Below are 288,358 nucleotides of genomic sequence, written 5' to 3'. Positions count from 1 at the left end.
TTATATCCGGGCCAGCGCTAGGCCACAGCCCCACTCCTCTACCCACTTCCCCGCTCGGTCCGGCCCGCTCAGTGTGACGATGCCACTAACCTAGGGTAGGGTCATAGGCCCACCAAGACGCCCTACCCAAGGTCACTACCCTAGAGTCAAGAACGTCCAAAGTGCGACAAAGAATACCTACTGAAGTAACCTTGGAGTGCAATCCACTCGACCAATTATCTCACTCGGATACCCCAATTCCATTCGACCAAGAAGAAGTCACTTGACTATAAAAGAAACCACTCATAGTACAGAAGATCTAAAGCCACTCAGAACGGCAACGGTCAGGTGTTCACTCCGCAGTCTTTAAGATCATTTATATCTCTTTATAGTTGGTGTTATCAGTAACACCCTGTCTTAATGTACATTGAACCCTGTGTAACAACCGATGGCTGGGGTGCTGGCGCACTCTATATAAGCCACCCCTCCTCTAACACAAGGATTCACACCCCCTGTAACTTTCACGCATAATCCAGTCGACCAGGCCTCCGGGCACCGGGACGTAGGGCCGTTACTTCCTCCGAGAAGTGTCTGAACTCGTAAACCTTATGTGCACAACCTCACCGTAGCTAGGACCTTGCCTCCTCCTACATACCCCCTATTCTATTGTCAGACTTCCACGACAGTTGGCGCCCACCTTGGGGCAGGTGTCTTAGCGACTTTCGGCGAGGTTGCATTTTTTCGATCTTCATCAACATGGTTTCCGGCGGTGGATTGGCTTTGGGCCACGAGATCCGACTCGGCGCGCTCGTCTTCATCGCCGACGACTCCGCTTAGTTACAAGAGGCCCCTCTCGATGTCGAGGCCCTTCCCATCCGCGGGGCGGCACACTTCCATGAGAGTGCCTGCGGCGTCCTCCTGCGGCAGCCGTCGACCCAGTATCGGTCGGCTCCCGCGTCATCCACCCTTCCAGCTGTACGCTGTCGCAAGAGATCTGGTCGATCGTGGCTTCAGCGCTATGTGAAACATGCAGTGGCCCGCCAGTCGGCCACCCCGCAAGTCGTGACAATCGATCCTGGCGAATCTCTCTACGGGCTATTCGACCTGTCGACTAGTGCCATTGAGACTCTGTCCGAATGCGGGAGCAGCGACCCGGCGGCAGAGGTTCTGATGGTCGACACGCCGCGCAGCCCACCAAGTTTCCGTCGTAGTGGCGGCGGTGATGGTAGTGGCGGTCCGTCGCACGGCCATGATGAGTATCACCCCGAAGCCCTCACTTCGGAGCAGAAGGAGGAGCTGCATCGTCACAACATGGAGGCTCTCCACACCCCCATCATCGGAGAAACCTCCAAGGCTCGGGCCTTGGAGACTGCGCACCTGGCCACCTTGGCTGAGCGCACACGTTTGGAGAATCTCCAACATTCACTCAACGAACGCGCTCGTCGGTAGATCCCCGAATCCAGTCGAGGGAATTGACAGTTGTTTCCGCCTGAACCTCAGGTATATCGCACAACAGTCCAAAATCTTGCAACCGCAACCCGCATAGCAGAGTCGATTCAGCCATCCCGTTCAGAGGCTGGTAGAGGTTTGATGCAAATCTGAGCATTGCTTTGGGCGGCGGGGGAACAAAACTCAACCATTTATCAGTCGCGCAACAGGATCCACAACCGATCAGTAATGGCGGACACCGCCCAGTCGGCTCATAGCCTAGGATCGCCTCTACGGCATGAGGGTCATGGTAACCGCCAGGAGCAGTACCTGGGTCGGAACTATGAGCAGTATGATCATCGAGTCGGACCTGATGACCGTCGTCGAGTTCCTACGCCCCCTCTGAGGGGCGGGTCATATGTGCCCTGGCAATACGATGACATGCGCCTGTATGGTGATGAGCGAAGAGTTCCGGTCGACCCCAGGGAACCCGGATTTGATGCGAGATCTCTTCTCGTACAAAATCTAGTCGACCAAAATCGGGCACATAGAGAAGGACAAGATGTACATTGCCCGAGTGGAAGCCGAGTGCATGTTTCTGGTCCCGAGTGTTTTGACAGAGCTATCCGAGCTGTAGAGATCCCGCCCAACTTCAGATTGGCGATGAGCGTGAGCAAGTTCACCGGTGAGTCAAAGCCCGATGCTTGGCTAGAAGATTACCGAGTGGCAGTGCAGATTGGTGGTGGCAATGATGATGTGGCCATGAAACACCTCCCCCTGATGCTGTAGGGTTTAGCCAGAGCTTGGTTGAATTAGTTGGCTCCTGGTAGTATCTTCAGTTGGGAAGAGTTGGCTCGAGTGTTTGTCAGGACATTTGAAGGCACTTGCAAACGACCCGCGGGGCTGACCGAATTGCAGCACTGTGTCCAGAAACCGAATGAAACTTTGAGAGATTACATCTAGAGATGGACCACTCTGCATCATACCGTGGAGAATGTATCAGAACATCAGGCAGTCTGCGCCTTCAAGGAGGGCGTTCGGTACCGGGAGCTCAACCTAAAATTCGGTCGGACAGGAGACATGTCCCTGTCTCGAATGATGGAAAAAGCCACTCGGTATGCTAATGGTGGGGAAGAAGACCGACTCCGTAGTGGCAAGAAAAAATCAGTCGCCCAGGACACCGGAGGAGGAAATTCCAGTCGGAAGCAGAAGCACAAAGCCGAACCCGCAGGTCCTGGTGAGACCGCAGTTGTGAACCAAGGGAAATTTAAAGGAAAGCCTAAAGGGCCATGGATCCCCAAGAAAGTGAAAGATCAAGCGAGAGATGATGTGCTTGATTTGCCATATCACATACACACCAAGAAAGATGAAGAGGGAAACCTAATTTACCCCAAGCATACCACTCGACAATGTCGACTCCTAATTCAGAGCTTTCGAGAGGGCCAGCCCAGTGAAAATGATAAGGAGTCCGATAAGGATGAGGACAAAGAGGAGGATGATGGTTACCCCAATGTCAATGCCACCCCCGAGAGGATGATGATGCTGACATTGAGAGCAAAAGTCGACTGAAAGTTATCAACAGAGAAGTAAATATGGTTGCTCCGGCAACAACGGCGTATCTGAAGTGGTCAAAAACTCCCATTACATTCGACCAGTCCGATCACCCAGCGCATGTTGCTACTCCCGGGAGGCAAGCGTTGGTGGTTGACCCAGCCGTTGGGGGCACTCGACTGACCAAGGTTCTGATGGATGGTGGCAGTGGCTTGAACATTCTGTATGCTGAGACCCTCCGAGGGATGGGCATTCCGATGTCCAAGCTTAGTGAAAGCAACATGAGATTCCACGGGGTCATTCCAGGAAAGAAAGCCAATTCGCTCAGCCAGATCACTCTTGATGTGGTTTTCGGTGATTCAAAGAATTACCGTAAGGAAAAGTTGACTTTTGAGGTGGTGGAATTCCACAACGCTTATCATGCTATTCTGGGCAGAACTGGATATGCTCGTTTCATGGCTTGACCATGCTACGTGTATCTCAAGTTGAAAATGCCTGGCCCCAGACACGTGATCATGGTCACAGGAAATCGGTAAAGAGCTGAAGAGTGCCTCTAGAAGGGCTCGAAGATCGTCGGTGAGCAAATGTCAGCTGTGGAAATGGAAGACTACCAAAAAAATGCAGATCCGAGTGATTTGTTGCGAGCTAAGAAGCTTGCTTCAGAGTCCGCATTTCAGTCGGCCGGTGAGACAAAATCTGTCCATATTCACCCGACCGACCCTAATGCTGCTCCGACCCACATCTCAACAACACTCGACCGCAAATAGGAAGAAGCGCTCATCCAGTTCCTCCGTGAGAACTGGGTCATCTTTCCATGGAAACCATCTGACATGCCAGGTGTGCCCAGGGGACTGGCTGAGATCCGTTTGCGTGTCGGCCCAAAAGTGAAACTTGTCAAAGAGCATCTCCGTCGGTCCGCCATGGAGAAGAGGAAAGCAATTGGTGAAGAAGTGGCTTGGCTTCTGGCAGCTGAGTTCATCCCCGAGATATACCATTCTGAGTGGCTCGTCAATGTTGTTATGGTCCCTAAGAAAGATGATTCACCTTGTATGTGCATCGATTTCAAACACATCAATTGGGCCTACCCGAAAGATCATTTTCCTCTCCCCCACATCGACCAGATTGTCAACTCGACTGCGGGGTGTGAGCACTTGTCCTTTTTGGACGCATATTCCGGGTACCATCAGATCCCACTATATGGGCCCGACGAAATAAAAACAGCCTTCATCACCCCATTCAGGTGTTTTTGCTATGTTACCATGCCTTTTGGTCTCAAGAATGCCGGTGCCACTTTCATGCGCATGATTCAGAAGTGCTTGCTCACTCAAATCAGTGGGAATGTGGAAGCATACATGGATGACATCTTGGTCAAGTCACGTAAAGGTTCCGACCTACTAACTGACCTCGCTGAAACCTTTGCCAACTTGAGAAGATATGATATCAAGCTCAACCCATCAAAATGCACATTCGGAGTTCCAGGTGGAAAGTTACTCGGTTTCCTTGTTTACGAACGTGGGATCGACGCAAACCCAGAGAAGGTTGGGGCAATCCTCCGAATGAAATGCGTATGCGTGTGCATGACGTTTAGAAGCCTACTGGTTGTTTGGCCGCATTGAGTCGATTCATCTATTGTCACGGTGAAAAGGCATTGCCTCTTTACCGACTTATGAAAAAGTCTGACAAATTCGAGTGGACTCCTGAAGCCGAAGCAGCGTTTAAAGAGCTCAAAGCCCTGCTTTCCACCCAGTCGGTGCTTGCTGCCCCAATCAGTAAAGAGCCTTTACTACTGTACATTCCAGCCATTGGACAAGTTGTCAGCACAGTGCTCACGATCGAGCGGGAAGAAGAAGGCAAAGCCTACAAAGTTCAAGGCCCAATGTACTATGTTTCTGAAGTCTTGACTCTATCCAAGCAGAGATATCCGCATTATCATAAGCTTGTTTATGGAATTTACTTGACCACGAAGAAAGTTGCACACTATTTCTCAGACCACTCGGTTTCAGTCGTCAGCGATGCTCGATTGTCAGAAATTCTGAACAATTGGGACGCAACTGGTCGAGTGGCAAAGTGGGTGATTGAACTCCTTCCGTTGGATATCGAGTTTGAAGCAAAGAAAGCAATCAAGTCCCAAGCAATAGCATATTTCCTTGCCGAATGGATTGAACAGCAGCAACTGACTCAAATTCACTCGGAACATTGGACTATGTTCTTTGATGGATCCAAGATGCTGAATGGCTCTAGCGCTGGTGTAGTTCTGGTATCCCCCAAGAAGTGATAAGCTCAGCTATGTCCTCCAGATTCACTTTGATTCTTCAAACAATGAAGCAGACTATGAGGCACTTTTGTATGGGTTGCGTATGGCTATCTCACTCGGCGTCCGTCGCCTAATGGTCTACGGCGACTCAGACTTGGTGGTTAATCAAGTGATGAAGGAATGGGATATCAGGAGCCCAGCTATGACTGGTTATTGCAACACAGTTAGAAAGCTGGAGAAGAAGTTTGAAGGGTTGGAGCTCCACCACATACCTCAGATCAAGAATCAAGCTGCTGATAATCCGGCGAACATAGGTTCCACTCGGAAACCTATCCCCAGCAATGTGTTCTTGGAGCACCTCCATACCCCGTATGTTCAAGAAGATCCCTTTACGGAAGAGCCCCCATAGCCGATAAGTTCAACCAATCCGACTGAAATTGAAGTCCCATCTATGGTCGACCTGATCATGCAAGTTTTGGTAATCACCCCTGACTGGACGGTACCATATATTGTGTATCTGCTCAAAAAGGAACTCCCAGAGGATGAAGATGATGCCCGTCAGATCATCCATCGATCCAAAGCCTTCACAGTGATAGGTGAACAACTTTATAGAGAAAGGGTTACTGGAGTTGCTCAGCGTTACGTCTCCCTAGAAGAAGGTCGACTGATCCTAAATGAGATCCACCCAGGGACCCGTGGCCACCATGCGTCCTCTCGGACCCTCGTGGCAAAAGCATACTGAGCAGGATTCTACTGGCCACGTGGAAATGAGATGGCGAAAGATATAGTCGACAAGTGCGAAAGCTGCCAGTTCTACTCAAACACGTCTCACAAGCCTGCGTCTGCTTTGAAGACTATTCCACTCATCTGGTCGTTTGCAAGCTAGGGGTTAGACATGGTTGGACCTTTCAAGACTGGCAGAAATGGTTTCACTCATCTTCTTGTGGCAGTCGACAAATTCACCAAATGGATTGAAGCTAAGCCCATCAAGAATCTTGATTCAAGCACTGCCATCAGTTTCATCAGAGAGCTGATATTCAGATATGGAGTCCCTCACAGTATTATCACATATAATGGCCCCAACTTTGATTCTGATGAGTTCAGAGCGTTTTGTGCTTCCCAAGGCAATCGGGTTGATTACTCATCTGTTGCGCACCCACGGTCGACTAGGCAGACAGAGAGGGTGAATGGTTTGATCCTTCAAGGGCTGAAACCCCAATTGATGCGCGATCTCAAGCATGCTGCTGGAGCCTGGGTGACTGAATTGCCATCAGTCCTATGGGGATTGAGAACAACTCCAAATCGGTCGACTGACCGAACTCCCTTCTTCATGGTGTATGGTGCTGAGGCTGTGCTTTCGAGTGACTTGCTGCACAACGCCCCCCGAGTGGAACTTTTCTCAGAAGCCAAAGCGGAACATGCACGTCAAGATGCGGTTGATCTCCTAGAAGAAGAACGATAGATGGCTCTGATCCGGTCGACCATCTATCAATAATACATGCGTCGATTCCATGCCTGTAATGTCAGAGGTCAAGCATTCCAGGAAGGAGACCTTGTGCTCCGAGTGCACCAGAAACGACCTGATAGAGGCGAGGGTCCCGATCTTTTGATGAGATGATAACTATCGATTTGGTGGAGTCGACTTTGATGACCCAACTACAAACGTGCAAGACGTTGCACCTTAGCAATCACTAAACCAACTCCAAGAGGTTATTGACCACGCCGGAGCACGATCAACCTGACCACGAAGGTCTATTCCTGCAAGCAATCAAAGAACAAGCAAGAATATGATAGAGCAATCTGAATATTGCGAATATAGATGAAGTATTGATAATGGTGGGGATCCGGAAGCGGTCTTGGTCTGGTCGTTGGACACAAACGAAGTGCACGAAGTTGCGTTGGCTAACTTTTAACTAAACAAATCCCAAGGAAAAAGCTACTAGATGGATCTACTTATATAGGAGCAAGGGGTGGCGGCCAAGGAGGTGGGAGGACATCCCAAGGCAGCCTAAAACTAAACCTAGGTCGTACAAGGCTCATGGGCCCAGGTGGAGGTGATGCAACACCTTTGGACTTGTTGTTTGACTCGGATTCTGCTGCATCGTCACCTTTGGACTTGTTGTTTGACTCGGATTCTGCTGCATCGTCAGATTGTTTCATCGATATCTCAATTCTCCGGACGAATTTGAAGGTGAATCCAATTGGGTTGGAAAGAGCACGAAATCTAGTTTCCAACAAAAAAAGAATCACCCAATTCAGAGTCCGTATGAAAAAGTTGTTGACATTTTGAGTCAGGTATGTCTGTGCAGTCCGAATCTCAATCCAGAACGTGAGAGACTTGGACTCTATCTTTTCTTGGACCAAAAGTGACGTGAGAGGACTTTTTGAACATAACCTAAACTTCTCCTTTTCCCTTATCTTCATATGTGGATTGTACAAATGTCCCATACACCTACAATTAGACAAAACACAAAAGTGTGTGAAGTATTTTTGTTCTGGATAAGATAAATGGATTATTGAATAGTTTGCACTATAAATCACCTGACAAATATGCATGTATGCAATATTTTTGGCCGTATCCAAGGTAGTCATGTCATCATCACGACCTCACAAACTCACTCCGGCCTGGGAAGGCCCCTTCATTGTCACCAAGGTGCTCCACAACGGGGCGTATCACCTCTACAACGTAGGCATGAAAAAAGACGAGCCATGCTCGTGGAATGCAAAGCTCCTCCACCGTTTTTATACCTAAAGACTCGGATCGGCGAGTTGTAATAAGAATCTTTCAGTTTGCTTAACAAAGACAAGATTTTTACAGTATCTTAATGATTGTTACCCATCAAGCATATGTGTTCAAATCCCCCAATGGGTGGCTTAGCCGCGAATCCGATTCGCCTAACTTAAAAAACTACTCCGAGTGGAGAGCGATCCACCCACTCGGGGGCTTAGCTGCGACGGCGTACTCGCCTAAGTTAGAAAACTACTCCAAGTGGAGAGTGATGCTCCCACTCAGGGGCTTAGCTGCGACCCCGTACTTGCCTAAGTTAAAAACTACTCCGAGTGGAGAGCGATCCTCCCACTCGGGGGCTTAGCTGCGACCCCGTACTCGCCTAAGTTATAAAACTACTCCGAGTGGAGAGCGATCCTCCCACTCGAGGGCTTAGCTGCGACCTCGTACTCGCCTAAGTTACAAAACTACTCCGAGTGGAGAGCGATCCTCCCACTCAGGGGCTTAGCTACGACCCCGTACTCGCCTAAGTTACAAAACTACTCCGAGTGGAGAGCGATCCTCCCACTCGGGGGCTTAGCTGCGACCCCGTACTCGCCTAAGTTATAAAACTACTCCGAGTGGAGAGCGATCCTCCCACTCGAGGGCTTAGCTGCGACCTCGTACTCGCCTAAGTTACAAAACTACTCCGAGTGGAGAGCGATCCTCCCACTCAGGGGCTTAGCTACGACCCCGTACTCGCCTAAGTTACAAAACTACTCCGAGTGGAGAGCGATCCTCCCACTCGGGGGCTTAGCTGCGACCCCGTACTCGCCTAAGTTACAAAACTACTCCGAGTGGAGAGCGATCCTCCCACTCGGGGGCTTAGCTGTGACCCCGTACTCACCTAAGTTACAAAACTACTCCGAGTGGAGAGTGAACCTCCCATTCGGGGGCTTAGCTGCGAACCCGTGCTCGCCTAAGTTACAAAACTACTCTGAGTGGAGAGCGATCCTCCCACTCGGGGCTTAGCTGCGACCCCGTGCTCGCCTAAGTTAGAAAACTACTCTGAGTGGAGAGCGATCCTTCCACTCGGGGCTTACCTGCGACCCCGTACTCGCCTAAGTTACAAAACTACTCCGACTGGAGAGCGATCCTCCCACTCGGGGGCTTAGCTGCGACCCCGTACTCGCCTAAGTTACAAAACTACTCCGTGGAGAGCGATCCTCCCACTCGGGGGCTTAGCTGCGACCCTGTACTTGCCTAAGTTACAAAACTACTCCAAGTGGAGAGCGATCCTCCCACTCGAGGGCTTAGCAGCGACCCCGTACTCGCCTAAGTTACAAAACTACTCCGAGTGGAGAGCGATCCTACCACTCGGGGGCTTAGCTGCGACCCTGTACTCGCCTAAGTTACAAAACTACTCCGAGTGGAGAGCAATCCTCCCACTCGGGGGCTTAGCTGCGACCTCGTACTCGCCTAAGTTACATAACTACTCCGAGTGGAGAGCAATCCTCCCACTCGGGGGCTTAACTGCGACCCCGTACTCGCCTAAGTTAAAAAACTACTCCGAGTGGAGAGCAACCCTCCCACTCGGCAGCTTAGCTGCGATACCGTACTCGCCTAAGTTAAAAAACTACGTTGAGTGGAGTGCTCTCAGAGTTGCACCACAAGTACAACATTCCGGTTGCACTCGGAGCTGCGCCACAAGTACAACGTCCGGTTGCACTCGGAGCTGCGCCACAAGTACAACTTTTGGTTGCACTCGGAGCTGCGCCACCAGTACAATGTCCGGTTGCACTCGGCGCTGCGCCACAAGTACAACGTTCCGTTGCACTTGGAGTTGTGTCACAACTACAACGTTTGGTTACACTCAAAACTGTGCCACAAGTACAACGTAAACCCCGAGTGAAGAGTGACCTATTCGCTCGGAGTTTCAGCTCTTATTCTCGATTCACTGGAAGTCAGAAAACTCAAAGGTGATGAACCATATTCAAAGAAAAACCAGATTCGGATAAATCCAGCAAAGTTCTGAACTGCGAAACATAAGTACTCAGGCGTCAGGCCCGAAAAAGTTGAACGGTTACAAAATCACTCGGCATTCTGAGGAAAATAAAAGTGAGGCACCAAGTTTGTTTACTCTGTGGGAGGAGGGCTAGCTGGCTCAACGAACTCGTCCAGGTCGATTCCATCGGCGATACGAGTAGCAGCCTCAATGAAGGTCTCCATAAAGGACTAGAATTGAAGCTTCTTGGTATTGGCGACCTTGATAGCCGCCAACTTCTCTTCTCTAGCTTCTTTGCAATGAACGTGGACCAGAGATAGAGCCACGTCAGCGCCGCACTGAGCAGAGGACTTCTTCCATGCCTGCACTCGACCAAGGACTTCATTGAGTCGAGTGATCAGAGACTCGAGGTCATTTTGGAACGTCACTTTTGGCCAGAGTTCTGTGTCGATCCATGACATCGCCACCTTCAGTCGTGCAAGATACTCCACCACGCTGGCAAGACGAGATTCCAGCCACAACACGTTCATCGCAGCTTCATCTTTGTTGGGGGAATTAATGGGGTCCAGACTCGTCTCAATCCGCCTAGTCTCTTCCTCAAAATTTTGATAGAATTCTGCACACATAGGTCGGCGGTCACATGATGATTCGGTAGTTGCAAATCAGTCGGATAAGGGAAAGTACCTTCAAGCATAAGCAACATCTTCTTCACGAGTCCTCCCAGATAAGCCTCCAGGTCGTTTCTCTTCTGAGTGAGATCTCCTACCTCGTCAGTCAGGGCCACCTTGTCCTTCTTTAACTACACGACTTCTTTGTTGGCTTCATTAATGGTAGTCTTCAGCTTGGCATTTTCCTCTTCCAACTTGCTGACTGGAGCCAGCTTCTTGTCAACAAGTTCAGCTTTCTCTCATGCCATCTTCTGCGCCGCTGCAAGGTCGAGGTCCTTCTGCTCCAAAGTCTGCTTCATTTTGTCTAAAGAAATAAAATTCTTCAGACGATCTTGGAGTTGCTTGTTTTCACTGCGCACATCTATTCGAGTAGAGTCACTCGGTTCAAAAAATGAAAGGAAAAGATGACAAGGCAAACAGTCGACAAGTTATTACGTCCCATGGCAGCTGCTTCATCCTTAGCCTTCTGCAAGTTCTCCTTGGCCAACTCCAGGTCGAGATTGAGCTGGATCTATTTTCTTTAGAATTCAGTAAACTAAGGCCCGAGTTCACAAGATTTCTGCAATCAAGGAATAAGACACGACAACCGACAGGAACAAAGATCAATTGCTTCCGAGCTAAAAGATACAAGTTCAGGTCATTACGGCAAAAAGAGTTCTAAGACTACTGCCGAATCAAACATTCAACAGTAGTATCGGGGACTACACCCAGTGGGTGCACCTGGCGTGCCCCCACTGGTTCGACTTTTCCACTCGACATGGTCCGTCCAGTCGAGGAAAAAAATGGAGACAACAATTATTCTCAGACCACCGCCAACTGCCCGCAGTCGACCGCGGTCTCGGGGACTACACCCAGTGGGTGCACTTGGCGTGCCCCCACTGGTGCGGATACCACTCGGCCCGACCTGTTTGGACCGAGTGGCAGAACTCTAAAGAGACATTATTCTCAGACCACCACCGACTGCTCACTGTCGACCGTGGTCTCGGAGACTACACCCAGTGGGTGCACTCTGCGTGCGCCCACTGATTCAAGAGTACACTCGGCGCGACCTAGTCGACTCAAGTGGAAGAACTATACAACATAAGTTAAAGCACCCAGTGGGTGAACATATGCAAGGTGCAGACTCATGATAGATGCACATTAAAGGCTTGAAAACATTCATCCACAGACATTTTACGAATAATAAAAGAGTAGTTTTCAAGTACCATATTCTAACAGAGCAAAAATCAAGCTGAAAGATCAGTCGGAAATCAACTCACATGGACATTGGTTTGAATAGCAGAGCTGGCATCATAGGCAGCCTTGCTAGCTTCGTAGACCACCTTCATTTGCTCCATCATAAGGCCTACTTGGCATATAGCCTCCTTAGCAGCGCCCACTGGGTCCTCTGGGACATGATGGGTAATGAAGAGTGGAGTCGGTGGAACAGTCAAAGCAGCCAAGCGATCTAAGGTGTGGAGTTGCATGGACGGAGCAAGGACTTGGGCGGTCGACGCCGAAGGACGGTCAGTCGACATAGGATCGACAAAAGAAACAAAAGCCCGAATTGGATCTCCAGATTGCTGGATCACTGATTCTGGCACTGATGTCGACTGAGGTACCTTGCTGGCAGGCGCCCTCTTGCTTGAAGTCCTGCCCTTTCTTCCCGTGGTCTTCTGAGGCACATCTTCATCATCGTCCGGAAGATTAATGGAATTTGGTAGTGCTGCAAAAGACTCGACCGCAAGAGTTCAGTCAACCGACAGTACAATTGACAAAATGAGGGTAAGATAGTGGAGTTGTACCTGCTTTGGAAGTGGCCGCGTCCTCAGTCTCCTCATCATCTTGGTCCTTGTAAATGTCCATGGAGGTCCCAAAAGTAGCAACACTGAATGTTTCAGAACACACTCGGTTAAGAGAAAGAATGAGTTGACAAAACACAGAAGTTTCCGAATGACGCAAAAGCAAAGAGAGAAAGCACAATACTTGCGCAGAAGCAATGTGAACATCCACCTTGATCTTGGGCAAGGCCTTCCGAGGCTTTGAGGGGGTGGTCTTGAGCTGCTTGGTGGCCTTTTCAGTCGTCTTTGGAGACGAAGTCCGAGTGCATTTTTGCACTTGTGAGCTTGGAGGTGCAGCCTTGCAACACCCGCTCGCAGGGTCTGGAGACTGCTTGGATCGACGCTCTGAGCGAGGTGGTGAGTCAACTTCCTCACTGCCCCCCGAGTCGTCACTGTCATCTTCATAGTCATCAGGGGATTGCCAGTCGCTGCTCTCATCAGTGCTCTCTGTTCCCTCTTGGACTTGCTCCCCATTCGGCATTGAGTACATCTCAGTATAAATCTGCAAGGCAAGAAGTTAAACAGGCATCAATCAGATTCAAGGACAGTGGCAAATCAGAATAAAAATACACTCAGAAACAAAGGTCAGACCTTGTTTCGGTGTCAAAACCGGCGGATCTTGGGTAGGGGTCCCGAACTGTGCGTCTAGGCGGATGGTAATAGGAGGCAGGGGACACGATGTTTACCCAGGTTCGGGCCCTCTTGATGGAGGTAAAACCCTACGTCCTGCTTGATTGTTCCTGATAATATGAGTAGTACAAGAGTTGATCTACCACGAGATCAGAGAGGCTAAACCCTAGAAACTAGCCTATGGTATGATTGTATGTTGTCCTACGGACTAAAACCCTCCGGTTTATATTGACACCGGAGGGGGCTAGGGTTACACAGAGTCGGTTACAAGGAAGGATATCTACATATCCGTATTGCCAAGCTTGCCTTCCACGCCAAGGAGAGTCCCATCCGGACATGGGACGAAGTCTTCAATCTTGTATCTTCATAGTCCAACAGTCCGGCCAAAGGATATAAACCGACTGTCCGGATACCCCCTAATCCAGGACTCCTTCAGTAGCCCCTGAACCAGGCTTCAATGATGATGAGTCCGGTGCGCAGATCGTCTTCGGCATTGCAAGGCGGGTTCCTCCTCCAAATACCTCATAGAAGATTTTGAACACGAGGATCGTGTCCGGCTCTGCAAAACAAGTTCCACATACCACCGTAGAGAGAACAATATTTTCACAAATCTAATCTGCCGACGCATTCCGCAGTCTGACATCACACCACAGCCAGGTCACCATTCGAATCGTTTTTCACAACCAACCTTAGCGTGTTTCGCGAGGCGGTTTCCTTGGCACGTCTTGTCGAAGCAGAGATCATGTCCCCTTATTACGGGATTCCCATCAATACAGATGTGGGTAACCCAACCGCGCCATCAATTACGACACTTGGGGGATAAGCGAGTTTTACCAGGCTGGTGGGGGTGCATAGTTTCGTCTGCCCTTATAAAGGGATAAGGTTTCGCCTTTTTCTACCCACACCTTCGTCCTCCTTGCTCATCCATTCTCGCGCACTCGAGCTCCAGCGCCCAAGTCCACATCCTTCTCCTCAACTCTCCCCAAACATGTCCGGAGCGGGAGGCAGGTGGATGGTCTCCTCCGTCACGGATGGACACATCAAAAAACTACGTGGGGCCGGATACTTAGCCGCGGATATCGCGCACCGGCTGCCAGCCGCAGGGCAGATCGTCCCTACCCCGGAACCTTACGAAAGGGTGGTTTTCCTCCCCCACTTCGTCCGCGGACTGGGGTTTCCCCTCCATCCATTCGTCCGCGGCCTTATGTTCTATTATGGGCTGGACTTTCATGATTTGGCCCCGAATTTCATCCTCAACATCTCGGCGTTCATTGTCATGTGCGAGGCTTTCCTCCGCATCCGGCCCCACTTCGGCCTGTGGCTGAAGACCTTCAATGTCAAGCTGAAGGTAGTAGGCGGCCAACAAGCGGAATGTGGTGGAGCCATGGTGGGAAAAATGCCCAACGTCACATGGCTTGAGGGCTCCTTCGTGGAGACCATAAAGGGGTGGCAATTGGGGTGGTTCTACATCACCGAGCCGCGCGACACCAACTGGGTGGCGGCCCCCGAGTTTCGATCCGGAATCCCCATTCGGCTTACTTCCTGGAAGGAGAAGGGCCTGTCCTGGGGCTCATCGGTGGAGCTGGACGGACTCCAGAAATGTATCCGGAACATGATAAGCAAGAAACTCAGGCTTGTCAACATACTCCAGGTCATTCTCTTCCGCCGGATCCTCCCGTCTCAACAACGGGCTTTCAACTTATGTGAGTTCGACCCGGCCCGGCACCAGACTCTACGTGAGCTCTTCGATATGACGCATCAGGACGTCTGGAAGGTGTTGTTCAAGGGCGCCGAGGTCCCCCCTCCCCTTAACGATGACCACGGGCTAAGCGTGACGCGCCCGGCGAATCCGGTAAGTTCTGTACATCTTGTTGGGTATTTATTTTCCATAGTTCAACCATGGGCGGGATCCGAGCTCCCATGCCTTTGACAGGACTGGGTGCAGACATCGGAGCAGATTGACTGCCCGGCCCCTCTGCCCGAAGACCCTGCAGACGCTCTCCTGATGGAGATGCGGACTCCGGATCCTTATGAGGTGCCGGAGAAGAAGATCAAGAAGAAGGCCACGGGAACCCGAAAGAGTTCCCGGCGCCAAGTGGTATCGGACTCATCGTCCGATAACTCCGAGATGCACTCCTCCCGTGAAAACGAGGGGGAGGAAGACGAAGATTCTCCCCCTCCATCCGGGGGAGATAAGAAAAGGAGGGCCGTCCCAACCGGGGAGGCCGAAGGGTCCAAGAAGGGAAGGACTCTCCTTCAGGACTATTCCACCACCACCGCCGACAACGAAGACGAGTGGTTACTCAGGGCCAAGCACCTAACAAAGTCGTAAGTATTCGGATACCAGAGTAACTCATAGCATACTTTTATTGCACTACTTCTCCTAACGTCGAATATGATCATGCAGTCCGTCCTGAGCCCGTATCGACGTACCCTCGTCGGATGGTTCCTTGGACTCATCGGATATGAATAGTGAGTCACTTCAACCAACACCTCTCCTCGCCCTATGGACAATGTCGAGGTACTGTCTCAAGGGGCTCTGAGCCTGGGGGAGATAGTCCTGTAGGCGCGTCAAGGCGACCTTCCGGACTCCAGGCGCAATGGGAGCAGGACTCCCAAGGGCTCCAAGTTCGGCCCTCAGCCGAACGCCGCGCCGGAACCTCCAGTTGTTCCGGACTCCGGCAGGCGCCCCCCTTCCAAGAGGGGCAAGCCGCCCATGCCGGTGCCCTCTGTCCATCCAGAGGCACCGGACAACCTACTAGGAGCGCTTCATGGCGCTTCCATCGACGAAGAGCACCGCACTATTATGAGTGCGGTGATCAAGAAGGTTCAGTCCGCCAAGAGTGGACTAACTGAAGCCTGTGCCAGCCTTCTAACAGGCTTTGAGGTAAGTATTTAAAATATAGGAAAATATTACCGCATAGACAGTAGCCCCTGATGCTCTGTTTGGTGTTCACAAAGAAAAGCCGAATAGAGGATCAAATAATATCTGCAGGAGTCTAATATAAGTATGTCTATATGCGTATGCAGGCTTCGCTGCTGACCTCTGCCGCACTGACTGCGGAGGTGGCCGCACTGAACCAGAACCTCGAGCGGTCCGAGAAAGAGCTCGGCCTTGCCAAGAGGCAGCTCCAGGAGAACAAAGGTAAGTAATACCTTGTCTGTATGTATATAAAAAAAGATGCGGTTGCAAAAATGATAGGATCATCATGGATGTTCCAGGGGCCACGACCGAAGTGGCGACCCTGAAGCAAGCGCTGTCTGAGGCCGAAAACAAAGCGGCCAAGGAGCGCACCGAGCGGGAGAAATAAGAGGCACGGGTGGGCGAGGTGCAGCAAGAGCTCCAGGCTCTCGTGAAGAAGTACGAGACTTTGGAGCTTGACTCGAAGACGCGAGAGTCCGAGCTTGCCACGGCCCTCGAGAGCACAAAGCATGCCAAGGCTGAAGCCCAAAAGGCCCTCCAGGAAATTGAGGCAATGAGGAAGATAGCGGCGGGTAAGGCATTCATTATGCAAAGCAAGCATGTGAAAGTAAATTACTTGTTACTTACCCGAGTCCGGAGCTCTCCAGGAGCGTTCGCAGATTCGCCCCGCAGTGTGTCGGATGCCGCAAAGTACTACCAGGCCGAGGAGGGAAGCTCGACGGAGAAGTTGTTCTGGTCTCAGTATACTAGGACCGAACACCCGATGCCTGTGAGCGACCAGCTGAAGCAACTGGTCGAGCTGCACAAGGCGGCCGAACAGGCCATGAGGGGCCTTATAGTCCGGATGTGGCCTGGCGACTCCCTTCCCAACAGCTACTTCGGCCTGGTGAGGCGGCTTGTGGATGCCTGCCCACGACTGGAAGTCATAAAGCGGTCCGTTTGCATCGAAGGTGCACGCCGGGCTTTTGCCCATGCGAAGGTGCACTGGGCCAAGATGGACGCCGAGAAGCTGGTGAAGGAGGGGCCGCCGCAGGGCAAGGAGCATCGCCACCCTGAAATGTATTATGAGGGTGTCCTGAAGGGTGCCCGTCTTGTGGCGGATGAGTGTGCGAAGGATGTAATTTTTGAATGAACTTGGTCGTGTGATCCTGTATTATGAAAACTTGTTCATATGCGCTATGCAACGCTTGTTTGAATTTAAAATATTACCTTTTGTGTGGCTGTTTATCAAATCTGAGAGATGGCCAGTCGTCGGCTTCTGCCCCCATGCCACGAGTGCTGGGGTGTTCGGGATAAATCTGAGCACTCTTTTTCCCATTGTTGGGTCCTTCGAGGGAGGTGCTCAGCGCAACGAACAAGGCAATCAGACTATAATGCTTTATCACTCTCACTTAGCCATAGAAGTCTACAATTTTAAATTTTGGCGAAACCCCTAGTATTCGGAAGGCCGAATTCGGGGCGCTGTACACGCCTAAGCCGGACAAAGCCGACTCTTTGCCCTAAGCGGCATAAGTCTTTAGGGACTCGAGACCTCTCGAACAGCGACCAGCTCCCGCCTTATCATGATAGTCAGTTTTAGCTTTATCTACTGAGGTCCTAGCCCAGATGAACCGGGGCACAATCGCAGTAGTTCTCCCAGTGCTACCTTAGCCGATATAGCGGAACGTAAGGTACCAAAACATGGGAGCCGGGCAAACCCAACTATTGACCCAAGACATGATTCAGAGCTGATGCATATAATGCTATAAGTTCGGGGTGCCGCACTGTCGAAAGTGTTCGGACTTCTCACGCCGTATTATGGGGTACGCTTAAGCCCCTGGCATATTAGCCGTACCAGAGTGTACGGGTGCTGAATGTCATGAATGAACATATATATATATATAAGAATAGAGAATGCGATGATAGTCTAGTGCTATGCATTGTTTATTCAAAAAGGTGCGTCGAAGAAGAATGATACATGTAGCGTGATAGCAAAAAGTAGGACTATTTGACATGTCCCTTCCAAGGGCAAGCTGAGGAATGGTATTTAAAGCAGGTATTTCACTCGTTATCAGAGACCACCTGGGAGTTCCATGGTGCGACGTAGCTTTCTGCCTCCTTGGTTGTTGTATCGTGTGTCTGGCAATCGTACTGCCGGACGGGGTTTCCAGAGAGTAAAGTCCTAAAAGAGAGAAAAAATAACAAAGCGGGAAGCCCCTAGTGCGGTTGAGCCGCGTTTTGGGGCGTGCCGTAGTTGTGCCCCCCACCTATGCCCATGGTATTTTCAATGCGTAATTATGTACACGTGGCACGAATTTCGTCGTTTGGATGGGACTGGGGTGGGGGCCGCATTGCTATGCGAGCTCGGAACGTGCCAGGCGGTCTTGTTGCAGATTAATCTGGGCGCGCTTGACGGTGTCCAGATGTTGAATCACCGAAATGGTGGATTGCCTGAAGAGGCTGCTTTGTGCTTCTGCTGCGAGGGCCGTAGTGTGCTCCTCCGTGCGGAGAGAGCGCTCTGTGTTTCCATTGACTGTGATGACCCCCCGAGGTCCTGGCATCTTGAGCTTGAGGTATACATAATGTGGTACCGCATTGAATCTCGCAAATGCGGTTCGCCCGAGCAGTGTGTGATAGCCACTGCAGAACGGGACTATATCAAAGATTAACTCCTCGCTTCGGAAGTTATCCGGGGATCCGAAGACCACTTCCAGTGTGACTAAGCCTGTGCAATGGGCCTCTACACCTGGTATGACGCCTTTGAAGGTCGTTTTTGTGGGTTTGATCCTTGAGGGGTCTATACCCATTTTGCACACTGTGTCCTGATAAAGCAGGTTCAGGCTGCTGCCGCCGTCCATAAGGACTCGAGTGAGGTGAAATACGTCAATGATTGGGTCTAGGACCAGTGCGGCGAATCCGCCATGACGGATACTAGTGGGGTGGTCCCTGCGATCGAAGGTGATCGGACAGGAGGACCATGGGTTGAACTTTGGGGCGACTAGCTCCAATGCATATACGTCCCTTAGCGCACGCTTCCGCTCCCTCTTGGGGATGTGGGTTGCGTATATCATGTTCACCGTCCGCACTTGTGGGGGGAACCTCTTCTGTCCTCCGGAGTTCGGCGGCCGGGGCTCCTCCTCGTCATTGCTATGTAACCCCTTATCTTTGTTTTCGGCATTTAACTTGTCGGCCTGCTTGACACCCAACACTCCCTGTTGGTGTGGTTGGTTGGCTTGTCGGGGGTGCCGTGTATTTGACACGAGCGATCGAGTATATGGTCCAAACTGGACGGGCCCAGAGTGCTTCTTTTGAATGGCTTTTTCCGCTGACCGGGTTTAGAGCCTCTGAATCCGGCATTGACTGCCGTATCCTCGGCATTGTCGCTGTTGATGCGGCGCTTGTGTTTGCTGCAACGTGACCTGCCATTGCTATCCTTGGTATCCGAAGTACCATGGTTCTTTGATATGTTATTGCTGCGAGCCAGCCAGCTGTCCTCTCCCGCGCAAAAGCGGGTCATGAGTGTCGTGAGGGCTGCCATAGATTTCGGCTTTTCCTGGCCAAGGTGTCGGGCGAGCCACTCGTCGTGGATGTTGTGCTTAAAAGCTGCTAGGGCCTCTACATCCGGACAATCGACGATTTGATTTTTCTTTGTCAAGAACCGTGTCCAGAATTGCCTGGCCGATTCCTCTGGCTGCTGAATTATGTGGCTCAAGTCATCGGCATTTGGTGGTCGCACATAAGTCCCCTGGAAGTTGTCGAGGAATGCGGCTTCCAGATCTTCCCAATAGCCAATGGATTCTGCTAGCAGGCTGTTGAGCCAATGCCGAGCTGGTCCTTTGAGTTTGAGTGGGAGGTCTTTGATGGCGTGTAGATCGTCACCACGGGCCATGTGGATGTGCAGGAGGAAGTCCTCGATCCATACCGCAGGATCTGTTGTGCTGTCGTATGATTCGATATTTACGGGTTTGAAACCCTCTGGGATTTGGTGATCCATTACTTCGTCTGTGAAGCATAGGGGGTGTGCGGCGCCTCTGCACTGGGCTATATTGCGATACAGCTCAAATGAGTCTTGTCTGCTGTGTTCGGCCCGGCCGGATTTACTTTTATTGTATCCGGCGTGACAGTTATCGTCTCGCGTAGTGGCGTGCCCTCGTGATCCGTAGATCGATCTTGCGTGTTTTTCTTTGTCCTCCAACACGTCTGCGGGTCTAGCGTGTTTCCCCGTGCCTTGACATTTTTATTTGAGTGGCGTCGGGGTGCGGGCTGAGCTTTTGGCTGAAATGCCTCTCTGTCGCGGCCACGAGGTGGCCGATCATCCGCGTCATACATTAGAGATGTAGGTTTTAATGCTTCCTCCTCCAGTCGGGGTAGCAACCTGCGTTTTGGGTAACTTTTGGGGGGGCATTCGAGTTCATATTCCTCGGTCGCAAGGACTTCAGTCCATCTGTCAGCTAGCAAATCTTGATCAGCTCGAAGCTGTTGTTGCTTTTTCTTAAGGCTATTTGCCGTGGCTATAAGCCGGCGCTTGAAGCACTCTTGCTCGACGGAATCCTCACGTACGACAAATTCGTCATCGTCGAGGCTTGACTCGTCTTCGGAGGGAGGCATGTAATTATCATCCTCCGCCTCTCCATCTGCCGCTCTCTCGGGAGGGCTGGCTTCTCCATCCTCCTGCTTTAAATCTTGCTGGAGGGGATTGTCATCATCTTCGACACTGTTGTAACGCCCTCGATGCGGCTATATCTCCCACGTGTTGAAGCATGACTTAGAGGCATAACCGCATTGAAAGCAATGTCACAGGTGAGGTAATCTTCACAACAACCCATGTAATACATAAGGGAAAGAGATACATAGTTGGCTTACACTCGCCACGTCACACAAATAGCATAAATATCATTGCATTCATCCAGTTACACTCAAGGTCCGACTACGGAACCAAAATGAAGAGCAACCACAAATGCAACAATGTCCCCGATCGCCCCAACTGGGCACCACTACTGATCATCTGGGAAAGAAACGTAGTATCGTCCCGAGTCCTCATCAAACTCCCACTTGAGCTCAGTCGAATCACCTAGAGCGGTATCATCGGTCCCTGCATCTGGTTTTGGAAGTAATCTGTGAGTCACGGGGACTCAGCAATCTCACACCCTCGCGATCAAGAGTATTTAAGCTTATAGGAGGGGTAAAAGTATGATGTGGAGCTGCAGCGAGCGACTAGCATATATGGTGGCTAACATACGCAAATGAGAGCGAGAAGAGAAGGCAAAGGCACGGTTGAGAAACTATGATCAAGGAGTGATCCTAGAACAACCTACATTCAAGCATAACCCGAGACCGCGTTCTCTTCCCGGACTCCGCCGAAAAGAGACCATCACGGCCACACACTCTGTTGATTCATTTTAAATAAGTTAAGTTTAAGGTTATCTACAACCGGACATTAACAAATTCTCATCTGCACATAACCGCGGGCACGGCTTTCGAAAGATCAAATCCCTGCAGGGGAGTCCCAACTTAGCCCATCACAAGCTCTCACGGCCAACAAAGGATGTTCCTTCTCCCAAGACAATCCGATCAGACTCGGCATCCCGGTTACAAGACACCTCGACAATGGTAAAACAAGTCCAGCAAAGCCACCCGAATGTGCCGACAAATCCCGATAGGAGCTGCACATATCTCGTTCTCAGGGCACACTCAAATGAGACTAGCTACGAGTAAAACCAACCCTCAAGTTTCCCCGAGGTGGCCCTGCAGGCAGCTCAGTTTGGACCAACACTCAGGGGAGCACTGGCCTGGGGGGGGGGGTTAAATAAAGATGACCCTCGGGCTCCAGAAACCCAAGGAAAAAGAGGCTAGGTGGCAAATGGTAAAACCAATGTTGGGCATTGCTGGAGGAGTTTTATTCAAGGCGAACTGTCAAGGGGTTCCCATTATAACCCAACCGTGTAAGGGACGCAAAATCAAGGAACATAACACCGGTATGACGGAAACTAGGGCAGCAAGAGTGGAACAAAACACCAGGCATAAGGCCGAGCCTTCCACCCTTTACCAAGTATATAAATGCATTAAAATAGACAAGATATAATAATGATATCCCAACAATAAACATGTTCCAAGAAGGAACAAACTCCAACCTTCACCTGCAACTAGCAACGCTATAAGAGGGGCTGAGCAAAGCGGTAACATAGCCAAACAAAGGTTTGCTAGGACAAGGTGGGTTAGAGGTTTGACATGGAAATATGGGAGGCATGATAAGAAAGTGGTAGGTATCATAGCATAGGCATAGCAAAAGAGCGAGCATCTAGCAAGCAAAGATAGAAGTGATTTCAAGGGTATGGTCATCTTTCCTGCAAAGTTCTCTGAGTTGACGTTAGCTTGATCCTCGTAAGCGTACTCAACGGGCTCCTCGATCACGTACTCGTCTCCTGGCTCTACCCAAGCAAGAACAACAAGCAAAGGGAGACACAATCAACCACGTGCAATGCACAAGCAACATGATGCAAAACAATGCATGACATGCGGGATGCGGTATGCGATGCATATGCATGATTTGGAAAGGAAAGATTGAACCTGGCCTCAACTTGGAAAACTAAGAGTGCCACTGGAAATAGGAGTTTATTTCGGTCGAAATCGATATAAAGATCATTGGAATCGGATGCACGGTTTGGAAATGACAAGCGAAACAAATATGGCACCGGTCTGTGATTAACAGCACGAGACCATCCAAATGCATCAAGAACAACATGCTACAGCACTCTAACATAGCAACAAAATACATGGCAGGGATCCACTCAAGATGCTTGACAAAAGATGAACATTGAGCTATGGCTAATTCACTCAATAGCAAGCTCAAACAAGCATGGAAAAAGTGCAAAATATTTTAGGTTACAGACTTAGTGAAAATAACATCAAGTCAGGAATTTAACATCAGGAAGCAATGTTAAGAGCAAGATAACTACATGTTGCAGGAACATATCATGGCAAAGCAAGGCATGTCATGAAGCTACTCAATGCATACAACAAAAGTCCCTTACTGACCATAAGCCAAAAGGGATCAGAAAATACAATGGCAACCATGCGAACATAGCAATTATCGTTAGCAGATTCAGACTTGGTAGAAAACTGGAACATGGCAAAACAAATATCAAGTAAGCATGTTTGCGAGCTTGATACACTCACTACAAGGCATTGCATGATAAACTAAGCATACCCCCAGCAAGTATACATGGCATGGAAGCTAAACATGGCAAGAACAACAACACAACATTAATGGATCAACTACAACAAGCTCGGCAAAATTGCTAAGCATGTTAACAATCTGCCAGGAACATTTTATAACAAAAGTAGAGCTCGATTGACTCAAGCTAGGGTGCTCCATAAATTCAAACAAAGACATGGATGGATAGAGCACCACAATACCTACACAAGAACCTTACTGATCATGCTCAAAAGAGGCACGGATCACTTGGTAGCAACATGAACACATGGCATAAAAATTACAGCAGGAAAAGGACTAAGAAGATTTCTAAGTCGCTGAAATCAGTAACAATAAGTAAGCTACTTTGCATGCTTGTGCTAGTCACCACAGAGATCACAAAAATACGTGGCATACACCCCTGTAAAGATGGCATGGCATACTTCAAAACTCATGTAGAGCTCAAGATCATAGCATGTACACATTAATCATGGCAAAAATGTCAAAAGAGCAATTACTGATATGAATCTGAAACCAACATTGCATAGCCCTCTTCCAACAGCATTTAGGGCATCAAGATGAGCTCAAATGAATATGATGCAATGAGATGAAATGAAGTACTCGTCGAGACGAACATTTCGATATGCTACACGCACGAATCGGAGCTACGGTGATGTAGTTATGACATGTCAAAATATGCAAAAGTTACTGAGAATTAGGGTTAGGGGCAAAAAAGTCAACCAAGATCCAAAACTCCAGATGCAGATCGGCACTGTAGCGGCGGCGGAACCCGAGGTCTCCGGCGAGACGGCGATCTCGTTTCGGCGAGGGGAGGACGAGGGGGCGCCGGAGAGAGCCGGATCCGACCGGATCCGTGCCGGGATGGCGCGGCGGCGAGGTAGGGGACTCCGGGCACGGCGCAGCGGCTGCGGGGTCGAGGGACGGCGAGGTCGGGGCGAGGCGGCGGAGTCCGGCGATGGTGGCGGCGGCCGGAGTGGCAGGGTCGCGGCGGAGGCGGCGGAGCGTGGCGCCGACGCGGGAGGAGAAGCGGCCCGGGAGCGGGCGTCGGTCGGCGGCGGCTTGGGCCGGGGAGGGCCCCGTGCGGGCTGTGTCGGGCCGCGGCGGGAGGCGACCAACGATTGCCACGTGGCGGCAGGCGGTTGGCCGCGGTCGTCTCGTCCGGCGCGGGTGGACGTTGTCCGGCGCGCTGCGGGGGAAATTTTAGGGTTAGGGGGAGAGGAGACCCGGGATTTTCGTGGAGGGACCTATATATAGAGGTAGAGGGAGCTAGGAGGCTCCAAATTGAGCACGGTTTGCGACCACACGATTGTGATCGAACAGACTAGGTGATGGAAGGGGTTTAGGTTGGTTTTGGGCCACTTTGGAGGGGTGTTGGGCTGCAACACACACGAGGCCTTTTCGGTCCCTCGGTTAACCATTGGAGTATCAAACGAAGTCCAAATGGCATGAAACAGGACAGGCGGTCTACCGGTAGTAAACTAAGGCCGCATGACAAGTCTCGGTCCAATCCGAAAATGTTTAACACCCGCACACGAAAAGAGGTAGAAAGGGACACCAGAGGACATAGGAGCGCCGTAATGCAAAACAGACAACGGGGAAAATGCTCAGATGCATGAGACGAACACGTATGCAAATGCAATGTACATGATGACATGATATGAGATGCATGACAAAGACAAAAACACACGAAGACAAAAAAACCGACAATGAGGAAGAAACATAACTTAGTGCCGGAAAAGGCAAGAGTTGGAATACAAATATGGCATGTTACATACGGGGTGTTACAACACTCCACCACTACGAAAGGATCTTCTCCCGAGATCTAGGACTAGAAAAACTCTAGTTACTCAGAACGGAGGTGATCCTCGCGTTCCCAGGTGGCTTCATGGTCGGAATGATGTGACCACTTAACTTTCAGGAATTTGATAGACTTGTTGCGAGTCTTGCGCTCAGTTTCTTCAAGAATAGCAACAGGGTGCTCATGATAAGATAGGTCTTCTTGGAGGTCAATCTCTTCAAAGTTGATGGTGCGATCAGGAGTCTTGAAACACTTGCGGAGTTGAGACACGTCAAACACGTCGTGCACGTTTGCAAAGTTGGAGGGAAGCTCAAGTTGATAGGAGAAATCGCCTCTTTTGCCAATGATCTTGAAAGGACGCACGTATCTAGGGGCAATCTTCCCTTTGATACCGAAGCGACGAGTACCTTTCATTGGAGAGACGCGGAGGTAGACCTGGTCTCCGATCTCGACAACCAAGTCACGGTGCTTGCTATCATAGTAACTCTTCTGGCGCGATTGCGCGGCTTTGAGATTTTCACGAATGACTTTGCACATTTCTTCTGCCTCTATGATCAAGTCATTTCCAATAAGTTGACGTTCACCCGTCTCTGACCAGTTAAGAGGAGTATGACACTTCCTGCCATAGAGAATTTCGAATGGGGCCTTGCCCGAACTCGCTTGGAAGTTGTTGTTGTAGGAGAACTCGGCATATGGAAGACAATCTTCCCACTTCATACCGAAAGAAATGACGCAAGCCCTGAGCATATCTTTAAGAATCTGATTTACTGGCTCGACTTGGCCACTGGTTTGAGGATGAAAGGTTGTGCTGAAGCAAATGTTGGTGCCCATAGCCTTCTGAAAAGAATCCCAAAACTTGGAGGTAAAGATGCTGCCATGATCTGAAGATATCAACTGCGGAATGCCGTGCAGAGAGACAATCCTGGAGGTATATAGCTCTGCCAACTGAGCTGCCGTGATAGATTCTTTGATAGGAAGAAAATGAGCCACTTTGGTGAGCTTGTCGATGACAACGAAGATTGCATCATTGCCACGCTTGGAATTTGGAAATCCAGTCACGAAGTCCATCTCAATGTGGTCAAACTTCCATTCTGGAATGGCAAGAGGTTGGAGGAGACCAGCTGGTCGTTGGTGTTCTGCTTTCACTCTTCCGCAGACATCACATTCGTTCATGAACTGAGCAATCTTGTGCTTCATTCGAGTCCACCAATACGACTGCTTGAGGTCCTGGTACATCTTTGTATTTCCAGGGTGAATAGAGAGGAGTGAATTGTGAATCTCGTTCATAATGACTTTACGAAGGTCACCCTTAGGAACAACAATGCGATCCTCGAAGAGTAGAGTATCCTTGTCCTCGAGACGATAGCACTTGTCCTTGGGTTGACTCTTGGCAATCCCAATCTTCACCTTCTTCACCATAGCATCAAGAAGTTGAGCCTCGCGAATCTGATCTTCCAAAGTAGGAGAGACTTGGAGGTTGGCAAGAAATCCTTGAGGAACAACTTGAAGATTAAGTTTGCGGAAAGCTTCACAAAGCTCTGGTTGGTAAGGCTTGAGAATCAAACTATTGCAGTAAGCCTTCCTGCTCAATGCGTCAGCAATTACATTGGCCTTGCCTGGAGTATATTCGATACTCGGATTATACTCTTGAATCATTTCGACCCAACGAGTCTGCCTGAGGTTGAGGTTTGGCTAAGTGAAGATGTACTTGAGACTCTTGTGATCAGTGAAGATGTCCACTTTTCTTCCCAACAAGAAATGTCTCCAAGTTAAAAGAGCATGGACAACTGCCGCCAACTCGAGGTCATGAGTGGGGTAGTTCTTTTCATTGGGCTTCAACTGGCAAGAGGTATAGGCCACAACTTTCTTCTCTTGCATCAACACTGCACCAAGACCTTGAAGGGAAGCATCACAGAAGACCTCGAACGGTTTGGATTCATCAGGAGGAGTCAGAAATGGAGCAGTGACTAACTTCTCTTTCAGGGTGTTGAAAGCGATGTCACATTCAGGAGACCAGACATACTTCACATGCTTCTGGAGAAGGTTGGAAAGAGGCTTCGTGATCTTTGAGAAGTTCTCAACGAACCTTCGACAATAACTTGCGAGCCCAAGGAAGCTGCAAAGTTGCTTCACGTTCTGAGGTGGTTCCCAATTCACAATTGCAGACACCTTCTCACGATTAATAGCTATGCCCTTGGCGGAGATGATATGCCCAAGGTAGGGAACCTCATCGAGCCAAAACTCGCACTTTGAAAACTTCGCATAGAACTGATGTTCTCTGAGTTTATCCAGCACCAATCTCAAATGCTTGGCATGATCCTCCTTGTTCTTGGAAAAGACCAAAATGTCATCGAGGTAGACCAAGACGAAGTCATTTGTGTAGGCGTTGAAGATGAAGTTCATCATGCGGGAGAATGTTGGAGGAGCGTTGACGAGGCCGAAAGACATGACAGTGTATTCATATGAACCATAGCTTGTTCTGAACGCTGTCTTAGGGATATCTTCTTCACGAATGCGAATCTGATGATAGCCCATACGGAGATCAAGCTTGGAGAATACTTGAGCACCTTTGAGTTGTTCAAAAAGCTCATTGATGTTGGGAAGTGGGTACTTGTTCTTTATGGTCTTCTTGTTCAATGGACGGTAGTCGACACAAAGTGGGTCCGTTCCATCCTTCTTCTTGACGAAAAGAACACCACATCCCCATGGAGAAGAACTTGGTCGGATCAGACCCATACGCTCTTGAATATCGAGTTGCTTCTTCAGCTCCTTCAACTCTTCCGGTCCAAGCTTGTAAGGACGTTTGCAAACAGGTTCCGTGCCAGGCTCAAGATCGATGACGAATTCAACTGGCCGGTGCGGAGGCATTCCTGGAAGCTCTTCTGGAAAGACGTCTTGATATTCACAAATGACTGGAATCTGAGAAATGGCATCCAGCTCACCCTTCTCATTGAGAGAAAACAGTCAAATGGTATTATCATGAGCAGCAAAGACGATTACATCCTCAGACGAATGTGTCAATTGAATCTATCTGGCAGCACAATCAAGCACTACAGGAATCAGCTACTTTGCCGTCCGCCACGGCGGACGGCAAAGGCATGAACGGTGGACGGCAAAGGTCTTTGCCGTCAGCCGCGGACGGCAAAAGGCTCCGGCAAAGTAGGCTTCGGTAAACAGCTACTTTGCCGTCTGCTACTGATGGCAAAGTCTTTCCCGTCCGCCGTAGACGGCAAAGAGAGAGCGGCAGACGGCAAAGAAGGCGGACGGCAATAATTGCGCTGTCAGTCCGTTAAGTGGCTAACGGAGGCCTTTGCCGTCCGCCGCTGACGGCAAAATTTCTAGTGTCTTTGCCGTCCGCCGTATGATGTCATCTACACGTCACTACATGGCAGGTTCTTTGCCGTCTACCACTGATGGAAAAGTGTAGGTTCTTTGCCGTCTGCCACTGATGGCAAAGTCTTTGCCGTCTGCCACTGTAGTCAACCTGACCAAATGGGTCAGCTCCTAGGAAGCACAGCTGGATGCCACGTGTCTTCTTTGCCGTCGGTGGCAGACGGCAAAGAGCCCGTTGCCGTCGGTGGCAGACGGCAAAGAGCCTGCATATTGGCTCTTTTATCTGTTTTTTTATTAAATCCAACAATTTTCATCACAAATATAGATGACATATATAGATATATTTCAAAAGGCCATTATAGAGCAAACATATAAGATATCCAACACATAACTTCATCATCCAACCATATATATTACATGCATAGTTCCATCATACATAACAAGTTCAACGATACAAAAGAAACAGAGAAAGGGATAAGGAGCACTCCATCTATGCAAGCTTTCGTCAAGTGAATGATCTCTGCAAAATGAAAAATAAGAAAGTTAGAACAAGAAGAGTAGAACAAGAAGAAGACTAGAACAAGAAGAGTAGAACAAGAAGAAGACTAGAACAAGAAGAGTAGAACAAGAAGAAGACTAGAACAAGAAGAGTATGTCATTTATGAGCTAACTTACATGAAATGGATCATATATGAGCTAACTAAGTTGAAATGGGTCGTTTATGAGCTAGCTAAGGTGAAATGGATCATTTATGAGCTAACTTAGTTGAAATGGGTCGTTTATGAGCTAACTAAGGTCAAATGGATCATTTTTCAGGTAACTAAGGTGAAATGGATCTTTTTTAGCTAACTTAGATGAAATGGATCATTTATGAGCTAACTTAGTTGAAATGGATCGTTTTTGAGCTAACTTAGGTGAAATGGATCATTTATGAGCTAATTTAGTTGAAATGGATCTTTTTGAGCTAACTTAGGTGAAATGGATCATTTATGAGCTAATTTAGTTGAAATGGATCTTTTTGAGCTAACTTAGGTGAAATGGATCATTTAAGAGCTAATTTAGGTGAAATGGATCATTTTTAGGTAACCTAGGTGAAATGGATCGTTTATGAGCTAAATTAGTTGAAATGGATCGTTTATGAGATAACCTAGGTAAGATTGGTCATTTTGGAGTTAACCTAGGTGAAATGGGTCATTTTAAAGCTAACGTAGGTAAAATGGATCATTTAGGAGCTAATCTAGGTAAAATGGGTCATTTTTGAGCTAACTTGGATGAACTGGATCATTTATAAGCTAACCTAGGTAAAATGGGTCATTTTAAAGCTAATTTAGGTAAAATGGATCGTCTATAAGCTAACTAAGCTAATTATGCAATTTTTGACATAAGTAAGCTAAGTACAGATCATTTTAGAGCTAACTTAGGTAAAATGGATGGTTTTGGAGGTCAGTAAGCTTATTAAGTCATTTTGGAGGTGAAGAAACTAAGTCTAGGTCATTATGGTAAGCATTGGAGGAAATAAAGCTAAGTCTAGGTCTTTATGCATGTGTTAAGCAAAACACTAGATAAACTTACCAAGATGTAGGAGGTGTAGGAGCGGGGTGGCTCGTGTCGGTAGCTAGAGAAGGATCGTGCGATGCTTGTCTGGAGTTACGCTGCACCAAAGATCATTTCCAATGTCTTGTTAGCATGATGACACTCAAATGTTAAGACTAGCAAGTAATGTCCATTCAATAAAACTCACCGTGGTCCCAGGAGCAATCACTGGCATCAGCGGAGCGGTCTGACCTGTCTTCTCGCACACAGACTGCACATTTGGTTTTGACGACTCAGTCATACTAGTTAGTAATGAGACAAACACTACATGAATGTTTTGGCTAATCTGCAGAAGAAACTTACCACAAGGAGCTCGTACATGGCCCTTGCCTGCATGTCATTCCGTGCCCTCTCCTCCTCCATCATCTTTGTCGTCCTCTCCTCCAACTCCCGCTGCCTCTCCGCCGCCTCCGCCAGAAGTTTCTCCGTTCTATCTCTCTCACTCTATATAGCAGCCTGCAACACCACTCACATGACCATTTGTAATCATTGATGGAAGCACACACAATGTAATGGAGAAAGATAACTGAGTACGTATCACTAACCTTGATGGCGAGTTGCACTGGCCGTTCACGAGGCCTTATCTCAGGAGCGGAGCTCGACTGGCGCGCCTTGATCTCCGGGAGAGTGCTAGGACAACGGATAAGTCCATCTCCAATGGCTATGGAGCCATGGGACCTCCCGCCACCAGATATCATCAACAGCTCTGGATCAATGGGACCCTGGCTCGGGTTAAAGTCCTCCCCTTTCCTTGCCTTCCCCTCATCTCTATATCTCACGAGCTTGTTGTGGGAGGAGATGTTGGTGAAGTTGTTTGCATCATCGAGGTCAGACTGAGAGAAAGCCTTGACTTTCTTGAAAGAGGCAGTGTGGGCCATGGCATACAGGTCGTACACCTCTGGCACCTTATCCGCCTTATTGTAGCGTGCCTGAAAGAGAGAAACAATGAAAATTAGTAATTAAAGGGCTCAAGCTAGCATGATGAATGAATTGCATGAATCATGAAGCAAACCACATACCCAGTTGCGCCCGAACTGATATAAGTTGGAGCTGCCTTGATGGTGTGGCACACCTTCCATTTGGGCACGTTTGTCCTTGGCCTCGTTGTGGAGGGCTAGCCATCATTGTGAGCACCACTCATCGACCAACACCTCCCAACAATCCATCCGATCCGCACACCATCTCGGAGGCGCCTAAGTTAGCAAATAGAAACTTGAGCGCTACGGCTAAGAATTACTAAATGAAGGAACTTAAGTAGAGAAGGCCTTAAGAATTACCTTCATGTACTGCTCCTTACTCAGGAACTTATCGCGGCACGCCGACTTGGTCTTCTTGATACCACGCAAGGCGTAGTAGTCTCGAACAGCCTGCACCCGAGCCTCGTGCCGTAAGTTCTGGAGTAGGCGCTTGCAGACGTTCTCGATAACATGTGCCGCGTCCTCCTCGTATCCCTCCTCACACCTGTAGAATGTCTGCAATCAAATGAGACAATATTGATTAGTACAATTAATAACTAGCTAGTTGAAGATTTTTAAATGTGTAAAGGAGAAATTACCCAGAACTTTCTGATCACCATGTCTGCCCTCGTGTTGCACACGACACCGTCGATAATCTCATCCGGCGGGGCCGGGGCAGCCACGTAGTGCTCCCAGCTCAATCCAAGCTCTAGAAGCCGACCCTCACCAGGCAACGTGACAAACCCCGGGAAGTTTTGCCGGCAAAGAACTCCAAGGACGGAGTTGGGCCGGCGGACACTATGATGGTGGTCCCAACCCCTGCAGCATGACAAGGCCAACGCATTAGTTGTTTGAAAAAACGTGAATGCACAAGGTACAAAAATATTAAATGCACTTACGTACCTCTCCCCATCAGGGAAAATCAACCACCTCTGCTCACGGGTCACCGGCACGGACGGGAGCCGTGTAGCACCACGCTGGTAGACGGTGCCCCCCTCCTCCTCAAGATCAGTCGGCTCCCCGCCATCATCAGCATGGCCACTCGGCTCCTCGGGCTGATCCGGCCAGGTACCCCATCCGGACGTGAGCTCCTCCGGGGTCACGTGGGCCGAACTCTCATGGGCCGAAGGCCAGTCGACCCGAGGCTCGTGGGCCCAAGACCCGTGGACCGGAGGCTCGTGGACCGGAGTCCGTGTAGCCTCCTCCTCAGACGAGTCCACCCTAGCAGTCACGTTCTGGGGTGAAACGGCTGGGGGTGGCGGCGAGGAAGGCGCCGTAGCAGTAACCCTACCTCCTCTCCCACGACCATGTGCCCCACCTCCTCTCTTCCTACCTCGTCCCCTGCTGGGCACCGCGGTCGACGAAGAAGGGCCCGGCGGTGTGGCCATACTGTCCAGCAACGCTCGGCGGAGAGGTGCGTCTGGAATGGAAGACCTCAGACCACGCTCCCGACCAGCACCCACCATCTTTCAACACCTGCCATGACAAACAGTAAACGAAATTAGTACAACATAAAAAAAGACCGACATGAATAATAATATGTGTATCACTTAAGTGTATCATCATCAAGTACAACATAAAAAAATGTAATACCTGACACTACTAATAATCTCGATCAGTATCATCAATAAATGCATAATCATCATCATCACTATAATCAATGACGGGCTCATAGGGTTCATTGGCATCAACATGTGCAAGGCCACCTTGACGTAATCGGTCAAGCATTGACAGGTCATCCGCAGCAGTAACCTCTTCTTGTTCCGGCTCTTCTTGTTCCTCCTCTGGGGTGATGTCGAATTCATTGTCGCTGTCTACTTCAATGTTTTGGGGTGAAGTACAGCGGTTCTTGAAATGCTTTTTGGAAAGACGTGTCTCTTGGAAGAATTCTCCTTCATATGTGTCTGGGTTAATGTGAGGTTCATAATCCTCTTCCTTTGGGGGAGAAAGTCTAGCACGTGGCGGCACTTCATAAACGACATCCCAACCTTTCATATTTGGATTAGTTTGGCAGGCCCACGGTAGATAGAATACTTGGGTCGCCTGTTGAGCCATAATATAGACATCAGGAACATCTAAATGAGTGCTTTGGTTGATTTCAACTAGCCCTACATGTTCATGAGTCCTTCTAGTCTCCTTCGGCTGAAACCAATAACATTTGAAGACTACGACATTCGGTGGATTTTCACCATAGAACAGAAGTTCATAAATTGCTTCAACTCTCCCATAATACTCGGTACCTCCTTCGCCGATAGCAGATACACAACAATTTGTTGACTTTCGGTCGGCCATAGATAGCTCTTTGCCATAGGTACAAAAGCGATACCCGTTGATGTCGTACTTGTCAAATGAACGGACCTTATAGTCAAAACCATTAGCGACTTGTCTCAATTCGGCGTCCATAGACTCTGAGTTAGCCTACAAGTTTAATATGAAAGGATTGTTGCATTATGCACAAATTAGCGAATGATATGAAATTGTCTAATAGAAATTACCGTTTGTTTGAACCAAGAGATGAAACCGGGATAGCCACCTCCTTGCTTTGCGAGAAGCTCATACTCTTCGACGGAATCCTTTTGGATCTCCGCTCCATACGAGAATATGGTGACGTATCGACTGTATGACATATCCAGGAATAAGAGTAGTTCAAAGGAAATAGAAGTTGCGAAACAATGTACCGAGAACTTACTCGATGTACGGCCGCACTTCTATCAGGTTGTTGAAGATATACAACGAAATGGTCCGCCATTTTTCGTTATCCAAAGATACTGTATGTGAAACACTAGCTGGTGCGAGATTACCTTTGAATAGGCTGAGGTTGGATCCACCCTTTTTAGGCTCGTCAGCATTGTACCGAGGCTTCGGATTATGCAAATGACGATTTTTGGCTTCGTAGTGCGCTGTTACGAAGTTTGCCGCCTCCTCTGTGATGAATGCCTCAGCCATCGATGCTTCAATTCTACGTTTATTTTTACATTTTTCTCGAAGCGTCTTCTGCATCCTCTCAGTTGGGTAGCACCAACGATTTTGCACGGGCCCCCCCAATCTTGCCTCGGTCGGGAGATGCAAAATCAAATGCTGCATTGGATTAAAGAAGCCCGGTGGAAAGATCTTCTCTAACTTGCAGATCAACTCCGGCGCCAACTCTTCCATTTCTTCTAGCACGCCAGGCGATAGTTCTTTCGCACAAAGAACACGGAAGAAATAGCTGAGTTCTGCCAGTACTAGCCATTCATCCTCAGGGATGAAGCCACACAACATCACCAGCATTACCCGCTCAATCCATATGTGCCAATCATGACTCTTGAGACCAAATTCTTCAGTTTATCAAGATTCGCTCCCCTCTTTAGATTCGCTGCATACCCATCGGGGAACATCAACTGCTGTTGCACCCACAAGAGAATTTCCCTCATAGCTGGCCTTCCAAGATTGAACCATGCCTTTGGCTTCGTCCAGTTCTGCTTTCCTTTCGGTTCTTTCATGTTTTGTAACGGCCTATCACATAGCGCCTCCAGATCGACTCTAGCCTTAGTATTATCCTTTGACTTCCCATCTATGCCGAACAATGTACCAAAAAGTGCCTCAGCGATATTCTTCTCAATGTGCATCACGTCGATGTTGTGTGGGCAAAGGAGGTCTTTGAAGTAAGGCAGATCCCATAAGCATGTTTTGTGAGTCCACGCATGCTTAGTATTATACCCCTTGAAGTACCCTGGACGTTGTGGATCTGGCTTGAGAGCGTTTAACTGATCCAGGGTCTGTTGGCCTGTCAATGCAGGTGGTGCAGAGTTTTTGACAACTCTACCCCTGATGAAGTTCTTCTTGTCTTTCCTGAACTTATGGCGAGGATCCAGGAACTGTCTATGCATGTCGAAGCAAGAAAACTTGCGACCGGCCTGAAGCCAACGAAACTCAAGAGCTCCCTTGCATGTGGGGCACGGGAACCTTCCATGCACACACCAACCAACGAATAGCGCATACGCCGGCAAGTCATGCGTCGAGTACATGTACCAGACACGCATTATGAAGTTCCGTTTGCTAAAGGAGTCGTATGTCTTGAACCCATTATCCCAGGCTTCTTGCAATTCGTCCTTAAGCGGCTGCATGTACACATTCATATTTTTGCCCGGATAGTTGGGTCCTGGAATTATCAACGTCAGGAAAATGTTCTTTCTTTGCATAATCTGTCCGGGGGGGAGATTGAGTGGAAAGACAAATACGGGCCAACAACTGTATTGGGCTGCCGTCATACCAAACACACTGAACCCATCCGTGCTGATGCCGACTCGAGGATGCCTCGGATTTGCCGCTTTGTCAGCATGTAATTCATCAAACTTTTTCCACGCAACACCATCCGATGTGTGTACCATCATCAGATTCCCATCTGCATCTAGTTCGGTTCTTTTGCCTGTTTTGTGCCATGTCATCTGTCTGGCCGTCTCTTCGACCATGAAAAGACGTTGAAGTCTTGGTACGATTGGCATATACCGAAGAACACTAACGGGGATTTTGGTCTGTGTCTTCTCACCCATACCGTTGTCTACCACAATATACCTGGAAGACTTGCAAATGGGACAATAGTTCAAGTCCGCATAGTCAAGCCTAAATAAGGCACATCCTTTTTCACAGGCATGTATCTTCTCATAGGGCATCTTCAGTGCACGGAGGATTTTGTCCGACTGGTACAGGTTTGCAGGCATTACATGGCCTTTGGGTAGAAAGCGTCCAAATACTGTCATAATTGCGTCATAGCATTCTCTGCCCAAGTTGAACTGAGCCTTCAGAGCCATTACTTGTGAGATGGCATCCAACTGACAAAGCTCAGTGTGCTCGTGGAGCGGACATTTCGAAGACTCCAACATTTCATTGAAGGCCTTTGCAGATTCCTCCATCTCCTCGTCTGAATCCCGAGCATCATCGTAGCCTTGCACCATGTTTTCCATCCCGGTACCATGCTCGTCGGTGCGACGACGATCCACCTCAGCTCGGTCACGTTGGGCAGACTCACCATGAAATGTCCACACCGTATAATCAGGCGTAAAACCACTCTTCTGCAGGTGTTTGCCCATTTCAGCCTCTGTCTTCTTTTCCCAATTGCCGCACCGGAAACAGGGGCACCAGGTTTTCTTTTGGCCATTTGCAAATGCGGCTTGCACAAACCCCTTAGTTTTTGTGAACCATTCAGCGCTCCATTTGTTCTGACCAGTGTGACCGGTATACATCCAAGCACGGTCACTCATCTTGACTTTCAGAGCTACTGGACACACAACAATTATATATGTAATTCACCATGTATATATTCATCAGTTGATCTACTTTGTCAATTTTATTACGTCCATGCAACCTACACTCTAATAGGTAATGATAGGTCCTAATCCCACCCGTGTATGTGTAGATTGGGTTTATTTTCCCATGCTATGCTCCGGATCCGACGCAAAATTTCGGCAGCACCTCCCCGCTGTTCTCCTGATACACGTCTCTGCAATAAACAGAGAGGATGTGTACCCGGAGAACAACAGGGGAGGCACTGACGAAATATATGTGTCGGATCCGGAGCAAAGCATATGGAAAAACGAACCCAGTCTACACATACTCGGGCTGTCCATGGATAGCGTTGGACAATTCGAAAGAATCAAGGTTATAAATATGCAAATGCATGCATATCTATAACTATGACGCTTTCGAACGGGAGACACATATTGGTTACGCATACTCATGATTCAAGACACATATATAGCTAGCTATCAAGTTTCATCGGAATAGATCAAATAATTAATGGGGGAGGAGGACTTGTCATTTGTGCTCACCCACGAACGAAGGGGCAGAGCTCGTCAAACGCACGGCGAGGTCGTCGAACACCAAACCTCGCAGCGATGAAACAACTGCACATTTAAAACTACACGATCAACACAATTATATATGATGTTTTTCATAACAAAATCGAAAAATATATGACCTAACTAATAATTCACAAATATATGACCCCGTCGGCCTCTGGAAGGCCAAAGAACACCTTTTCGGGAGGTGTCGGTGGTCGGGTTGTCCTGTCGGTGTCGGGGTGCCGTGTCGGGGTCGGGGTGCTGTTTCGGGGTCGGGGGGTCGGGGTGTCGTGTCGATGTCGGGGTAGTGCCGTGTCGGTGTCGGGGTGTTGTTTCAGGGTCGGGGTGTTGTTTCGGGGTCGGGGTGTGGTGTCGGGTCAGGCTCGGGGGGTCGGGGTGTCGGGGTCGGGGTCGGGGTGTCGGGTCAGGCTTGGGGGGTCGGGGTGTCGGGGCGGGGTCGGGGTGTCGGGGTCGGGGTGTCGGGGTCGGGGTCTCGGGGTCGGGGTCGGGGTCGGGGTCTCAGGGTCGGGGTGTCGTGTCGGGGTGCCGGGTCGGGGTCTGGGTACCGTGTCGGGTCGGGGTCGGGGTCGGGGTCGGGGTCGGGGTCGGGGTCGGGGTCGGGGTGTCGGGGTCGGGGTCGGGGTCGGGGTCTCGGGGTCGGGGTGTCGTGTCGGGGTGCCGGGTCGGGGTCTGGGTACCGTGTCGGGTCGGGGTCGGGGTGTCGGGGTCGGGGTCGGGGTGTCGGGTCAGGCTTGGGGGGTCGGGGTGTCGGGGTCGGGGTCGGCGTGTCGGGGTCGGGGTCGGGGTCGGGGTCGGGGTCGGAGTCGGGGTGTCGGGGTCGGGGTCTCGGGGTCGGGGTGTCGTGTCAGGGTGCCGGGTCGGGGTCAGGGTACCGTGTCGGGTCGAGTTTTTTTTCCTTTTCTTCTTCTTCCTCTTTTTCCTTTTCTTCCTTTTTTTCCTTCTTCTTCTTCTTCTTCTTCTTCTTCTTCTTCTTCTTCTTCTTCTTCTTCTTCTTCTTCTTCTTCTTCTTCTTCTTCCTCCTCCTCCTCCTTTCCCTTTTCCTCTTCTTCTTCTCCTCCTCTCCTCTTTTTTCTTCTTCTTCTTCTTCCTCCTTTCCTTTTTCCTCTTCTTCTTCTCCTCCTCTCCTCTTTTTTCTTCTTCTTCTTCCTCTTCTTCTTTTTTCTTCTCCTCCTCTTCTTCTTCTTCTTCTTCTTCTTCTTCTTCTTCTTCCTCTCCTGATCTCTTCTTTTTCTCTTTTTCTTCTTTCCTAAAACTAAACTAAACCTAAACCTAAAACTAAAAAAACAGAAAAAGAAAAAAACTAAATCTAAACCTAAAACTAAACTAAAACTAAACCTATAAACCTAAAAACTAATCCTAAAACTAAAACTAAATCTAAATTAAACATAAACCTAAAACTAAAAAAATAGAAAAAAATAAAAAAAGGAAGAAGCTCACCTGCAGGGTGGAGGAGGTGGGCGGTGCGGCCTGGGGCGGGGGAGGAGCGGGGCGGGGCGGCCTGGGGCGGCGGAGGAGGGGGGCGGGGCGGCCTGGGGTGGCGGCGCCGGGCCCGGCCGGGTCGGCGGGGCGCGGAGGTGCCGGCGCCCAGACGGCAGGGCGGCGGGGGCGGCGGGGGCGACGGGGCGGGGGGGCGCCGGGGCGGCGGCGGGGGGCGCTGGGGCGGCGGCGGGGCGTGGTGCGATGGGGTGGCGAGAGGTGGGAGAGAAAGAGAGAGAGGGGGGGTGTGGGGCGCGGCCCCGTTAACGTTACGTGGGGCCTCCCTCTTTGCCGTCCGCCTTCTTGCTCTTTGCCGTCCGCTAGCGGACGGCAAAGAGGGGGCCCCGTTAGGTTTTTTTTTTGCAGTTCGTCAGTGGGGCCCCTCCCTCTTTGCCGTCCGCTAGCCGACGGCAAAGAACTGGCTGATGGCAAACTTGGTCTTTGCCATCAGCCAGTTCTTTGCGTCCGCTTTTTGGAAGCTGATGGCAAAGGGCTTTTTTGCCGTCCGCTAGCGGACGGCAAAGAACTGGCAGATGGCAAACTAGCTGATTCCAGTAGTGAAGCTGAGCCTTGTGCTTAGAAAGCCAGTCCATTCCAAGAATAAGATCGATATCCGAGTTACCAAGGACCATTGGAGAAGCCAGAAACTTGAAATCACCCATCATGATAGAAATATCTGGGACCATCATGCTAGAACTCAAACGCTTCACCGGAGAAACAACTTGCAATGCTTTAGGTAATGCCTTAGTGCCAAAGTTGTGCTCCGATGCAAATGGGAATGACATGAAAGAATGCGATGCACCAGAGTCAAAAAGAACTTTTGCTGGAATATCGTTAACAGGAAGGTTACCCATGATGACATCTGACGAGTCCTCTGCCTGAGTTGCGTTCATCATGTTGACCTTGGCGTGCTTGGGATTATGCTTGACCACTGCGGTGCTAGCAGATCTCATAGGAGGAGGAGGAGGAAGACGCCTCTGATTGAAGCATTTGTTGGCATAGTGACCCTTCTGCTGACACTTGTTGCACGTGACCTCGGAGAGCGGACGGTGATACGGAGCACTTGATCTTGGAGCATGAGATGAAGTCTTGTTCTGAAAGCCTGGGTTGGGTGGGTGGGAATATCAGTTGCCACCTTTGCTCTTCTGCTAATAAGGCTAACGTAACGGAGGAGGAGGAGGCAACTAATACTTTTGCTGCTTAGTCACCACTTGAGTTGAGGAAGAAGGAGTTGCATCTCTGACTCGCTTCTTGGAAGCATCACACTTGAGTTGAGCAGTCTCTTGTTTCAGTGCCATGTTGTAAAACTCATCGTACTTCTAAGGCTCAAAAAGCATGAGAGCAAGTTGAAGATCTTCTCTAAGGCCACCTCTGAACTGATAAATCATGCTCTTCTCGTCGGGGACGTCCTGCTTGGCGAAACGAGCGAGCTTCTAGAACATGATGTTATAATGGTAAACAGACAAGCTGCCTTGCTTCAGGTTGCGGAATTCCTCACGCTTGCTCTCAACAGCACTCTGAGGAATGTGGTGAGCTTTGAAGTCTTGACGGAATTCATCCCAGGTAATCACACGGCCTCCTCTGGAATCTTTGTATTGTTGAAACCATTCTGCAGCTTGGTCTTTTAGTTGAAACGAAGTGAACTTGACAAAGTCCTCAGGCCTAACATTGAGGCACTCGAAATGCTTGCAGATATCCACGAGCAAATCATCAGCGTCTGTTGCCTCGACACAGTTGCTGAAGGTCTTTGGCTGGTTAGCGAGGAACTGGTTGACTGTAGCAAACTGATTCTGATTGTTGCCATGGCCTTGGTTGCGCTCTTGCAAAATTTGCATGATCAGCTGCATGTTGGCATTGGTAGCGGCCATCACAGCTTGTCATGCCTCCGGAGGTGGAGGTGGTGGTGGCGGAGCAGGATTCGAATGCGTAGGAGGAGCTATCCTGAAGAGGGTGACATCCGTTAGCATCATGAAAGACAAATCTTCAAGCTGAATCAAATGGATCGAAATTGCAACATATAGTCTTAACATCCGAACAAAATGAACGAATGCATTCCAATTGAAATGGTCACACTTCCATAAATTGAGAAGCCACTTAGAAAGAGGTAGAATAATAAAACAACAAGGTACGGACAAGAACAAATACTTGGTGAGGATTACCCAATCACAAACCAAATATTCGCGGAAGAAATACTAGTTCTACAAGAATTCCCACCTATGAAACTCCCGAACCTTACCGGTTATGCAATCAGATGTTGGGGATACAGGGGAAGCATAATATCTCACCCAAAGCTAGCAATTCCTACATCCAGCTGTATCCATCCTTCAACACATAACCAAGAAACCTTCGGAAATCATTTACCTCAACCTTCGAAAAGCATCCGTTATACGAGTTATGGCGATACTCCCGAACTCCCACCCCAGTACTGGGTGGCATCGAAGTAGACATGGCATGGAAGCTAAACATGGCAAGAACAACAAGATAGCATGAATGGATCAACTACAACAAGCTCGGCAAAATTTCTAAACATGTTAACAATCTACCAGGAAGATTTTATAGCAAAAGTAGAGCTCGATTGACTCAAGCTAGGGTGCTCCATAAATGCAAACAAAGACATGGATGGATAGAGCACCACAATATCTACAAAACAACCTTACTGATCATGCTCAAAAGAGGCACGGATCACATGGTAGCAACATGAACACATGGCATAAAAATTACAGCAGGAAAAGGACTTGGAAGATTTCTAAGTCCTTGAAATCAGTAACAATAAGTAAGCTACTTTGCATGCTTGTGCTAGTCACCACAGAGATCACAAAAATACATGGCATACACCCCTGTAAATATGGCATGGCATACTTCAAAACTCATGTAGAGCTCAAGATCATAGCATGTACACATTAATCATGGCAAAAATGACAAAAGAGCAATTGCTGATATGAATCTAAAACTAACATTGCATAGCCCTCTTCCAACGGCATTTAGGGCATCAAGATGAGCTCAAATGAATATGATGCAATGAGATGAAATGAAGTACTCGTCGGGACGAACATTTTGATATGCTACACGCATGAATCGGAGCAACGGTGATGCAGTTATGACATGTCAAAATATGCAAAAGTTACTGAGAATTAGGGTTAGAGGCGAAAATGTCAACCGAGATCCAAAACTCCAGATCCAGATCGGCACTGTAGCAGCGGGGGAACCCGAGGTCTTCGGCAAGGCGGCGAGCTCGTTCCGACGAGGGGAGGGCGAGCGAGCGCCGGAGAGGGCCGGATCCGACCGGATCCGGGCCGGGACAGCGCGGTAGCGAGGTAGGGGACTCCAGGCACGGCGCGGCGGCCGCGGGGTCGAGGGACGGCGAGGTCGGGGCGAGGCGGCGGAGTCCGGCGATGGTGGCGGCGGCCGGAGCGGCAGAGTCGCGGGGGAGGCGGCGGAGCGCGGCGCCGGCGCAGGATGAGAAGCGGTGCAGGCGCGGGCGTCGGTCGGCGGCGGCTTGGGCCGGGGAGGGCCCCGTGCAGGCTGCGGCGGGCCGCGGTGGGAGGCGACCGGCGATTGCCATGTGGTGGCAGGCGGTGGGCCGTGGTCGTCTCGTCCGGCGCAGGCGGACTTTGTCCGACGCGTTGCGGGGGAAATTTTAGGGTTAGGGGGAGAGGAGACCCGGGATTTTCGTGGAGGGACCTATATATAGAGGTAGAGGGAGCTAGGAGGCTCCAAATTGAGCACGGTTTGCAGCCACACGATCGTGATCGAACGGCCTAGGTGATGGAAGGGGTTTAGGTGGGGTTTGGGCCACTTTGGAGGGGTGTTGGGCTGCAACACACACGAGGCATTTTCGGTCCCTCGGTTAACCATTGGAGTATGAAACGAAGTTCAAATGGCACAAAACTTGACAGGCGGTCTACCGGTAGTAAAGCAAGGATGCATGACAAGTCTCGGTCCAATCTGAAAACATTTAACACCCGCACACGAAAAGAGGTAAAAAGGATACCGGAGGACATAGGAGCGCCGGAATGCAAAACAGACAACGGGGAAAATGCTCGGATGCATGAGACGAACACGTATGCAAATGCAATGTACATGATGACATGATATGAGATGAATGACAAAGACAAAAACACACGAAGACAAAAAAACCAACAACGAGGAAAAACATAACTTAGTGCCGGAAAAGGCAAGAGTTGGAATACAAATATGGCATGTTACATACGGGGTGTTACAACTATCCGGAGTGCTATTATCTCCTGTGCCGGTATCACTGCTTTTGCCTTGGCGAGACTTAGAGCGGCGCCGCTGACGTCAGTGCTTGGGTTGCTTCTTGGAGGGATCATCCTCCGTCGTCCCGTCGCCATTGCCATCTTTGGGTGTGTCCACCATATATATATATATATATATATATATATATATATATATCATATGATGAGGTGGCTGTCCAGTGCCCTGTGGGCAGTGGTTCTTGTTCGTCTCCTGCATCGTCGTCCATACTATCGATGTCTTCAGAGTCGAAGTCGAGCATGTCGGTCAAATTGTCAATAGTGTCTACTAATTGGGTGGTGGGTGGGCGGTGAATTTCTTCGTCATCCGCATCCCAATCCTGCCGGACATAGTTCGGCCAGGACTCTCCTGACAAGGAGAGAGACCTTAATGAGTTCAGTATGTCGCTGAAGGGCGAGTGCTGAAAGATATCCGCGGAGGTGAACTCCATGATCGGTACCCAGCCGGATTCGATAGGCACGGGCGCAGGCGGTTCGGAGTTCATGGCCGGGGAAGAATCCGGCAATTTGGCGTCACGGCTCTCGTGAAGGGTAAGGTCGATACTTGGCCCGATTGCCGCTGAGAATGCGGCCTCCGTGGCGGGGTCTATCCCCCCGTCCATGGATGGCGCAATTGGTTCCGAATTGAGGGTCGGAGCGGTTGCTGGTGCGGTCTCCTGAACACTGTCCGATGGTAGACGTAAATCAGGCTCATCGTGACCGTGCGGCGCGCTCGGTAGGGGCTCGAATCCGTCGAAGATCAAGTCTCCGTGGATGTCGGCCGTGTAGTTTAAGCTTCCAAACCTGGCCTGGTGGCCAGGGGCGTAACACTCGATCTGCTCCAGATGGCCAAGCGAGTTGGCCCGCAGTGCGAAGCCGCCGAATACAAAGATCTGTCCGGGGAGAAAAGTCTCACCCTGGACTGCATCGCTATCGATGATCGAAGGAGCCATCAAGCCTAACGATGACGACACAGAGGAACTCTTAATGAAAGCACCAATGTCGGTGTCAAAACCGGCGGATCTCGGGTAGGGGGTCCCGAACTGTGCGTCTAGCCGGATGGTAACAGGAGGCAGGGGACACGATGTTTACCCAGGTTCAGGCCCTCTTGATGGAGGTAAAACCCTACATCCTGCTTGATTGTTCTTGATAATATGAGTAGTACAAGAGTTGATCTACCACGAGATCAGGGAGGCTAAACCCTAGAAGATAGCCTATGGTATGATTGTATGTTGTCCTACGGACTAAAACTCTCTGGTTTATATAGCCACCGGAGGGGGCTAGGGTTACGTAGAGTCGTTTACAAGGAAGGAGATCTACATATCTGTATTGCCAAGCTTGCCTTCCACGCCAAGGAGAGTCCCATCCAGACACGGGATGAAGTCTTCAATCTTGTATCTTCATAGTCCAACAGTCCGGCCAAAGGATATAATCCAGCTGTCCGGATACCCCTAATCCAGGACTCCCTCACCTTGTCTGGCTCATTCTCGGCGTCGAATGGTGCAACCCTCCTGGACCCCTTGGGTTGTCTTTGTTTCGAGTGATGCTCCACGGCCACTACTCCACCGTCTCCTCGGTGACTTCCTCTGGGTTGACCCGAGCGGTGTTGTTGGGGCTCGAGTACATCCACATCGGATGATTGCGAGCTTGAAGAGGCTGGATGCGTCGACTGAGAAACACTTCCAACAAATCCATGCCAGTCACGCCATCACAGATCAGTTGGACTACTCGGTCGACTAGCATGGACACCTCTCCCTTCTCTGATGGAGTCACAATCAACAAAGAGGGTTGGCGGGCTCTATCCATGGTGAAGGGGGGAAGACCGGTCGACTGACCAGGAGTCAGAACGTCTTGGCAGTAGAACCAGGTCGACTGCCACCCCCTAACTGAATCGGGAAGGGTCATAGCTGGAAAATTACTCCTACCCCTCGTCTGAATCCCTAAACCCCCACACATTTGGATCACATGCGTCTTTTTGTCATTCAGATTTGCCTTCTTCACAGATTGAGAGCAGCAAGTAAAGATGTGCTTGAACAAACCCCAATGCGGTCGATAGCCCAAGAAGTTTTCACACAGAGAGATGTATGCAGCGAGATATGTGATTGTGTTCGGGGAGAAGTGATGAAGTTGAGCACCAAAAAAGTTCAAGAAACCCCGGGAAAAAGGATGTGGAGGCAGACTAAAACCGCGGTCGACATGAGTGGCAAGGAGGACGCACTCACCCTCCTGCGGCCGAGGCTCGTTCTCGTTCCCCGACAACCTCCAAGACCGATGGGCGTTTAAGCCTCTACTGGCCAGGTCCTCCAAGTCCTCCTTCTAGATCACGGATCGAATCCAGTCCTCCTGGATCCACTAGGCGGCAAACCGGACCTCGACGATGACCCCTGACTCGTCTTCTTGCCCTTCACCGCCGTTGTCTTCTTCGAGCGCTCCAGGGCTGCCGTCTTGTCCTTGCCCATGGCGATGGAGTGCTTGTGGGAGAACGGAGACGATGAAGATGACGGAGAGCGTGGTGGAGAAGTAGAGGAAGATGTGGACGATTGAGACGCACATTGCGTTGCATCGACTCGGGCGCTATTTATGAGTCCACTTCCGAGTGGCCGACGACTGGGCCCGAGCGATCTAATCATATCCCGCAGCAGGCGCTCGCCTGATATGTGGCGGAAAAGCCGGTGTGAAGATCAAGGCGCCCTCATCTATCCACTCCGATTACTGTGGCACGCTCCGTCCTGCGTGCTTCCCTGAAATTTCGAATCCCGTAAAATCTGGGGGCGGCAGAGCAACCAATCGCTCCGATGATTTCGTACCAAAACTCACTCGAAGATTATTAGCATAACTCACTCGACGACCTATGAATTGATCAAGGCGACTGAATCGGAGCTGAAGCCCCAGCATGATTCCCCGATTCCGGTGAAACACCTCCGAGGCGTGGAATCGAATTAGAACCAACTTCAACTCTCTTTTCACTTGGACCTCAATCCATTCGAGGGCTAATGACGATGCCACTAACCGAGGGTAGGGTCATAGGCCCGCCAAGACGCCCTACCCAAGGTCACCAACCTAGAGTCAAGAATGTCCAAAGTGCAACAAAGAATACTGACTGAAGTAACCTTACAGTGCAATCTACTCGACCAATTATCTCACTCAGATACCCCAATTCCATTCGACCAAGAAGAAGTCACTCGACTATACAAGAAACCACTCGGAGTACAGAAGATCTAAAGCCACTCAGGACGGCAACGGTCAGGCATTCACTCTGCAGTCTTTAAGATCATTTATATCTCTTTATAGCTGGCATTATCAGTAACGCCCTGTCTTAATGTATATTGAACCCTGTGTAACGGGTGATGGTTGGGGTCATGGAGCACTCTATATAAGCCACCCCCTCCTCTGACACAAGGGTTCACACCCGCTGTAACTTTCACGCATAATCCGGTCGACCAGGCCTCCGGGCACCGAGGCGTAGGGCTGTTACTTCCTCCGAGAAGGGCCTGAACTCATAAACCTTGCATGCACAACCTCACCGTAGCTAGGACCTTGCCTCCTCCTACGTACCCCCTATTCTATTGTTAGACTTACTCCCACGATAGTTGGCGCCCACCTTGGGGCAGGTGTCTTAGTGACTTCCGGCAAGGTTGCATTTTTTCTGATCTTCATCAACATGGTTTCCGGTGGTGGATTGGCTTTGGGTCGCGAGATCCAACTCGGCACACTCGTCTTCATCGCCGACAATTCCGCTTGGTTACAAGAGGCCCCCTTCGACACCGAGGCCCTTCCAATCCGCGGGGTGGTGCACTTCCGTGCAAGTGCCTACGGCGTCCTCCTGCGGCAGCCGTCGACCCAGTATCGGTCGAATCCCGCATCGTCCAACCTTCCAGTTGTACGCCGTCTCAAGAGATCTGGCCAATCGCGGCTTCAGCACTGGGTGAAACATGTGGTGGCCCGCCAATCGGCCACCCCACAAGTCGCGGCAATCGAGCCCGGCGAATCTCTCTACGGGCTCTTCGACTGGTTCCGCTGAGACTCTGTCCGAATGCGGGAGCAGCGACTCGGCGCTGGAGGTTCTGATGGTCGACACGCCATGCAGCCCGCCAGGTTTCCGTCGTAGTGGCGGTGGCGATGGTGGTGGCGGTCTGTCTCGCGGCCGTGATGAGTATCACCCCGAGGCCCTCACTTTGGAGCAGAAGGAAGAGCTACATCGTCGCAACATGGAGGCTCCCCACACCCCCATCATTGGAGAAACCTCTGAGGCTCGGGCCATGGAGACTGCGCGCCTGGCCACCTTGGCTGAGCGCGCACGTTTGGAGAATCTCCAACATTCACTCAACGAACGCGCTCGTCGGCAGATCCCCGAATCCAGTCGACGAAATCAACAGTTGTTTCCGCCTGAACCTCAGGTATATCGCACACCAGTCCAAATTCTTGCAGTGGCAACCCGCATAGCAGAGTCGATTCAGCCATCCCGTTCAGAGGTTGGTAGAGGTTTGCTGCAAATCCAAGCGTTGCTTCAGGCGGGGGGGGGGGGGGGAACAAAACTTAGCCGTTTCTCAGTTGCGCAACAGGATCCACAGCCGATCCGTAATGGCGGACACCGTCCAGTTGGCTCACAGCCCAGGATCGCCTCTGCGGCGTGAGGGTCATGGGCACCTCCAGGAGCAGTACCTTGGTTGGAACTATGAGCAGTATGATCATCGACTCGGCCGTGATGACCGCCGTCGAGTGCCTACGCCCCCTCCGATGGGCGGGTCATATGTGCCCCCACAATACGATGACAGGTGCCCGTATGGTGATGAACGAAGAGTTCTGGTCGACCCAGGGAACCTGTTGGGGATATTACTACTGGACATAAACCGGCCAGGAGTAGCCGGATTAACTCCAAGAAGATCAGAAGGCCATGAAGACGTAAGGATGGCGGCGCTTTACGAAGGCCCAAGGCCCGAAGGCGAGTTAAGACCTATAGATGGAAACTGACTTTATCACATACCTTGCATTGTAAGATAGGAAGGATAGAGACCGAGCCGGACACGTTTATGATCCGGCCTTGGGATTCTGTAAACCGGCGGGCGTCAACCTATGTATATAAAGGGACGAGCCGGCAGCGGTTTAGGGACAACAGACACAACTCGAGGGCCAGGCAAAGCGGATTCGCTCCCTGGTCATCAAAACCCTAGCAATACCAACACAACTAGACGTAGGCTTTTCCCTTCATCGAAGGGGCCGAACTAGTATAAAAACCCTCATGTCCCTTGTCCAGTTTAACCCCTTTAAGCTAACCTGTAGCAATGGCTCCATGACTAAGTCCTTTCACGAGGACATCTGCCGTGACAAACCCACGACAGATGGCGCCCACCGTGGGGCGATCGCATGATGGTTTCGATTTCTTGAAGGGCAGCTTCAAAGGACTCAAGGGATACGCTTTGGGCCAGATGACGAAGAATCGTCGCGGCAAGCTCTACAATGACGATGCAGGATGGGGTCCCGAGGCCGGTTCAATCGAATACGGGTACCGGGTCCCCTTTGGTGGGATTCACGTCTTCATCGGCAAGATCAGCGAATCGGGCCTTGAGCCAGACACCTGCACCGACATCATTGAGACGGCTCAGCGTGCAAGCCCTACCCCGGTTCAGCCCGTGCCAAGGCATGTTTTCGTAGGTGTCATCCATGGAGAGGAATATGAGGATGGACCAGCATCTGATGGAGAAACCCTTATCCGTTCCGATGACGAATCTTCAACCGGAGAGACCGAGTCGCTGTATCAGCTGCAGGACGGCCGGATTAGTGGGAGTTCCGATGGCAACAGTATTCCGGACCCCTCAATCTGCCAAACCGGGTCACGGTCTTCATGGCCGGTACAGAACCAGCGCAACACTCTTCTACCACCGCGACGATGTTCTCCGGTTCAGCAACAACAACGCCAGCAGGAGCAAGGGGCTCTGCGCCGTCTCCCGCTCAGGTTTTGTCTGATTTGTTCGACACTTTGGCAACATTGATGGCCGCGGAGGTGGACGCGGCATCCCAAGATCAGCACAATGCAGAGATTGCAAAGGTGAAGGATCAGATAAGTCAGGCTAAAGCGGACCTGGTAGCAGAGAACGCCAGGATGGCTACAGAAAGGGCCGAGTTGGAAGCTCAGGCCTACCGGCTTAGGTTGGACCAAAATGCCTCAGATGAGGTCATGAGAAGGAGATACCGGTCTCACCTCCCGCCGGGTTATGAGCCCAGAAATCTCTTCAACACGCCAGGAGCCGGAGCCAGTAACCACCCAGTGGTAAACCAGACGGAGCTGCTGGGAATAGGAGCGCCGGTTCAGCCGCGCATGATGAACCCGCCTCGTCAGAACAACGTAGTGCCACAGTATATTCCGACGCCCCCGGGGCATTAATCCAACCTGTTGGATAACATTGTGGCAGCCTCTTCACAATTGGCAGCCCTCCCAACTGACGGCGAGTCACCAGTGGCGATTGAGACACGATGGGCTAGAGAGCTCCTTTAAACAGCTTTAAACCAGCAGCAGGCATATTCGCATAGTCGCGAGCAGATTCATTCCACCCCCCGCCCAAGTCGGAGCTATAGCAGGCACGTTGAGGATGAGCCAGCCGTGTCAAGCAGTGCATGTCACCGTAACTCGCCGCGAGGGCATAACCCGGCAGGTGGCGGTGCTAATGCGCATGATGTGGTGGATAATGGTCATGCGCAACGAGAAGCTGAGTTAGCAGCTCTGCATGCAGCTCATCAACCTACTCCGGTTCGCCCTACCGCTTCAGTGGAGCCAGGCATGGTCTTCAGTTCTTTAGGGGTGCCGTGTCTTACCCCCGTTTTACGTAATGTACGGCTACCCAAGGATTTTAAAGGCCCTCGTAAGGTGCCCAATTACACTGCCAATTTGCAACCAGAATCGTGGGTTGAAAGTTATGAGATGGCAATGGAGATGTTGGATGTGGATGAAGCGGTGTGTACTAAGTACTTCACCATGATGTTGGAGGGGACAACTCGTACTTGGTTAAAGAGCTTACCAGCTAACTCTGTCGGATCATGGGCCGAGTTAAAACACCGGTTTATCTAGAATTTTAAAGATACTTGTAAGCATGTAGGATCGAAAGTATGTCTAGAGGGGGGGTGATTAGACTACTTGACCAAATAAAAACTTAACCTTTTCCCAATTTTAGTTCTTGGCAGATTTTAGCTATTGTAGGACAAGTCAAGCAATCATCACAAAATTCAAGCAAGCATGCAAAGAGTATATTGGCAGCGGAAAGTAAAGCATGCAACTTGCAAGAATGTAAAGGGAATGGTTTGGAGAATTCAAACGCAATTGGAGACACGGATGTTTTTCCCGTGGTTCGGATAGGTGGTGCTATCCTACATCCACGTTGATGGAGACTTCAACCCACGAAGGGTAACGGTTGCGCGAGTCCACGGAGGGCTCCACCCACGAAGGGTAACGGTTGCGCGAGTCCACGGAGGGCTCCACCCACGAAGGGTCCACGAAGAAGCAACCACCCACAAAGGGTCCACAAAGTAGCAACCTTGTCTATCCCACCATGGCCATCGCCCACGAAGGACTTGCCTCACTAGCGGTAGATCTTCACGAAGTAGGCGATCTCCTTGCCCTTACAAACTTCTTGGTTCAACTCCACAATCTTGTCGGAGGCTCCCAAGTGACACCTAGCCAATCTAGGAGACACCACTCTCCAAGAAGTAACAAATGGTGGGTTGATGATGAACTCCTTGCTCTTGTACTTCAAATGATAGTCTCCCCAACACTCAACTCTCTCTCATAGGATTTGGATTTTGTGGAAAGAAGATTTGAGTGGAAAGGAACTTGGGGAAGGCTAGAGATCAAGATTCATATGGTAGGAATGGAATATCTTGGTCTCAACACATGAGTAGGTGGTTCTCTCTCAGAACATATGAGTTGGAATTGTGTATGTGTTCTGATGGCTCTCTCCTCGAATGAAGAGGAGGTGGAGGGGTATATATAGCCTCCACACAAAATCCAACCGTTACACACAATTTTCCAATCTCGGTGGGACCGAATCAACAAACTCGGTCGGACCGAAAAGGTAAACCTAGTGACTGTTAGAGATTTTCGGTGGGACTGACATGCAACTCGGTAGGACCGATATGGTTAGGGTTTGGGCATAACGTAATCTCGGTGAGACCGATTACACAAACTCGGTGAGACCGAGTTTGGTAATAAGCTAACCAGATAGTTGGTCAGGTAAACTCGGTGGGACCGATTTGCTCTTTCGGTGAGACCGAAAAGTTACAAAAAGGAAACAAAGAGTTTACACTGCAATCTCGGTGGGACCGATTCGCTCTTTCGGTGAGACCGAAAAGTTACGAAAGGGAAACAGAGAGTTTGCAATCCCATCTTGGTGAGACCGAGATCCCTATCGGTAGAACCGAATTGCTAGGGTTTGGCAGTGGCTTATGACAAGTGAAACTCGGTGGCGCCGGATAGAAAGAATCGGTAGGACCGAGTTTGGCTTAGGGTTTAGGTCATATGTGGATATGGGAAAGTAGTTGAGGGTTTTGGAGCATATCACTAAGCACATGAAGCAAGAGGCTCATTAAGCAACACCTCATCCCTCCTTGATAGTATTGGCTTTTCCTAAAGACTCAATGTGATCTTGGATCACTAAAATATAAAATTAAGAGTCTTGAGCATTTGAGCTTGAGCCAATCCTTTGTCCTTAGCATTTTGAGGGTTCCACTTTCACATCCATGCCATGCCAATCATTGAGCTTTCCTGAAATAGTCATCTTGGAATAGCATTAGCTCAATGAGCTATATGTTGTTATGAATTACCAAAACCACCTAGGGATAGTTGCACTTTCAATCTCCCCCTTTTTGGTAATTGATGACAACATATAGATCAAAGCTTCGACAAATGATAATAAGCATGAAATATATCGTCGCTTTGAGAAGTATGTGACAAGTAAGAGCTCCCCCTAAATTTGTGCATATTTAAAATTTGCTTTGGACTGCAAATGCACAAAGAGTTAGAGTCATGGGTTACTCTTCCATGTCACATACATCTTGGTGGAGCGCTTAAAATGATAAGAATGAAATACATGCACTCATCACCAAGAATAGTGAATGATCACATAAGATAGATAAGATGATAATATTAAGCAAACATTAAGTGTAGCTTATGATCAAACACATGATCATCAATGTCTCACGAGCAATGACATAGTATCTCACACAAAAGCAAACAAAGTTCGAAAAACCACCAAATAAAACAAGAGAGAATAAAAGCAACACTCTCTCTCGAAGCCTATGATCTATACATTTTCTCCCCCTTTGGCAACAAGTTACCAAAAAGTTCCTAGGAAATGCATAGTGCTAAGTCGACACTCAGGCTTGATCTTCAGGTGGTGGTGGAGTCCGGAGCACTCCAAGGACGAAGCCTTCTGTAGATGTGGTCGGAGTCGAGGCTGAAGTGGACGCTGGAGTTGGTGGAACTGAGGCTGTAGCTGGTGCAGACGTGGTGGCTCTGGGGTCAGCAACTGGCACTGCAGACGACCTCGGACCTCGTGGCACTCTAGCAAAGGCATCAGTTGTAGTCTTGCCTCTCCTCTCCTGCATGTCATCCTGGAGCTACTCCACTGCAGTCTGAATCTCTGTCACTTTGACATCCAAGTCATAGAACTTTTGTTCCATGATCCTCTCTAAGCTTGCCTGGTTCTGAGTTAGGGTGGCTAGTCCTTGCTCAATCCGCAGGGTGGATGCAATCAAGTAACCAAGCTGCTCTTGTTTGTTTTTCAGGAAATATTCAGATGCCTCCTCTTGAGTAGGCATCTTGGCAGCTTTCTCCTTCCTCGCCTTCTCCTTCTTGGCTTGTGCTTGGGCAGATGATGGCTCATTCTCAGTCATGACCACTTGATTATCTTCAAAGTCTGGACGGATGGGCAGGTGTTCCTTGTCCAATAAGTATATGCCTGTGCCCATCTTAGAGTTGATGAGCTCCTGAATCTGTGGGGCATATCCACAGCTCCTCTTCTGATCTGCTGCAGTCCTCTTGATAGTTTCTACTATGAGGCTCATGACCTTGAATTTCTGAGGCACATCAAATACATGAAGGAAATTGATTGCATGGCCTCTGATCATCTTGTGATCACCTGACTTGGGCAACAGAGTGTGCCTAAGGATCCAGTTAATGGTTGGCAGCCCTGACAGAAGAAAATGCACAGACCCAAACTTGAAAGTATCAAGTGCCTCGTTTGGAATTTCCTTGTACATATTGGACATAGAGTTGTGGTCCATCTTCTTCTTGGCATAGATATCCAAGTCATCCTCATGCTCCTCTGGGGCATTGATGAGCTGTGCCCACTCAGCAACAGTAGATTGGTACCTCGTACCTTCAGACATCCATGTGATCTTTCCATCTGGGTAGAAATGTGCTGTGGAGTAGAATTGCATAATGAGTTCCTCGTTCCACTTTGTGAGCTTCTGCCCAACAAAGTCCTCTACTCCACATGCCTTGAAGCTGTCCTGCACTCCAGGGTAGTACTCTTCGTTGTCCTTGATGTATTGCCAATCAACCCATCTCATATCACAGACAATTGGCTTCTTGTCTAGCAGCACTGTCTCATAAAAGTCTTGCTGCTCCTTGGTGTGAAACCTGTAGTCAACTGCAGTCCTTCTCCTTGAAGCATACGGGTCTGCTTCTCTCCACTTCCTCAGCCCTGAGTCTCTTCTGAGCTTCATGTCCTCAGCCACAGGATGAGCATCATTGTGGTCTGGGATCTTGGGCTTGAGCTTTCTCAGAACATGCTCTTCATCATCTTCTTCAGCAGCTTCAGGCACTGGGGCCTTGTTCTTTTCAGTTGCAGGTATGCTCCTCGTATTTCTCTTTGGAGCTGTCTTGACCTTTGATGCAGCCTTGGGTGCTTCCTTGGGCTTAGATGCAGTAGCCCCTGATTTGATAGCATCACCCATAAGCTTAGGTGCCTTAGGTGCTGGTGCAGCAACCTCTTCTTCTTTCTCTTCTTCCATGATGGAAGCCTTTCCAAGCACTCTGGCTACGGTCTTCTTGACCCTTTCCTTCCTTTTCTTTCCTTCAGCAGCAACTGGCTCTATGGTTGCAGGCTTTTCAGGAATCTGAGTTGAAGCTATGGCCTTTGGCATAGGCTGCCTACCTGCTAGCCTTTTGATTTTTAAGCCTGGCTTTGTGCCTTGAGCTGAGCCATATTCCTTCTTGAGCACAACTCTCTTTGATGTGGCTTCCTCTTCCTCTGCCACATAATCTTCATCCTCAGAATCTGAAGTTCTCTTCTTCCTCTGTCTTGTGGCAGCTTTAGGCAGATTGCTAGGGGTGCTCCTGCTGCCATCATCTGAGGAACTTGAGGGACTAGTGCCCTCACTGATCTGCACTGGTTGTTCTGACATGTTCTGGCTATCACTTTGGTCTGACATGATGAACAAGCTGACTGCTGACCCTATGAATAGGTTATAGATGAGATAGAGTGGATAAGCATCACAAAATGTAGAGATTTTTGCAAAAGAATAATTCAAAAACTTAGTTTTAGTTTCCCACTGAAAGCATCTCGGATCTACCGATTTCTAAACTCGGTGATACCGAAGCAGTTTTGGCACCTAAACTAGTGAACTCGGTCAGACCGAGTCACGGTTCGGTGGCACCGAGACTGCTAGGGTTTCACAGAGTTCCAAAATCGGTCACACCGATAAGTAATTCTCGGTCAGACCGAGTCTCACTTGTGCAATGGCATAAGCCAAATCGGTGGGACCGAGTTTTTCAACTCGGTGGGTCCGAGATGGTTTCGGCGGAAACCTAACCCTAAAATTTTCGAATTAAACCTAATCTACGAGTTCATTGACTGGATAGAAGTTTAACAAACGTGGCAAGAATCATGATGATCACAATGTGCTAAGAGTCGGATTGGGGAATAGCACAAAGATCGAGTCCATACCCTAGTTCGGCGGAGACTCGCTACGGCGGCAACGGCGGGGTTGAATTTCCATTGACGGCGATGGAGACCAGCGACTGGAGGCGGCTGGCGGCGAGGAGACGATCCGGAGACCAAGTTGGCAGAGCAGGCTATCGCGCGGGCGAAGGGGTTCGGAGAAATTTCCAAATTTTTGCCCGTGACTATATATAGCCTGACCCTGTCGGTGTGACCGAGTGGAACAACTCGGTGGCACCGAGATGCAAAACTGTATACAGTTGTTGCAACTCGGTGTGACCGAATGGTTCAAATCGGTTGCATCGAGATCGAAAACCTAGATCAACTTAATGATCTCGGTAGGAACGAAAGTGGGGTATCGGTCAGACCGAGAATCATAAAGAGGTTTTGGAAGTTTAAGTCTATGACGAATCGGGGACTCCGAGCGCTCCTCACACAGAGTGGTTCGAATCTGACTTGATCAAATTTTGTGATGTAGCATGAATAGAGTTTGAGACGGGAAAAGCATAGATAGCTAGAGGAGGTTCTTAGGCATTCTTGTCCATCCAGTTGGCAAAAGGAAATAAAACCAAACAATCAAAACAACAAGTGGATGTCCTCGAATGAGTAAAATATGCAACCAGCATGCTCACACAATAAGATGGCAAATGAAATATGTGACAAGGCATGCACAACCAATTCTAGCATCTATCAAGCAATTTGTGATGACAAGGTCATCTATATATGAGTATATTGACTTAGGAGTCAAGTGAGAACACTTGATCATAGGTCATACTCATCGTTTAAGCTCAAGTGGGGTTACCACTTTTACATAAAGCATTGTTGTGTTCACATCTTTAGAGTTGCTTTAGCTCAAGTCTTAGAGTAAAGCTCCCCCTAGATGTGATATCCCCGCTTAGAGGGATGAACTAACCTCGGGTTTTGTCGATGATGACTTCATGTAGATGTTGAAGATGTGGATGCTCAATGTTGATGTAGATCACTCGGAGCTATCCATTTGAGTGAATTGCACTTTCAATACCTACATGGGTTAGTCCCACAAGGAACAAACAAGGATATCCATAGACATAGAGTGATGCACACACAAGATGATGTCCATGAAAACTTTTAGGTTACCTTGTCCCTTGTCTTACCAACAAGAGGGTTTGTGACTCCTTGAACTAGTGCAAGATGTGGAAGTTGATTGCACTTGTTCTTGCCAAAATGATAAGAGTGAAGTATGTTGGCGGAGTCACCCTCAAGAACTCTCTAGTTCTTCTTCTTTTGGATCCACACCATCTTGATGGGAATCCTTGGAGTTGTAGTCATACTTGATGAAGTGGAACTTGAAGTAGTCTTGGGAATCCACTTGACTAAGGTCTTAGGAGCTTCTTCAAATGCATCAATTTCCTCTTGAAGCTTGTCCTTGCCTTTTTGCTTGTAGTCTTGTGGTGGAAGATCATCTTGAGCTTGTGTCCCCTTGAAAAAGTATCATACTTCTCTTGTTGTGGAACAAACTTTGTCTTGGGGTATTGATCTTCTTCCCACTCAACTCCATTGGCATTGAACTTTCGTTCAAAACCAACACCTTGATTCTTCCGGTGCATTCCTTGCTTGCGCACAATTTCCTCGAATTGCTTACTCCCGGCAAGGCTTTTGTACACTCCTTTCTCTATAATTCCCTTCAATGAGCTATTTTCTTGCTCAAGTGTAACTTGGCTAAGAGAATCATTAGTGGAATCAAGAGAACTACTAGAAGCAACAATATTGGATTTAGCATGATCATTGTTACTGCTAGAGGAAGAATCTTTCTTGTTCTTGTTACTAGACTTGACTTGAGGCATGTAAGTGGATAAGAGTAAACGCTTGGCAATGTAAGAAGAACTTTTCTTGCGGAGATCATCATTGATTGCTTTTAAGAACTCATGCTCTTGCTCAAGATTGAGCTTTTCAAAGCTTAATTTCTCATGAGCTCTTAAAAGTTCTCGATGATCTTCGAAGATAGTTTCATGAGCTAACTTAAGAGTGTTTAGTTCTTTAGTTAGAGCCTCAATCTTCTCCTTATCATTGTCATTCGTTTTATCTTGATTAGCATGATTAATTGACATTTCATCATAGTATTCATCACTAGAGTTGTCAACAAGCAAATCATCACCTAACAAGTCATCTTCATCACAATTGAAATCAACATACTCGGGGTGTGTTACCTTAGGACCTTTGGCCATGAAGCATCTTCCAATTCCTTCATTTGGTGAGTCAAATATGTCGTAGGAGTTGGTTGACACAAGTGCTAGACCGGCAACACCTTCATCTTGAGTATCTTCGTAGTCGGAGTGATAAGTTCTCTTGGAGTGGCTGTCGGAGTCGGAGCCGGATACCCATTCACCAACATGAGCTTGATGTCTTCGTTTTGTGTAGCTCCTTGATGATTTTTCCTTCCTTTCCGAATCCTTGCTTCTCCGTGAGTATCTTCGTTCATAACGATCATCTCTACTCCTTCTCTCTCTTGGTGGTGATTCTTTGCTTCTTCTTTTTGGAGAATCTTCTCTTCTCTTGTAGGGAGCCGTACACTCATTGGAATAGTGTCCGGGTCTTCCACAACTGTAGCAGTTTCGCTCTCGACTAGAAGATCTTTTGTCATTGTAGGACCTTGACTTGAAGCTTCTATCTTTGCTTCTACTCTTGTAGAACTTGTTGAAGTTCTTCACCATTAAGCTCAATTCTTCATGGAAGTTTTGTTTCTCACTTGATGATGTAGGGGCTTCACATGAGGCTTTGTAGGCACCACTTGATTTGTTGTGAAGTTCCTCTTTATCCTTAAGTGACATCTCATGAGCAACAATTCTTCCAATCACCTCCGTTGGCTTGAGATCTTTGTAATTGGGCATCATTTGGATCAATGTGCACACGGTATCATATTTTCCATCCAAGGCTCTTAGAATCTTCTTGATGATGAATCTATCGGTCATCTCTTCACTTCCTAAGCTGGCAATCTCATTTGTGATGAGAGCAAGCCTAGAGTACATTTCAGCGACACCTTCACCATCCTTCATTTTGAACTTGTCAAGTTGACTTTGAAGCACATCCAACTTGGATTCCTTGACGGAGTCGGTACCTTCGTGCATATCAATCAAAGTGTCCCAAATTTCCTTTGCATTCTCAAGACAACTGATTTTGTTGAATTCTTCGGGGCACAATCCGTTGAAGAGAATATCACAAGCTTGAGCATTGTATTGCAACATCTTCAACTCATCCGCGGTAGCTTCATGGTTTGGTTCTTTCCCATCAAAGAAGTCACCTTGCAAACCAACACACACAATAGCCCAAACGGCGGGGTTATGTCCAAGAATATGCATTTTCATTTTATGCTTCCAACTAGCAAAATTAGTACCACCAAAGTAAGGACCTCTACGGTGATAATTTCCCTCGCTAGACGCCATACTCTCCTAGGTTGTGAAACCAAGGCTATGACCACCAAAAGCTATGGAGATCAAAGCAAATGGAGACCAAAGCTCTGATACCACTTGTAGGATCGAAAGTATGTCTAGAGGGAGGGTGATTAGACTACTTGACCAAATAAAAACTTAACCTATTCCCAATTTTAGTTCTTGGCAGATTTTAGCTATTGTAGTACAAGTCAAGCAATCATCACACAATTCAAGCAAGCATGCAAAGAGTATATTGGCAGCGGAAAGTAAAACATGCAACTTGCAAGAATGTAAAGGGAAGGGTTTGGAGAATTCAAACGCAATTGGAGACACGGATGTTTTTCCCGTGGTTCGGATAGGTGGTGCTATCCTACATCCATGTTGATGGAGACTTCAACCCACGAAGGGTAACGGTTGCGCGAGTCCACGGAGGGCCCCACCCACGAAGGGTAACGGTTTTGCGAGTCCACGGAGGGCTCCACCCACGAAGGGTCCACGAAGAAGCAACCACCCACAAATGGTCCACGAAGTAGCAACCTTGTCTATCCCACCATGGCCATCACCCACGAAGGACTTGCCTCACTAGCGGTAGATCTTCACGAAGTAGGCGATCTCCTTGCCCTTACAAACTCCTTGGTTCAACTCCACAATCTTGTCGGAGGCTCCCAAGTGACACCTAGCCAATCTAGGAGACACCACTCTCCAAGAAGTAACAAATGGTGTGTTAATGATGAACTCCTTGCTCTTGTGCTTCAAATGATAGTCTCCCCAACACTCAACTCTCTCTCATAGGATTTGGATTTTGTGGAAAGAAGATTTGAGTGGAAAGCAACTTGGGGAAGGCTAGAGATCAAGATTCATATGGTAGGAATGGAATATCTTGGTCTCAACACATGAGTAGGTGGTTCTCTCTCAGAACATATGAGTTGGAATTGTGTATGTGTTTTGATGGCTCTCTCCTTGAATGAAGAGGAGGTGGAGAGGTATATACAGCCTCCACACAAAATCCAACCGTTACACACAGTTTTCCAATCTCGGTGGGACTGAATCAACAAACTCGGTCGGACCGAAAAGGTAAACCTAGTGACCGTTAGAGATTTTCGGTGGGACTGACATGCAACTCGGTAGGACCGTTATGGTTAGGGTTTGGGCATAACGTAATCTAGGTGAGACCCATTACACAAAATCGGTGAGACCGAGTTTGGTAATAAGCTAACCAGAGAGTTGGTCAGGTAAACTCGGTGGGACCGATTTGCTCTTTCAGTGAGACCGAAAAGTTACAAAAAGGAAACAAAGAGTTTACACTGCAATGTCGGTGGGACCGATTCGCTCTTTCGGTGAGACCGAAAAGTTACAGAAGGGAAACAGAGAGTTTGCAATCCCATCTCGGTGAGACCAAGATCCCTATCGGTAGAACCGAATTGCTAGGGTTTGGCAGTGGCTTATGACAAGTGAAACTCGGTGGCGCCGGATAGAAAGAATCGGTAGGACCGAGTTTGGCTTAGGGTTTAGGTCATATGTGGATATGGGAAAGTAGTTGAGGGTTTTGGAGCATATCACTAAGCACATGAAGCAAGAGGCTCATTAAGCAACACCTCATCCCTCCTTGATAGTATTGGCGTTTCCTAAAGACTCAATGTGATCTTGGATCACTAAAATATAAAATGAAGAGTCTTGAGCATTTGAGCTTGACCCAATCCTTTGTCCTTAGCATTTTGAGGGTTCCACTTTCACATCCATGCCATGCCAATCATTGAGCTTTCCTGAAATAGTCATCTTGGAATAGCATTAGCTCAATGAGCTATATGTTGTTATGAATTACCAAAACCACCTAGGATAGTTGCACTTTCAAAGCAGCCTATGTCGATTGTGGACTTGGCCGCTTGTGTTCAAGAGGATGGGGAGTCTACAACCCATTGGGTGAAGCGGGTCTCAGCTATTCTGCATTCATCGGATCGCATCAACGCGGATACAGCAGTGTTAATGTTGGAGGGCAATTGCCGGTTTCTACCGTTAAATTGAAGTTAGGAAGGCTCAAACGTCACTGCAATGACATGCCAACGCTTATGGCCGCTTTGGTTAAATATGTCGATTCAGATAGTGCCAAAGACCCTGACTCGAAGGAGGACAAACTGGGGAAAGGGAAGAAGAACGGCAACACCAAGGGACAACAACATAACCCGGCAGGTCATGGGAACAATGGTAAGCGCAAAGCAGACAATAGTTTGGACTTTGTGGCTAACACCAATGCTCAGGATAACGGTCAACGTCGTAAGGGCAAACAGCCCCAGAGGGGCGGAGGGTCAGGCCCCAATCTGGAGGGCCTGTTAAATCAACCTTGTCCAAAGCATGGATCAAAGGAGAGGCCAGCTTCACATCTTTGGAAGGATTGTTACATCATGCGAGAGTTCAAGAACTCCAATATGTTTCAATACGACAATGGCCCGCCCGGCGGTTCAGGAGGTGGTTTTCATGGGCCGGGTTATGAAGGCAGCAGCTCTGGTTCGGGGTTTCAAGGAAATCAAACTGGACATAGCAATCAAGGGAACCAGGGCAATCAGGGAGGTTATAACCATCAGGGGAATCAGCAACAGTAGCAGACGGGTTATCAGAGCAATCCGAAGAAGTTGAATAGTGGGTAGTATCATGTCTTCACCACTAGCTTGTGCAAGCGTGATCAGAAGCTTCACAAGAGGGCTGTGAACTCTGTTGAACCGGCAGTGCCTCAATATTTACGCTAGTCTGAGCAACCAATTTTATTGAGTCGAGAGGATCACCCACCCCGGGTTGATAATCCGGGTCATCTGGCCTTAGTGGTGGCACCTCAAGTTGGGGGGGTATAAGTTCACCAAAGTGCTCATGGATGGTGGAAGTAGTATCAACATCCTGTACTATAATACCTTCCGCCGTATGGGATTGTCAGATAAGAATCTTAAACCGTCTAACATCATTTTTCATGGTGTGGTGCCTGGTAAGTCTGCATATGCACTGGGAAAAATAGCCCTAGAGGTGGCTTTTGGAGATGATCATGATTCAAGGTCAGAAACATTGACTTTTGAGGTGGTGAAAATCAAGAGTCCGTATCACGCCCTGTTTGGACGACCGGCGTATGCCAAGTTCATGGCGACGCCGTGTTATGTTTATCTGCAGCTTAAGATGCCAGGTCATAAGGGGACCATCATAGTACATGGGAGCATGAAGATTGCTTTGGAATGTGAGGAAGGTGATGCGGCTTATGCTGAGTCGGTTTGTGCCACAGAAGAGCTAAAGTTTTATAAAGACAAGGTTGATCCGGCAGACATGACTTCTTTGAAAAAGCCAACTACGGAGCATGATCCGACATTGAAGTTTAAATCGGCCACATACACTAAGATGGTTGATTTTGTTCCTGGCGATTCATCCAAGCAGTTCAGCATCAGCGCTAACCTGGATCCCAAATAGGAAAGCGCTCTCATCGAGTTCATCCATGAGAACCGGGACATCTTTGCATGGAAGCCTTCTGACATGCCAGGTGTACCGAGGGAACTCACTGAGCACACACTTAATATAGATCCTAAGTTTAAATCGGTCAGGCAGTTTCTCCGCCACTTCAACGAAGAAAGGTGTAAGGCTATTGGTGAGGAGGTAGCTTGGCTGTTGGCCGCAGGGTTTATCGTGGAGGTTTTTCACCCTGAGTGGTTAGCTAATTCGGTGTTGGTTCTTAAGAAAAACGGCACTTGGCGTATGTGTGTGGACTACATAGATTTGAACAAAGCTTGTCCAGCAGATCCCTTTGCCCTCCCTCGCATTGATCAAATTATTGATGCTACGGCGGGTTGTGACCCTTTGTGTTTTCTGGATACTTACTCTGGTTATCATCAGATCAAAATGGCAGTTAAGGACTAGGAGAAGACAACTTTTATAACTCCCTTTGGAGCCTTCTGCTATGTCTCCATGCCCTTTGGGCTCAAGAGTGCCCAGGCGACTTATCAGCATTGTGTTCAGAATTGTCTTCATAAACAGATTGCGCGCAATGTTCATGCATATGTGGATGATATTGTGGTGAAGTCCAGGAAGGAGGAAACATTGATAGATGACTTGAGGGAGACTTTTGACAACCTCCGGGTTAATAAGATGATGCTTAATCTGGACAAATGTGTCTTTGGTGTTCCAGCAGGCAAGCTCCTGGGTTTTCTGGTGTCAAACAGGGGCATTAAGGCTAATCCGGAAAAAATTTCAGCAGTCACGTCCCTGGCTAAACCGGCGTGTATCAATGACGTTCAACGTTTAGCCGGCCGGATTGCGGCTTTGAGCCGGTTTATTAGTCGTCTCGGGGAGAAAGCTATCCCTTTATATCAGATGCTAAAGAAAACGAATGACTTTGTCTAGAGTGATGTGGCTGATAAAGCGTTTGAGGATTTGAAGAGGCGGTTAGCTGAACCGCACGTCCTTGCGGCTCCAGTCGTTAAAGAGCCTTTATTTCTGTATGTGGCCGCTAATTCCCGGGCTGTTAGTGTGGCTATTGTTGTGGAGCGCAAGGAGGCTGGAAAGGAGTCTCTGGTTCAACGACCGGTTTATTATATCAGTGAGGTGCTTATCGAATCAAAGCAGAGGTATCCGCATTGGCAGAAGCTGGTGTATGGGGTGTTTATGGCAAGCCGGAAGCTCAAGCATTATTTTCAGGGTCATCCTATCACAGTGGTTAGTTCAGCCCCTTTGGGAGATATCATCCAAAACAGAGAAGCGACTGGCCGGATTGCCAAGTGGGCTATTGAACTTGGACCTCACGGGCTCAGGTATACACCTCGCACAACGGTCAAATCTCAAGCACTCGTGAACTTCATCAATGATTGGACAGAGTTGTAGGCACCAGAGGAAAAGCCAGACAATACTTATTGGACTATTCACTTTGATGGGTCCAGGCAATTGGAGGACTCGGAGGCTGGAGTCATATTAACTTCCCCACGAGGTGACAAGTTTTGTTATGTTCTTCGCTTAATGTTCCCTTGCACTAACAATGCAGCTGAGTACGAGGCCTTACTCCACGGTCTTCGGATGGCTAAGGAGATGAACTTAAGCCGGGTTAAGTGCTTCGGTGACTCGGACCTGGTGGCTCAACAGGTATCTGGCACTTGGGATTCTAAAGACCCACTCATGGCAGCATATCGACTAGAGGTGGACATAGTGGCTGGTCATTTCAAGGGCTATCAAGTTGACCATATAGACCGGCAAAAGAATGAAGCGGCGGACGCTCTAAGTCATCTAGGCTCTCAGCGTAAACCGGTGCCACCTAATGTCTTCATCGACGTACTGCATTATCCGTCGGTCAAGATACCCACAGAGGATGAGTTGGCTATTCCTGACCCGGAGGCCCAATTGGTGGCAGCATTGCATGTTATACCGGATTGGACAGTCCCGTACTTGGCTTACATGAACCGGGGCGAGTTACAGGAGGATGAAACCTTGGCCCGGCAGATAATCCGGCGATCCAAGTCAATGACCATAATCAATGGGAGTTACATCGTTACAGTGTCACAGGAGCAATTCAGCGTTGTGTGTCTCCTCAAGAGGGTTGTGAGATTTTGCGAGAAATCCATGAAGGAGATTGTGGTCACCACGCCGGTTCAAAATCTTTGGTGGCCAAGGCTTTTCGTCACGGCTTCTATTGGTTGACGGCTCATGCTGATGCTGAGGATTTAGTCAAAAGGTGTGACAGTTGTCAAAAATTTGCACGCCGCGCTCATGTTCCGGCTCAGGACTTGAGAATGATTCCAATTACTTGGCCGTTTGCAACTTGGGGGCTCGATATGGTTGGACCCTTTAATGGATCCAAGGACAAAAAGACCCACCTGTTAGTGGAAGTTGACAAGTTTACCAAGTGGGTAGAAGCAGAGCCAGTCAGTAAGTGTGATGCAGCCACGACAGTTCAATTCATCAAAAAGGTGATATTCTGGTTTGGTTTTCCACACAGTATTATAACTGATAATGGTACTAATCTGTCACAGGGTGAGATGGAATAATTTTTCAACGTGAGCACATCCGGCTTGATGTAGCGTCAGTGGCTCACCCCCAGTCTAATGGTCAAGCAGAGAGGGCAAATCAAGAAATTTTGAGAGGTATCAAACCCCGGCTTATGGTTCCTTTAAAACGGACACCGGGTTGTTGGGTGGAGGAGTTACCTTCTGTGTTGTGGAGTATCAACACCACACCTAACATATCTACGGGTTACACGCCTTTCTTCATGGTTTACGGAGCAGAGGCGGTTCTCCCTAGTGACATCCATCATGACTCACCCCGTGTAACAGCTTATGTTGAAGCTGAGAATGAGAAAGCACGACAGGACTCGCTGGACCTGTTAGATGAGGAGCGTGATTTAGCGGCAGCGCGTTCGGCGATTTATCAACAAGATCTCCGATGTTATCACAGCCGCCGGGTTAAGACCAGAACTTTTCAAGAAGGCGATCTGGTGCTCCGGCTCATCCAGGATCAGACTAATATGCACAAGTTAGCCCCACCTTGGGAAGGACCTTTTGTGGTCAGCAAAAATCTGCACAACGGGTCATACTACCTCATTGATGTTCGAGAGCACAAAGACTCACGCAAGTCGGAGGAGGAGACTCAGCGGACGTGGAATATAGCTCTTCTTCGGCCTTACTATACTTGAGCCACAGGCTCTTCTTATGTACATACTTATGACAATGTATATATTATATAATAAACCGGAGCCTCATTTAAAGCGGGGTCTCTGTTCTTTTTACATCATGTGTGGTTCCATGGGGGCTTCTACTTACAAAGCAGAGTTCTATTAACCCGGGTCATAAGGCCACACAGATAAAAAGGGAATCACTAGGGGCTTGGTCGTATTTGAACCATAGCTACACCTCTTGATCGGTTTAACACCAAAAAGGGAAATCACTAGGGGGCTTGGTTGTGCTTACACCATTGCTACACCTTTTGATAGGCTTAAAAGCCAAAAGGAAATTATGTGGAACCAAAGAGAGGCTCTTGCATAAAGCACAAATCAAACATAGGTCACCACTAAGCATTGCTCAAATATTACTTGGGGGCTCCTTGCTTCTCAAAGAACAACGAGCTTGCACCCTTGTAGTAGGCTATCAAGCCAGGCTTGGAAGCCAGGTGTATTCACCTAAACCCCCTGGTTATCCTGCCTCTTTAAGTAAGCCACTCCGTCCAGGTAAACCTGGTATGACCCATCGAACGTTTGACAAGTCAATCTCATAGACCCTGAACTTGTCAAAGTTAAAACGGTGATTAGTTAAAGATTGAGGTCCATCTTAAAAGGCTTTGCTAAATGGTTTAACTCAGCGGCCTGGCAGCCCATGAAAAGCCTCGATTTAGGGCCTGGCGGCCCATAAAAAGCCTTGCATATTTCTTTTGTATTTGTTGTTTTTATAATCTTTTAATAAGGGATTTATGAATATTTTCTGATAAACCGATGTTTAGTACAACCCAATGTGACTTTCAACGCTTAGTTGTCAGTACATGATCAGTTTTTAAATCGGTAGTATGTTGCTCCGGTCTGGTTTTGACTAGATGTCACCAGCATTATACGAACAAATCAGCGGCTATTATAGCCTGGCTTGGTTTTTATATGAACCGGCAAGAGGGCAAGGAGTCATCAACACTCCGGATTGGTGTTTTTCACCCTTACTATACAAACAGTTGGTCAGCCAACGAGGTATGTGACAGGCATCATCTATTTTTACAAATCTTGGTTGTCCATCCAAGTTATGTATATATTTTTTGGGCATCATGACCCATCCAGTGGTAAACCACTAGGACACTTTCAAGTTCTTACATGCAGGAACACAAATCATAATGGATTATGCATAAATAGATCTCAAAGGCAGAACAAGTTTTCAGGTATCAAGCAAAACAAACATGCTTGATGGCATGGCAGATAAAGGTGTTCATGCTATCCTATTACAAGGCACTTTAACCAGCCCAAATTGAATAATTGTTTTCAAAGAGTGGAAGACTGCAACTGGTAAACAGACCACCTGTTTAGGATTCCTCATCGGGATGGCTTGACGATTGAGGGTCATCTTGCGTGGTCACATTCTCTTCATCCCTCCCCAGATGCTGGAAATCAACTGTTAACCAATCGATTCCGGTTAAGGCTTGAAAAATGGCCTCTTCATGGATAAGATTGGAGGGGTCAATGTCAGGAGCGTAAGTATGCTTACAGATTGGTGGCACAAGATCTTCAACATTATGGATCAACGTGGGCTATCTTTTTCCCTCAGCATCATAAACCGGTTGAAAATGAGATAGATCTGTGTCCTCCGCCAGTTTTCTTGCTATTGGTCGCATCTCCTTTGTCAGCCTTCGGAGATCGTCATTATTCAATTCTGAGCCGTCTTCTTTCACACCAGGATACCCTTTGATGATATCTGTTGGTTCAAGATCCAGAATCCACGCCTTGGCCCGGATTAGCGCGGTCAGCGCTCCTGATCTTGCGGCTGATCTCTTCAGTTCGTTGATCCGGGCAGGTAGCATGGCCAGCTTTTCAATAGTTACTTTTATCAGCGATGGCGGAGGCTTGTTATAAGCTGTAGTGCAAATGGCTCGCTGGGATCCAGAGAACAGCTGTTCCATCAAGGTGTAGGCCGCTTTAAGTTTCATCCGCATGTTAGAGCCCAGATGAGCAATGTGGGTCCCTGTCATGGTTCAGCATCAGTAAACCAGTCATTGATAAGATCTTATGAATTAGACAAACTACACGAGAAGGTACTTACCAAACACAGCAGAAGTCATGGTGTTAATCTTCCGCTTTAAGCCGGTCAGTTCTTCAACCACCGGCTTCAGGGCTTCCTCTGCGTCCTCGGCCTTCTTTGTTAAACCGGCCTTTTCCGTCTCCCAGTCTGCATGCTCTTTGTCAAAGGTTTCTTTCAGCTTCTCCATAGCTGCTAAGGCATTGGTCAGCTCTTCTTTGGCTTTGGAAGCCTCTGCTTGTTGAAATTTAACATTCTCTTGAAGGTCCGCGGTTTGAGCATCCTTCTTATTCAGCTCAGCCTACAAAGGTGAGATATATCATAAAGACATGTTATGAAGTACCAAGCGTATAACAAGTTATGCACTTTGTACTTGGGGGCTAATGCCTATTTACTCTATCATCAATATATTTTTTCACAAGTATCAAGTACAATGCAAGCATTATCCTTAACACTTGGGGGCTAATGTACATCTGTTTAAAGTTGACGCATTGATTCAAGACCCAGTTTACCTTGCAAAGCTAAACCGGCCCTTGGGGGCTACACCGATGAAAACTACAGGAATACAATGATAAAGTACCAGTCTATTTCCAAAGATCAATTGACATATGGAGGATCGGCATGCAAGGATTAAGATATTACAAAGTCCCGGTTTATGATTGCCATCATAAACCAGCCCTTGGGGGCTACTTGGGATGATACTTGTACTTTGGATTTAAGAAAGGAAAAGTGATGAAAATACCTCATAGCGTTCCTTCATCAGGTTCACCAAACCGGCTTCATAATCACGGTTTGAGTGCAGACGGTTTAGAAAACCGGAGTGGAGTTCTTGAGCGCTGAGATGGGCGTAACTTGACAAGTCGGTGCTCCATTTGCCTTTTTCCATGGCAGCACGCTCTTCCTTGGCACTATGTTTCTCCAATATATCAGGATGGCCAGGAGAACTGTGGCTCATACCGGTAATGATAGCATCGCCTTCTTTGTCTCCAGTAGTCATTTCTGGAGTTGATGGGGTGTCAGTAGCTTTCACCGGACTAGAAGGTTTATCGTCAGCCCGGATGGGATTTGCCGGTTCATCATCAGGTAGAACAATGTCAACTTCTGGTTGTTCATTAGTATTGTGATCTTGAGGGGGTGGTTCATCAAAGGTAGCTTCAGGATTTGGATTTGGACCCTCCTGTCCAGCCGTTTTCTCCGGTTCAAGAACTATCTGGTCTTCGGGCGGATTGGTCACCCGAGCCTTTTTCCTGGGTCTGGCTTTGGCTCTAAAACAGAAAAAGATGTGAAAATTGAGCATAGTATATAAAGTATGTAAACATCAAAATAAGGGATTGAAGTACTTACCCAGCTACAGTTTTGAGAGGAGGAAGTTGGGACGCTGTTGACTCGCCGGAGGATGACGGAGGTGTCACCTGATAATTTGAATCAGGCGGATTAAGAGGTTGTCGGAAATAGCCTGCCTTGGGATAATAATTGTCAGAAGTGGGTGAGACCTCAGATCGGCGCTTTCGAACCGGGGTGTTAGGTAAACCGGCCGAAGTGACCTTTTGGCCGCTGTGCCGGGTTGTGCGGCGAGCCTCGTGCTGCTGCGTCTTCAAAATAAATGTTGGATCCAAGTGAGCAAGAGGATGAGAAAAGCTTACTTTCCGGACTGCTTGACGGATTTTTTGTGTTGACATAGAATCTGAACCAGAGGAAAGGATAATTACCTCTACATCGTCAGCTTGGCTGCCCTCCACGTCCTCCTGATAAGTATCATTGTCAATGAGATGCATGAGAAGGGAACCAAGTGAATCAAGTTCTACCTCAACTTCCGGTTCATCCGGGTCGTTGTCCAGTTCCATACTGATGCGTTCAGGTGCTTCCGCTTTGTGGTTTTCTTGACGGCTTTGGTTTTAGGGCGGGCAGTTTTTGCCGTTTTCTCTTGAGGTTTCTTCTTCCAAAATGGATCATCACCTTGTTTAAAAATAAAAAGAAGGGTATCCAAAGATTGTACAATCTAAAGATATCAAGGGTAAAGCGGAGGAACAATACTCACAGCAGGCGGTTTTTTCTGCGTGTAAAATGGTTCTAGTCCGGTTTGGCGATAGACAGCTTCCCATTCGTTCAATATCTTCTTGACGACCTTAGTGACCTCTTCATCGGTTAGCTGGATGTTGGTATGACGTTGGGAGTCCTCTACTTCACCAGTATACTCGCACATTAAGCCGGAGCGACGACTTAACGGCAAGATGCTCCAAGATATCCAACAACGGACAAAGTCTACACATGTTAAACCGTTGGCCAAGAAGGCTCTTAGCTTGGCAAGTTGAGGTGCGTACGGGGCCCGTTCCTGGGCACTTAGGCATTGTGGAAGTTGATGAGTATTGGCAAGCCGGTGGGCCCGGTAACCCGGTAGAGGATTTTCGTCTTCAGGGGACGTGTCTTTACAGTAGAACCAAGTTTGATTCCACTCTTTGGGGTGATTGTGCAGCTTGGTGTGAGGAAATTCAACCTCTTTTCTTTTTTGAATGGAGACGCCACCGAGTTCAGTATTGGGTCCGTCTACAAATTCAGTGCGCCGGTTCAGATGGAAGAAATCCCAGAACAGCTCCACAGTTGGCTCTTCTTGGAGGTACGCTTCACAGAAAACTTGAAAGTTGCATATATTGGATACCGAGTTGGGTCCAATATCTTGAGGGTGGAGTTGAAAGCTGGCAAGCACATCCCAAAAAAACTTTGACCCAGGCGGTTTGAAACCACAGCCTATGTGGTCAACAAACACCACTACCTCACCCTGCTTAGCGGTGGGAGGATTTTCCAGCCCAGGAACTCGCCACCGGATCTCATTCTTCTTTGGTAAGGTTCCAATCTTGACCATTCCATTTAGTTGCTCTTCGGTAACCCGGGAGGGAGCCCAGTTGCAGGAATAAAACTGCTTGGGCATTGCAAATGAAAAGCTGGAAGGAAATGCCAGTGTACAGTTCATTCATAGTGACACATAAGGTACAATATGACAGAGGAATCCGAGTATGTGAAATTGGTAAACCGGAGGCTGATACAATTATGAATAACAAAGTAATAAGCAGAAGCAGAGGTATATACATACTATTAAACCGGAGTGTGACAACCGAGATAAAAGGGATTGCCTGTTTACAAGGGGACTAATGGTATATAATAGATTACTTTTTACAAGGGTAAACCGCCTATGTGATGCGGAGGCAAGAATGACTAAGTAAGGTAAAACAGGTTTCACAAGACTGCGTTGAAATTTTGGATCTACCGTAAGCCAGGAAAAGGGAAAATATTGAGACTCAAAAACTTGGTCCCAAAGCATTTCATGAAAGGTCTAGATCAAGTTACGACGTATTTAAAGATTGGATCAGATGGTTGAGATAAGGAGTTTCATGGCTACTATGAGGAATATATCAAGATCAAGTTCTACTGACTATGGGTTGACGAAGAACACGAAGAGAGAAACAAGAACCCGCGTGAACCCTAACGGATCTACAGGGAAAAGAGGGGAAGCATACCGCAGCGGTTGAGGTAGCGGTGATGCGCCGTGCTTTTCTGATGCAACCAGGTCGATGCAGCAGCCAACAGAGAGGCAGAGGCGGAGTTCGACGACGGCGGCGGCGTTCGGGTGCAGGGGCGTCATGAGGAGGAAGAAGAAGCGAAAGAGACGAAGGGGGAAAAGAGAATGACCCTTGGTCCTACTTATAGGGCGAACCGATAAGCGACAAGTGCGTGAATCGAGGAGCCTAAAATGGATAGTTAATAAGGATGTCGCCTCGATGGTTGGATATTCATTAATGAAGGGTATCTTCGACTTCAACGAATAGATGACATCATGGCGGTTTACTATGGATCCAAAGGATGACATCACAGCGGTTTACCAGATCCATTGGAAGGTGCCAGGGCAAGAATTTTTCTAAGTGTTGAAGATTGATATGAACAAGTTCAAACCAATCTGGGGCCTAATGTTGGGGATATTACTACTGGACGTAAACCAGCGAGGAGTAGCCGGATTAACTCCAAGAAGATCAGAAGCCCATGAAGACGTAAGGATGGTGGCGCTTTACGAAGGCCCAAGGCCCAAAGGCGAGTTAAGACCTGTAGATGTAAACCGACTATCATATACCTTGCATTGTAAGATAGGAAAGATAGAGACCGAGCCGGACACGTTTATGATCCGGCCTCGGGACTCTGTAAACCGGCGGGCATCAACCTATGTATATAAAGGGATGACCCGGCAGCGGTTTAGGGACAACACACACAACTCGAGAGCCAGGCAAAGAGGATTCGCTCCCTGGTCATCGAAACCCTAGCAATACCAACACAACTAGATGTAGGCTTTTACCTTCATCGAAGGGGCCGAACTAGTATAAAAACCCTCGTGTCCCTTGTCCAGTTTAACCCCTTTAAGCTAACCCGTCGATGGCTCCACGAGTAAGTCCTTTCACGAGGACATCTGCCGTGACAAACCCACGACAGAACCCGGATTTGATGCGAGATCTCTTCTCATAAAAAATCTAGTCGACCGAAATCGGGCACACAGAGAAGGACAAGATGTACACCACCCGAGTGGAAGCCGAGTGCATGTTTCTAGTCCCGAGTGTTTCAGCAGAGCTATCCGAGCCGTAGAGATCCCGCCCAACTTCAGATTGGCGACGGGCGTGAGCAAGTTCACCGATGAGTCGAAGCCTGATACTTGGCTAGAATATTACCGAGTGGCAGTGCAGATTGGTGATGGCAATGATGATGTGGCCATGAAACACCTCCCCCTGATGTTGGAGGGTTCGGCCAGACCTTGGTTGAATTAGTTGGCTCCTGGTAGTATCTTCAGAGATTTTACCCCAAGGTACTTACATGGCTTTTCTGTAAAAATTGAACTTTGAAATCCACTTCACACAATTGCTCATAACTTGACATAAATCATTCTTATGAGCAGGCTGACGACATCGTCTACTGAAGCCCCACTAGCAACACGGCGGGAGAGCTCCAACATGTACGTGGGTGTGGGAATGCAGATCAATGGAGCCGGCCTACACAATGCCATGGTCAACGTGCCGACGCAGGGTTCATCGTCCGTCTTCATCAGGTAAGCAAAGTGATCCACCTTTCCTCTTTCTCATCAGATCCGTTCTATTGTGATATTGCATTTAAGTCAATCAATTTTTGATTCTTTCAGTGTTAAATAAAATGGATTCTTACCTGAATAAATTGTGTGAATAGATATGTAGAGGATGAACTCAACAAGCGGATCCTTCAAGGTTAATTAGCTTTGCACATTTTATTAAATAGATGAGATGGCATAGCACCTTCAATATCATGCTTGCACTCACATGTTGTTCCAACAACACCTTTAATGATGCCTAGAATTGCCATGCCTTTAGGTTTCGCTATAAGTTCCTATGCTACTCCTTTTCAGGTGACTTTTCATGCGATTTCTACTTCTAAAAGTTAGAAAATACCTTCAGATCAAAGCAGCGGATTTGTATATTTTTGGGTATTGGTGCTACTCCATCTCCATCCGGCTCACGATCTTTGGTCACTAATTCTGAGGTACGATGTTATTTTACTTTTATGTTAAATCCCATTTAGCTTGGCACTTCCATTTATTGGTTCGGGCCGAGCAAACACCCGAGCAGTATCACTGACTCGAATCATAAATTTTTAAAATAGTGATGAGATAAATCATGTGTACCGCTATTTAGCAGCTAGCAAAATGTCGCTGGTATTTTTGGTCTGTATGTAGGTAGCTTCCTGATGTGTGTGGCTGTGTGTTCATTCACGACCTGAACTTATTTTTGTTTTCTGTTGGCTTCATTTTAGTAAAGATGGGGTGGGGGGAAAACTACACCCTGTATATGTAAGTTGACTGAAAATAATAATATGTTTCAGTAGCTATATTTCTCTGGTTCCTAACATGGTTGTAGGCTAGATGTTCCTGTTGCTTTGTCTTGCTATAGAACCTGCCCCTATTCATCTGTTACACATTTTGAGTATCTATTAAGGAAGAAAGTAATGGACATTCATAGGTGATAGTCTCCCCATCAACATTTGATGGCAGGAGCAGCTGCTTTACAGAAGATGGATGTGAAACCAAAATCATATTCTACCAACATTTATTTAGTGTATATTATCATTTAGCAATACATTGGCTATGCCTCCCCGTGATCAATGGAGATCTTCTGTAGATGTACTGCAATTTTGTCATGCATTAAACTTCTCAATGGTTGACCATGGAAAATCCGTGTAGTTCCCATTTTTTACATATGTTTCTAGTTTCAAGGAGAATTCTTACTCCTTTTGGAATTGCCATCTTTAAACATTGTAGATTCCAATCTCTTATGTATTTAGATCAAAGACTATTTTTCGAATGCTTATCATGTACAGTACTAAACTCCCCGCCCTCCTTCTTCTGTCACATGTGTTGTTCCCTTGCCATTAGCGAGCTCCAGAAAACACAACTGCAAGGTACATAATAGTTGCCTCTTAATTTTCTAGCTATTGGTGCTACTCCATCTCCATCCGGCTTACGGTCTTTGGTCACTGATTCTTAGGTACGATGTTGTTTTACTTTTATGTTAAATCCCATTTAGCTTGGCACCTCCATGTATTGGTTCGGGCCGAGCAAAGACCCTGTCAAGCAGTATCACTGACTGGAAGCATAAATTTTCAAAACAGTGATGAGATAAATCCTGTGTATCGGTACTTAGCAGTTAGCAAAATGTGGCTAGTATTTTTGGTTTGTATGTATGTAACTTCTTGATGTGCGTGGCTGTGTGTTCATTCACGACCTGAACTTATTTCTGTTTTCTATTGGCTTCATTTTAGTAAAGATGGGGTGAGGCAAAAAACTACACCCTATATATGTAAGTTGACTGAAAATAATAATATGTTTCAGTAGCTATATTTCTCCGGTTCCTAACATGGTTGTAGGCTAGATCTTCCTGTTGGTTTGTCTTGCTGTAGAACCTGCCCCTATTCATCTGTTACACATTTTTTGTAGCTATTAAGGAAGAAAGTAATGGACATTCACAGGTGGTAGTCCCCCCATCAGCATTTGATGGCAGGAGCTGCTGCTTTACACAAGACGGATGTGAAACCAAAATCATATTCTACCTACATTTATTTAGTGCATATTATCATTTAGCAATACGTTGGATGTGCCTCCCCGTGATCAATGGAGATCTTCTGTAGATGTACTGCAATTTTTTCATGCGTTAAACTTCTCAATGGTTAACCATGGAAAATTTGTGTAGTTCTCATTTTCTACATATGTTTCTGGTTTCAAGGAGAATTCTTACTCCTTTTGGAATTACCATCTTTACACATTGTAGATTCCAATCTTTTGCGTATTTACACCAGACTATTTTTTGAATGCTTATCATGTACAACACTAAACTCTTTGCCCCCTTCTGTCACATGTGTTGTTCCCTTGTCATCAGTGAGCTCCAAAAAACACAACTGCAAGGTACAGAATAGTTGCCACTTAGTTAGCATTTTAGTTAACAGTGTAGACATGTTAGTAACACTATAATGTTGGATAACAAATGAATTCGACTACATTCGAATGGACTTATCTTGCTTCCAAGAAGAGTAAAATCATCTTTAATAGTTTCCCGGATTTTGCTTATATTCATATTTCTTAACATGTTTGGAATGCCGTTTCCTCCAAAATGCAGCATTTACCTTCCATTCGTCTTTTGTTGTTGCAGGAGGCGCATGGAGGAGGATTAATGGGACACTTTGGGGTGAAGAAGATGGAGGATATACTTTCTACATATTTCTTTTGGCCAAATATGAGACGGGATGTTGAGCGCTTTGTTACTTGCTGCACTACATGTCATGACTCAATCCTCATGGTTTATATATGCTTTTGCCTGTACCGAGTGTTCATTGCGAGGATATATCTATGGACTTTGTTTTAGGTTTACCTCTAACAAAGAAGGGGAGGGATACAATATTTTTTGTCGTGGATAGGTTCTAAAAAATGGCACACTTTATACCATGTCATAAAAGTGATGATGCTGTTAATGTTGCTGATTTGTTCTTTCGTGAAATTATATGCTTGCATGGTGTGCCAAATACTATTGTTTCAGATCATGATACTAAATTTCTTAGCCACTTTTGGAGATGTTTATGGGCTAAGTTGGGGACTAAACTGCTTTTTAGTACTACATGTCACCCCAAACTGATGGACAAACTAAAGTAGTCAATAGAACATTGTCTACTATGCTTAGGGCTCTTTTGAAGAATGACAAGAAAATGTGGGAAGAATGCTTGCCTCATATTGATTTTTCTTATAATTGTTCATTGCATTCTAATACTAAGATATGCCCTTTTGAAATTGTGTATGGTTGCCTTCCTCGTGCACCTATTGATTTGTTGCCTCTTCCATCTTCGGAGAAGGTTATTTTTGATGCTAAATAACGTGCTGAATTGATCTTAAAAATGCATGAGCTAACTAAGGAGAACATTGAGCGTATGAATGCTAAATATAAACTTGCTGGAGATAAGGATAGAAAACATGTTGTCTTTGCACCTGGAGATCTTGTTTGGTTACATTTGCGTAACGATAGATTTCCTAATTTGCGCAAATCAAAGCTAATGTCACATGTTGATGGTCCATTTAAGGTGTTAGAGAAAATAAATGATAATGCATATAAACTTGAGCTGCCTACAGATTTTGGGGTTAGTCCCACTTTTAACATTGCAAATTTGAAGCCTTATTTGCGTGAGGAAGATGAGCTTCTGTCGAGGACGACTTCATTTTAATAAGGGGAGGATGATGAGGCCATCAATAACATTGTTACAAGCCCCTACCTCTACTACTACATATACTGGACCAACTACTAGAGCTCGCACACGCCAATTAAATTATCAGGTACTTTCATTTCTTAGTAATGATTCTAATGTTCATGAGAATATGATGTTGCCTAAATTGGATACATTTGTTTTGCTTACAAATGAAGGACCTGACATGGATAAGAGGGATGAACACTGGAGCAAGACCAAGCATGGAGATGATGGCATGCGCAAGGGGAACAAGAACGGAGTTACAAGTGATGATTTCAGGACTTTGAAGCCACCATAAGGAGTGCATGAAGCCTTGGAGGAAATATACAAGATGCCACTTCATAAATTTTGTCCAGAGGCTATCTAGGTGTTGCGTCACCTTATTATTGGGTCAGGCCCATGTAACTTCGAAATACTTAAGTATAGGCTATTTTTAGAGTCCGTATGTGTGGGGAAACAAGAGTTAGGGTTGGTTTCGGACCCCTCCTCCAAGGCCAATGAAATTCCCCCCTCTTCCTCCATATATACAGCTCTTACGGCATCGTTTAGACTTTGGGTTTTGTTTAGATTAAAAGTTTTCCATAGCTGCAACTTCGCGTACTTCGTTTGTGTTCAACGACCAGACCAAGACGTCACAGAACCCCACTTTCATTAATAACGCTTTCCTCTCATATTCGCAATATCCAGATTGCAATTTCAATTTCTTGCTTGTTCTTTGTTTTCTTGCAAGGATAGACCTTCGTGGTCAGGTTGATCATGCTCTGGCGTGGTCAATAACCCTCGGAGTTGGTTTAGCGATTGCTAAGGAGAGACGTCCTCGGATGATCGTAGTCGGATCATCAAAGTCTACTCCACCGAAAACGATAGCCACCATCTCATCGAAAGACGAGACACCTTTGCCTCTATCAAAACACGTGCAAAGTATTTATGGTTAAAAACCACCTACATACTATGTTAAGCATATGGTGTTCGAATTTCTCAGTAGTTTTTTTATGCTGTGTTAGGTATTGTGCTGGCTTATTATTATCTTATTCAACTGAACCAGTTTTATATATTCTGTTGCAAAGAAGTAAAAGTTTCTAGTTTTAGTGTTCTCATTTTGATTACTTGTGAAGTTAGCTTAGGGCATGTACAATGATTGATAAGTCAGTTTTATTTTAAGGCTTGCATGTAAGTTATAGATGGCAAATAAAGTATGTCTACAATGGGTTATCGCTTAGCCTGATCTTCGATAACTAGCTATTCCTAAAAACACGATGAGACATATTATGCTAAGAGATAATCTCCTTAAATAAGAGATTACAAACCCTTTCTTATGATTTCTCTCTCCTCTACTTCAGCATTTATCCTACGTGGCACTCCTAAGATAACACCATTGCACATGCCCTTAGAGCATAATCTCGTTCGCCACACATGACGTCTAGTTTTTTGCGACTACTTCTCACATCAACTTGTCTCTACTTAATACTAGCTGAATACTTGTGTGTTTCCATAGATAAATAAAAAAATGAATTAAACATTTTTTCTGATTTAAAGATATATATTGTACAAGACAAAGGTGTGGTCTTTGTTAAAGTTATGTTGATTATTATGTACAAGATAGGTTACACTTGTACTTTGAGTCGTACTATGTGTAGACAGAATATGTAATCGTACCCTACTAGGACACTTGTATCCCATGCCTATATGTAACATAAGCTAACATAATAGTACCTAGACGTAGGGGGGCTGACATCTTGTGTTCATAGCTGAAATACGGTATTGTCGTGATATGGACTGGGAGGAGCATCCGTAGTCATGCCCCGAGGATTAGCCAATGTTTGGTGAGCCATGTTAACAAATCTTGATGTCATGCTTCGTGTCATCGCTTAATCCATTGTAGATTGATGTTCGTCTTGAATTATTTTGACAAGTGAGGTATTATGAGTGGGATTCTTCAAGGGCTGTGAAAGTTGTTCAAAGGATGCTGAATCGGGTTGCTGATCTTGTTTGTCATAAGAGGCACTCTTGTATCAGCGGATGCATGCAGAGTTGTCGGCGAGATCGGATAACTATGCCTCTCATGGAAGCCAACTTGTGCCTTCACGAGAAGAAAATTTGTGCCTCTCACGGAAGAAAAAAAAGTGTTTTCCTCTTTACGAGATGTCCTCTTGCGAAAGAAAACATGTGCCTCCATGAGAAGCAAATATGTGCCTCCTGCCGAAGCAAACTTGTGACTCCATGAGAAGCAAATATGCGCCACTTGAGGAAGAAAAAAACAAATTATAAAAAAGAGGAAGAAAAGAGACACAATTTCCGCACAATTTTTTGGGTCCAAAACCTAGGGAAACCGGAAAAAAACCAAAAAGCCAAAAAACCATCTAAAAACCGAAATCATTTACAAAAAAATAGAATACCGAGGGAGCGCCCAGCACGTAACACATGGCAGCGACTGAGACCGCTCCAAGTGATAAGCTCTCAACCCACCAAAATTAACCCTTGAGGGGTTCCCGCATAGGTACCCCTCAATTAATTCCTCCCACCTATATGTCGCGTGTACCGATTCCTAATAGAAATCACCTACATGGGATTTCTAGCGGGCTAGCCCGGTAACGAGGTTCCTTTGTTGCGCGCTGTAGGTTCCTCTAGGTACTTTTTTCTTTCTTTTTTCTTTTTTCTTCTATTTTTGGTTTTCCCACCGGTTTAATGGTTTTCCTTTATTTCTTCATTATGCTTTGGTGTTTTTGTTTTCTCATTGGTTTTTCTTCGTTGTAGGTTGTGTAGGTTCAGTTTTCTTTTTCTTTTGTTTTTTCTTTAGTTTCATTTGCTTTTTCAGCTGTTTTCTTTGGTTTTCCTTTTCTTTTCCTTTGTTTTCTCATTGGTTATTTTGGTTTTCCTTTTTTATTGTTATACTTTGCTTTTGTTTGTTTGTTGTTTTTCTATTGTTTTCTTCCCTTTTTTTGCTTTTGGTTTTGTTTCTTTATCGATTTTATTGACGTTTCCACACTTGTCTTTTTATATTACACAATGCATGTTTTTACAGCACACGTGAAACATTTTATGATTCATTTTAGAACTTTTTCAAATGCATGATGTACATTTTTTTCATGTACATGTTTTGAATATACAGTAACATTTTTTCCAAATACAAGTTGTACATTTTTAATGGAAATAAACATTTTTAACCTACAAGAACATTTTTTACATTGTATAAACATTTAACGAACATTTTTTGAATCGCATAATATTGCATGAAAATTTCATGTACATTTTGTTTAATGGTACGAAATATTTTTTTATTACAACATGATTTTTTTTACATCGTATATTTTTTGCAATGTCAGAAAAAACATTTTAGAAACATGTGAAACAATTTTTTAGTGGTGTGTATAGTTTTTTGAATGGATGAAACATTCTTTTCTGAATTGTGCAGACACTTTTTATGTATTCTATACACATTTTTTAATATGACACGTATGTTTTTTAAACATGTGGCATTTTTTAGTGTAACAAACATTTTATGTACGAATGATTAATATTTTTCTCTACCACTACAAGTATCAGGATATTTGCCGTTAGTTCTGCTCTTTGACGTCAGCTTTGTCTACCACTACGCGTTTAACATATTTCAATGCATGATTCATATTTTTAATTTTTTTATGTAAATTGCTTTTTGTATTATATATATTTTACCTATTAAGAAACATCATGATGTCATCATAGGGCGGCAAGGCAGATTTGCTTTTGCCTAAAAAAAGTGATATTTGTTTGCAAAAATAATGGATCGAGTCCTTGTGTGTGACGCGGCGAGGCAGATCAAATCGGCAAAGCAAAACGTCCATCTTGTTGTAATAGCAAACATTGGAATTTGTGCAAGGAAGCAACATCAGGTGAAGACCAAGAGGAACCTTTTGGTTGGATTTTCAACTTGTACACGGTTGTCTACTTAGGGCAATTTCAATGCAGACAGATGGTTATGTCCCTTCTGGTGGAACCGACTTATTAGAATTTAAGGCCTAGACTTAGGCATTGGTGCTCGCATTTTGTAGATTTCTTTTCACTTTTCGGCGATGTTCGTTCAGCGAGAGAAAAAGTTCTCGTTGGTCATGAGGGCCATGTGGTGACTTTGCCAATCTCAAGATGTTGTGTCGGCTCAGCATTTCGAAGGTACTCATAAGAGTAGGACGTGCCTGGGTTCATAAGGGTGAGTGTATATAAGCATCTGCGTTTGTTTGTGTTGAAAAAGAATGCTACCAAATGTCTGTAGAGACGCTTGGATGTGTCTGCAGACAGAATAGATGCGGTTGCTATCCAACAAGAGTCATCAAATGTCCAGCCAAATCCGAACGGATATTTAACAAAGGGAAATGATAACTAGCTGAGATTCACAGTAAAGTTTCCAACATGAATGTGCTAGCTACCGTTGGATGAGAGTACGAATCTCAAAGCAGCGGCCTGTTTCCACGTCAAGTGAAAATACTATTCGCTGGGAATGACATATGAGTGAATGAAGCGACCACATACCTTCCCCATACCCCATTCCTCACTGTGAGCTCCACCACCCCATCATGGTGATGATTACCATGATTTCGTGGTCAAGGCGACGAGGAGGCCAGCGGCTTGAAGGAGGCGGGCATCGGCGACATCGATGAGCGGGCCGCGCTCAGGTGGCATCAACGAGCAGGTCATGTTCAAGCTAGCGGCAGGCGAAGGTCTCCACGGTGATCCTAGACCAGTTGGTCCAGCCGATGCGATGTCGGACCTCGCGAATGACGCCTGATGTTGGGCATTGTGCTACTTCCGATGCAACACCTCGAAGGCCGCTGTCATTATAGAGGAGGAACCGCCACCGCCGCAACCGAGATAATAGGCAAGGCGGCCGCGTGCATTGGTTATCACAGGGGAGGGCATCTCCTCCTTTTTGATGGCAACCGAGCACCACTGTCTCCTGGACTATCGACATGGCAGGGACGGGGGTGCCACCTCCTTACCATGGTGGAGATGGCCACAAGACGGTGATGACGGCTCCGCCTTGAGGCACAGTAAGGATTGCAGCTTCTCCTTGATGTGGTGTCTGATTTGGACACCACAGTTGGGCAGGAGCAACGGTGAGGTCGGCACTCAACCATGATCGAAGCTCGGCCGCTCGAGTAATAGCTTGAGATGTCACGTGTACTTCTTGTTCGCCTTTTGGTCCTCGGTGAGGAGGGGCGGCCGCTCCCACTCCTCGTCATCCGAGGAGAGCACCTTTGTCTTGACTGTGAGAGCGTCCAGCGTCGACGGGCTTGGAGACCGTGTGCTGCAGTGCCATAGCCCGAAGCTCTCACCAGATCCAGAGGGACGCGCAGAGAACCAGCTGCTGCCATCAGACTTGACCATCATGACGACTAGTTGTGGAGTTGTGCAGAGTAGAGGTGGTGTGGGTAGGGCGTTGCACCCATCGTATAGCTGAAATGGTCGGGGTAGGCAGAGCGAAGCCGCTTCAATGCGGGCGCAACGACCATATTAGGCTTCTTGGTCGGTTGCATTGGCGTGAATGTCAGTGCAGCTAGCCCTTCGGTCACATCATTATGACCAATATCAATGCAAGTAGGCAGTTGTCCAATCACGTTAGCTCTGAGTGGCATGAATGCGGGTGGAGGTTTCTGGAGGGTTCAGGAGCAGACGTGTCGATGGAGGGTTTTTGTCAGATGTGCACGTGGCAGGCTTCTGTACGCTTGCAAACCTCCCCTACGTTTGGTTCTGGTTTGTGAGATTTTAGACGTCCAAATGTGTCCAAATTTTTTTGGTGACCACTATTAGATGGTAAAAAATGCCTAGATGGTCCGGTCCATACATAGAGGAGTGATTTGGTGAACCACATTCGAGTTTCCTGTAGCTCAGATATTTTTTCACAGGTTAGTTATACAGTTTGAAGTGAAAAGTTTGAAGAGACTGGAAGCTTTGCATTTGATATATAAGGTTGCAAATTTGTTGGCACAATAGGGATGCTGAAAAGCATTGTGAAAAGCAAGCCGACTAAGATTAGAATATATATGATGATGAGAATTTTTGTAAGATGGTTTGGAAGCCTGGAGCATGTCGTGAAGGATCGTGCATACACATGGCGTAAAGCAATGCACAAGAATGTGTTGAGTAGACACAACACGGGGTGGAGCATTGTTGTAGTTAAATAAGTCTGGATGGGTGAGATATATAAGGCGGACGACCTGGACAGTCTAGCAGATCGATGTGATGTCAGTCTAAATAGAGATGATGGTGATATCTATGATGACAACGTAGGAGCGTGACACTAATGGTGGCCCAGTTCTGGGCATGGAAACACACGACGGAGGCCCAAGGGTGTGTGTGTAATACATCTCCAACATATCTATGATTTTTGATCGTTCCATGCTATTATAGTATCAATATTCAATGTTTTATATGCAATTATGTGCAATTTTATATCTTTTTTGGGACTAACCTATTAAACCAGTGCCCAGTGCCAATTGCTGTTTTTTGCTTGTTTTTGGCTTTTCAGGAAATCAGTACCAAACGCAGTCCAAACACTATGAATCTTTTTGACGATTTTTTCTAGACGAAGAGATACGCGAGAAGGTTCTGGAGAAGACCAGACGAGCTAAGAGGGAGCGACAAGCTCACCAGGCGCGCCCTGGGGGGGAGCTGGTCTTGTGGGCCCCTCGTGGCACATCCTGACCTAATTCCACCTATATAAATTCTAAAATATTCCCAGTACATCCAAGAGCCACATGAAATGCTTTTTCCTCTGTCGCAAGTTTCTGTTCTTCCGTGATCCCATCTGGAGGCCTTTTCTGGCACCCTGTCGGAGGGGGAATCGATCACGGAGGGCTTCTACATCATCCTTGTTGCCCTTCCGATGATGCATGAGTAGTTTACCGCAGACATATGGGTCATGATGCGGAGCATCCTACGACCATCCCCATGGACCAACCTACGTCTCCCCAAGTGCCTAGTGGACAGATGACACAAGCACGTGCAAGAGCTCTCGAGACCGAGGTGACATCTCTCCATAGTGATATTCCGTATGACCCACCTGAGACATGGCTACTACCTAAAGCCAGAATGCTATGTGTGATTAGGTATGAAGAAGACCACCTCTGAGATGCTCGGTATGAGACCCTCAAGTACACGGACGAAGAAGCACGACAAAAAGAATCGGACAAAGCTCCCAGGACCCGGACATCCAACCCCCGGCCCGCACATCTGGCCCCTAAAGACAACAACAATAGCAGCCCAGCAGCACAGAAGCTACAGTGCCCGGACATTCGGCCTGGCCCCGTACATTCGGCCCGACGGCCCCGGACATTCGGCGCTAGCCCAGAAATCCGTGCCCTCTGTCTAGAAAGCAGCCAAACGTCGTTGAAGCCAGCCCGGACATCCGCCCCCTGTCTGCGCAGAGTAAACGGGCCACCGGCCCATGTACCCATCCATTCGCCCCAACTTGTACTAAGACTATAAATAGACCTCCCCTCCGCATCTAGGGATAGCAATGTCATGACCCCGATTCTAAGTCACACCGATCTAGACTATAACACCTCATATCACTTTGCGGCCTCATGCACGGTATCCCCACGGGTGTCGCCTTACCATGGCCCGGGACCGTTTGCACCTTTTGGCTCACGTATATGATAGTGTCGCTAGCATCCATATGACAAACAACCCGGGCCGACAAGACTAGTAGTGAACCCAAAGTGGCACTAACTTACAGGGACATGCATACATGAATCAACATCGAGCATGTCAGTCAACAGCGTATGAATCCGGGTTGTAGCAACTGGGCTAACAGGACTCCGAGAACCCGGGTTGTAGCAGGCTAACAGGACTCCGGATGTCTCCGCGTGACATTTCCCTGAAGGGACAGACACAGGAACAAAGTGAATCACATGTCGACCAGTCTAAGTGTTCCGGAGCAGTAGTATTGGGCTATCAGGACTTCGGTAAACTAGGCTGTAGCGGACTACCAAGGCTCAGTGGAAGCACCACACAACATTTCCCCGTAAGAGAGGCTACCAAGGATAAACAACTAGATTGTCGGATCCCACACATACCAAGCATTTCAAACATACACACAATATGCTCGATATGTGTAAATACAACATGGCATCACAACAAAACTCTACAACTCAAAGTACTTTATTTAGAAGGCTCCACAGAGCCATACATAATATGTTCATACAGGTAGGGGTCACACGACCCGACACTCAAGTCATGCAAACATACAAGCACATGCGGAAGCAAACTTGTATGAGTACAGACAACTAGAAAGCAAGAAGGCTTGACGAAGCCTGTCTATCTAGAAGGCCCTTCACGGCTCAGGATCACCACCTGGGTGGCAAGTCACTCGTCAACGTCGAGATCTCATAGAACCCATCGGAGGGGGCGGTGTTCTCTTCTGCAATAGTAATTAAGCAAGCATGAGTACAAAGGTACTCGGCAAGTCTTTCAACAGATCCTACTATACATGCAAAATTCTCAAGAAGGATAATGGGGTTATTGCAGCAAGCCAGCTTTGACTCTTGGCTAAGCTATCCTACAAGACAGCAACTTGTAAATGTTTTGCGGACACGAGTCCACTACTCACCACAACAATACACTACCGTGGATCCTCCTCTGTCATCCTACGGAAGGGCCATCCACGGCACTCACACTTGTCTTAAGGCTTTTAGGAGTATCCATTTACTTGTCTATGAACTGTATAGGCAACCAAGTAGTCCTTTACCGCGGACGCGGCTATTCGAATAGATGATGTTAACCCTGTAGGGGTGTACTTCTTCACACACGCTCTCACCACTTACCGCCGTTTACATGACATGTACTCGGCAACCTTCAAGCGGAAGCCCAACGAGGGTGTCGGCCACGGCCTACCTAAACACTCAAGCCTCTAGTCCAGGCTTATCGCCTATCCAGGTTCCATCCGCAGGGAGTCCGGCCGAGGTTTCCACATACATCCCCGAACGATGTGTACACGGTTCCCAAGACACCAAATAGGCGACTCGGTACACCATGCCATGGTGTATCTACCGCATCATAGCCCACCCCTAGGGTCAGTGCTACGCACGGCCTCCAACACATATCCTATAAACACCAGAAACTAGTTGCAACTCCTGGAAAGAGGACTAGGGTGGTTAAGAAGCCGAGAGGGTCCATTGGTTTCGGGCCCAATGCATGGTAGTGGTTGGTTCTTAAATCACACATACAGATCTCGGTGCTTAAGGACGGTTCCAATGAAACAACCCACCATGTACTCCTGCATGGCCTCTCATCGATACCTTTACCAAATCGTGTTCAACACATTACTCACATCACTGACATAATCATTTCATTCTAGCCCATCACCCAGATGAACTAGTGTAGCGACCAGACCTCAAACAGTCTGATCTCTGTGCTCCGGTGTCATCCCTGGATCAGTAATGCTGACACCACACAGTACTCGGAGGATTTATAGCAGAGTAGCAATCACACACTTATTACATCGAATGTCTCAGAAGAGAACTTATTACAATAAATATGGCTTAAGGCCATCTAATAACGATAACAGCGGAAGGCTTGGAAGATAAGTGAGACCATCAACTCCAACGGCATCACTGAGTATAGAACCACGACCTAAAAACTCCTTAATCGTCGTCTGAAAAGTCTGCAACATTAATGTTGCAGCCCGAAACGGGTCAGCACATGGAATATGCTGGCAAGGTAACACATAGAGAGTAATGGTATGAAACAGCTATACTATATGCATATTTGGCTGGTGGAAAGCTCTATGGTTACAGTTTTGCGTAAAGCCAATTTTTCCCTACTTCAAAGGAATAAATTTATTTAACTATCATGGTGGTTGTTAAACATTGAGAATGGTTGACAGCATTCTCAATCCCAATTAAGCATCATCATTAAACATAACCCAACAAAATTAATTTAGAGTAACATGTTGAGATTCACATGATAATCCAAGTACTAGATACTCAAGATGTCCATAACCGGGGACACGGCTAATCATGATTAGTTTATTACACTCTGCAGAGGTTTGCGCACTTTTCCCCACAAGACTCGATCGCCTCCGTTTGTTTTCTCGCACTACAGGGTGTTTGAGAAGACAGATGACCGAGACATAGTCTTTCAAAAGCGCTAGCACCTTATGATCGGGTAGACCGTACCACCTACATCCCCTTCATCTGCTAGTCTACCACTGTAAGAGTTCGCACAACTTAGTCAACTATGCTAGAGCCCATAATAGCTTGTGGCTGCACACGGAAGTTTCTAGTATGAATAGTCTCATGATCACTTTGAGCCTGGGTGGCGGTCCAAAAGAAAACATGCAAGTCCTGGAATACCCAGGTGCCTCAATCCACCCAGATGTGTGTTTAAGTTTCCACCTTAGATAAACCATTAATTAACAATCTCACATCTGTCATGGATATCACTCACCCAATCCACGTCTACTAGCATAGCATGGCATAATAAGCAAACGTAGAAGTAACTCCCAAAGGTTTGATAATAAACAGGTAATAGGTACTACCTCATTACTTCCCATCCCACAATTTAATTAGATCCTAATCATGCAATGTGTGAGGATTGATCTAATGCAATAAAACTGGGTAGTAGAAAAGGTATGATCAAAGTGTTACTTGCCTTGCTGATGATCCGCGAAACCTAACGATTCGAAGTAACAAGCAGCGCACTCCGGGTATTCTATCGCAAACAAACAAACAAGCATACAATAAGTACTCATCTAAAGCATAGGTAAAACTCAAATAAGAGATCTAACTAGAAGGTTCAACTTAAGAACTCCGGTTGGCAAAAAGAATCAAATCGAACGAAGCAACAAAAATCAAACGGCGAAAGAAAACAACTTCGTTCTAGTAATTTGGATCTAGGGAAAATTTTACAATAACAAAAAGTTGTTTAAGTTGGTTAAACGGATAGAGGGTTTCGAGACGAATTCCTAGGCACTTGAATCGCCTGATTCCGATAAACGAGCGAAAAGTTAAACTAAAACGAAAATCGGATCAGGAATCGCGATCAGAAAAATCACGGATTTAATCCGAGAAAAAGAAAAACGACAAATGCCAATTTTTTTCCTCTCTTTTTTTCAGCATGGAAAACGAGGCGCGACGAACCTCGGGCGGCAGGATCGTCGGCGGCGGTGGCGGCGGCTTCGGCGGCGCGCGCGGATTGAGGCGGGGCTGATGGGCTGGGGCGGCTCGGGGCAGCGCTATTTAAAGGCTGCCCCTGGGCGGTGTCCCGCTCGGGTACAGCCCGAAGTCGGTTCGTTTTTTTTAATTATTCCTCTCGGAAGAAAAATAAAAAGAACTATAAACGGACTCCAAAAATTCCGAAATAAATTTTCACGGGCTTCTAAAATCAAGCCGCACAAGGTGAACATTTATTTGGGCCCTAAATGCAATTTTGAAAAATGCACTTTTTTCCTAAATTCAAATAAAACACCGAAAAACTCCAAAATAAAATCTTATTTGATTTTATTATTAAATCCTCAATATTTCTTTATTTTGGGAAAGTCATTTTATTCTCTCTCTCATATTTTTGTAGTAGAAATAATTGATGATAAAATAAATAAAATCAAATGATCCTATTCTGAAAATTTGAGAGAACTCAAATATGAAAATAACGAAATCCCCAACTCTCTCCGTGGGTCATTGAGTTGCGTAGAATTTCTAGGATCAACCAAAATGCAAAGTAAAATATGATATGCATGATGCTCTAATGTATGACATTCCAAATTAAAAATTTGGGATGTTACAAACCTACCCCCCCCTTAAGATGAATCTCGCCCTCGAGATTCGGGTTGGCTAGAAAATAGGTGACGGTGGTCTTTGAGCAAATCTTCCTCTCGCCCCCAGGTGGCTTCATCCTCTGAGTGGTGGCTCCACTAAACTTTGCAAAACTTGATAACCTTGCTGTGAGTAACTCGGTTGGCAAACTCGAGAATCTAGGCTGGTTTCTCCTCGTAGGTCAAATCGTTATCCAACTGAATAGTTTCCAAAGGCACCGTATCTCTCAACGGTATGTCAGTCATCTCCGCATGACATTTCTTTAACTGAGAAACGTGGAACACATCATGTACTCCTGACAATCCTTCGGGCAATTCCAACTTGTAGGCCACTTCTCCCATACGCTCCAAAACTCGATATGGTCCTACAAATCGTGGCGCTAACTTCCCTTTAACTCCAAAACTCTTTGTTCCCCGAAGTGGAGATACTCAAAGATAAGCTCTGTCTCCGACTTCGTAAACTGTTTCCTTGCGTTTAGAATCTGCATAACTCTTCTGTCTGGACTGGGCTACCTTGAGCCTATCGCGAATCAACTTCACCTTATGTTTAGACTCTTTAATCAAGTCAGGACCAAACAACTGGCGGTCTCCAACTTCGTCCCATGACAACGGTGTCCTGCACCTCCTTCCGTACAAGGCTTCGAAAGGGGCCATCTTTAAACTGGTTTTGGTAACTGTTGTTGTGAGAGAACTCTGCATATGGAAAATTATCGTCCCAACTAGATCCGTAATCTAGCGCACAAGCTCTCAGCATATCCTCCAAAATCTGATTGACTCTCTCGGTCTGTCCATCTGTCTGTGGATGAAAAGCTGTACTGAATTCTAGCCTGGTACCCAAAGTTTCGTGCAACTGCTTCCAGAACTTTGAGGTAAACTGGGCTCCTCTATCTGATACGATACTCCTTGGAACTCCATGCAGACATACGATCCTGGTCATGTATATCTTTGCCAACTTAGCACTGGTGTAAGTGGTCCTTACTGGGATGAAATGAGCTACTTTCGTCAATCGATCGACTACAACCCAAATTGAGTCATAGCCTGAACGAGTCCTGGGCAATCCCGTGATAAAATCCATGCCTAGCTTATCCCACTTCCATTCGGGTATCGGCAATGGTTGTAACAATCCTGCTGGCTTCTGATGCTCTGCCTTTACTCTCTGGCATACATCACAAACTGCTAGATACTCCGCAATATCCTTCTTCATTCCGGTCCACCAGAAAATATCCTTCAAATCCAAATACATCTTGGTGTTTCCTGGGTGAATCGAATATGGTGAGTCGTGTGCCTCTTGCAGTATCAACTTCTTGATCTCCGGGTCATTGGGCACGTAAACACGGTCTTCAAACCATAGGGTGTCATGTTCATCCTCAGGAAATCCTTTAGCTTTTCCTATGCTCAGTTTCTCCTTTATAGTGGCAATCTCTTTGTCAGCTTTCTAAGCTTCTCTGATTCTATCCATCAAAGTTGACTGAATCTCCAATGCTGCTACATAGCCTCTCGGAACTATTTCCAAACATAGTTCACGAAAATTTTCTGCTAACTCCATGGGTATTTCTCCCGTCATTAATGTTGACATGGCTCTTGAGGCTTAATGCGTCAGCTACTACATTAGCCTTTCCGGGGTGATAATGCAATTTCATATCATAATCCTTGATAAGCTCCAACCATCTCCTTTTTCTGAGATTCAACTCCTTCTGGGTGAAAATGTACTTCAAACTCTTATGATCCGTGTACACCTCACAATGATTACCAATGAGAAAATGTCTCCATGTTTTCAACGCATGCACTACGGCTGCTAACTCCAAATCATGCTTGGCATAATTCAACTCATGAGGCTTCAGTTGTCTTGAGGCATATGAAACAACTCTCCCTTCCTGCATAAGCACTGCTCCAAGTCCTCGGCGTGAAGCGTTGCAGTACACCTCATAATCTTTAGTCTGGTCTGGCAAAATCAACACTGGTGAGGTAACCAAACGTTTCTTCAACTCCTGGAAACTAGCCTCACACTCCTCTGTCCATATGAAATTGGTATCCTTCTTCAACAACTCAGTCACAGGCTTCGCAATCTTTGAGAAATTCTCAATAAATCTCCGGTAGTATCCTGCGAGTCCAAGAAAACTCCGGATCTCTCCAACTGTTGTTGGGGCTTCCCACATGGTCACGGTTTCAACTTTAGCGGGATCTACTACTATACCTTCTCCAGATATAACATGTCCGAGGAACCCTACTTCCTTCAACCAAAACTCACATTTGCTGAACTTGGCATATAATTGATGTTCTCTGAGTTTTCCAAGTACCAAACGCAAATGCTCCTTGTGTTCCTCTTCATTCTTCGAATTAAACCAGGATATCATCAATGAACACTACGACGAACTTATCCAAGAACTCCATAAACATTTTGTTCATCATGTTCATAAAATAGGCAGGTGCGTTAGTCAGACCAAATGACATAACGGTATACTCATACAGCCCATATCTGGTAGTAAAAGCTGTCTTCGGAATATCCTGTTCTCGAATCTTCAACTGGTGGTATCCTGATCGCAGATCGATCTTGGAAAATACCTTAGCTCCTTGCAATCGATCAAACAGATCATTGATCATTGGTAGTGGGTACTTTTTCTTGGATCGTTACTTCATTCAATCCTCGATAATCAACAACCATCCTTAACGATCCATCCTTCTTCTCCACTAGAAGTACTGGCGATCCCCAAGGTGAAGAACTTGGGCGAATATATCCCTTATCCAGTAACTCCTTAATCTGCTTCTTAATTTCCACCAAATCCTTTGCTGGCATCCTATATGGTCTCTTTGATATTGGCCCTGTGCCTGGCAATAGCTCAATCAAAAACTCAATATCTCTATCTAGTGGCATGCCTGGCAACCCTTCTGGGAATACATTAGGGAAATCCCTTACCACTGGTACTTCCTCCTGCACAACTCCTGTTAGGCAATTTACCTGGGCCCTCTTTGGCACATGCCAGGATACATACTTGATCCTTCTCCCTTCTGGGGTAGTAAGCAAAATTGACTTACTAGCACATTCAATATTTCCTTCATACTTTGATAACCAATCCATGCCTAATATCACATCCAATCCTTGAGATTCCAATACTATTAGGTCTGAGGGAAAAACATAGTTACCAATCCTTAATGGTAACTGATCACACCATAGACTAGCCACATATTCTGCTCCGGGCGAGGTTACTAACATGGGTGACCTAAGGGCTTGGATTGGTAGGTTATACTTATCCACAAATCCCCTTGAGATGTATGAATGCGATGCACCAGTATCAAAAAGAACTAGTGCAGTAAATGACTTAACCAAAAACTTACCTATTACTGCATCGGTCTGAGCTTCAACCTCCTCCACGCTAACGTGGTTCACCTGTCCCCTGTTGAAAGGGTTCGGCTTCGTCCCAGAACTTCCATTGCCATTTTGGCCTTCAGGACATTCATTGGCATAATGTCCGGTCTTCGAACACTTATAGCAAGTGACTTGGCTCAAGTCCTTCTTGGCTGGGCTTGAGGGGTTGGTGCGGTTCTGGCCGTTGCTTCCTCCATTGCCATTACCATTCTTGGTGCCATTGTGATTGTGCGAGCTACCTCCTCCATGGGTATGCTGAAAATGTCCTCCTGGTCTAGGGGTAAAACGTGGCTTCTGCTGAGCTCCTGAATTGTACTTTCCTTGTCCATACTTCCTCTTGCGATTCTCAATTTGTTGCTGCTTCCCTTCAATCATAAGAGCACGATCTACCAACTCCTGGTAGTTGTTGAAGGTGGCTACTATCAACTGCATGCTCAACTCATCATTCAGTCCTTCCAGAAATTTCTCTTGCTTAGCTGCATCTGTAGCAACGTCATCTGGGGCATAACGTGCTAACTTACTAAATTCCTCCACATACTGGCCAACTGTCCGTCCTCCTTGGCGCAAGTTATGAAACTCACGCTTCTTCATGGCCATAGCTCCTGCTGAAACATGGGCAGTACGGAAAGCCTGCTGAAACTGGTCCCATGTGACAGTGTCTACTGGGAAAGTGGCTGTGAAATTCTCCCAACATGATGTTGCGGGTCCTTCTAACTGATGTGCGGCAAACTTCACCTTCTCCGCATCTGTGCATCCTGCTGTGGTCAACTCCCTAGCTGTCTTGCGGAGCCAATCATCTGCTACTATCGGCTCGGTGCTACTGGAAAACACCGGCGGATTCAGCCTAAGAAAACATGCTAATTGGTCAACAGGTGGTGGTGGTGGTGGTGGGTTGTTGTTGTTGTTCCCCTGGTTCTGATTCTGGACTAGCAACTGCATCAATGTGTTCTGCTGCTGGATCAACTGGGTGAGCTCCGGTGGGAAGGCAAATCCGGGGTCATGTCTCGGAGGCATCTGAGGGTTTAGAAAAGATGAGATATAAGAATAGAGGGGGTCTAAAGAGAAAACACTACCCATATGCACATGAGGCAAAAGCAAACAATTCACTTTATTCAATCAAACAAGGGCATACAATCGATCTAACTATTGCAAAAGTGCTCGGGCTACTATATTTACATGGTGGACTACTACTACTGAGGAGGTCATCTACTAGAAATATTCTTCGGTCGTTGACTCCATGATATCTGCTCCAGCTTCCTCAACATAGTCATCATCGCTATTGTCTGGTTCCGAGTCGGTGTCGTCGATGATGATGTAGTCTTCTGGGTTAATTTCCTTGGGTTCTTCGTCTTTAGCTACTGGTGTCGGGCCTCCCATAAATATTCCAATCTTCTTGATCAGGTCGTCATTTTTCTCCACCAATACTTCAATTTCTTCTTCATAATCTTCACGTGTAGCCTTGATTTCTTCCTCCAGTTCCTTGATTCTAGTCTTAGCCTTCTTCAGATCTATCATGTCGGCACACATCTGGTTCTCCTGGCGTCGAATGTGCTGGTTTAATTCCTGGATAAAAGCTGCGATTGATCTATCCTTCCTGGTGCTGATCATCTCCCAGTGTTCATCTCGGCACCCACAAATCTGGTAGATAGTATCCTTGAGATCCTTGCGGTAGACTTCTCCAATGCGTCCCATGGCGATGTGAGCTGCCATGCTCTTTCCTAGACTCCAAGTTGGTGCATCAAAAGAAAACACTATGGGCTCAGTGACTGGCATGAACGTCCTTCCTGGAACTTGAACTTGAATCATCCAGCGCTCTTCTTCAGGTAAAGTGGCGTTGTAGGTTCCCGTGAAGCTTGGTACTCCTATGTTCAGGTATCTAGTGACTTCCTTCAAGTGTTGTCCAAAGGGTGTATCTTCATCCGGTTGTGTGAACTTGTTCCTTGCATCCGCCATCCTAAAGAGTAGAAAAGATGAGGAGTCAGAAGAGAAGAGAGTGAATAGTGATCTAGGTCTTTTAGCTTAGTGGCCGTGTCCTACAGTCACGTGTGCTCTGATACCATCTCTGTAGCGACCAGACCTTAAATAGTCTGATCTCTGTGCTCCAGTGTCATCCCTGGATCAGTAATGCTGACACCACACAGTACTCGGGGGATTTATAGCAGAGTAGCAATCACACACTTATTACATCGAGTGTCTCAGAAGAGAACTTATTACAATAAATATGGCTTAAGGCCATCTAATAACGATAACAGTGGAAGGCTTGGAAGATAAGTGAGACCATCAACTCCAACGGCATCACTGAGTATAGAACCACGACCTAAAAACTCCTTAATCGTCGTCTGAAAAGTCTGCAACATTAATGTTGCAGCCCGAAACGGGTCAGCACATGGAATATGCTGGCAAGGTAACACATAGAGAGTAATGGTATGAAACAGCTATACTATATGCATATTTGGCTGGTGGAAAGCTCTATGGTTACAGTTTTGCGTAAAGCCAATTTTTCCCTACTTCAAAGGAATAAATTTATTTAACTATCATGGTGGTTGTTAAACATTGAGAATGGTTGACAGCATTCTCAATCCCAATTAAGCATCATCATTAAACATAACCCAACAAAATTAATTTAGAGTAACATGTTGAGATTCACATGATAATCCAAGTACTAGATACTCAAGATGTCCATAACCGGGGACATGGCTAATCATGATTAGTTGTTTACACTCTGCAGAGGTTTGCGCACTTTTCCCCACAAGACTCGATCGCCTCCGTTTGTTTTCTCGCACTACAGGGTGTTTGAGAAGACGAATGACCGAGACATAGTCTTTCAGAAGCGCTAGCACCTTACGATCGGGTAGACCGTACCACCTACATCCCCTACATCTGCTAGTCTACCACTGTAAGAGTTCGCAAAACTTAGTCAACTATGCTAGAGCCCATAATAGCTTGTGGCTGCACACGAAAGTTTCTAGTATGAATAGTCTCATGATCCCTTTGAGCCTGGGTGGCGGTCCAAAAGAAAACAGGCAAGTCCTGGAATACCCAGGTGCCTCAATCCACCCAGATGTGTGTTTAAGTTGCCACCTTAGATAAACCATTAATTAACAATCTCACATCTGTCATGGATTTCACTCACCCAATCCACGTCTACTAGCATAGCTTGGCATAATAAGCAAACGTAGAAGTAACTCCCAAAGTTTTGATAATAAACAGGTAATAGGTACTACCTCATCTACTTCCCATCCCACAATTTAATTAGATCCTAATCATGCAATGTGTGAGGATTGATCTAATGCAATAAAACTGGGTAGTAGAAAAGGTATGATCAAAGTGTTACTTGCCTTGCTGATGATCCGCAAAACCTAACGATTCGAAGTAACAGGCGGCGCACTCCAGGTATTCTATCACAGACAAACAAACAAGCATACAATAAGTACTCATCTAATGCACAGGTAAAACTCAAATAAGAGATCTAACCTGAAGGTTCAACTTAAGAACTCCGGTTGCCAAAAAGAATCAAATCGAACGAAGCAACGAAAGACAAACGGCAAAAGAAAACAACTTCGTTCTAGTAATCTGGATCTAGGGAAAATTTTACAGTATCAAAATCTTGTTTAAGTTGGTTAAACGGGTAGAGGGTTTCGAGACGAATCCCTAGGCGCTTGAATCGCCTGATTCCTATAAACAAGCGAAAAGTTAAACTAAAACGAAAATCGGATCAGGAATCGTGATCAGAAAAATCGTAGATTTAATCCAAGAAAAAAAAAACGACGAATGCCAATTTTTTTTCAGCACAGAAATCGAGGCGCGACGAACCTCGGGCGGCGGGATCGTCGGCGGCGGCGACTCCGGCGGCGCGCATGGATCGAGGCGGGGCTGTTGGGCTGGGGCGGCTCGGGGCGGCGCTATTTAAAGGCTGCCCCCGGGCGGTGTCCCGCTCGGGTACGGCCCGAAGTCGGTTCGTTTTTTTAATTATTCCGCTCGGAAGAAAAATAAAAAGAAATACTAAACGGACTCCAAAAATTCTGAAATAAATTTTCACGGGCTTCTAAAATCAAGCCACACAAGGTGAACATTTATTTGGGCCCTAAATGCAATTTTGAAAAACGCACTTTTTTTCCTAAATTCAAATAAAACACCGAAAAACTCCAAAATAAAATCTTATTTGATTTTATTATTAAATCCTCAATATTTCTTTATTTTGGGAAAGTCATTTTATTCCCTCTCTCATATTTTTGTAGTAGAAATAATTGATGATAAAATAAATAAAATCAAATGATCCTATTCTCAAAATTTGAGAGAACTCAAATATGAAAATAAAGAAATCCCCAACTCTCCCCGTGGGTCATTGAGTTGCGTAGAATTTCTAGGATCAACCAAAATGCAAAGTAAAATATGATATGCATGATGCTCTAATGTATAACATTCCAAATTAAAAATTTGGGATGTTACAACTAGACCTGACACGACTCTAAGCATAGCAAGGTAGGAAACACAGACATGGCTCAATCAACTCCTACACATGCTAGTGGGTTTCATCTAGTTACTGTGGCAATGACAGGTCATGCAGAGGAATGGGTTCAACTACCACAGCACATAGCAGTTTGAAACGTTGTTGTCTTAAATGCAGTAGATGAGAGCAGGAGCAAGAACATGGAGTTGTATCGATATGATCAATGGGGTTGCTTGCCTGATGGAGTGGTAGTAGGATATTGCCCTTCAGTCGGATATTCGTGGGTATCCTCGGAGGTAGAACCTACCACGAAAAACACATCGGAACACAATCATCACATGGCAATATGCAACAATATGATGCATGCTATGACATGGCAATAGGGGTGTGTTTTGGCTAATGCATTCTAAAACAGGTTGGTTTGAGTCCATTTGAATCAAAGATTCAAATGAAAGCCCATGATATGAAGTCTTATTAATGCATTAGCTTGTTTCAATTAAACAACAAGGGTAAAGTGTTCCGACATGCATGAAACCATTACAGATGGAAAGATTGGATATTTCTGATCAATTTTCATATATAAATCTTTGCATTTGGAGTTACAGATTAATTTCTATGAATTTTTGAAGTTTATAACATTTTCTGGAATTTCCTGTATAAGAATAAATCCAGTAAATGATTTACTACGTCAGCATTACGTCAGGGTGACGTCAGCAGTCAACGGGGACGGTCCGGGTCAAACCTAACCAATCGGTCCCACGTGTCAGTGTCATTAGACTAAATTTTAGTTAGTCCTAATCCTAGGTTAATTAGCAAGGCGGTCCCACATGGTCAAATGGGTCAAACCCACCTGCGACATGATGCCGGAGAGGCCAGACGCGGCAGAGCAGTGCGAGATTCCTCCTCCGGCGACCAAATGGACGGCGGAGGGCATCTACATGTAGCTGGGAGTGAGCCGCGTCGGGTGGTGCTAGTGGTTGGGCTCGGGGTCGCCGGAAATGATGTCGGCGACGAGTTTGGCGACGGCCGGAGCTCGGACGAGGTCGAACTCATCGCTAGGAGGCACGGCGAGGTCCGTGGAGTGGTGCTACGGGCACCTGGGGATGCGGTGAGTGCGGTGGCGTGCTCGGTTTCGAGCCAACGTGGCTGTGGCCATGACGGCGACGTGCAGAGGTGGCGACGGGTGCGGGCGAGCTCAGTGCAGTCGCTGTGGTGCACGACAGAGCGAACGAAGAGGATGGGGAGAGGCAGGAGCTCACGGGAAACACGATTAGCTAGGCAGCATGGTCGCGGACGAGGTGGTGCAGCGGTGTCGGCGAAGGGGATCTTTGGCGACGGGCGGTGAAAACGAGGTCCGTGCGGTGGCTTCGGGGCGAACGAGCGCTCGGGGCTCGGTCTGCTCAACGGAGAGGATGGTGGCGGAGCTTCTGGACACGGCGAGATGGCGAGGAGGCGACGGTGGCTGCGGTTTTCACGTCAGCGCGAGCGCGGCAGCGTCGGCCATGGTGGGTGAGAGCGAGAGAGAGGAGGAGGGGGAGAGTGGGCGTGTCCAGGCGGTCGAGGAGGCGACGTGGAGTACGACTAGAGCGTCCAGAGGCAAAGTGGCATGCAGCTGGCGTGGTGGCGAGCTCTCGCGGCCGGCGCCACCTCCTGCTTGCCTGCCTGGCGGGGAAGAAGCAGCTGGCTGGCACGGGCCAGCACAGTGCTTGGCCGCCAGGTGGGCCTGCCAGGTAGGTTGCGGCCAGGTAAGTCCCTTTCTTTTATTTTCTGTTTTGTTTTGTTTCTGCAAGTTTGTGGCATTTCTAAAAATACCTAGGCATTTTTAAAAATCACCAAACTGCTCATGGCCACTGTTTGGAATAAATCCAACATGGAACATTTCAGTTTAGGATTATTTGAGCGTTTAAAATATTTACTAGCATTTAAATGCCCAAATTCAAATAGGTAATTATTTAATCTAGTGACCTTAGGATGACCTAGAAAATTGTGCATCATTTTTGTCAGAGGTTTAGGACCAAGGCAAAGATGATGAACAGTTTAGAAGGGCATTTCAGGTTCATTGAAAATATTTTTACTAAACCCTAGTTGGTTTCAGGGGGTGCTGGGGGTTCTGTCATCCCCATTTCCAAGTTTATGATAAAGTTAAACATGATGCAAGCACTCTAATGCATGAACTATCTAGGGTGTGACAACTCACCCCCACTCAAAAGAAGCTCGTCCCGAGATTTAGGGTCCGTCGGGAAGAAGGTGGGGTATTCAAGTCAAAGACGATCCTCCCTTTCCTAAGTGGCTTCTTTCTCGGAATGGTGTGACCATTGAACCTTGAGAAACTTGATGTTATGGCGTCGAGTGGTACGCTCGGCTTGATCAAGGATACGAACGGGATATTCCCGGTATGTGAGATTATCTTGGAGATCAAGCATTTCGTGGTCCACTCCACGGATAAAATCCGAGAAGCAACACCTGAGTTGAGAAATTTGGAAGACAGCATGAACTCTGGAAAGATGCGGAGGTAGTTCCAATTGGTAGGCAACTTCCCCTCGTTTGGCAAGAATGCGAAAGGGACCAATGTAACGAGGAGCCAATTTGCCTTTGATACCGAATCGATGGGTTCTCTTGAGAGGAGTAACCCGAAGGTAAGCTTCTCGTCGACTTCAAAAGTCATGGCCTTATGTTTACGATCATATTGGCTCTTTTGACGGGATTGGGCTGTTTTCAACTTTTCACGAACAATGCGAACTTGCTCTTCTGCTTACTGGATCATGTTCGGGCCAAAGAATTGTCTTTCCCCAGTTTCTGACTAGTTAAGAGGCGTTCGACACCTTCGTCCATAGAGAACTTCAAAAGGAGCTTTGCCCAAGCTAGATTGATAGCTATTGTTATAAGCAAATTCAGCAAATGGAAGGCATTTCTCCCAATCCATTCCGAATGAGATAATAGAAGCTCGGAGCATATCTTCCAGAATTTGATTGAGGCGCTCTAATTGACCACTTGATTGAGGGTGGAAGGCGGTGCTAAAGGAGAGACGAGTCCCCATAGCATTTTGGAAACTTTCCCAAAATCAAGAGGTGAAGAGACTTCCACGGTCTGAGTTAATATCCAATGGAACACCACGAAAAGACACTATTCGGGAGATGTACAAGTCAGCTAGCTGGCTAGCGGTTATACTCTCACGAACAGGTAGGAAATGGGCTACTTTGGAAAGACGACCGATGACAACGAAAATAGCATTATTCCCTTTCTTGGTCCTGGGAAACCCGGTGATGAAGTCCATACCGATTTCATCCCATTTCCATTCAGGAATAGCTAAAGGTTGAAGGGTGCCAGCAGGCCGTTGATGCTCTACTTTAACACGACGACAGATATCGCAATTTGCAATATATTGAGCGATTTCTCTCTTCATCCTAGTCCACCAAAACCTCTGGCGTAGGTCTTGATACATTTTAGTACTACCGGGATGAATGGTGAGAGGGGATTCATAAGATTGAAGGGTGATACATTCAGGAATAGCTAAAGGTTGAAGGGTGCCAGCAGGCCGTTGATGCTCTACTTTAACACGATGACAGACATCGCAATTTGCAATATATTGAGCGATTTCTCTCTTCATCCTAGTCCACCAAAACCTCTGGCATAGGTCTTGATACATTTTAGTACTACCGGGATGAATGGTGAGAGGGGATTCATAAGATTCCTTAAGGATCAGCCGCCTCAGGCTTCGTGCCTTGGGAACCACTAAGCGGTTTCCAAAGAACACGACACCTTGATCATCAATGGAGAAACAATTCGTGACTCCTTTCTTGATGTTTCTCTTGATACAGGAAATTTCCGGGTCAACCTTCTATGCTTTGATGATCTGACCCGTAAGGGTAGGTTTCGCCACCAAGGTAGATAGGAATCCTTGAGGAACAATGTGAAGGTTAAGCTTCCGAAATTCCTCATGGAGAAATGGTTGACCTTGTTGTAAGATCAGGTTGTTATAATAGGATTTACGACTTAGTGCATCAGCCATAACATTGGCTTTTCCCCGGGGTGTAAGTTATTCCTAAGTCGTAATCTGAAATCAACTCGACCCAACGTCTTTGTCTGAGATTCAAATCCGGTTGGGTGAAGATATACTTCAGACTTAGGATGACCTAGGCAGTTTCTAAAATCACGAAACTGCTCATGGCCACTGTTTGGAATAAATCCAACATGGAACATTTCAGTTTAGGATTATTTGAGCATTTAAATATTTACTAGCATTTAAATGCCCAAATTCAAATAACTAATGATTTAATCTAGTGACCTTAGGATGACCTAGAAAATTGTGCATCATTCTTGTCAAAGGTTTAGGACCAAGGCAAAGATGATGAACATTTTAGAAGGGCATTTCAGGTTCATTGGAAATATTTTTAGTACACCCTAGTTGGTTTCAGGGGGTGCTGGGGGTTCTGTCATCCCCATTTCCAAGTTTCTGATAAAGTTAAACATGATGCAAGCACTCTAATGCATGAACTAGCTAGGGTGTGACGAGCAATGTGATAGCTCATCAGAGCTTTGCTAATGCACTTACCACTACTAGGAAAACGGCTATAGCTAATATGGACATTAATGGCGTACATGTATCTGGTGCGCCACTGCTATATACAGGTACGCCATTATTGACATATTACTAATGGCGCACCTGGTGTGTGGTGCGCCATTAATAGTTTTAAAAAAATGTTAGCAGTGGCGCACCAGGGGATAGTGCGCCATTACTAGTTGACATAGTAATGACGCACCTGTACAAAGTGCGCCATTACTATGTGTATGACTGGGTCAAACCTTGCTCAAACTTAGTAATGACGCACTTTGCATAGGTGCACCATTACTATGTCAAACTTAGTAATGGCGCACCTACACAAAGTGCGCCATTACTAACTTTGACCAAATGTACCCCCCCCCCCCCCGTGTGGACCGCCTTTTCAGTTAAAAAAAATAAAAAATGATGGAAATGTCAAAAAAATAAAAAAAATAAGTTTCCCACGTGATATGTGGTCTAGTTGTTGGGAAAATTTACAAATATGAATTTCGACTTTATTTGCAAAATCTCTCTGGAATTTAGTAAAATGGGCATAACTTTTGCATACGAACTTGGATTAAAAAGTTTTTTATATGAAAAATCATCTACTCGAGAAGTTACATCCGAATTCAACGAGGGCAACCCCATTGAAGATTTTCAGAATCCCCAAAAACCTAACAGAACGAAAGATACGAGGCTTTTAAGATCTAGAGGGGGGAAATGGAAAAAGTTTCAAACTTAGTAATGGCGCACCATTTGCTAGGTGCGCCACTAGTAATAGAAAAAAAATTGGTATCGAATTTTTTTTGGATTTTTTTTCAAAATATGATACGTAATATGACCGGGAAGTTTGAAATATTTTTTCAAAACTTCATCACACTCATGAACATGAACAAAGTCCTAGACATCAACAAGGTTTAATAGGATTGATATGATAGATATAGCAACAAGTGCCTGTTAAGTGAGGTGGTGCTAGGGTTGGATAGAACTACGAAGTTAAGCATGCTCGGGCTGGAGTAGTGTGAGGATGGGTGACCTTCCGGGAAGTTTTACCACTTAGTGCGATTTGACTTGAGATTAAGCATATTGACCTGAGATTAAGCCATAGTGACCCGAGATTAAGAAAAAAATGAATAAAAATTGAAAAAAAATTCTAAAAAACAATTTGAAAAAAATTGTTAGTAATGGCGCACTTCTATGTGGTGTGCCATTACTAAGTCAGATAGTAATGGCGCACTTCTAGGCATAGTACTGGCGCACTATAGGTGCGCCATTACTATCTGTGATAGTAATGGCGCACCAAATGTGCGCCACTACTATTTGTTACTAGTGGCGTGGTAATAGTGGCGCACCTATAGTGCACCATCAATGGCAAAAATGGGTGCGCCACTAACAGGCCTTTTTCTAGTAGTGTACCCCCCACTCCTTTGGAGGCCGAGAACTCCTAAAGGAGAAGATCCCCCAAGTGGATTCGAGACCCCTATTAAGGGAAGACCCCCCTAGTGGATTCAAGACCTCTTTCCTCATGGATTGGGATGAATTAGCGACCGTGTATCCTCCCTTGTTGGTTTTGGATCTTGTGTTTCCCCTTTGTGTATGTGGATTTACCACATGTGTGATTGGTTCTCGTTGATTTGAGTGTTTTCCCTCTCTTGTGTTCATCGTGTTCTTCGGCAATTCCCCTGCAAATCGTGAAATATCACCCTAGGGTTCCATCCTACATCATCTTGGTATCACGAGCCATGGTTGATCATGAATTTGGAGTCCCTACCCCCACTTTCTAGCCTAATTTTTCTTTGTCTTGTCCCAATTTCGAAAATCCTCACAAAATAGCCCTACCAATTTTTTTGTGATTTGTTGGTGTCATGATGTTTTGTTGGATTTGATCCATGGATTTGTTGTGTTACTAGTGGACCTAGCTTCCCTACACTTTTCCCCAATTTCCATCCACGGAATTACATGAATTTTGCCCTGATTTTTCTTTTTCCCACCTAGTTCATCAAGTTCGTCGACGGATCAGAGGACCCGGATATCCGGCCCATACCCACGGACATCTGGCCCGACGCCCGGACATCCGGCGCCTGGCATATGCCATCGCCACCTCCATTTTTTCATAATATTCGCCAATTTTGACTAGGTTTCCACTAATACTTCCACATACCACCACAATTTTCCACAACCACCAACACTTATCCGCTACCACCTCTAATTTTCACACGTTTGTTTTGAGAATTTGAGTTGCGGTTTCTGTTTCCTAACATGTTTCAGCTACTTAGGGACGGTTCAATGCTGGCATCACCTCCGCTCATCTTCAGCACGAATTCATCATCGATAACAACCAATTTACCTTAATGACACCATCAACATCAAGCAAGGGCGGTAACCTTGACGACACCTTCGTATACTCTCCCTTGCCATTGCATTGTTAACCCTGTGCCCATTTTTGCATCACTTTCCTATCAAGACTAGCCATTTAAGTATTGTCGGGCAAGGTTACTTGTGCACTTTAGTGATATTCGATCCGCACCTTCCATTGCATGCATATATCATTGTATCATCTCTTGTGTTATCAGTTGTTCCCGCATATACATCATTGCTACCTTGGCTCGAAAATTTCGCATAAATGGCCAATGGAAACTATCAAAACAAAAGAAAAGCTTTTAAGCAAAGAGACAACAAAGAGATTGTAAGCAATAGCCATAACATCGCCACACATTGCATATCAAATTGTCATATTCGATCATCTTGGATCATCGTCAGAGAGTCACCGAGAGCCATACATACATAGCACACCTGGTATAGAAAGTCGTTACGGTTCGTCTCTTATAGGTTGTGCACAAGTGTTGTATCCGCCTATTGAGCAATCATGCTAGCGTCTCCCTAGAGTTGTGCAACAAGAGCATTTTCCGTAGATTCCACATTTTGAGCTCATTCCTTGGTTGCAAGGCCCCATTTATCTATTCGTGTGTATGTTTTCGTGTGGCCCATATTGCTTTGGTCTACTTGTTACACTTGCGAATTTGTGAATCTCTTCCAACATTATTGAATCTCTCTAACAGTTGCATAAATTTTGTGCCACCACTCTCACCAAGCTACTCCAAAGGCTTTCGGTGTAGGGTGGAACTCTAAAGGCCGATCTTTCACGATTTGGAGCGAAATTCCCGAAGAACACAATGAACACAAGATAGGAATGTAGTGACCCGACCCGGTAAGGGTCTAAGTCTCTGTTCTTCGTTACATTGTCGGTGCACACAAACCGAGGCATTTGTTTCCCCCTGACTTGTGCACAAACCAGCCTAGCCGCCGGGGTAGCCAGGTCTTGCCAGGCATCCCGAGCTCCAAAGCAAGACAATACTTAACACATCAACCAAACCAGGGAAGTCTCCCTTGCCAGCTAGGCAAGGTCGGCAGGGTCAAAACTACAGCTGGGACCGAGACCAAGCCGCGCCGGCAAGGTCTCCGGGGCCGTCAAAGCCAAGGCAAGGCCTCGAGACGAAGGCCCAGCAAGCTCTGTACCGGCAAGTGCTACCTCTTGAGCATGCATTGGTTTTCCCTTGAAGAGGAAAGGGTGATGCAGCAAAGTAGCGTAAGTATTTCCCTCAATTTTAGAGAACCAAGGTATCAATCCAGTAGGAGATTACACGCCAGTCCCTCGTACCTGCACAAACAAAAAAGAACCTCGCAACCAACGCGATAAAGGGGTTGTCAATCCCTTCACGGCAACTTACGAAAGTGAGATCTGATAGAGATAATAAGATAAATATTTTTGGTATTTTTGTATACATTGGAAAGTAAAGATTGCAAAATAAACAATGATAGAAATAGCTTGTTGACGAGAGAATAATATAATAGAGAATAGACCCGGGGGCCATAGGTTTCACTAGTGGCTTCTCTCAATATAGCAAATTCTACGGTGGGTGAACAAATTAATATCAAGCAATTGATAGAAAAGCGAATAATTATGAGAATATCTAGGCATGACAATGTATATAGGCACCACATCTGCGACAAGTAGACCGAAATGATTCTGCATCTACTACTATTACTCCACACATCAAGCGCTATCCAGCATGCATCTAGAGTATTAAGTTCATAAGAACAGAGTAACGCATTAGGCAAGATGACATGATGTAGAAGGATAAACTCAAGCAATATGATATAAACCCCATCTTTTTATCCTCGATGGCAACAATACAATACATGCCTTGCTGCCCCTACTGTCACTGGGAAAGGACACAACAAGATTGAACCCAAAGCTAAGCACTTCTCCCATTTCAAGAAAGATCAATCTAGTAGGCCAAACCAAACTGATAATTCGAAGAGACTTGCAAAGATATTAAATCATGCATAAAAGATTTCAGAGAACAATCGAATATTGTTCATAGATAATCTTGATAATAAACCCACAATTCATCGGATCTCGACAAACACACCGCAAAAGGAATTACATCGAATAGATCTCCAAGAGAATTGAGGAGAACTTTGTATTGAGATCCAAAGAGAGAGAAGAAGCCATCTAGCTAATAACTATGGACCCGAAGGTCTTTGGTAAACTACTCACACATCATCGGAGAGGCTATGGTGTTAATGTAGAAGCCCTCCGTAATTGATTCCCCCTCCGGCGGAGCGCCTGAAAAGGCCCCAAGATGGGATCTCACGTGTACAGAAGGTTGCGGTGGTGGAAATAGGGTTTCGTGGCGCTCCTGGATGTTTTCAGGGTATATGGGTATATATAGGAGGAATAAGCATGTCGGTGGAGCTGCGAGGGCCCCACGAGGGTGGGGGCGCGCCTGCCCCCCTAGGCGCGCCCTCCTGCCTCGTGGCCTCCTTGCTTCTTTCTTGACGTCCACTCCAAGTCTCCTGGATCATGTTTGTTCCAAAAATAACTCTCCCGAAGGTTTCATTCCGTTTGGATTCCTTTTGGTATTCCTTTTCTGTGAAACACCGAAATAGGCAACAAAAACAGCAATTTGCACTGGGCCTTTGGTTAGTAGGTTAGTCCCAAAAATAATATAAAATGGTATATTAAAGCCCATTAAACATCGAAAACAGATAATATAATAGCATGGAACAATAAAAAATTATAGATACGTTGGAGACGTATCAAGCATCCCCAAGCTTAATTCCTGCTTGTCCTCGAGTAGGTAAATGATAAAAACAGAATTTTTGATGTGGAATGCTACCTAGCATAATTCTCAATGTAATTTTCTTTATTGTGGCATGAATGTTCAGATCCGAAAGATTCAAGACAAAAGTTTAATATTGACATAAAAATAATAATACTTCAAGCATACTAAAAAATAATTATGTCTTCTCAAAATAACATGGCCAAAGAAAGTTATCCCTACAAAAGCATATAGTATGGCTATGCTCTATCTTCATCACACAAAGTATTTAATCATGCACTACCCCGATGACAAGCCAAGCAATTGTTTCATACTTTTGATGTTCTCAAACGTTTTCAATCTTCACACAATACATGAGCGTGAGCCATGGACATAGCACTATAGGTGGAATAGAATGGTGGTTGTGGAGAAGACAAAAAGGAGAAGATAGGCTCACATCAACTAGGCGCATCAACGGGCTATGGAGATGCCCATCAATAGATATCAATGAGAGTGAGTGGGGATTGCCATGCAACAGATGCACTTGAGCTATAAGTGTATGAACGCTCAAAAAAAGAAACGAAGTGGGTGTGCATCCAACTCGCTTGCTCACGAATACCTAGGGCATTTTGAGGAAGCCCGTCATTGGAATATACAAGCCAAGTTCTATAATGTAAAATTCCCACTAGTATATGAAAGTGACAACATAGAAGACTCTCTATCATGAAGATCATGGTCCTACATTGAAGCACAAGTGTGGTAAAAGGATAGTAACATTGTCCCTTCTCTCTCTTTATCTCATTATTTTTTTAGTTGGGCCTTTTTCTCTTTTTTTATGGCCTCTTTTTTTATTTATTTTTCTTTTCGTCCGGAGTCTCATCCCGACTTGTGGGGGAATCATAGTCTCCATCATCTTTCCTCACATGGGACAATGCTCTAATAATGATGATCATCACACTTTTATTTACTTACAACTCAAAAATTACAACTCAATACTTAGAACAAGATATGACTCTATGTGAATGCCTCCGGTGGTGTACCGGGATATGCAATGAATCAAGAGTGACGTGTATGAAAGAATTATAGAGGTGGCTTTGCCACAAATACGATGTCAACTACATGATCATGCAAAGCAATATGACAATGACGAAGCGTGTCATAACAAACGGAACGGTGGAAAGTTGCATGGCAATATATCTCGGAATGGCTATGGAAATGCCATAATAGGTAGGTATGGTGGCTGTTTTGAGGAAGGTATATGGTGGGTGTATGGTACCGGTGAAAGTTGCGCGGTACTAGAGAGGCTAGCAATGGTGGAAGGGTGAGAGTGCGTATAATCCATGGACTCAACATTAGTCATAAAGAACTCACATACTTATTGCACAAATCTATTAGTTATCGAAACAAAGTACTACACGCATGCTCCTAGGGGGATAGATTGGTAGGAAAAGACCATCGCTCGTCCCCGATGACCACTCATAAGGAAGACAATTAATAAATAAATCATGCTCCGACATGGACGAGTTCACCACACATGCATGCTACAGGAATCACAAACTTTAGAACAAGTATTTCTCAAATTCACAACTACTCAACTAGCATGACTCTAATATCACCATCTTCATATCTCAAAACAATCATCAAGTATCAAACTTCTCATAGTATTCAATGCACTTTTTATGATAGTTTTTATTATACTCATCTTGGATGCCTATCATATTAGGACTAATTTTATAGCCAAAGCAAATTAGCATGCTGTTCTATAAGACTCTCAAAATGATATAAGTGAATCATGATAGATCAATAATTTCTATAAAATAAAACCACCACCATTCTCTAAAAAGATATAAGCGAAGGACTAGAGCAGAATTATATAGCTCAAAAGATATGAGTGAAGCACATAGAGTATTCTAATAAATTCTGATTCATGTGTGTCTCTCCCAAAAGGTGCGTACAGCAAGGATGATTGTGGTAAACTAAAAAGCAAAGGCCCAAATCATACAAGACGCTCCAAGCAAAACACATATCATGTGGTGAATAAAAATATAGCCTCAAGTAAAGTTACCGATAGACGAAGACGAAAGAGGGGATGCTTTCCAGGGCATCCCCAAGCTTAGGCTTTTTGTTGTCCTTGAATTTTACCTTGGGGTGCGTTGGGCATCCCCAAGCTTAGGCTCTTGCCACTCCTTATTCCAAAATCCATCAAATCTTTACCCAAAACTTGAAAACTTCACAACACAAAACTCAACAGAAAATTTCATGAGCTCCGTTAGTATAAGAAAACAAACCACCACTTCAAGGTACTTTAATGAACTCATTATTTATTTATATTGGTGTTAAACCTACTGTATTCCAACTTCTCTATGGTTCATACCCCCGATACTAGCCATAGATTCATCAAAATAGGCAAACAACACACGAAAAACAGAATCTATCAAATACAGAACAGTCTGTAGTAATTTGTAGGTTTCGAATACTTATGTAACCCCAAAAATTCTGAAATAAATTGGTGGACGTGACGAATTTGTATATTAATCATCTGCAAAAACAATCAACCTAATCGCACTCTCCATCAAAAAATGGCAGCAAATCTCGTGATTGCTAAAGTTTCTGTTTTTTACAGGAAGATCGCAAAGACTTCCCCCAAGTCTTCCCAAAGGTTCTACTTGGCACAAACACTAATTAAAAACATAAAACCATATCTAAACAGAATCTATATGAATTATTTATTACTAAACAGGAACAAAAAACAAGAAAGAAAAATAAAATTGGGTTGCCTCCCAACAAGCGCTATCGTTTAACGTCCCTAGCTAGGCATTGATAATTTCAATGATGCTCACACGAAAGACAAGAATTGAAGCATAAAGAGAGCATCATAAAACATGTGACAAACACATCTAAGTCTCACATACTTCCTATGCATAGGCATCTTATAGGCAAACAAATTATCAAGGCAAGCAAAAACAAGCATATGCAAGGAAGCGGAAAGAAACAATAGCAATCTCAACATAACGAGAGGTAATTTAGTAACATAAAAATTTCTACAACCATAGTTTCCTCTATCATAATAATTACATGTAGGATCATAAGAAAATTCAACAAAATAGCTATAACATAAAATATTTTCAAAATGATCCACATGCATGCAAAGTTGACACTCTTCCAAAATAGTGGGATTAACATTAACTAAAGTCATGACCTCTCCAAACCCACTTTTATCAAAAACTTCATAAGATTGAACATTCTCCAAATATGTGGGATCTAAAGTTAACACTCTTACAAACCCACTTTCAATATTATTGCAAACATTTTTATCAATCTCATATTCATCATGGGGCTTAAATAAATTTTCAAGATCAAAAGAAGAATCACCCCAATCATGATCATTGCAACAAATAGTAGTCATAGCAAAACTAGCATCCCCAAGCTTGAGGTTTTTCATATCATTGACACAATTGACATTAAGAGAAATTATAATAACATCATCGCAATCATGCTTTTCATCGAAGGAACTATCAAGTATGGGTGCAATAACAACGATCTCATGTTTAACATAAGGAACTATAGCAAATTCATCTTCATAAATATTGGCATCATGGCCACAAGAATAGCAAGCATCATGTTCATCAAGGGATATTTCAATCAAATCACCGGAATCATAATTATCTATAGATTCATGCATATCATTATTTTCTTCCGAATCAGTGGTCATTCTTCCAATAAATTCTTTGACATAGACATTATGATCATAGTTTTCATAGCAATATTTAAGTATGTCAACATTTTCAGATTCGTAGAGAGTAATATCATACGTTTCAATCAAAGAAGCAACTTCATAAGCACCCTTAAAAGCAACAAATTCTTCAATTTGTTCGATATCGTAGTAACTATAGACACCCTTTGCATAAGAAGATAAGATTTCATTATTATTAAACTCACATAGGTAGTGGAGATGTTTTTTAGGGTTCTTAGAGAAACAAGTAAAATCATAAATTTCACAAAGATTCCAAGCATAACACAGCAATATGTTTATTTGATCCCACAAGAGTCTCCCTTTTTCAGACAAACGGTGACGCACAAAATGGGCATGCTCATCTAAAGATTACCCATCAAGTAGGCTAGTTGGGGTTTCAGCACGAGCACATAAGGATCGAAGATGATCCAAGTAGAACACTTTAAGTGGATCCATATCAATAGATTTTTAGCAAGCAAAGATGCAAGCAAATAGAAGACACATGGAAACACAAATAAAGATACATACGGGAAGAAGTGGACGAAAAAAGGGCGAATAAAACGGCAAAGGTGAAGTGAGGGAGAGGAAAACGAGAGGCAAATGGCAAATAATGTAATGCGAGGGATAAGAGTTTGTGATGGGTACTTGGTATGTCTTGACTTGTGCGTAGATCTCCCCGGCAACGAAACCAGAAATCCTTCTTGCTACCTCTTGAGCATGCGTTGGTTTTCCCTTGAAGAGGAAATGGTGATGCAACAAAGTAGCGTAAGTATTTCCCTCAGTTTTTGAGAACCAAGGTATCAATCCAGTAGGAGATTACACGCAAGTCCATCGTACCTGCACAAACAAACAAGAACCTCGCAACCAACGCGATAAAGGGTTGTCAATCCCTTCATGGTCACTTACGAAAGTGAGATCTGATAGAGATAATAAGATAAATATTTTTGGTATTTTTGTATAGATTGGAAAGTAAAGATTGCAAAATAAACAATGATAGAAATAGCTTGTTGACAGGAGAATAATATAATAGAGAATAGAGCCGGGGGCCATAGGTTTCACTAGTGGTTTCTCTCAAGATAGCAAATTCTACGGTGGGTGAACAAATTACTGTCGAGCAATTGATAGAAAAGCGAATAATTACAAGAATATCTAGGCATGATCATGTATATATGCATCACGTCCGCGACAAGTAGATCGAAACGATTCTGCATCTACTACTATTACTCCACAAATCGACCGTTGTCTAGCATGCATCTAGAATATTAAGTTCATATGAACAGAGTAACACATTAGGCAAGATGACATGATGTAGAGGGATAAACTCAAGCAATATGATATAACCCCCATCTTTTTATCCTCGATGGCAACAATAAAATACGTGCCTTGCTGCCCCTGTTGTCACTGGGAAAGGACACCGCAAGATTGAACCCAAATCTAAGCACTTCTCCCATTGCAAGAAAGATCAATCTAGTAGGCCAAACCAAACTGATAATTCGAAGAGACTTGCAAAGATATTAAATCATGGATAAAAGATTTCAGAGAAGAATCAAATGTTGTTCATAGATAATCTTGATCATAAACCCACAATTCATCGGATCTCGACAAACACACCACAAAAGAATTACATCGAATAGATCTCCAAGAGAATCGAGGAAAACTTTGTATTGAGATCCAAAGAGAGAGAAGAAGCCATCTAGCTAATAACTATGGACCCGAAGGTCTTTGGTAAACTACTCACACATCATCGGAGAGGCAATGGTGTTGATGTAGAAGCCCTCCGTGATCGATTCCCCCTCCGGCGGAGCGCCGGAAAAGGCCCCAAGATGGGATCTCATGGGTACAGAAGGTTGCGGCGGTGGAAATAGGGTTTCATGGTGCTCCTGGATGTTTTCAGGGTATATGGGCATATATAGGAGGAAGAAGTACGTCGGTGGAGCTGCGAGGGGCCCACGAGGGTGGGGGCGCGCCCTCCTGCTTCGTGGCCTCCTTGCTTCTTTCTTGACGTCCACTCCAAGTCTCCTGGATCACGTTTGTTCCAAAAATAAATCTCCCGAAGGTTTCATTCCGTTTGGATTCCGTTTGATATTCCTTTTCCGCGAAACACTGAAATAGGCAAAAAACAACAATTTGCACTGGGCCTTTGGTTAGTAGGTTAGTCCCAAAAATAATGTAAAAAGGTATATTAAAGCACATTAAACATCCAAAAGAGATAATATAATAGCATGGAATAATCAAAAATTGTGGATACGTTGGAGACGTATCAGCAAGCCACCGCCAGTTGCCACCGCTCCTCCTCACCGAGTCGCCAGTCACTAATCGGTGCAGTGTCGAGCCCTCAGGCAGCTAGGTGGATCCTATTGGGCATGTGGCATCATGTTGGGGGAAGATTACCTTTATTGACACCCATCCTAGAGGGGTGTCAAGTGAATAAGAGGTGGTTAAACAAGCGATGGAAGGACCCTGCCGGGGCTTCCACTCCACATGACACCTAGCAACGCATTTAATATGTTTTGTCCTAACCAGCAGAGTTAGGTATGATAGCTCTGTTTTAGTCTAATCACCCCTGTAATGACCTTTCTGCCATTGTGGTGAATGTTGGTGTCAAAACCGGCCGATCTCGGGTAGGAGGCCCCGAATTGTGCGTCTGAGGATCGAGGGTAACAGGAGACAAGACGGCCCTCTTAATGGAGGTAAAACCCTACGTCCTGCTTGATTGTATTTGATGAGTATAGGGGTTACAAGAGTTGATCTACCTCGAGATCGTAATGGCTAAACCCTAGATGTCTAGCCTATATGAATTCTTATAGCCTCTATGGACTAAACCCTCCGGTTTATATAGACACCGGAGGGACCTAGGGTTGTACAGAGTCAGTTTACAGAGAAAGGAAACTAAACATCTGGATGTTAAGCTTGCCATCCACGCAAAGGAGAGTCCCATCCGGACACGGGGGAAGGCCTTCTACCTAGTATCTTCTCGGCCCATTAGTCCGGCTCACAACACACGGGCCAGACTCTCAGGACCCCTTAGTCCATGACTCCCTCAGTAGCCCCTGAACCAGTCTTCAATGACGATGTGTTCGGCTCGCAAATTGTCTTCGGCATTGCAAGGCAGGTTCCTTCTCCGCATACTTCAAAGCAGTTTTTGATCAAGAGAACTGTATCCGGCTCTGTATAACAGTTGCAACCCTCAACCACTAGGGTACAATAAAAAATAAGGTATGTTTACTGACGGCTTTTTCGTCACGTCGGGCCTTTTTATTATTTCGAACCGTTTTTTGGCCTCCCGCTTCGTGTTTCGAGGTGCAGCCTCCATTGACACATCTTGTCAAAGCAGAGATCGTGTCCCCTTATTGCGGGACTTTCATCAATACGGGTTTGGGTAATCCAACCATGCCATTCGCACGACCCCTTGGGAACAGGCGAGTTTTAAGGCTTGTGGGGAGCGCTTGATATTCACTGCCTATATAAACGGATAAAGATCCATCTTTTTAGCCCACACCTTCTTCCTTCCTCAGCCTTCCTGTCCTCGAGCTCCAGCGCCCAAGCTTCAATCTTTCCCACCGCCCAACCTTTCCAGCCATGTCCGGATCCGGCTCACAGGACAAGTGGATGGCCTCCTCCGTCACAGAGAAGGACATTAAAGAACTACAGGAGGCGAAGTACTTGACCATGGAAATCACACACAGGCTCCCGGCCAAAGAGCAAGTCATCCCCACTCTAGAGCCCAGTGAGAGGGTTTTGTTCATCCCTCACTTTCTCCGCGGCCTAGGGTTGTCACGGACAAAAGGTTGAAGCTCATGTTCTATTACAGGATAGATTTCCATGATCTAGCCCCAAACTCCTTCCTCCACATCTCGACGTTTATCGTCGTGTGCGAGGTGCTCCTCCGCATTCCACCCCATTTCGGCCTATGGCTCAAAGTTTTCAACGTGAAGCCGAAGGTGGTTGATGGGTAGCACGCCGACTGCGGCGATGCCATGGTGAGCAAACTCCCCAACACCACTTGGCCCAAAGGAGCCTTCATGGAGACCGTGAAGGTGTGGCAGCAGGAGTGGTTCTACATCACTGAACCCCGTGGTACCAATGGGCGGCCGCTCCTGAATTTAGATCTGGGCCCCCTATGCGGCTCACGTCTTGGACCAACAAGGGTCTAGACTGGGGGTCGACCGACAAAGTGATGACGCTGCAAAAGCGCATCAAGAGTATGATAAATAAGCACACCAGTCTCACTGATGTGATTTAGGTCATGCTCTTCCGATGGATCCTCCCATGCCAACGCCGGCCTCTCCGCATGTGGGAGTTTAATCTAGATGCCCCCCAAACCCTGCAGCGCTTCTTCGGTACAACGCATGAAGAGATCCGGAAACTGCTTTTTAAGGCCCAGAACTCGTGGCCGGAGAAGACCGAAGATATCGGTCTCGACAGCGTGAATCTGGCTACTGAGGTAAGCTTCTTACTTTCGAACATAATTTCGGCCCATAAGTCAAAGGGTATACTGAGATGCCCATTCCCTTTTCAGGGATGGACAGTGTTGGTGTCAAAACCGGCGGATCTCGGGTAGGGGGTCCCGAACTATGCGTCTAAGGTGGATGGTAACAGGAGGCAGGGGACACAATGTTTTACCCAGGTTCGGGCCCTCTTGATGGAGGTAAAACCCTACGTCCTGCTTGATTAATATTGATGATATGGGTAGTACAAGAGTAGATCTACCACAAGATCGGAGAGGCTAAACCCTAGAAGCTAGCCTATGGTATGATTGTATGTATATGATCTATCGACTAGCCTGGCCTCGGTTTATATAATGCACCAGAGGCCTAGGATAACAAGAGTCCTAGCCGAATACGCCGGTGGGGAGAAGTCCTTGTCTTGATCGCCAAGTCTTGTGGAATATTACTTGTATGCGGCAGTTGTCCGAACTGGCCCATGAGTATACGGCCATGGGGGTCCTCGGCCCAATCTAATAGATCTGGAGATGACGTGGTGAGTACCCCATAGTCCAGGACACCGTCAGTAGCCCCCTGAACCGGTCTTCAAGTTAGGGATGCTCCTCGATTCTTCCGAACTGTTCTTAATCTTCGGTTGACGGTCTTGAAAACTGGTTCAACAAATCTTCTCATCTTCGATCTTGAGGATCGCCGAAATGCATTCGGCGAGTTTACACGTCGGGTATCCGAGGAGCCCCTTTAAGTTTCTGGCCTTTATCAATGCCTTGTTATTTTTATGCCACACCTCGGGTTTGAAATTGTTCCTGGGCGGCAGCGTCCTCTTGTGTCCGAGCTCCAATGCCGGACTGCATTCGAGGTATCTTTTGCAGCCGAGCACCAATGCCGGACCGCTTCCTAGCTCTAATGCCGGAATGTATCCGAGCTCCAACGCCGGACTATGTATCCGAGCTCCAACACCAGACTATATCCGAGCTCCAACGCCGGACAGTGTCCCAGCTCCAACGCCGGACTATATCCGAGGTGTCATATCACTTTGGTTCAAAAAAGTTGAAGGAGTTTAGCCGGGCTTTATGCCGGAAATGCCCTCTATGGACTCAGCCACTAGCACCCGAGCTTTATGCCGGACTGCTTCCGAGGTGGTGCACCACCCCGAATGTGGGCCGATTTTTTGTCAATATTTTTTATTATTGCAATTTATTCTCTGCCGAGATATATGGCCAGTAGCCCTCAAGGTGTGTATCGGTCTAAAACCCGAGATGCACCTGAAGGATGACGTAAGACCGCTGATCCGAGTATCCGCTGAGACTCAGGTTGATTTGCAAAATCGGCCTAAGGATCAAGTCCTAGCTCGGCAGAATACTTCGGGACACAAAAAGCGGCGTGCTTAGTCCTCAAGACTCAGGTTGGGTGCGGCCGACCAATCTGAGGATCAAAATCTCCTCGGCAACTGTATTGCACTTAAAATTTTCTGCATTGAACAGGCAATGCAGTAGCCCCCGAGACACTGGTCAGGTGGCAACACCGGATTAGGGGATCGATGTGCCCCTTTAATATTTGTAAATAATAAGGCTGAAGCCTAGTAGCCCCCGAGCCTTAATGCGGGCACGGGTGGCCGAATTAAGGATCGATATTCATAGTAAAATCACAAATTATGTGTAATGACTCTATGTATCCAAGTGCTTTACGTCATTAATGCTTGGATCCGCATTGTACAAAACTTTGTTGACCGACCATCGGCTTCCACCTCCTCGGCTAGTAGCCGAGGAGTGTTTGTCCTACTTTATAAAGCCTTTATGAGGGCAAAGATTTACGACAAACAAGGCAATCTGGCCATACGGTTTTATGAACAAAGGTACACAGAGAGATATGTTATATTACTATTTAACATAAGAAAATGTCTTCCAAAGAAAATAGTCCCGCTATCGGTTCCTTTCTTTGGGTTGTCATGCTAAGCATGATCATGCAGCCTCAACTCTAATGTAAGAGCATAATATCGAGGATTTAGTTTGGGAGGCCAGTTAATATCCCCCGGTAGTGTTCGGCGACAGTCGAGGTCAAGCCGTAAACACTTCGGCCAATGTTATGAACGGCCCATCATTTAACATAGTCATCGGATCGCTGACCAGTTTACGCTTATTTGTGAAAGTCAGTTTTTGGCTTTCTCCACTGAGGTGCTTAAGCATTTGAGCTGGAAGCACAATCGCAGTGGTTCTCCCTTTGCACGCCTAGCCGAACAAAACGGAACGTAGGAAGCAAGTGCAGGAGCCGGGCAACCCAACTATTGACCGAAGACACAATTCGAAACCAATGCATATATAGCACTATATGAGAATGTTTTTGCTGAATCCCTAAAGGTGTCCGGCGTTGCACTGCGAGACTAATGCTGGAAAAGCACAAACAGTTTAAAAGTGCCAAAAAGCTTGGAAAACCAAGAAACGTCAGTAAAAACATGACGTCTGAACAATATCAAGTGTTTGGTGCCAATCCGAAAGTTGGTCTTAGAAAAAAGAAGTGCTTCTGTCGTGCTTTAACATGATATATCCTATCTCAAGACTTCGAGCGGGTCAGCCTACAGCTTCAACCTCCTATCCCGAGGGCGGAGTACTTCTCATCAGGCCAGTTTAGCAAACTAAACTCTAGCGGCTTTGAGAGAGAAATTAGGCTCCCTGGCTAGTGACCGCACACTCGTGTCAAAAAAAGGAGTGATAAATAATAATAATAAAACTTTGCAACGACTAAGAAGAAGAACACTTATTAGAAAGCGGCTCAAATAAACTTAAGAGCCCCCAAGTGACTTGGGTAGAAGAATGATTGCATGTACCGAAGTACTTATATCATATCTATGTTCAACCGAACTTTAAACGCGTCTTAACCGACCGTCAGCTTCTCCCTCTTCGGTCAAGGACCAAAAAGTGTTATGTACTCCATCGGTCGAGAATATCGACGGTGTTTCCGATAACCAGGCAATCAGGCCATAAGGCTGTAACAGACAAAGCGCGCTCAGGGAACTTATGCTATATTACCGTGAAGTGTAAGAAGCATCTTCGAAGAAAATAGTACCCCCACCGATACCTTTCTTCGGTGCTCATTGTTATTATGAGACTTGTGCAATAGATTTTTTGTACTCATGAGTTCCGTTGTGTGCCGACCATCATTGAAAACTATAAGAGCGCTAGCTTTTGGCTTCACCCAGTCTGAGGTCTGGCTCGGGCGACCCGATCGTGACAATCGCAGAGGTGCTCCCTTTACTCCCTAGCCGAATAATCGGGAGTAGGGGTAAACACAGGAGCGAGGTAACCCAGCTTGCAAATCGCTTAAGTCAATATGGTGCATATTGTGGCGTAATACACGAACAAGGAACGAAGCCATACAAGTATAATCATATGCAAGTGGAAAAGCTTCATGAAGGAAGCCCCCAAATGAAGGTATTTGAATTTATGCGTCACAAACAAAGTTTGGACAAGGAAATTTTTTACAGCAACTTTTTTCCAAAAAAGTATAATGCTTGGTCGAACCGAACGCAAGTTAGAAATTAAAGCTTTGAGCATGAAAGCGACTTAGCTGGTTAATGTGTTCGGTATTGATGACGCGGTTCGAGCTTGATGCGGGGCAAGGTTCCATCCCCCAAGCTGGTCCCGAGGTGGCGGAGCGGAGAGCTCGACACGCCGAAGTGGTGACATAGCACGGTCAATGCAGACCGGCAGAGTGACGCCGAAGTCCCCGGATCATTTTCCTATGCACAAAAAATAGTGCAAACCGGAGATAATAGTAATAATGATAATTAAAAAAATGTTGCATAATAAATAATTTATGCAAAGTGAGGAATAGAAGAAATATGGCCTGGCGCCGAAGTCAATGTCGATGCAGGGCGTCGGCGTGATGTAGTAAAGGCGTGGCAAAGCCTGAATTCACAGGTCAGTCCGAGCTCCGGATGCGGCGTTCGCCGGACTATGTATGGAAACTGATCGAACCACCACGCGACCGTCATTAGTGCGGTCACCATTTGATAGACCTATGTACATATCATGGACAAATCAGAGTAATAATTCCTTGGGAAAAATGAACCCAAACAAGCAAAAAATATTGGGATTAATAGCACCTGGTTTATTTGTTGTAGCAATCCGAAGGAAGGTGATTCCCAAAATTGGGACTCCCTCCGCACACCCATTGCCTGATGGGCGATAAAATGATGGCATGGCAATGCTGGTAAAGGTTGACTCGCCGAGGCAAAGCCCTCGGCCCGGCTAACGTGACGGAGCTGGTCGGCTAGTGACGCCGAAGAGTCTGGAGTAGGTTGATGAAGAGATGGCGAAGCCCCCGGTCCAGCCGAGATGTCGAAGCCTCGACGTCAGCCGATGAGTCGAAGTAGGCCGGCATGATGGACACCAGCTTGAAGAAGCAATAGTGCGGCCCTGTCGATACAGGTCGTGACGTGGTCGATGCCGGCTTGATGAAGCGACCGTGCGGCGATGCCGGTATGCCCGCTCCGTGTAATCCATGGGGCGGCGATGTTGATGATGATTTATCCTTCGCGATGTCGGACTCTTGTTCGGCTTGCCGAGATGATGATCCGAAGAAGTTGAGCTCGGCTAAAGTGACGACGTGTCTAGCGTAGGTCGGCAGCCGTGGAGTAATATTGCCGGACTGGTTTGACACCAGCATGATGTTGAAGATCATATTCAAAAGATCTTAAAGTTAGTGGGATGTGTTTGGGAACAAAACACAATACGCCATACAAAACTTCCTTCAAAAGGGATGTCCGAAATCCCGTTCATAAAAAAGATGAACTCGGGTCGGATTCGTTTTCGCGCAGAAAACAGATCTGAAAAGTGATGCACTAATCGGAAGGTTCCCGGAGTTTGGACGGTCGGATCGAGCTGAAATTTTGAGAGGTGGTAGATATAGGAATTCTGCAGCCGATCAACGGTTGGATCTTCCAAAGGACATCCGAGCTAGAAGCTGGACACCACGCCCTAAACTCATCCAAATTCCCATCCAAATTTGACAGGGCTCCGGTATATCGTGGATTGCCAGAGATTCCTCCATCGGAACTCGACGAAATTTTCCAGGGTTGTTATAGACTCAATTCCGCACAATCCCACCAAAGTGATCATCAAAGAGATACTCGAGGAGGTGGTGACGGTAGATACGAGTTCGCTGTCCAAAAAAAAACAGGACGGTCGCTTGAGGGTAATGTTGACGTTGAGCCCCCGAGCTCCATAGATGATTCCTCCGTGATCTTGATAGAGATCAGAATTGATGTTTGATGAAGGCCCTCGTCCGAACATGGTGATCCAAACACGGGGCGCAATTCTTGGTCGAACCAAGGTGACCAGTCGAACTGGTGACGGAGACGCCGAAGTCGCAGTTGATCTGCCGGCGAGCCATCGATCCTTTTGTCGATCACACAGCGGAACTCTCAATGAAAGCATCAATGTCGGTGTCAAAACCGGCGGATCTCGGGTAGGGGGTCCCGAACTGTGCGTCTAAGGTGGATGGTAACAAGAGGCAGGGGACACAATGTTTTACCCAGGTTCGGGCCCTCTTGATGGAGGTAAAACCCTACGTCCTGCTGGATTAATATTGATGATATGAGTAGTACAAGAGTAGATCTACCACGAGATCGGAGAGGCTAAACCCTAGAAGCTAGCCTATGGTATGATTGTATGTATATGATCTATCGACTTGTCTGGCCTCGGTTTATATAATGCACCAGAGGCCTAGGATAACAAGAGTCCTAGCCGAATACGCCGGTGGGGAGGAGTCCTTGTCTTGATCGCCAAGTCTTGTGGAATATTCCTTGTATGCGGCAACTGTCCGAACTGGCCCATGAGTATACGACCATGGGGGTCCTCGGCCCAATCTAATAGATCGGGAGATGACGTGGTGAGTACCCCCTAGTCCAGGACACCGTCAGACAGCGAAGGCGGAGCAGATCAGGTGTCTGGCGCCGCTACCCGAAAACCCAGCCACTCCTCTGTTAATGAGGATGCTAGTCCCGGCACCTTATCAGGCGTCCGAGAATAAGGCCAAGAAGAAGGGCAAGGAGAAGGGAAAGGCGGCCAAAGGTGGCCTCCGCCATAAAAGCACTTCAGACGCTTTGTCCGGAGATACCGAAGCTCTCTCCTCCCACGAGGGAGATGAGGACGAAGAGGAGGAGGAAGAAGAGAGCAATTCTCCCCTTAAGGGGAGGAAGAAGAAAAGGGCTGCCTCCATAGACCCAAAGGCGGAGGCGTCCAAGAGGGGGAAAATATCCCTCTCGGATGGCTCGGATTCAGATGCCGAAGCCATCCCCAAGTGCCACCCCATGTCGAAGCCCCTCGTCGCATGATATGTGTCCAACATATCTATGATTTTTATTGTTCCATGCTATTATATTATCCATTTTGGATGTTTTAAATGCTATTTTATATAATTTTGGGGACTAACCTATTAACCTAGAGCCCAGTGCCAGTTTATGTTTTTCCTTGTTTTTGAGTTTTACAGAAAAGGAATACCAAACAGAGTCCAATTGACGTGCCAATTTTTGATGTTTTTTTATGGACCAAAAGAAGCCCCTGAAGTAAAAGAGTTGGGCCATAAGAGTCCCGAGACGTCCACGAGGGTGGAGGGCGCGCCCTACCACCTTGAGCGCGTCCTCCTATCTCGTGGACGACTCAGAGACCCCCCCCCCTGATGTGAGACCTACGCCAAAAATTCCTATAAATACAGAAACCTCCAGAAAATAACCTAGATTGGGAGTTCCGCCGCCGCAAGCGTCTGTAGCCACCAAAAACCAATCGGGACCCTGTTCCGGCACCCTGCCGGAGGGGGGGAATCCATCATCGGTGGCCATCTTCATCATCCAAACGCTCTCCATGACGAGGAGGGAGTAGTTCACCCTCGGGGCTGAGGGTATGTATCTCTCTCTATCTATCTCTATCTATCTCTCTCTCTCGTGTTCTTGATATGGCACGATCTTGATGTATCGCGAGCTTTGCTATTATAGTTGGATCTTATGATGTTTCTCCCCCTCTATCTCTTGTAATGGATTGAGTTTTCCCTCTGAAGTTATCTTATCGGACTGAGTCTTTAAGGATTTGAGAACACTTGATGTATGTCTTGCGTGGGATATCTGTGGTGACAATGGGTATTCTATTGATTCACTTGATGTATGTTTTGGTGATCAACTTGCAGGTTCCGTGGCCTTGGGAATCTATGCATAGGGGTTGGCACACGTTTCTTCTTGACTCTCCAGTAGAAACTTTGGGGCACTCTTTGAAGTTCTTTGTGTTGTTTGAATAGATGAATCTGAGATTATGTGATGCATATCGTATAATCATACCCGCAGATACTTGAGGTGACATTGGAGTATCTAGGTGACATTAGGGTTTTGGTTGATTTGTGTCTTAAGGTGTCATTCTAGTACGAACTCTAGGATAGATCGAATGGAAAGAATAGCTTCGTGTTACTTGACTACGGATTCTTGAATAGATCGATCAGAAAGGATAACTTTGAGGTGGTTTCGTACCCTACAATAATCTCTTCGTTTGTTCTCCGCTATTAGTGACTTTGGAGTGACTCTTTGTTGCATGTTGAGGGATAGTTATATGATCCAATTATGTTATTATTGTTGAGAGAACTTGCACTAGTGAAAGTATGAACCCTAGGCGTTGTTTCAATGCATTGCAATACCGTTTTCGCTCACTTTTATCATTAGTTACCTAGCTGTTTTTATATTTTCAGATTACAAAAACCTATATCTACCATCCATATTGCACTTGTATCACCATCTCTTCGCCGAACTAGTGCACCTATACAATTTGCCATTGTATTGGGTGTCTTGGGGACACAAGAGACTCTTTGTTATTTGGTTGTAGTGTTGTTTGAGAGAGACCATCTTCATCCTACGCCTCCCACAGATTGATAAACCTTAGGTCATCCACTTGAGGGAAATTTGCTACTGTCCTACAAACCTCTGCACTTGGAGACCCAACAACATCTACAAGAAGAAGGTTCTGTAGTAGACATCACCGCATCGTAACTATCCAAGGATACTGTACGTATATCTGGTTTTGATGATTGTAATTCTAACACATTTGTATTGTCTGCCTTAGTCTGGCCCGCGATCTCCCCCAATTATCATCATCTTCGGGGAACTCGCTGGAGCCGGGGATGGTGCAGAGCGAGACGCCTCCGCGAGCCTCCCCGCTAACCTCCGCGAGCCGAACAGAGGATCAAATGATTATCGCAGAAGATAATGTACATATCTATTGAATGAAGAATCTTCCCTGTTGGCGGCGACTGCCCAGGCCGCTGAAGTTTCCGAACTCAAGCGGAAGCTGAAGCTGGTCGACGATGACCTCGACCGCATTAACAAGCGGTTCGACGAGGCACAAGGTATGTTTTGTACGACTGAAATTATATGCAAATGTGGAGTCTAAGGTCATACACTTTCTCATGTAAATGATTGCAGGCAGTGCGACCAAGGTCGAGACCCTCAAGGGCGCCCTGTCGCAAGCCAAAGAGCAGGAGAGGATGAGTAGAGCGGCTGCTGATAAAGCGGCTGCAGACTTAAAGGACGAGTAGGCCACCCGCCGCCAGTATGAGGAGAGGATGACCGAAGTCGAGCAAGAGCTCATGGACGCTGCTCATAAGTGTGAGGCCTTGGAGGAGAAGAATAAGTCCTAAGCAGTCGAACTCTCCAAGGCTCTCCAAGAGGCCAGGGAGGCGCGGACTAAGTCCCGGGCGACTCCCGAGGAGATCAAGCAGGCTGAACAGATAGCGGCTGGTAAGCTCTTTCTTTTGTAGAGAAAATTCGGCAGTCAAAAATATGCCATTCTCACTCGATTATAGAGTTCTTCAGACGCGTTTGCGGATCTTCTGAAGAGCGCCACTGACGTTGTGTAGTTTTTTCTGGGCCCAGAAGGGGAACACAACGGAGAAACTCTTCTGGTTGCAGTACCTGGCGCCGGAGCATCCAGCGCTGTTGAACGACCAGATAATGCAGCTGGCGGAGCTGCACAGGATGTCTGGCCTGGCCATGAAGGACATCGTAGTCTGGCTGTGGCTAGCCGAACCCATTCCTAGCAGTTATTTCGGCCTGGTCAAGCGGCTCGCTGATGCCCTGCCCAGAATTGAAGCTGTGAAGGGCTCTTCATGCATTGAGGGCGCTCAGATGGCCTTTGCCCGTGTCAAGATGCACTGGGCGAAGATGAAGGTCACCGTCGTGGCAGTTGAGGGCCCACCTCAAGGCAAAAACTATCGTAAGCCGGAGCGATATTTCAAAGATGTCCTAGAGGGTGCCCGTTTAATAGAGGGTCAATGCTCGAAGGATATTATGTTTGAATGAATGTATTCGGGCTGCCCGGACTTTGTGTTATGAAACGAGGCTTGTATAATATATTTGTGCCTTTATCTGAAATTATTTTCCTCATGTGCGGCCGTTTTTATATCTGAAAGTTTGCCAGTTGTCGCCTTCAACCCCCACGTAGATACTATGGGGGTGTTCGGAATAGCACATGAGCACACTTGACCCAACGTCTTGGTCCGTAAAGGAGGCGTCAGTGCAGCGAACCAGGCAATCAGACTATGTGGCTTTATCACTCTCACTTAGCCATAGGAGTTTGACAATGGGACTATAAGCTAGCCCATGGTGTTTGTTCGGCTATCTGAACTTGGATGCCTTAGGCGCGTGACCGGGTGGAGTCCAGTCCTTCATATAATACGGAAAAAATCGCAAAAGATTTAGTAAGTCGTCGAATTGTTGACCAGCTCTCGCTATTCCATGACAGTCAGTTTTCGGCTTTCTCTACTAAGGTGTTTGACCAGACAAACCAGAAACACAATCACAGTAGTTCTCCCTTTACTACCTTAGCCGAACAAGCGGAACATAAGGTGGTAACCACAGGAGCCGGGCAACCCAACTATTGACCAAAGACATGATTCGGAGCCAATGCATATAATGAAGTATTCGGGATGCCGAAGTGTACTATAAAAGTGTTCGGAGTTTTTGTTTTTGAAAAAATATATGTGGCCTAATAGAGCCCCTGGCAATTTATGCCGAGGTGTATATGTCAATATGTCGTGAAGACGGAATACAGATTTTGAAATTAGCCATTACCGAATAGGGTTGGATGAAAACTGTTTCCACTATAGTCTGATTGATACGTCAAAATGTGCTCTTACACAGAATGCCGTAATCATCAAGGCTATTTTACATGCCAAGAATTTGAGAATAAGAGAAAGCTGTATACAGGTCCTAAAAAGGTGGTCTTGAAGATCCTTTCGACACCCCACCACACGTCTGCGACGCTTTTCACCTTGGTGTAGGATCCTTTGAGAGGATCAACGATCGTGTATGTAAAAGGGGCCTGGGAAAGGGCCCTTTGTACCACCGAAAAGTGATTTGGGTTTTAAAGAACCTGAAAAATAAAAGAAGAGAAAAGATAAAAAAAAGGAAGAATATTAAGGTCCGAATAGGATCGAGCCGTATTGTGGACTTTGTCCTTAGTGTGCCTCCATCCTTGCCCATGGTATTTTTAGCGTGTAGTTATGTACGCGCGGTACGTATGTCGCGGTTAGGTGGGGGTTTTGACGGAGGCCGAATTGCTAATCTAGTTATGGATGAAGCGAACTGTCGTTCTGCAGGGTAGACCGGACTCGTTTGACAGTGTCCGGGGGCTTGATGGCCGATGAGGTATTCGGCTTAATAAGGCCACCATGTACCTCAACTGCGAGGGCCACTGTTATGACACTGCATGGTCCGGGCATCTTAAGCTTTAGATAAGCATAGTGCGGGACTGCATTGAAATGGGTGAAAGCGATTCGTCCGAGCAGTGTATGATAGCCATTGCGGAAGGGGACGATGTCGAAGATCAAATCTTGGCTTCGGAATTATCCAGTGAGTCGAAGACTACTTCCAGCGTTATTGACCCTGTGCAGCAGGCCTCTATGTCGGGTATTACTCCGTTAAAGGTGGTTTTAATATCTTGATCCTTGACAGATCAATTCCCATTTTACGGACAGTGTCCTGATAAAGCAGGTTAAGATTGCTGCCGCCATCCACGAGGACTCGCGTGAGATGGAATCCGTCGATGATTGGATCGAGGACCAATGTTGCTGAACCTCCATGATGGATACTGGTCGGATGGTCTCTGCGATCAAAAGCGATCGGACAGGCCGACCATGGGTTGAATTTTGGGGCGACTAGCTCCATGGCATAGATGTCCCTTAGTGCATGCTTGCACTCCCGCTTAGGGATATGAGTGATGTAGATCATATTAACTATCTTTACCTCGGGGGGGAATTTCTTTTTTTCCCCTGTGTTCGTTAGGCGAGGCTCATCGTCATCCTCGCTAGGCGACCCTTTCCCCTTGTGGTCGGAGTTTAGCTTACCAGCCTGTTTAAAGACCCAACAGTTTCTGTTGGTATGATTGGCAGGCTTGTCAGGGGTGCCATGGATCTGGCAAGGCCGATTGAGTATTCTATCCAAACTAGATGGACCATCTTTGTTTCCTTTGAATGGCTTCTTCCGCTGACCAGGTTTAGAGCCACTGAATCTGGCGTTGACCGTCGTGTCTTCGGTATCTTAATTGTTGCTTCAACGCTTGTGTTTGTTGCGTCGTGGCCTACAGTTGCCATCTCTGGCTTCGGAGGTGCCAGGGTCGCTCGTGTTGTTGCTTCCACTTGCTATCCAGTTGTCTTCTCCCGCTCAAAAGCGGGTCATGAGTGCGGTAAGAGCTACCATGGACTTCGGTTTTTCTTGGCCGAGGTGTCGGGCGAGCCTTTCGTCACAGACACTGTGTTTAAAGGTCGCGAGGGCTTCGGCATCCAGACAATCAACAATTTGGTTCTTTTAAATTAAGAACCTAGTCCAGAGTTTTTGGGCCGACTCTTCGGGTTGCTGGACTATATGACTAAGGTCATCGGCATCCGGAGGCCGGACATAGGTACCTTGGAAGTTGTCTCTTAAGGCATCTTCCAAATCTTCCCAGCTACCAATAGAGTTCTCTAGGAGGCTGTTTAACCAGTGTCGTGCTGGTCCTTTCGGTTTTAAGGGGAGGTATTTGATGGCGTGGAGATCGTCACCGCATGCCATGTGGATGTGGAGAAGGAAATCTTCAATCCATACCGCGGGATCTGTCCTGCCGTCGTATGATTCGATGTTTACGGGTTTAAACCCTTCTGGGAGCAGGTGCTACATTACCTCATCGATAAAGCATAAGGGGTGTGCGGCGCTTCTGTATCTGGCAACGTCACGGCGGAGTTCGGATGACATCCTTTTGCGGTTTTCGGCCCTGGTGAGGTTATGCCTATCGCGCCAGGCTTGACGGCTGTCTTCTCACATTGGGGCACACCCCCTAGATCCATAGATTGATCTGGCTTGGCCTGTTCTATTGTCTAGGTCCTGTCATAGGTCGTAGGTGTATCCTGGAGCCGCTGTCTCTCTGCCCCTACGACAAGGTGGTGCGGGTTGGTGTTCGGCGTAAGTGGCCGCTTTATCCCGCCCACGTGGTGGCTGGTCTGGTTCATCAACGCAATCATGTTTCGACGGTATTGGCTCGAGGGCCTCATCGTCAAATTATGGTAGTAGCCGACACTTCAGATAACTCTTTGTTGGGTGTTGGAGGCCGTATTCTTCGGCAGCTAGGAACCTGGGTCCATCTGTCGTTGAGTGTATCCTGTTCATCTTGGAGCCGTTGCTGCTGCTTTTTCAGGCTTCTCGCAGTGGCGATTAGTTGGCGCTTAAGGCACTCCTGTTCGAGGAGTTCATCTAGCACGATAAAATCTTCGTTGCCGAGGCTGACATAATCCTCGGAGACCGGTAGATAGTTGCTATCCTCCGAATCCTCGTTCCCGACCGGATCGTCGGGGTTAACTTGCCCGTCCTCCACATCATCCTGTTTGGATGTGGGCTCGACGGGGGCTTCGGGGCCTTCGGCTTTCTCTGAAGTGTTATTGTCTCCGGTGCTGGCATTACTGTCTTTTTCACGATGCGATTTTGAGCGGCGTCCCTGGCATCGACGCTTCGGTGGTGCCTCAGCAGGTTTTTCCTCAATCGGATCCTTCCTGCCTTCGCCGTCAATGATACGTCTCCAACGTATCTATAATTTTTGATTGTTCCATGATATTATATTATCTATTTTGGATGTTTAATGGGATTTAATATGCTCTTTTATACTATCTTGGGGACATACCAATTAACCGGAGGCCCCGTGCTAGTTTTTGTTTTTTGCCTTTTTCAGTGTTTCACAGAAAAGGAATACCAAACGGAATCCAAACGGAATGAAACCGTCGTGATGATCTTTCTTGGACCAAAAGCAAACCAGGAGACTTGGAGTGGAAGTCTGGAACTTTGTGAGGCGGCCACGAGATAGGAGGGCGCGCCCAGGGGGGAAGGCGCACCCCACCCTCGTGGGCCCCACGGAGCTCCACCGACGTACATCTTTTGCCTATATATACTCTTATACCCTAAGAACATCAGGGGGAGCCACAAAACCACTTCTCCACTGCCGCAACCTTCTGTACCCGTGAGATCCCATTTGGGGACCTTTTCCTGTGATCTACCGGAGGGGGAACCGATCATGGAGGGCTTCTACATCAACACCATAGCCTCTCCGATGAAGCGTGAGTAGTTTACCACAGACCTTCGGGTCCATAGTTATTAGCTAGATGGCTTCTTCTCTCTCTTTGATCTTCAATACAAAGTTCTCCATGATGTTCTTGGAGTTCTATTCGATGTAATACTCTTTTGCAGTGTGTTTGCCAAGATCCGATGAATTGTGGGTTTATGAACTTGATTATCTATGAATATTATTTGGTTCTTCTCTGAATTCTTATATGCATGATTTGATATCTTTGCAAGTCTCTTCAAATTATCGGTTTAGTTTGGCCTACTAGATTGCTCTTTCTTGCAATGGAAGAAGTGCTTAGCTTTGGGTTCAATCTTGCGGTGTCCTTTCCCAGTGACAGTAGGAGCAGCAAGGCACATATTGTATTGTTGCCATCGAGGATAAAAGATGGGGTTTATATCATATTGCTTGAGTTTATCCCTCTACATCATGTCATCTTGCTTAATGTGTTACTCTGTTCTTATGAACTTAATACTCTAGATGCATGCTGGATAGCGGTCGATGTGTGGAGTAATAGTAGTAGTTGCAGAATCGTTTCGATCTAATTGACACGGACGTGATGCCTATGTTCATGATCATTGCCTTAGATATCTTCATAACTATGCACTTTTCTATCAATTGCTCGACAGTAATTTGTTCACCCACCGTAATACATGCTATCATGAGAGAAGCCACTAGTGAAACCTGTGGCCCCGGGGTCTCTTTCTTATTATATCGCATCTCTTTTATTATCGCATCTCATTTAATATTTTGCAATCTTTACTCTCCAATCTATACAACAAAATACCAGAAATATTTATCTTATTATCTCTATCAGATCTCACTTTCGCAAGTGACCGTGAAGGGATTGACAACCCCTTTATCGCGTTGGTTGCGAGGTTCTTGATTGTTTGTGGAGGTACTAGGTGACTTGTGCATTGTCTCCTACTGGATTGATACCTTGGTTCTCAAAAACTGAGGGAAATACTTACGCTACTTTGCTGCATCACCCTTTCCTCTTCAAGGGAAAACTAACGCATGCTCAAGAGGTAGCAAGAAGGATTTCTGGCGCTGTTGCCAGGGAGATCTACGCCAAGTCAAGACATACGAAGTACCCATCGTAAACTCTTCTCCCTCGCATTACATTATTTTCCATTTGCCTCTCGTTTTCCTCTCCCCCACTTCACCTTTGCCATTTTATTCGCCCTCTTCCATTCGTCTCTTTTCGCTTACTTCTGGTGTGCCTGTCTGCTTTGATGGCTCTGCTAAAAGGCATTGATCCTCACCTTAGAAGGTTAGAAGAAATTGAGAACAACATTATAAGCTTTATGTCTTTGCAATTTGAGCATAATAATTTCTTCAAAAACGAGCTTAAAGAACAAAAACGTTTTATGGAGTACATGAATAAAGAGCTCGATGATATGTCTAAAGAATATTATGGTTTGAAATCTCATTTTGCTCATCTTGAAAAAAAGTTGGGCCAAATTTCGGATAAGCAAGCCACCTTAGTTAATAAGATGGCCGCTAAACTAGAAGATCTACATGATAATAATGATGAAGATCTAAAAGTGATTGATGTGTCTCCTATTGAATCTTTGTTTTCCAATATGAATCTTGATAAAGATGGGACCGGAGATGAGTCAACTTTAGCTAAAAGGCGTCCCAATGATTCGGAGTTTTTAGATCTTGATGCAAAATTAATAAAAGTGGGATTGAAGAGGTCAAAACTTTACATAGCAATGAACCCACTATTTTGGATTTCAAGGAATTTAATTATGAGAATTGCTCTTTGATAGATTGTATTTCCTTGTTGCAATCCTGTTAAATTCTCCTCATGCTTATGATCAAAATAAAGCTTTTACTAAACATATCGTTGATGCTTTAATGCAATCCTATGAAGAAAAGCTTGAACTAGAAGTTTCTATCCATAGAAACTGTATGATGAGTGGGAACCTACTATTAAAATTAAGATTAAAGATTATGAATGCTATGCTTCGTGTGATTTGGGTGCTAGTTTTCCCACGATTCCAAAAACTTTGTGTGATGTGCTAGGTTTCGTGAATATGATGATTGTTCATTAAATTTGCATCTTGCGGATTCCATCATTAAGAAACATATCGGAAGAATTAATTATGTTATTATTGTTGCAAATAGGAATTATGTGCCCGTAGATTTCATTGTTCTTGATATAGATTGCAATCCTACATGTCCTATTATTCTTGGTAGTCCTTTCCTTATAACGATTGGTGCAATTATTGACATGAAAGAAGGAAATATTAGATTCCGATTTCCTTTAAGGAAAATCATGGAACACTTTCCTAGGAATACAATGAAATTACCTTATGAATCTATTATGAGAGCCACTTATGGATTGCATATCAAAGATGACAATACCTAGATCTATCCTTGCTTTTATGCCTTGCTAGGGGCGTTAAACGATAGCGCTTGTTGTGAGGCAACCCCAATTTTATTTTTGTTCTTTACTTTTTGTTCCTGTTTAGTAATAAATAATTTATCTATCTCTGTTATGATTGTGTTTTTATGTTTTAATTAGTGTTTGCGCCAAGTAAAGCCTTCAGGATCTTCTTGGGTGATTGTTGTTTGATCTTGCTGATAAAAACAGAAAGTATGCACTCATGAAAATAATTTTAGTTTTTTACCAGAGAGCGATAAAATACCAATTCCAACTGCAGTAGATCAATATATAAATTTCCTGGTCGTACTATTTTTTCATAATTTTTGGTGTTACAGAAGTATTCGATACTTACAGATTTCTACACACTGTTCTGCTTTTGACAGATTCTATTTTTCGCTTGTTGTTTGCTTATTTTGATGCATCTATGGCTAGTATCGGGGGGTATGAACCATAGAGAAGTTGGAATACAGTAGGTTTAACACTAATATAAATAAAGAATGAGTTAATTACAGTACCTTAAAGTGGTGGTTTATTTTCTTATACTAACGGAGCTCACGAGATTTTCTGTTGAGTTTTGTGTTGTGAAGTTTTCAAGTTTTTGGTAAAGATTTGATGGATTTTCAAACAAGGAGTGGAAAGAGCCTAAGATTGGGGATGCCCAAGGCACCCCAAGGAAAAATTCAAGGATAACCAGAAGCCTAAGCTTGGGGATGCCCCGGAAGGCATCCCCTCTTTCGTCTTCGTCTATCGGTAACTTTACTTGAGGCTATATTTTTATTAACCACATGATATGTGTTTTGCTTGGAGCGTCTTGTATGATTTGGGCCTTTGCTTTTTAGTTTACCACAATCATCCTTGCTGTACGCACCTTTTGGGAGAGACACACATGAATCAGAATTTATTAGAATGCTCTATGTGCTTCACTTATATCTTTTGAGCTATACAATTCTGCTCTAGTCCTTCGCTTATATCTTTTTAGAGAATGGTGGTGGTTTTATTTTATAGAAATTATTGATCTCTCATGCTTCACTTATATTATTTTGAGAGTCTTTTAGAACAGCATGGTAATTTGCTTTGGTTATAAAACTAGTCCTAATATGATGGGCATCCAAGTTGGGTATAATAAAAACTTGCATATAAGATGCATTGAATAGTAGGAGAAGTTTGATACTTGATGATTGTTTTGAGACATGAGGATGGTGATATTAGAGTCATGCTAGTGGGGTAATTGTGAATTTAAGAAATACTTGTGTCAAGGTTTGCAAATCCCATAGCATGCACATATGGTAACCGTTGTGTAACAAATTTGAAGCATGAGGTATTTTTTGATTGTCTTCCTTATGAATGGCGGTCGGGGACGAGCGATGGTCTTTTCCTATCAATCTATCCCCCTAGGAGCATGTGCGTAGTGCTTGGTTTTTGATGACTTGTAGATTTTTGCAATAAGTATGCGAGTTCTTTATGACTAATATTGAGTCCATGGATTATACGCACTCTCACCCTTCCACCATTGCTAGCCTCTCTAGTACGGCGCAACTTTCGCCGGTACCATAAACCCACCATTTACCTTCCTCAAAACAACCACCATACCTACCTATTATGGCATTTCCATAGCCATTCCGAGATATATTGCCATGCAACTTTCCACCATTCCATTTATTATGACACGATCCATCATTGTCATATTGCCTTGGATGATCATGTAGTTGACATTGTATTCTTGGCAAAGCCATCGTTCATAATTTTTCAAACATGTCACTCTTGATTCATTACACATCCCGGTACACCGCTAGAGGCACGCATATAGAGTCATATTTTTGTTCTAAGTATCGAGTTGTAATCTTTGAGTTGTAAATAAATAGAAGTGTGATGATCATCATTATTAGAGCATTGTCCCATGCGAGGGAATAAATAAAAAGAGAGAAAGGCGAAAAAAAGTAGAAGGCCCATAAAAAGAGAAAATAAAAAAAGAAAAAAATGAGAAAAAAATGAGAGAAAAAGAGAGAAGGGACAATGCTACTATCCTTTTTCCACACTTGTGCTTCAATGTAGCACCATGATCTTCACGATAGAGAGTCTCTTATTTTGTCACTTTCATATACTAGTGGGAAATTTTCATTATAGAACTTGGCTTGTATATTCCAATGATGGCTTCCTCAAATCCCTAGGTCTTCGTGAGCAGGCAAGTTGGATGCACACCCACTTAGTTTCTTTTGTTGAACTTTCATACATTTATAGCTCTAGTGCATTCGTTGCATGGCAATCCCTACTCACTCACATTGACATCTATTGATGGGCATCTCCATAGCCCATTGATATGCCTAGGTGATGTGAGACCATCTTCCTCCTTTTTGTCCTCTCCACAACGACCACTCTATTCCACCTATAGTGCTATGTCCATGGCTCGCGCTCATGTATTGCGTGAAAGTTGAAAAGGTTTGGGATTACTAAAGTATGAAACAATTGCTTGGCTTGTCATCGGGGTTATGCATGATTTGAGTATTTTGTGTGACGAAGATGGAGCATGACCAAACTATATGATTTTGTAGGGATGAGCTTTCTTTGGCCATGTTATTTTGAGAGGACATAATTACTTTGTTAGTAAGCTTGAAGTATTATTATTTTTATGTCAATAAACTTTTCTCTTGAATCTTTTGGCTCTAAACATTCATGCCACAATAAAGAAAATTACATTGATAAATATGTTAGGTAACATTCCACATCAAAAATTCTGTTTTTATCATTTACATACTCGAGGACGACCAGGAATTAAGCTTGGGGATGCTTGATACGTCTCCAACGTATCTATAATTTTTTATTATTCCATGCTATTATATTATCTATTTTGGATGTTTAATGGGCTTTAATATGCTCTTCTATATTATTTTTGGGACTAACCTATTAACCGGAGGCCAAGTGCCAGTTTCTGTTTTTTTGCCTATTTCAGTGTTTCACAGAAAAGGAATACCAAATGGAATCCAAAAGGAATGAAACCTTCGCGATGATCTTTCTTGGGCCGAAAGCAAACCAAGAAACTTGGAGTGGAAGTCTGGAACTCCGTGAGGCAGCCACGAGATAGGAGGGCATCCCCCACCCTTGTGAGCCCCACGGATCTCCACCGACGTACTTCTTTCGCCTATATATACTCTTATACCATAAAAACATCAGGGGGAGCCACGAAACCACTTTTCCACCGCCGCAACCTTCTGTACCCGTGAGATCCCATCTGGGGACCTTTTCTGGTGATCTGTCGGAGGGGGAATCGATCACGGAGGGCTTCTACATCAACACCATAGCCTCTCTGATGAAGCGTGAGTAGTTTACCACAGACCTTCGGGTCCATAGTTATTAGCTAGAAGGCTTCTTCTCTCTCTTTGATCTTCAATACAAAGTTCTCCTCGATGTTCTTGGAGATCTATTCGATGTAATACTCTTTTGCGGTGTGTTTGCCGAGATTCGATGAATTGTGGGTTTATGAACTTGATTATCTATGAATATTATGGTTCTAGATAATAACTAGGATATATGGTTTAAGAGACTTGCAAAGATATCAAAGACTCTGTTCGGTTTTGGAAAAAAGCCGAACAGAGGATCAAATGATTATCGCAGAAGGTAACATACATATCTATTGAATGAAGAATCTTCCCTGTTGGCGGCGACTGCCCAGGACGCTGAAGTTTCTGAACTCAAGCGGAAGCTGAAGCTGGTCGACGATGACCTCGACCGCATTAACAAGCGGTTCAATGAGGCACAAGGTATGTTTTGTACGACTGAAATTATATGCGAATGCGGAGTCTAAGGTCATACACTTTCTCATGTAAATGATTGCAGGCAATGCGACCGAGGTCGAGACCCTCAAGGGCGCCCTGTCTCTTAAACTATGTACCATAAACCGAACAGAGTCTTTTTCCATTCCGAGATATATTCCGAGATCTCCAAGAACCATTCTGAGATATATTATGGTTCTTCTCTGAATTCTTATATGCATGATTTGATATCTTTGCAAGTCTCTTCGAATTATCGGTTTAGTTTGGCCTACTAGATTGATGGTTCTTGCAATGGGAGAAGTGCTTAGCTTTGGGTTCAATCTTGCGGTGTCATTTCCCAGTGACAGTAGGGGCAGTAAGGCATGTATTGTATTGTTGCCATCGGGGATAAAAAGATGGGGTTTATATCATATTGCTTGAGTTTATCCCTCTACATCATGTCATCTTGCTTAATGCGTTACTCTGTTCTCACGGTCAACGAAGGATATTCCTTCTCCCAAGACAATCCGATCAGGCTCGGCATCCAGGTTACAAGACATCCTCGGCAATGCTAAAACAAGTCCAGCAACACCGCCTGAATGTGCTGACAAATCCCGATAGGAGCTGCACATATCTCGTTCTTAGGGCACACTCAGATGAGCAGTCCGTACAACTAAAACCAGCCCACGAGTTTCCCCGAGGTGGCGCTGCAAGGGGCTCTAGTTTGGACCAACACTCAGAGGAGCACTGGCCCGAGGGGGTAAAATAATGATGACCCTCGGGAGCGCGGCTCACAAGGGAAAAGAAAAGGCTAGGTGGCAAATGGTAAAACCAAGGTTGGGCATTGCTGGAAGAGTTTTATTCAAGGCGAACTATCAAGGGGTTCCCATTATAACCCAACCGCGTAAGGAACGCAAAATCCGGGAACATAACACCGATATGACGGAAACTAGGGCGGCAAGAGTGGAACAAAACACCAGGCATAAGGCCAAACCTTCCATCCTTTACCAAGTATATAGATGCATTAATTAAATAAGAGATATTGTGATATCCCAAAAAAAAATCCATGTTCCAACATGGAACAAACTCCAATCTTCACCTGCAACTAACAACGCTATAAGAGGGGCTGAGCAAAGCGATAACATAGCCAAACAACGGTTTGCTAGGACAAGGTGGGTTAGAGGCTTGGTTTAACAATATGGGAGGCATGATAAGCAAGTGGTAGGTATCGCAGCATAGGTATAGAAAAAGAGCGAGCAACTAGCAAGCAAAGATAGAAGTGATTTCGAGGGTATGGTCATCTTGCCTGAAATCCCGCAAGGAAGAAGAACGAGTCCATGAAGAAGACAAACGGACGTAGTCGAATGGGTCCTCACAATCACGACGTTACCGGAACCAACCCGAAGAAGCAACACCGGAAAGAAGCACACAACATAGTAAACAACCAACACATGAACATGGTATGATATGCGGGAAACGGTATGTGATGCATATGCAAGATTTGACAAGGAATTATTGAACCTGGCCTCAACATGGAAATCCAAGAGTGCCACTGGAAAGAGGAGGTGATTTCGGTTGAAATCGATATAAAGATCACTGGAAACGGATGCACGGTTTGGAAATGGCAAACAAAACAAATATGGCACCAGTCTGCGATAAACAGCAAGTGACCAACTAAATGCAACAAGATAAATATGCTACAGCACTCAAACATGGCAAAAAAATACATGGCAGGGATCCACTCAAGATGCTTAACAAAAGATGAACACTGAGCTACGGCTAATTCACTCATTAACAGGTTCGAAAAAGCATGGCAAAAGAGCAAATGATAACATGTTTCAGACTTTGTGAAATTAACACAAGTCTGGAATTTATCATCAGGAAGCACACTTTAGAGCATGCAAACTACATGCTACAGGAACTTAACATGGCAAAGAAAGGCATGGCATGAAGCTACTCAAAGCAGTTAACAAAAGTCCCTTAGCGACCTTGAGCCAAAAGGGATCATAAAATACAATTGCAAGCATGTGAACATGGCAAAAAACATAAACAGATCCCAGACTTAGTGAAAAACTGGAGCATGCAAAACAGATTAACGAGTAGGCATATTTACGAGCTCGATGCACTCACTAAAGAGCATGGCATGGCAATCTAAGCATACACCCATCAAGAAGACATGGCATAGGAGCTAGACATGGCAAGAACAACATCATAGCATGCACGGATCAATAGCAACTTCCTCAGCAAAATCGCTAAACAAGTCAACAATCTGTCAGGATCATAATTTAGCAAAAGTAGAGCTTGATTGACTCAAGCTAGGGTGCTCCATAAATGCAAACAAAGACATGGGTGGATAGAGCACCACAATGTTAAGGGCATCTCTAGCCGCGCCCCCAACTGGCCCCCCCAGGCCACTTTTTCGGCGCCAGCGCCGAAAAAACAGCCCAGTCGCACCCCAGGACGCCGAAAATCGCCGGTTCGGACCTTTTTTCCGCCCGGCGGTCACAGGCCGAACCCGGCGCGCTGGGAGCAGTTGGGGGCTCCGGCGCTAGCGAAGAGCACGCCTGGCCCACACCGAGAGGGGAAAAGTCAAGGTTTTCTTCCCCCGACTCGCCTTGCACCCCCCCGCGCCCTCGGCCACCTCTAGCTATATCCCGGCGACGGCCGCCGCCCTACTCCGCTAGATAGCCATTCCCCGCTGGAAAATAGCAGCGCTTCGCCGCGGCAGGCCCTCCCACAGCAGCTGGGCGTTTTCGGCCGCCGTTTTCGGCCGCGGAGGCACGGTTTAGCGGCGGGTACACGCCCACCGAGCGCAAGGTGTTCGGCGTTTTTCCTGACTTGGCGATGGACTCGGATGATGAGGAAGAGCTCGCCGCGCTGCTGGAGGAGGAAGCCGCGGCCGACGTCCAGGAAGAAGAGCATCTCATGGAGCTCGCCGCCCTCGCCCAGCTGCTGGCGAGAAATGAAAAGCCGCGACGAGGTGGCTCGACGCCGGGGCGAGTGAAAGCAAAGAACCGGCATCATCTCGAAGGCTACTGCATGCTCTACTCCGACTACTTCGCCGATGCTCCACTTCATGGCGAGAAAACAGTTCGGCGCCGTTATCGGATGAGCCGAAAGCTCTTCCTCAGGATTGTGAATTCCATCCGGGAGTTCGACAACTACTTCAAGTGCAAGATGGATTGCACTGGCGCTCTTGGATTCACCTCCATCCAGAAGTGCATGACAGCGATGAGGATGCTTGCATATGGAGCTCCAAGTGATTCACTCGACGACTATGGGCGCATGGCCGAGTCCACCAGCATAGAGTGTTTCTAAAAGTTATGTCGGGCAGTGGTGGCAGTGTTTGGGCCACAATACTTGAGAACACCCAATGCGGAAGACACTGCTCGGATCCTAGCCCAGAATGCAGCAAGAGGATTTCCTGGGATGCTTGGAAGCATCGACTGCATGCATTGGAAATGGAAGAATTGCCCATTTGGTTGGCAGGGGATGTACAAAGGCGCCAAAGGCGGTTGCAGTGTGGTGCTTGAGGCGGTAGCCACACAGGACCTCTGGATTTGGCACTCCTTATTTGGTATGCCAGGAACTCACAATGACATCAACGTGCTGCAGTGCTCTCCTGTTTTTGCCAAGCTCGTTGAGGGCCATTCTCCTCCGGTGAACTTCGAGATCAATGGGCACCAATACAACAAGGGGTACTACCTAGCAGATGGAATCTATCCGAGATGGTCGACATTTGTGAAGACGATCTCAAACCCTGCGGCAGGAGGCAAGAACGCCTGGTTTGCGAAAGTTTAGGAGGCTTGTAGGAAGGATGTCGAGCGGGCATTTGGTGTGCTCCAATCTCGATTCGCTGTTGTTCGGTACCCCGCTCAAACCTGGTCCAAAGATTAAATGTGGGAGATTATGACTTGCTGTGTCATCTTGCACAACATGATCATCGAGAGCGAGCAAGAAGACCCAGTGTTTGACACTGAACCATACTACAGGCAGGGGCCTCTAGCCGAAGTTGATCACAATCTACCGGCAACTTGGACTGCCTATCTCAGTATGCGTCAGGAGATCCGAGACCCACAGGTGCATCATCAACTGCAGAAAGATCTGATTGAGCACCTATGGAGGCTCAAGGGGGACGCCGTGTGATGAAATACAAGTTTTTATTTGTTGAACTATATAATTTGTATTGAACTATTTGTTGTTGTACTATTTTGTTGAAGTATTTGATTTTTCTGTGATGAAATATGTGATAAGAAATAATTGTGTTGATAATTGAACGCCGAGACACGGCGAAACCGCGCCAAATATGGGCCTATTCTCGCCCACATGGGCCCTTTATTCGCCGAAATTGGGCTGCAAAGTGGGCCAATTTCGGCGCCTGGGGCGACGACTGGGCGCAAAACCGCCCCCAGTGCCGATTGTATCACCGGCTCGCCCCTAGGGGGCGATTTTTATGCGTCCTGGGGGGGGGCAACGGCTGGAGATGCCCTAACAAAACATCCTTACTGATCATCCTCAAAATAGGCACGGATCACTAGGAAACAACATGAACATATGGCATAACGACAAAAACAGGACAAGGACTTAGTGAAATTCTAAGTCCCTGAAATCAGCATTACCGATTACGCTACTTTGCAAGCTTGTGCTAGTCACCACAAATATCCAAAAAATACATGGCAAGCACCACTGTAAAGATGGCATGGCATATAACAAAACACATGTAGAGCTCAGGGTCATAGCATGCACACATTAATCATGGCAAAAATGACAAAATGCCATTTGTTGAAACAGATCTGACAAATTCACCACATAGCCCTCTTCCAATAGCATTTCGGGCATCAAGAAGAACTCAAATGAAAATGATGCAATGAGATGAAACGATGTACTCGTTGTGACGAACATTTTGATATGCTACCCGCTCAAATCGGGTCTACGATGAGAGGGTTACGACATGATGAAGATGGCAAAATAATCAACAGGATCTGGGACTTAGTGGAAAAATTACCCTCCGGAAAAGTCAACCCGGGACGGGACGAATCGGGATGAGGAGATCCGGGGAACAGAGAGCCGCGTTTGGATGGCCGGCTTGGTGGATCTGATCCATCTCATTTCGGATCCGGCGCGGGGCGAACTCCGGTGAACCTCCGGCGAGGCGCGGAAGCCGAGGCGAGGCGCGAACGGCGAGGCGAGGTGGTGCAGCGAGGCAGCTGCGCGGCGCCGCGTTCCGGCGAGGCAGGCAGGGAGGCGCACCGGCGGGGAGGCGCGGGCTCTTGGGGGAGGCCGGCGAGGCACATGGCGGCGGAGACACTTGCTCCCGCGGCGGCGGCGGAGCTTGAAGGCGCTTGTCGGAGGCGAAGAACGAGGTGGCGGCGGAGATGACTTCCGGCGGCCGGCGGCCGGCGCGCGGCGCACCGGGCGGCGGCGGCGCGGGAGCGCAGGCGGCGGGGACGACCCTGCGCGGGGCGGCGACCGGATGGGCCGGGAGGGCCCGCGATGGGCTCCGTCGGGCCGTGCGGTGGGAGGACGCCAGCTGGACAGGTGGCGCTGTTCGGTTGGTGGAGGGCGGCGGTCGGCTGACGTGGCGGCTCGCCATTGGCTGGAGTGAGGTGGCTGCGGGGCGGTGGACATGTCCGGTGCGGGAGGAAGAAACGTCCGGCGGCGCGAGGAGGACGAAGGTTAGGGTTTCATCTGCGCGAAAAATCCGGGAGGCACACATATTTATAGGTAGAGGGAGCTAGGGGAGTCCAAATGAGGTCCGATTTGCGGCCACGCGATCGTGATCGAATGACCGAGATGATGGAGGAGGTTTAGGTGGGTTTTGGGCCACTTTGGAAGGGTGTTGGGCTGCAACACACACGAGGCCTTTTCGGTCCCTCGGTTAACCGTTGGAGTATCAAACGAAGTCCAAATGGCACGAAACTTGACAGGCGGTCTACCGGTGGTAAACCAAGGCCGCATGACAAGTCTCGGTCCAATCCGAAAACGTTTAACACCCACACACGAAAAGAGGTAGAAAGGGACACCAGGTGACATAGGAGCGCCAGATTGCAAAACGGACGACGGGGAAAATGCTCGGATGCATGAGACGAACATGTATGCAAATGAAATGCACGTGATGACATGGTATGAGATGCATGACACGCAATCAAAGACAAGGCAACAACATCGAATAACTGGAAGACACCTGGCGCAACGGTCTCGGGGCATTACATAACTACCGATGGGGCCCCACCTGGTGAGCACAAGACACCAAGGCATGCCTGGGCCCCCCGGCGCACCCTGGTGGGTTGTGCCCAACACGGCTCACCTCCGGTGCCCATCTTCTGGTATATTGGTCATTTTGACCTAGAAAAAATGAGGAGAGGACTTTCGGGATGGAGCGCCGCCGTCTCGAAGCGGAACTTGGGCAGGAGCACTTTTGCCCTCCGACGGAGCGATTTCGCCGGGGGAACTTCCCTCCTGTAAGGGTAATCGAAGCCAGCCTCATCACCAACAACCCTCTCATCTTTGGGAGGCCAATATCCATCAACATCTTCAATAGCACCATCTCCTCTAAAATCCTAGTTCATCTCTTGTGTTCAATCTTTGTACCGGAACCTCAGATTCGTACATGTGAGTGACTAGTAGTGTTGGTTACATCTTGTAGTTGATTACTATATGGTTTATTTGGTGGAAAATTATATGTTTAGATCCATTATGTTATTTAATACCCCTCTGATCTTGAGCATGATTGTCATTTGTGAGTAGTTACTTTTGTTGTTGAGGTCACGGGAGAAGTCATGTTGCAAGTAATCATGTGAACTTGATATGTGTTCGATATTTTTATGATATGTATGTTGTGAGTCCCTTAGTGGTGTCATGTGAACATCGACTACATGGCACTTCACCATATTTGGGCCTATGGGAATGCATTGTGGAGTAGTTATTAGATAATGGGTTGCTAGAGTGACAGAAGCTTAAACCATACTTTATGCACTACCTTGTAAGGGACCGATTTGGATCCAAATGTTTAATGCTATGGTTAGATTTTATCTTAATACTTTTCTCGTAGTTGTGGATGCTTTCGAGGTGGTTAATGATAACCCACAAGTACAGGGGATCTATCACAGTCCTTTTGATAAGTAAGAGTGTCGAACCCAACGAGGAGCAGAAGGAAATGACGAGTGGTTTTCAGCAAGGTTGATAGAAGCAAAGGTGTCCCGTCTTTCGATGAGATGATAACTATCGATTTGATGGAGACGACTATGATGATCCGTCTACAAACGTACACGACATTGCGCCTTAGCAATCGCTAAACCAACTCCGAGAGGTCATTGACCATGCCGGAGCACGATCAACCTGACCATGAAGGTCTATTCCTGCAAGCAATCAAAGAACAAGCAAGAATATGATTAAGCAATCTGAATATTGCGAGTATGGATGGAGTATTGAGAAAAGTGGGGTTTCATAAGCGGTCATGGTCTGGTCGTTGGACAAAAACGAAGTACACGAAGTTGCAGCAATGGCTAACTTTTAACTAAATAAAAACCAAGTCTAAATGATTCCTTAATGGCTATATTTATAGGGGAAAAGAGAGGGGATTTGGTCCACCCTTGGCAAGGTGGCACTAAAGAACCTCCCTGTTTGTTTCCCCTACAATATGGACTCTAAAAATAGCCTATGAAGTAGTATTTCGAAATTAAATGGGCCTGGCCCAAAAATAAGGTGGCGCAGCACCAATAATATGTTACAGATGAAATTTATAAAAGGCCATCTTGTATATTTCTTCCATCTTCTTGTATGCATCATGGTGGCTTCAAAGTGCGGAAATCTCCACTACAAACTCCGTTCTTGTTCTCTTCACACGCGCCTCTGTCTTCATGCTTGATAATGCTCCAATGTTCATCCTTCTTGTCCATGCTAGGCCCTTCAGCTGTAAGCAAAAAAAGTATCGAAGTTAGGCAGCATCATATTCTCATGAACTTCAGAAACATTACCAAGAAACGAAAGTACCTGATAATATAACTGGCATGCGTGATATATACTAATTGATCCAATAGGTATAGTAGTAGGGGCTGTGGGTGTAACTATGGCCTCCATGTCCTCATCATCCTCCCCTTCTTGAAAACAAATTCGTCCTCGGCGTTGCTTAATCTGAAATGTGGCTAACAAAAGAGACAAGGTGTGCATGTTGTTTATGTATATGTCATCCATTTTTACTGATCTCAGCTGTGGCACATGTGACACAGTTATACAATAACACCCTTCAAAAGTCATGAAATATAAAGCCAATATATTATCACAATGTAACGCCCTAAATCCGATGCTCCAGATGCCCTCCTTTATTTTAGTTATTATCGTGTGATCATTATGTTTGTGCATTATCATAATTGTTTTGCATATTTCTTTTTCCTATGTTGTTGCCATGTTCATGATGAGTGCCTTGCTGTCTTGCTTCTTGCTTCATGTTCATCTTTTATTATATTACATTGTGCCTCCTTGCCTTTTTATATGCTTCATGATGTGATGTTGCCTTTGTCATTTATGTTGCATTTGCATCATGATCATCGTTGTGGTCTGGATATCTATCGTGTGTATATTTGTGGTGGGCTTGTTATATTTATGAACTCCTTCTCATCTTCTTTGCTGTTCCATCTTTCCCTTCCATCTAAACCATCATCAAGTGCAACACCGCATGATTAGCTTCTTCTTTTCAATTCTCACACATTTATTGTAAGTGGCATTTTCCTGTCCCAGTCAAATGCTCACTTATTTTCGGTAAATCTTGCTCCATGCCTTATACCTCTCTGTCAAATTTCATTCATTTAGGAGTTGTTTTGGTTGGGTTCAAAAATGGCTCAAGTTTGAATTAAATTCAAACTTGAATTATTTTTATACCTTTAAAAATGGCCAAAACAATTTATTCAAATACTGCATAAATCCAGGACTACATATATATCTTTATCCCTGTGAGTTTCCTTCCCAAAAACCCCTGGCCTTTTCAATCTTGAAGATGTCTAATTATTTTAGACAGAATAAAAGAAAGGAAGGAAGGCCTCAATTCCATCCGCAGCCCACCTGGGCCTTTCTTTCCCCGGCCCAGCCGAGCCGAACGGCCACCTGCTCCCTCCCTCATGGCGTCTCCTTCCTCCAGAGTACAGCAGCAGCAGCGCCGTGAGCAGGAGGCTCACTAACGTCGAGGCTAGAGCCTGCCTGCGCCCCTATAAAGCCCCGCAACGACCCCTAGGGCTTCCTCCTCCCTCCTCCTTCCCTTCTTGCGCCGCCATCTCTCTTCCTCCCCTCTGTTTTCCCTTCTTCTTCAAGATCAGAGAGCACCACCGAGAGCAGAGGAATAAACCGTCGATGCCCGTCGTCATTCTCGCGGCCGGAGGGCCTCAAGCTCGTCTTCGACATGTCGTCCTGCACCCCGTCACCCTCCTCGACTGATCCTCGCAGTTAGTTGGGCGGGAGCCTCCCCAACGCGCCTCCCTGCCGTCGCCATCGCCATGGCCGGTCGAGCCAAGCCGAGCTCGAGCTCGGTGTCGTCCATGTCGTGGTGGCCTTCTTCTTCCTCTGGAGCGACCTCCACGTGCCGGATCGCCAAGTCCAGTGCCCCGTCGCGGTCTTCTTCCCCTGCTTCCTCTACGTCACGGATCGAACACCATCTCGCCTTCACGCCATCGGCCACGTCGTCTCCCTCCTCTGCTTCCTCTGCTTCCACTTCCTTCACGGTCAGAATTTCGACAAGGTTCAGAGCTCCCTCCCGTCGTCTCCGGCGTGTATCCGTCAACCTCGTCGTGTCATATGGTGAGCTGGGTAACGCCCCTTCCTCTCCGTTCCTTCCTCTCGATGTTTGATCACCCGCATGGCTCGCCTGATCATCGCCATGCCGTGCGCCCGAGACGAGCTGCTGCTCGACCTCGAGTTCCCTCGCACCCGAGACGCTCGCTCACTGCGCACCTGCTCCACACACGCACACACCCCCGCACGCGAGTGCACGCGTAAGGGCCTCGCCTTGCCCCGATTGCATCTGTCGACTGCATCCTGTACGCCATGGTTGAGGTACTCGAGCTCCTCACACCCATGCACCCTTCCTGCATAGCACACACATCATGCGCACATCCCACCGCGGCCACCGCAAGCCTTTTCCGCAGCCCCGCCGGCGCATGGTAGCCGCAGCAGTCGCCGCTGCTTGTTCCTGTCACCGACGAAAATCAATTGTCCGCCATGTATAAGAAAGCCCCGGCCTTCGCCACAGAACAATAGGTTCATCTGAAGCCGATCCCCCTTTCTATCATAATCACCATACTAGCATAGTGGCTAGTGCCCTTGGTTCTCAATCAAGAGGTTGCAGGTTCAAGTCCCAGGCGCCCCAATTTTGCCATGTTTTTCTTTTCTTTTGCACACGGCACACTTGGGCCCGATTCCACTTCTGGCCACAGCACTCGAATGCTGCGGGCCCATGCTTGTTTTTTTCCTGCCTGTGGATTTAGTTATTTTCCACTGCATGCATAATTACAGGAATGCCATCATTTTTCTTTTGAATTGCTAATAACTAAATATGCATGCATCCAAATTATACAAACTATATATGTAAAATGCTTAGAATTTTGTCTAGTTTCATAATTACAGGAATGCCATCATTTTTCTTTTCTTTTGCACACGCACACTTGGGCCCGATTCCAGTTCTGCCCGCAGCACTCGAATGCTTCGGGCCCATGCTTGTTTTTTTCCTGCCTGTGGATTTAGTTATTTTCCACTGCATGCATAATTACAGGAATGCCATCATTTTGAATTGCTAATAACTAAATATGCATGCATCCAAATTATACAAACTATATATGTAAAATGCTTAGAATTTTGTCTAGTTTCATAATAGGCAACTTTCACCCATGTTTAAAATGCTTAAAATGTTGTTTGACTAAATTTCCTTCTATGCCATGTTAAAAATGATTTAATTCATAACTAAATAACCGTAACTCGGATTTTAATAAACTTTATATGTAAATGGGGTGGAAAAATGCCTAGTTTAACATGGTGGCCTTACTTTGCATGTTTAACAACTCTAAAATTGTGTTTAGGGCAGATCAGTACCAAACCTAAAATATGCATATGAGGATTTTTCCGGACTTGTTGTTTGTTGTTCCGGCCTTATTTAAACTTGCCTAGTTAGGTAGTTTTCATTTGCTTCACCCTCTTGCCATGCTAACAATATTTAATCTTGTTGGGTACATAAATGAGAGTGAATTAAATAAGTCATGTGGTGTTTTCTTCAATATGCAATTCAGTTGCATAATGAGCTCCACTTAATTTGTAGGATTGTTTGTGCACCTTTGCCATGCCATGCTTCATTAAACCGGACATGCATCATACTTGATTGTGCATCATACCATGTTCATGTGTTGGTTGTTTACTATGTTGTGTGCTTCTTTCCGGTGTTTGCTTCTTCGGGTTGGTTCCGATCACGTCGCGTTTGTGAGGACCCGTTCGTCTACGTCTGTTTGTCTTCTTCATGGACTCGTTCTTCTTCCTTGCGGTATTTCAGGCAAGATGATCATACCCTCAAAATCACTTCTATCTTTGCTTGCTAGATGCTCGCTCTTTTTCTATGCCTATGCTGCGATACCTACCACTTGCTTATCATGCCTCCTATATTGTGAACCAAGCCTCTAACCCACCTTGTCCTAGCAAACCGTTGATCGGCTATGTTACCGCTTTGCTCAGCCCCTCTTATAGCGTTGTTCGTTGCAGGTGAAGATTGAAGTTTGTTCCTTGTTGAAACATGGAGATGTTGTTCCTTGTTGGAACATGGTTATTTGTTGGGATATCACAATATCTCTTATTTAATTAATGCATCTATATACTTGGTAAAGGGTGGAAGGCTCGGCCTTATGCCTGGTGTTTTGTTCCACTCTTGCCACCCTAGTTTCCGTCATGTCGGTGTTATGTTCCCGGATTTTGCGTTCCTTACGCGGTTGGGCTATTATGGGAACCCCTTGACAATTCTCCTTGGATAGAACTCTTCCAGCAATGCCCAACATTGGTTTTACCATTCGCCACCTAGCCTTTTCTTTTCCCTTGGGAGTCGCGCTCCTGAGGGTCATCATTATTTTAACCCCCCTGGGCCAGTGCTCCTCTGAGTGTTGGTCCAAACTGTCAGCCGCCGGTGGCCACCAGGGGCAACTCTGGGCTGGCCTACCGGAAGTTTGGACAATCTGAGTGTGCCCTAAGAACGAGATATGTGCAGCTCCTATCGGGATTTGTCGGCACATTCGGGCGGTGTTGCTGGACTTGTTTTACCATTGTCGAAATGTCTTGTAACCGGGATTCCGAGTCTGATCGGGTCTTCCCGCTAGAAGGAATATCCTTCGTTGACCGTGAGAGCTTGTTATGGGCTAAGTTGGGACTCCCCTGCAGGGATTTGAACTTTCGAAAGCCGTGCCCGCGGTTATGGGCAGATGGGAATTTGTTAACGTCCGGTTGTAGAAAACTTGAAGTTGACCTTAATTAAAATACATCAACCGCGTGTGTAACCGTGATGGTCTCTTTCCAGCGGAGTCCGGGAAGTGAACACGGTGCTGGAGTTATGCTTGACGTAGGTTGTCCTAGGATCACTTCTTGATCATAGTTTCTCGATCGTGCTTTACCTTCTCTTCTCGCTCTCATTTGCGTATGTTAGCCACCATATATGCTAGTCGCTTGCTGCAGCTCCACCTCATACCTTTACCTTACCCATAAGCTTAAATAGTCTTGATTGCAAGGGTGCGAGATTGCTGAGTCCCCGTGGCTCACAAATACTTCCAAAACCAGCTTGCAGGTGCCGATGAGACCGTGCAGATGACGCAACCAAGCTCAAGGAGGAGCTCGATGAAGATATTTTCCTTTGTGTTGTTTCGTTCTAGTTGATCAGTAGTGGAGCCCAGTTGGGGTCGATCGGGGGCCTTGTCGCATTTGGGGTTCTTCTTTTATTTTGGTTCCGTAGTCGGACCTTGATTGTATTTGGATGATGTAATGCTTTATTCATGTAATTGTGTGAAGTGACGATTGTAAGCCAACTATGTATCTCTTTCCCTTATGTATTACATGGGTTGTGTGAAGATTACCTCACTTGCGACATTGCTTTCAATGCGGTTATGCCTCTAAGTCGTGCTTCGACACGTGGGAGATATAGCCGCATCGAGGGCGTTACAAGTTGGTATCAGAGCCTTCCCCGACCTTAGGAGCCCCCCTGCTTGATCGAATTAGCTGACGTTGTTGAGTCTAGAAATTTTTTTTGAGTCATTAGGAATTATATATCGGAGTGTTTAGGAATTCTTTTTACTCCCCAGTCCCTTCATCGCTCTGGTAAGGCATCCTGACGTAGAGTTTTGACTCTTCTCTTCTCAAATTTCACTATTTTTTTAGGATCACGTGGGTATCTTGGAATCGTTCCGATGGATTTGTGATGAGAACATTGTTCTTGGTGCCTCCTGTCATTTAGGGGTTATGGCAGTGTCCCGGGGAGTTGAGCTCCGAGGTGTTGTCTTCACAATTTTATCGTTGCAGTTCTGGAATACCTGACATTAGTTTCGCCGACATCGAAAATCTCTTTTATGCAGTTGTTGGTGAGATAACCTTGACGCCACCCAGTACTGGGGCGGGAGTTCAGGAGTATTGCCATAACTTGTATAACGGATGCTTTTCGAAGGTTGAGGTAAACGATTTCCGAAGGTTTCTTGGTTATGTGTTGAAGGATGGATACAGCTGGATGTAGGATTTGTTAGTTTGGGTGAGATATTATGCTTCCCCTGTATCCCCAACACCTGATTGCATAACCAGAAAATTTCGGGAGTTTATAAGTGGGAATTCAAGTAGCTCTTAGGATATCTTTCCGACAGATGTATGATATGAAATTGGGGTTCGACGTCTAGTGGTCCGCCTATTCACGGTTGGTTTTACAGTGGTCTTGTTGTGTCTTAAAGAGTCCTTGGCTATGCCGACTCAGGGACGCTTCGTATGTCATGTGCACTACCTTCTACATGATGGTGTTGTACGATCGAGCCCGTGTAGGCCCCACCACGAAAACTTCGGACGAAATCTCTATCATATGTTTGTTCCAGCTTATTCTGCAAGCCAATCCTTGTTTTGTTTTGAGTTGTGGTATTTGAGTTGCTTCAATGTCAAATGTTGATTCCATACCTTCCCTAAGCGGTGTTCTCATACTCCGATGTGAATACCAATCCTTCATGATAATTGAGATTGTCATGTCAATCCTTTTTCAACCGGCATGTTTCTCTTCAAGTGGATCCGATCATTTCAACTCCCGCAAGATCATTGATCAGTTCTTCTCAACGGTGTTTGTTTCATCCGTCTCCAAGTTGCCTTTGTTTTTCCCGCCCACCCACCCTTTTTCCTCAAGGACTCGGATTTCTTTATCAAGTATCCTTTTATTCTTGTGAAGTCTCTCCATTCTTTTTTTCGTCAATATCCTTATTTAGCGATTCTCATGAAGATTCTAATGGAGCTCCAAGTTCGTCATTCTTCATTCTTTTCTTCTCCGGTGGTTTCAATACAAGCTTTTGGTGTTGATCATATCCTTTCCTCGTTTCAGAAGTTTTATCATACCGGTGCTCATCATATTCATTCATTTCTCGCTATTCAATTATTCCGGAGTGCTGAAGATATCTCGGAAGGCTTGTCTTTTCCTTCAAGATCCGTTCAGACCTAATTCGAGGTTGTTATCTCTTTCAAGCCATTTTAATTCAACCGGGGCAACCTCTCTCTTAAATCTATTCAACGGTGTTTTCTTTTGAGTGGGCCCTAACCCACATGTCTTTCTCCAGGATCTTACCTGATTCTTCTTATTTTCCCGGCGTTACTCTCAAATTCTTTTCCAAGTTTGACGTAAGAATGAGTTATCATCAGTCAAATGCCTTCTCCTAGATCTTTCACAATTCTTTTCATCGTTGGCTCAACCTCTCCTCTTTTAATCATCCCGGAGTGTCTCAATAATTCATGGTGGTGTCTCTCATCGTCATTCTCTGTATTTGAAGACCGAAGAAGATTTTTCTCTCAATCTCGCTTCATTCTTTTCAAGATTCATGATTCTAGCTTGTTGCCATCCTCTCATAATTGTATTCGATTGTGAGAATTCTTTTCACCCATCCGGTGTAATTCAGGAGTCTTTTCAATTTGATTCTCTGGAGGCCATCATCTCATAATTATTCATTCTCAGCTTTCAGCTCTTTTTCTCTAAATCTTACCGGTGCATCGTTCAAATATCCTCTAATCGGCTCGTGATCACTTTGTTCTCTTGTATCTAAATCCTCTCTAGTATCTTCGTTCATTTCATAATTCTTCCCGGTGTTTCTTTATCTTTACTTCGTTCATAACCAATTCTTACGGTGGTTCGTTCAAGACTTCTCGTCATTCGTTTATCATATCAACTCTTTCGTTCTTTTCAATCCTACCGGTGGATCATTGAAGACCTTTCTCAAGTTTGCACAATATCTCTCTTAATCTTTTCTCCGAGAATAAGTAGCATGCCAAATCCATTGATTGCCATCTATTATATTGGTGAAGGATACGCATAATGTAATTCTTATTCTTGTTTCATCGGGTGAACTCAATTCCCTATTCTGGAGGCTCATCAAAATTCTTGATCTCATTTGTTTATCTTTCTTTTCCGGAGTTCCAAGCTCTCGCAATTGTATCTTCACGGATATACACCTAAAGCATTACAGGGTTTCACCTTGTGTTTTCAACTTCCCTTTTCTTCTCGTTATCCTTTTGTTATCGGAGTTCTTCATGGAGGTTCTACATGATGGTTCATCTACGATTTAATTCATTCTCGAAGTGTTCATCGAGATTCTTTTCTAAGAAGCTCAAGCTTTCTTCATATTGTAATCCGGAGTGCAATTCTTTCTTCCGTATCATTGGAGGTGGTATTATGTCATTCTTGATATTTTGAATTCATGTTTCATGATTCACATGTTGTCATGAATGAGATATTTTAAATCCATCAATCTCGTCATTGGAATTGTCTTGGGTTATATTTCACCTAAAGCCTTCCCTAAGGATTGTTGTTATATGGTGCTCATAAATGACCCAAGTTCTTCATCTATCCTCCCGGTGAAATAGCGTTCGCGTCTCCTTGTTCATTCCAATCCAATTCTTTTCCGTGAGTGGCAGGTTGTCACCTCATAATTTGAGATGTATTCCATAAGACCATATCAAGCTTATTCTTTTCGTTGTTGGTTTTCCAACAACTCCGTTATAGCTTTTGTTGTAAACGTGCTCCGTCGAGATCTTGTTTCCCTTCGTTCATCCCATTCCATTCTACTCTTTTGGTTCCGGAGTCATTGTGATGTTGCTCTTTTCTCTCATCATCTTGGATCGTGTTCTTTTCGTGCCTATCCATTTAACCGGACTGTCGTGCCCTCGGCTCAAGTTCTTTTCATCTTATCAAGCCTTGCATCCCTTCTCAATCGGAGTGCTGCTCAACGTTGTTCTTCCTTGTTCCTCTTTGCTAACAGAGTGCTTTCAACTTCATGTATCTCCGTTGTATTCTTTTCTCGAAATGGCTTAACCTTTGCAAGGTTCTTTGGTCTCACTCGTTTGTCAAAGAAGCAACTTAGTTTTACCTCTCCTCTTCCTCTTCCTTTTCCCTCCGGTGCCATCCTAGATCTCGGGACGAGATCCTATCGTAGTGGTGGAGTGTTGTAACGCCCCGAATCCGATGCTCCAGATGCCTTCCTTTATTTTAATTATTGTCGTGTGATCATTATGTTTGTGCATTATCATAGTTGTTTTGCATATTTCTTTTTCCTATGTTGTTGCCATGTTCATGATGAGTGCCTTGTTGTCTTGCTTCTTGCTTCATGTTCATCTTTTATTATATTACATTGTGCCTCCTTGCCTTTTTATATGCTTCATGATGTGATGTTGCCTTTGTCATTTATGTTGCATTTGCATCATGATCATCGTTGTGGTTTGGATATCTATCGTGTGTATATTTGTGGTGGGCTTGTTATATTTATGAACTCCTTCTCATCTTCTTTGCTGTTCCATCTTTCCCTTCCATCTAAACCATCATCAAGTGCAACACCGCATGATTAGCTTCTTCTTTTCAATTCTCACACATTTATTGTAAGTGGCATTTTCCTGTCCCAGTCAAATGCTCACTTATTTTCGGTAAATCTTGCTCCATGCCTTATACCTCTCTGTCAAATTTCATTCATTTAGGAGTTGTTTTGGTTGGGTTCAAAAATGGCTCAAGTTTGAATTAAATTCAAACTTGAATTATTTTTATACCTTTAAAAATGGCCAAAACAATTTATTGAAATACTGCATAAATCCAGGACTACATATATATCTTTATCCCTGTGAGTTTCCTTCCCAAAAACCCCTGGCCTTTTCAATCTTGAAGATGTCTAATTATTTTAGGCAGAATAAAAGAAAGGAAGGAAGGCCTCAATTCCATCCGTAGCCCACCTGGGCCTTTCTTTCCCCGGCCCAGCCGAGCCGAACGGCCACCTGCTCCCTCCCTCACGGCGTCTCCTTCCTCCAGAGTACAGCAGTAGCAGCGCCGTGAGCAGGAGGCTCACTAACGTCGAGGCTAGAGCCTGCCTGCGCCCCTATAAAGCCTCGCAACGACCCCTAGGGTTTCCTCCTCCCTCCTCCTTCCCTTCTTGCGCGGCCATCTCTCTTCCTCCCCTCTGTTTTCCCTTCTTCTTCAAGATCAGAGAGCACCACCGAGAGCAGAGGAATAAACCGTCGATGCCCGTCGTCATTCTCGCGGCCGGAGGGCCTCAAGCTCGTCTTCGACATGTCGTCCTGCACCCCGTCACCCTCCTCGACCGATCCCCGCAGTTAGTTGGGCGGGAGCCTCCCCAACGCGCCTCCCTGCCGTCGCCGTCGCCATGGCCGGTCGAGCCATGCCGAGCTCGAGCCCGGTGTTGTCCATGTCGTGGTGGCCTTCTTCTTCCTCTAGAGCGACCTCCACGTGCCGGATCGCCAAGTCCAGTGCCCCGTCACGGTCTTCTTCCCCTGCTTCCTCTACGTCACGGATCGAACACCATCTCGCCTTCACGCCATCGGCCACGTCGTCTCCCTCCTCTGCTTCCTCTACTTCCACTTCCTTCATGGTCAGAATTTCGACATGGTTCAGAGCTCCCTCCCGTCGTCTCCGGCGTGTATCCGTCGACCTCGTCGTGTCATATGGTGAGCTGGGTAACGCCCCTTCCTCTCTGTTCCTTCCTCTCGATGTTTGATCACCCGCATGCCTCGCCTAATCATCGCCATGCCGTGCGCCCGAGACGAGCTGCTGCTTGACCTCGAGTTCCCTCGCACCCGAGACGCTCGCTCACTGCACACCTGCTCCACACACGCACACACCCCCGCACGCGAGTGCACGCGTAAGGGCCTCGCCTTGCCCCGATTGCATCTGTCGACTGCATCCTATACGCCATGGTTGAGGTACTCGAGCTCCTCACACCCATGCGCCCTTCCTGCATAGCACACACATCATGCGCACATCCCACCGCGGCCACCGCAAGCCTTTTCCGCAGCCCCGCCGGCGCATGGTAGCTGCAGCAGTCGCCGCTGCTTGTTCCTGTCGCTGACGAAAATCAGTCGTCCGCCATGTAGAAGAAAGCCCCAGCCTTCGCCACAGAACAATAGGTTCATCTGCAGCCGATCCCCCTTTGTATCACAATCACCATTCTAGCACAGTGGCTAGTGCCCTCGGTTCTCAATTGAGAGGTTGCGGATTCAAGTCCCACGCGCCCCAATTTTGCCATGTTTTTCTTTTCTTTTGCACACGCACACTTGGGCCCGATTCCAGTTCTGGCCGCAGCACTCGAATGCTTCGGGCCCATGCTTGTTTTTTTCCTGCCTGTGGATTTAGTTATTTTCCACTGCATGCATAATTACAGGAATGCCATCATTTTGAATTGCTAATAACTAAATATGCATGTATCCAAATTACACAAACTATATATGTAAAATGCTTAGAATTTTGTCTAGTTTCATAACAGGCAACTTTCACCCATTTTTAAAATGCTTAAAATGTTGTTTGACTAAATTTCCTTCTATGCCATGTTAAAAATGATTTAATTCATAACTAAATAACCGTAACTCAGATTTTAATAAACTTTATATGTAAATGGGGTGGAAAAATGCCTAGTTTAACATGGTGGCCTTACTTTGCATGTTTAACAACTCTAAAATTGTGTTTAGGGCAGATCAGTACCAAACCTAAAATATGCATATGAGGATTTTTCCAGACTTGTTGTTTGTTGTTCCGGCCTCATTTAAACTTGCCTAGTTAGGTAGTTTTCATTTGCTTCACCCTCTTGCCATGCTAATAACATTTAATCTTGTAGGGTACATAAACAAGAGAGAACTAAATAAGTCATGTGGTGTTTTCTTCAATATGCAACTCAGTTGCATAATGAGCTCCACTTAATTTGTAGGATTGTTTGTGCACCTTTGCCATGCCATGCTTCATTAAACCGGACATGCATCATACTTGATTGTACATCATACCATGTTCATGTGTTGGTTGTTTACTATGTTGTGTGCTTCTTTCCGGTGTTTGCTTCTTCGGGTTGGTTCCGATCACGTCGCGTTTGTGAGGACCCGTTCGTCTACGTCCGTTTGTCTTCTTCATGGACTCGTTCTTCTTCCTTGCGGGATTTCAGGCAAGATGATCATACCCTCGAAATCACTTCTATCTTTGCTTGCTAGATGATCGCTCTTTTGCTATGCCTATGCTGCGATACCTACCACTGGCTTATCATGCCTCCTATATTGTGAACCAAGCCTCTAACCCACCTTGTCCTAGCAAACCGTTGATCGGCTATGTTACCGCTTTGCTCAGCCCCTCTTATAGCGTTGTTAGTTGCAGGTGAAGATTGAAGTTTGTTCCTTGTTGGAACATGGAGATGTTGTTCCTTGTTGGAACATGGTTACTTGTTGGGATATCACAATATCTCTTATTTAATTAATGCATCTATATACTTGGTAAAGGGTGGAAGTCTCGGCCTTATGCCTGGTGTTTTGTTCCACTCTTGCCACCCTAGTTTTCGTCATATCGGTGTTATGTTCCCGGATTTTGCGTTCCTTACGCTGTTGGGCTATCATGGGAACCTCTTGATAGTTCGCCTTGGATAAAACTCTTCCAGCAATGCCCAACATTGGTTTTACCATTTGCCACCTAGCCTTTTCTTTTCCCTTGGGAGTCGCGCTCCTGAGGGTCATCATTATTTTAACCCCCCTGGGCCAGTGCTCCTCTGAGTGTTGGTCCAAACTGTCAGCCGCCGGTGGCCACCAGGGGTAACTCTGGGCTGGCTGCCGGAAGTTTGGACAATCTGAGTGTGCCCTGAGAACGAGATATGTGCAGCTCCTATCGGGATTTGTCGGCACATTCGTGCGGTGTTGCTGGACTTGTTTTACCATTGTCGAAATGTCTTGTAACCGGGATTCCGAGTCTGATCGGGTCTTCCCGCTAGAAGGAATATCCTTCGTTGACCGTGAGAGCTTGTTATGGGCTAAGTTGGGACTCCCCTGCAGGGATTTGAACTTTCGAAAGCCGTGCCCGCGGTTATGGGCAGATGGGAATTTGTTAACGTCCGGTTGTAGAAAACCTGAAGTTGACCTTAATTAAAATACATCAACCGCGTGTGTAACCGTGATGGTCTCTTTCCGGCGGAGTCCGGGAAGTGAACACGGTGTTGGAGTTATGCTTGACGTAGGTTGTCCTAGGATCACTTCTTGATCATAGTTTCTCGATCATGCTTTGCCTTCTCTTCTCGCTCTCATTTGCGTATGTTAGCCACCATATATGCTAGTCGCTTGCTGCAGCTCCACCTCATACCTTTACCTTACCCATAAGCTTAAATAGTCTTGATTGCGAGGGTGCGAGATTGCTGAGTCCCCGTGGCTCACAAATACTTCCAAAACCAACTTGCAGGTGCCGATGAGACCGTGCAGATGACGCAACCAAGCTCAAGGAGGAGCTCGATGAAGATCTTTTCCTTTGTGTTGTTTCGTTCTAGTTGATCAGTAGTGGAGCCCAGTTGGGGTCGATCGGGGGCCTTGTCGCATTTGGGGTTCTTCTTTTATTTTGGTTCCGTAGTCGGACCTTGATTGTATTTGGATGATGTAATGCTTTATTCATGTAATTGTGTGAAGTGGCGATTGTAAGCCAACTATGTATCTCTTTCCCTTATGTATTACATGGGTTGTGTGAAGATTACCTCACTTGCGACATTGCTTTCAATGCGGTTATGCCTCTAAGTCGTGCTTCGACACGTGGGAGATATAGCCGCATCGAGGGCGTTACACACAAGAAGTCAAAGACATGAAAATATTGCAACTCAGTTTGCACATATAAGTGAAGCTCTTATTCATAACCAAAGATTGGTAATGCTTATCATTAAACCATCCCATCATTGGTGAATAAACTTTAATTGTTTCAAAATTACATGCTACAACATGCTTAAATAAGCAAACATGCAACAAGTTATTCAACAAGGAATCATCATCAAGATTAGAGGTCATATCAAAATGATTAAACACTGGAACAATTATTTTCAAATGTATTTGATCTAAATTGGAGTTATTCCCTGATTCACAAGGTTCTTTCACATCAATAGTTAGTTCAAATGGTGCAGTCAAAATTGTTGTTATTGCATTTGTTTGATCACATGGCGAAGTCAAATCATGAACATAGTCCTCTAAAGTAGGTGCTGTGATCAAAGTAGTGGGTAGCTCATCACATGGTGCATTTAAATTGACAAGGCATTCATCATACTCATGTGGAGGTGGAAGATTAATACCTTTGACATTACCTCTTATGGTCAACTCAGATGATGTAGGCACTCTACGTGGTGACACGTCACATGGTGGAGGTGATGTAGTGCTCTCAACAATGGATGTTGTTGTCATTGTAGGTGCAGTGGTGGAAGGAACAACCGTCACAACTCTTGGAATTTGCACCTTTCGCTTGTTTGTCTTGTGGGCAACACGTCTTGCTATCTCCTGTTCAGCTTTGCAAGCAAGATGAAACAAACGGTCCATAGGATAACACTTTTCATGAAGTAGTATCTCCTGAATGTCACGGTTTAATCCTCCCCAAAATATATCCATAAAATCTTCTTCACTTTTTTATAAAGAGGAATGCAACAAAGTAGTTTGTAAATCATCATAATATTTCATTACGGAGTCACTACCTTGTTTTAAATGTTACAACTTTTTAATCATGTCACGAGTATAATAAGCGGGGACGAATGTATGTCACATGGCAAGTTTCAAATTATCCCAAGTAGTAGGTATATAATCAGGGTGTAAACGACAATATTCACTCCACCAAACTGAAGCATAACCAGTGAATGAACTAACCATGACCTGAACTTTTTTACATGCAGCAAAATTATGGGAAGCAAATATATTATTTATGTCGAACTCCCATTCAATATATAAAGCAGGTCTAAAACGACCATTAAATGATGGTATTGAAACATTAACCGATCATGTTCATTTTGATGTCTGTGCACCTCTCATGACGGTTGCGGTATTTGCTCCGGTGGTGGCACGTCTCCCACGATCGACAAAGCCCATGAATCGACTCTGGTTCCTGTCATGATTAGTAGAAAACAAGAAACATAATGAAAAAAATAATGTTCCTATAAACTACTGGGATGTGGTGGTAAACTCTCACACTATAGCAAATATCAAAGTGTTACAATTTCTTACCATGCAACAGGTGGTGACTAGCAGCCAACGGTGTCAAATAACTTCAAAAGTTGGGTAAAGCGATTGCTAGGTGAGCGTATGTATGCACGGTGTAAAAATATGTGGAGCTGTGTTGGCTTTATATATGTGGGGAAAATGCTACGACCACGTTAATTAATGCGAGCTAAAAATTCGTTCAATATGGTCGAGTGCTGGTCCTAGACTAGACCGTGTTAGAGATGCGAGCCTAGGACACAAGTGAAATTCACGTACAGACTTAAGATGCAACAAAACTTATGAGCGACGCAGCAACCAGAAAGTTCTAGCACTATTATACCTTGAAATACTTTGTATGTGGCTGCTCTCTCTTTGCTTTTTTATTCTGCCAACCTCTTTTTTTGTCAACCAAAGAACAAACGGATCCGAGAACCAAACCTGCCTTCAAAAAGAAAAAAAAACTACACGCAGCAGTCCTTCGAAAACTACTACCAATTGGATCAGAGGTTTTTTCCTATCTCTCAAGGATTGACGTGGAGTACTACTCCCAAACTCCCTCCCACATTTTTTTTCAACCTTGTCAAACGGATCTGCAATCCTTCCTTTTAGTACGTGGCACAAGCAAGCAAAAATATCTAGACTTTCCAAAAATAACTGTTGGTCAAACTTTCCAAACCAACTAGTTTCCTTCCGTGGCAAAATAACATGCAAAATAACTTGGAAAGCAAAATGTTTTTTTTCAATTCCCAAGCGTGAAATAATCCCTTCCAAACTCTCTATCTTCTTACCTTTTCTTTCCACTCTCACATTCCAAGTCAAGGCCAAATCTAACCTTCCCCAAAAATGCATAAATGGGCAAATTGTCTTCCTTGGAACTTGTGCCACGAAATTCTATTGCCCTCTTTTTTTCTTCAACCGGACCAGAGGGATTGGATCTGTGTTGCCTGCTCCTTCCCCATGCTCTCATCCGTGCTCCTGCTCTGTCCTATGGCTGTCTTTTTCTCTTTTTTCTTTCTAAACTAATCATCTCTTCCCTGATTTTAAGGGGGTGGGGGCGGGCCTTATTTTGTTCCAATCAAATCATGCCACGTATGCGGGAGTATGGATGGGCGCACGCTGGGGGAGCAGGCAAGTCTCATCCAGAGGAATTTGGGTGAGAGAAAAAAACTGATTCGCCTTCCAAAACAGCCACTAGCACAATCTTCAAAAAGATGTGACGTCCGAGCTTTTCACAAGAGAAAGTACTCTTTTATTTCCAAGATAGACACACTAGATCCTTTTAGTTAAAAAACTCTCGATCACAACTTTCCAAACGAACCAAACTGCGTAAATCTTTCCTTCTTTTATTTCTCAACTTCCAAAAAGATTCGGATCAGTCAATATGCCGATCAACTATATATCCTCCTTTTATTGCAATTCTTGCCTTCTATCTCTCTTCCTTCCTTTCTTCTCTCCTTGTTTACCACGAAAAGGACCAAGTGCAAGGAAAGAACGGATCAGCAAACTTCCCAAACGTATAAAATCCCTTGATTGATGTGCATATTTCTTTCAACTCTTTCTTCTCTTTCCAAAAGGAAACAACATACGTGGGGAATAACAACCTAAAGCCCAACCGATCTTGTCTTTTTTTCAGCCGCAACAAACTTTTCTCTCTAGCAACTCAGATCCCAAAACGTGATTCCCACCAGGTTTTGTTTGCAACGTGGTTTCCAAGGTCAAAGATTCCAGATTAGCACTTGCCCTTTTATCTTTCTTCTTTCCAGACACACAACGGGCCTTTTCTTTCTTTTCTTTCCTGACCGATCCAATCACCTTTTTTTAACTCACAACATCTCACGAACAAGTCAGTTGACTAGAACGTGGTGTCTCTCTTACCAAGAATTGTGGGGTTCGTTTCCTTCAAGAAAAAAAAGTGCAAGGCAAACCAGATTTTTCTTCTTTCTCTCCAATATTGCCAGTACCAATATGTTGAACTTATTTTTTTGTGCACGATCCAATCTTTCTTTTTTTAAGGATCTTTTTTCAACTCTTTCTCTCCATAAGGTGAATCATGCTCCAAGACGACGACAAACAACAAAAGTGGCAACGGAAGATGGCAATGAAGTGGATGACAGTGTATGTGGATGCAACGTGAACAAAAAGTGACTAGAACTCTAAACGCTAAAAGTTTAGACGCTAAAACCAGCAACTCAACACATGAAGCAACCGAAAATTCAACAAATGCAAAAAGTAAGTGATAATAGCGAAAAGGCTTAGACTGTCTGGGACACGGATGAACTAATCTAACTGTTTTTTGGCTTTTTCGTGGACTGTAGGTATGAAAAACATATGCAAACTAGACTATGAAAAGCTGGAAAATCTCATCGAGCAACCTGAAAACTGATACCACTTGATACAAGCAAAGGTGTCCCGTCTTTCGATGAGATGATAACTATCTATTTGGTGGAGAAGACTTTGACGATCCGACTACAAACGTATACGAAGTTGCTCCTTAGCAATCGCTAAACCAACTCCGAGAGGTTATTGACCACACCGGAGCACGATCAACCTCACCACGAAGGTCTATTCCTGCAAGCAATCGAAGAAGAAGCAAGAATATGATTGAGCAATCTGAATATTGCGAGTATGGATGAAGTATTGAGAAAAGTGGAGTTTCATAAGCGGTCTTGGTCTGGTCGTTGGACACAAACAAAGTACACAAAGTTGCAGCGATGGCTAACTTTTAACTAAATAAAACCCAAGTCTAAACGATGCCTTAAGGGCTATATTTATAGGGGAAAAGAGAGGGGATTTCGTCCACCCTTGGCAAGGTGGGACTAAAGTACCTCCCTGTTCGTTTCCCCTACAATATGGACTCTAAAAATAGCCTATGAAGTAGTATTTAGAAATTACATGGGCCTGGCCCAAAAATAAGGTGGCGCAACACCAATAATATGTTATGGACGAAATTTATAAAAGGCCGTCTTGTATATTTCGTCCATCTTGTATGTCATCATAGTGGCTTCTAAGTGCGGAAATCTCCACTACAAACTCTGTTCTTGTTCTCTTCGCACGCGCCTTGGTCTTCATGCTTGATAATGCTCCAATGTTCATCCTTCTTCTCCATGCTAGGCCCTTCAGCTGTAAGCAACAAAAATGTATCAAAGTTAGGCAACATCATATTCTCATGAACTTCAGAAACATTACCAAGAAACAAAAGCACCTGGTAATATAATTGGCGTGTGTGATATATACTAATCGATCCAATAGGTATAGTAGTAGGGGCTGTGGGTGTAACTATGGCCTCCATGTCCTCATCAAAGGTATTCTCTCCAAGCAATGAAATTATCGGTAACAGATAGTTTTGTGATAAGATAATTTGTAACGGGTAATGTCGGTGTCAAAACCGGCGGATCTCGGGTAGGGGGTCCCGAACTGTGCGTCTAGGCCGGATGGTAACAGGAGGCAAGGAACACGATGTTTTTACCCAGGTTCGGGCCCTCTTGATGGAGGTAAAACCCTACGTCCTTCTTGATTAATATTGATGATATGGGTAGTACAAGACTAGATCTACCACGAGATCAAGGAGGCTAAACCCTAAAAGCTAGCCTATGGTATGGTTGTTGTATGATGAAGTTGTCCTACGGACTAAAACCCTCCGGTTTATATAGACACCGGAGGGGGTTAGGGTTACACAAAGTCGGTTACAATGGTAGGAGATCTTGAATATCCGCATCTCCAAGCTTGCCTTCCACGCCAAGGAAAGTCCCATCCGGACACGGGACAAAGTCTTCAATCTTGTATCTTCATAGTCCTGGAGTCCAGCTGAAGGTATAGTCCGGCTACCCGGACACCCCCTAATCCAGGACTCCCTCAGTAGCCCCCGAACCAGGCTTCAATGATGACGAGTCCGACGCGCAGATTGTCTTCGGCATTGCAAGGCGGGTTCTTCTCCAAATTCCGTGTACCTGCTGGATAATGTCCGATTTTCGTAATGTAGCGCACCTTGGCTTCCACGCCCAATAATGGCCGTCTTCCACGTGTTAAACGAATGCGAAAAGTCGGGGTGTTTTTACATTCACACCCCTAGCCGCATAAATGAGCCGCCTATTTAATGGGATGGGGATTCAGATCCAAACCACACCTTCTCCTCTCTGCGAGTAATCATCAGAGCGCCTCCAGCAAAGGTCCATTCCAACATGGCCAGCCGTCGCAGCTCCTCCTCTCGCCCTTCCAGTCCTAAACCTAGAGACTGGGAGAGGTGCTCCATCTCGCACAACGAGCTAGTGTCGCTTCAGGCCAAGGGATTTCTCCCTCAGGCCTATATGGTCCCGGTCCGAGCCGAACTCGCCACCTATAATGGCGGAGAGCAAGCGGAGAGCACCCCCAATCCCTCCAAAGGAGAGCGGGTGTGCCTCGTCCCTTATCTAATAAGAGGACTTGGATTTCCAATTCATCCATTTCTCTGTGGGCTTCTGGAGTTCTACGGCCTCCAGCTGCACAATCTCACACCCGCCTCTATATTGCATATCGCAGGCTTCATCGCCCTTTGCGAGCTATTCTTGGGTGTTGAGGCTCATTTCGCGCTGTGGAGGAGGTTATTCTGCCTGGTGCCCCTCTCTCAAGAGGGGTCTATATATCAAGTGGGCGGAGCCAAAGTGTGGCGTATCACCGGGACCGGATATCTATCCGGAACCCCAAAGAAGGCGTCCGAGGACTGGCCTTCGGAATGGTTCTATATAGATGATGTCCCGATGGCGAATCCTATCCGGGCCGGTCTCCCCGAATTCAACAGTGCTCCCTTAAAGAAACGCCTAAGCTGGCGTCCGCGGAGCTCTCAGAGAGAAGGCTACAGGGACGTCCTTCACCTGATGGGTCGGATAAGACTATTGGCTCATTCCGGACTAACCATGATTGAAGTCATGGCCGCATGCATTATGCGGGGGGTGCAGCCGCTTCAATATAGAGGCCACCCCATGTGGGATTTTAACGGGGAGGATGATGCCACCTGTTACGGTCGTAAGGGACCAGCCTCAGCTGCCGCTCTAGTAAAGATCTTATCCTCTTTGTACAAGGGAGAAGAGGAGGAATTCCTCCACGTCAACCCGCATTGCGGATTTTCTATGTACAACCCTCCGAGTTGGGTAAGTGGACAATTGTGCTTGCCCATCTGTTTTATATTCCCATGATTAAATATGTAGTCTTCCGATTTCAACGCAGGAACCGCGTCAGGAAGTAAAGGATATAAACAGCCGTCCCCCATAGCCCGAGGATCCAGAACAGTCCCTCGATCCAGACTCCGAAGAGGATCCGGACATATCGGTGGAGCTGATTGACGGGGTGTTTCATCAGCTAAGCAAGGACAATACCTTGGTGGCCATTACGGCTGATTACCCAGGGTTAATCCCGGCCTCCCAGGTAATAGAGAGCGGAGTCTCATCCCCTTGAGAAGGAATCCATTCTCATGCATTTCAGTTTTCCTGACAACGACCGTGTTTTGCAGGGGAGGTTTCCGAGGCGGGAGGCCGAACCTGCGGCGGCTAGCCAACGAGGGGCCGCCGGGCCCCGTGGGGTAAAAAGGAATTTAGTCCGGACTGAGACGCCAGCGCAAAGGTATAGCGCACCCTCTTTTTCCCTAGTGTTATTCCTTCAGGGCATATTAACGTTCGTGCTGTCTTCAGGACGAAGAGACCTCGCCGGACTACATCCGGAGAGGTTGCCAATCGCGCCTCCACCAGCCAGGCTCCAACGCTGGCCCGGAAGCAGAAGCCAACACAAGGCACACACCGGACGCTCCTCCGACAGAGGATGCGGACAGGCTGTCTGCCACCAATTCTGAGGTGGAGAGTGCCATGAACCACAGGCGTCGCCGGACAGTTGCGACGCTTGTTTCTTCCAAGAGGCATTAGATGCCTTCAATTCGGGAGATGCGTATCTCCGTGCCGCTCAAAATGGTTTAGCCAGAGCCACGGAGCAATATGTAAAAGACATACGGGTAAGAAAATTTTGGTAAATATATATATATATATATATATATATATATATATATATACCAGTAGCCCCCGAGACTTGAAACAGTTAGAGTAACTGATTTAAGGATCATTTGTTATGCAGGTTCTTACAAAGAAGAATACCGTACTGTCCCAGGAGCTGGAAGAGTGCAAAGCCCAACTAGAGGCCGCACTAGCCGCGGCAGGGGAGCCCAAAGAGACCCCCTCTGGTAAGATACACTTCGAAAGATTAGTATCTTGCGAAGTGCGGCGTGGGTGTAAATCTGACAAATCATATTGCAGATGGCGCCGGACTAGATCCGGAGAGGCAACAACTCTTGCGCCGGCTAAAGGCCGGTGAGAGTATATTGACAAGGGTGAGGCAGGAGAAGAATGATCTTCAGGATGCCAACACCAAGCTGGACGTTGAACTTAAAGATGTTCGTGGCCAGCTGTCGGACTCTACTAAGGAGAATCAGCGGCTTCGACGCGGCATATTTAGTAAGTGCTTAAGCGAATCTTTGAAAGAAAAGAGTTCGGCGAGGAAGTCGACTAACAGAGTAATGTCTATAGGTATGCTAACGGGTCATCCTACAGAGGAGATGCCCGGTTCTATGGGTGACCTTCTTCCCGAGCTCTCGCAACTGCACGAGCGAGTTCGGCAGGCGATGCGAGGCGTTGCCCAAGCCTTATGGCCTTCCCACTCCATGCCCGAGGGCCTTGGAGAGCTTTCGGAGAAGCTTAAGGGAGCTCGGCGGCGCTTCCGGTTGTGGTAGATATCGGCCTGCTGACAAGGCGCTAGGGAGGCCTGGGCCATGGTGAAGACGCGGTACACGAAGTCTGACCCAAACCACATGGCCGAGGTCGGACCTGTGGGGCCTGACGGGAAGGAGATCCCTGTAAGCTTAGTGTACGGCCAAGTAGAATTGGCCGCAAAGTATTCCCAGCAGGACTTGTAAGTTAGAAAGCCTGTTAGATGGTATTGAAGAGGAATACAATCAGTCAGAGTGACTATGTAATTTTTAATTGACATGTGTAATGCCTTCTAGCCAGATTGTAGATCGTTTGTCGTTGCCGACCTTTTCGCTTCAACCTTAGGACCTGACGGTCCGAAGTGTGTCCGAATACCCTACCGGTTATGTAAGAACCGGGGTATGCATGGAGACCAGGCGTAGGGGTCATTAGTGCTTTATCAGACAAGTGCCCAACTAGTTATGTTATATTACATGGTTAGTAAGAAACATCTTCCAGAGAGAATAGTTCCGTTAGGGGTTCCTTTCTCTGGGAGGCATGCCCTAAAGTGCATGTCCGGACTGCAAACGTAGGAAAATCATCTGGGGGCATATATATAAATAAGTAAAAAGGTCATCTTTTAGTTCACCGACCAAATATTCCCTTAAGAATGCTAGCTTTTGGCTTCACCCAATCTCAGGTACACATCCGGCTGATCCGGCAGTAACAATCGCAGAGGTGCTCCCTTTACCACCTAGCTGAAAAATCGGGAACGTAGGGGTAAGCACAAGAGCCAGGCAACCCAGCTTGGCCAAAACTTAAGTCATATCGATGCATATAATGGTGAAGAAAAGGTACATGCGGAAGTTTGACACATGTGGTGGGCGTGAAGCCCGTATAAATAAGCTTCTGTTAAAGAAGCCCCCAGGTTTAATGAGCGCGAGTAGCACGTCACTTGAGGAGCCTTTAAGGGCTATAAAAGAAAAGAGGGGAAGGAGAGAAATGTAAGACAAAAAATGTAAAAAATGGACAGAGGAAGGAGACAAACACAGAGTCCGGAGCTAGGCGTAGAATCTTCGGAGACAGGCTGCGTTCCATGGGTTCGGCTCGAGTCGGTTATCCGACGCATCTCGCAGGCGGTATGCTCCACCAGTCAGGACTTGGTCGATTATGAAGGGACCTTCCCACTTGGGCTTCAGCTTGTCCTTTTTCTTGTCTGGCAGGCGTAGAACTAATTCGCCAACGTTGTAGTTTTTGGCCCGCACTTCTCTGCTTTGATATCTTCGAGCCTACTGTTGATAGAATGCGGAACGAGCCTTTGCCACGTCGCGCTCCTCCTTTAAGGCGTCCAAACCGTCCTGCCGATCGAGCTCGGCTTCCCTTTCTTCGTACATGCGCACTCGAGGTGAGTCATGAATTATGTCGCAGGGCAAGATTGCCTCTGCGTCGTACACCATAAAAAATGGTGTGTATCCGGTGGTGCGATTCGGCGTGGTCCGTAGCCCCCAGAGTACAGAGTCGAGCTCCTCTACCCAGTGCGTGTTAGATTCCTTGAGGGACCGCACTAATCTGGGTATGATGCCGCTCATGATGAGACCATTTGCATGTTCGACCTGACCGTTAGTTTGTGGGTGATAGACGGAAGCATAATCGAGCTTAATGCCCATGTTTTTGCACCAGAGTTTTACCTCATCGGACGTAAAGTTCGTGCCGTTATCGGTGATGATGCTGTGGGGGACGCCATAACGGTGTACGACCCCGAATATAAAGTCTATCACAGGTCCAGATTCGGCCGTCTTAACAGGCTTGGCTTCTATCCATTTGGTGAACTTATCCACCATGACCAGTAAGTATTTTTTCTTGTGGGTTCCGCCTTTAAGGGGTCCCACCATGTCAAGCCCCCAGACCGCGAAAGGCCAAGTGATGGGGATAGTTTGGAGGGCGGTGGGTGGCATATGGCTTTGTTTTGCAAAAAGCTGGCAACCGACGCATTGTTGGACCAAGTCCTGAGCGTCCGCCCGGGCCGTCGGCCAATAAAAGCCTGTACGGAAAGCCTTGCTTACAAGGGACCGAGCTGCGGCGTGATGGCCACCGAGTCCGGCATGAATTTCAGCCAGTAGGTTCCGCCCTTCCTCTTCGGAGATGCACCTTTGAAGGACTCCAGTAGTGCTTTTCTTATAAAGTACTCCCTCATGGACTTTATAGGCTTTAGATCGCCGCACTATACAGCGTGCCTTGTTTTGGTCCTCTGGGAGTTCCTGCCTAGTAAGGTAGGTTAGGAATGGTTCTGTCCACGGGGCGATAACGACCATTAGTACGTGGGCTGAGGTTGTGATTTCATTGGCAGAGCCTCCGATTATGTCAGATTGTTCCGCGTCGGACAGTGCGGTTGGGTCCGGGCTAATATTGCCATGTTCCCCTTCCCATACTACGGATGGCTTGAACAGCCTTTCCAGGAAGATGTTGGGGGGGACCGCATCGTGTTTTGCGCCGATGGGTGCCAGGACGTCTGCCGCCTGATTGTTTTCTCAGGCTATATGGTGAAATTCGAGCCCCTCAAACCGAGTTGACATTTTGAGGACGCCCTTGCGGTAAGCTGCCATTTTTGGATCCTTGGCATCGAAGTCTCCATTTATTTGGGATATCGCGAGGTTCGAATCCCCGCGCACCTCTAGGCGTTGAATGCCCATGGATACTGCCATCCGGAGACCATGTAAAAGGGCCTCATATTCGGCTGCATTGTTGGAGTCTGTGTACATAATCTGGAGTACATATTGAACTGTGTCTCCTGTGGGGGACGTCAAAACGACACCGGCCCCTAGTCCGGCCGACATTTTGGAACCGTCGAAGTGCATGATCCAGTTTGAATATGTGCCGTACTCTTTAGGGAGTTCGACCTCCGTCCATTCTGCGACGAAGTCAGCCAAAACTTGCGACTTGATAGCTCGCCGTGGCCTATAAGTTATGTCGAACGGGAGGAGCTTGATGGCCCATTTTGCAATCCGGCCCGTTGCGTCACGGTTGTTTATAATATCATTGAGTGGTACTTCCGATGCTACTATGATTGAACACTCTTGAAAGTAGTGTCATAGCTTCCGGGATGCCATGAATACCGCATATGCAATTTTTTGATAATGTGGGTACCGTGATTTGCATGGGGTGAGGACAGTGGACACATAGTAAACCGGCTTTTTAAGGGGGAATTTTTGTCCGTCCGTTTCCCGCTCGACGACGAGTACTGCGCTGACAACTTGATGGGTTGCTGCAATGTACAATAGCATTGGTTCGCCGATATTTGGCGCGGCCAGGACGGGGTTTGTTGCCACTATGGCTTTTATTTCCTCGAGTCCGGCCGTGGCGGCATCCGTCCACTCGAAGTGTTTGGTGCGCCGAAGGAGGCGATAGAGGGGTAGCGCCTTTTCTCCCAACCGGGAGATAAAGCGGCTTAGAGCCGCCACGCATCCGGTTAATTTTGTATTTGTTTGAGGTCCTTTGGGATATCCAATTGTGACAAAGCTCAGATCTTGGCTGGATTTGCTTCGATTCCTCTACCGGATACAATGAAGCCCAAGAGCTTTCCGGCTGGAACGCCGAAAACGCATTTTTCCGGATTTAGCTTGATGTCATATGCTCGGAGGTTGTCAAGTGTAAGCCTCAAGTCGTCTACTAGAGATTCTACATGTCTTGTTTTTACGACCACATCATCCACGTATGCCTCTATTGTTTTGCCGATCTGGTTTGCCAGACATGTCTGAATCATGCGCTGATATGTTGCACCGGCGTTTTTGAGCCCGAAAGGCATTGCGTTGAAGCAGAATGGGCCGTATGGGGTGATGAATGCCGTTGCGGCTTGGTCTGACTCGGCCATCTTGATTTGATGGTAACCGGAGTATGCATCGAGGAAGCACAACGAATCGTGTCCTGCAGTGGCGTCGATAATTTGATCGATGCGGGGGAGGGGGAAGGGATCCTTTGGGCAAGTCTTGTTAAGGTCTTTGAAGTCAACGCACAGGCGCCAGGATTTGTCCTTCTTTGGTACCATCACCAAGTTTGCTAGCCAGTCCGGATGTTTTATATCTCTGATGAATCCGGCCTCCAATAGTTTGGCTAGCTCCTCTCCCATTGCTTGTCTCTTGGGCTCTAAGAAACGCCGAAGGGCTTGTTTGACAGGTTTGAATCCTTTTAGGATATTTAAGCTGTGTTCGGCCAGCCTGCGTGGGATTCCTGGCATGTCTGAAGGGTTCCATGCAAAAATGTCCCAGTTCTCCCGTAGGAATTCTCGCAGTGCGACGTCTACATCGGGGTTTAATAGTGCCCCAATGGAAGCTGTTTTATTGGGGTCCGTTGGATGGACCTGGAATTTGACTATGTCATCCGCTGGTTTAAAGGAGGTGGACTTGGATCTTTTATCGAGTATCACATCGTCCCTGTTTATCGTGGAGCGCAGCGTAGTCAGTTCCTCAGCCGCTAGTGCTTCGGACAGTGCCTCAAGGGCCAATGCAGCTGTCTTGTTTTCGGCGCGGAGGGCTATGTCCGGATCACTAGCGAGAGTGATGATTCCGTTCGGCCCGGGCATCTTGAGCTTCATGTACCCGTAATGGGGTATTGCTTGCAAGATTGTAAACGCTTCCCGCCCCAGCAGAGCATGGTATCCGCTACTGAACGGGGCCACTTGGAATGTGACCTCTTCGGACCTATAATTATCCGGCGTGCCGAACACCACATCTAGTGTGATTTTTCCCGCACAGCGTGCTTCTCGAATGGGGATTATTCCTCTAAAGGTTGTGCTGCTTCGCTCAATGCGGTTCCAGTCTATTTCCATTTTTTGAAGGGTTTCCTCATAAATGAGGTTCAATCCGCTGCCTCCGTCCATGAGTACCTTGGTGAGGCGAAAGCCGTCCACTATAGGACTGAGTACCAATGCAGCTGGTGCTTGAGCTGTTCGGATTTTAGGTTCATCACTGGCATTAAAAGTAATAGCCGTGTCACTCCATGGGTTTATTGTTGCTACTTGATAGACTTCGGCGAGGCTGCGGAGTGTTCTTTTTCGCATATTATTTGATGCGAAAGTCTCGAAGACTGTTAAGACTGTACTGGAGTCCCTGAGGTGGTTTTCTGCGGCCTCCGGAATTAGGAGATCTTCGCCCCTTTTGGCCACCTGCCAGAGTATCCAACATGCTCTAAGGCCATGAGTTGGTGTGGCGTCCTCTGTACTATGAATTTTACAGGGTCCATTAAGCCATCCCTCCAGTACGGTTCCATGCCCTGTAGAGGGTTTTGGTTTTTTGGTTTTTAACCCGGGCGTCTGATGATGATGCACCCTTTTATTTCGGACGAGGTTTCTATTCAGGGCCGGATTGTCCCAAAATTTAGTTTTGGTTTTCCGGGCGCTTTCCATCGCAAAGTACTTTTGTACTATGGACGACAAGTCAGAGAAGCGTGTAATATCACGATGACCTGTGGCGTTGAGGATTCCCTTGTCCGTGCAATTATTGCAAAAGATTGAGATTGCGTCTTCCTCGCGACAGTCCTTTATCCTGTTCATAACCAGGAGGAACCTTGCCCAGTAATGATGTACTATTTCTTCGGGCTTTTGCCTGATTTGGGATAGATCGCTTATGTTCGGGTGGGTGGGTGGAATTAAATCCGGAACTTCACCCAATCTAAGACTCAGAGGCCAAGGAGTTTCTGAACTCTGAAGTTTGGATTCTTGGATGTTGTCCAGTGAATCTAGCCCGCTGCCTGATTCTATGTTCAGGTCTTGAGTTACATCCTCCCCTCTGCAGGTATCCGGCTTGGAGGGATCGGGAATCCGGACATAGCTAGTCCTTAAGATAGATGAAGAGTCGCCGCACTATGCCTCTACCATGGCAACGTGATGGGTGACTTGGGGAGAATTAATTTCTCTTAGATCGGGTTTAAGTCCAACCTGGTCATAATCTGTAGTGACCCCCAAGGCGGCGATGCGATCTAAGAGCTCGTTTACGGAAGAGAGCTCCATTGGATCTAACTGCTCGACGAGTTCCGAGCTGACATGAAGATTGCTTTCGATGACCCGAGAGGTCACCGTCGGTGCAACGGCCGAACAGGCGGTCATGAGAAAACCGCCTAGCTGGACAGTTTGGCCGACAGCCAAGGCTCCCTTAGTAACGGCGCCATCTTTAAAGACGGGAAGAGGCATCCTTCCTGATTGCGACGGTACAGAGGAACTCTCAAAGAAAGCACCAATGTCGGTGTCAAAACCGGCGGATCTCGGGTAGGGGGTCCCGAACTGTGTGTCTAGGCCGGATGGAAATAGGAGGCAAGGAACACGATGTTTTTACCCAGGTTCGGGCTCTCTTGATGGAGGTAAAACCCTACGTCCTGCTTGATTAATATTGATGATATGGGTAGTACAAGAGTAGATCTACCACGAGATCAAGGAGGCTAAACACTAAAAGCTAGCCTATGGTATGGTTGTTGTATGATGAAGTTGTCCTACGGACTAAAACCCTCCGGTTTATATAGACACCGGAGGGGGTTAGGGTTACACAAAGTCGGTTACAATGGTAGGAGATCTTGAATATCCGCATCGCCAAGCTTGCCTTCCACGCCAAGGAAAGTCCCATCCGGACACGGGACGAAGTCTTCAATCTTGTATCTTCATAGTCCTGGAGTCCGGCTGAAGGTATAGTCCGGCTACCCGGACACCCCCTAATCTAGGACTCCCTCAGGTAAAAGTAAATAAAGCAACTAAGGTGCAGCAAGGTGGCCCAATACTTTTTGTAGCAAAGTATAAGCCTGGACAAACTCTTATATAAAGCAAAGCGCTCCCGAGGGCATATGTGAATTGTTATCAAGATAGTTTTCATCATGCTCATATGATTCATGTTCGTTACATTGATAATTTGATATGTGGGTGGACCGGTGCTAGGGTGCTGCCCTTCCTTGGACAAGCCTCCCACTTACGATTAACCCCTCTCGCAAGCATCTGCAACTACGAAAGAAGTATTAAGATAAACCTAAACATAGCATGAAACATATGGATCCAAATCAGCCCCTTACGAAGCAACAGATAAACTAGGGTTTAGGCTTCTGTCACTCTAGCAACTCATCATCTACTTATTACTTACCAATGCCTTCCCCTAGGCCCAAATAATGATAAAGTGGCATGTAGTCGACGTTCACATAACACCACTAGAGGAGAGACAACACACATCTCATCAAAATATCGAACGAATACCAAATTCACAAGATTACTTATAGCAAGACTTCTCCCATGTCCTCAGGAACAAACGTAACTACTCACAAAACATATTAATGATCAAGATCAGAGGAGTATTAATTATCATTAAGGATCTGAAAATATAATCTTCCACCGGATAAACCAACTAGCATCAACTACAAGGAGTAATCAACACTACTAGCAACCCACAGGTACCAATCTGAGGTTTTGGGACCAAGATCGAATACAAGAGATAAACTAGGGTTTGAGAGGAGATGGTGCTGGTGAAGATGTTGATGGAGATTGAACCCCCCCCCCCTCGATGAGTGGATCGATGGTGATGGTGATGGCGACGATTTCCCCCTCCTGGAGGGATGTTTCCCCAGCAGAACAACTTCGCCGAAGCCCCAGATTGGTTCTGCCCAGGTTCCGCCTCGAGACGCGGGCGCTTCATCCTGAAAGCTTCCTTTTTATTTTTTCCAAGGTGAAAGACACCATATAGCCAAAGATGGGAACCGGAGGCCTGCCAGGGGACCCATAGGGTCGGGGGCGCCCCCAGGGGGTAGGGCGCGCCCTTCTCCCTTGTGGCTGGCTGGTGGCCCCATCTGGTACTTTCTTTGCCCAATATTTTTTATATATTCCAAAAATAAGCTCCATGAAGTTTCAAGACTTTTGGAGTTGTGCAGAGAAGAGGTCTCTAATATTTGCTCCTTTCCCAGTCCAGAATTCCAGCTGCCGGCATTCTCCCTCTTCTTGTAAACCTTATAAAACAAGAGAGAATAAAAAGTAAAATATAGGCCCTTGACTCTTGTTTAAGGGTAGAAGATAAAAGTAAAAGATAGGCCCCTCGCTGAGGGAAGCAGAGGTTGTCATGCTCTTTTATGGTTGGATGTACAAAATCTTAATGCAATAGAACATCACTTTATATTGCCACTTGCGATAAGAACCTTTATTATGTACTCTGTCGCTTTTATTTCTTCCATATCACATGTTCGTATAAAGCTTATTTTCTTCATGCTAATAGATCATACATATTTAGAGAGCAATTTTTATTGCTTGCACCGATGACAACTTACTTGAAGGATCTTACTCAATCCATACATAGGTATGGTGGAGTCTCATGGCAAAATGGGTTTTGGGATGTTTTGAAGGAAAAGTAGTATCTCTACTTGGTGCAAATAATTTGGCTAGCATGAGAGGGGAAGGCAAGCTCAACATGTTGGATGATCCATGACAATATAACTTCTATTCGGATATAAGAAAACATAGCCCATTATGTTGTCTTCCTTGTCCTACATCGACCTTTTAGCCCTAGATTGGTTCTACCCAGGTTCCGCCTCGAGACGGCGGCGCTTCGTCCCGAAAGCTTCTTTTTTATTTTTTCCAGGGTGAAAGACACCATATAGCCAAAGATGGGCACCGGAGGCTTGCCAGGGGGGCACACAAGGTCAGGGGGTGCGCCCAGGGGGGTAGGGCACGCCCTCCACCCTTGTGGCTGGCTGGTGGCCCCCTCTGGTACTTTCTTCGCCCAATATTTTTATATATTCCAAAAATAAGATCCGTGAAGTTTCAGGACTTTTGGAGTTGTGCAGAGAATAGGTCTCTAATATTTGCTACTTTTCCAGTCCAGAATTCCAGCTGCCGGCATTCTCCCTCTTCATGTAAACCTTATAAAACAAGAGAGAATAGGCACAAGTATTGTGATATAATGTGTAATAATAGCCCATAATGCAACAAATATCAATATGAAAGCATGATGCAAAATGGACGTATCAACTCCCCCAAGCTTAGACCTCGCTTGTTCTCAAGCGAAAGCCGATATCGATAAATATGTCCACATGTTTAGAGATAGAGGTGTCGATAAAAATAAAATACGGACATTACGTCATCATGATCATTTTTAGTAAAGCAACATATAATGCCATATAATTTCTTATGCTAAAGTAATAATTCATTCACAAGGTAAAGTATGAGTCATAAACTTTATAGAAAACTAAAAAAACTATGATCTCAGTCATTGGAGAAATTGCAATTTATCATAACATCAGAAAGAGTCAATTCAAGAGCTTTTTAGCAAGTCCACATACTCAACTATCATTTAATCATTCACAATTGCTAACACTCATGCGATACTTATGGGTACAAAGCTTCAATCGGACATAGAGAAAGATAGGGGCTTGTAGTTTCGCCTCCCAACTTCTTACCTCAAGGGTAATGTCAACAATAATACTTTATGATAACCTACATCCGAGTGGATATATATATCCGGATCTCTCCAACATATAGTTCTTGCCAAAGGAAAAAGTATAAAAAGGAAAGGTGATGATCACCATGACACTTGTATAAGGGTAGAAGACAAAAGTAGAAGATAGGCCCTTCGTAGAGGGAAGCAGAGTTTGTCATGCACTTTTATGGTTGGATGTACAAAATCTTAGTGAAATAGAACGTCACTTTATATTGCCACTTGCGATAAGGACCTTTATTATGCAGTCTGTCGCTTTTATTTCTTCCATATCACAAGTTCGTATAAACCTTATTTTCTTCACACTAATAGATCATACATATTTAGAGAGCAATTTTTATTGCTTGCACTGATGACAACTTACTTGAAGGATCTTACTCAATCCATAGGTAGGTATGGTGGAGTCTCATGGCAAAACTGAGTTTAGGGATGTTTTGATGCACAAGTAGTATCTCTACTCATGAGAGGGGAAGGCAAGCTCAACATGTTGGATGATCCATGACAATATAACTTATATTTGGATATAAGAAAACATAACCCATTATGTTGTCTTCCTTGTCCAACATCGACCTTTTAGCCCTAGATTGGTTCTTCCCAGGTTCCGCCTCGAGATGGCAGCGCTTCGTCCCGAGAGTTTCCTTTTTATTTTTTCCAGGGTGAAAGACACCATATAGCCAAAGATGGGCACCAGAGGCCTGCTAGGGGGGCCACAAGGTAGGGGGCGCACCCTGGGGGTAGGGCGCGCCCTCCACCCTTGTGCCTGGCTGGTGGCCCCCCTATGGTACTTTCTTCGCCCAATATTTTTTATATATTCCAAAAATAAGCTCCGTGAAGTTTCAGGACTTTTGGAGTTGTGCAGAGAATAGGTCTCTAATATTTGCTCCTTTTCCAGTCCAGAATTCCAGCTGCCGGCGTTCTCCCTCTTCACGTAAGCCTTATAAAACAAGAGAGAATATGCATAAGTATTGTGATATAATGTGTAGTAACAGCCCACAATGCAATAAATATCATTATAAAAGCATGATGCAAAATGGACGTATCAACTCCCCCAAGCTTAGACCTCGCTTGTCCTCAAGCGAAAGCAGATATTGATAAATATGTCCACATGTTTAGAGATAGAGGTGTCGATAAAAATAAAATACGGACATGAGGGCATCATGATCATCTTTAGAACAAGAACATATAATGCCATATAATTTCTTATGCTAAAGTAATAATTCGTTCACAAGGTAAAGTATGAATCAGAAACTTTATTGAAAACTAACAAACTATGATCTCAGTCATTGGAGCAATTGAAATTTATCAGAACATTGGAAAGAGTCAATTCAAGAGCTTTTCAGCAAGTCCTCATACTCAACTATCATTTAATCTTTCACAATTGCTAACACTCACGCGATACTTATGGGTATAACGTTTCAATCGGACATAGAGAAAGATAGGGGCTTGTAGTTTCGCCTCCCAACTTCTTACCTCAAGGGTAGTGTGAACAATAATACTTTATGATAACCTACATCTGAGTGGATATATATATCTAGATCTCTCCAACATATAGTGCTTGCCGAATGAAAAACTATAAAAAGGAAAGGCGATGATCACCATGAGTCTTGTATAAGGGTAGAACATAAAAGTAAAATATAGGCCCTTCGTAGAGGGAAGCAGAGGTTGTCATGCACTTTTATGGTTGGACGTACAAAATCTTACTACAATAGAACGTCACTTTATATTGCCACTTGCGATAAGGACCTTTATTATGCAGCATGTCGCTTTTATTTCTTCCATATCACAAGTTCGTATAAAGCTTATTTTCTTCACACTAATAGATCATACATATTTAGAGAGCAATTTTTATTGCTTGCACCGATGACAACTTACTTGAAGGATCTTACTCAATCCACAGGTAGGTACGGTGGAGTCTCATGGCAAAACTAGGTTTAGGGATGTTTTGAAGCACAAGTAGTATCTCTACTTGGTGCAAAGAATTTGGCTAGCATGAGAGGGAAAGGCAAGCTCAACATGTTGGATGATCCATGACACTATAACTTCTATTCGGATATTAGAAAACATAACCCATTATGTTATCTTCCTTGTCAAACATCGACCTTTTAGCCCTAGATTGGTTCTGCCCAGGTTCCGCCTCGAGATGGCGGCGCTTCATCCCGAAAGCTTCTTTTTTATTTTTTTTCCAGCATGAAGGACACCATATAGCCAAAGATGGGCACCAGAAGCCTGCCAGGGGGCCACAATGTCGGGGAGCGCGCCCAGGGGGGTAGGGCGCGCCCTCCACCCTTGTGGCTGGCTGGTAGCCCCCCTCTGGTACTTTCTATGCCCTATATTATTTATATATTCCAAAAATAAGCTCCGTGAAGTTTCAGGACTTTTGGGGTTGTGCAGAGAATAGGTCTCTAATATTTGCTCCTTTTCCAGTCCAGAATTCCAGCTGCCGGCATTCTCCCTCTTCATGTAAACCTTATAAAACAAGAGAGAATAGGCATAAGTATTGTGATATAATGTGTAATAACAACCCATAATGCAATAAACATCAATGTAAAAGGATGATGCAAAATGGACGTACCAACTCCCCCAAGCTTAGACCTTGCCTGTCCTCAAGCGAAAGCCGATATTGATAAATATGCCCACATGTTTAGAGATAGAGGTCTCGATAAAAATAAAATATGGACATGAGGGCATCATGATCATCTTTAGAACAACAACATATAATGCCATATAACTTCTTATGCTAAAGTAGTAAGTCGTTCACAAGGTAAAGTATGAATCAGAAATTTATTGAAAACTAACAAACTATGATCTCAGTCATTGGAGCAATTGCAATTTATCATAACATCGAAAAGAGTCAATTCAAAAGCTTTTCAGCAAGTCCGCATACTCAACTATCATTTAATCTTTCAGAATTGCTAATACTCATGCGATACTTACGGGTACAAAGTTTCAATCGGTCATAGAGAAAGATAGGGGCTTGTAGTTTCGCCTCCCAACTTCTTACCTCAAGGGTAATGTCAACAATAATACTTTATGATAACCTACATCTGAGTTGATATATATATATATCCGGATCTCTCCAACATATGGTGCTTGCCAAAGGAAAAAGTATAAAAAGGAAAGGTGATGATTACCATGACTCTTGTATATGGGTAGAAGATAAAAGTAAAAGATAGGCCTTTCACAGATGGAAGCAGAGGTTGTCATGCGCTTTTATGGTTGGATGTACAAAATATTAGTGCAATAGAACTTCACTTTATATTGCCACTTGCAATAAGGACCTTTATTATGCAGTCTGTCGCTTTTATTTCTTCCATATCACAAGTTCGTATAAACCTTATTTTCTTCACACTAATAGATCATACATATTTAGAGAGAAATTTTTATTGCTTGCACTGATGACAACTTACTTGAAGGATCTTACTCAATCCATAGGTATGTATGGTGGAGTCTCATGGCAGAACTGGGTTTAGGGATGTTTTGAAGCACAAGTAGTATCTCTACTTGGTGCAAAGAATTTGGCTAGCATGAGAGGGAAAGGCAAGCTCAACATGTTGGATGATCCATGACAATATAAGTTCTATTCGGATATAAGAAAACATAACCCATTATGTTGTCTTCCTTGTCCAACATCGACCTTTTAGCCCTAGATTGGTTCTGCCCAGGTTCCGCCTCGAGACGGCGGCGCTTAGTCCCAAAAGCTTCCTTTTTATTTTTTCTAGGGTGAAAGTCACCATATACCCAAAGATGGGAACCGGAGGCCTGCCAGGGGGCCCACATGGTCGAGGGGCGCGCCCAGGGGGTAGGGCACGCCCTCCACCCTTGTGGATGGCTGGTGGCCCCCTTTGGTACTTTCTTCGCCCAATATTTTTTATATATTCCAAAAATAAGCTCCGTGAAGTTTTAGGACTTTTGGAGTTGTGCAAAGAACATGTCTCTAATATTTGCTCCTTTTCCAGTCCAGAATTCCAGCTGCCGGCATTCTCGCTCTTCATGTAAACCTTATAAAAGAAGAGAGAATAGGCATAAGTATTGTTATATAATGTGTAATAACAGCCCATAATGCAATAAATATCAATATAAAAGCATGATGCAAAATGGACGTATCATCTCCCCCAAACTTAACCTCGTCTATCCTCAAGCGAAAGCCGATACCGATAAATATGTCTACATGTTTAGAGATAGAGGTGTCGATAAAAATAAAATACGGACATGAGGGCATCATGATCATCTTTAGAACAACAACATATAATGCCATATAACTTCTTATGCTAAAGTACTAATTCGTTCACAAGGTAAAGTATGAATCAGAAACTTTATTGCAAACTAACAAACTATTATCTCAGTCATTGGAGCAATTGCAATATATGATAACATCGGAAAGAGTCAATTAAGGAGCTTTTCAGCAAGTCCGCATACTCAAATATCATTTAATCTTTCACAATTGCTAACACTCACATGATACTTATGGGTACAAAGTTTCAATCGGATATAGAGAAAGATAAGGACTTGTAGTATCGCCTCCCAACTTCTTACCTCAAGGGTAATGTCAACAATAATACTTTATGATAACCTACATCTAAGTGGATATATATATCCGGATCTCTTCAACATGTAGTGCTTGACAAAGGAAAAGGTATAAAAAGGAAAGGTGATGATCACCATGACTCTTGTATAAGGGTAGAAGATAAAAGTAAAAGATAGGTCCCTCACAAAGGGAAGGTGAGGTTTTCATGTGCTTTTATGGTTGGATGTACAAAATTTTAGTGCAATAGAACGCAACTTTATATTTCCACTTGTGATAAGGACTTTTATTTCTTCCAAATCACAAGTTCGTATAAAGCTTATTTTCTTCACACTAATAGACCATACATATTTAGAGAGCAATTTTTATTGCGTGCACCGATGAAAACTTACTTGAAGGATCTTACTCAATCCATAGGTGGGTATGCTGGAGTCTCATGGCAAAACTGGATTTAGGGATGTTTTGAAGCACAATTAGTATCTCTACTTGGTGCAAAGAATTTGGCAAGCATGAAAGGGAAAGGCAAGCTCAACATGTTGGATGATCCATGACAATATAACTTCTATTCGGATAAAAGAAAACATCACCCATTGTGTTGTCTTCCTTATCCAACATCGACCTTTTAGCCCTAGATTGGTTCTGCCCAGGTTCCGCCTCAAGACGGCGCTGCTTCGTCCCGAAAGCTTCCTTTCTATTTTTTTCCAGGGTGAAAGACACCATATTGGCAAAGATGGGCACCGGAGGCCTGCCAGGGGGCCCACAAGGTCGGGGGGCGCGCCCTCCACCCTTGTGGCTGGCTGGTGGCCCCCCTCTAGTACTTTCTTCGCCCAATATTATTTATATATTCCAAAAATAAGCTCCATGAAGTTTCAGGACTTTTGGAGTTGTTCGGAGAATAAGTCTCTAATATTTGCTACTTTTCCCGTCTAGAATTCCAGCTGCCGGTGTTCTCCCTCTTCATGTAAACCTTATAAAATAAGAGAGAATAGGCATAATTATTGTGATATAATGTGTAATAACAACCCATAATGCAATAAATATCAATATAAAAGCATGATGCAAAACGGACGTATCAACTCCCCCAAGCTTAGACCTCGCTTGTTCTGAAGCGATAGCCGATATCGATAAATTTGTCCACATGTTTATAGATAGAGGTGTCGATAAAAATAAAATACGGACATGAGGGCATCATGATCATGTTTAGAACAACAAAAAATAATGCCATATAATTTCTTATTCTAAACTTATAATTCGTTCACAAGGTAAAGTATGAATCAGAAACTTTATTAGAAACTAACAAACTATGATCTCAGTCACTGGATGATGCGGAGCATCCCAAGGTCATCCCCATGGACCTACCTACATCTCCTACGACACCACATGGACCAATGACAAGATCCCGAACAAAGGCCATTGAAGATAAGGTGAACTCGCTCCTCTCCGAACTACCACTTTCTATACATGAGACATGGCTGCTACCTCAAGCGAAAACACTATGTGTAATCAGGTACTTGGAGGAAAGCCAAGGAGCAGCTACATCCAACGGACAAGACGACGAGGACACCAAGTGCCAAGAAGAAGAGGTGTCACTGAAGCTACACACACCAGACGTCCGACACTTGAAGCCCCAGCCAAGCTACAGCGAGCGGACGTCCGGCCAGGACTAGAGACCAGCGACACTGCACGCGAGCCAAACCAGCCGATGTCTGACGCCACCGGACCACCGGCCACCTCCGAAAATCCGGTGCCTCCTCAACCAAGCCAGAACGAGCGAAAGTCTGATGACTACGGGACGTCCGGACGCCCCCGAGCCACTGGACGACCATAACCCACCGACGTCTGGTACCTGTCTGTGCACAGATTCGGGCCCTACGCCCATGTATCCCTTCACTTCGCCCCCATTTGCACTAAGACTGTAAATAGACCTCCTCCTCCTAGTTAGGGTTAGTGTTGTGTTAGCTCATATGTGAGATAGAGTTTCGCTCATCCATCCGGATCTACTCCATCGCGAGGGACCGACACCTCTTCAGAGAAGATCCATCTTGGACTCAAAACCCCTAATGGGAAGACATCAAGACCTCCTCACGGAGAAGAACCGGTTACCCTATGTATTGTCCTTTATTGGATTCAGATCTTGTACCCCTTTGTGTTTCGAGGATCTAGCATACGTGTGATCGTTCTTGTTGGTTTGAGTGATTCTCTCGTGTTTCGCCTCGTGTTCTTCAATGTTCATCACGGGATCCGCTCCTTTTGTGAAAGATCGGCCGTATAGGGTTCCACCCTACATCATCTTGGTATCATGAGCCACGTTGATCATGATTTTGGAGCCTCCCCGTTGTGTTTTCTAGCCTTGTTTGTTGATTTCGTCCTAAAGTCGAAAATTCCCCCAAAAGTAGCCCCGAACTTTTTGTGTGATTTGTTGGTGTCATGAAGTTTTGTTGAATTTGATCCACAGATTTGCTTTGCCACGAGTGGATCTAGCTTTCCCCCATCTTCCCCACCTTTTCCATGCACAAAATCGACCGGATTTGACCGATTTTGCCTCCACCACCACGAACCCTAGCTATTCATCCCGTGCCCGAAACTGCCCAGGCACCGGACGTCCGCCAGCCACCGAACGTCCGACGACCGTATGACCGCTCCACCACCGAGCGTCCGACGTTCCCTGACGAAACTGAAAAATTCAATTTGGTCACCACCACCTCTCCACTTTCCACTTCCGCATAAGCACCCAAATTCCACAATCGCTTTATGCAAACACCATTGCCTACTTGCTTCGCACTCCAACACAATTTTTGACACATTTTTCTTTGAGCATTTGAGTTGTGGTTCTCGTTTCCTACCGTGTTTCAGCTACTTAGGGACGGTTCTACATCAACATCACCGCCGCTCATATTCGCCACGGATTCGTCATCGACAACAACCACTCCACCATTTTGACACCATACCGTAAGCAAGAATCGGTAACTTCATCTTGGTATCGTGAGATATCATTCTTGCCATTACATTGATAGCCATCATAGCCCAATTTTGCGTATCTTACCCATCGAGACTAGCCTTTGAGTATTGTCGGCAACGTCACTTGTGCACATTAGTGGCCATACTTCCCATAGCATACATACCATATCATTGGCGCATATCTTGGTATCATCTATTGTGTCACAAAGGTGTCATCGCATACACAATTGCTATATTGGTTCGTGAAGCATTGCATGAGAAAAGAGCTCAAAAAGAAAGAGCCAAACAAGCTTTTAAGCAAAAAGGAAAGATAAGCAAAGAGCTTTTAAGCAAGAACCATATCATCATTCTACATAAAGATTGTCATACTAGATCATCTTGGATCATATCATCTGAATACCGTACATAGAGCATACTTGGGATAGAAGTCGTATCATTTTTGCTTCGTAGGTTGTGCACAAGTCTTCATATCTGCCTATTGTGCAATCGTGCTAGCGTCTCTCTAGTGTTGTGCAACAAGAGCATTTTCGTGGTTTCCACATTTTGGCTCATTCCTTGGTTGCACGACCCCATTTATCTCTCCGTGTGTGTGTTCCTGTGTACCATATCTCGCTAGTGGTCTACTTGTTGCATTTGCACATTTGTTAATCTTTTCCAACATTATTGAAGCTCACTAACAATTGCATCAAATTTTGTGCCACTATCGTAACCGAGCTCCACTATAAGATTTTACTTGTGTAGGTGTGAGAAACCGACAAGAATTGGTACCAATTGTGCTATTTCCTTGTTCCACATTTGAGTGATCATTGATCTGTCTTCAACATCGGTCAAGGTACATCTGGTAAAAGTTCTTCTCTTTCTCCCACTCACATATTTGCTTGGAATGATGTATAGGCCAAGTAGTTCTACAAACCTACTCTTCATCGAGCAAGACGACGACTTGTCATCCTACGTCACAAAGAGCCACCTCTTTGGTGCACAACATGCTTTGCATGAAGAGAAACAAGCAATGAGTGAACGCATCGACAACCTCGCAACCGACATGCGACTCTTCGAGCAACATACAAGAGACTATTTCGACAACAAGCTCGACGACCACAAGCAAGAGAATGATGCAAGAATGGATGAGATTCGTGCTTTGTTGCTCAATCGCTCTTCTTCCACTTCGCCCTCCTCAAGACGGAGCCGCTCAAGTCGACACTCCGATTACACCATCTCCGACTCAAGTACACCGACATCGAATACTCTTCGACGTGCCGTGCGCCAAGATCATCAAGCAAACCGCAACCCTCTACACGACAACAACTCTCAAGAGTAGCGACACCGTCAAAACCAAGATACTTTTGCTCAAGCACGAGACCGGCAACGCCAATGTCAACAAGAAGAGGAAGAGCAAGCGCGTCTACACCAAGATGCACAAGATGCTGAGGCACAGCGTCAAGAACAACAATTGCGAGAAGCTCAAGAACTTGAGGCGTAACGTGCCCTCCGAGATTCAAGTTGAGCCATAGCCACGCGCAACCGGCAAAATCGTGAGCATCAAGAAGCGCTTCGCAAAGAAGTTCAAGAGAGGAACTATCAAGCTCAAGTGCATCATCAAGTTCCACAACCTCCTTGTCAAGAACCCCAAGTTCACCAAGAATAAGAAGATAATGGAAATCCTCCATGACAAGAGCAAGTTGAGAGAGACGATCCTCCTCGTCAAGGACGTCATCATCCTTGACCCCAACACAATGAAGAGCAAAGATACAGCAAGCTAAATTTCACCATGCCCAAGTTCAATGGAAGCAATGATCCCGAAGGGTACCTTTCATGGGCATTGAAGGTTGACAAAATCTTCCGCTTGCACAACTCTGAGGAAGAGAAGAAGATCGCGATGGCATCCCTTGAGTTCCAAGACTACGTCCTCATTTCATGGGAACAAGTCATTGAGCACCATGCGGCAAGAGGTGAATCACCCATCTCTACTTGGGTGCAAATAAAGGATGTCATGAGAGCATGCTTTGTGCCAACATACTACAACCGCGACCTCTTCAAGAAACTCCAACTACTCAAGAAAGGAACCAAGATCATTGAAGAATACTACAAGGAAATTGAGATTTCCATGATACGAGCTAATGTGACAGAAGATGATGAACAAACTATGGCACGTTTCTTGAATGGACTCAACCATCCTATCAAGAAGATAGCCGACTTCCAACCATACTCGAACCTCATCAAGCTAGTGCATCAAGCTACCAAGGTGGAACGTCAAGTGCAAGATGACTTCAAATATGCCAAGTTCTCATCCAAGTCCTATGGTTTCTCCTACACTCAAGCTTCAACAACTCCAACACCTTCTACCTCAACCAAGCCATCTACAAGCAACGCCGACAAGTTAAGTTACAAGAAAACTTCGACAACTTCAAGTGGTCCTCCTACTACAAGCAACTTCAAGCCGAGATCTTCATCATCCTCTCCCCCAACCGATGAGACCATCAAGACAAGTTCCGTCAAATGCTTTACATGCAGAGGCCGAGGCCACAAGTCTTTCGAGTGCACAAACAAGCGCACCATGATCCTCAACGACGATTGTACCTATGACTCCATGAGTGAAGGAGAAATGGAAGTCCTTGGGCAAGTGGCCCTGCACCGGCAAGTGAACGAAGATGAAGAGAATTAAGTCTTTTGTGACGTAGATTCAAGCCCCGCTCTCGTTGTCTCCAAGGTCTTGACTCTTCAACATCAACAAGAAGAATACCAATGATGCCATATCTTTCATGCCAACGCCGACATCAATGGAAGGTCCGTCAAGGTCATCATCGATGGAGGGAGTTGTCATAACCTAGCAAGTGAAGAACTTTGCTCCAAGCTCCAATTCGTCAAGATGAAGCACCCATATCCTACAAGGTTCAATGGCTTAGCGACTCCGGCACTATCCAAGTCGAGCATAGGGTACAAGTCTCCTTCAAAATTTGAGCATATGAAGACACTTTGGAGTGTGATGTCGTCCCAATGACTGTTTGCCACCTTCTTCTTGGGCGACCATGGCAATTTGATCGAGGTGTCATCCACAACGGCCGAATGAACCACTATAGCTTCAAGATGAAAGGAAAGGACTACGTCCTTCGCCCTATGTCTCCAAGCCAAGTGATTGACGACAGGCAAACCACCCATCATGGAGAGAATAGTGATAGAGTGAACCACCAAAAAGAGAGTGAGCGCCACAAGCCAAAATTGAGTGCCTCCACGATCAGTGATAAGAAGAACTTAGTTCTATTTGCCACCAAACGTGAGATGAGAGAAGTGTGTGAGAACCCATCAAGTTTCATGCAGTATATCCTTTTATGCATGGATGAGTCCCCCAAAGCTAACACCTCTCACAATCTACCTTTAGTGTTATCTTCTCTTGTGCAGGAATTCCAAGTTGTTTTCCCCGATGAACTACCTCCGGGTGTACCTCCACTATGAGGCATCAAACACCGAATCGACCTCATCCCCGGAGCACCCCTTCCTAACAAGGCTCCCTACCGCCTCAACCCCGAGGAAAATAAGGAGATCCAACGACAAGTACAACAACTCATCAACAATGGCCATGTTCGAGAAAGTTTGAGCCCTTGTGCCGTCCCGGTAATCCTTGTTCCCAAGAAAGGTGGTACACTTCGCATGTGTTCCAATTGCTGTCCTATCAATGCTATTACCGTGCGTTATTGTTACCCCATACCACGCCTAGATGATATGCTTGATGAGCTTAGCGGAGCCACAATTTTCTCTAAGATTGATCTTAAGAGTGTGTAAGGGCATATTTATCCCTAAGGTGTTTTGGTGATTGATGACAATGCATTTGCGGACTAATCGTGTGCCTTGAGTATTTTAGATATTTCATTACTAGGCACAAGACGGTTTGGTGCCCCTCAAAGATTATTGAAGATGGCGTTTTTCTACGTTCCTTTTTCGGTGGATTTGAGTCGTAGGAAAGCCATACTATTAAGAGGGGGTCCGCTTTGGAAAGGTTTGGGTGGAATCGTCACGAACACGTTTACTCCTCTTCGCACCGCCTTTCCCTTAGCACTATGGAGCATCCTCCTTTTCTTCGTGTTTGTGCAAAAATAAGAATTCCTAGTGTTGCTGTTATGGGGCATGCGGTAGTACCGCTCTTCGGAGGGGTAGTACCGTAGGCCTTTGCGGTAGTACCACAGGTGGTCATGGTAGTACCGCTCCTTGGGAGTCGTAGTACCGTGAGTCCTGGTCCGGCACAACACCATAACCGGAAGTAGGGGCGGATGTAATTTTTTACATCCGCTCCCTACGCGGTAGTACCGTGTGCCTTGTGCGGTAGTACCGTGTCGGATTTTTGCACTTTTTGAAAGTCAGCGGAAGTTGCCACGGACGTTTTTTTATTTGTCCGCGCCCTTCCCAGCCTAGTCCAATCCTGCCTTGCGGTAGTACCGCCCGAGCGGCAGTACTGCCCCAGCTTCTTTGCTACAGTCCTGGGCTAGCTCCTACCGTGGCCACGGTAGTACCGCGGCTAGCTGTGGTAGTACCGTGAGCCCTTGCGGTAGTACCGCCCGAGCGGCAGTACTGCCCCAGCTTCTTTGCTACAGTCCTGGGCTAGCTCCTACCGTGGCCACGGTAGTACCGCGGCTAGCTGTGGTAGTACCGTGAGCCCTTGCGGTAGTACCGCTGGTTTAGTGTGGTAGTACAGTAGGTTGCGGGCTGTTTAAGTGGATAACGGTTGGATTTGTCTCTCCACTATATAAGGGGTGTCTTCTTCTCCGAGTTGACTACCTCTTCCAACCCTAAGCTCCACTGTTGCTCCAAGCTGCATGTTCGCTCGATCTCTCTCCCTAGCCAATCAAACTTGTTGATTTTCTAGGGATTGGTTGAGAAGGCCTCGATCTACACTTCCGTTAGGCTTGATGGCTCCTACTATCATCGATAGCGATGCAGTCCAGGGTGAGACTTTTCTCCCTGGACAGATCTTTTTGTTCGGCGGCTTCGCACTGCGGGCCAACTCGCTTGGCCATCTGGAGCAGATTGAAAGTTACGCCCCTGGCCACCAGGTCAGGTTTGAAGCTTAAACTACACAGCTGACATCCGCGGAGACTTGATCTTTGACTGATTCGAGCCCCTGCCTTGTGCGCCACGCGGTCACGATGAGTACGATTTAGCTCTACCATCGGACCGTACTCAGGAGATCGCACCCGCAGCCGCTCCGAGCCTCAATTCGGAGCCAGTTGCGCCATCCATCGATGGGTGGATAGACCCCGTCACCGAGGCCGTATCCTCAGCGGCGATTGAGCCGAATATCGACCTTACCCTTCACGAGAGCCGTGTTTCCAAACTGCCGGATCCTTCTCCGGCCACGGACTCCGAACCACCTGCACCCGTTCCTGTCGAATCCGATTGGGCACCGATCATGGAGTTTACCTCCATGGATATTTTTCAGCACTCGCCCTTTGGCAACATACCGAACTCATTAAGGTCTTTCTCCTTGTCAGGAGAGTCCTGGCCGAACTACGTCCGGCAGGATTGGGATGCGGATGACGAAGAAATTCGCCGCCCACCCACCACCCACTTAGTAGCCACTGTCGACGACTTAACTGACATGCTCGACTTCGACTCTGAAGACATCGACGGTATGGACGACGATGCGGGAGACGAAGAGGAATCACTTCCCACAGGACACTGGACAGCCACCTCATCATACGAGATATACATGGTGGACACACCTAAAGAAGGCAATGGCGACGAAACAACGGAGGATGACCCCTCCAAAAAGCAACCCGAGCGCCGGCGTCAGCGGCGCCGCTCTAAGTCCCGCCAAGGCAAAAGTGGTGATACCGGCACTTGAGATAATAGCACTCCGGATAGTGCCGAAGACAACAGCAATCCCCTCCAGCAAGATTTGGAGCAGGAGGATGGAGGAGCTAGCCCTCCTGAGAGAGCGGCAGATGGAGAGGTGGAGGATGATAATTACATGCCTCCCTCCGAAGATGAGGCAAGCCTCGACGATGACGAATTCGTCGTGCCAGAGGATCCCATCGAACAAGAGCGCTTCAAGCGCCGGCTTATAGCCACGGCAAATAGCCTCAAGAAAAAGCAGCAGCAGCTTCAAGCTGACCAAGATTTGCTAGCTGACAGATGGACTGAAGTCCTGGCAGCCGAGGAATATAAACTCGAACGCCCCTCCAAGAGTTACCCAAAGTGCAGGTTGCTACCCCGACTGGAGGAGGAAGCACCATCCCCAGTGTATGACACGGTTGATCGGCCACCTCGTGGCCGCGACAGAGAGGCATTCCAGCCAAAAGCTCAGCCCGCACCCCGACGCCATTCAAATAAAAAGGCATGGGGAAATACGCCAGACCTGCGGGACGTATTGGAGGACAAAGCAAAACACGCAAGATCGATCTACGGATCACGAGGGCGGGCCACTATGCGCGACGATAATCATCACGCCGGATACAGTAAAAGTAAGTCCGGCCGGGCCGAACACAGTGGGCAAGACTCATTCGAGCTGCGTCGCGACATAGCCCAGTACAGAGGCGCCGCACACCCCTTATGCTTCACAGACGAAGTAATGGATCATCAAATCCCAGAGGGTTTCAAACCCGTAAATATTGAATCATACGACGACACAATAGATCCTGCGGTATGGATCGAGGATTTCCTCCTGCACATCCACATGGCCCGCGGTGATGACCTACACGCCATCAAATACCACCCACTCAAACTCAAAGGACCAGCTCAGCATTGGCTCAACAGCTTGCCAGCAGAGTCCATTGGCTGTTGGGAAGATCTGGAAGCCGCATTCCTCGACAACTTTCAGGGCACTTATGTGTGACCACCAGACGTCGATGACTTGAGCCACATAATTCAGTAGCCAGAGGAATTGGCTAGGCAATTCTGGACACGGTTCCTAACAAAGAAAAATCAAATCGTCGACTCTCCGGATGCAGAGGCCCTAGCAGCTTTCAAGCACAACATCCGTGACGAATGGTCGCTCGACACCTTGGCCAGGAAAAGCCGAAATCTATGGCAGCCCTCACGACACTCATGACCCGCTTTTGTGTGGGAGAAGACAGTTGGCTGGCTCGCAGCAATAACATATCAAAGAACCATGGTACTTCGGATACCAAGGATGGCAATGGCAGGTCACATCGCAACAAACATAAGCGCCGCATTAACAGCGACAATACCGAGGATACGGCAGTTAATGCCGGATTCAAAGGCTCTAAACCCAGTCAGCGGAAAAAGCCATTCAAAAGAAGCACTCCGGGCCCATCCAGTTTGGACCATATACTCGATCGCTCGTGCCAAATACACGGCACCCCCGACAAGCCAGCCAACCACACCAACAAGGATTGTTGGGTGTTCAAGCAGGCCGGCAAGATAAATGCCGAAAACAAAGATAAGGGGTCACATAGCGATGACGAGGAGGAGCCCCAGTAGCCAAACACCGGAGGACAGAAGAGGTTCCCCCCACAAGTGCGGACGGTGAACATGATATAAGCAACCCACATCCCCAAGAGGGAGCGGAAGCGTGCGCTCAGGGACGTATATGTGTTGGAGCCAGTCGCCCCAAAGTTCAACCCATGGTCTTCCTGCCCGATCACCTTCGACCGCAGGGACCACCCCACTAGTATTCGTCATGGAGGATTCGCCGCATTGGTCTTAGACCCAATCATTGACGGATTTCACCTCACTCGAGTCCTTATGGATGGCGGCAGCAGCCTGAACCTGCTTTATCTGGACACAGTGCGCAAAAAGGGTATAGACCCCTCAAGGATCAAACCCACTAAAACGACCTTTAAAGGCGTAATACCAGGTGTAGAGGCCCATTGCACATGCTCAGTTACACTGGAAGTGGTCTTCGGATCTCCAGATAACTTCCGAAGCGAAGAGTTAATCTTCAACATAGTCCCGTTCCGCAGTGGCTACCATGCACTACTCGGGCGAACCGCATTTGCGAGATTCAATGCGGTACCGCATTATGCATATCTCAAACTCAAGAGACCTCAGGGGGTCATCACAGTCAATGGAAACACATAGCGCTCTCTCCGCACGGAGGAGCACACTGCGGCCCTCGCAGCAGAAGCGCAAAGCAGCCTCTTAATGCAATCCACTAGTTCGGTGATTAAGGACCCGGACACCTTCAAGCGCGCCTGGAGTAATCAGCAACAGGACCGCCTGGCACATTCCGAGCTCGCATAGCAATGCGGCCCCCACCCCCGTCCTAGCCAAACGACGAAATCCATGCCACGCATACATAATTACGCATTAAAAATACCATGGGCACAGGCGGGGAGGGGGGGCACGACTGCGGCACGCTCCAATTCGCGGCTTAAACCGCACTAGGGGCTTCCCGCTTTGTTATTTTTCTCTTTCAGGACTTTAATCTCTGGAAACCCTGTCCGGCAGCATGATTGCCGAACACATGATGCAGCAACCAAGGAGGCAGAAAGCTACGCCACACCACGGAACTCCCAGGTGGATTACGATAATGAGTGAAATATTTGCTTTAATATTATTCCTCAGCTTGCCCTTGGAAGGGACATGTCAAACAATCCTACTTTTTTCTTACCACACTACTTGTATCATTCTGCTTTAACGCACCTTTTTGAATAAACAACGCATAGCATTAATACTATTATTGCATTCTTCCTTTCTATATATATATATGTTCATTCATGACATCTAGCACCCGTACACTCTTTTATGGCCAATATGCTAGGGGCTTAAGCATACCCCATAATACGGCGTGAGAAGTCCGAACACTTTCGACAGTGCGGCACCCCGAACTTATAGCATTATATGCATCAGCTCCAAATCATGTCTTGGGTCAATAGTTGGGTTTGCCCGGCTCCCATGTTTTGGTACCTTATGTTCCGCTATATCGGCTAAGGTAGCACTGGGAGAACTACTGCGATTGTGCCCCGGTTCTGCTGGGCTAAGCACCTTAGTAGAGAAAGCTAAAACTGACTGTCATGATAAGGCGAGAGACTGGTCACTGTTTGAGAGGTTTGTCCCTAAAGACTTATGCCGCTTAGAGCGAGGAGTCGGCCCTGTCCGGCTTAAGGCATGTATCGCGCCCCAAATTCGGCCTTCCGAATACTAGGGGCTTCGCCGAAATTTAAAATTATAGGATTCTGTGGCTAAGTGAGAGTGATAACGCATTATAGTCCGATTGCCTTGTTCGTTATGCTGAGCACCTCCCTCGAAGGACCCAAAAATGGGAACAAGAGTGCTCAGGTTTCTCCCGAACACCCCAGCACTCGTGGCATGGGGGCAGAAGCCGACGACTAGCCATCTCTCAGATTTGATAAACAGCCGAACAAAAGGTAATATTTTAAATTCAGACAAGCGTTGCATAGCGCATATGAACAAGTTTTCATAATACAGGATTACACGAGCAAGTTTATTCAAATATTACATCTTTCGCACACTCGTCCGCTACAAGACAGGCACCCTTCAGGACACCCTCATAGTACATCTCGGGGTGGTGATGCTCCTTGCCCTGCGGCGACCCCTCCTTCACCAGCTTCACGACATCCATCTTAGCCCAGTGCACCTTCGCACGGGCGAAAGCCCGGCGTGCACCTTCGATGCAGACGGACTGCTTGATGACTTCCAGCCGTGGGCAGGCATCCACAAGCCGCCTCACCAGGCCGAAGTAGCTATTGGGAAGGGCATTGCCAGACAACATCCACACTATAAAGCCCTTCAGGGCCTGTTCGGCCGCCTTGTGCAGCTCGACCAGTTGCTTCAGCTGGTCGCTCAGAGGCATCGGGTGTTCGGTCCCAGTATACTGAGACCAGAACATCTTCTCCGTTGAGCTTCCCTCCTCAGCCTGGTAAAACTGTGCGGCATCCGACACGCTGCGGGGCAAATCTGCGAATGCTCCTGGAGAGCTCCGGACTTGGGTAAGTAACAAGTAATTTACTTTCACATGTTTGCTTTGCATATTGAAGGCCTTACCCGCCGCTATCTTCTTCATCGCATCAATCTACTAGAGGGCCTTTTGGGCCTCAACCTTGGCATTCTTTGCGCTCACGAGGGCCGTGGAAAGCTCAGACTCTCCCGTCTTTAAGTCAAGCTCCAACGCCTCGTGCTTCGTCACGAGAGCATGGAGCTCTTACTGCACCTCGCCCACCCGTGCCTCCTGCCTTTCCCGCTTGGTGCGCTCCTTGGCTGCTTTATTTTCAGCCTCGGATAGCACTTGCTTCAGGGTCGCCACCTCGGTCATGGCCCCTGGCAAATTTATGATGAACCTGTCATTTTGCAATTGCATTCTTTTTATATATATCCATAGACTAGGTACTACTTACCTTTGTTCTCCTCGAGCTACCTCTTGGCAAGGCCGAGCTCTTTCTTGGACCCTTCGAGGTCCTGCTTCAGTGCGGAGACCTCCACAGTCAGTGCGGTAGAGGCCAGCAGCGAAGCCTGCATACGCATATAGACATACTTATATTAGACTCTTGCGATATTGTTTGATCCTCTATTCGGCTTTTCTTTGTGAACACCGAACAGAGCATCAGGGGCTACTGTCTATGCGGTAATATTTTTTCTATATTTCAAATACTTACCTCAAAGCCTCTTAGAAGGCTGGCACAGGCTTCAGTCAGTCCGCTCTTGGCGGACTGAACCTTCTAGATCACCGCACTCATAATAGTGCGGTGCTCTTCGTCGATGGAAGCGCTGCGAAGCGCTCCCAGCAGATTGTCTGGTGCCCCTGGATGGGCAGGGGTCACCGACACAGGCGTCTTGCCCCTTTTAGAAGGAGGCCGCCTGCCCCGAGTCCGGAACCACTGGAGGTTCCAGCGCGGTGTTCGGCTGAGGGCCGAACTCGGAGCCCTCGGGAGCCTTACTCCCTCTGCTCCTGGAGTCTGGAAGGTCGCCTTGAGGAACCTCCGGGATTGTCTCCCCTCGACCCGGTGCCTCTTGAGACAATACCTCGGCATTGTCCATAGGGTAAGGGGAGGTGGCGGTCGGAAATGGATCGCTATCCATGTCCGACAAGTCCAAGGAGCCGCCCGACGAAGATGCGTCGATACGGGCTTGGGGCGGTCTACATAATCATATCCGGTGTTAGGTGAAGCAGTGCGACAAAGGTATGCTATGAGTTACTCTGGTATCCGAATACTTACGACTTTGCCAGGGGCTTGGCCCTGAGCAGCCACTCATCTTCGCCTTCGGCGGTGGTGGTGGAGTAGTTCGGAAGGAGGGTCCTCCCCTTCTTGGACCCTTCGGCCCCCCTGATTGGGCGTCCTTCCTTTTCTTGTCTCCCCCGACTGAAGGGGGAGCATCTTCATCTTCCTCCTCGTCTTCGGGGAAGGAGTGCGTCGCGGAGTTATCGGACGATGAGTCTGATAACACCTGGCATCGGGAACTCTTTCGGGTTCCCTTGGCCTTCTTGGTCTTCTCCCGCACCTTGTAAGGAGCCGGAGTCAGCATCTCCATCAGGAGAGCATCTGCAGTGTCTTCGGGAAGAGGGGCCGGATAGTTAATCTGCCCTGACGTCTCCACCCAGTTCTGTCAAAGGCATGGAGCTCAAACCCCGCACATGGTTAAGCTAGGGGAAATAAATATCCTACCAGATGTATAGAACTCACCGAATGCGCTAGGCGCTTCACGCTTAGCCCGTGGTCCTCGGTGAGAGAGGGAGAGACCTCAGCGCCCTTGAACAGCACCCTATAGACGTCCTTGTGCATCGTGTCGAAGAGCTCGCTCAGAGTCTGGTGCTGGGCCGGGTCGAACTCCCACAAGTTGAAATCCTGTTGTTGACACGGGAGGATCCGGCGGATGAGCATGACCTGGACTATGTTGACAAGCTTGAGCTTCTTGCTTGCCATATTCCGGATACATTTATTGAGTCCGTCCAGCTCCACTGATGAACCCCAGGATAGGCCCTTCTCTTTCCAGGAGGTGAGCCGCATGGGGATTCCGGATCAAAACTCGGAGGCAGCCACCCAGTTGGTGTCGCGCGGCTCGGTGATGTAGAATCACGCCGATTGCCACCCCTTTATGGTCTCCATGAAGGATCCTTCAAGCCATATAACATTGGGCATCTTGCCCACCATGGCTCCGCCGCATTCTGCTTGTTGGCCTCCCACCACCTTTGGCTTGATATTGAGGGTCTTCAGCCACAGGCCGAAGTGGGGCCGGATGCGGAGGAAAGCCTCACACACGACGATGAACGCCGAAATGTTGAGGATGAAGTTCGGGGCTAGATCATGAAAGTCCAGCCCGCAGTAGAACATAAGACCACAGACGAATGGATGGAGGGGAAACCCCAGTCCGCGGAGGAAGTGGTGGAGGAAGACTACCCTCTCGCGAGGTTCTGGGGTGGGGATGATATGCCCCGCAGCGGGCAGCCGATGCACGATATTCGCGGATAAGTATCCGGCTCCGCGTAGCTTTTTGATGTGTCCCTCCGTAACGGAGGAAGCCATCCACTTGCCTCCCGCTCCGGACATGTTTGGAGAAGGTTGAGGAGAAGGATGTGGACTTGGGCGTTGGAGCTCGAGTGTGCGAGAATGGATGAGCAAGGAGGAAGAAGGTGTGGGTAGAAAAAGGATAAACCTTATCCCTTTATAAGGGCGGTCGAAACTATGCGCCCCCCACTAGCCTGGTAAAACTCGCTTATCCTCCAAGCACCGTAATTGATGGCGCGGTTGGGTTACCCACGACCGTATTGATGAGAATCCCGTAAGAAGGGGGACACGATCTCTGCTTTGACAAGACGTGTCAAGAAACTGCCTCGCGTTATGTGCGGGGCTAGTTAAAGGAAATGGTTCGAATAATCATCGGGCCATGGCATAATGTCATGTTGCCGAAATGTGTCAGCAGATTAGATTTGTGGAAATATTATTCTCTCTACGGTGGTATGTGGAACTTATTTTGCAAGGTCGGACACTATCCTTGTATTCAGATTCTTCTGTGGTGTATCCGGAGGAGGAACCCGCCTTGCAATGCCGAAGACAACATTGCGTGCCGGACTCATCGTCATTGAAGCCTGGTTCAGGGGCTACTGAGGGAGTCCTGGATTAGGGGGTCTCCGGAGAGCCGGACTATATCCTTTGGCCGGACTGTTGGACTATGAAGATACAAGATTGAAGACTTCTTCTCATGTCCGGATGGGACTCTACTTGGCGTGGAAGGCAAGCTAGGTAGTACGGATATGGATATCTCCTCCTTTGTAACCGACCTTGTGTAACCCTAGCCCCCTCCGGTGTCTATATAAACCGGAGGGTTTTAGTCCGTAGGATAACATACAATCATACTATAGGCTAGCTTCTAGGGTTTAGCCTCTCCGATCTCGTGGTAGATCAACTCTTGTAATACTCATATCATCAAGAATAAATCAAGCATGACGTAGGGTTTTACCTCCATCAAGAGGGCCCGAACCTGGGTAAAACATCGTGTTCCCTGCCTCCTGTTACCATCCGCCTTAGACGCACAGTTCGGGACCCCTATCCAAGATCCGCCGGTTTTGACACCGACACCCCCCACTAATCCCTTGCCGATCTTGTTACTCTTGGTTGTTAGAGCACCCTAGACGGTTGAGGTCACCGCGGAGCCATATTCCGTTGTGGTGAAGCTTCATGGTGTTGTTGGGAGCCTCCGATTAAGTTGTGGAGATTGGCCCAACCTTGTTTGTAAAGGTCCGGTCGCCGCCTCCAAGGGCATCAATAGTTGAATCACAGCATCTCACATTGTGTGAGGGCGTGAGGAGAATACGGTGTCCCTAGTGGCTTCTCGGGGAGCATCGTGCCTCCACACCGCTCTAACAGAGACGTACTTCCCATCAAAAGGAAGGAACTTCGGTAACACATCCTCTTCTTCATCGGCTCCACTCTTGGTTATCTCGTACCTTTACTTGTGCAAGCTTATTTGTGTTATTTCCCTTGCTTGCTTGTGTGCTTGTTGTTGTTGCATCATATAGGTTGCTCACCTAGTTGCATATCTAGACAACCTACTTTGATGCAAAGTTTAATTTGGTAAAGAAAAGCTAAAAATTGTTAGTTGCCTATTCACCCCTTGTCGGTGTCAAAACTGGCGGATCTCGGGTAGGGGGTCCCGAACTGTGCGTCTAGGCCAGATGGTAACATGAGGTAAGGGACACGAAGTTTTACCCAGGTTCGGGCCCTCTCGATGGAGGTAAAACCCTACGTCCTCCTTGATTAATATTGATGATATGGGTAGTACAAGAGTAGATCTACCACGAGATCAGAGAGGCTAAACCCTAGAAGCTAGCCTATGGTATGATTGTTGTTGTGTATGTTGTCCTAGGGACTAAAACCCTCCGGTTTATATAGACACCAGAGAGGGTTAGGTTACACAAAGTCGGTTACAATGGTAGGAGATATGCAATCCATATCGCCAAGCTTGCCTTCCACGCCAAGGAAAGTCCCTTCCGGACACGGGACGAAGTCTTCAATCTTGTATCTTCATAGCCCAGGAGTCCGGCTGAAGGTATAGTCCGGCTATCCGAACACCCCCTAATCCAGGACTCCCTCAGTAGCCTCTGAACCAGGCTTCAATGACGATGAGTCCGGCGCGCAGATTGTCTTCGGCATTGCAAGGCGGGTTCCTCCTCCAAGTACTTCATAGAAGATTTTGAACACAAAGATAGTGTGCGGCTCTGCAAAATAAGTTTGCACATATTGCCATAGAGAGAATAATATTTACACAAATCTAATCTGTTGACGTATTCCGTAGTGTGACACACCACGACCAAGCCTTTATCCGAGTCGTTTCATTATCCCACCTCAGCACGTCATGCGAGGCGGTTTCCTTGGCACGTCTTGTTAAAGCAGAGATCGTGTCCCCAACCACGCCATTGATTACGGCGCTTGGAGATAAGCGAGTTTTACCAGGCTGGTGGGGACATGTAGTTGCGTCCACCCATATAAGGGGATAAGGATCCACCTTTTCACCTACGCCTTCTTCCTCCTTCGCCTATCCATTCTTGCGCACTCGAGCTCCGGCGCCCAAGTCCGCACTCCCCACCTCAACCTTCTCCAGCCATGTCTGGAGCGGGAGGCAAGTGGATGGTCTCCTCTGTCACGGAGGGACACATGAAAAAGCTGAGGAAGGTCGGATACCTGTCTAACGACATCGCGTACCGGCTTCCCGAAAAGGGGCAGCTCATCCCCACCCCTAGGCCCCATGAGAGGGTGGTGTTCCTCCCCCATTTCCTCTGCGGACTGGGCTTCCCTCTCCACCCATTTGTCCGGGGGCTCATGTTCTACTACGGCCTGGATTTCCACGATCTGGCCCCGAACTTTGTCCTCAACATATCGGCGTTTATCGTCGTGTGTGAGGCTTTCCTCCGCATCTGCCCCCATTTCGGCCTATGGCTCAAGACTTTCAATGTCAAGCCGAAGGTGGTGCGCGGCAACCAGGCGGAGTGCGGAGGCGCCATGGTGGGCAAGATGGCCAACGTCCTATGGCTCGAGGGCTCCTTTGTGGAGACCCTGAAGGGGTGGCAATCAGGGTGGTTTTACATCACCGAGCCGCGCGATGCCGAATGGCTCGCACCCCCCCCCCCCCGAGTTTCGATCCGGACCCCCTACGCAGCTCACCTCCTGGAAGGAGATGGGCCTGTCGTGGGGTAAGAAAGGAGAGCTGACCGGACTCCAAACATGCATCCAAACCCTGGTGGACAAGAAGCTCAAACTTGTCAACGTAGTCCTGGTTATGCTCATCCGCCTGATCCTCCCGTGTCAACAATGGGCTTTCAACCTGTGGGAGTTTGACCCGGCGTGGCACCAAACTCTGAGCAGGCTCTTTGACACGACGTACGAAGATGCCTGGAAGGTGCTTTTCAAGGGCGCCGAGGCCCCCGCATCCGCTACAGAGGATCACGGATTCAGTACGCAGCGTCATGCTCATGCGGTAAGCTGTTTTTTTCCTTTTATAGGGTATCAGTTTTTCATAGTTTGACTCCATGCGGGATCTAAACTCCCTTACCTCTGACAGGACTGGCAGGTGACGTCCGGACAGATCAACTGTCTGGCTCCTTTACCCGAAGGCCCAGCGGACGCTCGCTTGGCGAAGCTGCTGGTTCCGGCACCCTACGTGGTGCCGGAGAAGAAGGCCGCGAAAAAAGCCACGGGGACTCGAAAGAGTGCCCGGCGCCAGGAGGTGTCGGATCCATCATCCGACAGTTCCGAAGCGCATTCCTCCCGTGAAGACAAGGAGGAAGAAGAAGAGACCTCTCCCCCTCCAGCGGGAGGAGAGAAGAAAAGGAAGGCCGCCCTCTCTAGGGAGGCCGGAGGGTCCAAGAAGGGGAAAACCCTTCCTCCGGACTACTCCACCGACACCGACGACGGCGGAGAGGAGTGGCGGCCCAGGGCCAAGCCGCTGGCAAAAACATAAGTGTCCGGATACCAGAGTAATTCATAGTATTCGTTTATTTCACAACTTTCCCTTACGTCGAATATGTTTATGCAGCCCACCCAAAGACCGGCTCGACGCGTCGTCGAGCGGCTCACTGGACTCGTCGGATGTGAACTCGCTTCCGACGGCTTCCTCCCCCCGCCCTACGGACGACACCGAAGTGTTGTCCCAACAGGTTCCAACCCGGGAGGAGGTGGTCCTGGAGGCGCCGCAAGGCGACCTCCCGGACTCCAGGAGTAAAGGGGATGAAACCCCCCAGGGCTCCAAGTGTGGCTCTAGGCCGGACACCGCTCCGGAACCTTCAAAGGTTCCAGAGTCCGGCGGGGGACCTCCTTCCAAGAGGAGCAATCCCACCGTGCCGGTGGCCCCCGTCCAACCGGAGGCGCCGGATAATATGTTGGAGGCGCTCCAAGGCGCCTCCATTGACGAGGAGCACCGAACTATTATGAGTGCGGTGGTCCAGAAGGTTCAGTCCAGCAAGAGCGGACTGACTGAAGCTTGTACTAGCCTTTTAACAGGCTTTGAGGTAAGTAAAGAATGTGTAAATAATATTACCGCATAGATAGTAGCCCCTGATGCTCTGTTTGGCGTTCGGGGAGAAAAGCCGAATAGAGGATCAAATAAAATTTGCAGGAGTCTAACAAAAATGAGTCAATATGCGTATCCAGGCTTCTCTTCTTGCGTCCGCCACACTGACTGTAGAAGTGGACATGCTAAAGCAGAACCTCGAGCGGTCCGAGCAAGAGCTCGGGCGTGCCAAGAAGCAGCTCGAGGACAATGAAGGTAAGAAATACCTTGTTTTTAAATATATATAAAAAGGTGCAATTGCAAAGAATGACAGGATTATCATGGCTATTGTAGGGGCCATGTCTGAGGTGGCGATCCTTAAGCAAGCGCTGGTCGAGGCCGAGAAGAGGGCGGCCTCGGAGCGCACCGAGCGGGAGAAGTATGAGGCCGAGGTTGGCAAGGTACGGCAAGAGCTCCAGGCTCTCATGGAAAAACATGAGAGTTTGGAGCTTGACTCAAAGACGCGAGCGTCCGAGCTCGCGGTGGCTATTGAAAATGCCAAGTCTGCCAAGGCCGAATCCCAGAAGACCCTCGAGGAGTTGGATGAGGTGAAGAAGATAGCGGCGGGTAAGGCATTCTTTATGCAAAGCAAACACATAAACGTGAGTTACTTGTTACTTACCCGAATCCGGAGCTCTCCAGGAGTGTTCGCAGATCTTCCCCGGAGTGTGTCCGATGCCGCCGCATTCTATCCAGTCGAGGAGGGCAGCTCGACGGAGAAGGTGTTCTGGTCTCAGTATGCTGAGGCCGGACACCCCGTGCCCCTGAGCGACCAGCTGAAGCAACTGGTCGAGCTCCACAAGGCGGCCGAACAGGCCATGAAGGGCCTCATTGTTTGGCTGTGGCCTGGAGGGGCTCTGCCTGGGAGATATTTCGGGCTGGTGCGGCGGCTGGTGGAGGCCTGTCCAAGGCTCGAAGTCATCAAGCGCTCCGTCTGCATTGAAGGTGCCCATAGGGCCCTTGCCCGTGCTAAGGTGCATTGGGGCAAGCTAGATGCTGAGAAGCTTGTGAAGGACGGGCCACCGCCGAGGAAAGAGCATCGCAAGCCCGAGAATTACTATAACGATGTTCTGAAGGGTGCCTTGTGGCGGATGAATGTTCTAGGGATGTAATTTTTGAGTGAAACTTGCTCGTTTTGTCCTGTGCGCTGAAAACTTGTTCATATGCGCTAAGCAATGCTGTTGGAATTTAAAATATTACCTTCTATGCGGCTGTTTATCAATTCTAAGAGATGGCGAGTCGTCGGCTTCTGCCCCCGTGTCGCTAGTGCTGGGGTGTTCGGGGATAAACTTGATCGCTCTTTTTCCCATGTTTGGGTCCTTCGAGGGAGGCGCTCAGCCCAACGAACAAGGCAATCGGACTATAATGCGTGAACACTCTCACTTAGCCATAGAATTCTATAATTTTAAATTTCGGCGAAGCCCCTGGTATTCGGAAGACCGAGTTCGGGGCGCTATCCACGCCTTGGCCGAACAGAGCCGGCTCCTCGCCCTAAGCGGCGTAAGTCTTTAGGGACTCGAAAAACCTCTCGAACAGCGACCAGCTCTCGCTTGAGCATGACAGTCAGTTTTAGCTTTCTCCACTGAGGTGCTCGACCCAGCTCAACTGGGGCACAATCACAGTGGTTCTCCTAGTGCTACCTTAGCCGATATAGCGGAACGTAAGGCACCAAAACATAGGAGCCGGGCAAACCCAACTATTGACCCAAGACATGATTCGGAGCTGATGCATATAATGCTATAAGTTCGGGGTGCCGCACTTGTTAAAGTGCTCGGACTTCTCACACCATATTGAGGGGTACTAAAGCCCCTGGCGTATTTTGGCCGTACCAACGTGTACGGGTGCAACATGTCGTTAAGGAGCATATATAATGAAAAAAGCAATGCAAAATAGATGAAAGCTATGCATTGTTTATTAAAAAGGGCTACGATCAAAGCAGAATGATACAAATAATGCGATAAGTGAAAGGTTGGACTAGTTAACATGTCCGTTCCAGGGGCAAGCTGCGGAATAGTATGCGGAACAGGTATACTGCTCGTGATAGAGACCACCTGGGGAGTTCCGTAATGCGGCGTGGCTTGTCTGCTTCCCTGGTTCTTGCATCGTTTGTGCGGCAATTGAACTGCTGAACAGGCCTTCCGAAGGATGGAGTCCTAAAAGTAAGAGAAAATTAAAAAATCGACAGCCCCTGGTACGGTTTAAGCCGTGTTTCGGGTGTGCCGTGATGGTGCCCCTCCCCCTGTACCCATGGTATCTCTAGAGCGTAGTTATGTACGCGAAGTACCAGCGTCGCCTTTTTGCGAGGGTTGGGGTTGGGGCCGCATTGCTACGCCTGCTCGGATTGTGCCAGGTGGTCTTGTTGTAGGTTGCTCCGGGCGCGCTTGACGGTGTCCGGTCGTTTAGTGGACGGACTGGAGAACTGCCTGGAGAGGCTGCTTTGTACTTCCGCTGCAAGGGCCGCCATGTGCTCCTCCATTCGGAGGGAGCGTTCGGTGTTTCCATTGACCGTAATTACTCCTCGAGGGCCTGGCATCTTGATCTTAGGGTATGCGTAGTGGAGTACCGCATTGAACTTGGCGAATGTGGTTCGCCCGAGCAGTGCGTGATAACCACTGCGGAACGGGACTATGTCAAAGATTAACTCCTTGCTTCGAAAATTATCCAGAGATCCGAAGACCACTTGAAGTGTGACTGAGCCTATACAGTTGGCCTCTACACATGGTATTATGCCTTTAAAGGTCGTTTTGGTGGGCTTAATCCTCGAGGGATCTATGCCCATTTTCCGCACTGTATCCTGGTAAAGCAGGTTCAGGCTGCTGCCGCCGTCCATAAGGACTCTAGTGAGATGAAATCTATCAATAATTGGGTCTAGAACCAATGCGGCGAATCTGCCATGACGGATGCTAGTGGGATGGTCCCTTCGATCAAAGGTGATCGGACAGGAGGACCATGGGTTGAACTTTGGGGTGACTGGCTCTACCGCGTATACGTCCCTTAATGCGCGCTTCCGCTCCCTTTCGGGGACGTGGGTTGCGTATATCATGTTCACCATCCACACTTGTGGGGGAAAACCCTTTTGTCCACTGTTGTTCGGCGGCCGGGGCTCCTCCTCGTCATCTCTATGCAGCCCCTTGTCTTCATTTTCGGCGTTTAACTTGCCTGCCTGCTTGAACACCCAACAATCCCTATTGGTGTGATTGGCCGGCTTTTCGGGGGTGCCATGTATCTGGCACAAGCGGTCGAGTATTCGGTCCAAACTGGACAGGCCCCTAGGATTCCTTTTGAATGCCTTTTTCCGCTGACCGGATTTAGAGCCTCTGAATCCGGCATTAACTGCTGTATCCTCAGCATTGTTGCCGTTAATGCGGCACTTCTGCTTGTTGCGACGCGACCTGCCACTACTGTCCCTGGTGTCCGAATTACCAGGGTTCTTGGTCATGTTGTTGCTACAAGCGAGCCAGCTGTCTTCTCCCGCGCAAAAGCGGGTCATGAGTGTCGTGAGTGCTGCCATAGATTTCGGCTTTTCCTGTCCAAGGTGCCGGGCCAGCCACTCGTCACGGATATTGTGCTTGAAGGCTGCTAGGGCCTTAGCGTCCGGGCAGTCGACTATTTGTTTTTTCTTTGTTAGGAACCGTGTCCAGAATTGCCTGGCCGATTCCTCTGGCTGCTGAATTATGTGACTTAGGTCATCGGCGTCTTGGGGTCGCACATAAGTGCCCTGGAAATTGTCGAGGAATGCGGCTTCCTGGTCCTCCCAACAACTGATTGATCCTGTTGGCTAGCTGTTAAACCAATGCCGAGCTGGTCCTTTAAGCTTGAGTGGGAGGTATTTGATGGCATGGAAATCATCGCCGCGGGCCATGTGGATATGAAGGAGATAATCCTCAATCCATACCGCCGGATCTGTTGTGCCATCATATGATTCGATGTTTACGGGTTTGAAACCCTCGGGGATTTGATGATCCATTATTTTGTCTGTGAAGCATAGTGGGTGTGCGGCGCTTCTGTACTGGGCTATATCATGACGTAGCTCCAATGAGCTTTGTCTACTGTGTTCGGCCCTGCCTAATTTGTGGCCGGCGTGACGGTTACCGTCTCGAGCCATGGAGCGCCCCCGCAATCCATAGATCGATCTTGTTTGCCTTGCCTTGTCCTCCATCATATCTCGTAAGTCCGGCGCATATTCTCGTGCCTTGGTACGGGGTGCGGCTTGAGTGGAGGGCCGAGAGGCCTCTCTGTCGCGGCCACGAGGTGGCCGGTCGGCCGCATCAAGTGCTTCCTCCTCTAATCGGGGTAGCAAGCTGCGCTTTGGGTAGCTCTTGGAGGGGTGTTCGAGTTTATGCTCTTCGGCCGCAAGGATTTCAGTCCATCTGTCGACTAGCAAATCTTGATCAGCTCTAAGCTATTGCTGTTTTTTCTTGAGGCTTCTTGCCGTGGCCATAAGCCTGCGCTGAAAACGCTCTTGCTCAACGGGATCCTCTGGCACGACGAATTCGTCGTCGTCGAGGCTTGCCTCGTCTTCGGAGGGAGGCATATAATTATCGTCCTCGACCTCTCTGTCTGCCGCTCTCTCATGAGGGCTGGTTTCTCCATCCTCCTATGCTAAAACTTGCTGGAGGGGGTTTTCTTCGACACTTTCCGGAGTATTATTATCTCCCGTGCTGGAATCACCGTATTTGTTTTGGCGGGATTTTGAGCGGCGCCGCTGACGCCGGCGCTTAGGCTGTTTCTTGGAGGGGTCGTCCTCCGTTGTTCCATCGCCATCTCCTTCTTTTGGGGTGTCCACCATGTAAATGTCATATGACGAGGTGGCTTTCCAGGGCCTGGTAGGCGCTGGTTCGTCATCATCTCCTTCATCGGCGTCCATACCATCGATGTCTTCGAAGTCGAAGTCGAGCATGTCGGTTAAGTCGTCGACAGTGGCTACAAAGTGGGTGGTGGGTGGGCTTTGAATTTCTTCATCGTCCGTACCCCAACCTTGCTGATCGTAGTCCGGCTAGGGCTCTCCTGATAAAGAGATAGACTTCAGTGTCTTCAGGATATCGCCAAAAAGGCGAGTGCTGAAAGATGTCCACAGCAGTAAAATCCATGATCGGCGCCCAATCGGATTCGATCGGCAGGGGCGCAGAGGGTTCAGAGTCCGGAGAGGAGTCCGGCTCCTTGGAGTCACGAGTCTCGCAGAGTACGGAGCTGGTGTTCGACTCAATCGCCGTTGGGATCGCAGCCCCCGAGGTGGCGTCCAACCGCCCATCCTCGATCGGCGCAGTTGGCTCCGAATTAAGGGTCGAAGCTGATGCGGGTGTGGCCTCCAGGGCACTGTTTGGCGGCAGAGCTAGATCATGCTCGTCAGGACAGTGCGGCGCGCTCGGCAGTGGCTCGAATCCGTCCAGGATCAAGTCCCCGCGGATGTCAGCCGTATAGTTTAAACTTCCAAGTCTGATCTGACGGCCAGGGGCGTAGCTTTCGATCTGCTCCAAACGGCCAAGTGAATTGGCCCGTAGTGCGAAGCCGCCGAAGACGAAGATCTGTCCGGGGAGGAAGGTCTCACCATGGACTGCATCGCTATTGATGATCGTAGGAGCCATCGATCCTGACAGCGACGACACAGAGGAACTCTCAATGAAAGCACCAATGTCGGTGTCAAAACCGGCGGATCTCGGGTAGGGGGTCCCGAACTGTGCGTCTAGGCCGGATGGTAACAGGAGGTAAGGGACACGAAGTTTTACCCAGGTTCGGGCCCTCTCGATGGAGGTAAAACCCTACGTCCTCCTTGATTAATATTGATGATATGGGTAGTAAAAGAGTAGATCTACCACAAGATTGGAGAGGCTAAACCCTAGAAGCTAGCCTATGGTATGATTGTTGTTGTGTATGTTGTCCTACGGACTAAAACCCTCCGGTTTATATAGACACCAGAGAGGGTTAGGGTTACACAAAGTCGGTTACAATGGTAGGAGATCTGCATATCCGTATCGCCAAGCTTGCCTTCCACGCTAAGGAAAGTCCCTTCCGGACACGGGACGAAGTCTTCAATCTTGTATCTTCATAGCCCAGGAGTCCGGCTGAAGGTATAGTCCGGCTATCCGAACACCCCCTAATCCAGGACTCCCTCACCCCCCTCTAGTCAACTATATCGATCCTTTCAATTGGTATCAGAGCCTTGTCTCCTTACTAATGACTTTGCTGTCCGAAGAGTATGGTTGACACCGTAGATGGTGTGGAGGAGCACTCCGGTGTGAATCCGATCTCGTCTACGGGCGATGGGGAACCGCGGTCTCTCGTGAGGAATTCAATGTGGCTTTGGACACATTGAAAACCTCCATGACGACCGAGGTTGAAAGCATGTTTAATAAATTCCTACAAGGGCTTAAACTATCCGCCGCACCGTTGAAAGTGGGTGATCCCACCAACAAGGTGACGGATGCTAACTCCAAAACGGGGGAAGCTACTAGTGAAAAGGCTCCTTCTTCTAGTGGTAAAAATGGCACCGACATCTTTGCCCATGTGGAACCTCCACTTGTTTATGGTGGACCGATTCCTTCCACTCATTTGAATCATGCCGATCCTCCCCCTAAGATTGTGAAAAATGAGGACTTTGATTCTTGGATCTATTGTTTTAAGCGTCATTTAAATCATGTGAATACTAATCTTTGGAGAATCATTGAAGAAGGTTTCAATCCGCATGACCGAAGCAACTTCACTCCTAGAGAAGCCGCGGATAATCAATTCAAGAATGTTCTCTTCATCTTCCAAGATGCAATTCCACCCGAAGATCTTCCTTGCCTCCGGCCCTTCGCCATGGCCAAAGATGCATGGCACCAAGTTGTTTCCCTCTAAACGGGAAGCGCAAGCATTCAACGCTCCAACTATGAAGTGGTGCAAGATGAAGCCGATGAGTTTGCAATGAAAGAAGATGAAGAACCTCGTGAGCTTTATCGGAGAGTAATCAAACTCGCGGTCTCACTCCGAAATCATGGGAGCAAGGACACAGATGAAAATTGGATTAAGCACAAATTCCTCAAGGCAATGATGCCTTACCACAATGCCATGTCCTCCGTCATTCTTCAAAGGCCGGACTTTCACACCTTGTCCTCAAGTGAAGTGTTGGATGAGATTGCGGCTATGAGCATCTTGGACAAAACTGCCAATAATGCGGTGCTACGCTCTCAAAGAGCAAAGAAGCCCAACCTTGCATTAAAAGCCAAGGTAAGGGTGGAAGAAGAGGACGAAGAGGAAGAAGAGGAGAGCAACCCTGAAGATACAAAGTATGCCTATCATGAATAGACGGCTCTTGCTTCAAGGCAATTTTGGAGAAAGAAGAACTCAAGGCCCAACTTCAACAAGAACAACTCAAGTGGCGCAAAGGTCAAGCAACGTATGAGGACTTGCTATAATTGTGGCAATGTGACTCATTTTGTTGCGGAATGCCCTTATGAGAAGAGGGAGGACAATGGTGGCAAGCTCATCCGAAAGGACAAAGCCAAGTCTTTCCCCAACAAGAGCAACTTCACCAAGATGACTCCTCCCAAGGCGTTTGTGTTACAAGAAGAGTACAATGTGGATGATGATGATGATGATGATGAAGATGGTGAGTCGGTTGCCATGGCCTCTGTTTCCATTGTGACAACTCCACGGGTGTCACTCTTTGACTCACCCAATGAGAACATCACCGCCAAGTGCCTCATGGCTAAAGCCACCCACAAGGTAACCCCCAACATCAAAACCACCATCATTAATAATCCTTCTTTGACGTATTGCATTGATGAATATGAGGGATCTAATGTGGAGGACAATGAGTTTGAGTCCTTATGGGTAAACTCAAGGGTAAATCCAAGAAGCACTTCGTTGCTCTCTTGGAACAACTTGGTGAAGCCAATGACATGATCGAGGCTCACAAAGATACTATCTCCAAGATGGAGGGGCATAGTTGTGACTATGCCGATGAGATTTCAGATCTTTCCAATTCTCTTAAGGAAGAGCGTGGTCTTTGTTTGGAGGAGTCACACAATGTTGATCATGCTAAGTTAAAGAAAGATCTTGATCATGCTCTTGTTGTTTCTCATGTGCTAAACTCTGGGAAGGCCAAGCTTGGGGTTGATCTTGCTAGACTCAAATAGGAGTTTGACTTACTTGACAAGGCTCACAAGGTCTTGAAGGGTGCTCATTCTAGCCTCAAAGAGTCTCATAATCAACTTCAAGTAAAGGTAACCAAGGAGAAAGCCATTTTTCCTCATATGATGTTAATTTATAATGCAAATGCTACTAACCCATGTTGTGAGCATGTGCATCTTGTTGAGGAGAATGCTTAGTTGAAGGGGAAACTTGAGAAAGGTCTTGTGTCTTGAATACAAGGCGAGAAGAACATCAACGACCGTTTGAGCAAAAAGGAAGTTGTGGCCAAGGAAGGGATTGGGTACGCGCCCAAGTCCAAGAACAAGAAGAAGAATGACAAGGCCAAACGACCTCCTCCTCTCAAGCAAACCTTTGTGAGGGAGGGAGAGGGTGCTACTAAGGAGAAGAATAAGAATAGCGTGAAGGGTAGTGATGCCAAGAAGGGCAACGCTTCCCTTCGCAACAAAGCCGGCGACTTTAACCTTTCTTATGTGTTGTGCCGTGCTAGCGATGGGCATGTTTATGCCAAATTTGTTGGTTCTCCTTATGAGTACATTGAATGGTCTATTTGGGTTCCTAAGACCCTTGTTACTAACATCAAAGGACCCATTACACAATGGGTACCTAAAACCAAGCATTGATCTCTTGTAGGTGTTTGCTTCCGGTGGGGGATCATGGTTGCTCGATAGTGGAGGTACTAATCATATGACCGGAAGCAAGGACTTGGTGGTGGACGTGCAAAAGATTCCATCCATGCCCACCAACATCGAGTGGGGTGACGCCTCGTCCTCTAAGGTATTGGGACTCGGCAAGGTTGTCATTTCTCATGATCTCACGATTGAGAAGGTCATGCTTGTTGAGTCCCTTGCATACAATTTACTTTCTGTTCGTCAACTTGCACTCATGGGTTTTGCCACCTTCTTTGATGTTGATACCGTGGCCCTCTTATGGAGAAAGGCTCTTAAAGTAGCCTTTGTTGGGCATGTCAAAAACAGTCTCTATGTGATTAACTTTTCAGAGCGACTCACTAAGACCGCGACATGCCTAATGGCTTAGTTGACATGGGATGGCTTTGGCATCGCCATTTAGCCCATGTCAATATGAGATCTTTGCAACGTCTTCTCAAGGGGGGCCTTGTCCGTGGACTAACAAATGTTAGTTTTGCCAAAGATCGTGCTTGCAGTGCTTGTATCGAAGGAAAGCTACATGAAAAGGCTCACCCTCCCACGACTATCATTTACTCGAAGAGGCCTTTGGAGATCCTTCACATGGATCTCTTTTGGCCTCCATATTTTGATAGTCTTGGGGGTAGGAAGTATTTCTTGGTGATTGTGGATGATTATTCAAGATACACTTGGGTATATTTCTTCAAGAGGAAGAGTGAGACCCAACAAACCATCATTGACTTTGCAAATGAAGCTCAACGTCAACACAATGCAAAGATCTTGACAATAAGAAGTGACAACGGCACCGAGTTCAAGAACTACATCTTGGATGAATTTCTTATTGATGAGGGGATCAAGCATCAATATTCCGCACCTTACACCCCTCAACAAAATGGTGTAGCGGAGAGGAAGAACCGGACGTTGATGGATGCGGCAAGGACCATGATGGCGGAGTTCAAGTCTCCATACAACTTTTGGGCCGAAGCCATCAACACCGCGTGTCATGCATCCAATCGGCTCTACCTCCGCAAAGGCTTGAACAAGACTCCATATGAGATACTCACCGGTAACAAGCCCAACCTCAGGTACTTCCAGGTGTTTGGGTGTAAGTGTTTCATTCTCAAGAAAGGTGTTCGTTTGTGTAAATTTGAGGCTAGAGCTCATGAGGGCATATTTGTTGGTTATGCTACAAACTCCCATGCTTACCGTGTCCTCAATAAGTCCACGGGACTTATTGAGGAGACATGTAACATGGAGTTTGATGAGAATAACGACTCCCAAGTGGAGCAAAGTGGCACTTGTGATGTAGGTGATGAAATTCCTCCCCAAGACATAAGAAGAACGGGTGTTGGTTTTATCCTACCTATTTAGGATCCCCTTGTGGCCGATGGAGAAGGACAATGTTCCACTCTCGTGGAGCCATCACCAACTCAAGGCCCACATGCTTTCGAAGAACAAAGTGAAGGCCCCCAACCTCATGAACAAGACCAAGGGCAAGATCAACCTCAATATGGTGTTGAATCACCAAGCGATGCCCAAGGTCAAGTTCTATCATCCAAGCAAGTTCAAGGTCAGGAGCAAGATCAAGATCAAGAACGAGCTCAAGACGACGCTCAAGATGATCAATATCAAGTGACCGCTCCTCAACTCTCTCTAGAGGAGTAATTAGAGCGTCGTGCCGCTAAGATCGCATCCAAGCTATCCACCAAAGATCATCTCATGACAAATGTGCTTGGAAGCTTAAGAAAGGGGGTAAGCACTTGTAGACAATTAGCAAACTATTGTGGACATCACGCGTTTGTCTCTTGTGTTGAACCCCAAGAGATCTATGAGGCGCTCGAGGATCCGGATTGTCTGAATGCCATGCATGAAGAACTCAACAACTTCGAGCACAACAAGGTGTGAAGATTGGTGCCAAGGCCAACAGGGAACCATAATGTCATTGGAACCAAGTGGATATTCAAGAACAAGTAAGATGCTCATGGGATTGTCACTCACAACAAGGCTCGTTTGGTGGCACAAGGCTACTCCCAAGTCGAGGGTATCGACTATGGTGAAACCTTTGCTCCCGTTGCTCTCCTTGAATCCATTCGCTTGTTGATTGCATATGCTTCTCATCATAACTTTAAGGTACAACAAATGGATGTGAAGAGTGCTTTTCTTAATGGTCCTATTAATGAGTTGGTATATGTCAAGCAACCCCCCCGGGTTTGAGGATCCCTATTTTCCCGATCATGTGTACCAACTCGATAAGGCACTCTATGGCCTTAAGCAAGCCCCACGTGCATGGTATGACCACCTTACCGAGTTGTTGCAAGATCGTGGTTTTGAAATTGGGAAAATTGACCCCACTCTTTTTACTAAGAAGGTCAAAGGGGAGTTGTTTGTGTGCCAACTATATGTTGATGATATTATATTTGGTTCCCCTAACAAAGCTTTCAATGAGGAATTTGCCGCACTCATGACCTCCAAGTTCAAGATGTCCATGATGGGAGAGTTGAAGTTCTTTCTCGGGTTCGAAGTCAAGCAACTAAGAGAAGGAACCTTCATCAACCAAGCCAAATACACTCAAGACATGCTCAAGAGATTCAAGCTAAGTGATGTCAAGCCGGCGTCCACTCCTATGCCCGTCAAATGCCAACTTGACATAGATCCCAATGGTAAAGTGGTGGATCAAAAGGTATATCGCTCCACGATTGGCTCCTTGCTTTACCTTTGCGCATCTAGACCGGATATCATGTTGAGTGTGGGAATTTGTGCATGGTTTGAAGCCGCCCCTAAGGAAAGCCACTATGTGGCGGTCAAGCGAATCTTTTGATATTCGGCTCATACCCCCAACTTTGTCTTATGGTATCCAAGAGGATCTAACTTCAATCTTGTGGGCTATTCATACTCCGATTGGGCGGGAGACAAAGTGGATAGGAAGTCAACTTCGGAGGGTGCCAATTTCTTGGTTGCTCTTTGGTGAGTTGGTCTTCCAAGAAGCAAAGTTGCGTGTCTCTCTCGTCCACGGAAGCGGAGTATGTGGCTGCCGGTAGTTGTTGTGCACAACTTCTGTGGATGAGGCAAACTTTAAAGGATTACGGTGTCATTTGTGACAAAGTGCCTCTTTGGTGTGACAATGAAAGTTCCATCAAGATCTCTCTCAACCTAGTGCAACACTTCAATACGAAGCATATTGAGATTCGGTATCACTTCATCCGGGATCATATTAGGCGAGGGGAGATCGAACTCAACTATGTCAACACTCTTGATAACCTTGCAGATATCTTCACGAAGCCCTTGGATGAAGCAAGATTTCGCGAGTTAAGGCATGAGCTAAATGTCATTGATTCGAGCAATGTTGCTTGAACCCGTGCTCACCCCACCATACTCAACTTGTTATCTCGTTTAGGTGTAGGCATGGACATAGGGGGAGTGTTGTTCTCTCAATGAACTCTCCCTCCCCCATTATGCATAAATTAATCAACTCTTTCACATTAGCCATTTTTGATGGTACTTGTGCTTCAAAGACGAGTTTTGGTCATGGGCCCAAGGATAATTCTTCGCGGTGCCATACCAATTGACTCAAACATAGGTGGCTCCATCCACCGCCCTCTCTTTAGAGAGGTTGTGTTGAGTGTCTTAGTCATTCTCGTCTCTTGTCTTTCGTTCGTCGTGTCGTTCTTGTTTGAGTTTTCTCATGTGTCAGCCTTTTGGTGTGTCCGTTCGCTTGAAGGTTGCCTTGCAAAGGCTTCGTTTTCCCCTTCTTGAAACTTGCATCTTCTTGAGCACATGGTACTACCACGGCCTGCCACGGTACTACCGTGTGAGGAGCGCACGGTACTTCCGCACCAAGTGCGACAGTAATTTTTTACTACCACCTGGGGGAGCGGTACTACCGTCCTTGGTGCGGTACTTCCTCCTGGGCGGTACTACCGCGATGACGTGCGGTACTACCGCGCTGCCGAGGGTGCAAGGGGGTTAAGAGCGGGTAGGGGGAGTTCCAACTCCCCCATACCCATTCGTCCTTTTCTCTCCCTGTGGTCTCTTTCTCTCGCTCAAGAACGGCGCCGGAGACCCTCGCCGGATCCCCGTCTCCGTCCGCTCTCCTTGGATTCCGACCGGTGGGATCGTTCCCCACCACTTCCTCTTGCCATGGAACAAGGTTTCTCCCCAAATCCCTCTCTCTTTTGTTCGTCCTTTTGCTTCTAGGTTTTTGGGGAGATGCATGTTGTTCTTGAGATTTTAGGCCAAATCTTTGCAAGAGTAGGATGTAGGAGAGTAGTGATGCGTAGAAATTGTACTTGATATGTTGTCCCGTGGTAGATTTGATCAACCGTAATACTGCCTCGTTGTCGCGGTTGTTCTCAGATTTAGTTAGTTCGGATATGATGCCGTGCGATACTACCGCATATCAGGTGCGGTACTATCGCTCGTGCGGTACTACCGCGCGAGCCGCGGTACTAAAGTTCTACTGCCGCTCCGAGCCCCGGTACTACCGTGCCACCGCGCGGTACTACCGCAACTAGGAGCGGCACTAAAATTTTAGTACCGCGTGAACAGGCAGTACTACCGCTGCTGTCAAATCTTCTTCATGGCAATTATCAAATGCTCTTTCTACTTGTTTCACCTGTTTTGCCGTGGTCTTTGCATTGATCCTTCTCGCTTCTCGTGTGTGTTTGTGTTTTGTGTGTGTCTTAGGTGGTGGCTCCGGTGTCCCTGCTCGTCGTTCCAATCCAAGCCATGACACGAGCTCCAAATGTCTGCGCAACCAAGAGGATGTTCCAGAGGGCTCCAATGCCCCTAAGCGCAATGTCAAGACCACTACTAGCAAGTACAAGGAACCATCAAAGGGCATGGATGAGATACCTCTTGCTGAGTTTGTTTCTCGGAGGAAGATCAACCCCTATGCGAATTCTCGTGCAAACTTCAGAGGGAATGAACTGTTCTGGACCAAGCAGCAGAATCTCATTTACCTGGATGTGATCAAGGCCAAGCAGAATATGTATGTGGATGTGCACTGGATTGACATGCATCGCATGAGGGATGCTAAGCATCGTGACTACTTTGGTGAGGCCTTGGATCTCGTGGAGCAGTTTGCCATTGAGGATGTGATCTCTTTCCACCTGGACTTTGACCCTGAGCTGGTGGCCCAGTTCTTTGCTTTGGTCCACTTCCATACTCGTGAGGATCGGAGGATGACCTGGATGAACAATGGACATCAGTTGACTGCTACTTGGAAGGAGTTCATGGATTTGCTCAAAGTTCCTGATGAGGGGCTCCACAAGCCTGTTGGTGTTTGCCCTCATGCCAACGCCGAGTCAGCTAGCAAGGACAAGCTTCAGCTATTCTATGTTGAGAAGAAACTGGCCAATGACAAGACGACATGGGTGCTCAACCCGTTCCTTGACATCATGCACCGGATCTTCCGCCACTCCCTCTTTCCACGCATTGGGGACAAGGACAAGGTGCATGCCTATCTTGTGGACATGTTACTCATTTGTGAGGAGGCGCGCGTTTCTCAGACACAACCACTTGATGTCTCACATATCATTTGGTGCGAGCTTCGGTTCGCGGTGTTCACCCGCAAGGTACCCATCTATGGTCCATATCTGTTCCTCCTGATATCGAAGACTTGGGAGAAGCTCTATCCCACTGAGGAGTTTTTGGCCCCTGACTGGATCCGTCATGACCCCATCAGACTCCGCATCAAGCCCCAGTGGGCTAACACTACTACTCGTGCTGAGGCTGAGGTTGCTAAGAGGGCTGTTGATGAGGAGGAGATTGAGGAGGAGAATGTAGCTGAGGACAGCTCTGCTGGATATGCACCTCCCTCCACTGAGCCCTCATGGGCGAAGAAGCTGAAGGCCAAGATGAAGGCCTTGTTCTGCATGCAGGCCAAGGGGCAGTACCGGACTCACGTTGCCTCCAAGGAGAGTCGCCGTCGCGACAAGAAGATCATGAGGGTTTTTGGAGAGGATGTTTCTGGTGGCTCCGAGGAGCACATCACTCCAGATGCCGAATGGATGGCAAAACAAGGCTACAAGTGGACTGATTCTGAGGAGGATCCCATCCCCGCTGCCGAGTCTGACGAAGAGCGTGCGAGCGACTACTCCACTTGAGCCACCACTTGTGTTCTAGGTGTCCTCTCTGCCTTTTTGGCGTCTCGATGCCAAAGGGGGAGAGAGTGTAGGGATATGCGTGTCGTATCATGTTTGCTTCGCTTGTGTTTGTTCCGTTGAACCTTGTTTGCTTTGGTTCGGTTTGAGCTTGTTTGAGCTTGTGAGACTTTTCTATCATATGGTGTATGACATATGCACTCTATCTATCGCAACTTATTGAGCTTATGATATATTGTGCTACTTATATTATGCTCTTATTTACTATCTTGCTTAGTGTTAGCATTATTATTGCAAGATATGCCATGTCTATAAAATATAGGGGGAGTGTTGATCCTAGTATGTGTCCCGTGCAGTCCAAATCACTTATCTAAATAGCACACATCTAGGGGGAGCCCGTCTATATTTTAGAGATGTTTGGTTTGCTCATGTTTTATATTTTCTCCCTTGTGGAAATCCCGTATTGTCATAATCCACCAAAAAGGGGGAGATTGTAAGGGCATATTTATCCCTAAGGTGTTTTGGTGATTGATGACAATGCATTTGCGGACTAATCGTGTGCCATGAGTATTTCAGATATTTCATTACTAGGCACAAGACAGTTTGGTGCCCCTCGAAGATTATTGAAGACGACATTTTTCTATGTTCCTTTTTCGGTGGATTTGAGTCGTAGGAAAGTTGTACTATTAAGAGGGGGTCCGCTTTGGAAAGGTTTGGGTGGAATCGTCATGTACACGTTTACTCCTCTTTGCACCACCTTTCCCTTAGCACTATGGAGCATCCTCCGTTTCTCCGTGTTTGTGCAAAAAGAAGAATTCCTACTGTTGCTGTTCTGGGGCATACGGTAGTACTGCTCTTCGGAGCGATAGTACCGCAGGCCCCTGTGGTAGTACCGCAGGCCTTTGCGGTAGTACCGCAGGTGGTCACGGTAGTACCGCTCCTTGGGAGCCGTAGTACCGTGAGTCCTGGTCCGGCACAGCACCATAAGCGGAAGTAGGGGCAGATGTAAATTTTTACATCCGCTCCCTGTGCGGTAGTACCGCGTGCCTTGTGTGGTAGTACCGTGTTGGATTTTTGCACTGTCTGACAATTAGCGGAAGTTTCCACGGACGTGTTTTTATTTGTCCACGCCCTTCCCAGGCTAGTCCAATCCTGCCTTGCGGTAGTACCGCAAGGTGGTGCGGTAGTACCGCGCAAGCGGCAGTACCGCCCCAGCTTCTGTGCTACAGGCCTGGGCTAGCTCCTGCCGTGGCCACGGTAGTACCATGAGCCCTTGCGGTAGTACCGCTGGTTTGGTGTGGTAGTACAGTAGGTTGCGGGCTAGTTAAGTGGATAACAGTTGGTTTGTCTCTCCACTATATAAGGGGTGTCTTCTTCTCCGAGTTGACTACCTCTTCCAACCCTAAGCGCTATTGTTGCTCCAAGCTCCATTTTCTCCCGATCTCTCTCCCTAGCCAATCAAACTTGTTGATTTTCTAGGGATTGGTTGAGAAGGCCTCGATCTACACTTCCACCAAGAGAAATTCGATTCCCCCCACTAATCCCTTGTGGATCTTGTTACTCTTGGGTGTTTGAGCACCCTAGACGGTTGAGGTCACCACAAAGTCATATTCCATTGTGGTGAAGCTTCGTGGTGTTGTTGGGAGCCTCCGATTAAGTTGTGGATATTGCCCCAACCTTGTTTGTAAAGGCCCGGTCACCGCCTCCAAGGGCACCAATAGTGGAATCACGGCATCTCGCATTGTGTGAGGGCGTGAGGAGAATACGGTGGCCCTAGTGGCTTCTTGGGGAGCATTGTGCCTCCGGACCGCTCCAACAGAGATGTACTTCCCCTCAAAAGGAAGAAACTTCGGTAACACATCCTCGTCTTCAACAACTCCACTCTTGGTCATCTCGTACCTTTACTCGTGCAAGCTTATTTGTGTTATTTCCCTTACTTGCTTGTGTGCTTGTTGGTGTTGCATCATATAGGTTGCTCACCTAGTTGCATATCTAGACAACCTACTTTGATGCAAAGTTTAATTTGGTAAAGAAAAGCTAAAAATTGTTAGTTGCCTATTCACCCCCTCTAGTCAACTATATCAATCCTTTCAAAGTGGCTACTATCAAATACGCATCCAAGAAGGTGATGAATGGAAAACCGCATTTAAGACCAAATTTGGCTTATATGAATGGCTTGTTATGCCAATGGGTTTATCCGAAGCACCCGGTACTTACATGCGACTCGTGCATTTTATTTTTCAACCTTATATTGGTGTATTTGTTGTGGTCTACTTTGATGATATTCTTGTGTTTAGAAAATCTCTCAAAGATCATGTCACCCACCTTAGGACCGTGCTACAAACTCTTAGAAAAGAGCACCTTTTTGCTAATATGGACAAATGCCTTTTTGTTGTTGACAAGCTTGTTTTCTTGGGTTTCGTTGTGTCTTCTAAGGGTGTTCATGTTGATGAATCTCAGATCAATGCTATTAAAAATTGGCCCCAACCCACCAACTTGCAACAAGTGCGTAGTTTCCGTGGTTTAGCCGGTTTCTACCATAGATTTGTGAAGGATTTTAGCACCATTGCTTCTCCTTTACATGCTTTGATTAATAAAAATGCGCCTTTTGTTTGGGGACCATCCCAAGATACCGCATTCAATGAGATTAAAAATTTGGTTACTCATGCTCCCGTGCTTGCATTACCCAACTTTGATGAACCTTTTGAAATTCATTGCGATGCTAGTGGTAATGGCATAGGAGGTGTGTTAACGCAAGAGAAGCGCCCCATAGCTTAATTTAGTGAGAAACTTTCTGAAGCGCAGCTCAATTACCCTATCTATGACAAAGAGCTATATGCTTTAGTGCGAGTTTTGATGAATGGGAACATTATCTTCGCCCTCATGAGTTTATCATTCATACCGATCATGAAACGCTCAAGTATCTTAAGGTCAAACTAAGTTGAACAAGCGTCATGCTAAGTGGAGTGAATTCATTGAGTCATTTCCTTATATAATCAAGTACATTAAAGGAAAGGAAAATGGTGTGGCGGATGCTCTATCCCGCATATGCATGCTTGTTACTCAACTTGAATTGGATGTCATAGGCTTTGAGCACATAAAAGACTTGTATGCGCATGATCCTACTTTTGCTATTCCTTATGTCAAATGTTTGATGCATACATCTTGGGAACGCTATTACATCAAGGATGATTATCTTATGAGAGCTAACAAACTTTGCATCCTCGAGTCTTCTCTTCGTTTGTTGCTTTTGAAAGAATCTCATGGAGGAGGACTAATGGGAAACTTTGGAAGCGAGAAGACATTTGCTACGCTCTCCAAGAACTATTATTGGCCCAAGATGTTTCGCGACGTCAACCGCTTCACGAACTGATGTTCGGCATGTCGCAAAGCTAAGTCCAAAGCTCAATCTCATGGTCTATATACACCCCTTCCAATTCCATATCACCCATGGGAAGATATTAGAATGGATTTTGTGCTTGGTTTGCCTAGAACTAGAAATGGCAAAGATTCCGTGTTTGTTGTTGTGGACCAATTATCTAAGATGGCTCATTTCATTCCTTGCAACAAGATAGACGATGCTTCACATGTTGCCAATCTATTTTGGAGGGAAATCTTACGCCTACATGGAGTGCCGAAGGCGATTGTCTCGGACCGCGATGTCAAGTTCTTGAGTTACTTTTGGAAGACCTTATCCGCCAAGCTTGGAATCAAGCTACTATTCTCCATGGCATACCATCCAAAAACCGAGGGCCAAACGGAAGTGACGAACCGAACACTCTCCACTCTACTACGTGTGTTGATAAAGAGGAACAACAAGGAGTGGGAAGAGTGCCTACCGATCACCGAGTACTCCTACAACCCCGCAAGACACACCACTACCGGCAGGTCCCCTTTCGAGGTCGCCTACGGATTCAACCCATTGTCCCCATTGGACATTCTTCCTCTACCACTACAAGAGTGCATCAATATGGACGCGAGTGCCCGAGTGAACTATCTTAAGAAGATACATGAATACACAAGGCACACCATCGAGCGCCAAGTACAACGACTCGCGACCAAGCTCAACATCAACAAGCACCCAGAGGTATTCAACATTGGAGATCTTGTGTGGCTACACCTTCGCAAGGACCGCTTCCCCAACGAACGCAAGTCCAAACTTCTACCACGAGTGGATGGACCCTTCAAGGTTCTTGCACGCTACAACAACATTGCTTACAAGATCGACCTCCCGTGCGACAAGTACAACATGAGCGACGTCTTCAACGTCAAGGATCTCTCGCCCTACCATGGTGATGAAGATTTCGATATGAGGTCGGATCTTTCCCAAGGGGGGAGATGATGCGGAGCATCCCAAGGTCCTCCCCATGGACCTACCTACGTCTCCTATGACACCACTTGGACCAATGACAAGAGCCCGAGCAAAGGCTATCGAAGATAAGGTGAACTCGCTCCTCTCTGAACTACCACTTCCTATACATGAGACATGACTGCTACCTCTAGCGGAAACACTATGTGTAATCAGGTACTTGGAGGAAAGCCAAGGAGCAGCTACATCCAACGGACAATACGGCGAGGACACCAAGTGCCAAGAAGAAGAGCTGCCATTGAAGCTACAGCCACCGGACGACCGGCCTGCACCGGACGTCCGGCACCTAAAGCCCCAGCCGAGCTACAGCGAGCGGACGTCAGGCCAGTACTAGATGACTGTCGACACCGCACCCGAGCCAAACCAGCGGATGTCATACCCTACCTGACGACCGGCCACCTCCGAAAATCCGGTGCCTCCTCAACCGAGCCAGAACGAGTGGAAGTCCGGCGACTACCGGACGTCCGGACGCCCCCGAGCCACCAGACGACCGTAACCCACCGGACGTCCGATACCTGTCTGCGCATTGATTCGGGCCCGAGGCCATGTACCCCTTCACTTCGTCCCCATTTGCACTAAGACTATAAATAGACCTCCTCCTCCTCCTCATTAGGGTTAGCGTTGTGTTAGCTCATATGTGAGATAGAGCTTTGCTCATCCATCCGGATCTACTCCATCGTGAGGGACCGACACCTCTTCGGAGAAGATCCATCTTGGATTCAAGACCCCTAACAAGAAGACATCAAGACCTCCTCACAGAGAAGAACCGATTACCCTATGTATCGTCCTTTGTTGGATCCAGATCTTCTATCCCTTTGTGTTTCGAGGATCTAGCATATGTGTGATCGTTCTTGTTGGTTTGAGTGATTCTCTCATGTTTCCCCTCGTGTTCTTCATGTTCATCGCGGGATACGCTCTTTTCATGAAAGATGGGCCATATAGGGTTCCTCCCTACATCACTGGAGCAATTGCAATTTATCATAACATCGGAAAGAATCAATTCAAGAGCTTTTCAGTAAGTCCACATACTCAACTATCATTTAATCTTTCACAATTGCTAACACTAACATGATACTTATGGGTACACAATTTCAATCGGACATAGAGAAAGATGGGGGCCTATAGTTTTGCCTCCCAACTTCTTACCTCAAGGGTAATGTCAACAATAATACTTTATGATAACCTACATCCGAGTGGATATATATATATATATATATCCAGATCTCTCCAACATGTAGTGCTTGCAAAAGGAAAAAGTATACAATGGAAAGGTGATGATCACCATAACTCTTGTATAAGGGTAGAACATAAAAGTAAAAGATAGGCCCTTCCCAAAGGGAAGCAGAGGCTGTCATGCACTTTTATGGTTGGATGTACAAAATCTTAGTGTAATAGAACGTCACTTTATATTGCCACTTGTGATAAGGACCTTTATTATGCAGTCCGTCGCTTTTATTTCTTCCATATCACAAGTTCGTATAAATCTGATTTTCTTCACACTAATAGATCATACATAATTAGAGACAAAATTTTATTGCTTGCACCGATGACAACTTACTTGAAGGATCTTACTCAATCCATAGGTAGGTATGGTGGACTCTCATGGAAAAACTGGGTTTAGGAATGTTTTGAAGCACAAGTAGTATCTCTACTTGGTGCAAAGAATTTGGCTATCATGAGAGGGAAAGGCAAGCTCAACATGCTGGATGATCCATGGCAATATAACTTCTATTCGGATGTAAGAAAACATAACCCATTATGTTTTCTTCCTTGTCCAACATCGACCTTTTAGCATGTCATATTTTAATGAGTGCTCACAATTACAAAATATGTTCAAGGTAGTATATTTATATGTGAAGCCTCTCTTTCTTTATTACTTCCTATTAATTGCAACAATGAACAAAACTATGTTTATCAACTCTTAATAACTTTTATTCATCATACTCTTTATATGTGAAGTCATTACTCTCCATAAGATCAATATATGATCTTTTTATTTCTTTTTATTCTTTCTTTTATTTAATTCCCTCAAGATCATAGCAAGAAAGCAAAGCCCTTGAGTCAAAACTACTCTTTATTATATATCTCAAGGACTCGATTACATAGAGGGAACATAAAGCAAAATTCAAAGCTAGATCATACTGAAAGCTTTAATCTACTAGATCAAGATATAACCAAAAGGATCGAACTAAGAAAAACAATAAAGATAAATATGTGATGATGATACGATACCAGGGCACTCCCCAAAACTTTGCAGTTGCCAAGTGGAGTGCCCATACCCATGTAATTAGTTCTCTTTCTTCGGAGGTGGTGATGATGGAGTTGTTGATGAAGTCGTGTCACACATCGAGCGTAGGAGATTCTCCATTTTGCGAATAATGCCCTTGAGTGTGGTGATGTACTCTTGCAACAGAATATTTTCACGAGTGAGATACTTGTTTTGCACATGAACTATTTCAATGATCTTGAAAGCTTCAATTTCAGTGGGAGTAAGATAATCGTAGTGAGGTTGAAGGATGTCTTCTTTTTCAGCTGCCGGAGCTTGATCTTCCGCGGCCTTCTTGATTTTACCATCCTCGTTGATTTTCTCGGGTTCTTCTTGCTTCATCTCTATCTTCATCAGCCATGCATCTTCGCCCGCGCTGTTGGAGGAGGGGGACGACATGATGCCTGGCCTTGAAAACCCTGGCAGAAAATAGCTCGAAACAAAAACAGGAGATATTTGCGTGGTACGGTGATTAAAACCTTCGGGGATTATATAATGATTTTTTACCAACCAAAAGAAGTATTGTGTAAGAAAACGGAATCCGGAAGGCACACGAGGTGGCCACAAGGACGGGGGGCGCGCCCTCCACCCTTGTCGTGGCCTCGTGTCTCTTTCGGACTACTTTTAATTTTCCTAATTTTTTAAATATTCCAAAACGGGGAAATTTTATCATTGGAAACGTTTTAGAGTCGCTTTACTTACCATACCACATACCTATTCCTTTTCGGTGTCTGAAACTTTCTAGAATGTTTCCCTTATGTACTCCTCTGGTGTTATAGTATCAATTATATTTGTCTCAACATTTATGGGAGTACCTTAGATATAATGTTTGAGTCTTTGACTGTTTACCACCTTCGGATTTTTGCCTTCGACGTTGTTAATTTTTATGGCACCGGAACGATAGACCTCCTCGATAATGTAAGGGCCTTCCCATTTAGAGAGAAGCTTTCCAGCAGAAAATCTTAAATGAGAGTTGTATAGCAAAACATGATCACCTACATTAAACTCACGCTTTTGTATCCTTTTATCATGCCATCTTTTAACATTTTCTTTAAACAACTTGGCATTCTCATAGGCTTGGGTTCTCCATTCATTAAGTGATCTAATGTCAAATAACCTCTTCTCACCGGCATTTGAAATCCTAGTTGAGCTCCTTAATAGCCCAATATGCCTTATGTTCTAGCTCAAGAGGTAAGTGACATGCTTTTCCATAAACCATTTTATATGGAGATATACCCATAGGATTCTTATAAGCAGTTCTATAAGCCCACAAAGCATCATCAAGTTTCTTAGACCAATTCTTTCTAGATCTATTAACAGTCTTTTCCAAAATTAATTTAATCTCTATTACTCAATTCTACTTGACCACTAGACTGAGGATGACATGGAGATGCAATTCTATGATTAACATCATTCTTAGCAAGCATTTTGCGGAAGACACCATGAATAAAATGCGGAACACCATCAGTCATTAAATATCTAGGGACTCCAAACCTTGGAAAAATAACTTCTTTAAGCATCTTAATAGAAGTGTTATGATCAGCACTACTAGTTGGAATAGCTTCTACCCACTTAGTAACGTAATTACTTTGCATGTTTAATAACTCTAAAATTGTGTTTAGGGCAGAACAGTACCAAATCCATAATTTGCATATGAGGATTTTCCGGACTTGTTGTTTGTTGTTCCGGCCTCATTTAAACTTGCCTAAATAGGTAGTGTTCATATGCCTCACCTCTTGCCATGATTAATAACATTTAATATTGTTGGGTACATAATTAAGAGTGAACTAAATGATTGAATGTGGTGTTTCGCCGATATGCAACTCGTTGCATATTGAGCTGCACTTAACTTGTAGAGTTGTTTGTGCACCATCAGTCATTAAATATCTAGGGACTCCAAACCTTGGAAAAATAACTTCTTTAAGCATCTTAATAGAAGTGTTATGATCAGCACTACTAGTTGGAATAGCTTCTACCCACTTAGTAACGTAATCAACAACAACTAAAGTATGAGTATACCCATTATAGGAAGGAAAAGGTCGCATATAATCAAAGCCCCAAACCTCAAATGGTTCAATAACAAGTGAATAGTTCGTAGGCATTTCCTGATGTCAACTAATATTACCAATTCATTGACATTGATCACAAGACAAGACAAACTTACGAGCATCATTAAAGAGAGTGGGCCAATAGAACCCGGATTGCAATACCGTATGTGTAGTTCTATCTCCAGCGTGGTGTCCTCCGTAAGACTCGGAGTGGCACTTGAATAGGATCTGTTCCTGTTCATGCTCAGGTAGACAATGTCTAATAACACCATCTACTCCTTCTTTATAAAGGTGTGGGTCATCCTAGAAGTAATGTCTTAAATCATAGAATTTTTTTTTCTTTTGCTGGTATGTGAAACTAGGTGGTATAAATTTAGCAACAATGTAATTAGCATAATCAGCATACCATGGAGTATTATGAGAAGCATTTATGAAATTTAATTGTTCACCATGAAAATTACCATCTATAGGTAGTGGGTAATCAAGAACATTTTCTAACCTAGACAAGTTGTCTGCAACGGGGTTCTCAACTCCTTTTCTATCAATAATATGCAAATCAAATTCTTGTAGCAAGAGAACCCATCTAATAAGTCTAGGTTTAGCATCTTTCTTTTCCATCAGATATTTAATAGCAGCGTGATCAACGTGAACAGTTACTTTGGAATCAACAATACAAGGTCTGGACTTATCACATGCAAATACAACTGCTAAAAATTCTTTTTGAGTGGTGGCATAATTTCTCTGGGCACTGTCTACAGTCTTACTAACATACTGAATAACATTTAATTTCTTATCTACTATTTGTCCTACAACAACACCAACAACATACACACTAGCATCACACATAATTTCAAAAGGTAAATTCCAATTAGTTGGCTAAACAATAGGTGCAGAAATAAAGGCTTTCTTAAGTATTTCAAATGCTTCTACACAATCATCATCAAAAACAAAAGGAACATCTTTTTGCAAGAGATTAGTGAGAGGCCTAGAAATTTTAGAGAAGTCTTTAATAAACCTCCTATAGAAACCAGCATGACCAAGGAAACTTCTTATACCTTTGATATATTTAGGACACGACATCTTTTCAATGGCATCTACTTTAGCTTTATCAACTTCAATACCTCTTTCAGAAATTTTATGCCCCAAGACAATACCTTCATTAACCATAAAGTGGCACTTTTCCCAATTCAATACAAGATTAGTTTCTTCACATCTCTGCAAAACTCGATCAATGTTGCTTAAGCAATCATCAAAAGAAGTTCCGTAAATGGAGAAATCATCCATGAAAACCTCAACAATCTTTTCACAAAAGTCAGAGAATATAGCAGTCATACATCTTTGAAAGGTAGCAGGTGCATTACATAAACCAAAAGGCATACGTCTATAAGCAAAGGTACCAAAAGGGCAAGTAAAAGTGGTTTTCTCTTGATCATCTTTTGACACGGGTATTTGAGAGAAACCAGAATAACCTTCTAGAAAGCAAACATGTGTATGTTTGGATTGTCTTTCTAGCTTGATCAATAAAAGGTAGAGGGTAATGATCTTTTCTAGTAGCTTTATTTAGTTTGTGAAAATCAATTACCATTCTATAACCTGTAACAATTCTTTGAGGAATCAATTCATTCTTATCGGGAACAACAGTAATACCTCCCTTCTTAGGGACACAATGAACAAAACTTACCCATTGAATCTCAGCAATAGGATAAATTATACCTGCCTCCAGAAGCTTTAGTATTTCATTTCTTACGACTTCTTTCACTCAGAATTTAACCGTCGTTGATGACCAACAACTGGTTTAGCATCTTTCTCCAATTTAATTTTGTGCTGACATAGAGTGGGACTAATCCCCTTAAGATCATCAAGAGTATATCCAATAGCCACACGATGCTTATTCAGGGTTTTCAATAATCTCTTTTATTCATGCTTTGAAAGGTTAGCACTAATAATAACAGGATATATCTTCTTTTTATCAAGATAAGCATATTTCAGAGTATCAGGTAATTGTTTAAGCTCAAACACGGGATCACCCTTGGGTGGAGGAGGATCTCCTAGGATTTCAACAGGCAAATTGTGTTTCAAAATAGGTCCTGGATTAAAGAGTACTTCATCTATTTCCCTTCTTTCATTCATAAACATATCATTTTCATGGTCAAGCAAATATTGTTCTAGAGGATCAGCAGGAGGCACGGCAATAGAAGCAAGACCAATAGTTTCATCCTTACTAGGTAGTTCTTTATCATGGGGTTGTCTATGAAATTTAGAGAAATTAAAATCATGAGACATATCTCCTAAACCAACAGTAACAATATCTTTCTCGTAGTCTATCTTAGCATTAACAGTATTCAAGAAAGGTCAACAAAATATAATGGAACCAAAATTATCTTGTGGGGAACCAAGAACAAGAAAATTAGTAGGATATTTTATCTTCCCACAAAAGACTTCAACATCTGTAACAATCCCTATTGGTGATATAGTATCTCTATTAGCAAGCTTAATAGTAACATCAATATCTTCTATCTCAGCAGGTGCAATATCATTCATAATTTCTTTATATAAGGTATAAGGAATTGCACTCATGCTAGCACCCACATCACATAAGACATGATAACACTGATCTCCAATTTTAGCAGAAACAACAGGCATGCCAACAATAGGTCTATGTTTATCTTTCATATCGGGTTTAGCAATTATAGGCGCTTCATCACATAAATAAATAACATGACCATCAATGTTATCAACCAAGAGATCTTTAATGATAGCAATACTAGGTTCAACTTTAATTTTCTCAGAGGGTGTAGGTGTTTTAGTATAACTCTTACGAACCACAGTTGAAGCTTTAGCATGATCCTTTATTCTAACAGGGAATGGTGGTTTCTCAATATAAGTAGTAGGAACAATAGGATCAACATTATAAGTAAGAGTTTCTTCTTCAACTTTAATAGGTTCTACTACTTTAACTTCAATGGGAGGATGATATTTAAACCACTTCTCCTTGGGGAGATCAACATGAGTAGCAAAAGATTCACAGAAAGAAGCTACTATCTCGGAGTCAAGTCCATATTTAGTGCTAAAATCACGAAAAGCATCGGTATCCATAAAATATTTAACACAGTCAAACTTAAGGTTTATACCTGACTCTTTACCTTTGCCGAGATCCCAATCTTCAGATTTGTGTTTAATTCTTTCCAATAAATCCCATTTGAATTCAATATCCTTCTTCATATAGGAACAAGTACAAGAAGTATCGAGCATGGATCGATCATTATGAGAAAGCTGAGTATAAAATTTTTAAGTAATAATTTCTCTTGAGAGTCATGATTGGGGCATGAATATAACATTGACTTAAGCCTCCCCCAAGCTTGAGTGATACTTTCCCCTTCACGAGGCAAAAAATTATATATATAATTCTGATCATGATGAACCAGCTGCATAGGATAAAACTTCTGATGAAATTCCTATTTCAATCGGTTGTAGTTCCATGATCCAATATCATCCAATAGCCTATACCATGTCAATTCCTTTCCCTTCAAATATAAAGAGAAGACTTTCTTCTTGACAATGTCCACGGGCATACTAAAGGCATTTCACTCTCCAGCAACGGCACCAAAAAATAGTCTTGATGACCCACAAGTATAGGGGATCTATCATAGTCCTTTCGATAAGTAAGAGTGTTGAACCCAACGAGGAGCAGAAGGAAATGACAATTGGTTTTAACAAGGTATTCTCTGCAAGCACTGAAATTATCGGTAACAGATAGTTTTGTGATAAGATAATTCATAACGGGTAACAAGTAAATAAAGTAACTAAGGTGCAGCAAGGTGGCCCAATCCTTTTTGTAGCTAAGGACAAGCCTGGAAAAACTCTTATATAAAGAAAAGTGCTCCCGAGGACACATGGGAATTGTTGTCAAGTTAGTTTTCTTCATGCTCATATGATTCATGTTCGATACTTTGATAATTTGATACGTGGGTGGGCCGGTGCTTGAGTGTTGCCCTTCCTTGGACAAGCCTCCCACTTACGATTAACCCCACTCGCAAGCATCCGCAACTATGAAAGAAGTATTAAGGTAAACCTAACCATAACATGAAACATATGGATCCAAATCAACTCCTTACGAAGCAATGCATAAACTAGGGTTTAAGCTTATATCACTCTAAATGTAACACCCACGATGCGGCTATATCTCCCACGTGTCGGGGCACGAATTAGGGGCATAGCCGCATGGTAGGTTTTGTCGCAAGAGGGGTAATCTTTACAAAATCCCATGTACTAAATAAGAAAGGGATAAAGAGTTGGCTTACAATCGCCACTTCACACAACTACAAGTTAAGCATACATCATCCAATATACAATCAAGGTCCAACTACAGAACCAAAATAAAAGAAGACAACCCCAAATGCTAGATCCCCGATCGTCCCAACTGGGCGCCACTACTGATCATCCCGAAAAGAAACATTACAACGGCTAACATCTTCATCGAGCTCCCACTTGAGCTCGGTTGCGCCACCTGCACTAGTATCATCGGCACCTACAACTGTTTGGAAGTATCTGTGAGTCATGAAGACTCAGCAATCTCACTCCCGCGAGATCAAGACTATTTAAGCTTATGGGTAGGAAAGGGGTAATGAGGTGGAGCTGCAGCAAGCACTAAGCATATATGGTGGCTAACATACACAAATAAGAGCGAGAAGAGAAGCAACGCAACGATAGAGAAGCTAAAAGTGATCAAGAAGTGATCCTGAAAAGTAGTTATGTTCAAGCATAACACAAGACCGTGTTCACTTCCTGGACTCCGCCAAGAAGAGACCATCACGGCTACATGCGCGGTTGATGCATTTTAATTAAGTCAAGTGTCAAGTTCTCTACAACCGGACATTAACAAATTCCCATCTGCCACATAACCGCGGGCACGACTCTCGAAAGTTTGTACCCTACAGGGGTGTCCCAACTTAGCCCATCACAAGCTCTCATGGTCAACGAAGGATATTCCTTCTCCCGGGAAGACCCGATCAGTCTCAGAATCCCGGTTACAAGACATTTCGACAATGGTAAAAAAAGACCAGCAAAGCCGCCCGATGTGTCGACAATCCCGATAGGAGTCGCACGTATCTCATTCTCAGGACACACCAGACAGGTCAAGCTACGAGTAAAACCAGCCCTCAAGTTGCCCCGAGGTGGCCCCACAGGCTGCCCTGTTCGGACCAACACTTGGAGAAGCACTGGCCCAGGGGGGTTAAAATAAAGATGACCCTCGGGTTGGCCGACCCAAGGGAAGGGTAATAGGTTGTTAGGAAAATGTAAAACCAAGGTTGGGCTTTGCTGGAGGAGTTTTATTCAAAGCGAACTGTCAAGGGGTTCCCATAACACCCAGCAGCGTAAGGAACGCAAAATCAAGGAACATAACACCGGTATGACGAAAACTAGGGCGGCAAGAGTGGAACAAAACACCAGGCATAAGGCCGAGCCTTCCACCCTTTACCAAGTATATATATGCATTAATTAAATAAGATATATTGAGATATCCCAACATAACCATGTTCCAACATGGAACAAACGTCAACTTCACCTGCAACTAACAATGCTATAGGAGGGGCTGAGAAAAAGCGGTAACATAGCCAAACAACGGTTTGCTAGGAAGGTGGGTTAGAGCCTTAACATGGCAATATGGGAGGCATGATATAACAAGTGGTAGGTAGCGCGACATAGAGATAGAGCGAACATCTAGCAAGCAAAGATAGAAGTGATTTTGAGGGTATGGTCATCTTGCATGAGATCCCGCAAGGAAGAAGAATGAGTCCATGAAGAAGACAAGCGGACGAAGTCGAACGAATCCTCACAAACGTGACGTTATCAGAACTAACCTGAAGAAGCAACACCGAAAGGAAGCAAACAACATAGTAAACAACCATCACATAAGCATGGCATGATGCACAACCAAGTATGATGCACGTCCGGTTTAATGAGGCATGGCATGGCAAAGTGCACAAACAACTCTACAAGTTAAGTGCAGCTCAATATGCAACGAGTTGCATATTGGCGAAACACCACATTCAATCATTTAGTTCACTCTTAATTATGTACCCAACAATATTAAATGTTGTTAATCATGGCAAGAGGTGAGGCATATGAACACTACCTATTTAGACAAGTTTAAATGAGGCCGGAATAACAAACAACAAGTCCGGAAAATCCTCATATGCAAATTATGGATTTGGTACTGTTCTGCCCTAAACACAATTTTAGAGTTATTAAACATGCAAAGTAATGCCACCATGTTAAACTACGCATTTTTCTACCCCATTTACATATAAAGCTTATTTAAAAAGGAGCTATGATTATTTAGTTATGAAATAAATCATTTTAACATGGCATATGAGCAAATTAATGCAAACAACAAGTTAAACATTTTAAACATGCATGAAAGTTGGATATTATGAATCTAGATGAAAATCTAAGCATTTTACATGTTTAAATCATTTTAAACTGATGCACGGTTATTTAATTATGAGCAATGCAAGAAAATGACATTCTTATGTAATTATGCAATTCAGTGGAAAAGACAAATTCGCAGAGATGAAAAAAAAACGTAGCGGGCCGAAATTGATGGATCTGGGCCGGATGGGAGCTACTCACATTGGGCCTCTGCCCGGTTCAGTGGAAAGGGAGGTTGGAAGGGGGCGCTGGGCCTTGCGCGAGATACGGCCTAGGCGCGCAAGAGGCAGGCGGCCTGGAGCTGGGCTTCGCGCGGTCGACGCTGGAGGTCAACGCGCAGCTGGACGAGCGGGTGAGGTGCTCGTTCAATGGCGCGACAGAAGACGGCGACAGCGAGGACGCAGGGGCTCCGGCAAGCGGCAGGATGGAGCGGACGGGCGACGCGTCGGGAGGTGGCAGCAGGAGGCGGACCAGGTGGTCCTTGGGCAGGGACACAGCGAGGTCCTCACTCGATGACTCGAGCGCATGGACGAGGATGGCTGCGGCGCTGCTGGCGGCTTGCTCGCCGAGGATGGCGCAGGCCACAGCAGAGGAACAAGGGCGCGGCAGCGGGACTTGGCGCGGGCTCCCGACGGCTCCAGGCGACTAAGGACGATGAGGAGGAGGCGCGAGGCAGGGGTCCTGGTTCTGCTGGTGCCCCGTCGATGTTGGAGGCCTCCGGCAAGCTCGAGGACGGGAGGAAGGAGGTCTCCATGGACGGGCACTAGAGGCAGCGGGGACACGGGGCTCCGGGCGAGCACCTGCTCGGGAGAGGATGGAGGAGGCCTGCGAGGACGCAGGGGGAAGGAAGCGACGAGCACCAAGCTCATGACGATAGTGGGCTCCCTATTCGTTCCTAGAACAGATACGGGGAGGTGAGGGTGAGATAAAATGAAGGAAGGGAAGAGAGGAGGCCGGCGTCGTGACCTGGTGGCGGGGATACGAGGGGATTTGGCCAGGTGGGATCTGGATCGATCCCGAGGAAGGAGGAGACTTGTTCGAGCGCTCCGGTTGGGCTGGTTGGGAGATCGAGGAGAAGGAGATGGTTGGCCCGATGGGGAAAACGAGGAAGGAGGAGGCGGTTTCGGTTGGTGGTTTGGATCGGGAGGGGAACCCCGAGGAAGAAAGTGGCGGTGGCCGAGACGTGATGGATGGGACATCTCCCTAGATTTTAGGGTTTTGTCTGGTTAAATAGGTAGGGAATTAGGGTAGGGATTAACTCGGTCCATCCGATCGTAATCGGGCGGTCGAGAAAATAAATAGGTAGGGAGTCCAAATAATAAAATGGAGATATTTAGGGGATGTTTGGGGATGATCCGGATCCAACGGTCATGACTGCCCGAGTTGGGTCCGGGAAGTTTCGGACACGCACGCAAGGGGGTCGATGCACCGTGCAAGGCAGGGTTTCGGGGCCTGGTGGTTGATAGCGGGCTGTGTAGATGGTCTAGGGAGGAAAGATAGGGAAAACCCGCCAATAGTTTTAGGAGACCGAAAACGTCCAACGATTTGACCGACTATATTGTTACTATAGTTATCCGTTGGGGTGTCAAGCCGACTCCGAATGCGATGAAACTTGGCAGGCTGCCTATCTACACTATGACAACACCGCATGCCAACTTTCAACCCATTCCGAGAACATATTCCATCCACTTATAAAATAATATTTCGGATGTGTCGCGGGCGCGTGCAAGTGTGGTTGGGCTCAAAACGGACAAAAGATAGAACTGGGGGAACCTGGATGGATGCAAGTTTTGAAAACATGATGATGCAATGCACATGATGACATGACAAGATGCAACACGCAAGCGAATGACATGGCAACGACGGCGAATAACTGGGAGACACCTGGCGCATTGGTCTCGGGGTGTCACAACACTCCACCACTACAAGAGGATCTCATCCCGAGATCTAGGGATGGCACCGGAGAGAAGCGAAAGAGGAAGCGAAGAGGTAAAACTAAGTTGCTTCTTGGACAAACGAGTAAAACAACGAACCTTGAGAGGCTGAACAAATTGAAAGAAAGAAAACAACGAAGATGAACAAAGTTGAAAACACTCCGTTGGAAAAGAGGAACACGGAACATTACTAGAACTTGTAGGTTGAAAGACATAAGAAAAGGGTTGCAATGGACAAGAAGTACATGCAAGCACTCCGGTAGAAACGAGATGTACAAGGAACGATAAAGATCAATTAAGACAATACTCCAATTGGGAATGGAAAGCATAGACTATGAACTTGGCAAAAGAAAGCACTTGGATGAGACTCCTGTTGGAAGAGGAATGATAGACACAACACTCTGGTTAAACAAGATAGAGAAGGAATAAGAATGATATAATTTGGGCAGCACTCCGACTGAGAAGGGAGGCAAAACTTGATAAGATGAGAGAACTTGAATGGAGGACACGACACTCCGGTTGAATGTATAAGCAAAGGAAATAACAAGATCTTTGACAAAAATGGAATGATGGGTCGAAGCGTGCAACATCACAATGCCCCCGGAACAAAAGATAGAATGGCCTGAAAGTAACGAAGAAGAAAAACAACATCTTCTACCTCGAATGAATTTGAAAGCATCCTTCCATAGAGGATTGGTTGGAGTTGTTGGGAAATGAACAATGAAAAGAATAAACTTGTAGTGGACTTATGGAAAACTTCTCAAAATTGAGGCGAAATTCTGCCACTACGGAAACAATAGGTTGGATTTATATCAACAAGGAGACGAGAAGCTTATTTCACCGGGAGGATAAATGAAGAACTCGGGTCCTTATGAGCACCATAAATAGCAACAATCCCTAGGGAAAACTTTAGGTGAAATATAACCCAAGATAACTCCAATGAAGAGATTGATGGATTTAAGATACCTCATTCCTGACAACTTGTCAATCATGAAGCACGAAGGAAAATTGTCAAGAGTGACATAACCCCACCTCAAAAGACAAGAGAGAAAGAATTGCACTTTGGAATGCAAGATGAAGAATGCTTGAACTCCTCAAAACAAAACATGTGTTGATTACCATGTTTATTTGAGAGTATAGCTTGGCGGATCATAACTTCAAGAGAAATCTTGAAGAACAATTGAAGAATGAAAGGAATCCCTGATGAACAACCATGTATGAGCCTCCATGAAGAACTCCGGTAATAAAAGAATGATCAAAAGAAGTGAAGGGTGAAAAGAATAAGATTGAAGCCTTGCAATGAATGGATGGAGCTTTGCGACGAGATAAAGCAGAAAACTTGGAACTCCGGAAAGAAAAGATGAAGCATCTCGAACCGAGAATGTGATATGATGAACAACTCCGGAAAGAAGAAATTAGATCACTTGGATGAAACAATAATAAGAATTATGTTGTGTGTATCCTTCACCAATTTGAATTGATGACAAGCAACGAATTTAGCATACTACTTATTCTCGTAGAAAGGATTAAAGAGAGGTATAGCGCAAACTTGAGATGGACTACAACAATCCACCGGTAAGATTGGAACAACGAATGAATTGATATGATAACCAAGGAAGAGAACTCTTGAATGAACCACCATAAGAATTGTAAATGAATGAAGTAAAGGGATGAATCACCGGTAGGAATTCGAGAAAGAGAGCTGAAAGCTGAGAATGAATGACGAGACATCAATTTAGAATAATTGGATAACAAAGATGAAATCATAGAATGAGGAAATCTTCTGAAATGATGGCCTCTGGAGAATCAAACTGAAAAGCCTCCTGAATTGCTCCAGATGGTTGAAAAGAATTTTCACAATCGAAAACAATTATGAGAGGATGTCATCGAGCTAGAACCATGAATCTTCACGAGAACGGAGCAAGATTTAAGAGAAACTCTTCTTCGATTTTCAAATGCAGAGAATGACGACGAGATATGGCACCATGAATTATTGAGGCACTCCAGAATCAATAATAGAAAGGTTGAGCCAATGATGAAAAGAATTTGAAAAATCTTGTAGAAATACATATGACTAATGACAAACCATTCTTATGTCAAACTTGGGAACGAAGTTAAGAATAGCTCCGGAAAAGAAAAGAAGAGTCAGGTATGATCCGGAAAAAAAGACCTGTGGGTTAGGGCCCACTCAAGAGAGACACTGTTGAATGATTTAAAAGAGATAATGCGCCGGTGAATTAAATGCCTTGAATGAGATAACAACCTCGAGATAGTTTAAATGAATTAGCAATGGAAACGCGAACCTTCTGAGTTATCTTTAGCACTCCAGAACAAATTAATAGTGAGAGGTGAAAAACATAAGAGAGTCTTTGATAAGAACTTCCAACATGGAAAGCTTGTGAACCAATGAAAATGGTATGATGAATACCGAAAGCTTGAGTTGAATCCACCAGAGAAGAAAAGTAATGAAGAATGATGAACTTGAAGCTCTGTTAGAATCTTCCTGAGAATCACCGGATAAGAACATTGACTGAAAAGAATGGAGAGGCTTCCCATCAATAAGATGGATACTTGATTAAGAAATCTGAGTCCCTGAAGAAAAAGGGTGGGAGGGCGGGAAAACGAAGGCAACTTGGGCAGATGGAATGGATACCATTGAGAAAACTTAGAATTGACCTTGCGGATGTTGAAAATGATCGGATCCACTAGAAGAGAAGCATCCCGGTTGAGAAGAAATTGAGATGACAAACTCGAAGGTCAAGAAGGATTAGTATTCACATAGGAATATGAGAACACCACTGAAGGAAGGTATGGAATCAACACTTGACACTGAAGCAACTCGAATACCACAACTCAAAACAAAGCAAAGGATTGGCTTGCACAATAAGCCGGAAACAAACATATGATAGACCCCATATCATATCATGTGTCTGTTGGAAAGATATCCTACGAGATACTTGAATTCCCACCTATAAACTCCTGAAACTTTCTGGTTTTGCAATCAGGTGTTGGGGATACAGGGGAAGCATAATATCTCACCCAAACTAACAATACCTACATCCAGCTGTATCCATCCTTCAACACATAACCAAGAAACCTTCGGAAATCGTGTACCTCAACCTTCGAAAAGCATCCATTATACAAGTTATGGCAATACTCCTGAACTCCCGCCCCAGTACTGGGTGGCGTCGAGGTTATCTCACCAACAACTGCATAAAAGAGATTTTTGATGTCGGCGAAACTCAGGTATTCCAGAATTGCAACGATAAAATTGTGACGAGAAGACCTCGGAGCTCAACTCCCCGGGACACTGCCACAACCCCTAAATGTCAGGATGCACCAAGAACAATGTTCTCATCACAAGACTATCAGAACGAGTCCAAGATACCCGCGTGATCCTAAATTTTTTTTAGAGAAATTTCAGGAGAGGAAAGTCAAAACTTCTACGTCAGGAGGCCTCACCAGAGTGACGAAGGGACTGAGGAGTAAAAAGAATCCTACTCTCCGATATATATAATCCTAAGACTCAAAAACATTTTGTTCTAGACTCGGCAACGTCAGTGATTCGATCAAGCAGGGGGCTCCTAAGTCAGGGATGGCTCCGATTACCAACTTGTAACACCCACGATGCGGCTATATCTCCCACGTGTCGGGGCACGACTTAGAGGCATAGCCTCATGGTAGGTTTTGTCGCAAGAGGGGTAATCTTCACACAATCCCATGTACTGAATAAGAAAGGGATAAAGAGTTGGCTTACAATTGCCACTTCACACAAATACAAGTTAAGCATAAATCATCCAATATACAATCAAGGTCCGACTACGGAACCAAAATAAAAGAAGACAACCCCAAATGCTAGATCCCCGATCGTCCCAACTGGGCACCACTACTGATCATCCAGAAAACAAACATAACAACGGCTAAGATCTTCATCGAGGTCCCACTTGAGCTCGGTTGCGCCACCTGCACTGGTATCATTGGTACCTCCAACTGTTTGGAAGTATCTGTGAGTCACGAGGACTCAGCAATCTCACACCCACGAGATCAAGACTATTTAAGCTTATGGGTAGGAAAGGGGTAATGAGGTGGAGCTGCAGCAAGCACTAAGCATATATGGTGGCTAACATACGCAAATAAGAGCGAGAAGAGAAGCAACGCAACAGTCGAGAGCTAGAAGTGATCAAGAAGTGATCCTGAAAACTATTTACGTTCAAGCATAACACAAGACCATGTTCACTTCCCGGACTCCGCCGAGAAGAGACCATCACGGCTACACACGTGGTTGATGCATTTTAATTAAGTCAAGTGTCAAGTTCTCTACAACCGGACATCAACAAATTCCCATCTGCCACATAACCGCGGGCACGGCTCTCGAAAGTTTATACCCTGCAAGGGTGTCCCAACTTAGCCCATCACAAGCTTTGACGGTCAACGAAGGATATTCCTTCTCTCGGGAAGACCCGATCAGTCTCGGAATCCCTGTTACAAGACATTTTGACAATGGTAAAACAAGACCAGCAAAGCCGCCCGATGTGTTGACAATCCCAATAGGAGTCGCACATATCTCGTTCTCAGGACACACCGGATAGGTCAAGCTACGAGTAAAACCAGCCCTCAAGTTGCCCCGAGGTGGCCCCGCAGGCTGCCCGGTTTGGACCAACACTTGGAGAAGCACTGGCCCGGGGGGGTTAAAATAAAGATGACCCTCGGGTTGGCTGACCCAAGGGAATGGTAATAGATTGTTAGGCAAATGTAAAACCAAGGTTGGGCCTTGCTGGAGGAGTTTTATTTAAAGCGAACTGTCAAGGGGTTCCCATAACACCCAACCACGTAAGGAACGCAAAATCAAGGAACATAACACTAGTATGACGGAAACTAGGGCGGCAAGAGTGGAACAAAACACCAGGCATAAGGCCGAGCCTTCCACCCTTTACCAAGTATATAGATGCATTAATTAAATAAGATATATTGTTATATCCCAACATAACCATGTTCCAACATGGAACAAACCTCAGCTTCACCTACAACTAACAACGCTATAAGAGGGGCTGAGCAAAAGCGGTAACCTAGCGAAACAACTGTTTGCTAGGAAGGTGGGTTAGAGGCTTGACATGGCAATATGGGAGGCATGATATAACAAGTGGTAGGTAGCGCGACATAGCGATAGAGCAAACATCCAGCAAGCAAAGATAGAAGTGATTTCAAGGGTATGGTCATCTTGCCTGAGATTCTGCAAGGAAGAAGAATGAGTCCGTGAAGAAGACAAGCGGACGAAGTCGAACGAATCCTCACAAACGCGACGTTATCGGAACTAACCCGAAGAATTAACACCGGAAAGAAGCAAACAACATAGTAAACAACCATCACATAAGCATGGCATGATGCACAACCAAGTATGATGCATGTCCGGTTTAATGAGGCATGGCGTGGCAAAGTGCACAAACAACTCTACAAGTTAAGTGGAGCTCAATATGCAACGAGTTGCATATTGACGAAACACCACATTCAATCATTTAGTTCACTCTCGTTTATGTACCCAACAATATTAAATGTTATTAATCATGGTAAGAGGTGAGGCATATGAAAACTACCTATTTAGGCAAGTTTAAATGAGTCCGGAACAACAAACAACAAGTCCAGAAAATCCTCATATGCAAATTACGGATTTGGCACTGTTCTGCCATAAAAACAATTTTAGAGTTATTAAACATGCAAAGTAATGCCACCATGTTAAACTAGGGATTTTTCTACCCCATTTACATATAAAGTTTATTTGAAAAGGAGCTACGGTTATTTAGTTATGAAATAAATCATTTTAACCTGGCATATGAGCAAATTAATGCAAACAACAAGTTAAACATTTTAAACATGCATGAAAGTTGGATATTATGAATCTAGATGAAAATCTAAGCATTTTACATGTTTAAATCATTTTAAACCGATGCACGGTTATTTAATTATGAGCAATGCAAGATAATGGCATTCTTCCGTAATTATGCAATTCTATGGAAAAGACAAATTCGTAGAGATGGAAAAAACGTAGCGGGCCGAAATTGATGGATCTGGGCTGGATGGGAGCTGCTCACATTGGGCCTCTGCCCGGTTCAGTGGAAAGGGAAGCTGGAAGGGGCCGCTGGGCCTTGCGCGAGATGCTGCCCAGGCGCGCAGGAGGCAAGCGGCCTGGAGTTGGGCTTCACACGGTCGACGCTGGAGGTCAACGCGCAGCTGGACGAGGGGGCGAGGTGCTCGTTCAATGGCGAGGCAGAAGACGGTGACAGCGAGGACGCAGGGGCTCTGGCGAGCGGCGGGCCGGAGCTGACGGGTGGATATGACGGGCGACGCGTCGGGAGGTGGCCGGAGGTGGCGGACCGGGGGGTCCTTGGGCAGGGATGCGGCAAGGTCCTCGCTCGATGACTCGAGCGCGTGGACGAGGACCGCTATGGCGCTACTGGCGGCTTGCTCGCCGGGGATGGCGCGGGCCACAGCAGAAGAACTAGGGCGCGGCGGCGGGACTTGGCGCAGGCTCCCGAGGACTCGAGGCGACTAAGGACGATGAGGAGGAGGCGCGAGGCAGGGGTCCTGGTTCTGCTGGTGCCTCGTTGACGTCGGAGGCCTCCGGCAAGCTCGAGGACAGGAGGAAGGAGGTCTCCATAGACGGGCGCTGGAGGCAGCGGGGACCGGGGCTGCGGGCGAGCACCTGCTCGGGAGAGGATGGAGGAGGCTTGTGAGGAGGGAGGGGGGAGGCAGCAATGAGCACCAAGCTCATGACGATGGTGGGCTCCCCGTTCGTTCCTAGAACAGAAACAGAGAGGTGAGGATGAGATAAAATGAAGGAAGGGAAGAGAGGAGGCCGGTGTCGTGACCTGGTGGCGGGGATGCGGCGGGATTTGGCCAAGTGGGATCTGGATCGATCCCGAGGAAGGAGGAGACTTGTTCGAGTGCTCCGTTTGGGCTGGTGGGGGGATCAAGGAGAAGGAGATGGTTGGCCCAATGGGGAAAAGGACGAAGGAGGAGGCGGTTTTGGTTGGTGGTTTGGATCGGGAGGGGAACCCCGAGGAAGAAAGTGGCGGCGACCGAGACGAGATGGATGGGACATCTCCCTAGATTTTAGGGTTTTCTCTGGTTAAATAGGTAGGGAATTAGGGTAGGGATTAACTCGGTTCGTCCGATCATAATCGGGCGGTCGAGAAAATAAATAGGTAGGGAGTCCAAATAATAAAACAGAGATATTTAGGGGATGTTTGGGGATGATCCGGATCCAATGGTCATGATGGCCCGAGTTGGGTCTGGGAAGTTTTGGACACACACGCAAGGGGGTCGATGCACTGTGCAAGGCAGGGTTTCGGGGCCTGGCGGTTGATAGCAGACTGTGTAAATGGTCTAGGGAGTAAAGAGAGAGAAAACCCGGCAATAGTTTTGGGAAACCGGAAACGTCCGATGATTTGACCGACTATATTGTCGTTATAGTTATCCGTTGGGGCGTCAAGCGGACTCCGAATGCGATGGAACTTGGCAGGCTGCCTATCTACACTATGACTACACCGCATGCCAACTTTCAACCCATTCCTCGAACATCTTTCGGCCACTTATAAAATAATATTTCGGATGTGCCGTGTGCGCGTGCAAGTGTGGTTGGGCTCAGAACGGACAACAGACGGAACTGGGGGAACCCGGACGGATGGAAGTTTTGAAAACATGATGATGCAATGCACATGATGACATGACAAGACGCAATACGCAAGCGAATGACATGGCAACGACGACGAATAACTAGGAGACACCTGGCGCATCGGTCTCGGGACGTCACACTAGCAACCCATCATCTACTTATTACTTCCCAATGCCTTCCCCGAGGCCCAAATAATGGTGAAGTGTCATGTAGTTCACATTCACATAACACCGGTAGAGGAGAGACAACATACATCTCATCAAAATATCAAACGAATACCAAATTCACAAGATTACTTATAACAAGACTTCTCCCATGTCCTCAGGAACAAACGTAACTACTCACAATACATAGTAATGATTAAGATTAGAGGAGTATTAATTATCATTAAGTATCTGAAAATATGATCTTCCACCGGATAAACCAACTAGCATCAACTACAAGGAGTAATCAACACTACTAGCAACCCATAGGTACCAATCTGAGGTTTTGGGACCAAGATCGAATGCAAGAGATGAACTAGCGTTTGAGAGGAGATGGTGCTGGTGAAGATGTTGATGAAGATTGACCCCCTCAATGAGAGATTCAATGGTGATGACGATGGCAATGATTTCCGCCTCCCGGAAGGATGTTTCCCTGGCAGAACAGCTCCGCCGGAGCCCTAGATTGGTTCTGCCCAGGTTTTGCCTCGAGACGGTGGCGCTTCGTCCCAAAAGCTTCCTTTTTATTTTGTCTATGGTGAAGGGTACCATATAGCCAAATATGGGCGCCGGAGGCCTACCAGGGGGCCCACAAGGTCGGGCGGCATGCCCTCCACCCTTGTGGCTGGCTGGTGGCCCCCCTGTGGTACTTTCTTCGCCCAATATTTTTTATAAAGTCCAAAAATAAGCTCCGTAAAGTTTCAAGACTTTTGGAGTTGTGTAGAATAGGTCTGCAATATTTGCTCCTTTTCCAGTCTAGAATTCCAGCTGTCGGCATTCTCCCTCTTCTTGTAAACCATATAAAATAAGGGAGAATAGGCATATGTATTGTGGTATAATGTGTACTAACAGCCCATAATGCAATAAGTATCACTATAAAAGCATGAAGAAAAATGGACGTGTCAGTTAATCATAAGTAGGAGGTTTGTTCAAGTAAGAACAACACCTAAGCATCGTTCCACCCACATATCAAATTGTCAAAGTAGCGAACATAAATCAAACCAACATGATGAAAGTGACTAGATGAAATTCCCATGTACCCTCAAGAACGCTTTGCCTATTATAAGAAACTGTTTTAGCCTGTCCTTTGCCACAAAAGTAATGGGCTACCTTGCTACACTTTATTTACCATTATCGTTACTTGCTTGTTACAAATTATCTTGCTATCAAACTACCTGTTACTGACAATTTTAGTGCTTGCAGAAAATACGTTGCTGAAAACCACTTGTCATTTCCTTCTGCTCCTCGTTGGGTTCTACCCTCTTACTTATCGAATGGACTATGATTGATGCCCTATACTTGTGGGTCATCAAGACTCTTTTCTGGTGCCGTTTCCAGGGAGTGAAGCGCTCTTGGTAAGGAAAAATTATTACTACATGCTGAAATTTATTGTCACTTGTTACCATGGAGAACCATCCTTTGAGGGGTTTGTTCGGGGTATCTTCACCTTGACTGGAACCACAATTAGTTGCCCCTCAACTTACTACACCTACTGAAAATATTGGCTATGAAATTCCTTCGGGTATGATAGAACAAGTGCTAGCTAATTCTTATGCAGGAGATGGAACTGAACATCCTGATATGCACTTGATATACGTGGATGAAATTTGTGGATTATTTAAGCTTGAAGGTTTACCTGGAGTTGAAGCTACGAAGAAGGTTTTACCTTCATCTTTGAAGGGAAAAGCATTGACATGGTATAGGCTATGAGGTGATTTTGGATCTTGGAATTGGAATCGATTGAAATTGAATTTCACCAAAATATTATCCTATTCATCTAGTTCATCGTGATCAGAATTTTTGGCCTCATGAAGGAGAAAGTACCGCTCTAGCTTGGGGGAGGCTTACATCAATGTTATATTCATGGCCCAATCATGAGCTCTCTAGAGAAATTATTATTCAGAATTTTTATGCTCGACTTTCTCATGATGATCGATCCATGCTCGATACTTCTTGTACTTGTTCTTTTATGAAGAACACTATTTAATTTAGCTGGGATCTTTTAGAAAGAATTAAACACAACTCTGAAGATTGGGAACTCAACAAAGGTAAAGAGTTAGGTATTAAGCTTAAGTTTGATTGTGTTAAATATTCTATGAATACCGATGCTTTTCACAAGTTTAGCACTAAATATGGACTTGACTTTGAGATAGTAGCCTCTTTTTTGAATCATGTCCTACTCATGTTGATCTCCCTAAGGAGAAGTGGTTTAAATATCATCCCCCTATTAAAGAAGAAATTAAAGAACCGTTCATAGTCAAATATGAAACTGTTATTTAATGAAACTGTTATTTACAATGTTGATCCAGATGTGCCTACTACTTATATTGAAAAACCACCTTTCCCTGTTAGGATAAAGGAACATGCTAAGGTTTCAACTGTGGTTCGTAAAAGTAATATTAAAGCACCTAAACCTCCTAAGAAAATTAAAGTAGAACCTAGTGTTGCTATGGTTAAAGATCTCTTGGAAGAAAATATTGATGGGCATGCTATTTACTTCTGTGGTGAAGCTACTATAATTGCTAAAGCTGATGAAAAAGATAAACATAGACCTGTTCATGGCATGCATGTTGCCTCAGTTAAAATAGGAGATCATTGTTATCATGGTTTATGTGACTTAGGTGCTAGCATGAGTGCTATTCCTTTTAGTTTATACCAAGAAATCATGACAAGGCTCGTCTTGTAGCTCAAGGCTACACTCAGGTTGAAGGAATTGATTTCGATGAAACTTTTGCACCTGTTGCTAGACTTGAGCCTATTCACATATTTCTTTCTTGTGCTAGCCATTATGATATCATATTATATAAAATGGATGTGAATAGTGCATTCCTCAATGGTAATCTTGAGGAAGAAGTATATGTTGCTCAACCCCCAGGTTTTGAAGATCCCTAAGCATCCTGACAAAGTCTTTAGACTCAAAAAGGCCCTCTATGGCCTCAAGCAGGCCCCTCGGGCGTGGTATGATACACTGAAGGAATTCCTCATGAAGAAAGGCTTCAAACCCGATTCACTTGACCCAACTCTTTTCACCACAACTTATGATGACGAATTATTCATGTGTCAAATATATGTAGATGATATTATCCTTTCCTGTACTAACCAACGTTACAGTGACAAATTTTCCTACATGACGAGTGAAGAATATCAAATATCTATGATGGGAGAATTGAAATTCTTCTTAGGTCTTCAAATTCGTCAACAACTCAATGGTATCTTCATATCTCAAGAGAAATACCTCAAGGATGTGCTGAGGAAATTTGACTTGCAAGATTGCAAAGGCATCAAAATCCCTATGCCCACTAATGGCCATCTATGCACCGATGAAAATGGTAAAGACTTCGATCAAAAGGTATACCACTCCATGATTGGCTCTTTATTATATCTGTGTGCATCTAGGCCAGATATTAAGCTTAGTGTTTGCATGTGTGCCCGTTTCAAGCTACACCGAAGGAATCACACCATAAGGCTGTGAAACATATTCTTCCATATCTAGCTCACACTCCAACACTTGGATTATGCTATCCCAAGGGCTCGAATTTTGATCTCATTGGATATTCTGACTCTCACTATGCTGGTGATCGAGTGGATCACAAGTCAACATCAGGCACATGGCATTTCCTCGGATGATCCTTAGTATGTTGGTCCTCAAAGAAGCAGAATTGTGCATCACTATCTACTGCTGAAGCTGAGTATATTGCTGCTGGTTCTTGTTGTGCTCAATTGTTGTGGATGAAGCAAACCCTCAAGGACTATGGCATCAATATAAAGAATGTGCCACTCTACTGCGACAACGAGAGTGCCATCAAGATTGCTCATAACCCAGTTCAGCACTCAAAGACAAAGTACATCTAGGTTTGTCATCATTTTCTTCGAGATCATGTGTTTAAGGGAGACATCTCCATCGACCACGTGAAGACTGAAGAACAGCTAGCGGATATCTTCACAAAGCCCTTGGATGAGAAGAGATATTGCAAGTTGCGGTGTGAGCTAAATATCTTAGCATCTTCGAATGTTCTTTGAAAGGACACACATCCTAACACTTAAGAAAAATTGATGACTTAGATGTGCAACACATGAAGTAACGTTTTTCTTCAATCAATGAAGAATAACCCTCTAAGTGTGAAGAAATTAATGAAGAATTTGATTCTACGACAATTGTATGCGGTGTCTGAAATCATCATTCTTATACGGTGGGTCACGCCACCAACAAAAGTTGAAAATCTTCAAAATTGAGTTTTTCTTCATTTTGCAAATTCTTCAATTTTCAAATTCTTCAACTTTGCAAAGTCTTCAAATTTTTGACTGATAGTTCTTCATTGACTATATCCGCTAATTGCTATTTCTTCTAGTTGATTTTTGTCTAAGTGAATGTGATCGGACCCTTTTCCCCCTCTATGCTAAACTCAACCTAGTCTGTTCACAAATTCTTCATGTGCGTTCTATTTGAAACTCGTTCAAAGTCTCCATTGTGTCCTTGACAGCTGAAGAATTTGCGAACGAAATATTAAAATTTTCATATCTAAATTTTCGGCTGTTGCCGCTCAAACCATCCCGCTTCCCACGATGGATTAAACCGATCACCCACGACCCCCCGCGATCTCCACATCTCTGTACGTGGATGAAACATGTCTTTAGAATAGCAAGAGTCAGGGGCATGTTCGTCCAAAATCTTCAGGCGAGCTGTTTTTCAATGCGGCTATAAATACCCCTCACCCTCCTCATACTTCATTTACTCCGCTTGACCTAAACTCCCCTCATTCGAGCTCTCAGACCTAGCATCGCCACTACACTCCATCGTTGTTGGTGAGGAAGTGATGAGGACATCAATACCATTGTTACACCCATAGCCCCTACTGCTACATATACTGGACCAATTACTAGGGCTCGCGCATGCCAATTAAATTATCAGATACTTCCGTTTCTTGGTAATGATTCTAATGTTCATGAGAATATGATGCTAAATTGGATACATTTGTTTTGCTTACAAATGAAGGGCCTGGCATGGATAAGAGAGATGAACATTGGAGCAAGACCAAGCATGGAGATGATGGCACGCACAAGGGGAATAAGAACGGAGTTACGAGTGATGATTTCAGGACTTTGAAGCCACCATAATGAGTGCATGAAGCCTTGGGCGAAATATACAAGATGTCACTTCATAAATTTCATCGAGAGGCTATTCTAGGTGTTGCGTCACCTTATTATTGGGCCAGGCCCATGTAATTTCGAAATATGAAAGTATAGGCTGTTTTTAGAGTCCGTATGAGTGGGGAAACAAGAGTTAGGGTTGGTTTTGGACCCCTCCTCCAAGGGCCACGAACTCCCCCTCTTCCTCCATATATACAACCCTTAGGGTATCGTTTAGACGTTGGGTTTTGTTTAGATTAAAAGTTCGCCATAGCTGCAACTTCACGTACTTCCTTTGTGTTCAACGACAAGACCAAGGTGTCACAGAACCCCACCTTGATCAATAAAGCTTCCAGCTTATATTCACAATATCCATATTGCAATCTCAGTTTCTTTCTTATTCTTCGTTTGCTTGCAGGAAATAGACCCTCGTGGTCAGGTTGATCGTGCTCCGGCGTGGTCAATAACCCTCGGAAGTTGGTCTAGCGATTGCTAAGGCACGACGTCTTCGCACGTTCGCAGTTGGATCGTCAAAATCGACTGCCACAGAAAACAATAGCTATGTCATCGAAACATCGAGACCCCTTCGCCTCTGTCAGGAAGGCTTAACTGCCTCGACCTCATCGCCATCGTACTCGCGTCGGCCGCAGAAATCTTCACTCCGCCACTACCGTAGCTGTCGCCCGCCACCGAGTTAGGGCATGGGAGATCTGAACTGGCGAACTTGTCCATCTCCACTCCCAGTTCGTCGTGTTCTTTATCAAGGGTAATTAAAATGTAATTTTACTGCACTACTTTGATTCTCATGATTTGCACAAAATCCTCAATAGGTGTTTATTCTTCAACTTCCCACTCCTTGAACACCGAAATGCTTCTTTTTCTTGATTTGTTTCTCTAAGCTATGATTTTCCTCAAGATTCCTCAGTTGTGTGGATTTTCAAATCTGTACAACCCTGGAACCCGAGTCAAAAAACGCTTACTGAAATTCCTCAAGGCATCTATGGTCAAATTCCTCAAACTTGATACTTTTTGAAAAAATTCTAAGAATGAATATGACCTCTCCAAATTCTTCACACCTATACTCTGTTCATGTGTACAAAATGTCTGCTACCGAATCACTAGGTTCTCATCAACTTAACTCATTTGCAGCGTTCCTCGAAGAAAATTTGCATACTTCCTCAGAAACATCCAAAGTTAAAAGTCCTCAAGTGTGGAAAATGGCAGATGGGAAGAGACCTCAGAAGGGAGGCAAGAGGCCTAAGACAAACACAACATTTGATATCCCTGAGGACATATATGATGAATACTGCACATCCGATGAAGAAACTCATTGAAAAGGTGCACATACAGAGGATTGAGGAGAGATGGTTAAAGGAATGGAGGGAATACCGCTATGTAACTCCCAAGTACATGAAGAAATTCACTATGAACCCTCCATGTCCAAGACAACCTTTGGCTATTGGCCAATGAGCTGATCCCACCAGCATCTGGCGTGGTGAGGAATTTCGAAAAGAATGGGGCAAGCACCAAGGAAAGCTTCAGAAAGTTGGTGCAGTGGCAGTGAGGAAATTTAATGATGATTCTCAAGCTGTTGCCGCTGAGGCCTCTGCTAGTAAAGCTGCACCAAAGAAGGCCATCCTGAAGAAGTCTGCTCTGAAGAAATCTTCAAGTTCTATGCCCTCACGGCCAAGTTCTTCAATGGCAAAGCCCTCAGGGAAAATTCCTCAAGCAACTTCTTCAAGGGCAGTGCCAATCCCCTCAGTTGTGACAAAATCCTCAGCTACTGCCACAAAGTCCTCAACTCCTGTGCACCTTGCAATGTGTCACTGGACTGCAGGATTTTCAATTTCCTCAGGGGCATCTGCAACTTCCTCAACTCAGCCACAATCCTTAAGTGGTCCAACTCTGCTGAAGGTCAAGTCCACTACTAGATGTGGAAAGAGGTCAAGTCCTCACAAGAAGCAAGTGGCATTCAATGTCTCGTTTGATGATGATGAAGAACTGACTGAAATCATCAAAGACAGACTGGGCAGGGCTGCAAGAGTGAAGGGCAGTGTTGTGCCACTTATGTTGGATCTGAAGAAGATCCTAGATTTCATTGACATATGGCACAAAGATCCCAACACTCCACTCCCTGACTTTAACCTGACTCCTGGTCAAAGTCATATGTTGACTGCCTTCATAGGCAAAGAAAAATGGAAATTTCAGAAGGCCAACCAAGTCAAAAAGGAGCGATTTTTGAGGAACAATGTTCTTACACTGTCTCCTGAAGAACTTGTCACCGTTCAGAAGGAGATCAGAGACCTCAGTGATGAATTTGATAGAAATCATGCAGATTGGCTCGGTGCCAAAGTCAAATTTGTCAAGATTGCCAAGAACCTCAATGCAGACGTTGCAGCACCATCGCAACAGCAAATTCCTTAGGCTGAAGCATCTGCTCAGCCTACTGAAGAAACTGCAAGTGCAGCTGATGAAAATCAGAATGCTGAAAAATCTACCAGGGCTGTTGAAGAAATTCCAGCTCATGAAGACAATTCCAGTGCAACCACCAACGTTGCGCCTGAAGAACAACCCAGGCCAGTTGAAGAATCTGCTGTGTCTGAAGAAAATGAGAATGGCAGAGCGACTGCATCAGTCATGCCTGAAGAAAATGCACCAACTTCATGTGCTCTTCCAGCAAAATGTGCAAAGGTGAAGAAAACGAAGGCTGCAGAGAAGAAAGCCGCAAAGAAGAGGAACGCATAAACCTCTGCAGAGTCCTCGGCTCCCAAGAAAGTGAGGACTTTAATGAGCTCTTTCACAGATCCAATTGATGTTGTTCATATAGTGTGATGTAGGGTGGAACCCTATGTGGCCGATCTTCACGAAAGGAGCGGATCCCGCAAAGAACATGAAGAACACGAGGGGGAAAACGAGGGGAAACACGAGAGAAACACTAAAACCAAAAAGATATGGTCACACATATGCTAGATCCTCGAAACACAAAGAGATACACGATCCAAATCCAACAAGGGACGATACAAAGGGTAGCCGGTTCTTCTCCGTGAGGAGGTCTTGAATCCACAAGGGGATCTTCCCATAAAGGGGTCTTGGATCCAAGGTGGATCTTCTCCGAAGAGGGGCCGTGGTCTCTCTCCAGGAGTAGATCCGATATGGATGAGAGAAGCTCTATCTCACAAATGAGCTAACACAATGCTAACCCTAACTAGGAGGAGGTGGAGGAGTATATATAGTCTAGGTCCACAAAGGGGTAAGTGGGAGAGGGATACATGGGCCTCGGGCCCGATCTTTGTACGCAGACAGGTACCGGACATCCGCTGGGGACAGGTCGTCCGGTGGCTCGTGGGCTTCCGGACATCTGGTAGTCGCCGGACTTCCGCTCACTTTGGCTCGGTTGAGGTGGCACCTGGCATCCGGTAGCTGGCGGTGGTCCGGTCGCCTGTCGTCCGGTGTTGTCGGTCTTCCGCTGAATTGGCTCGGGTGTAGATGTGCCGGTCATTCGGTGGGGGCCAGATTCCGCTCGCTAGGAGGGGCCGGTCATCCGGTGTCGTCCGGGCGTCCGCTCGCTGGAGCTTCTTCGGCAGCTCTTCTTCTTGCGTCTTCGTTTCCATGTTTCCCTCGCGGATGGTGTAGTTGTACACTTGTGCTCGCACTCCTCCTCGTCGCCCATAGCATTCCGACAATACCTATGCATGCACACGAGTGGAGTGTCAAGTAGGATACCATCCTCGAAGGGGTCAAGTGAACACGCGTAAAGGAGATGATTCACCTTTGTGTATGTGAAGTGGATGTCGAATGTGTCACTCGCCAAATGGACTCTTGATATGGTGATGTCCATAGGATGCTCCTCATCATCTCCCCTCCCTTGGGAAAGATCCGACCTCGGATCGAAAGCCAAATCACCATGGGAAAGAGATGGCTTCGCCGTGTAGAAGTGGACGTTCACCAAGTAGTCATCATCTTCAAGCTTGATGTGGGCACTCTCCAATGTCGAATATTCTAGGAATTCCTTCAAAAGGAGCAAAGACAACAAACACTTGGAAACACAAATGTGTATAGCGTTAGTGCAAAACCAAGCATTCAAGAGTTGATTCACCAAACAAGTGTTGTCATCATGCAAAGCAAATGGTTTGACGAGGGATAGTGACATGGCATGTAAGCACATAAATTGAGCACAAGCAAAAATATCATGGGGACAAGCATGTAAATGTGAGGTACTGATGCAAATATGTTGGACAAGTGAGTAAGCATCTACCTCAAGATCATATCAAACATGGGCAAAGCGCTCAATGAAAGGTCTATGGTAGGCATAGGAATCATTCACAACACCAAATAAAATGAAGTGTCTAAACACATGGGACAAGTGCAAGACAATCCAAGCGTAATGTGCATAAGGTGTAGTGAAGATAGTATGGCACTCAACACAATAGAAGGAGCAAGTGTTCATCTTGTGTGAGGCAATCGAGTCAATCATGTGACAAGCAATGGGACATGGCATATGTGAAGTGATGACATTGTTGCAACCAAACATATTATAGTAGCAAGTAGTCCAAGAATTGGATGCAACACACAAGGCATATATATCATGATGCACGGGAATGTGAAAATCATGAATGGAGGCAATATCACTAACATGTGTGCAAGCAAAGGGTCCAAGATGACAAATAAGTCTCATGGTGCAAGCAACATGCTCAACACAAGTAGTATGATCCACAATATGCATGCTCGTGGTTTGGGGGTTCTCAAAAGAGAAGGATATCACCTTGAAAGGATGTCCTTGTGCGTCCTTCACAATGTCGAAGTACAAGCAAGTGCGATGTAGAATCGTCGTGGTAGAAGGTGGTTCGCTCTCAAGAGCTCGGATTGTCCACTCACGTGACGTGGAAGTTGACACAAGGTCCAAGTATCCTACACATGCAAAAAACAAAACAAAGAACGTAAGCGCATGGTAGATAAACACATCATCCATCATGATGGTTCTCTTCTCTTGCACATAACCATTAGAAGCACAAGTGCATGAACAATATGATGCAACAATGGAAATATTCATGGCACTAGGTATATGGTGCAAAGATGCAAGACAAGCATGCTTCACAAGAAAAATGTCAAAATCTCCAAATATAGGCGAGAATGCTATGGGGGCAATCTCATGAGCAAGATTAGAATCATTGTTGCACTCAATACATGGCAAATTGTCTAACATGAGAGAGGCAACACATGGAGATATATGACAAGAAGCAATAACAATCATGTCGTGCAAAGCATGTGGATGGTTGCCATCAACCGCATGAAATGAGAAAGTATGAATCATCGGTGATGCAACAAGGCAAGCAATCATAGGAATCGAGTCGTGCAAGCTAGTAGTGCGAAGATGCAACATACTAGAGGAAATCATGGCAATCATGTTATGTGAGCAAATAATAATCATAGGCAATGTACATGACATATCACAAGCACGAACACAAAGCAATATGAAATTATCATCATAGGCATGGGGTACAAAGCAAACATGGCAATAGCAAGCAATATCTCCACCAAGCTTGCAAATACACATACAAGTAGTAGAATCAATCATCATGTGTAATGCAAAGAATGGGTCACAAATGCATGGAAAAGGTATAGGAATGAGCATATCATGCAAAGTGAACATGGCAAGATGGGAAAATGATATATAATGGACAATAACCCATAGCCAAGTGAGGGCCATGTAGAAGAAATGCGCGAAGTCTTTGCGCGAAGAGAGCGGTGGGAAAGGCAATCCATGGGATCCCAAGTCATCATTGCTCTCTAGAGCTCGTTTTGTGAACTCATGGGATTGCGAGGTTGACAAGTATTCATGGGTACCTACACAAAAGAGACACAAACCAAAGACATTGTGCACATGGTAAATGTGCACATCATCCATCATGGTGTGTATGTGCATGTGAGAGTTAACACAAGATAAGCATCGCTCAAAGAAATTTGATGCATGGTATAAGAACATGTCATCCATCAAGAAAGAATAATTATTGTGTATAACACGATGGGGACGCAAATTGAGCATACAAGTATAGCAAGTGTGTGGCACATCCATATCATGTTTATTCATGGGAAGCATATTGTGCACACAAGTATTGGGATCATGCAATGAATGGGAAGAATCAAAATATCCTAAAATTTATGAGGAAACTATGGGGGTCTCCTCATGAGCAATGTTGGAAACATCATATGGAGAAAATGGACAACATCCAAAACAATGCATATCCGAAGCTAGGTGGTTATGGCATGGCATATGAGATAAATGATGCAAAGGTAGCATGTCAATATCATCACAAGAGAAACAAATGCCAATAACCATAGGCTTGTCATCTATGCCATTTGTGCAAATTGGGTTTATTTTAATAGCATATGCATAGTCACTATGAAGAGATTGCAAATATGACATATGATTGATCTCATGCATAGCCTATGACAAGTCAAGCGGATTGGCAAACATGATGTGACCTAGAGAGTTGTCACAATAACTTCTATGTAACATGGCATCACAACTAAGAGACTCCACATGGCAATCATCATACTCATCATAAATGGGTAAACCATCGCATGGGGAAGTCGAACTAGCATGAAGCACGGTAATAGGTTGATCAACATCATGCAAGCAATCAATCTCAAGAATGTCCACTAGTGGGACTAGAGCATCACCTTCACCTATGTTACCTTGTTCATTCCACTCATGTGGTGTAGCTGAGGTGGCAAAGACTAAATGGTGGTCATCTTCATCTTGATGGAACCATGTGGGGGGTGCATCATATTCCACCATGGCCATCGTCTTGTCCAAAGGGAGGACGTAATCATTGCAAATCGGCGCGTCATCATATATGGGACCTAGCACCAAATGAGAAAACACAATAGAGGTAGAGGTAAAGTTGTTATAAATGCAAATGGCCTCACATGCCCTGTCAACTATCACACTCTCTATATGTGGTGGTTCACTCACTCCCTCAAGGTAGGTGCACTCAATCTCACGTATGGTGGAGTCACTCATCTCACTCAAGTGGTGGGGGTTGTGGCTCTCCTCACATGGGAATTGTGGTAACACATGATATATGGGGATAGTGGTGAAGTCACTCTCACTCTCAATATGCTGGCAAAAGTCACTCAAGTCATCATACATCGCCGTGGTCGAAGGGAAAATCCCATGCTCAACCATCTCATCGCCGTCGCCGTGGATGAAGGCCGAAGATGGCACATCATCACTCTCGCCACCTAAGATGGAAGAATCATCCTTTCTCGCCACCATGTCGCTTGCCTCCAAATCTTGGTCCTTGAAGGTCTCCGTCGTCGTACTCGTCGCCGCACCGTCTTGAAAAAGAGTCATGGAGGACTCAACATCAACAATGCCACAAACAGGTATGGCGGTGAAGTTGAACTTGGGAGCATCGTCTTGGAGCTCATCGAGCTTGGACATCTTGGTGGTACTATCCTCATGCTCGCCTTCTTGGAGCTTGGTCTTTGAGATGTGTGCTTGGGGTGGAGAAACCTTAGCCTTCATGAGTTCTCGTTCCTCCTTGAGAGCACCAATGTAGTAGTCGTTGAGGGACTTGTAGTTCTCGAGGAAGAGAGTCTTGGAGATGTCGTTGTGCAATCCCATCATGAAGTAGAACTTCATCAAAATGGGGTCATCCACGCCGGCTCATCGCAAGGCTTTCTTCATCTCCTTGAAGTACTCGTCGATGGACTTGGATCCTTGGGTGGTGTTCTCCAATTGGCATAGAAGTTGTTCCTTGTAGGTTGGAGGCACGAACTCGCGCCACAAAGCTCTCTTTGTCTTGGGCTAACTCATGTCGTAGGTCTCTGAAGGTGTGTGAAGTCACCATGTGGACGTGTAGCCGTGGAAGTTTCTTGTGGCGCACTTCACTTGAACTTCGGGAGGAACTTGATGTAGCTTGAGGTAGTCGTCCATCAAACGCTCCCACTCGAGATACTCCTCGTGTTCCAGAGTCCCATAGAAAGGAATCTCATGGTCGGTGTCGAGGCCGTAGTAGCTCGTGGAAGTCACGGACTTGAGCTTGGGGAGCTTCTATTGAAGTGCTTGTGGGGGAAGATGCCATATGTCCATAGGCGAAGATGCCTTGAAGTCGCTTGGCGAAGATGCCAAGGGATATGGTGAAGTCATCGAGCGGTTGTTGGTGTTGAGCTCTTGACCTTCACGTCCTTGTTGGTGATGGTGTCGATACCGATGTGATTTGGCCGGAGATGGTAGCTCGGAGACATCTGCTCTTGAGCGTCTTCTCGAAGATGAGGAAGATCGCTTTCAGGACATGATGAGGGCTTTTATCTCCTGCATTTGAGCTTGCATGTTGGCGTCGTTGGAGTTGTTCGTGGCATCAAAATCGTCGTTGTTGTTGTAGACCGAAGATGAAATGCCTTGCCTATCCATCACAAGACTCGAGCAAATATGAGTGGGAGAAAGAGAAGAACTATACCAAATGTACCTTGACCGATGTTGAAGATGGATCAATGATCACTCAATGATGTAACAAGGAAATATCACAATTGGTACCGATCTTGTAGATTTCTCACACCTACACAAATAAAGCTGATGGTGGAGCTCGGTGAGGATAGTGGCACAAAAATTTGATGCAAAAAGTTAGCAAGAGTCAATAATGTTGAAAGAGATTCACAATTTTGCAAGTGAAACAAGTAGACCAATAGCAATATGTGGCACACGGAAACACACACACGGATGGATAAATGGGGTCATGCAACCAAGGAATGAGCTCAAATGTGGAATCCACGGAAAATGCTCTTGTTGCACAACTCTAGAGAGACGCTAGCACGATTGCTCAATAGGCGGATACTACACTTGTGCACAACCTATGATATGCAAAATGTATCAACTTTCTATCCCAAGTATGCTATGTATGATGTTCCGGTGGTATGATCCAAGATGATTGGATATGACAATCTTATATGCAACGTGGTATGATGCTATGGCACTTGCTTACAAGCTTCTATGCTCTTTCTCTTTTGCTTAAAAGCTTTATTATTTTTTTGTGTATGGCCACTTTTGCACAATGCACAGACCAAGATAGCGATTGGGTATATGCGGGAACAAACTTGAGGCACAAGAGATGATATGATGACACCAATATGAAATGGTATGTATGCAATGGATGGTGTAGATCACTAATGTGCACAAGTAACGTTGCCGGCAATACTCAAATGGCTAGTCTCGATAGGCAAGTGACACAAAATGGGCTAGGGGTTATCAATGCAATGGTAAGGGAATATACAATGGAGGGATACCACGATACCAAGATGATATGGAGGTTACCGTCCTTGGCGATGATGAGTGGCGGTGTTCTTAATGTAGATACGAAGATGATGGAGACTCGTCCCTAAGTAGCCAAAACACCTTAGGAAACGGAAAAAACCACGAACTCAAAATCTCAAATGTCAAATGGTGGTAGCGGGAATGCGGAAATGCAATGATGGGTTTTGCGAGTAGGCAATGCGGAAATGGAGGGTAAGGTGGTGGACTATACACGGTGTCGGAGTTGGCAGCACGGTCCCTAAGTAGCCTAAACACCTTAGGAGACAAAACTCACAACACAAACAAAATTGGTTAAGTTGGGGTGGCGGAAGTGTATGTTTGGTAAGCCTATGCGGAAGTGGTGGTGGTGGCTGATGAAGAAGCAACCGTCTCTAAGTAGCCTAGACACCTTAGGAGACTCAAATCACTCCTCAGGTAACCACTAATTCGATGGGGAACAAAATTGGTTAGGTTGCGGAAGTCAGTGGTGGTGTAGCGGAATGATGTGGTGGAAGCCCTAGGCAAAGATGCCAAAATTCACAAAATTTGATGGAGTCAAAAGATGTTGGTGGTATTTTTGTGGGAAGGGGGGTGTCAAGAGCTTCAAAATGAGCTAAAGAACGTCAAAATCGGAGTTCGTATGAATTAATAATGGCCAAACACAATTTCAGCGAAGTCAGTTTTTACAGGTTACGGACGTCCGTAAAAGGACAGATGTCCGGTCACTGGATGTCCGGTTGGGCCGGAAATCCGTAAATTTGGCTCGGGTTAGGGGTTCTGGATGTCCGGAAAAGTTGCGGACGTCCGGTCATTCCTGGGGCTCCGGACGTCCGGTGAAATGATGGTCGTCCCATGTATCGGGGTCAACGCGAGATGCGAGATTCGGGGCGCGATTTTGGGCAGAAAATGGGGATTTTGGGGTCAAATTTGATGAGATTCTGTGGATAAAAGATGGGGAAAATTGGGGAGATGCTAGATCCACTTGAAACTAGGCAAATCCTTGGATCAAATCCAACAAAACTTTGTCAAACAAAAAAATCACAAAAAAAATTGGGGCTATTTTTGTGGGGATTTTCGAATTTAGGATGAAATCAACAAAACTAGGCTAGAAAACAAAGAGGGGGGGCTCCGAAATCATGATCAACGTGGCTCATGATACCAAGATGATGTAGGGTGGAACCCTGTGTGGCCGATCTTTCACGAAAGGAGTGGATCCCGCAAAGAACACGAAGAACACGAGGGGGAAAACGAGGGGAATCACGAGGGGAAACACGAGAGAAACACTAAAACCAACAAGATATGGTCACACATATGCTAGATCCTCGAACCACAAAGAGATACACGATCCAAATCCAACAAGGGACGATACAAAGGGTAGCCGGTTCTTCTCCATGAGGAGGTCTTTAATCCACAAGGGGATCTTCCCGTATAGGGGTCTTGAATCCAAGGTGGATCTTCTCCGAAGAGGGTCCGCGGTCTCTCTCAAGGAGTAGATCTGATATGGATGAGTGAAGCTCTATCTCACAAATGAGCTAACACAATGCTAACCCTAACTAGGTGGAGGTGGAGGAGTATATATAGTCTAGGTCCACAAAGGGGTAAGTGGGAGAGGGATACATGGGCCTCGGGCCCGATCTCTGTAAGCAGACAGGTATCGGACGTCTGCTGGGGACCAGTCGTCCGGTGCCTTGTGGGCTTCCGGACGTCCGGTAGTTGCCGAACTTCTGCTCACTTTGGCTTGGTTGAGGTGGCACCGGACGTCCGGTAGCTGGCGGTCGTCCGGTCGCCGGTCGTCCGGTGTCGTCGGTCTTCCACTGAATTGGCTCGGGTGTAGATGTGCCGGTCGTCTGGTGGGGGCCGGACGTCCGCTCGCTGGGAGGGGCCGGTCGTCCGGTGTCATCCGTGCATCCGCTCGCTGGAGCTTCTCCGGCAGCTCTTCTTCTTGTGTCTTCGTTTCCATGCTTCCCTCGTGGATGGTGTAGTTGTACACTTGTGCTCGCACTCCTCCTCGTCGTCCGTAGCATTCCGACAATACCTATGCATGCACACGAGTGGAGTGTCAAGTAGTATACCATCCTCGAAGGGGTCAAGTGAACACACGTAAAGGATGATTCACCTTTGTGTATGTGAAGTGGATGTCGAACGTGTCACTCGCCGAACGGACTCTTGATATGGTGATGTCCATAGGATGCTCCGCATCATAGTGCCATCAAAGGAGCTCATTCTGTTTGGTGAAGAATATGTCGTTCCAAATGACACAGATGAAGAAAATCCTTCTGCCGCTTCCTTAGAGAAGTTGGATAAAGAAATTGATGTGGAAGCTGTTGTTTCCACACCATTGGTATCATCGCCTGCGCCTCAGTTCACTGTTGAAGAGGTAGGCATTGAAGAGATTGAATAAGATGTGGACATTGGCTCTACAACCCCTGTACTGAATGATGACTATTGGGAAAATCTTCACCCCAACTCTCCAATTGCCGCACCTTTGTATCCAATTCCTCAGCCCCAAATGCAGAATGAAGAAATATTAACACGGTTTGAAGGATGTCCAACTTCTCTCTAGTCCATACCTAAAGAAATTCCAGCTACAACAGCTGAAGAAATAGAGAATCAGACTGCTGCTGAAGATCCCGAAGCTTCAATTCCTTAGTCAGCAGCACTAGAAGTTGTGACTCAAGAGTTTGTGAGGCCTGCTATTGCAAACCTTCAGCCCAAGCCTCAAAATCCTCATACAAAAAGGCCAAAATTCAAAAATGTTGATTTCTTTGCTGAGCATCATTTCTTCACTGATGCAAATCCATATGACTCGGCAAGGCTAAGGCGCAAGAGGTGTTGGCCTGCAAGCCAGATGAACTTCTATGCATATGTGATGTTTGACAAGGACAAAGTCTTCCAGCACCGCTAGATTCCTCATGTAGACATGGAGTCCATTCCATGCTTCCAACCAGTTCTCAATGTTCTTCACGAAGCTGGGCTCCTAAGTTTCTATGATGGTATATGTGACTGGAATGAAGATCTAATTCTTCAGTTCTATGCAACTCTGCATCTCACTGGCAATGTTGCTGATGTTGATTCATGGGTACTTGACTGGATGACCGAAAACACTCATCATAAAGCTCCAGCCTCTGAATTGCTTCATGCCATCCTAGTCAGTCCTCCTGCTGAAGGCACAAGGCTGATCTATGAAGAACCTGAACTTCAAAAACATCTCATGCAAATGCTGATGAAGCCTTTGCGGCCTGGCCAAGCTCCAAGAACCACCTTCCTAGTGAATGATTTGTTATATGTGCCAAGGAGAATATACCGCATCCTGACCAAAACCCTTAGTATGATCAAAGGTCACAACTCCGTAGAAGAAGAAGAAGTTGTTGACATCATGAAGAATCTGTTGTTCAACATCATACATGGGATTCCCATTAACTATCATGATTTGTTCATGAGGACTTTGGCTAATGTTGCACTGTTGCATTTTGAATTGAAGCCCTATGCTCCGTGGATAATGAAATTCATCAGAACCAGGTCAATAATTCACTACAAGGAAGATTTTCAGAATCACCTCAGCTTTCTGCCTCCTATTGAAGTCCTCAAAAGGACTATTTCCTTAGTTGATGAAAAGGAAAAGCTGCTATTATTGATGAAGGCACCCGTCCATTGGATGGTCAATTCCGTAAGGCTGCATCTTACTCCACCAATGATGACTCTGCTACTCAAGATTCTTCTGCTAGATCCCATGAGCAAAATCCTCAACCCACTACCCCATAAGTGATGACTGGTCGTGAGCTTCTTCAAAGTCTTCACCAGAAAGTCGATCGCAATCACAAGTGGGTCAAAGCGTCAATTTGGCTCAATTCTTCAAAACATGACCGTCACATAGAACACTGTGAAGAAGTGTCACAACCCTAGCTCAACCCCTGTTGTCTTTGCTTGATCATCATGCATCATGTTTGAATTTAAAGGAAATTTTGAAATGGGGATGTTCAAACCCTAGCAGATAATAATTTCAACCAGGTTCAAGTTTAAATATTTTCAATGAACCCAAAATGCCTTTGAAAATGTTCATGATTTTTGATAAAGGTGAAAACCTCTGCCAAAAAGATGAGCATATTTCTTGGCCATTTATGGATTTTTGAATTAACCCATATTGTATTTGAATTGGGGCATTTAAATTCTGTAATTATCTTAAATGCTCCAAATATTCTAGAATCATTTGTGAGCTTTTGGAATAATCCAAATAGTGTCCACAATTTGTCTTAGGAGTTTTAAAAATGAATTCGTATTTTTACTAATTCAAAACAGAATAAAAGAAATAGAAAAACTGAAACAAAAGGAAAAGAGAGCTTACCTGTAACTTACCTGGCACTCCTGTAGCCCGGCCCAGTTGAACTAGCCCAGCTCACCAGGGGCTGTACCGTCTTCTACTTCTCGCTAATAGGACGAGGGGCGTGTGCCCGACGCGTGCCAGCACACACGCGCCACCTCCACCCTGCTCAACTGCCTCCTCGATGGCTTGGACCTCCCTCGCGTCACCATGCACCTTCCTGGTCGCTCTCTCACTCTCCCTGAGCTTCTCCCCCTACCCTACTCTCTCCTCAAAACATAGCTGGACGCATCTGTCGCCGCCGCTCGCTGTTGCTGCGGCCAGAACCACCTCCTCGTGCTCCGCCCGAGTCCATAAGCACCGCCTCATCTACCTCATCCTCTCCATCGACACACGCGACGCCGGACGCCTCGAAGCGCCGCCCTCGACGCCTTGTTCTTCCTCGGGTTGCCGAGATCGCCTCCGCTGCCCCACTCGCTTAAAACCTCCTCCGAGTTCGCTGTTTGTACTGTTGTAATCTCCATGAGGCACTGACCCCAACCCACCTCTTTTGTGCTCCGTTTGCACACCGTAGTCGTCGTTCACTGGAAACAGAAACCCACTACCGCCTGAGCTCGTCGCCGACGCAGCTGCGGTGACCAAACGGTCACCCCGACGTGCCTAACTTGCTCCTCGCAATGCGTAGTGCCCCGGTAGCTCATCGCCTCGCTTGTTTACAAACCGCAACGCCATCCTCGCGCACTCCTGAGCTCCGGCCATCGCACTGGAGGTCGCCGCCGTCGCCTCCGGCTACCACAGGCCTGGCTGCCACCACCTTTCAACGCGCGTCGACGAGGGCTTTCGAACGGGACCAACCGCGTCTCAAACCGCAGCCTGTGGATGAAACCCGGTGCTCACTGTCGTGGAATTGTCATGGCAGATGTCCTAGTGAAAGGACTTAGTCGTGGAGCCATCGCAACCAGGTTAGCTTAAAGGGGTTAAACGGGACAAAGGACACATGAATTTATACTAGTTCGGCCCCTTGCTATGAAGGTAAAAGCCTACTCCAGTTGAGGTGCTATCGCTTGGGTTTCGATTACCAGGGAGCGAATACGCTTGACCTAGTTTTCGATCTCTCTCTTGTTTCTTTCCTTAAACCGCCACCTGATCGTCCCTTTATATACACAGGTTGATGCCTCGCGGCTCACGGAGTCTCGGCCGGCTGATAGACAACGTGTCCGGCTCGGTGACTAACTACGCTTGCCTTACAATACAAGTCATACACATATGGCGGTTTATACCTATGAGCCTTAAGCCGCCTTTGGGCTTTGGGTCCTTAGTAAGCCTGCTATCTGAACCACCATCCTCAACATCTTCACGGGCCTTGTCTTTATGAACCTCCATCGGTATAACCCAGCCCCTCCTGGGCGGGTCATACCCAATAGTAATATCCCCAACATTAGGCCCCAGGTTGATTTGAACTTGTTCATGTCAATCTTCAACACTTAGAAAAAAAATCCATTTTCATTTACTCTTCACGAGATCTTGTAACCCATCATGACGTCATCTCCTGGGATTGTGGTAACCTGCCATGACGTCACTTGTCATTAATATTGCACAAGGCCCAAATCTTAATAAATCTTCTCTTTTAACGAACCCCCAAAAATGAAGGCGTTTGCGCCATCGCATATCCATTTTTTGGTCTCCTCAATTCCCGTTCACGCTACTTATCCTTCCAACCTTAGAAATAGGACCAGGGGTCCCTTTTCACCCTCCCCCTTTGCCTTCTCATCTTCAACCTTCCTCTCTCTCACAACGCATCTGCGCATCTGAACACCGTCGCCGTCGACCTCGTCGTCTTCCTCGACCCTGGTCGCTGCATCGACCTGAATGAGACCAGAGAAACTGCGGCGCCTCTCCATTGCTCAGTGGATCCAGTAAGAACCTCTCCTTTCTCCACTGTAGATCTCCATTAGGGTTTTTTGTAGTTCTTAGGAGTTCATCGTCGTTCTTCATCATACCTCTGTTTGATCCTTTCTTCGATCCAAAAATAGCTTTTAAAATATGCGGAATCTATTTTTGTACCTTCTCTTAATTACGGAATATGCTTCCCAGATGCAGAAATCTTTCCAGTATACTAGTTCCTCCGCTTCTGTGATATTAGGTTTTAATTTTACTTTCTTTTCCGAGCAGCGGCAAATCAAAAATTAACCGCACCATATGTAAAACCTATTTATCCAACACTTAGCAGAATTCGCTCTTGATAGATCTTAAATACCATTATTGTTATGGAGGCTTACATCACCAGTTATAAGTAGTCATATGTCATTAGGCCCATTTAAGCCGCCAATGTGAATATATGTTGCAGCATTCATCTCCGGCTTAACAAATCAACTTAAACCGGAAAATTTTTCTTTCTTTTAGGCTTCTTCCCTTACGATGCCGAAGACAATTACCTCGTGTAATTGGGTTCCTTCCACTGTCACTGTAACACATTCAAGGACTTTGTCAAAGTCGGCTTTTTACCAGCATAAAACATCCTGCACTGGCGCGCTCCCACACTAGGTGAAGAAAGACCTCAGCCACAAGATGGTGAGGTCATTGTTTTTACCGATCACATGAATCGGGGCTTCTCACTGCCTGGATCCAAATTTTTCCGAGACATTCTGCACTTCTTTCAACTTCATCCTCAAGACATCAAACCCAATTCTGTGTCAAACATCTGCAATTTTCAAGTTTTCTGTGAAGTATACCTTCAAGAAGAACCCAGTGTTGAACTCTTCAGGCAATATTTTTATTTGAACCGGCAGAATGAGTTTACTAATGGACCCAGCTTAGAACTTGGCCCGGTCTTGATTCAATGCAGAAGAGATGCTATCTTCCCTTATTCTTGCCTGCCAAGTCACCCCAAGGATTGGAACCAAACATGGTTCTATTGTAAAGATACTTCTCCGGATGATGAGAATCCACTGCCAGGTTATCGTGCCGAGCGGCTCAACCCCAAGCATCATCTTCCCGAGCAGCTTGCTACTGCTGAACGGTCAAATCTTGAACCTACCATTTCAAAGGTCAAGGCCCTTCTAGGAAATGGGTTAACCGGTATTGACCTGGTTTGGCGTTGGGTTTCTTGGAGAACCATACCCTTGAGCCGTTGTTCTGGCTTAATGTGTACTTATATGGGTGATGCCAAAGATGCACTGCGCTACAGCTCCACGCGTTTAACTGATGATGCAATCAATGAGATCACAAAGACCCTTCTTAATGAGAACTTGGAAAGCTGCGGCAAAGTGGGACTGAACCCTTTTTGCACACTTAACCCGCCACCAGCCATGAGTCTCCAATTTATTTATTTTACCTTATCATTCAAATATTCTATTAACTCAACCTTGATGACTTTCATACGCTGAATCCGCTTTTTGGAAGAAGGAGTATGACCATGAAGCTGCTAAGAAAGACGGGGCTAAAACGAAAGCCGTCAAGAAAGCCACCAAGAAGAATAAGAAGAAACTATGTGCCTCCGAGATGTTTGAACTGGACGACAACACTGAGTTGGAGGTAGCCCTTGACTCCCTTGGTTCCTTTTTCAATTATCTTATTGACACTTATTATCATCAGGATGACACGGGGGCTAGTCAAGTGGTCGAGGAAGAGGTAACTATTATTTCCTCCGACTCGGAGCCTTTGCCAAGACAGAAAATTCGACGAGTAACCCGGAAAGTAATCTTTTCACACCCCTTAGCTCATTTGGATCTCACTTTCTTTTGAAGCAACAGTAGCACGAGAACCGGCGTCAGACTCGGACCAGCGGAGGTGGAGAGTTATCCTCTGGTTTACCAAATACTCGAGCTCTGCGGAAACGTCAAAGCAAGGTCCCTCCAAATTTAATCTCTTTTTGTCCTCTGGCGGGTCTTATTCGTCATCCACGTAATTCTTCCAATTCGAATTATCAGGGGATATCTCACTCCTCTTCCGGCGACTCATCACAGACCCAGCTGCCGGCCTTCAAGACTGGCCCTGGGTAACAATTTTTGTTTTCTACCACTTTGTATCCTTATACTTGTACTAACCTCCCACAACCCTTTGTAGTGGAAAGGCAAAGCCTAGCAAGAAGGCCAAGGTGACCAAGCCGGCTGAAGACCCCAAAGTCCCTGAGCGGGAGCAGCAAATTCCAGCGTCTGAAGCCTCCATACAACAACCAGAAGAGCCTGTCCATGATGTTCCACCAGAAATTCCTGACCTCTTCGGTGATCATACAAACGTCAATCCTTTGAACACTGAATCATCAAGCCCACTTAAATCGTCATAAACACATACTGAGGATGTTATGATCACTGGCACCAGCTTTCAAGAGCTGGGAAAATCTACTGTCTTGGCCAAAAACTCCGCCAAAGAGGACTTTATTGAAAGGCGGAAAGTGAGATTTGACATTGCCAATTATTCTCAACTAAGCGTCAGTGAAGTACTCTTTGGTTATCTCAACCAAGTACATACCAGTCGCGATCTTGAAATTGACATGGTGAAACAGATGCATCAAAAATATGAGGTATGAACTCCGGCTTGATAAATTACGCATATCCCGTTAGCCCCCAAGTCTACTTTGTATAATAGAATACAATATGTTGTAGACTTAGAATAGCTATGAGTACAAAAGCATCTTTGGTAGAACCCTTCAAAAGCCGGCTTTCACCGTCAGAATTAAACCGGATCTTTAACGATTAACATTGCATCCGTAGCCCCCAAGGGCCGGTTTAATCAGCATGAATGAACCGGTACTGTTCATCATTGTTTATAAATCAAAACTTACTTGTGTAGCCCCCATGAGCCAGCTGTGGTCGTTTGCAGCACAACCAGGTCATCATAAAGTAATAATGAAAACGCGAGTAATATGCATTAGCCCCCAAGTGCCAAGTGCTCTTGCTTGCAAAGTGCTTGGGACTTATTCATATTTGTCGTTATATGAAGAATTTTTCTGTATGCATTAGCTCCCAAGTGCCAAGTGTTGTTGCTTGCAAAAGGCTTGGAACTTTTATTCCTATAAGCCGAATATGAATATGATTGCAAATCTGTGCATGTACATGACGCCACTGCTCTACTTGAATCGCAATTGGCTGATGCGAAAACCCGGCTGGAGCATCAAGAATCTGAGATCCGGAAGGCCGACTCAAAATTGAATTTTAGTCTGGCTGAGACAGAAAAACTGAAGACCAATTTTGATACTGAAAGAACCGCCTGGGTTGAGGAGAGGACTGCTTTGATACAATGGGCGGAAAAAGCTGAAGCTTCTCTTCAAGAGATAACCACCGAACTTACCGTCTTAAAACACCGCATATCCCAGATGATTTCTGGTATCTTTGGTTAATAGCATTACTAGCATGATAATCGAGTCTTTTCTTTCATGTCATAAACTGTCTCTGGTCAATCCACAATTATTACACAGGTCCTAGGAGCAGCAATCTTGGTCAAGATATGCTTGTGAAGCTCAAAGCCATATATACGCTTGTTGAACAGCTATATATTGGCACACAGCGGACGCTAGCCATGATTTCTCCAACTAGTCAAGCACCCACTCTGTTGAGTGATGTCTTGAAAAACTTTATGTTCGGCCTGCTAGGATTGAAGAGATAAAGCGGTCATCTGCAAGAGCCGGTGCCATGACGGCCTTAAGCCGGGCTAAGGCATGGCTACCAGAGCTAGACCCGACCGAGCTAGCTACCGGGTATCCAAGCGTGAAAGAAGATGGCACTCCCTTTGACAAGAAAGACTTCGCTGCCTACGTGAAAGAAATTCGTCATCTGGCCAGCCTGATTGCTTATGAAACGAATCTTTCAAAATACCAGGCGGCTTATGATATGGAGAATCAGAAGATGCCCTCGTCGGCTTATAAAGTGATGGATCTGACCCCCCCCCCCAATCCGTAAGCATACTTTCGCCCCTGAAGTTGATCCGTCCAAACTTATAGATGATGAAGCTGAATTCCAAGCCTTGCATGGCATTGATTGGTCATCACCAAACTTCCAGATGACGGAGGAGGACGAAGAACAGGCGAAGGATGATCCAGAAGCTTCAAGCCGTCAAGGTCAAGAAAATTGATCTGCTGGGCGGTTCATATATTTGAGCTTCTGAAAAAACGCTTAAACATTTGGGCTCGCTGAGCCATGTAATAGTTTAGTTGAACTCTGACCTGTCGTGCCATCGTGCATGTTTTGTGTTACATAACATTGTTGATCCACCAGTTCAAGATATGCCACTTATGCATATGATATCATTATGTAGGGCAGATTGTATTTCTTTGTTCTGCATAAAAAACAGATCACAAAATTGCCCTGGCGGTTTACCGCCAGGTGGGTCATAATGCCCAACATAAACATGACGGTGACTAAAAGCCCATAACCAGGGCTGGTTTAACTATAACCATATATAATAAAAATATCATACATGTGATATTTGATCACACTGCCGGCTCATCATACTAGTGCAGTAAGGGTGACAACCCAAAAAATTGAGTACATAATGCCATGTTTGTCATATACTGCCGACTTACAACGCCGTATGCAGCAAGGGGTAATATCCCAAAACTTAGAGCATAATGCTTCCAAGTATTTAATATCATCATATACTGGCAACTTATAGTCCAAAGCCAGGCTTGGTTATCAAAACTACAGACATACTCGAATATGAGCCATAGAGATTGAGGCTACATGGCCTGAATTCTTTTAAACCATATGTCAACATGGTACAAAGATGAAACCAAAAATGTTCCAATAAAAATAATAAATCAGAAAAACAAGGCTTTCATAGGCCGCCAAGCCTAAATCTCAAGTGCTTTCATGGGCCGCACAGCCGCTGAGTTAAACCTTTTAAACCTTATAAGTCGGGCCTCACATGACCAATCATCGTTTTAACTTTGACAAGTTCAGGGTCTTGTATAAGATTGACTGTCAAAAGTACGGCGGGTCATTCCAGGATTACATGGGCCGAGTGGCAAACTTAAAAAGGCAGGATAACCCGGGTTTTTAGGTGAATACACCTGGCTTCCAAGACTGAAAAAGGTTATGTCCTCTTTGGTGAATACACCTATGTTTAAACAAGATAACCTGGAAAGTTTTGGTGAATACGCCTGGCATTCCACGCCAAAAAAGGCTATGTCCTCTTTGGTGAATACACCTATGTTTGAACAAGATAACTTGGAAACTCTAGTGAATACACTTGATGTTCCAATCCAGTCAAGAGGGTAGTGATGCTATGTTCTCTTTGTTGAATACACCTATGTTTGAACAGGAAGCCCCCAAGCGATGTTTACAGCCCATCCTATAAGCCGGATCAAAGGGTAGTCTAGCTATGCTCATTGAGCAGGAAGCCCCCATGTGACCATATGATGTGTCCATAAAGACTCATTATTATCAAAAATGAAAATGATAGAGGCAAGCAGGGATGCCGGCTTTATTATATTCATCATAATATATACATTGTCAAGATATGTACATCACAAGAGCCGGTGGCTCAGGTGTAATAAGGCTGAAGATGAGCAATATTCCACGGCCGACGGGTCTCCTCCTCCGATGTGCGTGAGTCCTTGTGGTCTCGAACATCGACAAGGTAGTATGATCCATTGTTCAGATTCTTGCTGACCACAAAGGGTCCTTCCCAAGGTGGGGTTAGTTTGTGCATATCGGTTTGATCCTGGATAAGCCAGAGCACCAAGTCACCTTCTTGAAAGGTTCAGGTCTTAACCCGGCGGCTCTGATAACAGCGCAGATCTTGTTGGTAAATTGCTGAACGAGATGCCGCAAGGTCATGCTCCTCATCTAACAAGTCAAGTGCATCCTGACGTGCTTTTTCATTGTCAGCTTCAACATAAGCCGTCACACAGGGCGAATCATGACGGATGTCACTAGGGAGAACCGCCTCTCCTCCATAAACAATGAAGAAAGGTGTGTAACCCGTAGATCTGTTGGGGGTAGTATTGATACTCCATAATACTGATGGTAACTCCTCCACCCAATAACCCGGCGTCCTTTGCAAAGGAACCATAAGCAGGGGCTTGATGCCTCTTAGGATCTCTTGATTGGCTCTCTTAGCTTGACCATTAGACTGGGGGTGAGCCACTGATGATACTTCAAGCCAGATATGCTCATGTTGACAAAATTCTTACATAGCACCCTTGGATAGATTAGTGCCATTATCAGTTATAATACTATGGGGAAAGCCAATATGGAAAATCACCTTTTGATAAAATGAACCGCCGTTGCCACGTCACACTTGCTAACCGGCTCTGCTTTAACCCATTTTGTAAACTTGTCAACCGCCACCAAAAGGTGAGTCTTTTATCTTTGGATCTCTTGAAAGGCCCAACCATATCTAGCCCCCAGACTCCAAACGGCCAAGCAATCAGAATCATCCTCAATTCTTGAGCCGGCACATGAGCGCATCGGCGTGAGCCGTCATCCAATAAAACCCATGACGGAAAGCCTTGGCTATGAGAGACTTAGAACCGGCATGATGAACACAATCTCCTTCATGAATCTCTCACAGAATCTCACGACCTTCTTCAGGAGAAACACAACGTTGAAACGCCCCTGTGACACTGCGATGATGAAACTCTCCATTGACAATAGTCATTGACTTAGACCACCGGGTTATCTGCCTGGCCAAAGATTCATCCTCAGGTAACTCGCCCCGGGTCATATAAGCCAAATATGGAACCGTCCAGTCAGGAATAGCATGAAGAGCCGCCACCAATTGTGCTTCTAGGTCAGGAATAGCACGATCCTCTTCTGTAGGCAATTTGACAGAAGGGTTATGCAGAATATCTAGGAAAGTGTTAGGTGGCACCGGCTTATGCTGAGACCCTAACCGGCTTAAAGCATCAGCCGCCTCATTTTTCCTGTGATCAACATGTTTGACTTGATAACCCTTGAAGTGACCTACGATAGCATCAACCTCTCGACGAGAAGCCGCCATGAGTGCACCCTTAGAATCCCAAGTGCCAGAAACTTGCTGAGCTACCAGATCTGAGTCGTCGAAACACCTTACCCGGCTTAAGTTCATCTCCTTAGCCATCTGAAGACCGTGGAGAAAGGCCTCATACTCAGCTGCATTGTTAGTACAAGGTAACATCAACTAGAGAACATAGGAAAATTTATCACCTTGTGGGGAAGTCAAGACAACTCCAGCCCCCGAGCCTTCTAACTGTCTAGATCCGTCGAAGTGAATAGTCCAATATGTGTGATCCGGCTTCTCTTCAGGTGTTTGTAACTCTGTCCAATCATTAATGAAATCCACAAGTGCTTGAGATTTGATTGTTGTACGAGGCATATATTTCAAACCATGGGTTCCAAGCTCAATGGACCACTTGGCTACCCGTCCTGTGGATTCTTTGTTTTGAATGATATCCCCTAAGGGAGCAGAACTAACCATGGTGATAGGATAACCAAAGAAATATTGCTTGAGCTTTCGACTAGCCATGAAGACTCCATATACCAGCTTCTGCGAATGCGGATACCTCTGCTTGGATTCAATAAGCACCACACTGAGATAATAAACCAGCCTCTGAACCGGCTGTTCCTTGCCTGCCTCCTTCCATTCCACCACAATAGCTATGCTGACTGCCCAAGCATTAGTAGCCACATATAACAACAATGGCTCCTTATCAATAGGAGCAGCAAGGACTGGCGGCTCAGCTAGTTGTCTCTTCAAGGCTTCATACGCTTCATTAGTAGCATCACTCCAGACAAAGTGTTATGTTTTCTTCATCATCTGGTACAGCGGTATAGCTGTCTCACCCAACCGGCTTATGAACTGGCTTAAGGCCGCAATACGACCTGCTAGACGCTGAACATCATTGATACACACCGGTTTCGCCAATGATGTAATGGCCCTGATCTTCTCCCGGTTAGCTTCAATGCCTCTTTCAGAAACCAGAAAACCCAAAAGCTTGCCTGCCGGCACGCCAAAGACACACTTGGTCGGGTTAAGCATTGAGGGAGTCCTGGATTAGGGGGTCCTTGGACTGCCGGACTATATACTTTGGCCGGACTGTTGGACTATGAAGATACAAGATTGAAGACTTCGTCCCGTGTCCGGGTGGGACTCTCCTTTGCGTGGAAGGCAAGCTTGGCAATTCGGATATGTAGATCTCCTCCCTTGTAACTGACTCTGTGTAACCCTAGCCCCCTCCAGTGTCTATATAAATCGGAGGGTTTAGTCCATAGGACAACAACAATCATAATCATAGGCTAGCTTATAGGGTTTAGCCTCTACGATCTCGTGGTAGATCAACTCTTGTAATACTCATATCATCAAGATCAATCAAGCAGGAAGTAGGTTATTACCTCTATCGAGAGGGCCCGAACCTGGGTAAACATTGTGTCCCCTGCCTCCTGTTACCATCCGCCTTAGACGCACAGTTCAGGACCCCCTACCCGAGATCCGCCAGTTTTGACACCAACATTGGTGCTTTCATTGAGAGTTCCGCTGTGCTGCCACAATAAGGCTTGATGGCTCATCTTGTTGTCAAGGACAACATTTCCTCGGGGGGAGCCCTGGTTGTAGGCCAAACTCTCCGACTAGGCGGCTTCGTCATGACCGCCTGTTCAGCCGTCGCGCCGACGATGACTTCTCGGGTCATCAAAAACAGCCTCCACGTCAGCTCGGGATTCGCCGAGCAGATGGATCCAATAGAGCTCTCTTCCCTGAACAAGCTCTTGGATCGCATCGCCACCCTGGGAGTCGCAACGGACTATGATCGGATCGGGCTTAAACCCGACCAAAGGGAGATTAATTCTCCGCCGGTCATCCATCAGATAGCGGTGGTGGAGGAGCAATGTAGCAATTCTTCCTCTATTTTGAGGACAAACTATGTCCGGATTCCCGAGCTCTCCGAGCCGGATACCCATCCACGGGAGGACATGGCCCAAGCTTCGAACCTAGAATCAGACAGCGGGCCAGAACTATTGGACACATCCCGGAGTCCGAACTGCCAAGCTCGGAAACTCCTCCGCCCTGGGTCTCAGATTGGGTCAGGGTTTGGACCTAAATCTACCCACCCACCCAGACTCAAGTGGTCTTTCCCACATTAGATAAGAGCCCCAAGAGATAGTACATCACTATTGGGCCAGATTCCTCCTTGTAGTGAGCAAGGTCAAGGACTGTCGCGAGGAAGACGCAATTTCATTCTTTTGAAAAAATTGCACGGACAAGGGAATCCTCAACACCATAAGCCGCCGTGACATAGCACACTTTGCTGACTTAGCGGCCATAGTACGGAAGTACTGTGGGATGGAAAGCGCCTGAAAAACCCAAACCAAATTCTGGGACCCTCCGGCTCTCACTAAACCCCCCGTTCGAACTAAAAGGGTGTACTCTCGTAAGTCACCCGGTCAAATTACAAAGAAACAAAAGCCCACTATAGGGCATAGAACCGTATTGGAGGGATGGCTCAATGGGCCATGCAAAATTCACAGTACAATGGATACCATGCCAACACACAGCCTTAGAGCATGTTTGATACTCCGGCAGGTGGGCAAGAGCGGTGAGGATATCCTCATCAACAATACAACAGAGTACCATCCCGTGGAAAATAATAATACATTATTGACAGTCTTCGAGACCTTCGCCTCAAATAATAGGCGCAAGCAAACACTCCGCAGCCTTGCCGAAGTCTGCCACGTTGCGACAATAAATCCATGGAACGACACGGCCATAACCTTCAATGCAAGTGACGAACCTCAATTCCAAACAGCCCAAGCACCAGCCGCTTTGGTCCTTAGTCCAATTGTGGACGGCTTCCGGCATACTAAAGTGCTCATGGACGGTGGCAGCGGATTAAACCTCATCTACGAGGAAACTCTTAGCAAAATGGAAATAGACAAGAGCTGCATTGAGCAAAGCAGCACGACCTTCAGAGGAATCATCCCTAGTCGGGAGGCACAATGTGCGGGAAAATCACACTAGATGTGGTATTCGGCACGCTGAAGAATTATAGGTCCGAAGAAATCACATTCCAAGTGGCCCCATTCAGTAGCAGATACCACGCCCTTTTAAGGCGACAGGCATTCACGGTCTTCCAAGCTATACCTCATTACGGGTACATGAAGCTCAAAATGCCCGTGCCCAATGGAATCATCACTCTGGCTAGTGATCCGGACATAGCACTCCGCGCCGAAAATAAAACCGCCGCACTAGCCCTCGAGGCGTTATACGAAGCCCTTGCGGCCGAAGAACTAACTGCGCTACGCTCCACGGTGGACAGGGACGATGTGATACTCGACAAAAGACCCAAGTCCACCTCTTTTAAGCTAGCGGACGAAATTTTCAAATTCCAGGTCCACGCAATGGACCCTACAAAAATAGCATCCATTGGGGCACAGCTGAACCCCACAACAGACGCCGCACTGCGGGAGTTCTTCCGCGAGAATTGGGACATCTTTGCCTGGCATCCTTCAGACATGCCAGGAATCCCATGCAGGCTAGCCGAGCATAGCCTTAACATTCTAAAGGGGTTCAAGCAGGTCAAGCAGACTCTTCGGCGTTTCTCTGAGCCTAAGCGACAAGCTATGGCAGAAGAGCTAGCCAAGTTACTCTAGGCCGGATTCATTAGAGAAATAAAACATCCGGACTAGCTAGCAAACCTGGTGATGGCACCAAAGAAGGACCTGGCGCCTATGTGTTGATTTCAAGGACCTTAACAAGGCTTGCCCCAAGGATCCCTTCTCCCTCCCTCGCATCGATCAAATTATCGACGCTACCCCAGCACACGACTCATTGTGCTTCCTCGACGCATACTCCGGATACCATCAAATTAAGATGGCGGAGCCCGATCAAGCCGCAACAGCATTCATCACTCGATATGGCCCCTTCTGTTTTAACACCACGCCCTATGGGCTCAAAAACACCGGTGCAACCTATCAACGCATGATTCAGACATGCCTGGAAACACAAATCGGCAAAACAGTGGAGGCATACGTAGACAATGTGGTCATTAAAAGAAGACATGTTGAATCCTTAATAGACGACTTGAGGCTCACGTTCGACAATCACCGAACATATGACATCAAGCTCAATCCAGAAAAATGCGTTTTCGGCGTGCCCGCCGGAAAGCTCTTGGGCTTCATCGTCTCCAATAGAGGAATTGAAGCAAATCCGGCTAAAATCCAAGGTTTGTCACAGTTGGCTATCCCAACAGACCTCAAGCAAATCCAGAAGTTAATTGGATGAGTGGCTGCCTTAAGCCGCTTTATCTCCCGATTAGGAGAAAAGGCACTACCTCTTTATCGCCTTCTTTGACGCACCGAACACTTAGAGTGGACGGATGCGGCCACGACCGGATTGGAAGAAATAAAAGCCATATTGGCCACCAACCCAATCTTGGCTGTGCCAAATGTTGGCGAACCAATGTTGTTATATATAGCGGCAACACACCAAGTTGTAAGAGCAGTGCTCGTCATCGAACGGGAGACGGACGGACATAAGTTCCCGCTTCAAAAGCCGGTATACTACGTATCCACCGTCCTCACTCCATGCAAATCACGGTACCCACATTATCAAAATATAGCATACACGGTCTGCATGGCATCCCGGAAACTATGACACTACTTTGAACAGTGTTCAATTACGGTGGCCTCCGAAGTACCACTCAATGACATAATAAATAACCGCGATGCCACGGGCCGGATTGCTAAATGGGCTATGGAGCTCCTCCCGTTCGACATAACATATAAACCACGGCGAGCCATTAAGTCGCAAGTACTAGCTAATTTTGTCGCCGAATGGACGGAAGCCGAACTGCCTGAAGAGTACGGCGCGTACTCCAATTGGATCATGCACTTTGACGGCTCTAAGATGCTGACTGGTCTGGGGGCAGGCGTCGTCCTAACATCTCCCACTGGAGATTCAGTCCAATATGTATCCAAATATTATACACACACTCCAACAATGCAGCATAATATGAGGCCCTGTTGCATGGTCTCCGGATGGCAGTCTCCATGAGCATTCAACGCCTAGAGGTGCGGGGGGATTCGAACCTCGCAATATCTCAAATAAATGGGGACTTTGATTCCAAGGACCCAAAAATGGCGGCTTACCACAACACCATCCTCAAAATGTTAGCTCGGTTCGAGGGCCTCGAATTCCACCATGTGGTCCAAGAAAAAAAATCAAGAGGCGGATATCCTCGCCTGCATCGGCGCTAAGCGTGACCCTGTCCCTCCTAATATCTTCTTCGAAAGGCTGTTTAAGCCATCCATGGTGTGGGAAGGGGAGACCGACAAAAACAGTCCGGATCCGGCCACAACACCAGACCCCGAACACTCTGAAATAATCGGAGGCTCTACCACCGAAATAACATCTTCAGCCCACGTGATTATGGTTGTCATCACCCTGTGGACAGAACCCTTCTTAGCTTACCTAACTAGGCAAGAACTCCCTGATGACCCAAATGAGGCACGTTGCATTGTGCGGCGGTCTAAAGCCTACAAGGTCCACGAGGGAGAGCTTTATAAGAAAAGCGCTACCGGAGTACTTCAAAGGTGCATCTCCGAAGAGGAAGGACTGCAACTTTTGGTAGAAATTCATGCTGGACTTGGCGGCCACCATGCCACAGCTCGGCCCCTTGTAAGCAAGGCCTTCCGTATAGGTATTTACTGGCCGACGGCCCGAGCAGACGCACAGGACCTCGTTCAACATTGTGTCGGTTGCCAGATTTTTGCAAACCAAAGCCATATGTCACCTACCGCTCCCCAAAGAATCCCCATCACTTGGCCCTTTGCGGTCTGGGGGCTTGACATGGTCGGACCCCTTAAAGGGGGAAGCCACAAGAAAAAATACCTATTTGTCATGGTGGATAAATTCACCAAATGGATAGAAGCCAAACCAGTTAAAACGGCCGAGTCAGGACCAGTGATAGACTTCATATCCGCGGTTGTACACCATTACGGCGTCCCCCACAGCATCATCACCGATAACGGCTTGAACTTTACAGCCGATGATGTAAAAACTTGGTGCAGCAAAATGGGCATTAAGCTTGATTATGCCTCTGTGTATCACCCGCAAACTAACGGTCAAGTCGAGTGAGCAAATGGTCTTATCATGAGTGGCATTAAACCTAGATTAGTGCGATCCTTGAATGAATCAGATATGCACTGGGTGGAGGAGCTTGACTCCGTGCTATGGGGGCTGTGGACCACGCCGAATCGCACTACCGGATACACACCGTTCTTTATGGTGTATAGCGCAGAGGCAGTACTGCCCTGTGACATCATTCATGACTCACCTCGAGTGCGCATGTACAAAGAGAAAGAAGTCGAGCTTGATTGGCAGGACAGTTTGGATGCCCTGGAGGAGGAGCGTGACATGGCAAAAGCCCGCTCCGCAATCTATCAGCAACAGGCTTGGCGGTATCAAAGCAGAGAAGATGCATCGAACAATCGACTCGAGCCAAACCCGTGGAACGCAGCCAGACTTTGAAGGTTCTAAGCCTAGTGCTGGATTCCGTGCTCGTCTCCTTACCTCCGTCAATTTTTTATATATCCGTTATCTGCCTTTTCTTTCTTTTTTCCCTTTTTCTTCACGGCCTTAAAAGGTTAAAATGTGTCTTGACTACACAATCTTGACATGCTAGGCGTGCTCATCATACCCGGGGGCTTCTTATATAGAAGCTTAATTTAACTATGTTCCGGGCTCTATGCCCCCCGCACATGTGTTACTTTTCCACATGTACCTTTCTTCGCCATTATATGTATCGATATGACTTAAGTTTTGGCCAAGCTGGGTTGCCTGGCTCTTGTGTTTATGCCCTACGTTCCCGTTAATTCGGCTAGGGCATAAGGGGAGCACCTCTGCGATTGTTACTGTCGGGTCAGCCGGATGTGTACCTCAGACTGGGTGAAGCCGAAAGCTAGCGTTCTTAAGGGAATATTCGGTCGGTGAACAAAAGATGACTTTTATTTATTGTAATACATGCCCCCAGATGTTTGGACATGCACATTAATGCATGCGTACCCAGGGAAAGGAACCCTTAACGGAACTATTCTCCCTGGAAGATGTTTCTTACTATCCATGTAATATAACATAGCTAGTTGGGTACTTGTCTGTTCAAGCACTTATGACCCCTACGCCTGGTTTCCATGCATACCCCAGTTTTTACATAACTGAGCAGGTATTCGGATACACTCCGGACTGTCGGATCCGGAGGTTGAAGCGAAAAGGTCCGCCATGACAAATGATTTACAATCCGGCTAGGGACAATATATGTCACTTGAAGTACACAGTCACTTAGACTGACTAAATTCTTCATCTATACCATCCAACAGGCTGTCTAGCCTACAATCCTATTGGGAATACTTTGCGACTAATTTCACCTGGTCATACACCAAACTGGCGGGGATCTCTTTCCCATCAGACCCCACAGGTCCGACTTCGGCCATGTGGTTCAGGTCGGCCTTGGTATATCGCGTCTTCACCATGGCCCAGGCTTCCCTTGCACCTTGTCGGCAGGCTGATATCTTCCATAATAGGAAGCGCCGCCGCGCTCCCTTGAGCATCTCTACAAGCTCCCCCAGGCCTCCTGGCAGGGGGGCGGATGGCCACAAGGCTTGGGCAATGCCCTGCATCACCTGCCGAACTTGTTCGTGCAGTTTTGAGAGCTCTGGCAGAAGATCACCCGCAGACTCGGGCATCTCCTCTACGGGACGACCCGTCAGCATACCTACAGATATAACTCTGTTAGCCGATTTCTTCGCCGAACTCTATAAAAGTTCGTTCAAGCACTTACTAAAAATGCCGCGTCGAAGCCTCTTATTCTCCTTTACGGAGTCAGCAAGCTGGGCTCGAACATCTTTCAGTTCAACGCCCAGCCGGGTACTGGCATCTTGGAGATCATTTTTCTCCCGCCTAACCTGCGTGAGCACGCGCTCGCCAGCCTTTAGCTATCGTTGAGCATGTTGCTCATCCCCTCGCACGTCCTCTGGATTCACTCCGGGATCATCTGCAGAATCTATTGTTAGATTTGCATGCATGCCTAATACTAACTGGTACATGTCATTCTTTTAGATAGAAACAAGTGTTACCAAATGGGGCCTTCTCGGACTCCTTCATTGCGGCAACTGCGGCCCGTAGCTGGGCTTTGCACTCCTCCAGCTCTTGAGACAACTCGGTATTCTTCTCCGTAAGAACCTACGCAAACAATGATCCTTAAATGTCACACCCTAGCTAGTTCAAGCATTAGAATGTGCATCATGTTTAAATTCCTCTTAAATTTGAATTGGGGAAGACAGAACCCCCAACACACCCCCTTGGAAACAACTAGGGTTTACTAAAAATATTTTCAATGAACCTGAAATGCCCTTCTAAAAAGTTCACCCTCTTTGTCTTAGGTTAGAACCTCTGGCAAAATTGGTGCACAATTTTCTAGGTCAACAGAAGGTCATTGAATTAAATCATAAGTATTTGAATTTGGGCATTTAAATGCTATAAAATAATCTAAACGCTCAAATAATTCTGGGAATAAATGTTTCCTGTTGGAAATAATCTAAACAGAGGCCACATTTATTTTCAGGATTTTTGGAAATGTTTTAGTATTTTATTTAAAGCTAAACAGTTGCAGTTAAATAGAAAACAGAAACTAAATAAAAAAAGAGGAGAAAGAAGCCCACCTGGGCCTTACCTATGCTGGCCCAGCCACCTGGCTCGGCCCAGCCTGCTGGCGCTGCCAGTCATCGTCCTCCTCGCGCCAGAAGGACGCGGAGCGCGTGGCCGGCGCCCGCGGCCACACGCCGGCCACCTCCTGCTTCCGCCGACGCCCGGGAGATGCCCTGAAGTGCCACGCGACCCCCCACGTCTCCCTCTCGCACTCGCTCACTCTCCCCCTCGTCTCCCTCTATCTCTCCCGTGACGGCCGAGCGCGTACCTCGCCGCCGATCGCCGTAGTTGCCACCACAGACACCCCCTCGCCCCTCCGACGAGCCCATTAGCTCCGACTCGACTCCCTCGTCCTCCCCACCGAGCCACGCATCGCCGGAGGCCCTGCATCGCCGCCTTCGCCCTCGTCTTCAACCTCGGGCACCCGAGCCATCTCCGGTCGAATTCGCCGCCGCCAGGACTTCCCCGAGCCCGCTGACCCCCTCTCCGACTCTGCTGTGAGCTCCTCTTCCTTTCTCCCTAGTTCCCGTGCTCGATTACGCCTCGTAGCCACCACCCCCTCCAAGCCCGAGCGCTCCTCGACGCCGGCCATGCCGCCGTCGTGGCTACGGCCGTGCAAGCACGCGTCCGAGCGCCTCACCGTGCTCAGCGCAGCACCAGGGACCTGTAGCCACCACCAGTTCTTCCTCCCATGCACCGTAGCCTCGAAACCGACCTCGCCCGAACTCCGGCCGCCGCCACGAGCTCGATTCCGGCGAGCTCGCTCCACCCCAGCTCCTCCCACTTGCCCCACTAGATGCGCATGAGCCCCAGCTCCTCCGCCGTCGATTTGGTCACCGGAGGACCAAATCCGAAGCCCGCCGCCGTCTCGGGCCTCGCCGGCGTCGAGCCGCCGGCGAGTTGACCCAGTTTGACCCCTGGGTGGGCCCAGGAAGAACCCCCTGAGTCTATGACAGGTGGGGCCGGTCGGCTAACTAAATTAGGATTAGTCTTAATTAATTTTAATTAAATCAGTCACTGACATGTGGGCCCAGGCCCCACTGACAACTAATTAGTGTTAATCTAATTTTGCTAATTAGCTGAGAGGCTGACAGAAGGGGCCCACCAGTCAGGTTTGACCTGGGCTGGCGCCTTTGACCTGCTGACGTCACCCTGACGCAATGCTGACACAGTAATTGATTTTCTGGATTTATTCTTATTCAGGAAATTCGAGAAAATAGTTCAAACTTCAAAAATTCATAGAAATTCAACCATAGCTCCAAATGAGATAAATTATATATGAAAAATTATGAGAAAAATTCAATCTATCCAACTGTAATGGTTTCATGCATGACAAAACAAGTTACCTTGCTATTTAGGCAGAATAAGGAAAAGCACTATTAAGGCCATGTTTAATGAGCTAATATTTGAATCTTTGATTCAAATGAGTTCATTCCTTTCTAATATAACTTGCATTAGGCCAAGACACATTCATATTGCCATGTCATAGCATGCATCATATTGTTGCAGATCGTCATGTGTTGATTGTATTACGATGTGTTCTTCATGGTAGGTTCTGCCTCCGAGGATATCCACGAGTATCCAACTGAAGGGCAGTATCCCACTACCACTCCATCAGGCAAGCAACCATTGATCATTCCGATACAAACCCATGTTCTCGCTTCAGCTCTTGTTTACTACATTAAGACAACGCGATTCAAACTGCTGTGTGCTACAGTAGTTGAAACCTTATCCTCTGCATGACCTGTCATTGCCACAGTAACTAGATGAAACCCACTAGCATGTGTAGTAGTTGATTGAGCCATGTATGTGATTCTTACCTTGCTATGCCTGCTATGCTTAGAGTTGTGTCAGGTCTGGTTCATCTGGGAGATGGGCTAGAGTGAAATGCTTATGCCGGTAATGTGAGGGATGCGTTGAACATGTCTTGGTAAAGGTATCGATGAGAGGCCATGTAGGAGTACATGGTGGGTTGTTCCATTGAGGCCGTCCCTAAGCACTGAGATCTGTATGCGTGATTTAAGATTCAGCTACTACCACACATTGGGCCCTGAAATATGACCCCGCTCGACTTACTGACCCCTCTCGCCTCTGTCCAGGAGTTGCAACTAGTTTCTGGTGTTTGTAGGACATGTGTTGGCGGCCGTGCGTAGCACTGACCCTAGGGGTGGGCTATGTTGCGGTAGATACACCGTGGCACGGTGTACCGAGTCACCCGTTTGGTGTCGCGGGAACCCTGTTCACATCGTTTGGGGCCGTTGAGGGCACCCCGGCCGGATTTCCTTGCGGATGGAACCTAAATAGGCAATAAACCTGGACTAGAGACTTGTGAGGTTAGTCAGGTCGTGGTCTACACCCACGTCGGTTTTCGCTTGAAGTCTGCCGAGCACATGTCGTGTGCAGACGCTAAGTGGTGGAAACATGTGTGACGAAGTACACCCCTGCAGGGTATAAAACTATTCGAATAGCCGCGTCCGCGGTAAAGGACTACTTGGTTGCATATACAGTTCATAGACAAGTTAATGGATACTACTAAAAGACTCAAGATAAACTGTGAGTACCGAGGATGGCCCTCTCATAGGATGACAGGGAGGATCCCCGGTGGAGTATTGTGTTGGTGAGTAGTGGACTCGTGTGCGAAAACTATTTTACTGGTGAAGTTCCGTAGGATAGCTTAGCCAAGAGTCAAAGCTGGCTTGCTGCATCAACCCCACCGCCTTCTTGAGAATAAGCATGTATAGTAGGTTCTGATGTAAGACTTGCTGAGTACCTTTGTACTCATGTTTTGCTTATTTATTGTTTTCAGACGACAACACTACCCCCTTCGATGGGTTCTATGTAGACCTTGACGTCGACGAGTGACTAGCCACCCAGGTGGTGACCCTGGCCATGGAGGGCCTATGTAGATAGACAGGCTTCGAGATGCCTTCTTTCTTTCTAGAGTCTGTACCCAGACTAGTTGCTTCCGCATGTGCTTGTATGTTTGTATGACTTGAGTGTTGGGTCATGTGACCCCTATCTGTATGAACATGTTATGTATGGCTCTCTGGAGCCTTTAAATAAAGTACTTGAGTTGTAGAGTTTTGTTGTGATGCCATGTTGTATGTACTCATATCAGGCATATTGTGTGTATGATTGAAATGCTTGGTATGAGTGGGATCCGACAATCTAGTTGTTTATCCTTGATAGCCTTTCTTATGGGGAAATGTAGTCTAGTGTTCCTCGAGCCATAGTAGTCCGCTACAGCCCGGTTCACCGGAGTCCTGCTAGCCCAACACTACTGCTTAGGACACTTGACTAGCCGGCATGTGTTTCACTTCGTCCCTATGTCTGTCCCTTCAGGGAAATGTCACACTGTGACTTCCGGAGTCCTGCCTAGCCTGCTACAGCCCGGGGTTCCCCGGAGTCCTGTTAGCCCAGTGCTACAGCCCGGAATCACTCGTTGATGACCGACATGTTCGATGTGATCCATGTATGCCTGTCTCCATAGGTCTGTGCCTCTTTGGGTTCACGACTAGCCATGTCGGCCCGGGTTCTCTGTCATATGGATGCTAGCGACACTGTCATATACGTGAGCCAAAAGGCGCAAACGGTCCCAGGCCATGGTAAGGCGTCACCCGTGGGATACCGTGCGTGAGGCCGCAAAGTGATATGAGGTGTTACCGGCTAGATCGATGTGACTTGGAATCGGGGTCCTGACAGCGTTGGTATCAGAGCCGGACTGCCTGTAGGTTCGTTGAGCCAAACTGGTCGATGTCGAGTCTAGAAATGCTCTAGTTATATGTAGGGGAATTGATTGTGGAAGGGAACGTAAGGTTCTTTTACTCCTTTACCTATGCCTCTGATCTGAGTCATTCTCTTCTCATTCAACATGGGTTAAGGACTAGGCTCTCTTCTTCTATCAGGTTCACGTGTTACTAATCCATAGTAGCTTATAGGATTGTTGTTACAAGCCCCAGTTTAGTTCTACTACTTTAGTATGTTGCTAATTGGATCAGAATCTTGATATGATGTTGTTGAGTGGTATTGCGAACTGTTGTGGATGACTCAAATCTTTTTCTGAGCATTTACAGCTGTTATGCTGTCCAATTTTCCCTAGAAATTCTGATGCCTTTGCATTGTGGTTGTGCTTTCAGATGGCCAACCATGTTCAAAATCAAGTGGTTCGCCTGACCCGGTGCCTCGACATGCCCGGTCATACTGCTATGTTAGTCCGGGTAATGATCGAGACGGGCTACCGTTGGTATCCCGAATACACCGTCGAAGAGTAGTTCCGCGACTTTAATCAAAGCCAATATCTCTGCACCATCAGGATATTTCCTTCTTATCCTGGATCTACCGAGCCCCTTCACTGTTCCTATGGACTCGGGGTTACTGTTGAGATGGTTGTGCAGGATGCTGCCTATTCCATGATGACCATCTTGCGAGTCCGGACTGGCCTGCTTCGGAACACCGACTTCCGTTACATGCCAGCTGCACTTCCGGGAGGGCAAGGGTATCTTCAGGCTATCTATGCTGACTCCACTCAGGAGGACTCATTAACTCGTACCACTGCCGAGATGCTCGAAGATAAGGACCGAGAGAATCGGGCCTTGAGGTTGGAGCTTTTTAATACCCGTGCTGATCATTGGGCCACATTGACTTGGTTTGCACCTGCGGTGCAAGCTGGATGTATGGATACAAGGGATCTGTATCCTGTGAGATCAGCTCTACCAGACATGGTGGATTGGCGTGATGTGGGAGGCATCACCCCACCCCGTGGTCCCCGCAGGCCACCATTTGTTGGCCCAAGGCCTCATCCAAGCCCCTTTGGTCCACAGGCTCCTCAGGACTGTCTGTTCCCGGATGGTCATGTTGAACTTCGAAGCTACAGAGGCGACTTCTATGAGAACTACTACGGAGCTGTCTGAGTTAGTAGTCGTACCACTAGTATTGTAGTGGTTGTATCTCCACTGTCCTGTGTGACTTGTGGAATATGACTTTGTGTGTAATCAATTCCGGAGGTGTAGACAAATAATGTATAGGAGCTTGGAATGCCTCTGATGAGATGTAATGTCTTTCATCATAGTTGTACTGTAGCCTGGGCTTGTACTGAACTATGTATGATGTGTATGACCGTTGGTATATATGGCAGTTTTATATTACCATGACATACGGATGAACATCTCAGCATTCTGTGTTATCCATTACATTCTGCACTCCCTTGCTAAGTTTGAGCCATCCTTGTCTAAACCGTTGTCTTGTTTCCTCTTAGGATGGTCAACACCCGCAGCAACCCTGCTGCCCCGGAGCAGGGGGAAGCCAGTGCAGCTAGAGGTGAGAATCTGCCTCACCCGCCTTCTCTGGCCGAAGTGATGCTAGAGGTGGAAAGAAACAAGCGTGAGACTAACCGCCTGCTAGAGCGGATTGAGCAGAACACTGCATGCCACCCACGAAATGACTTGGTGTCAATCAATGACTTTATCAAGCTATACCCGCCAAAGTTTAATCACTCTGTCGAGCCCCTCGACGCGGATGACTGGCTTCGCAGCATCACCCACAAGCTACGTTCTGCCAACGTAGCCGAAGCCGACAAGGTTACCTATGATGCCTATCACCTCGAAAGCCCTGCTAGCCTTTGGTGGGAAAACTTCGAAGCTATGCGCCCGGTCGGCCAAATCACTTCTTGGGCTGAATTTAGTGAGGCTTTCCGTGAGCATCACATTCCGGAAGGTCTCATGGATCGCAAGAGGGAGGAGTTCTGCAACTTCACCCAAGGAAGACTGACTGTGGATGCATATAGTCGTGAATTTGGGAATCTAGCATGCTATGCCCCTGAAGAGGTTTCTACTGACGCTAAGAAGCAGGCAAGGTTCCGCAAGGGACTTAGCCCTGAGCTTCGCCGCGATCTCCGTCTGCACGAGTGCACATCTTTTCAAAAGCTGGTCAATAAAGCCATCAGTGCTGAGACAGGCCAGACTGATTATGACGCTTCACGCAAGCACTCCCGTGATTTTGGCTCTTCATCCGGCTCGGGAGCTCAGAAGCGCCGGGTGTGGATCGGCACTGCCACCCAGGTTCATCCCGAGGCCATCCTTTGAGGCGCCTCGTCCCAACCAGCAATTTGTACCGCCCAAGCCCTATGGTGGCCCCGCTGCTAATGCTGCTCCACGCCCCAATGTGGTGACATGCTTTAAGTGTGGAGAGCCGGGTCACTATAGCCAAGAGTGTCCCCAGAACAACAACTCCAATCAAACTGGGAAGTCCGTTGGCCGTGGTAAGCCAGCGGGGAAAACATTTTACGCCAAGTAGGCCACCACTGCACGTGGCCATGTCAACTATGTTTCAGCCGAGGAGGCTCATGAGGATCCCAACGTCGTCCTTGGTACGCTCCTTGTTAACTGCCATCCGGCATCCGTTCTTTTCGATACTGGAGCATCTCATTAATTCATATCCGAGAGCTATGCTCGATTGCATAACACGACATTCTGTGACATGCCCACTTCCATGGTAATTCAAACCCCGGGTTCCAAATGGCAATCTTCTAGAGTAAGCCATGGGAACAAAATTATTGTCGACAGACTTGTCTTCCTTGCATCCTTAATAGCTCTCAAGTCCTCCGACATAAATATCATCTTGGGTATGGACTGGATGTCAGCTCATTATGCTAAGATCGATTGTGCCACTAGAGCCGTTCAACTTACTCACCCATCGGGCAAGACAGTCAATGTCTTAACTCGAGTGGCCAAGCGCCAGCTTTACTCTCTAAATGCTAACCCTCTTCCAGACCTTGAGGATGTTCCGGTAGTCCGAGACTTTCCGGATGTTTTTCCAGGAGAACTGCCAGGTGTTCCACCTGACAGGGATGTTGAGTTCGTGATAGACCTTGTCCCAGGAACCGTTCCAATCTCTAGAAGACCCTACAAGATGGCACCCTTAGAACTAGCCGAGCTTAAGAACCAACTCGATGAGTCCTTGAAAAAGGGTTTCATCCGTCCTAGTTCCTCTCCTTGGGCTTGCCCCGTCCTCTTCATCAAGAAGAAGGATGGAACGGATCGAATGGTTGTGGATTACCGACCTGTCAATTTGGTCACCATAAAGAACAAATATCCGCTTCCCAGGATCAACGATCTGTATGATCAGCTTGCTGGATCCTCAGTCTTTTCCAAGATGGATTTGAGGTTGGGCTACCATCAAATCAAAATCAGAAATGGGGACATTCCCAAAACGGCCTTTGTTACTCGTTATGGCCAATACGAGTACACCGTGATGTCCTTCGGTTTAACCAATGCCCCAGCCACCTTTTCCCGGTTAATGAACTCGGTTTTCATGGAGTACTTGGACAAATTTGTCATAGTATACCTCGATGACATACTCATCTACTCCAAGAATGAAGAAGAACATGCCGAACATCTAAGGCTGGTATTGATGAAACTTCGAGAGCATCGCCTTTATTCCAAATTCTCCAAGTGTGAATTTTGGTTGCCAGAAGTGACCTATCTAGGCCATGTAATTTCTGGTAAGGGTATTGCTGTCAATCCCGAGTGAGTTCAAGCCGTCCTTGATTGGACTCCACCTGAGATGGTTAAGCAAGTTCGGAGCTTCCTTGGCTTAGCGAGCTATTGCCGCCGCTTCGTCGAAAATTTCTCCAAGGTTGCTAAACCTCTAACTGAACTCCTCAAGAAGGATAAAAAGTTCGAGTGGACTCCACAGTGCGAGTTCAGTTTTCAGGAACTGAAAAGACGCCTGACATCTGCTCCCGTACTGGTACCACCAGATTTCTCCAAGGACTTTATTATCTATTGCGACGCCTCGCGACAAGGACTAGGTTGCATACTCATGCAAGATCATCAGGTAATTGCCTATGCTTCACGGAAATTACACCCACATGAGGAAAATTATCCCACACATGATCTAGAGCTTGCAGCGGTAGTCCATGCACTTAAAACCTGGCGACATTACCTTCTCGGTAATCATTGCGAGATCTTCACCGATCACCAAAGTTTGAAATATATCTTCACCCAACCAGATTTGAATCTCAGGCAAAGACGTTGGGTCGAGTTGATCTCGGATTACGACTTAGGAATAACTTACACCCCAGGCAAAGCCAATGTCATGGCTGATGCACTAAGCCGTAAGTCCTATTGTAACAACCTGATGTTACAACAAAGTCAACCACTTCTCCATGAGGAATTTCGTAAGCTTAATCTTCACATTGTTCCTCGAGGATTCCTATCCACCCTGGTGGCGAAACCTACCCTTATGGATCAAATCATAGCTGCCCAGAAGCGTGATAAGGGCATATCCCGGATTAAGGAAAACATCGCTAGCGGAGTTGCTAAATGTTTCTCCATGGATGAGCGAGGTGCTGTCTTTTTCGAGAACCGTTTGGTGGTTCCCAAGAAACAACATCTACGCCAGTTGATCCTTAAGGAAGCTCATGAAAGAAGCCCACCTGGGCCTTACCTGTGCTGGCCCAGCCACCTAGCTCGGCCCAGCCTGCTGGCGTTGCCAGTCGTCGTCCTCCTCGCGCCAGAAGGACGCGGAGCGCGTGGCCGGCGCCCACGGCCACACGCCGGCCACCTCCTGCTTCCGCCGACGCCCGGGAGACGCCCTGAAGTGCCACGCGACCCCCCACGTCTCCCTCTCGCACTCGCTCACTCTCCCCCTCGTCTCCCTCTCTCTCTCTCGCGACGGCCGAGCGCATACCTCGCCGCCGATCGCCATAGTTGCCACCACAGACACCCCCTCGTCCCTCCGACGAGCCCATTAGCTCCGCCTCGACTCCCTCGTCCTCCCCACCGAGCCACGCATCGCCGGAGGCCCTGCATCGCCGCCTTCGCCCTCGTCTTCAACCTCGGGCACCCGAGCCATCTCCGGTCGAATTCGCCGCCGCCAGGACCTCCCCGAGCCCACTGACCCCCTCTCCGACTCCGCTGTGAGCTCCTCATCCTTTCCCCCTAGTTCCCGTGCTCGATTACGCCTTGTAGCCACCGCCCCCTCCGAGCCCGAGCGCTCCTTGCCGCCGGCCATGCCGCCGTCGTGGCTACGGCCGTGCAAGCACGCGTCCGAGCGCCTCACCGTGCTCAGTGCAGCACTAGGGACCCGTAGCCACCACCAGTTCTTCCTCCCATGCACTGTAGCCTCGAAACCGACCTCGCCCGAACTCCGACCGCCGCCACGAGCTCGATTCCGGCAAGCTCGCTCCACCCCAGCTCCTCCCACTTGCCCCACTAGATGCGCACGAGCCCCAGCTACGCGTAGCACGTCTCCGCCGTCGATTTGGTCACCGGAGGACCAAATCCGAAGCCCTCCGCCGTCTCGGGCCTCGCCGGCGTCGAGCCGCTGGCGAGTTGACCCAGTTTGACCCCTGGGTGGGCCCAGGAAGACCCCCCTGAGTCTATGACAGGTGGGGCCGGTCGGCTAACTAAATTAAGATTAGTCTTAATTAATTTCAATTAAATCAGTCACTGACATGTGGGCCTAGGCCCCACTGACAACTAATTAGTGTTAATCTAATTTTGCTAATTAGCTGAGAGGTTGACAGAAGGGGCCCACCAGTCAGGTTTGACCTGGGCTGGCGCCTTGGACCTGCTGACGTCACCCTGACGCAATGCTGACGCAGTAATTGATTTTCTGGATTTATTCTTATTCAGGAAATTCCAGAAAATAGTACAAACTTCAAAAATTCATAGAAATTCAACCATAGCTCCAAATGAGATAATTATATATGAAAAATTATCAGAAAAATTCAATCTATCCAACTGTAATGGTTTCATGCATGACAAAACAAGTTACCTTGCTGTTTAGGCAGAATAAGGAAAAGCACTATTAAGGCCATGTTTAATGAGCTAATATTTGACTCTTTGATTCAAATGAGTTCATTCCTTTCTAATATAACTTGCATTAGGCCAAGACACATTCATATTTCCATGTCATAGCATGCATCATATTGTTGCATATCGTCATGTGTTGATTGTATTACGATGTGTTCTTCGTGGTAGGTTCTGCCTCCGAGGATATCCACGAGTATCCAACTGAAGGACAGTATCCCACTACCACTCCATCAGGCAAGCAACCATTGATCATTCCGATACAAACCCATGTTCTCGCTTCTGTCTTGTTTACTTCATTAAGACAACGCGATTCAAACTGCTGTGTGCTACGGTAGTTGAAACCTTATCCTCTGCATGACCTGTCATTGCCACAGTAACTAGATGAAACCCACTAGCATGTGTAGGAGTTGATTGAGCCATGTATGTGATTCTTACCTTGCTATGCCTGCTATGCTTAGAGTTGTTCAGGTCTGGTTCATCTAGGAGATGGGCTAGAGTGAAATGCTTATGCCGATAATGTGAGGGATGCGTTGAACATGTCTTGGTAAAGGTATCGATGAGAGGCCATGTAGGAGTACATGGTGGGTTGTTTCATTGAGGCCGTCCCTAAGCACTGAGATCTGTATGCGTGATTTAAGATTCAGCTACTACCACACATTGGGCCCTGAAATATGACCCCGCTCGACTTACTGACCCCTCTCGCCTCTGTCCAGGAGTTGCAACTAGTTTCTGGTGTTTGTAGGACACGTGTTGGCGGCCGTGCGTAGCGCTGACCCTAGGGGTGGGCTATGTTGCGGTAGATACACCGTGGCACGGTGTACCGAGTCACCCGTTTGGTGTCGCGGGAACCCTGTTCACATCGTTTGGGGCCGTTGAGGACACCCCGGCCGGATTTCCTTGCGGATGGAACCTTAATAGGCGATAAACCTGGACTAGAAACTTGTGAGGTTAGTCAGGTCGTGGTCTACACCCACGTCGGTTTTCGCTTGAAGTCTGCCGAGCACATGTCGTGTGCAGACGCTAAGTGGTGGAAACATGTGTGACGAAGTACACCCCTGCAGGGTATAAAACTATTCGAATAGCCGCGTCCGCGGTAAAGGACTACTTGGTTGCATATACAGTTCATAGACAAGTTAATGGATACTACTAAAAGACTCAAGATAAACTGTGAGTACCGAGGATGGCCCTCTCGTAGGATGACGAGGGAGGATCCCCGGTGGAGTATTGTGTTGGTGAGTAGTGGACTCGTGTGCGAAAACTATTTTACTGGTGAAGTTCCGTAGGATAGCTTAGCCAAGAGTCAAAGCTGGCTTGCTGCATCAACCCCACCGCCTTCTTGAGAATAAGCATGTATAGTAGGTTCTGATGTAAGACTTGCTGAGTACCTTTGTACTCATGTTTTGCTTATTTATTGTTTTCAGACGACAACACTGCCCCCTCCGATGGGTTCTATGTAGAACTTGACGTCGACGAGTGACTAGCCACCCAGGTGGTGACCCTGGCCATGGAGGGCCTATGTAGATAGACAGGCTTCGAGATGCCTTCTTTCTTTCTAGAGTCTGTACCCAGACTAGTTGCTTCCGCATGTGCTTGTATGTTTGTATGACTTGAGTGTCGGGTCATGTGACCCCTATCTGTATGAACATGTTATGTATGGCTCTCTGGAGCCTTTAAATAAAGTACTTGAGTTGTAGAGTTTTGTTGTGATGCCATGTTGTATGTACTCATATCAGGCATATTGTGTGTATGATTGAAATGCTTGGTATGAGTGGGATCCGACAATCTAGTTGTTTATCCTTGACAGCCTTTCTTATGGGGAAATGTAGTCTAGTGTTCCTCGAGCCATAGTAGTCCGCTACAGCCCGGTTCACCGGAGTCCTGCTAGCCCAACACTACTGCTCAGGACACTTGACTGGCCGGCATGTGTTTCACTTCGTCCCTATGTCTGTCCCTTCGGGGAAATGTCACACGGTGACTTCCGGAGTCCTGCCTAGCCTGCTACAGCCCGGGGTTCCCCGGAGTCCTGTTAGCCCAGTGCTACAGCCCGGAATCACTCGTTGATGACTGACATGTTTGATGTGATTCATGTATGCCTGTCTCCATAGGTCTGTGCCACTTTAGGTTCACGACTAGCCATGTCGGCCCGGGTTCTCTGTCATATGGATGCTAGCGACACTGTCATATACGTGAGCCAAAAGGCGCAAACAGTCCTGGGCCATGGTAAGGCGTCACCCGTGGGATACCGTGCGTGAGGCCGCAAAGTGATATGAGGTGTTACCGGCTAGATCGATGTGACTTGGAATCGGGGTCCTGACATTAAATCAGTTGTGCCAACTGTTTCAAGTCTCAGGGGCTGCTGATATACATAATTATTAGATTGTCTTACCCGTATATCCTTCACATACTGGTCCATGGCTCGGGCAAGACCATTTTGACCAGCTCGGATGTACGCGTCTCTTGAGTTGAAGGCATGGAACGCCTCTTCAGAGAAACAAGCGTCGTGGAGTACGGCCGGCGATGCCTGTGATTCATGGCACTCTCCACTTCGGAATTCGTAGCGGACAGCCCATCCGCATCCTCTGTAGGAGGAATATCTGGTGTTGGCCCCATGTTAGCATCTGCCTCTAAGTCTGGCTCTGGAGCCCAGCTGGTGGAGGCTTGGCCAGCAGGCTCTCTAGATATGGTCCGGCGAGCATTTTTCCTACCAGGAACCATGGACGTTATTATATTTTAAAAGACAACAACCACGGAGCGGGGTTATTTTTCATACCTCTGTGACGGTGTCTCAGTCCTAACCACCTTCCTTTTAAGCCTACCTGGCTTTGGTGCCCCTTGTTGGTGAGTCACTGCGGGTTCGGCATGGCGTCCCGAGGGCCTTCCCTTTAAGACACCATATGTGTGCGGTAGGTGAAGTGCGAAAAATAGGGATCCTTCTCGGAAGTTGGGACTCCGGTTTTACTTACATGCGATGCAGGGAGCAGTCCAGGATAATCGGCTATGATGGCCACCAAGGCACCGGCACAGCTTAACTGACAGAACGTCCTGTCGATGAGCTCCACAAATGTGTCTGGATCCTCTTTGAGTCCGGGGTCGAGGGCCCGGTCAGGGTCCTCTGGTTGTGGAGACGGGCTGTGGACCTCCCTCACAACTTTTCGAAGTTCCTGCTATGAAATAGCAAGGTAAATACTTATGACGAAGAATGCGGAAAGGTCTGGAGTAGAAAGTAGCAGCTCGCCTAGTTTGGGGGGTTGTACATGGAGAATCCATCCCGTGGCTTTATGTGGATAAACCGGACAATATTTTCGCCAGAGCAACGATGGAGTCCGATCCCTTACGACCGCAGTGGGTGGCATAGTCTTCTCCATTAAAGTGCCACATGGGTTGTCCCCAATATTGAAGTGGCTGCACCCCCCGCATTATACATATTGACATAACCACGATTATTGTCAATCCTGATTTGGCCAGCGTTTTTATCCGGCCCATCAAGTAAAGGACCTCTCTGTTATCTTCCTCCTGGGGGCTCCGAGGGCACCACCTGCGGCGTTTCTTCAAAGGGGCATTATCGAACTCAGGAAGGCCCATCTGAATAGGGTCTGGAAGGGGGAAGTCCTCCATATAAAACCACTCCGAAGGCCAGTCTTTGAATCTCTTCTTCGGAGTACCAGACAGGTATCCGGTCCCGGCGATGCGCCATATCTTGGCTCTGCCCACTTGATATATTGACCCCTCCTATGTACGGGGTACAAGGCAGAATAGCCTCTTCCATAGCTCGAAATGAGCTTCACAGCCCAAAAACAGGTCGCAAAGGGCAGCGTAGCCAGCAATGTGTAATATGGAGGCAGGAGTAAAGTTATGCAGCTGGAGGCCGTAGAACTCCAGGAGCCCGCGGAGGAACGGGTGGATTGGAAATCCAAGCGCCCTCGATAAGTAAGGGACAAGGCATACCCGCTCCCCCATGGATGGGTTGGGAAAGCTCTCCGCTTGCTCCCCGCCGTTGTAAGTGGCAAGTCCGGCTCGAAGGGGGACCATATACGCTGGAGGGAGAAACCCTTGGGTCTGTAACTCTACTAATTGGCTGTGGGGGACGAAACACTTCTTCCAATCGCTTGGCTTAGGGCTACGGGAGCGAGAGGAGGAGCTGCGATGGCCGACCATGATGGGATGGACTTTTTTCCGGCGCGCTCCGATGGATACTTGCTGGGGGGGATGTTGTGATAAGGTGCAGCAAGATGGCCCAATCCTTTTTGTAGCAAAGGACAAGCCTAGACAAACTCTTATATGAAGGAATGCGCTCCTGAGGACACATGGGAATTATCGTCAAGCTAGTTTTCATCACGTTCATATGATTCGCGTTCTGTACTTTGATAATTTGATATCTGGGGGGACCAGTGCTTGGGTGATGTCCTTACTTGGAAAAGCATCCCACTTATGATTAACCCCCATTGCAAGCATCCGCAACTACAACAGAAGTATTAAGGTAAACCTAACCATAGCATCAAACATATGGATCCAAAGCAGCCCCTTACTAAGCAACGCATAAACTAGGGTTTAAGATTCTGTCACTCTAGCAACCCATCATCTACTTATTACTTCCCAATGCCTCCCTCTAGGCCCAAACAATGGTGAAGTGTCATGTAGTCAACGTTCACATGACACCACTAGAGGTATGACCACATACATCTCATCAAAATATCGAACGAATACTACATTCACATGACTACTTATAGCAAGACTTCTCCCATGTCCTCAGGAACAAACATAACTACTCACAAAGCATATTCATGTTCATAATCAGAGGGGTATTAATATGCATAATGGATCTGAACATATGATCTTCCACCAAGTAAACCAACTAGCATCAACTACAAGGAGTAATCAACACTACTAGCAACCCACAGGTACCAATCTTAGGTTTGGATACAAAGATTGAATACAAGAGATGAACTAGGGTTTGAGATGAGATGGTGTTGGTGAAGTTGTTGATGGAGATTGATCCCCTCCCGATGAGAGGATCGTTGGTGATGACGATGGTGATGATTCCCCCCTCCTGGAGGGAAGTTTACCCGGCAGAACAGCTCTGCCGGAGCCCTAGATTGGTCCCGCCAAGGTTCCGCCTTGTGGCAGCGGAGTTTCTTCCCCAAAGCTTGCTTATGATTTTTTCCTCGACGAAAGACCACATATAGTAGAAGATTGGCATCGGAGGGCCACCAGGGGGCCCACGAGGCAGGGATCGCGCCCAGGGGGGTAGGGCGCGCCCCCACCCTCGTGGCGAGGGTGTGGGCCCCCTCCGGAACTTTCTTCTCTCAGTATTTTTATATATTCTAGAAATAACTTCCGTGAAGTTTCAAGACTTTTGGAGCTCTGTAGAATAGGTCTCTAATATTTGCTCCTTTTCCAGCCCAGAATCCCAGCTGCCAGCATTCTCCCTCTTCATGTAAACCTTGTAAAATAAGAGAGAATAGGCATAAGTATTGTGACATAATGTGTAATAACAGCCCATAATGCAATAAATATCGATATAAAAGCATGATGCAAAATGGACGTATCAACTCCCCCAAGCCTAGACCTCGTTTGTCCTCAAGCGAAAGACGAAATTGAAAAATATGTCCACGTGTTTGGAGATAGAGGTGTCGATAAAAATAAAATACGGACATGAGGGCATCATGATCATTCTTATATATATATATATATATTGTCATATGATCCCTTATGCTAAAGTAACAATTCAATCACTATTTCAAGTATGAATCATAAACTTCATTGAGAACCAACAAACTCTAATCTCAGTCATTAAGGCAATTGCAATTTATCATAACATAAGAAAGAGTCAATATAAGAGCTTTTCAGCAAGTCCACATACTCAACCATCTTTTAGTCTTTCATAATTGCTGACACTCACGAGATATTTATGGGTATGAAGTTTTAATCGGACACAGAGAAAGATAGGGGCTTATAGTTTTGCCTCCCAAAGTTTTACCTCAAGGGTAATGTCAACAATAATAGTTCATGAAAACTCACATCCAATGAGCTATATATATCAGGATCTTTCCAACACATTGTGCTTGCCAAAGGATAAAATGTAAAAAGGAAAGGTGAATATCACCATGACTCTTTGCATGAAGTATAAGACAAGAATAAAAGATAGGCCCTTCGCAGAGGGAAGCAGAGGTTGTCATGCACTTTTATGGTTGGATGCATAAAATCTTAATGCAAAAGAAAGTCACTTTATATTGCTACTTGTGATATGGACCTTTATTATGCAGTCTGTCACTTTTATTTCTTCCATATCACAAGATCGTATAAAGCTTATTTTCTCCACATTAATAAGTCATACATATTTAGAGAGCAATTTTTATTGCTTGCACCAATGACAACTTACTTGATGGATGTTACTCAATCCATAGGTAGGTATGGTGGACTCTCATGGCAAAACTAGGTTAAGGGATATTTGGAAGCACAAGTGGTATCTCTACTTGGTGCAAAGAAATTGGCTAGCATGAGAGGGAAAAGCAAGCTCAACATGTTGGATGATCCGTGACAATATAATTTATCTCATATGTAAGAAAACCTAACCCATTACATTGTCTTCCTTGTCCAACGGCAACTCTTTAGCATGTCATATTTTAATGAGTGCTCACAACCATAAAAGATGTCCAAGATAGTATATTTATATGTGATCCTCTCTTTCTTTATTACTTCCTATTAATT

At 46.5% G+C, this 288,358-nt stretch overlaps 1 pseudogene; it reads left to right on the top strand.

Moving 5' to 3' along the window:
- The first annotated feature begins 135,261 nt into the window (after positions 1-135,261).
- Positions 135,262-136,563, top strand: LOC147964957 (uncharacterized; annotated as a pseudogene).
- The last annotated feature ends 151,795 nt before the right edge of the window (positions 136,564-288,358 follow it).

The sequence above is a fragment of the Triticum urartu genome, chromosome 6A (assembly GCF_056163025.1).
Source record: "Triticum urartu cultivar PI428250 chromosome 6A, HENAU_Tu73, whole genome shotgun sequence".
Taxonomy (NCBI): domain Eukaryota; kingdom Viridiplantae; phylum Streptophyta; class Magnoliopsida; order Poales; family Poaceae; genus Triticum; species Triticum urartu.
This window is presented reverse-complemented; position numbering and strand designations above follow the sequence as displayed.